The sequence below is a fragment of the Numenius arquata genome, chromosome 1 (assembly GCF_964106895.1).
Source record: "Numenius arquata chromosome 1, bNumArq3.hap1.1, whole genome shotgun sequence".
In the NCBI taxonomy this organism is placed as follows: Eukaryota; Metazoa; Chordata; class Aves; order Charadriiformes; family Scolopacidae; genus Numenius; species Numenius arquata.
The window spans coordinates 58,407,920-58,696,277 of NC_133576.1; the positions used below are offsets into that span (position 1 = coordinate 58,407,920).

The 288,358-nt window shown below is 39.5% G+C and overlaps 3 protein-coding genes across 4 annotated transcripts; 1 reads left to right on the plus strand and 2 right to left on the minus strand.

The window, feature by feature from the left end:
* Window positions 1-7,352: 7,352 nt before the first annotated feature.
* MOSPD2 (motile sperm domain containing 2) lies at window positions 7,353-43,265 on the minus strand. The gene is made up of 15 exons (XM_074146099.1): window positions 43,213-43,265; window positions 42,930-42,996; window positions 33,315-33,470; window positions 32,465-32,551; window positions 30,187-30,341; window positions 27,282-27,342; window positions 26,015-26,053; window positions 24,855-24,979; window positions 19,516-19,686; window positions 16,435-16,547; window positions 12,249-12,345; window positions 11,322-11,418; window positions 10,534-10,663; window positions 9,835-9,937; window positions 7,353-9,363 (listed from the first exon to the last, which is right to left on the minus strand). The coding sequence occupies exons 1-15, from the start codon at window positions 43,219-43,221 to the stop codon at window positions 9,217-9,219; spliced, it is 1,557 nt and encodes a 518-aa protein (XP_074002200.1). The 5' UTR covers window positions 43,222-43,265; the 3' UTR covers window positions 7,353-9,216.
* Window positions 43,266-44,541: 1,276 nt separating this feature from the next.
* On the plus strand, window positions 44,542-58,770 carry FANCB (FA complementation group B). The gene is made up of 8 exons (XM_074155861.1): window positions 44,542-45,477; window positions 46,444-46,596; window positions 47,101-47,193; window positions 51,476-51,604; window positions 52,484-52,650; window positions 54,750-55,204; window positions 56,047-56,284; window positions 58,350-58,770. The coding sequence occupies exons 1-8, from the start codon at window positions 44,542-44,544 to the stop codon at window positions 58,768-58,770; spliced, it is 2,592 nt and encodes an 863-aa protein (XP_074011962.1).
* Window positions 58,771-97,515: 38,745 nt separating this feature from the next.
* Window positions 97,516-229,340, minus strand: GLRA2 (glycine receptor alpha 2). Of its 2 annotated transcripts, none has more exons than XM_074168785.1 (9): window positions 229,273-229,340; window positions 226,946-227,079; window positions 206,995-207,062; window positions 199,617-199,840; window positions 186,126-186,208; window positions 184,757-184,894; window positions 181,814-182,028; window positions 126,072-126,221; window positions 97,516-97,794 (listed from the first exon to the last, which is right to left on the minus strand). In XM_074168785.1, the coding sequence occupies exons 1-9, from the start codon at window positions 229,338-229,340 to the stop codon at window positions 97,516-97,518; spliced, it is 1,359 nt and encodes a 452-aa protein (XP_074024886.1). The 2 variants fall into 2 exon arrangements, with proteins under 2 accessions (XP_074024886.1, XP_074024896.1); XM_074168795.1 differs by lacking the exon at window positions 206,995-207,062 and adding an exon at window positions 207,159-207,226.
* Between the last annotated feature and the right edge of the window lie 59,018 nt (window positions 229,341-288,358).

A 288,358-nucleotide genomic window follows, 5' to 3' on the forward strand; every position in this document is an offset into this window, starting at 1 on the left:
AACAGCAGAGGTGACGCTGGGAATATTGAGTCACTGAGACATATCAACCCATTTATCCTGATATTATTAATTCTGCTTGTAAAAATTTGAAATTATGTCAGTCTGCGATACTAGAGCTGAGGACTGAGAATGGATTTGCCGAGGAATGGTATACAATCAACCAGCAAGACCCAAACCGGAAGGCTTCACTTTAGCCAGAGGTTTTTTTGAAACACCTCGGTCTGCTGACAAACCAGAAGATTGCACATTACACTGCCAACAAGACAGTCCTGCTACAAATCTTCTGTGCTGCTTCTGTGCTGATGGTTAACATATGATGGGGTACTACCTGGGTGTTGAAATTCGGAAATCAGACTTGGAAAATAAAGTGGGGATGATCAAACCCAAATGGGAGGTGAAAAAAAAATCTTGGTTTGACTCCCAGCTGACTCACTACTGTCCTTCTCTGCCCCAGCTTGCTTGCGAGAGTTTTGATTACATGACTTTCCAATTCCACATTTCTACTGCTAAATTATATACAGCCCAGAACATAGACGTTGCAAGGTCCTCCCTTCCCCAGTAGTATGAGCTGTAAGGCAAGAACCCTTGCACGCTATCAGAGCCACTAGCATGCTGCTATGTCAAAGCAATGAGAGCATGTGAAGATGATGTAAATTGTGCTATATTTATGCAGTCCAGTTAAAAACTACAGCAGCAGACCTTGAAAAAATTCTCTTTCCCTTACCCTTCTTTTAGAGAAGAGCCTACATGGTCTTAAGGATTCTGCCCCTTTTAGGGCCCTTAGAGCTGGAATTTCTGCTTTGTCTGTGTTAATCCCTCCTATTGTTTTTTCTTCATCTCTCTAAACATTTCTTAGTTTTCACCGTGTTTAACGGCAATAGGACTAACCTATTTTACAGGACTCCTTTTATGATAAATATAAATAAGACAGTAAAGTGCTCAAATACTACAAGGACAGCAATGAAGACAAACAGGGACAAAATTGAAGAGACATTACAGAATGAGCAAGTTCATTTTGGTCACTGGAACAGGTTCCCCAGGGAAGTGGTCACAGCACCAATCCCACCAGAGTTCAAGGAGCCTCTGGATGATGCTCTTAGGCATATGGTTTAGTTTTAGGTAGTCCTGCAAGGAGCAGGGAGTTGGACTCAATGATCCTTGTGGGTCCCTTCCAACTTGAGATAGTCTATGATTCCGTAATTCTTGCCTCTGAATCTCCTGTAAGCACCGTGGGTGGCTTTTCCACACATTCTTGAGTTTCCCAGGGATTAACAAAAACAAGATTGTATTTTCAGCTACAGCAAATAATTCCAGGGACAATTTTAAAAAGGAGGTGTATTCTTGTGTTTTAATGTTCCATATCTGCAAGCTTTACCATCCATAGGCCAGAATGCTTTAAAATGGCATCTATGCGACTAAGGGACTTAGTCACATAGTGGTATGGTTAATGAAAGCTAAATTTCACTGAAATGGACAGAGCACAAAATCTACTTGTCTACTTTGTTTTTTCAATGTGCAGCTTAGAGCAGACAAAAGAGCAGCTCCTTCCTTGACTACCTCACCTTTTATTTATCATGTAATACTTCTCAAGGTTTCAAGCAGATGCATGTGCCCAAAGTAGTGGAAAGAATTAGATACTCTTCCTCTGATGCTTTTGCAATTTCTCCTGAATTTGGAAACTTGCTGGAGTAAACGGATGCCCACTCTGAAGACTCTGTGGCTGTACCAGTGTCGCAAATTTAGATTTAGGATCCTGCCAGCCACGCCAATTTGTCATGAACAAGCTGATTTTGTATCCTGCTGACTACACCAATTTGATGCAAATGAGAGATCATGGATCCTACAGAACTTTGAGGCAGCTGCAGTTTAAGATTTATTGATACTGTTAGGGTAAATCACCGGATTAGGTTGCATGATTTTTAACAATAATTAAGCATCAGCCAATTATCAGAGCGATCTAACAAAATTTGTTATAATCAACACAGCAACTTAGTTAAAGATTAGAGAATGGTAAGGTTCACTCCATTAATTACTGCATGGAAAAATGAACAAATGAAAAAAACAAATGAAAAATAATGAAAATTGAGTTACACTCCATTTAGAATGAGTCACCGAGAGACCAGGGACATGAAGGATGACAGAGGCCCTCCCATTGAGTCACGAGGGTCAGAATGGACCCCCTTGCTTTCTAAATGCCTTTTCAGAGAGGAATCTAGGTGTGGCTGGATCCAGACTTAGTCAATAATTTACATCTAAAGGATTATATATGCAAAGTTTATGTAAATTTTCCTTAGTATCAACTCAGCATGCAATCAAACTTACCAAGGCAAAATCAAAGTTATCAGAATACAAGGTTATGCACAATATCAGTCGCTTACCAAGGATCTGCAGTTGGTAAGAGGAGTCTCTGCCTCGAGGAGCAACCTTGAGAGGTGCCCCAGCTCGAGGGGAGACCACTGCCATCGCAGCCAGGCTGCCGTGCAGGGAGAGCTCAAGGAAGGCTCACTTGGGCTGTCATATTTATGGAATAAAGTGGTCGGCTCGTAGTCAAATTACATGCAATGAAAAAGGTATACGTGAGACTCATTGTACACAAAACTTTCTTTGTTCTTTGATAAACCAGTCTTGGAAAAGCCACCGCTACTCGTGTTAATCACATGATCTGTGTTGCAAGCTCATCTGCTTCAATGCTCAGTGTCACTCTGCTCCTTTGTGGGTTTTCAGAGAACAGATTGAAACTAGAGGAGTTCTTGGCCCAGCTACAGCTCAGACCTTTACCTCCTTTGGAGCCTGTACCAAACTAAACTACTGCTAGTTTTGTTAAGGGGTCGAGTGCATCCGTCACAACCAGTTCCCCATATTTCCCAGCCATAGACCAGTACAGGACAGCCAGCGTAGGAATATTGGAGTGTACTTTCTGCATGGGCTAGGAATAAATGACTTAATAACTACTCCAATATGAGGGGTAGGAAAAAGCATCATATCAACCACAACGTCCACTAGAACAGAATATCTGGGTTTCCACATACATCAACACGTATTTGTTGAGGATCATATTTAAAAATTGCAATGGAGTAGAATGAATGAGCCTTGCTTTTCTGAGGTTTTCCACCGAATTCCAGACTGGACTGAGAATCCATGTTTATACATCTTTTTCGCAGAACAAAGCCCATCAAACTGTGAACTCAAGAAGAAAATACTACTTTCCTTTAAAATGCACTACAAAATCTTTTTTGTGAGTCATCACCATCAGCTGCAAGTTTAAATTCCAAAAAACATATAAGAAAAAGGAAAATATGGTAAATACTACTTATGTACAGGAAATTGCACTTCAGGGCATGGGGATTATAGTAATTCAGATGCCAGCAGGTTAAGCATCAATCTGTAAGCGTTAGTTGTACCAGATTAATGAAGCATCTGTGGTGTTTGCCCAGATACACTTTTCCTTTCAACAATTTATCAATTGTAGCATTCTAGAACATAAAAGATTAACAAATTCTGTTTATGCTTCTTTTTCACACTACTGTTGTTGTCTATATTTATTTGAATGATGTTCCTCATTTCTGACGTTTTCCCTGGGGCTTGAAGAGCAGGTGTTCAGATATAGCTCCAAGCTGTCAAAAATGAAACTGGCAATGATTTTAACAGATACAGGGCTGAGGAAATACAAGAAAGTTGTAACTTTGAATAATTAAGCACCACACAGGATTTGTTAGACTACATCATCATTACCCAAAGGATATCTTAATTCAGATTTCATAATAAACACAAGGTGGGATGGTGGTCATGGTGGGAGTGATACTGGAGACCTGGATTTGAGTTCTCATGTCCGGAGAATTTCTTCACAAATCTGAGGAAACCACATTAGCTCTGAACAAGAACCTATCAAGATTGCTTTTTTTCCCTCTCCTGGGCCCAAAATTAGGGGAACACTTGCTCTAGAGACCGCTTAGATGGCCTGCTGTGGTAAGAGGACATTGTTATGTAGCATTGCTCCACCTTGCCCCCCTGACTGTCTGGATAAAAATGATATGTGTGATGAATCTTTATCGCCTACCTTCTCATCAAGAAGCAACACTAGTTTATTGTGTGGCCACTGCACACTATACACACTTGTACTGGAGTAACATGAGTAGATGTAGCCTGTTATTTGTAGTTGGGTCTGTAACAGAACATACATACTCAACTTTATCTGTTCCTTCTGGTAAGTCCCAAGAAGCTAAGTCTTTTGCTCGTCAGTCAAGTAAGTTTGTGTAGATGTGTTTATTTCAGGAGCAAGGTCTGATCAAGACTAAAGAGAAAAGAGGCATGATAACTTAATCGTTTTGGTTTTTTTAAATGAAAAAAAATATTCCTTGAATACTTTCAAGGAAATCACTGCTGCTTGCACTTCACATCATTAAGTGTGGGTGTATCTCATGGGCTAATGAAGAGGAATGAGACACATAATTTACCATTCTTCTAATGACATACTTTCAACAGGAAGCAAAACCTCCCAAATTATTTCGGGAAAAACTCCCAAGTGACAATAAAATAACGAATACATTCTACTGCTGACTAAAGAAAATTAAAGATAAATAAATGAAAGTTACAGGCATTTTTTTTTCATATTCAAGTTTTCCTACATTTCAATCAACTCCAATGCAGTGCTAATACAGCGCAAGCAATAAGGATAGAATTAAAATAGAACAGAGGAAGTATTACCAACAGATCGAGAGACTCTGAACTGGCGTAAGGAAGAATGTAGCAGTCCTTTGGGTGGGCTACTGCTGTGCTTTGGACTATTGTGAAGACCACAATGACTGGCGACTGATAAATAGTTTTTATTCCCTAAAGGGGTTTGGTTTTGGACTTCATTATTAACTTCAGCAATAACATCAGAATGAATGGCCTACTGCAATCTAAAAAACAACAAGTGCTATTAGTTGCAATCATACTGAGCAGTAACTGAGCACTCTTCAGCTGTTAGCCCAGGGCTTCTTTCAAGGTTTAAGAAAACAGAAGTGAGTTAGAGCATGCCGAGTAGGTAGGCTGGGGCACCTTGTTAATGAAGTAATCAGGGAGCTGAGACACCTACTGGTAAAAATCTATTAGCTGCTTACTCTTTGATCACACAACTCGGGGATTTCAGTTCTTCCGCTCAGAACCAGCAAAGCTTTAATTGCACACATCTACTAGGAAACTCCCTGAATCAGTCTCAGCCAAGGCCGGCACATGGAACTTCACTCACCTCCTCTACAAAGAAGGAAAAATTCTCACCGCGGCCAAGCTTCTGGAGGGGTGGATATTTTGCACTTTATTTTTCAAGTTGGTTCTATGTGTACTACTGTAGGCATTCGCTATAAAAGCGGCCAAAGCAAGAACAGTGAGGTCCGACTTGGAAAAGTGAGACTGAAACGACTGAGCAAACTGAAGGAACGGGAGGCTACGCTTCTCACCAGCCACAGGAAACGCAGAGCTGGGAGCTGCTGATGCCGAAGTGTGCCCGAGAAACAGGCACACTGAAAAGCATTGTTAACTTCAAACATTAACTTATAATCACTTAACTGTGTTAACACATATAACGGATATGTAGCAACTGCCATAATACAGGGTCAGTAATCCCTCAGTGAGTCATCTTCCAGGAACCAGGGAACAGTAAGCCATGCACTTCAGAAACTGACTTAAGATGTCTTCTTTAACTGCTTTTCTGAGCATTCAACCTGCTCTTCCTAGCTAATTAGAACTGATTAGCTCTTCTTAAACCGATACACATACTGTAAATACAGACCTCTTCATGTCTCAGACACAATACCCCACAGAACTACTACAACATCTAAACCAGTGAATTCTTACAGACACCTGTGATGTGTTTTGCAGAGCAGTGTTGTTTGGTCAATTTTCAAATTTGTTCTATTATCCTGTCTGAATGTTCACTTTCACAACAAAGCCATTGAAAAAAGAAAGAAGTAACACTGTCCTTTATTAACAGAACAGCATTACGCTGTCAGTCCAACTCCACAGAAAGCAAGAGGATCCCCAAGACAGTGCAATGACTTAAAATGCTCTCTACAAAACCCCATGCAGTCAGTATCTGCCATATAAACTAACATCTCAAACCATGTTTGAGAGAACTTGAATGCAGTCATTAGAGACAAATCAGTTACAGTAGGGAATCACTGAAGAAAAAGAAAGGCAATTAAAACCCCCTTTTCCTGGTCCTGCTGCCCCTGCCTCCGTTTGGTTTTTTTTTTTACAATATGTCTAAAATATATCATGCTTGCCTCTGTTTTTTTAAAGAAGGGGGAGAATTCTTTGAGATGTTTAAATATTATAATCGTTTTTTTTTCCAAATTAACCAGCTCTAATGTGTTTTTTTCCTTAACATATTTTGTATCTAATTAAAAAACCTCAATATGACTGTGTCCTTCTACAAAAATTCCTGTTTTCACTATTAAAAAACATACTTCTGTGTAAAATAAGCTTTTAATTCTCTTTTGATACCTCTTTGAGCATTCAAATACCTCCTAACATTAAACCACTGTACACAATTTTAGGGTGAACAACATCAGTGACAGTGTGAATGGTATCGCTGGACCACCATCTGCTCCTACGGTCCAGAGCTACCCCACAGTAAGAAGCAGAGAAGAGATGACGAGCAAAGGACTATCTATGAAGTCTTTAATCTTTTATTTAATAAAGTAAAAAATGGAACTTAAGAATGAGGCACACAAATTGTGCTTGCTAGGAAAAGAGTATGTTCTCTTTTGGAGTACAAATTGTTCATTTTTAGGATTACAAACATCGCTGTCTCTTAATTTTCTGTTTCACACAAAAACTTCCAAAACGGACTGGCTGAAACCTGTGTTTCCAAGGACAGGCAAATGAAACCTCAAACCACTAACAGCTGGAGACTGGGAAAATGCTGACTGGCCACCCTATTTTGTGATGATAGAAACAAAGTTCTCACAGAAGAAAAATACAAAACAGACTACTGTCAATTTCTATATAAGAAAAAATGCTGTTACTTTGCATTCTTTTTTTTGCTTATATGTATTTTTCCATTTACTGTGTGATGTTTAATTAATAGTTTAGCCTATATATATATATTTGTATGGGGTGGATTTGCATTGTGTGTGCCATGATAACGCCAATACCATGTGCTATCTTATTATGTTAGGCATTCTGCCTAAGAATTTATGATCATCTATTTTACATTTGTCTGACAAGTATCATCACAACTTCTATGATACAACAGACTATAGGCCATTTCCATATTGACCCCTCCTTCATATTTCCTATCTGCAGACTAACAAGAGAACCAAAACCTCCGGAGATGTAGCCATTTTCAAAAGACTAAACAGTCAAGACTACATATTTCCTCATATTTATTTTGTAACTGTATTTTTCTGAAACATATTAAAATAGAAAAGATGTTCATCTGATTCGTCATACAAAGAAAATACCAACATAGTAATAAAATACTGAAAATATATGAAAGCACCAAAACATTAAAATATTCGTATTGGCAAAGATTCTAAGAATATATTTCTTGCAATTTTACAGTAAAGTGCTATTCAATCCATTCAAATTAAGGAACTGGCATTTTAATAGCATGGTTATTACTATCTTAAGGTTACAAATTACTTCATTACCTTACTCAACAAGACAACAACACATTTTTGTTGGAAGCAAAGCATTTGAGTTCCATACACATGAAAATAACCAAAATAACAGCTTTGTAGTTAGCAGTGAACAATGTAAGTTGCCAACTTGTTAAAAAAACAAAATACTGAGAAGCAAACAACAGAAATGAGATTAGTGAAAAATTAAGAAAATGTAGATGTGGTAAACGTATAAATTAAGAAAGGACAGAAGACTGCACTAAACAGTTCTATAGACTTGCCTTTTACACGTGTTTTTTTTTTTTAATACTCATATTGCTTCTTTATTAATCAGTTTACTACTGCATTTTTTCAGCCTGCAAATGATACTACATCTACAACACACCGGAGAGATACCGTAAGCAGAGACAGAAGCAGAGTATGACCTTTATTTTTCCTCAATAATCTCTTCTCATCTATTGAATTCAGCAGACAAAACTAAATGATCTGTTACAAAGCCAATTTGTAGCAAAAATTAATTCTAGTAAAGAAATTATTTTATATTTTTAGACCTCATCAAGAGTGAAAATTTTAAATGTATGAAAGATACCATCAGTCTCCTCTTGTGTTTATAATTTTAATATACATATTTACAGCAATGAGTACAAAGAATCCTTGTTAATGTTAAGTTCTCGCTAGTTTCATACACCATTTCTACATCAGTTTCTGAGAAATGGCAGATGTAACACTTTTATGTTACCTTCAACATTTAATCTTTCCGCCTTGACTTGCTTTTTTCATAAATTCATGTGTAATTTAAGCATATTGCACACCTCAGAGTGAGTTCGTACATTGACTACTTATTAGCCTTTTTATGAACCAGTAACAGGTCATCAAAAGTCAACTCTCACACTCCTTCTGCAATTTGATAATATCTCATTGTGATTATTTCCTTACTATCTTTGGAATCAAACAAGGGTTATATTCCTGGCCAATATGGCTGCTGTGTGTATGTTAATTGGTTGGAAATACATTAACTTTGGATTCAGGAAAAACACAAACATAAGGTATTTAACCAGTGAAAGCAATGAGCCTGAATTGCCAAAATAATTGCTAACAACAAATATCTTCTTTTATGTGTGCATGTACATAGATTATATAAAAAAAACTATATAAAAATTCTCCTGAAAGAACATGTTAACCTTCAGAATATACTTGACTGCTTGCACCTTCTACGAGAGTAGTTCAGGATGTAAGAAAGAGTATGATGAAAAGAAATGAAATATTGTATTTAAAGTAGTTGAATAGAGGGGGAAAAAACCTAAATATATTGTTTTAAATTATGGTGTTGTATTTGGTTTCCTCCTTCAGTACTATTTATGGAATTGTACAGTGAAAATAGGTCCTAGTTCTAACATCTTCCTCATGCACTGTCTGAAGCGTTAACTTTCAGTAACTTCCTTTGCTGGTCATTCATTTCTTCTTTTTTTTTTTTTTTTTTAGCAAATTGTATCATCGTTCATTGTTGTGGGCTCACAAACCTCATTTTGGCAGTTCCAGAATCCGAACACAACGCTGCAATCTCTTCCAACCAACCAGGATAGGCAACACATCCAGTGCAAAGCAATTCTTTTTAGCTTCTCTGGGTATAGGTCAGGTAGAAGCAGAAGGCAACAACAGTAACCGATAGTAATGATAAAACAACTGACAACTGCTGGAACCAGAGGCAGCGATCAATCTGCTCTTGAAGTCTTTTATTAATTTGCAGTAAACGAGTTAGCTGAAAACAGAAATAGTTTGATTAAATTAGAATGACTGTACATGAATGTACTTTTTAATTCAGAGCTATTTAGCCAATAACTATAAGCACATTAAAAAAAAAACAACCAGGAATCTGTTCCATTAAAGAAACTTGGAATCTTAAGAATTATGGATAGCCTACACTGCCTATATCAAGCAGGTGACATCTTTAAACTAGGAAGCAAAAGATACTGCTGAGGCTCAATGATACCCCAGATCTGTAATATACACAAGAGAAATGAGCAAACTGCATTGAAAGTAGTATTTTATAAAACCATTACCATTCAACAAAATAATTAAATCACTGTCACTGATTTAGTTACTTTCAATTGCTGAGCTTTTCAAATAGTATAGTTTATGAAGTACCAAAGAGGTGTAGTACAAATTCTTTTTATCTTTATCATATTTTATAATGTTGTTAAACATTCAGCACAGAGGAATACACTATTACCTGTACATGTAAATCTTCATTGGTTTTTGCTGGAATATTAAATGCATTCTCTTTTAATGTCAGAGAGGACGGCTTACTACTTTCTATGACATGACACCTGAGCCTGTGAAAGGGGAAAAAATATGCACCAAAAATCATAAATTTAATGTAACATTGTATAATTAATAGTGAACAGTCCTTCTAACAGTTATTTTATGCGCTTTATCATCTGTTCTGGTTGATTAATTTTCTAAATGGAATTGCAAAGATAGTCTGAAAAGGCTTCCTCAGTCCACCAGTTATGTTTCGACAGCTTTTGATACAGAAAGCAAGATCAAAATTATCTGCACGCTCAGTTAAAATGTATCTTCAAAATTTTAAATTCACAGTAGAAGATGAAGTGTATTATTGTCAAATACAATCAAAGATGCAACAATTTCTTGAACAGCAAACAAAATCTAAAGGTTTTCTTTCCGTTTTAAACCTTAGCAACAACATTTTTCACATCTGAAAAGGCAGGTTGGAAGGGACCATAAAGATCACTGAGTTCCAACCCCCCTGCCACAGGCAGGGACACCTCCCACTAGACCAGGTTGCTCAAAGCCCCATCCAGCCTGGTCTTGAACACTTCCAAGGATGGGGCATCCACAGCTTCCCATATGAATATGACACATATTTATGGCTGAAACCATCCCTATCAACAGAAAACCATATGCTCACCTATGTTCCATCACTTTGGTCCTAGGGACTTCTTTCCAAAACTGAGTCAGTTCTGGTACCCCTGCTCCAGAAGACTGGTCCATTTCTGCTGCCATTATAAGGAAACGATCCTGCAGAGAAGCTGCAAAACCTGCCCTCAAAGAAAAAAAAAAAGGCAAAAGTGTGCTTGAATAAAATGACAATATTACAAAGCGTACAGAAGCATTTTTGAATGGAAGTGTTTAAAATGAGAGCCTGTTTATTGCAGGACATCAGACACTGACTTAGAAGAAATAATGAAATCATTCTCTTAAGCTCAACAATTTTGATTACTTTTCCCAAAATTCTACAGTTTCATTTTAACAGAACTAGTTTCATCTGAACGATCCAAGGACAAGCCCAAATTTTGTAAAGAATGCATTCACCAGCAAATTCACTTGTCCTTGCAGCAATTTAGGAAACTGATTTATTGCAGATAAACTCCCACTGTAACAAAGCACAAGTGAGACAGCTGCCACTGCAACTTTTTTTCTTTTTTCTTTTTAAGACAAGAAACAGAATGGGCTGCAGACAACAGTTGCTTATGCCTAAGTGGAGTAGTAAATCAGTACGGGCAGTTACACAAATGCTGTCTGACATCCATGTTTTTTTACAAATAGTAGCACTCTCATACAAGAGTCAAGTAGACATGGGAGACAGTCAGTCTTACACCTCAGCAAGCACATACAAAGGTTAGTATCTAGAGCAGTCAGCCTGTTAATAAAACATGCCCAGACTTCTTAAAAACTCTATTGTAAGATTTTATTTACCACCATGAAGAGAGACTATTATATCCAATGATGTGCCAGGTTCACAGCTGCTGTTACTGGGTTTAACTCTGTATTTTTCAGGAGCAGTTGTTCTCACCTATGAACAAAAAATAGCAAACAAGCATATAGTAAATGCATGTACAAACTATGGTCGTTTCATAACCTCCCTCATTCTGTATATATACTATAGTATAATACCCAAAAGCTTAAGTATTAAGACATGGTAATACATACAGTCTTTAAAATACTTTACTTTGTAGGACTAATCAGACACTGGTATTTCTCTTTTTCCTCTCTCTCAACCACTTCTATCCTTTCTTTTCTAGCATATGCTGTTTTTCTCTTATACATGCTTAAAAAGAGCCAAGAATATAAAATGGGCTATGTTAAAATTCTTAATATGGAAGTATGGAAACTTTAGTTATTTGCGTGTGCAGAGAACACAAAAGATGTGGTAGAAAACCAAATCAAGATGCAAATCAACTCAGTATTTCTGAAGCAAACATAACTGCATTCATTCCTTTGATGGTGCCATTTGCAGATGGAGCTGCATCATTTTGGAGGGTTACTAACTTGTTTCCAGATAAGACTTAAAAAGGAGAACAGTTCTAAAAAGATCACTTTTCAATGCTCAAGTCTCTTTTTTTTTTTTCCAGGAAGCATTAGACTCTCACTGAATAACTAATCATCACCATAGCTCGTTTCCAGTCAGTGCTCCAAAGATTTGTATTACTGATTATCCCCTTTTGGGTGGTACATACAGGAATAAATTCAGCCAGAAGATTTCTCTGATCTGCTTCAAGCATCACTACAGAATAAAAAATTTAGACTGAAAAGTGGGTTTAATAGTATTTCTTCCTCCTTACCCAAAACAAGAAAAACGTACACATTTAATAAAGTAAACTAGGCGACACATAAAATGCTTACCTTAAAAGCCACTACGTTTTTAGTGACATTTGTGAGAACTATCAAACATTTTTTCTCTCCAGTTTCTTTGGATCCAAAATATAGTTCTTCTGCTGGGCTAATAAGAAATTTAAGAGGAATTAATTTCTTCAAATTATCTTTAAAACATATCACAGAAAAAAAACCTGTCCACACCTACAGGAAAATATAATACTTCCAGCCCTGCAGCTATAGTCATTATGAACAGTGTTTCATCAAAAAAGTTGTGAAAACAAAGAAATTTGGTAGTGAAGCTCATGGTTGACTCATGACCACAAGTGGACCTAGCTGCTTCAGCTCATTACTGCCCGTGACTTCTCCCATTTGGAAGAGTGTGCCCATCTGCAACAGCAGGAATAGCCAAGAGAAATATACAGTCACTTCAGCCATTGCATCTCACAGCAGTATATTAAGGGAAAGCATCATTCATTTTAATTTATGAATATTTTAAAGAGTATAAGGTGTGACAGACACTCCATACACCTATCCTTGCAATGAGTATAGCGCACATGTAAGAGGAGCTGGCAGGTATCTGCAAGTGGCAATTCAACCACGACAGCTAAATTCACTTGCACTTATGAGTCAGTCTTCACATACTTCTAGTGACACATGCATAAATAAAGTTATTGCTGGTTTTTAATATTCTTGTGCAATTAGGATAGTCGTGCATGAAACCTTTTAAACCATATCAAACTAGCGCAACTCATTTTGGAATAAGCATTCAAATGAACACTACTAGGCAAAAAGTAGGGCATGCTCATATACTACAAGTTGAGAGGAAACTCAAGTAACAAGTGAAAACATGTTTTCTTTTAATATGACACATTAGGAGTACACAAAGAACTGCCATACTATGCAGTACTACAGAACTGCATATTCTTTTGACAGAAAGCCTTTTTCAAAAAACTTTTTACATATTTTTCCCTTCTCTTTTTAGAATGCCAATTTCATGTTAGTTTGACCTCCTCCTAAAAAGACCTCCTTTCAAGTACCAATCCTTCTCTCTCCTCTCACTTAAACCAGTGTATTAGCTGAGAAGAAAAATCCCTGGTGCTGTAGGGCAAGCCTGAACATCTATGCTAGAAGAGGAGCCCAATGGTGACTGCGTGTTGGGGGTGCCAATAATTTAAGATGCATTAAACAGTCCACATGACAAGACTATTTTTTTTCTTTTTGGTGGGGAGAAGCTAAGTGAGCCAGTAAGCAAGAAACTGAGGTTTAAAACAGATTAACAGGGTAACTCTATCACCTTCTCCTCTCAGTTTTGGTTTTTTCCTGTTCCCAAATTCTCAAATTAAGTAACCAACAACAGTAGGGGAAGGAAGGACTGTAGTTACACAGTATTTTGGTTGTCTTCATACTGTGCTATTGCAGCTGTGTGTTACAGCAATTGCAACATGAACCATAAATGAGGCAGGAAAGCATTAATTAGCACCAAAACAAGCCACACAAACAGCTCAAGGAAAGAAATGCTCTGCCAGAGCCTGATCTTTTTTGTTCCACCACCAACTGCAGCTATTGACCAAAAAAAAACCCAACACCCCCCATACACTAAATAAAAAGCAATGGGGCTTTAGGGCCACTGTTGTACACTTGTTGTCTGTGAAATCAACCAGTTCCATAGTGTTGGGCATGGATGTCACGTAGTTGTTGGTAGGGTAGGGTGCTTTATTTTAAATGAACACTCAAGCGTTTTTACAGAAACACTTCCTTTACTCTGACGCATGTGGGGTAACCATTTCAGCTTCTACTAGAAATTCGTATCTCAACATACACCACAACATGAGCTAGTCTTCTGCCAGCCAGTGCAAGTAAACTGCTGCTTTGTCTTACCAAACATATTCATTTATTGAGGAGGAAGGCCAATAAAGACCGATCTTTCATCATAAGGTATGCAAGGCAAATGCAATCATGGTCTAAACCAGGAAGAGACAGATGACTAGCGAGGGGATTTCATGGCGCCAGAGCTGCCTTCAGGTTCCTGGTCAGGCTCTAGGCTGCTCCCTTCACAGGACAATGCTGGTATCAGCAAGAATATAAGCTAATTCCACTGGCAGAGCTTACAGTCTTTGAGACAGACGCCTGTGACTAGTTGAAGTGGCACTATATATTATCAGTTCAATAAATTTCAGTTCAGTGTCCTTAGAAAGATGCCACAGAAATAAAAACTAGTTCTAGCTTCTACAGTTAGAATATCAATAAAAAGTAACAACTGTGCATAATCTCTAGAGTTTAATTTAAAACAAAAAAAAAAACCAAAAACAAAAAAACCCACAAAACACAAACAAGCAGCAAGGACAACAGAGACACCAGTATTTTATTTTCCATGACAGCAAGACTACAAGTATTATCACATCTCTATACTTGACCAAGTTTACTCTTTCACGTAATTTGCATGAACTCATAGAATGGTCTGGGTTGGAAGGGACCTTAAAGATCATCGAGTTCCAACCCCCCTACCAACACCTCCCACTAGACCAGGATGCACAAAGCCCCATCCAGCCTGGCCTTGAAATCTTCCAGGTATGGGGCATCCACAGAGGTGGGACTGACCAGCCTATAGTTCCCTGGCTCTTCCTTTTTTTCCTTTTTAAAAATGGGGGTTATGTTTCCCCTCTTCCAGTCAGCGGGAACTTCACCGGGCTGCCACAACTTCTCAAATAAGATGGGTAGTGGCTTGGCAACTTCATCCATCAGTTCCCTCAAGACCTGCAGATCAATCTCACCAGGTCTCATGGACTTGTGCTCCTTCAGGTTCCTCAGATAGTCTTGAACCTGATCTCCTACAGTGGGCAGTTTCTCATTCTCCCAGTCCCTGCCTTTGCCTTCTGTGACTTGGGTGGTGTGGCTAGACTGAGGCAAAAAAGTCACTGTGTACCTCAGCCTTCTCCATATCCCAGGTGACCAGGTCTCCCGTTTCCTTCCAGAGAAGGCCCACATTGTCCCTAGTGCGCCTTTTATCACTGACATACCTGTAGAAGCTTTTCTTGTTGCCCTTGACGTCCCTGGCCAGATTTAATTCTATTTGGGCTTTAGCTTTCCTAACCTAATCCCTGTCTGCTCAGACGATTTCTCTGAATCTCCAACACTTCTATTTCATTGCTAGAACTTAAAATATTTTAGGAGAAAAAAGGTAATTTGTGTGGAGTTTTTGGTTGGTGTATTTTTTTTAATTTTTTTTTTTTTTAAGAGGTAGACAGAAGAACACAGCTTCTTTTGTCCTGGTGACAGAAAATTTTAAACATCGTTTTAAAAATCACAATTCTGCAGTCTATGCTTTTGACCTACCATATGAGAAATCAAGTCTATACAGAGGAGGTTTTTGCACATAAAGGACTATAAAAATGATTTTCTTTTCAAACCCAGGAAAATGACACATACAAAGTATTTCTGATGCTAATGAGCATGTCATTATTCAAATTCATTCCAGAACTAATTCAGTACAGCACTTACAAAATTAGCTAAGGAATTACCTATAAATTAGATATTTTCTTCATTCATCTAATAGCAAACTGGAAGTGAAAATAAAAGTTAACATCTAAATCAATTTCTAAACAAGCATCTTAACCTGAAAGGCAGTGAAAGGAAAAATTATATTGGCTAATTGATATTTTTTTTCCTCCTAGTTCAATGATAAAAAGTATTCACTGCAAGATGTGAGCCTCTTGGATGCCAAAATCTTCTGTGCATATATGCCATTTATACAGAGCACTTCTCACGTGAAACAAATTGGACCCATTCATTAAGTTTAATCACTGCAAACTGGTGTAGACATTTATACCATCTTAAGTTAAAAGAATTTAAGCAAGATTAACAGTGAAAGCTGTCTTAGTAAACACATTGCTTTTTAAGCCAATGAAATCATAAACCCCTGCTTTCATTCAGGTAAGCACAGGTTTAACTAATACCAATGGCAGACAGTTTCTCAATATAAATCAAACCATGAAATGCTTCTATAATTCTATGAAATATAAACCTAGTACAAAAAGCACGCAAATTGTGACAACCAAAAGATTCACTGAAAACATGTAAAACCAGAAAAATTGTTTGAGCTTTGTAAAAATCATTCTTAGAAGAATGTTTATAACTATTGTCTTCCTCTGAACTAGTACAATACTCAAGTGGTCAAAGCACATTGTAAAAAAAAAAAAAAGAAAATTATTATTACCTGATATGTAATAAAGGTCCTTTAAAAGTGGTTAATGCTTTCTTTGCATTTTTTGGTTTGAACTCTGTTTTGTCAGTTTCCTCTGATTTGGAAATTTGTTCTACAGAATTCATCTGAGTAGAAACAATAGTTATAATGATTAACTAGAAACCTGGGTTACACGTTACAGAATCATGCAGGTATTTCAAAGAATACGGAGGTGGCTTATTTCAACAATTTATGTACTGCAGACCAAGCTTAATATGTATTCATTCTCTGAAGCTGCTTGAAGTCCACTCAATAAAATGATGTCTTATAGAAGTTACATAATACATTAAACATGCATGAAACAAAATTTCTGCTTTGATTTCTTTTCAGCATATCTTCCTGATGCCCAAGTTGGTTGTTTTTGAAAACGCCAGACACGTTAAGTTATAGCACCTCAAATATTTATGATTATGAAGCACTGATATTACTCTTCCACAGCAAAACTTTTCAGTTAAAACAGACACCCCAATACAATCACTGCCACACTGAACAGAAAATGCAATAAAAATTTCACACTTTATTGTATTGCAGAGTTGCTAAACATATCTTCACACTGCTTTTAGATGGAATCTGTAAGTACTGGAGAATTTAAAAGAAAGAATGCTGATTGAATTGGTGCATCCAAAACTGGAGATTTCTGAGGTTTTTCTCTATTACATTAAGAAAATACATGTCAGCACACCTGGACATCTTGTTATAAAAAATGAAAGAACTCTGGAATTAAGTGCAAAACAGGGGTTGAGGGGATACAGAAAAATGAAAGAATTGGTGACATCATGACTCAAGATCAGCTACCTCAACAGTTTGCTTAGCCTTGTTTTTATTCCACTTAAAATACAGAGAGGAGACATGAAAAGAATTCAGTTTATGTAAACCTGAAGTATGGGAATTAAAGGAATATAAAATCTTATAGAAAATAGGTTTCATAAAGAGAAACCACCCAGAAATTTTATTCCATTTTTGTTATCATTACAATTATAGTAAAAGGTTAGTGTGTAAATATACTGCACTAGTTATGTTTCGGGCTTTATTCTACATAAATCTAAGTAAAATTACCATAGAAAATATTACTACAGTGGACATTAGAGGTGGAGTCCTCCTTGCTAAACGCAGGCATCTACAGGACAGGCACTTACTAAGTTTATCGCTTATGGCTCCCTTTGCTCTGTGGAAAGAAATCAGCCCTTCTATGGGATAAGAAGAGGCATATATATATATATATATATATAAATCAAATAAGAGGAATTCTTAGTGATGACAAGAATCAGTCCTGAGTAATGTGCTCTGGGCAATCCTGCTTTAGCAGGGGAGTTGGACTAGATGATCTCTAGAGGTCCCTTCCAACTCTGACAATTCCGTGATTCCGTGAAGACTGGGAGTGCAGTAAATTGTAATGAAGACAATATATCAAAGATCACTTGAAATCTTTTCTTTTGGAAGCTGGCCTTACTAAAACAATATTTGAATATTTACATTTAGATATAGTAAAGTAAAACTAATTTAATTAGAAATTAGAAATAAGAAATGCCAACCATCCTAAGACAATAAGGGAGTATTTCTGAAAAACACATTTTGGAAAAGGACATAATATTAAAGTGGCAAGAAAATGTGTACTTGCTGAAAGAAATAGCAAGGATTATTCTTATATGTGAACAGGGGAATAGTGAGTTGAAGCAAAAAAAAAAAAAAAAAAAATCTACTTTTTACAGAAGTAGTACCATCAACAATGAGATATGGTCTGAAATTTTAAAAGTACGTTAAAGGCAAGGCTTTAAATGTGCCTTAATATTAAGTGATACATGATAAGCATAAATGGCAATCTTATTAGTTCATTAAAAAGACTGAGTAGCAGCTTGATTACACTATATAAAAGAGAAGATACAATAAACCAAATCATTATTTTTAAGAGTGAAAAGTAAGTACTGTAAGTAGAAACTGAAGTCAGCCAAGCAAATTAAAAACAAACACTGAGGCTCTTAAGCAAAGTCAATTTTCTGTACAGGAATTCTCCATATTTCTATATCTGAAAATCAGAGCTTGGGAGATGTGATACAACCAAAACAAGCTACTGAGTCTAATGGTCAGGAAGTCATCATGGTTATGTAATGCTTCCTTTTGACCTTGAAGTCAGTGAAATTATCTCTGTTTTTCTTTTTCTTAATCTGGCCAAATTGCACAAAACAGCTGGACTAAGTGAGCTGTGTGTTTCAAATTATTCTGACAAATATTCAAATATATTCAAATTATATGACAAAAACTTAAAACAGTAAATGAAACTCAGTGTAATATTGAAGTATTCTACTGCATTAAACGGAAGTCTTCCAATTAATCTTCCAAAATTACTTATGGCACTACAGTGGTGAATTTCAGATTTTTCCTGCTATTTTCAAGAGTGATATCCCAACTATCATTGCATTCCTAAATATCAATTCATATGGACTTGTGTAATCAAATGCCTTTATATCTCTGGATAAACACCACTGCAGGAAGACTGTATTGTAAAACAGCATTGATGGATTAGGGATACAATTTCTCCTGAAACTAAATGAAAATTTTTATATGTTGAGATTTTATCAATAATTTCAGAAAAGAAATTTACATCCAGTAAAGTATAAATATTTAACTGTTAATACTTTTCTCATGCACATACTGACTTAAGCTGAGAAAGCTACATGTATTTCAAGATGTACACCACTAGATATCCCACGATTAAAAATAAACCAACTAGAAAGACATAATCTTTGAAAACAAAACACAGACCTTTTAAATTTTGCCATACAATTCACTATATTCCAGAGATATACTAAATATTTGATACACATTTTATCATTCAGAAGCATGAGACTGATCTTAACAGACTAAGAAGCAAGGCTGAAACTGCAAGTATAATTTTCAGTTCTTCGGTCAAACTGGAGGCCAGAAAAAAGAAAAGTTTAAAAAAAAAATAATAAATCAATACACAGAGTAGAAGCCTGACAAGAAACAAAAATTATATGCCTCATGTCCCACTTCATAACCATTTCACTAGTCTTGCCTCAACCTTCAGTTAGATACCTTTTTGTGATTAAGGTTTTGTTCTTCATTCAGCTCCCCAGTCTCCTTGGTGTCCGCATCTATCTCTTCTTTACTTTCATGTTCATCTTCACTAGTAATGGGCCCATTTTCACATAAAGGAGTTTGAAAATCATCATCAACCAATGGAGGATAGCTGTACTTGAAAGAATCCTAAGAAATAGGAGATTTTTAAAGGACCAGTTATTTAGGAGGATGAGAAGTGCTGCCTTTGGTATTTTTTTAAATGGAAATACTATCAATTATTTTTTTTTTGTTTCACATGACTTGTACATTTCATTTATCCATTTTAAGTAGGCCCCTGTGCAGAAAGCTGGCACTACCAATAATTTTATCATTATTAATAGACAAATACAGTCACCCAATGAAGCCACTAAATTGTAACTACTGTTGCTATTAATAGCCACAGCAGAACTGCGGAATCTGGTCTATTGAGGATCAGCGTTCAGAGTCCTAATGCTGAAGTTCTGTTCTTAGTTCTAGAAAACATGGCTTAAAACCTATGACGGCTATTTCTAAAGAATATTTCAAAAGTGATGAAAAAACTTCAGTTGTTCTTTGTATTTTAGTTTCACAATAGCCACAGTTAATAGAAAACAAAACAAAAAACACCCAACAAAAACCAAAACCACAAAACAACCCCAAACAATCCTTAAAGTTTAACCTAGTGTGTGGACCTTTAATATAGCCTGCAGCTCAGACCTCAGTCTTTGGAATGCCAAATCAATTTAAAGATCATATTCTAGACACCCAAGTAACATAGAGGCAGCATACTTAAGTTGTCAATGCTTCTACAGTAAAGATATCTTTTGTATTGGAGGACCAGTAAAAACAGTTTTTGCTAACTAGAAATTCCCTTACCATTCACAAAATAGTTTAATTATGTCTAATGTTAGAAACAGTGTTTAAACAGGGTCTCTGTTCCTATTGCATTTTCAAGGTTTTAAAACCCAAGTAAACTGAATTAGTTTGTCAGCTTTTCCAGTGGAGGAGAATGACATAGCTTTGACTCCTGTGAGGGAGACTCAAGCCATACCCACAGCTCCCAAACTATGCTACCAGCAGGGAGTTAAAGAAAGTGTTTCAAGAAAGCTCTCCATAAGCAAATATGTTTTCTCAAAATATAAACAATAATGTGATGTTGGGGAAAAAAAAAAAAAAAAAAAGGAGGAAAAACCTTAGATGGGCCATACAAAGAAACCCCAAACAAAATAGCATAGTTCCCACTAATCTATAATCAAGGCCTAAATCTCTCCTATTCTTCAGGCTGAAGCAACAGTCACACACCTTTAGGTGAATGAAACAGGTGTCCACTGGCTTAAGGAATATCCTATTAAGGCCCTAAAGGACAAGCTTTAAGTATCAGGAACAGATTAATTCATTATCAGAAAAGATTCCAAACTGCTAGAAACACTACAGTAAGCTTGCAGAATACTGACATCCTCCATTTGCAAATACAAGGCAGAAATAGCCAGTTTACTCTTAGCCAAATTGATAAAAAGCTTTTCCGCTCCTTTCCAGCAAACGATGAAGGGAATATGACTAAGCGACCTTAATAAAGAGATGCTAATTTTGCTGCACATTTCACTTGGCCACAGTAATCTGTGATGCTGGACAGCTTCAGCAGCTGAACAGAATCGCATCATTGGGACAACTCAAAGTACCACACTTCCAAATCACAATCCTTAAGTTTCAGTGACACTGGCTTATCCACTAACAGGGTAAAAACCTCAGACAAGTAAACAAGAAAGATTTATTCAATGCTTGATATGTAGCATTGAATAACTACATAGACTAACTGCTTTCTTTTATAGCAGATGGAGAGACTTTATACTACTGTGTTTGGCAATTGTGGTAGAGGTATCTTAATCATTGTAGTGATATTTTCTAAGACTACATGTACACCATGGCCATGAAGTCACATGCAAAATGCCTAGTGATGTATTAACTTCATGCCACTGACCTATAAAAGGTCCTTCCAAGAAAACAAGTTATGGGCTACCAATACAGATACCCAGGTGAAGAGCACAGTCTTCTAGGTGCACACATTCTTCAATATTGGCACTAGTGGAGGGAATCTTGGATTTAACAAGGATGGATCGCCTATCTCTGACAAAAGAAAACTGGGAAAATACACAAACTAACACCCTACTGCAGGTACATCTTGCATCAGTGTGTACACTGTTATGGACATCAACCTTGCACAAAATATTATTGAAGAGGCAACAAATCTCCCTGGCCAGCCAGTAAATTTGGACTGTTCCAGCATAAATATCAACAGCTGGAACTGGTAGAATATGGAATATAACAGATTAGGAATCCAGGAAAACACTAACTTAGTATACATTTATTACTACATGAAAACAATTAGTGAGTGTCTTTTGAGCACCTAAGCCTAATTTTCCAGGCTGCTTATTATTAGGTTGCTCCTGTATCTGTTTAGGGCAATTAGAACAAGTTCTCCAAGACAAGCCTACTGCAAAGAGAGGGACATCCGTACAGTGTGGACAAGGACCACTCAAAACAGGTACATGGTATGCAACCCCTCTTGACTAGTAGTATGGTAAAAGCCACAGCCAGCAGGCACTGACGAGGATTTGGAATATAAAGATAAGTTCCATTCAAAGTCCTGCAAAATCTAAGCTGCTGTTTTCCATAATTATTTTTAATACTTTTGATATTCCGGAGACACCTTTGTCCATTGGTTATCTAAAACCAAATAGGTTATTCTTCTCCTTTCACAGATGGCTGAGAGTTGACTGAAGGATTTTCATGCTAAGGAAACCCTCAGATTCATCCTTCGAGTGACTCCAAGTCACAGTGAAAACAAAACATACTTAAAGATAGCTTGAAGGCTTCTGATGCAGACAGAACAGTTCCCTTGATCATGCAAAGCAACCACTGACTCCAAGTACAACCTTATTAATTCTACTTCCAAAATGGATCTTTTTGGTTAATTCCAAAATTAGTCTCTAACATTCCTCTTGCATACCTAGATTCCACTGCACTTATCTCCTTAAAGTGACAAGCCAAATGACTGCTCCACTAGTTGTTTACACCTGGCAAAACCTGGCTGTTCCAAGACAGATCCTAATATGGGACACAGCAGAAAGAGGATGACTCTACTTATGGCTACCGTATCGAGTACAAAGGCTGAACAGATATGCTGTGCTCTTCACCTGCATTATCCTACTTGCAAATACGATGATCTGCTCCAAAATGTGTGGAAATCAAAGAAAACAGAAAGGGAATTGGAAGGAGGCAAAAAAACCCCAAACATACCCCAAAAATAAATGCATGAGTGGAGAGTGGAGGGAATTAATTTGTGCAAGTCAGATACTGCCTTAAAAAAACAGGCCTGACAACACTAATAATGGTGAATGTACTCTATTTTCAGAGACTCTAGTTGCCTCAGATGGAGTCAAGGTTACCCCCATCAAGAAAAGTTAAATTCTAAGAAGAGGTCAGTCAGTTGTCTCTCTTCTGTTTGAAAAACTCCTTGCTTTCAGAGAGATACAAAATCCTGTTTTACTGTATGCATTGAAGAAACCTTTGGAAGGAAGATCTGGTACACAGTTTTGCAGTCCGAGCATTTGCTAACAATGCTTCCAGATGATGACAGTTCTGAGGTTAAAAGTTCAAAACACCCATCAAGTGGCTAAATACCAAAGAGGCTCAGTAGTTAGAATCTGCTGGTTCAAAATACATGCTTTTAATATGCAGAGATACAGCTGTTTTTCTGAAATTGTCAAAACCTTTGGAGTCCTTGTCAAGCAAGTTTACTCCTATTCGACTAATGTATTTCTGTCACTACAACTTACTACCACAGACAAACTGGTTTGGGTAAGCTGCCTTCATAATTCTGGAACTTCTAATGCTCTTAGATGGGCAACATGGAGCCAATGGGGTCAGCAATCACTAACTGGAAATACCTTGCAGGACCAAGGCAGCATAAAGGGTAACTCTGTGTGCTTAGCCAGACACTTCAGGAGGATATTTAGCAAAGTCGCAAGTTTCTTTATTTAAAGACGTAATTAACTATCAGGCAAGATAGTCTAAAAAGCAGACAGGAGATACTCAGCTCTAAGGAGGAGGAAAATAACTTTCCCCTCTCTTGCAACAATAGGACAACACCATGGGAGCTAGGCCCAGAACCACCTGAAGCCTCTTCAGACATCATCAACTCTTCCCTCAATGCCCACTCCTGAAGTTCAGCTTTCTCTAACATGAGAAAGTTCTTACATGAGACTGGGGAGTTTGGGCAGCAATTTTCCAAAGAGAAAGAGGATATCATCTTTTCCTCAAGAGTCTCATGCAAAAGCACTTTTTAAAGGCTGCTACTTTCAGTCAAATTAGAACAAACTAAGGTAACTTAAGTCTTTATGTTCCCAAAACATGTTTCATAGGGTCTGGCTACCAGAACTCTACCTTGAGTTACTATACAAAGGAACGCGGCCTCTTCTACTACTGCTGAAGCAGTCTTCCTTTTCTCCATATTGTTACTGCCATAACTTTAAAAACACTTCAGGAAAAAAAAAAAAATAGCAGAGAACAAGTGAAAATAACTCCCTAATTGGGCTTATTCCATTACCATAAACGGTCTACAAAACGTTTAAAGGAAAAACATACCCTTTCTGCAAATTCTATTATAAAGATTATGAAAACTGATTTACTGGCTTTGTGAAAAATGAAACCTCTCGTACAAGATGTTTGTGCTGTTTTGCTATTTAGATTGCACTACAATAGGACCCAGATTCCGTCAAAGCGATACTGAATTGTAGCATACTCTTTGGAGCTCTAATATAATCTTAAAAACAAAAACTTCTACAGCCATGTTTTAAAATGCAGCCCTAGAAACAACAAAGGAAAAATAATTGCAATATGATTGTCTTTACCAAATCATAGCTTTGGAGCAGGATGAAAAATCTCAGAGGGCCATGAAACCTAATTTCTGTTCACAGAACTGGTTTAATAAACCAACACAATCTCAAATTCTTCAGAAGGAGGGGAGAAGAGTAAAAGGAAGAATGACACTTAAAACGGAACATTTTTTTAGAGGTCTGAAAAACTAAGTGGTTTCCAATGACTTCAAAGTGGATGAATGATTCAGAAAATTTATTTCTATACTTAAGACTGCCAGATATCAAATTCTCATGAAGTTAATCCATTTTATATTAATGTGATTTACAAATTATCACTGGCAGAACAGCTTTAAGAAATTTCACACCCCTGAAGTTCCAACTCTCAACCCCACATACGTAATTTATATAAGCGTACCTCAATCTATCACAAAAGGACCATGAAATTATTAATATACTTACAGTTCCACCCATGTGAGGTGGCAGATACTCTCCACTGATATATTCCTGTACATCATTTTTGTTCGTGAATTTTAACATGCTTATTGCATCTGGGCCAAGCCAACCCTTCACAATTTTAAAAGCAGCTTTAAAAAAAAAAAAAGTATAAGTAAGTTGTCAAGAACCCTTTTTTTGCAGCATATTGGTAGACCTTATGGAATACAAGTGAGCTACATTCCATAAGATATGTCAGGACATGCTCTGAAAGTATCTATTATAATGGGAAAAAACAGTACAAGGAAAAGAATACTATTTAGACAAAGTATTTTATGGACATACGCTTTTCTACAGATGAATGCAGACAGACCATAGACTTTAATGTAAAGAGTATCTTTGATTTAACAAATGATAACTTTATTTTCTTCGAATTTAGCCTGGAAAGCACTGAGGGGATAAAAGCAATTGTATTTCCAAATCTGAGTGAGGGAGTTTGGGAAAAATATGTATTCACTCTTCCTAGTTGAAATGTTTTGCTGCTTTAAAGGACACTTGTTTAGATGTACAGAGCATTTTCAAATGCTGTAGTTATTTCAGTGATGGTAAAACAAACATGAATATACAGAAAAATACAAAGTCACCATAAAAATATGTATTCATATGGTAAAATACAGGAATAACATGTTTATCCTGTACATTATAATTAAAGATAATTACTTAAGTCCACTTATCAAAACATATGTAACATTGTCAGTGTCAGGCATCTACCTTAAATTGTGATCCTAGCTTTTGGCTGGTTATAAGTGTCCATCATTTGTTGACAGTATTCCTAAATCATGAACAGATCTATCTTTGAAAGGACTACAGTTGGAAACATTCAAGGGAGAGAGATCTCCCAAGCTTTAAAGATAATAGGATGAATACAGACAACACTTAGAAGTATGATCCAAAATACACTGCTAGAAGGAAAAACAAAAAGTATGCAATCTACGAATTGACAGATTTAAAGATGCATGTTTAACAATTCCACCATTCAGTTGTATCTACACACAGCACAACACCACTTCCTATCTATGCTACTTATTTTACAAAGATATCATGATCTAAAAGAATAAAAAACAACCCAACCCCTCCCCCCCCCAAAAAAAACCCCCACCACACCTCAAAACCAAAGAACAACTCACCATTCATTATCCATGGCATTTCAAAAATCACTATCTTTGCTGAAAAGACAAGAAGGAGATAACCTAAATATCAAGTATTATGCATTTCTCCGTTTAAGCAGCAGCACAGCAATAATGGTCATGTAAAAAGTGAATACTCATTTTTAGAAACCTTCACGTTCACTTCCTTGTAGAAGCAATTCTGTATATTTGGTTTTAAAATGTATAAACCTATTCTATTACTATATAAAGTCATTAGCTGTCTGCTTGGAAAACAGTTAATAAACTGTTAACAAACAGTTAACACTATTTATATATTTCTCCGGGATACTACTTTTCTGACATAGTTACTCATAAGTAATCACCCCAAATAAGGTGGAGAAAGGTAAGATCTCAACCTGATCTAGAAAAGCAACTATTGTATGAAAAAGAAAGTTTAACGGGTATATTCAGCACCTCTTTTTCCCAAAGAAGCAAATAGCAAGAGTCTTTGCAGATCTACATTTTCGTCAAGCTTGCTTTCTTTTAGCAGAGAAGTCTAGAATGTTAGTACTTTGACTCAGAAGTTTCCCAAAAATTTTCTCTTGTAAAACCGAAAACATAAATATGTTGCGCTTGCCTTTAAGTTTGATATTTGATCAAAGTATCTAACTTTGATCAGCAATCTGAAATCTGGTATTTAGAGTTTAAGCAATTCCTGGACAGAATTTCAATATTCAGATACATATTCACCTAAAATCTATAACTCATGTAAGATGAGCTGGCAAAAAATACTCAGTGTTTTCCCATCCATAAAAAAATTAGCAGGCACGTATGCAGGTTTTTCCAAGTGTGCACACAAACATGCCTTAATCTGTTCAGAGTAAACTACTGTTCCTGAAAGTTTTCTACAGTCAGTCATTCTTTGTTCCCTGAAGACTCAAGGATACAAACTGTTATGCAAGTTTGCAAAGCCTCTATCCAAGTAACAAACAACAAAAGAAACAACAAGCCAATTCAGTTCTACTAGATGCTTGTATCAACTTTTAACCTCTGAAAATATGTCTGAGATTCTTATTTCATGTAAAGCCAGTTTATTTTTGATGAATGGAAAGTTTACTTACAATACAAAGTTGTGCTGACTTAAGAGCACAGAAATATTCTGAATCTGTAACTTCCATGTGTTCCATGTAGTTACCACACAAAGCACATGCAGAAAGATTTAAAGTCTCCCCCAACATCTGCAACATTATGAAAAGCTCTTATTATACAAGTCTACAGTGCCTAAGATGTACTACACAATACTTACTGAGGAAGTTTGGGTAATAATCTGTAAAACAGCTGACAATAAACCGAACAAAATCCAAGTCCTAAAACAAAAGCACGGAGTAAATGCAATGGAAATCAAAATATTAAAAATACAGGCTTAGTTAAGACCTCACCCAATAGCTAAGCTACAGCTTAATTCCGTTCCATTAAGCAGATCAAGTTCTACTGTTAGTATCAATGTATCATTCAGACTGTATTAACACTAACTATAGATAAAGCTGTACACAAGCTGACACCCAGACTCATACCCAAAACAGACCACAAAAATCCCCCAATCTGGTGAATTTAAAGACTCACTGTAAAGATGACAACATAAGACAAAGACAGCACCTAGTGCACTTAGAACTAAGTAAATCTAGTGATCCAGATATTAACCAGAACTTCTATAACAAGAGCAGCTCTTGAACCAGAAGATTTTAATAAAACTTATATACCTAAATCCAACTTAGGAACAGTCTTAGAAGCAAAATGTGTGTTAAAAACCTTCTCAGAAATATACAAAAAGCCCAGATGACAGCGTGCAACCAGTCAGTATACTGATGAGTGTTGAGAAGGGAGAATAAAGTTTTGGGATCAAAAACTCCATGTCAAAGCTAAGGAAGTAAAAAAATAACCACGAAAAAGAAAACCCACAGCATGGCGTTGAAAATTCTGTCTTCAACTGCAATATAGGTACAATAACTCCACAAGGAGTAGTTTGTCATTCTGGTCCTCACAGAAGTGCAGACACATAAAACATAAATACCAACAGACATCAGCAAAAGATTCCTATCTCAAATTTACTAAAGTAAATGCTAAAACAAGTGAACCAAATGTATTTCTCTGTATGTTTTGTGGGTTGAAATCCACATATCAGAAAAACTGTTCACAAGGACTATATGCTAAGGCAATTATATGCCTGCTGAAACAGATAATAGCATTTTTTCATCGCAAGGGAAAAATACAATACTGACCTGAATCTCTAGCTAAGACTAGAAGAATGCCCACTCTACATGCTACAATTTCATGCTGCCACACTACAAACTCAGTACAGTTTAGCACCCTCCAAAGAACTGCAGGTGTATGGATGCCAATTTACAACAGGTTCAGATAGTGTGCAAGAATCACTGAAGCAAAAGCAAATATGGAGTCTCCTTAAACACTATGAAATTCCAGAGGTCATGTAAAAACAGATACTCAAGTGATTTGTGAAAGCTTTAGAGAAAATTAAAAGATACTCTACTACTGGTTTTCTAACTTAAGAACAATCCATGGGGAGGAGTTTGCAGAAAATTTTAACATTTCACAACAATATTTTCAGGATTGGTTTACAAAATATTATGGCCAAAGTAACAATAAATAAAGGTTTTGAAAATTCAAACCCCCACAAATCACGTTCTTTAAATCTTCCACTTTTCCATATAGGCACAGGACTTAGAACAATTAAGGAACAATCAATTCAGGAACAGTCCTTAAATACATTTAAGTTTCATGTAACTCACATGAACAATTTGCTAAATTCCAATGAGTATCTGAACTTAAACATTCCCTGAAGTTTACTTCAGGCAGGGAATTACCCAATCCTTTGTATAACTACAACAAATCTCTAAGTAATTCCCCAAGTAGACTACTGACTTGACGTATGACTTCTTGGTCCGGAATTAATTTTTTTTATACTTATTTCCAAGTACCTGGAACATGGAATTTCAAGTACTTAATTCTGAAATGTTTTTAAAATTAATGAAGCTTTGAATTTTGTAAATTCTTATACAAATGGGAAATAGTTTTCTGGAATAGTTTCCAAAACTAGTATAATTTCTCTTGGCTTCTTTAACGATTCAGTTCTACAATTACGTCCAAGGCAAATGTGAAATCCTACTCTTTAAATCATTAGAATGTTCTTATCTAATTTCAAAATTTTGAATAATCATCAGCTTTACAGAAGTGACTGAGCTACACTGCTCCTCCTTCATTCTGTAGTCCTAAAGAACATCTAGAAATGCATAAAAACTTTTGCTTAGAGAAATGTCTCCTCTTCTGAATGAAAAGTAGGAAGGTCTCACTTATGTACGGTCAAGCTTGGAGGAAGCAGCCTTCGGTAAAGCTGACAGGTTGGACAAGGAACTGAAACAGGGCGTGAAGATATTATTCCTGAAGAAGTATAAACTTAGTGTGATAGACTTCTGAATTGTAGGCATGTCCATCACATCTGTTTAAATTCAGACACCCTCATTTTTTCTGTACCTGTACACAGCAACAAGCATGCAGATTTCTTCTCCATATTAGTCTCATCACTGTAGTAATATGTTTTGTTAGGAAGAGAAAAGACAGAAACTTGGGCTATGTTTGGTTCAGATGATTACTGAAAGCAATGCCTACTTGATGAACTGCTCTTTTGCATCCAGCTAACTTCTCTTCACCATAAAATTCAATGGGTGGAGAGATGCATGCAGAGTCTTAAGAAATTAATACAATTTAAAGATACAGGAACAGCATACATAGTATGGAGGATGGAGAGGCAGGACCAGAATCAGAACTGTCAACTGAAGATGTTGACTTGTCAGAACAGATCATCAAAGATCTCAGCCACTGCATCTAAGGGTTTTCATACTTCACCATTACCCCATTTTTGCATACTTCACTCAACTACTATATATAGTTTGTCACTTTGGCTCAGACGCCTAACTAAGACTTTTCAGTGTGCTGCACAAACTTAAAGTTTAATATGTAACAGAAGATTTTGGAAACTGCTCAACTGACAGAAAGAAAGAAGCCCTACATATCACTGATGTGAGCAATTGTCAAGCTATTTAGGTGACAACGACTGTGCTGGGACTCCTCTTTTTCTGGGGATGTAGGTTAAATAATTCAGAAAGTAATAAGAAAAGCACAATAAAAATACTTACTATGTGACTGATTCCAGTTTCAGCCATGTCAAATACCACTGTTAAGGGCTTTCCATGATCTCTCTTGGCATAATGTTCTAACCAAAAAGCTACTAGTTTCTTTTTCTCAAGTTGCTGTTTAGGATCTCTTACATGATGCTTCACTCTGAACCAAACTTGAGAGAAGAAAGGAAAACACACACAACAATTGAAAAAACAGATCCAAATTAACACAAAACATTATGCAAATAACTATACAGGATGCACTGAAATTTATTAACACCTCTGAGTTTACATTCTACATTTCTACTGATTTTGTGGCCACTGAACAGCCAAAAAATAACTGCATGCCCCCTTTCCTTGCTCACATTCTTATACCAGAACTATAAAACCTGAGAATACAAAGAGTTACAGCACAGAAGAAACAGTAGAGAAAATAAACTTAGAGACAAGCTTTTCCATGAAAAGTAGCATATTTCAAAGTAACAAACTTTATAAAAACATCTGAAACCAAATTACTGATTACACAATGAAGTGATAAAAGAAATACTTGGGGCAGCAATGTGAAAAGCAGACTTCATTTTTCGTACCTCTACAATACCAAAATTAGACAAGCCCTGAAAATAACTGCAGATGTACTGTAATATTTTACTCCCTGAAACCTGGAGAATCTTACTAAGAAACAGATTTCTTCTCCATGCCTTTTACTTTCCATTTCAATTAAAAATACTTTATGGCTAGTCTAAAGAAACAAACTTTTTCTTTTTTTTTTTTTTTTTTAAACATAGCATATTAACTAGATGCCGTAAATTCAGAATTTCAGAAAGTTAACCCTGTTCAAACACAGGTCTCGTGTGAAAGTAAACAATAATTCTTGAAGAACTTCTTTATACTTTAAAATGTCTGTTTTATATAAGGGACTGAGAAGAGAGCACGTGGCCCAAGAAACATGTTTCACAAATGTTGACTAACCAGGAACTCTTAACTGCAATACAATCTGAATTCACATACCAAGTCAGATATTCTGACCCAATTAACATTCACAGAAGAAACACTTCAGGTATGGAAAATTGAGTCATTAGTTATGTTTCAGCGACAATAAAATCAGAAATCATTATTTACCTGACTTACACATTCCTGTCGTGAAACATTTGCATAATTTTTTAAGTCGAAGCACCGATGCAAGTCATGTTTTTCCTACTTCTCCCCCCACCTCCAATCTGATCAAATTGAACCACTCAGTATAATCATGCTCAGCTTTCTAAATGCTATAAAAAGGTATCACCATCACTTACCTTGAAGACTAAAAGAAAAATCATGAAGCATAACAAATCCATAATTTTTCATACAGCACTGACATCTTACAATGATAAGAAAAGGGGCAGCTCGACAGAACACAGCCATAAAATAGAAGCTGTATTTTTCCAGTCATGATTTTTTTTTTTTGTTGTTGAAAACTAGTATACTGACGTTTAAAACACAATCATTTCTGTAAAAGATTGGATTGTTAGTGTATTTCTGGAAGTACAAACTAGCCCTTGAAAACCAAGGAAAAGCAGAATTTCAGATTTAGATTTTTTGCCTTTTCAAGGTTCAAGATCACTGCTTGAAAAGCCTCTTTTGCCTCTGAGTATTAGCTTAAGTAAGAGTAAATATGTGAGATGTTACAACAGATTTATTTACAGAAAATAATATTGACTATCTACTATATCCTATAAAAAAAAACCCCTCAGGAGTATTTCCAGCAATAGCTACTGCTTCCCTATAAATTTTATTCTTTAATTACTAGAAACTAATCACACAACTTGAGCATTTACTCTCCAATAATTATCAGCTGTCCACACTGTTACTGAAGATCCAATGACACCAGAAAATATTAAAGAAATAAAACATGAAAACCATTGCAGACCACCTGTGAACCGCTGCAAGTACGCCAAGAATGTGGGCTGCTAGAAAAGCAATGACAATGTACTGTAATAATGAACATTTATACTAGTCATATACTCAAAACAGTAGAAACAGAAACAATGCACTTCAACAGGGAAGTTAAAAACTACATTATAATTAGGATAAAAGTTTATGATTTTTGAAAACCGATGACAGTTTCCTCATTCCAATTCTTTCCACTGTGATCCAAAGAGATCCTTTGAGATGAGAACCTTCTCATCAATTTCATTAAAAACCAGTTACCAATATGTTCTTACTTCTATTTTTAAAATGTTTCTTTTCAAAAGAGATGCCAAAACGCTGGAAACAAAAAACTAATCATCAATGACTGAAAATATTCTGTGTAACTTACATAATTTATAGCCCTCTTTATCATATCCATGCAGAAAGAGAGAACCATTTTCAAATAACCATTTTGGAAGGACAGATTCTGTCAAGTCTGCAAAGACAAATGAAAGATTATTTCAGTAATCATACTAATATTCACATTTTTACTTAACAGAAGTCACTGAAGACGCAGAAGTCTAGCAACTAAATACGGAAATGTCTTCATAAACCACTTTCCAAGGCCTTTACTAAACTAATAGAAATATTGAGCTCATTTGAAATCTTTACTATCTTCTTCATCTCGTGCCGTAGAGTAGGATCTATTTAGGAAGAAATAAGAATTAAAAAATTGATATAAGAAAAAAATGCTGCAAATGTGTGGTTTTGCTCATATTTGCAGCCCCTCTTGCTCTACCCTTTAATTCAGATTGTGAAGTCCTGTAGATAAAATTCACCTTCAAAACATTATCACAGCACAAAACCCAGATCTGTTCTACCTAGGGTGTCAGACCAGTACTATGATGAACAACAAAGTCTCAATTTTGTGCGATTTGTTTGTTTGTTGTTTGGTTTTTTTTAAGGACTCCATACTAACAAATGCACAAAGACAAAACAAGAGATAGCAGCCTGCCTTCCTCTTAAACAACCTTTCAATAGACATATGGAACCTCAACATAACAGTGAGACAGCACTGGTCAACATAAAAAGCAATAGTTCTTTTTTTTTTTTTTTTTTTTTACTGAGTAGAAAACTTCTTATTCAGTTCTCTGTGGTACTTATAGAAAAAACTACATATGAAACTACATATAGAAGTCAGTTGTAATTCAATAGGAAAGCAACATACACCTCCAAAATCATTATATAACATAGCTTACCATTAACTGTATATTCTTTCCTCCACTGAAAGCTTTCATCAATCATCTTTAATGTATCATCCACAACATCGTGACGCCAAAGCAGATAATTTTCCACCCATTTATCATCTTGCTGAAGTCTTTCCACATCTCTAGAATCATATTTATCCGATTTATCTAGCAAACAAATCAATTATTGTAAGAATATAGCATTTGTTATGAAAACATGAGGAGATTTTTCAAGTTTCAATATAATCATTTAGGTACATCAGATTTCTTTTGTAGTCTCAAACTTAAGCAGACAAAGCATAGCATGAGAAATTGATTAAAAATATCTACTGTGATGATATTTAGGAACTCTCACTAGAAAAATATTTTCTGTGATTCATATTAACATAAATTAGGATATAGTCTAAGAATCTGTATACTGATGAATGCATATATTAAGCATCACTAGTTCAAGCTTGAGTTCTCAAACTCACAGGCATCAGCATGTCAGACCACAAAATGTCAGAGAACAGATGTTAAAATGACTATTTTTGATCGTGCACCATACATTATTGCATGAAATATTTTTTTCCTTTAAAAAGATTATGCATTCTACACTTGTTATCTATTGTTACTTTACTGAATGCAAGCTACACACAACGCTAGAGCAGTACAAAACCCCCAAGCCCCAAACTCTTCTCATACCAGATTAGCAACAGGATAACACACTAACATGCTTTAGGAAATACTTCAGATGAAACAGGAGTTGCTGCCACTTCTTACTTCGGTTTATCATTATTATTATTATTATTATTTTTAAACAGGAAAGTTTGTAAAATACAAATGCCTAAGTGGACCTATTCTTATAGTAGATATGCTTAAACAAAGGCTCAGGTTTTAGATCAATGCTCCTCTTTGTCTGAGAAATCTGCATAACTGGAATGTAAATCAAGTAAGAGTCCATGATAGAAACAGGCTTCTGAAAGCAACAGACACCGATACTCATCTCTCTGCTAACTCCTAAAAAACCAAAAGCTCTTAAAGAATTCACTTAAATTCATTTGTGATCAGCATGAAAAAAAAAACTAAGACTGGTTGTTCATAAAATAGATGCTTGTTTTCACATACTGGAAAGCCTATTCCTTTGCCAGAAGCAATAAACTCAAAATAACTACTTTCAGGGGCATCATAATTAAAATAAGTATTTAGAACTGTGACTTGATGGTTTAGGAATGTGTATTTCAATCAGACTTCTTAACTCTGAGGAAAATGTCAAAAAAAAGACTCCATTAAATTCTGCTAATATTTTTAGTTTTACTGGCCTACATGGAAAGATATGACCGATTTTACTTGTCATTCAATTGATACTGTTTCCTGTCACAAATTAGTCAATATAACAGTAAGAATATACCCATTTTAAATGTGTGCATCCACTACAAGTTATTATGGTTGCACTCCCTCAACACATCTCTTCACATCTGATTTCACATTCATGGATGAGAAGCTCAACATGAGCTGGCAGTGCACACTGGCAGCCCAGAAAGCCAACCGCATCCTGGGCTGCATCAAGAGAAGTGTGGCCAGCAGGTCACGGGAGATGATTCTACCTCTCTACTCCGCGCTCGTGAGACCCCACCTGGAGTTCTGTGTCCAGCTTTGGAGTCCCCAACACAGGAAGGACATGGACCTGTTGGAACGAGTCCAGCGGAGGGCCACAAAGATGATCAGAGGGATGGAGCACCTCCCCTATGAAGACAGGCTGAGCGAGCTAAGGTTGTTCAGCCTGGAGAAGAGAAGGCTCCGGGGAGACCTCATAGCAGCCTTCCAATATCTGAAGGGAGCCTACAGGAGAGCCGGAGAGGGACTCTTTGTCAGGAAACATTGTGACAGAACAAGGGGTAACGGTTTTAAATTGGAAGAGGGGAGATTTAGATTAGATACCAGAAAAAAAATCTTTACTGTGAGGGTGATGAGGCACTGGAACAGGTTGCCTGGGGAAGTTGTGGATGCCCCATCCCCGGAAGTGTTTAAGGCCAGGCTGGATGGGGCTTTGGGCAACCTGCTCTAGTGGAGGTGTCCCTGCCCATGGCAGGGGGGTTGGAACTAGATGATCTTTAAGGTCCCTTCCAAATCTAACCATTCTATGATTCTATGACTGCTTCTCACATACATTATCTACTCAGTTCCTTCTTCATTAGGCTCTTCAAATGTCTCCTTCCCTTGATATCACCCCACTACCTTACCTTGTTCCTTAGCCAAATCTAGTCAAATTCCACTTTCCTTAATCTTATTCTTGCTCCTCGCTGCCCAAAAGCCTCCAATCCACTAAAACTCTCTCACTTTTCAGTTCCTTTTCTCATTATTTGCATTCTTTTACCAAACAGCTCATTCCCTATATTCTCACTAAGCACACTAAAGTGAACACTCAGCACAAGACTGAAATGCTGTTGAACTTCTCTGTGGCTCTAGATCAACCACAGATGGAACAACTTGCAAAGAATCTGGGTATAAATTTTGTAAAGCCTCAGCTGCTCATCTTAAATTTGATTATTCTCCCAATGATTTCCGATTTGGACAGTTTTGCCTGAGGAATGTTAGCAGTACCTAGTTTCAAGTTAGAATCATACCAAATTAACATTGGAGTGGATTTCTGCAGGTCACCTCAGTCCTAAGTCCTGCTCACAGTGAGGCTAATTCTAAGTTCAAAAAAGTCACTAAAAACTCAAAAGCATAGAAAGATTCCACAGCCCCTCTTCATGTAATATGCATTCTAACCCAAACCCCCTTCAGAGATACTGTCAAGTACAGTAACTAATCTGGTACATCCACAATCAGCTAAAGTAAGAGAATCATGGGCTTCTCTTAGTCATGGTAAACTAGCTACTCTATGCTATGGGTTATTCAATACGGTATATTGGCTATTCGAGACATATCTAGCCGCTAATACCCACAGCAAACTAGGGCTTTGCTAGAGCAAAGGTTTACTTTAACGCAAGTATTACATGTCTCCAGCACCCGAGCTATCTTACTTCCACGTGGTTTAATAATCTGCAACACACACTAGATTCCAGCTAAGAGTGACTATAGTTAATCAATCGGCCAAGTATTTTTCTGAGATCAGTCCCATATATAGCTTATTTGTCCAAGGGATTTGGATACTGCGTAATTAAAAAGAAAAACCACACACCAGCAGGTAAAAACTAAGAGGATAACATTTCACACTGTCAGAATGACAGAATAGTGCATCTAGTATCAAACAATAATTTAAAAACATTCATGCATCGTTATGTGGAACATGCCCCAGAACACAAGTTTCCGGGCCACTAACAAGTTTTCCCAAACTCTGAACTTAGATAATATTAAAAAGCTTGAAATTTAACTTTGTGAATATATTTTAAGAAAATGAAAGAGGAATAGAGAAAATGTTTTATCCAAACTTTCAATATCAATGAAAAGCAATCTGGATTCAGAGGCGGGGACAGTCCAAAAAAGCTAAAATATTTTTCCTCTCTTCAGCAACTAAATTCTCAACAAGATGACATGTGTAACCTGAATTTACATATATACTACAACACACACTACACCAGGAACTAGTCCAATTCTGTCTCCACAGGAACTTGCAGGATGCTGGTATTTCAATCAGGTAAGCTTAACAGGACTGACAGAAAAACAGCATTACTGACTAATGTTTTAACCTTACTGATTTATCCAATTCTTGCCACAAAATAAATAAAATTGAGAATGAGATTGTGAACCCAAAAGAAAGGTGCTTTATCTCACACATACAAAGTAGAGTGATATGAAATTGCTGGAGTCCTTCCAATAACCCAGTCATTGAAAATATGTCAATTCAGAGGAGGAATTCTTCTTCAAATTTGTGCATTTCCCATAATTCCAGACATCTGGAAACTTGTTTTCAAACTACGCTGTGAAACAATTTGCATGTTTCTAATTTTAAATCACTCATAGAACACTTGACTGCAGTTACTGGATGATCAGAAATTTCTGGGTTAAAACAGAATTAGTTGAAAGAAAATAAACTTTAGGGGTTCTCAACATGCAATTTAAACACATCTTGTACAACAATTAAGAGGTCAAAAAGGAAACTGAAGTTGAGGTTGAGGGGTACCCAAACGCAAATCGAGGTGAAGCTATAAAATGAAGTATCTTACCTCAAGATAATCTCCAAGCCTAGCCACTTAAGATACTTGTAAACATATATTGACACTTTTCTCACTAGAAAAGTAAGTACTTGTTTCTTCACACTTGCAGAACTGCCACTAACATGCTGAGACGGACATCTCTGTAATTAAGTCTATACCGAAAAGAATTTCATAAGGTATTTAGAACATGCCCCGCTTGCCCCAAAATTAAAACAAGGAGCAGCATTCACAGCTAGTTCTGTTCAGAAAGAGCTAGTGAAAGCCACATATAACAGCAGTGCCAGATTTGGTGAAACATTTCAAGGTTAAGACAACTGCCCAGAAGCTTGGAAACCTGGTTCTGCCCTCAGCCCAAGAGATTCACACCTTACTGCATGCCAGAGTAGTTCAACAGCCGTAACTGGGATGCTGCAGGACTTTTCTGTTAAACTGGTAAGCAGTGTAGAAAACTAAGCATGACTCAGACCCAGAAAAGGGATAGAAAGCATAATCTGCTTAGGAAATTTGCTATTTATGAGAGCGTTAAAACTGAATTCTAAGTTATATGTGAGGAAGTAGCAGTGGCAAGAGCAAGGAGGAGAGGCCAAAATCAGCTCTCTGCAATCCCTCAGCTAAAAGGCCTCCAGGAAAATTTGAGCGAGCAAGAAGATTGACCAGGTCTAAGGCAGAACCTTAAAGTTTACCGAGTTCATAATTTTACGTCATTTAAGTAGCTATTATTTTTAAAATAGCTACTTAAAGTTACTTTCATTTCCTCATTGAACATTTGGGGTCAAGAGAGAAGACTGGGAGAAGACAGAAAAAGTGGTCTAAACAGCAGCTTGTTCCCATTACTTGTTTTCCTTTTTTCTTGCTTAAGCAAGGAGTTCTGTTCTTTCCATGACCACATTCTGCCCTTTTAGTAGTTGTCTTCTTCAAGCTGAGAAACTCCTGGTGAAACTCTGAGACTTAATTACTATCTTCTATTATAACCTGTATAACACAAGACAACAGCTCTGAGAAGAACTCCAGAATCACACAAAACTAAATGAACACAAATTTCAGTGGAAGTATTCATGAAATTCTTTGATGCACAAATTGTAACATTCCTTCTTGTCACATTTTTTATTTTTTTAAGTGCCCTCTACATTACCAGGAGACCAAGGCTGTACTGTTGTGTTTTCTTCAGGCATTCATGCTTTAGGAAAAATAATAGAAATTTGAGAATATTCAACAAGAATATAGAAGAAAGACTACAGGACTGAAAAACAGGCAGCACTGTTAAATTCCACACTAAATTAATCCAGACAAGCTCAGAATACACAACATGTAAGAATGACTCCCCCCTTCAGGAAAAACTCCTATCTAGAAAAGAAATGTTACAGAACAAGTCATACACAAAGCTAAGTAGAGGTAGCAACTACATACCTTTGAAGAGAGGAAAAAAAAACAACCCAAAACAACAAACACTTCATTGTACAAAAAGTTGGGAAAAAACAACTTAGCAAAGTATTTCAAGTGTTCCACTACACAAAGCCTCTCAATTTAACTACTGCCTTAAGCTATTTCAGCCAAGAAGTCTTGGGTCTGAAACGGGCAATTATTCCTCTGACCTTGGCTAGGAAGAGGAAACCCATTATAATTGGCTGTTGATGCCTAACACGTTAAAACAAGTGCTATAACCATTCAGGTATGTGCCTTCAATTTTTAGAGGAGGCAACTGGCAGGAGTGAAAAACAAATTAGGAAGGTCAGTAGCCACACAGGGAGGGACAGGGATGAAGAAAACAAAGCTGTGTCGGCCTAATAAGGACTGAACTCAACAAAATCAAGCGGCAATAAACAAATAAAATATTTACTCTACAAGATGTGGTAAGTTTAAGCTTTTAGCAAGACTGAACACTCTCAGTGACAATAAAGACTACTTTCAACAGAAAGCTCAAGCATTAACATCACACAGCTTTCTATAAAAGTATGGGGTTTTTCCTGTCCATATGTTTCCTATCTTATCCTTCCAGAATTTCTCATCCTGAAAACAAAGAATCAGAGAAAATAGATTTTTCAGAGTATAAGGAGACATAAGCAGGTATTCAAAACATTACCTTACGAGTTTTCCACAACAGTCGTATCACTGGCTTTTTGAGGATGCCTCATATGTCTAAAATTTTATTTTCAATTGGCCAATATGATTACAAAATATGTTTTACTACTGGCTTAAAGAAAGCCATGATGAAATTTAATCTTTTAAATTGGAGTGGGAAACCCCTCTTGCAAAATCTTTTTCTGAAAATTAAGCTTCGCCTAAAGGGGAAAGGAAAAGGATGCAAATGGGGAGAGGCAGTGAATAAGAAATGGTAAATATGCAAAAGGAAGTGTGGAAAAGATTTGTTGAATGGAAAAATCTACCAAGATTTGATTACAAATAATTTCCACTGTAACATTAAAATAGAAAGTAGTAGACCAGAAATAAAAGCAAATTTTAGAAATCCTCTAAGGAATGAAAAAGCACTGAAGAAAAAGACAAGACTGTTTGCTAGAAAACATTGTTAGTACCAGTCAGTACTAGAAAATAATCTTTTGTTTTCATTGTTCGTGTCACCACCCAAATCATTTACATCACCAGCTCTCACAAAGAATCCAAACAGACAAAACAGCCTACCACATCAGAAAGCCTTTGCTAGTTTATTGGACTAACAGGAACTTTTCAGTATTAGAAATACGCTTTTTAAGTGAAGGGTTTTAATTACTAGGGATATACATTCCTTGCAAGAACTGAAGCTGTCTTTCAAACACAGCTAGAAAATTTACTGAAGAGAAAAAAATACCACCATAAGATCTCAGTTAACATTAAACACAGCTTTGCAGATTAAGATCTCACAGTGGCCAAGCTTTCTTTCTAGAACCACTCAATGGCCACATTTGCTGACCAATTTCAGCAAAAGTTCTTGTTCGAACTTTGGGGAAATGAGCCAGTAAAGTTCTCTGACACTGTATTCTCCAAACCATATCTGACTATCAAAACAATCATTTGATTTAGTCACATAAATGAAGCAACCGTATAATTCAGAAAACGGATTTCTGGTGCTTTCAACTTCTAAACAAAACTTTTCCCATCCTACTTTGGAAATTGTCAAGACTGTAGTATTATTTGCTTTTAACTTTTATGTGAAACATTCCAACATGTATTAGATGTGGCAGTCTAATATTAGACTTTTCTAAACCAGCTACAATGTATTTTTGCATAATCTATTTTCTGCCAATAAATAATTTCAACCAAAAGTCAGGATTAAAAAGGCCCTCTAAGTTTTCATTTCACAACAAAACCAAAAATTACTGCAAGACCATCACATTTGTCACCATTAGCAACTCCTCCTGCATGAGGTGGGGGAACCAGTAGCTACTGGAATTCTGTAATATTAAAGAATCACTTCAATAACACAAACACCAAGTTCCTAGAACAATCAGGAACACTGTTTTCCTCCGAAGAAAAATAAAACAGTGGCAGCTGCACCCCCCAGAAACAAAACTGCCTGAAAATTTTACTCAAATTTTAACGCAGCTCACCTTTAAATAGAATTAGGTTCATTCTGTAGCGGCCCATAATTCGCAGAAAGTATCAGTTTCTCAGTGTGCCTTAACAGTGCCTTTAGTTTTAAAACCAGACTAAAATTTCAGTATACGAAGCAATCATTTGTACCTCTACAACACAGAAAGTCACACGTTTGGGGGTGTCTGCATACATGCACCTCCACATTCCTTCTCAATTAAGAGGAAGCATAAAAGAATACGTTTTAGAACATATACAGTAAAGACTGAAGGACCACAATAAAATTTAAATTCTGTTTTTCACACTTGACATGGGCATGACAATATTAATTTGCTTGTTAATTAGGCATTCCTAAATTCGAGGGAGGGACTTAAGAATATAAACTCAAAAAAATCCTAATCCTATTTTCTTGAAAGGGCTAAGAGCCCTAAACCATGATCCAAAAATGGGCTTACTGAGAAAATGTGTTCAAAATACTGCAAATAGGATTACAGCTTACCTTCCAAAAGTATTCAATTCTTTTAATGGCTGTAACAACCAGCCAACGGAGGCTTCATTACAACTAGAGAAACCTGTGGAATTCCAAGATTGCAAGGGGCAGTTCAACTGAAAAGGTAACACTCCCTTTTTCAGCAGCAAGTGTCCCAAAGCAATTCTAGGCTTTCTGAAATAATTTTTTATGAATAGAACTCTGGGGTAACAGAGTACAAAGCAAGATCAATCAGCTGTCATAGGAGAATATTCAAATTAACTGAAAACATCAACAGCCAAAAGAATTTATAATTTAAGATGATCCTCCACTCTCCTGAGCCTGAGCTTTAAGACTGCCAAAAACATCCTTATTCACATAGAAATACTAAATGGCAAAATAAGTGCTCTTCTTCAAGACCCTATCCTAATAATTTTGTCATCTTGCCAGAAATACAGGTCATCTCTAACCAAGGCCAAAGTAGATTCCTTTATGAAAGTTAGCAGAGCAACCATATGAAACAAAGTTTTGCCACCCTCAAGACCCTCAAAGTTTGCAAGAAAAGTGCTATAGCCAATCACAAGGAAGTCACAGAAGCATACAGCCCTTACATAAAAGTGATAACTAGGTAACCTCAATAATTCTGATCAGGAACATCAAAGCAAGGCATGTGTTTGCAGGATTGAGGCTTATATTAAAGGAGATGCACGCAACTCCTAAACTACTAGGCTCTTACTCTATTTGCATTAAAAATTGGATAGAAGCATGTTTTTTAATAGAAAGTCTTTAGACAGTCATAAGATGTACTTCTTACTACAGCTGTTAGCATACTCTACTACTATATATTCTTCTACCATAAACAATGCAAATCAACCTTGAAATTAAAGGAAACTCCTCTAGGCTTACCCTGGCATTCCCTTTCCCCTAGGCATCCCCAGCACCTCCTGGCCTTCGTTTACATGTTTAAAAGCATCTGCATTTAAGAATCGAGTTGGACACACAGCATGATTTTAATTAAGGCCAGCATGAATTTGAACTGCAAGTTACTCTAGAAAAACAACTCTTGCCTTGACAAACTGGTCGAGGTCAGAATTATTTTCTTCTCCTCACTCCCCTCCTCCCCTACCATGTTTTATGTCAGAAAAGCGCCAAGCACAGCAGTGTCCCAGACCCCACATTACAGTCAACCAAACACAACTGTGAGTCAAAAGGACTCGCACCTTTGCCCCGACATGTCTTGTTGCCCAAGAGAGCGACCCAGAAGAGAAGCACCAAGAGCCAACACTGAAAACCTCCTGCTTTGTGCATCATCCCCACCCAGCAGCTTCGGCCCCTGAAGAAAAGGCAGAGGCACCCACTCAGCTGGGAAACGGAGGTACAGGAAAGCCCCCCCAAGGGAAAGGCGACACCGGGCAAGCCCCAAAGACCGCATCCACGGATCCGGCCCCACCGCTCCCCGCCCGCCCCCAGCTCCACCACCGAGCCGCTCACCTAGCAGGTACTCCGCCTCGAAACGCCGCCTGGTCTCGCTTATCAGCGCGGCCTTATCCTGCCGTTGCTGAAGGGAAACAAGAAACGGGAGAGGAGTGAAAGGAAGGGACAAGGCCAGGGCCCGAGACAGCCCCAGCCCCGCACCTGAACGGCGGGCCCGGCCACTCCCATCGCCTGACCCCCGACCCCAAGCCGCTGCCAGGGGCGGCTAGGGACAAGAGGGAAAGCTCAGCGGGCGAGCAAGGCAGGCAGCCGGGCTGAGGGCAGGCGCCTGGGGACTCACCTCAGCCATGGCCCGGCGGAGCAGCACCGCCCGCAACCTCCGCAGCAGGGCCCGTAAGCACGAAGGGGGCGGAGCCAAGAGGGGATAGAGGCGCCGCGTGACCCCGGCGAGGGGCGGGGCCGCAAGTAAAGAGCAGGAGGCGCCGCCACCTCTAGCCGGCTAGAAGCTCCGCCCCTTTTCCCGGGCTCGGGTCCCTGGCCCCGCCCCTCTCTCCCATCATGCTCCTTGTGGCGGGAGTTTCGGAGCGCGCGCTCCGTTCGCTTCCTTCCTTCTCCCCCTCCCCCGCCCGCCCTGAAGCTGGGGCGGCCTCCCGAGCCCGGTAAGGCCTAGTCGGCGCGGAGCCTGTGGTCGCTGTTTCTTTCTGGGCTGGTGCTCTCCGCACGAGCTTGTGCGGTCTCTGCTGTGCTGGGCGGGGAGGGCGTTAACGGCTGTCAACGGCTTTGGGTGGGGGAAGCCAGGCAGGGGCCCGCTGCCGCCTCAGCCCTTGGTCCACTGCCGGGAAAGGGGCAGTAAGGCTCGGGCGAGGCTGCGAGGGGAGCGGGGAGGTCTGCTGCGGCCCCCTCAGGCGGCGGAGGGAGGCTACCTTGCTGGGGCGTCTGAGCCAGGCGAGGGGCGTCGCTCCGTATCCCGAAAGTTGGGTAGTGAAACTTGGTGAGGCGGCTGCGGTTCGCTCTGGGTCCCCGGGGACTTGTCTGGGTGAGGGGGGGAGGGAGGGAGGGAGGAACCCTTCTTGGTGGCAAAATGACTGGGCTCAGAGAACTTTCCCCCTAAAGATGCTTCGTAATTCTAACCAAGAGTGAGTTATATTTATTAATAAGGCCTACACCTGAGTGAAGGCTCTTAAATTTGAGAATTCAACGCAGTGTTGCTTTTCAGCCCACTCAGTGTATTTGTGGAGCTGACACCTTGAATTTGGTCACACAAACAGCGCGTGTATGCTTTGGTTTGGTTTCTTTTAATTTATATTATGCTGTTGATGAACAGCAAACTCATGATTTGGTAAATAAATGCTAGAATACATTTCTGAAATATCTCTATTACTTAAATCTCAGTACAAAGTTGCTTAACTTCATTTTTATCTGTGAGATTAAAGCACATGCTAGCCTCATATTCTCAAATTAGTCTATGTTATTGTTTTGCAATTTATAGTTTTTCTTAATCTAAAAGATCAGTTCAGCTAGTCCCAAAACAATTTAATTTTTTTTCTTGCTTGCTTTTGTAGATGGAAAACGTCCAGATAGGTTAAAATTTCTGCAGAGGAATAATCCTGACAAAAATGGAGATGCATACAGTTTTCTTCTAGAGGAGTATACATAAAAATAAACAAAGATGCTTCTAGGTGAGCAAGAACAATTCTTGTCCTACAATGGTGAAGTCCTTATATTTCAGCTGTCAAAACCAAAACATGTAGAGGGAGCAGCTGATAAAACAATGAATTTATGTGTCAGAAGAATGGCATTCAACAGAGACACTAAGCTGTTTGTTCAGAAGTCTTCTGGAGTATTCAGCATGCGTGCCAGTCACTTACAAATTGAAATAATTTGTTGTAGCTGCACAACGGATTCCAGAACAGGGATTATTCTTCCCTGCATTTTGATGAAAAAGAAAAAACGGAACAATGTTGTCAAATACCTTTTACTGTTGCTTCACAGCTCAAATCAATTTGAGCAGTCCTTTCATTTTAAATTGGATTATGAGCTGAAAGAAGACATCAGGTTGTTTGCTGGCCCTTCAGTCCTGTGGAGGCATGCCAATAAGCTGTTCTACATCTCTTCTGACACCTGCACGGTTCGAAGTGCTCCTATTCAGCTTTCTTCTCTTGTGTGGATAGGTGAAATTGAGGATGAAGGCACTGTTGTCTTAGGGGTAGGAACTGCTTGCCTGCCAGAGAGTGAAGATGAAGATGAGTTTTCCACTTCAGACAGAGCCATCTGGGGTAGTGAGTTCTTTGGATACGCAATTGAAACACAAAAAATGCTAACTGGCACATGCTTCATGCCTCATGCGTACAGCAGAGTGGTATCTTCTGTCTACGTCTGCAAGAACGAAATGTTGAAAAAACAGCTCCGAATATCACTTGTTGCTGTAACCCACAAGAATCAGCTTATTGGGTTCCAAGATGGTCTCCCTAAAGGTCTTTGTGAGCTTCCTTATGCGAAACCATGTTCAGTAAAAACAGCTGTAACCAGTAGCAATGATTTGCTATATATTGTGTCTTTTGCCTCCGGAAATATGTGTGTTGTACAGAGGAGAGAGAGCTTACAGGTATTTTTGGCTTTAAACACCTCCTTTTTACTACTGTATCTGTTTTGGATATATTGTCTTCTTGGAAGTTTCTGCAGCTGAAAAGCTACATGTCTAAGTTCTATAGCTTTTGTTGTTATTGTTGCTTCTGTTAAAATAACCTGTCTGAAGTATGACATTGTTCTGCTTTCATTGCTTGCTTATGTATCTGAAAATAAATCCTGGATTCTATTATTTAGTAATGCATTTTATGAATCTGAGCCAAAGCTTCTGTTGCTAATTGAAGACTTCCATAGTATAAGAACTAGAAGTTGTAAGAAAGTGTGAGTGTGCCTACATAATTTGTGTTAAAGTGAAAGTAAACTGATATCATTGCAAAGCATAACCTTCTCATTGGAATTTAAAAGCCTTTTGAGTCTCACTTCCTAGTAATAAAAAGTGTTGTTTCATGAAAATGACAAGAAGAGGCCTTGCTTTTATTTCCTAACGTCAGAAGGAACAAAGTTATCTGCTAATGTTTTGAAATAGTCTGTCAAGAAGACTTACATAACTCAGGAAATGAAAGTTTGTCCTATTTAGTCATCGGCATTATTGTACAAATTTGTATTTACCTTTTAAACCTTTAAGTTGCGATACAACAAAGATCTTTCTGAAATTCTAAGGTATAATGTCTTTAACTGATCTGCAGGTATTACTGCTTCTAAATAAATATTACAGCATTCAGCTGTTTGAGTACATGGAGAAGTTGCCATCTTTTCTGCCACCTGTATTCTGGAAAGTGATCTTTAATGAGAAATGGCTACATTTTTGCAGAGTTACACAGGCTCTAAGTGATGGAGTAAGAATGAGAGCTTGAACTTTCTTAAAATACTGTATTCCGCACACCCAAATAGGCTGCCGCTTTATGAAAATCAAGTTTCACTAGAAAGAAATCTCAAATCTAATATTTATTCAAATATATCTATTTTAAAACCTCTTCTCCTGTAGGTGGCTTCCAAATGGCAAAATGTAAAGTCTGTTCTGGTGGATGATTTTATTGGCTCTGGAAGTGAACAACTGTTACTGCTTTTTAAGGATGACTCCAATACAGACGTGTTAAATGCATTCAAAATAACAGATCTTGGAGAGGTCAACTACGGAGTAAGTTCAGCTTGCCTCTTCTCAGCTACTCAGTCTGTGCTTACTAAATTAAGAAAACCTCAACAAATCATTAAAGTATTGGTGCAAAGTGAAATTGGATGTGTGCTGTGAAATGCCCTGAAGTTTGAATACAATATTCCCTGCTGTAATCATAAAATAAGTTATCTGAAGAGATTATTCTACTTCCTTGATAGTATCAACATTCTGTTGGGAAATTAAACTAATGCAGTTGAAAAATGTTTCCTGTATGTAACAGGTTTGCTACAATGCTTACCTTGTGGCTAAGGACTCTTAATTAAGGTCATAGTGCTTGTTAATTATCTTCTGATAATTGGGTTTTTCCATTATGTGCTATCAAACTAATTGCTTTCAGAAGATAAGATTTTTCTTTTAAAATGTGTACTGTGATTCTGCTGGTTTTCTGTGTTTTCCCTCAGATTTTTATAATGCTGTATCTTACTTTCAGCTTTTTAATTAATTCAGGGGTTTCATTTATCTTTTTAGAGTGGTATTAATTATAAACATGATGCCACTCCTGCAGAAGGATTGCAAGAGAATGCTTTGCTTACTGTCCAAGCCCTTGAAACAAGATTACAGGTTTGTACTCACTAGTTTTGCTTTCATATTTTCTCCAAATTACTTTTCTGTATCATTACATTATCTAAAGGGTGAGGTTAATGATATTGTTTTTATTGGGTAAGTGGTTCAGGGAGAAGACAACATCGTTAAGTATCCATTCTCGAATCAGTGGTAGTCTGTGTTTCAGTTCTCTCAGTTGTTACAGATGCATTTGGGTAATTGGAAGAGTCTAAGTAAGTTTTAATTAAAATTTTGAGATAATGCTGAAGCTATCCTATCAGAGCTTCATAATAGTCATTTTACTTATAGATGTTTAAATACTAGTTTAATAAAACTAAAACGTTTGCTTCTTTTGCTCCACGTTATATACTTGGAGATAGTGGTTCCAAGTGAGTGCTTAGTAGTGGCAGTTAATCCTGAAAATAAAGAAGAACGTTATGGTCTGTTTCTTTACCCATGGACTTCAATCAAGTTGGCTTTTACTTTTTGCCCAAATTAGCAACCGTGGCTATTTCACCACCTGCTGATGTTTTCCCTCCTGTTACTAGTAGTTTTTTTAAGGATAATTTTGCAAAATACAGTAGGTGAAACTAAAATGTATCTTTCTTTTAATTAGTATCATTTATAAAACAATCTGGGGGAAACTTGCCAGAATCCAAGTAGTAAGCACCCAGCATACTCTCCAAGATGTTCTTTTGCAGTATCGTGCATCTTGGCCTATACCAAATGGGTAATAATTGACAAAATAGGAATGTTATTTAAAAAAAAAAAAAAAAAAAAAAGAAAAAAGCTTTAGGAGATAACAAATCTCAAATTGAGTCAATGATGTGAGGCTATTTTTAGTTTGCTAAGAGTGCTTTAAGTATGAGATAGGAAGTAATTACTCCTGTCATTTAAGAATTAGTGAAAACTTAAGGAGGATATTATGGCAGTTTTATCTCCAGCCTTTAAAAATGAAGTAAATTAACTGGCAAAAGTTTAGTACTGGAAGAAAAGGAGGACTGTGACCCATTAGGAAAAGACTGAAAAAGTCTAGTTCTAGTTCTAACTATGAGATGTCTAAAGAAATATTGTGCATCTTCTAAAAGATAAAAGCTGTTATTTGGAGAACACTGGACAATACGTTTTTTTCCTTCCTGGAAGGCACAAGAAAGTAGAAGTCAGATTAATTTTGAGGACCTCTTGAGATACCCTACATTTTACAGTTCTGCAGTTTGTACGTTAAAGGCCTATTGGCTTTTACATGCAGAAGTGCAAGCTTCCTTCCAAATGCATTTTTTTTTTCTGTTTCTGGATTCATTTGGGTAGTCATATATTTTACAACTGATCTCTTTGCTGCTACATTCTTTCTCTGCTCGTTACATTACTTTCCTCCTCTACAAAACAGATATTAGTTTCAGTCCCTTGCATTCATTTCTCCTTCCACAGTTGGAATGAAGATTGGCTGCCCTGCCATTGACGCTGTATGTTCTATTTAACTGTTCTTTTAATATACCAACTGGCTTTCAGCAGTACGGCTCTGTGAATCTGCGTTAGGATCAGATGAATAGTCTGTTGTGCACATTCTACTGGTTCTGCTGGGAACAAGCTACAGACTGGCGGTTTCATGTATCGTCTGCTGATAAGATGCAGAATCCTTCATAAGACCTAAATTATTTATTTATTTATTTTAAGATTGCTAATTTTCCAAGCTACATGCTACCACAAGCATTATAAGTAAGTTGAAAATCTTCCTATGTTTTCATGCTGTAAGTCTCTGAAATTGTCATGCTGATGAATTTGGTAGTAGGTGCAGATATTTCTTTTTAACCTTACCGTTGCTTTCTTTTTGAGATCTCCATTGTTCTCTATGTTTCCCTGAACAGTGGAGTACTCTTGCTGGTTTTTGTCATCTGATGTATAATTGAATTTCAAGAATGATTGTTTTGATTCAATAGTGTATGGATCATCCTTATCTTGGGAATTTCCAAAGGTTATTTAGCCTTGGAGGGGTGCCTCTTGATATTTATCATCAAAATTCAGGTCTTCTAGCAATTTGTAATCAAATCATGTTTTGAGGGTCTCTAAGGAATCTCATCTTTTAGGACAAAATGAAATAGCATTTCTCCTTTTCTTCTCTGAAGATTTTTTTCTTAAACACTGGGTTTAGTATTTTCTGGAGAAGACTTTCATTGGCAGAATACTGCAGTTACATTACAACAGCTGAGGTTACAGGGTTTCTCATGGTTTTAGTTGGCTGTTCTGGCAGAAATACGAGTCAAATATATTTTTATGTCCACTGGCCTGTTCTGCCCCAAGTATTTAGGTTTTGTAAGGATTATATTGCCAAATTCTTTTACCTATGATTAACTTGTTTCCTTCGATTTGGTTTGCTTGTTTTGGGGCAGGTTGTTTTTTTATTCCTTTCTGCCGATTTATTGAATTGCTGTAATGTCTTAACGTTTTGTTCTCATTCTGATAAAGCTGATTTGGTGGTAAATAGAAAGTTATTTAAGAAATGGTCAGTATATTTGATTTTTATTACTATTTTTAGTGTAAAAAAGTATTTTTCAGCTGTTGCTGTGGATTGGCCCATTTTGGTTTTGATGTTTTTTTATAAGGGATTTTAGTCACTTGAAAAACACAGAACTGGTTATTTACTATATAAGCAGCTTCAGCCTATAGATATCTGAATTATGTTTCCCTCTTGGTTTTCTGTCTACTTTTTCCATTTTACCTTTGTTTTCCCCAATATTTTTTAGTCTTATCAATCATGAATCTTCGTTTCTATTTTCTTTCCTTTGTAGAAGTGCCACAGTTCTTGGCTCAGTAGTTTTTGTTCTGTATGTATGGGTATTAATTTATTTATTTATGAATACTGCAACTTTAATTGCAGTGTGTCAAAACAGTTGTCTGTTCTACTTACTACTAAGCCTCTGCCTTAATTTGCTTTGCTTTTGACAGCGATTCATCTGTTCTACCATTCATGCTGGATTTACTCACAGCTCTATTGTGTTTGGCTCTGGACTGCCTTGTTTCTATGTTGATGTTTATTTTCTCTTTTAAGGTGAACTAGTTTTATTTCCTTAGTTTCACAGTGAACAGATTGTGACTTCTGCTGATGCCTGTTGCACAGTCCACCTTGTCATATGGCAGAAAGGATATGCGTGTCACTTGTTTCAGAGAGAGTTGATGGGTGGGGTGCTACCCAGTCTTGGGTTTGTCATGTGCTGAATTTTAGGTCTCTTTCTTGTGTTGCTTTATGAGGAAAAGGACTTGCAGAAGTGAGATTGGTCAGCAAGCATACATCCATGAATCTTTGGCCATTTTGGCTGCTTCTCAGTCTGTGCTTTCCCGTTTACTTTCTGTTTCTCAGTGGTTAATATTCACCAATGGGAGTAAGTAATGGTTTGGTATTCTGATGACCTTGATTAGGAAGGTATTGTAGAGTCATCTTTGTTCTTAACTCTTCCTTTTCTTCTCCTGACTCGAGTCTGGCACTGGATTATTGCTTGGAATCTGGGACTTAGAATGATGGTTTGATAGGTGGCAAATTTTTTACAGAACTTATACTAGTGAGTGCTACTTGCTCTAAATGCCCTTTGCCGTTACAGCTAGAGCAGAGGGCATCATTTTGCTTGCATTAAGTGCTTTTTATTCAGGCTTGTCAGTTGGTTATGATTGATCCTGATTTGTTTTTTGGGAATTTTTTTGGGGGTAGAGGGAAGGGAAGTTTGTTTTTGCATTCTAATAGTGAGCTTTGTTCTCTCCTTGGTAACATCAGACTTCTCAGGATCTTTCTTTCTTTCTTTCTTTCTTTCTTTCTTTCTTTCTTTCTTTCTTTCTTTTTTCTTTCTTTCTTTTTTTCTTTCTTTCTTTCTTTCTTTCTTTTTTCTTTCTTTCTTTTCTTTGACATAGCCTGCACTTAGGTCTGTAACTGTCAAATCTTCAGTATGTTTACTTGACCAATAATCAATAAAAGTCTTGAGAAGAAATCAAAACTGATACCAATGGAAAAGTGAAGCAGAAATAATAATGAAATGGTTGAATATGTACATAATTTGATAAAATTTACCTTAGAAGTTTATCTTAAACTCTAAGTGTAATATTGAGAGGTCAAGATTCTTAGATTGATATTTTGGCAGCAGACTGGCCTAACTTGAACATTTTTTAGAGCCATTATTTGAGGAATGCCAGGATCTTGACTTAGGGTATTTGCATAGAAATGAAAAGCTGAAAAGGTATCTTCATTGCTTCGATATCAGTTCTTATTTACAGTAGACCTAAGCATAACTCTAATGATCATTTTTATCTTTTACAGGCTGGTTACACCTCTGTTCGAGAGCTACAACAGCATTTAAGACTCAAAAGGAGGGTTGTTCTTGAGTCTTGCAGAGCATTAATAGATCTTGTTGAAGAAAGAACCCATATTCTACCAACTGCAAAAGAGGTAAAATGCAGAAGAGAGTACAGATCACTTCTGAATTCTGCCAAGCCATTTGTAGAGGGTGCTCCCCTCAACCACTTGTTACTTTCACCAGTAGCGATGGCCACTACCAGAACTCATTATTCAGCTTTTTAAGTCTGTTTCATTACCCTAACCTGTCAGTGTAGGTAGATGAGAGTAAATTTGGCTGTCTTTACTTGAAATTGATTTGCACAATACTTTCTGAAAACTGAGTTGTATGGAGGAGTAACCTCTAACAAAGAGTTAGTGACAAACAGTAGGGGGAGTGTACAGTCTTAATTAGCACAGTTGGCTAGATATTAAATATCTGCCTTTGATCTAATGTGTTACAAAAAATGAGCTGTCATAGATCTGTGTAAGCAAAACTGATTTTATAATGGGGGCAGAGTGAACTGTGGTCTGAGAAGGTGATGGAGATTAGGTAAATGATATCTTAATATGTTGCTCAAAAGAAGCTTCCTAATTTACTTCAAATGGAGTTGATCTCCATTTCAATTAATGTTGTGGTCCCTTTCAAGTTAGCCAGGTTTAGACAACAAAATTGCAAGAGTTAATGCAGTAATATAAAATAAATTCTAATAGCTTCAGTCTTCTTTGGACTGTTAATTGTATGACAATTTAAGATTTATACATTATGTTTATAAGGAGAGAATGAGTTGTGCTTTTCATAATATTGTGTTTTAAGAAAATGCAATTCTATCTTTTGAATCTATTGTAGAGAATAAACTAGTTTATATAGATTTCATTTTATGTGTCTTAAAAGCACTTCCTGTGGTCATTTGTGGTAAAACATGAACTAATGCTGTATAAAAAGAACTATTATCTCCACTTGATTTACCTAAAAAAACATTTTTCTGTAAGGAAGGTCTTGTCTCTCTCTGGGATGATGTAGAAAATCCTCCTCATTCTCTTAGCAAAGAGACATCATTGGCGTCTAAAGTCCCAGAGCACTTCATAGAGAAATTGTGGCAGCGTGTTGTGGGTGACAGCTTGGTAGTTGGAGTAAAACTAACTGAATCATTTTACTTGTAAGTATACGTGTTTATCTAATAATTTCATTGAGTAGTTTTATAGAAATTGAATTTGCAGGTTAAGCTCTGCAGTAGCACAAGTGGATTTTTAGGCCTTGAACTTTCTCATTTTGAGCTTCTTTATATAAAGTGTATTAAGTGTGTGTCTTTGTCAGTATTGTTGCTGCTGCTTGTCTTTCTCTAGCACCATGCAAAAAAAATAGCTAAAAATCAGTTGTGTCAGTGTAACAACATCATTACTGGACACTTTTTACAACAGAGTTTTCTTTGACGCAAATTATGATTCTTCATAATCCGTGTTGACATACATAGCTATGCTGACATCTGTATGTGGTGTATATAAAGCTCTGTCTTAGCTATACGGTTCCTGATGCCTTACTGTTAACATCTTGCCATTCCTAAAGAACAATTTGCTTAAAGAAGCGCAAAAGAAAACATTTTATATCCTCTGATCAACTTAACAAATACTCAGCTTTTGAATTGAACTATGCTACAGTCAAGTATCCAATCAAATAAAATATTTGCTAAGCTTATGTATTGTGTGAATTATGTGGAATGATCAGCCATATTGATACTTAAACCTTCAAAATGATTTGTTTATTCTTATTATTGTCTTTAAAATTATTTGTTTATTCTCTTCATTTTAATTGCTCAGTTCTAGTTGTAAATGCTACTCATGTAATTTCCCCCTTACAGGGAGGGAACTAATTTGGAACACAGTTTAAAAAGACAGGATTACATGAAACGTAAATTTATGATGTGCATTGTGTAATGTAAACTTTGGTGGAGTCAGAAGTCTTTTGACCTATATTCCCACAAGCATTGTAGCTGACACCGTGTTAGGGTAAGCTTAAAAACTACTGTTGCCACTGAAAATCATTCAAGTGGTTGTGAGGGGCCTGACCAGTTACGCCCTTTGGCCATTCTGCTGGAGCTGCGGGTGTATTATTTCTCAACTGCCAGATTGCTATAACTTTACAAGAAAGTTGACCTCATCTTCTTGACATCTTGGCCTCTCTGTTAAGAGCCATGGAGGCAAGAGATTGTTTATTCTTTTAGCTTTGATGATGAATTTGCTTTTGAAAATGAAATAATTAATTCCCATATAGCTTCAGAAATACTCAGAAGATTTGGAACCGTTCTTGCCCTCTCCCCCATTTTTTCAGTTGAGAAAAGATCTGTGAAGTCATTTGTCAAATGTTACCTGGTAGGCTAGCAGCAGAACCGAGGTCTTCTGGTCTCCAGTTCAGTACTATATACAATGACCTGTGGTTTTGGGGAAAAGGGCTTGCTTTCTTTCCACCCCAGGCACTGCAAGTCTTTATTGATTATTTTTGTGCTTCCTACTTGTGCAAGATTGCAGTGATGTTTTAAAGTGCATTGCGAGGTGGTGATACTTCTCTGTAAAGAATATTAGACATTCATAAGACTTTCATATGTCAGTGATATCTTGAGACTGAATTGATTGTCAGAGTAAAATATATCCATTAAGAGAGGATCTGAAATAGTAATATTAGGATTTCATTGAAAGAACCCTGTGTTGAATAAGTAAAGTACTTCATAAGTTTCAGGAAATGACTGCACGTTTAAGGTAATAATATTTTAAAACTTTTATTTTACTCTTTATATTCAATTTTGTTTGGATATCTATAAAACAATATGGAACATCAGAAGAGCTCTTAGTCCTCAAAAAGGGAAGAATTGATATTTTCTGTAACTTTTTTGTTAAAAGAAAGTTAAGTCTTTAAATTATAATTGTCATAGAGTATCTGCATGGGTTATGTGGAATCTTCAACATTTTCTGTGTGAATTAGACATCCAAATTCATTCAGTTGAAATGAAGCATCTAACTCCTAGAAGCTCTTAGAAAATTTAGTCCACATTTTCAAAATCTTTACACTAAGCTTAGATGAAATAGTAATTTGAAGGACTTGTGCTCTTTGCACAGTCTAACCTGGAATGATATTGGAGTTTGCGGTAGTCTTAAATGTCTGTATATATCTGCATATGTCTTCGCATATCTGCAAAGTTCTGGTTATTTTTCAGAAGGCAGAATACAAACCAGAAGTCTAATCATCTCATATGGATTTTCACAGGTCACTGAGTGATGTCAGTTTATCTTTAGTGATGGATCAAGACTTCTCTTCGATTTCTCCAATTATTGAGTGTCGAAATAAAATCATTAAGCTGAACAAAGCCTTCTCAGCATTGGCTGTCTCCTCGTGCCAAATTGAGCCTCCTCCAAAAAAGATTAAATTGGACTTGCATAGAAAGAATGATCTGAAAAAAGAGTTTCCTAAGAGATGTTCAAGGGTTCAGCTGGATGGAGCAAAGCCAGTCATTGCTGTTACCAGCCTTGCACCATTATTGGCATTTCATCGTGTATGTTGCATAGTTCTTCTACATATGAAGAAACAAAAACATCAGAACGATAGTATACAAGAGAGCAAAAAGATTACTGTACTCTGTGGGAAAATTTTTTTAAGTCTGGAAGATATTTCAAATGGAAAATATTCAGTAAAGATGCTAAGGGATAATAGTTACTGTACAGGTAAATGGATTGATATTATTTGGATTCATAAATATATGGCTGATTCTTCTGTTTACTCTTGGTGATGCCAAGCTAAGTTATCGAGTTGTAATCACATCTGTGTCTTTGAACGTGAACCGCGCAGATCTGTTGGGAATTAAAAGCTGGGTGAAATACAAGATGGAACAGTTTTCAAAATGGAAAAAACGTTAAGTGAGTTGTTGTAAAGTTTTGTGCTAGCATTGCTGCTGAAGTCTATCTGGAAAGGTTAATTTTGAACATAAGGCTGAGTACAGAATGCTGAAGCCTGCGTTTTTTCTATAAACGAGATACTGTTGATTAGATACATAGATTATTTTTTTTTATGACACAGTATTACCTCTTAATACCAATGTAATTGAAGCTTTTCCTCGTCTACATGTCTTTTAAGGTCATTTATTTTCCTTTCTTTTAATATTCCTGATTGAATTGATTTTGAACTGAGTTTCCACTTGTGGCAAAATAACCTTTTGATTGTTTGCAATGAATTTTAATTTCTTTTTTCCTTTAATGCAATATCATTCACCAAAGCCAATGTGTCATCTTTCTATCACAGGAGGCTATTAATAGTCATCTTTTGGCAAGGTGATGATTATTTTTAGACCTTTCATTATATATGTGGGGCTTGGTTAATCAGCTATTTTGTTTGATGGAAGTAGGTATGAGAATTTAGGTGAGAAGAAAATTCCCAAAGAACACCTGAATGCAGGTGCAAACTCTTCACGTAAAATGGGGGGTGAGAACCAAAAATGTAAGTACATTTAATGAATGCAACATCATCAAAATATTGAGGTCAAATATGTTTTTACTGTATTTTCTTGCAGGTTCCATGGAAGATATACTTGCTGTCCTTGCAGTATCTGTCAGATTCTCCTTTCAGATTGTGTCTTCTGACTTCACGTTGACTCCAGTAAATTCATGGTTACTGGGAGAAATGGAGTGCACGCCATTTAAGGAATGCCATGACCACATATTCTGTCATAAAGCAGGAAATACGTACGGTACAGTTTTTAACTGGAACCTGAAAAATCCATTTGAAGGAATTCTAACGTTATTTTGCAGGTAAAATTGCTCAAACAGTGTAGACTATGTTCATCTTGCATACACTGTTTTTCTTTACTACTTTACTCTATTTTTTCTTTCAGGTAACATAAACAACAGCCATAACATAACAAATACGCTTCCAATAGGATGATAAGATAACTATCAGCAATAACAGAGTTATTTTCAAATCAGAACTCTGGCAGAACCTGAACTGCATTCTTTAACTTCCTCTAGGCTAGAATATCGAATTACAAATAAGTCTAGTCTCCATTAATATCTCCTTGGTACTATTTCTTTTGTTTGTTTCACTGTATTGTGTTTTTATGTTAATTTCTCTTACGTTATTCTTAGTGTAATATATAATTTTTCTTCCACATCTGATTTAAAAAGAATTCCTTAAAAAACCCCAAACTGATATGTTTATTTCCTATCTATCATGATTTTGAAAAGGAAATAATCTGAAGAGTCCCCGTGATTTCCTTTTCTTATGTAGATTCTTGGACAAATGTCTATAAAATTTCCTAAACCAGGCTAAACAAGTTACTAATACTGCTATAATTTACAATTTAGCTGGATAAGGCTCACAATATAAAAAGTACTTCCCAAGTATTGACAGTTGTTGCCTGTCCTGAAGAGTTCAAGCTAAAAAATAAAAGCAAGAAAAGGTATATCTCTTAAGAGTTTCTAATTTATAGTGAGGTGCAATCTTTTACTCAATTAGGAGTTGTTTTCTTTTTTTTTATGTTAGTGGAAAGGATGAAGTTTAAGAAGTTAAACAGTAAAATTTTAAGCCTCCAGACTTTTGGTTCCTTTTGAAAAGTTGTTACTTGATACTATTCACTTTTGATCCAATTTTGCATTAATAGTTAGTGAACTGCATGTTTATGATGTAACTATGATTGTACTTTCTGGTTTTTTTTTTTGCCATTGTCATGGTTTGGGCTGGACTGAGACAATTCATCTTTAGATTGATCTTTTATCCAGCTAGGATATTTCTGTGATAGGTGGGAGCTACAGACTATTCTTTTTCACAGCCTTTCAGAACCAAAATATGTATTATAATGAGTGGAATGTTAAAATAACTAAATTGAAATAGAAGTACTTTAAGAAAAAATGCCTTCCTGATCTGTGTGAGAAAACTGGCTACTTAAGGGTGCTTGTGGGTTTTTTTGGGTTGATTTTTTTTTTTGTAGAATCATAGAATACTAAGTTGGAAGGGACCTCAGGGATCATCTGGTCCAACCTCTCTTGGCAAAGCACAGTCTAGACAAGATGGCCCAGAACCCTGTCCAGTTGAATCTTTCTTGCTGTTCAGCTGCTGGTCAGGCCAGCTCTGGAGCAGCTCAGTCAGCGACTTTTTGTTTGTTTTTGGTGGTGGTGTGTTGGGTTTTTTTCTGAGATTTTTTTTTTTTTTTTTTTGCTTTTCCATCAAGAGACATCTTCCAAGGAGTTTATCTGGGCAAACACTGGAAATAAGATTTTGGACAAACTCTGCATTCCTCTTAGAATGAGGAATATGTCGCTGTGTCATATATGCTACACTGGTATCCAGGAGAGTGGGTTCCCTGATGATTACCAGCACTATTTTGTCTTGGTTTCTTAAGAATTTTGAATGTTTGATTTTTAAGTGCAACTTTCCCTATTCAGTGACCATTTTAAAAAGACAAGCTGTGGGCTACCTAATACATACCTATTGATAATGACAATCTATGAAAATAAATGACTTCTTTCTGTCCATAAATGTAGACCCGAAAACACATTTCTTTTGTGCTATTACATGTGGTCCTCACATACACTGAATTGCTTCTTAAAAATCCCAGTGATGCACGTGTAACCCTAATCATGGACATATATTTTACCATAGAATATTTATGTTGCTGCAGTCTGCTTAGTGTCAGTTCTTTTGACGTACAGTGGCTAGTGTGCACACCGTTAAAAAGACCTTGCTTACTTTTGTAGGTACAGAATACTTAAAACCATAATCAGCATGTTTTTCTCTGATTTAAAGTAGCTTTGTTTTATTTTCCACTATATAATTTTGAAGATATAAGATAGCTTTAATAATAATAATCTTATTTTACAGAAATCTGACTGTCTTGTTCCAGTGCCTTCACAGCCTTACTAGAGTTCTCCCACCAAGCTGTGATGTAAAACTCCTGAGATCTGGAAGCAAAGGTGTACTTACTGAACAGTTAGCACTGGCTTTGGAAAAAGAAATGCTTACCTCAAGGAGTTCGTTCTTCTCAAAAGAAACTAAAGCTGAAAACAGTTCAAAATGGGGGAATGAGCCTGGCAAGAAAATCAGTGATACTCCTGTGGCTTCTTTACTGGACAGTGAGGAAGGAGTTCAGCAATTCAGAAAGAAGCTTCAGAGTGAACGGGAAGAGAGTGTGCTAAGTATGAATCAAACAATGAATGGCGGTATTTACCGGGAAACGGCTTTGAAAATAGCAGAAGCTCAGCTCAGTTCAGATATGATTGTGTGGAGACTGAGCAAGTCCTAGAAACTATTCACTATGTTTATTTTGAATAAAATTTTATTAAGATTATACTATTAAATAATATTTATATTTTCATGAGTACTTATATTATTTTTTTATTTTATAGGTCAGTTATTTCTACAGATAAATACTGCTATTTTGGTTGATGACTTGTAGCTGGTTTGGCAAGAATTTAATATTAAAGATAGCTGAGTCATTATTTTGTTACAGATTTCAAAAATACTATTTTAAGGTATTTTCTAATAACTCCTATTCCAAAGTCATAGTACTTGAATAGTTCCTTTTATGAACTATATTAGAAAAAAATTAGCAAGCCTATGCTGTTTAAAATAGTCCTATTAAACTTCAAAGATGTAAACTTCAAAGATGTTTACACAGGTAAAACTTAAGGTTCTTTTAGAAATCTTAACACAGCTATAGAAAGGTTCTAAATTAAGCAACCAATTTTAATTCGTAATTTGAGTACAGGGTTTGACAAATTCAAAGAGGCAGCTTATCTTCATGATATATCAAGCCTTTTAAATAACTTTTAATGATACCTGAGGAATAAAACTCTGATTGTACCTTGCAGCCCTCTCTTCTAGAGTTCACCCTCAGATTTGAGAGATTTTGTAGTATTTCTTGGAGCTGAAGAACCTGATCAGGCCTCTTACAAAATTTCAAGAACTCATGAAGATTCACTCTGTAATAAAGCACAGAGTAATAAAACACAAAAATAAAGTTTGAGAGGTCCATTCCCATCCAGAATCTAGTGGTAGGGCTAATCTCATTGGTAAATCCTGGGGGAAACTGTCCTTCCTTGGACGTTAACCTAGCTTCTCTGTCAGAAGATTTGTTTTCTTGTGCCTTGAGTTATAAATATTGTCTGCTGATACTGGCTGCTCGGTGGGTTTGGCCTATCTGAAGTATTTAAAATAATGGGGAACTCTGCTTATTCCTCCCTTCTCTGGTTTGATTTGACAAGATACTGCATATGCATCCAGGAAGAGGATACCTGCCTGGGATCTTGCAGGTACTACTTGCTGAGGTAGTTACATTTTAATAATATCTTTAAACCATTTTTTTCAGCTTTGTGAGGGGCAGAAAGCTTAGAAAATCCCAAATCACAATAATCTGCTTCCTTTTATCTCTGTTTTATGTAAGCAAAACGTTCCTAGTCCTTTTTTCTAAAGTGGTCAAAATTTTGCTGAAAAAGAAAACTGAAAAGTTTTCCTGTAAATGAAGTTTTAATATTTAACATCTGCAGCATGCAGTCTGACAATAAAAGTTTGGCAGGAAGAGTGGAAGATATTTATTGACTCAAAGGAACACTGACATTTCAGAATATTTCTGTATCTTTTTTCATCAGAAAGTTCAACTTCTGTATGTATGTCCTCCAGAAGCATTAGAGTGGTGATGTTTTCAGTCTGAGTCATCTTCTTATATTGGTAACGAGAGTAAAGCAATCCACATCTAAACAAAAAACACTAGCTGGAAAAACAATAAATGAGAGAACACTGCTTGAGAAGTTCGAACAGTTTAGTGAGGTAGTCTCACTTTTGAGATACTGAAAGTACTAAATGTCTCCTTTTTTGGCTTTATAGAAGGGAAAATTTGCATTAAGATGTCAAGAATGCCTTAAGAAATTGCCATGGGTATTTCAAACACAGTATTTACTGGATAAGAAAGAATTGTTAAGAAAAAAACTTACTTTGTTAAGCTGCATTTCTATTCAGCCCTTTGTCAAAGCCTAAGAGCTCATTGTTAGGGCTTGGCAGTCATTGTCACTGGGATTTCCAGAAGAAAGTTCCTGATTATAAACACAAATGAAGCAAAAAATCTAAAAGTGCAATCCTGTAGCTTGCAGCTAAGGGCAAGACCTTGGTAAACCAGCTGAGCAGAAACTTTGAGAGCAACAAAGCTACTATTCAGCTCAGGGCGCTTGAGGGAGTTTATGCAAAGCAATGTAAACAGTCCATCAGCTGATTTTTATTAGCGCTGCTCTAGCAGCCTGGTGTCATGTTGTAACTCACCCTCATATCTTTATCTGTCTGTCTTCAAAGAGAAACGTCCACTTGTGTTCGCATCTTTTTATTGAAGTAGTAGAGTGGGACAATGAAGAGAAGCTGCTAAGGAGAGAAGTTGCCAGTTTCTAATTCCATGGAGTTGTTACTGAAAAGAGGCAAACAGTGAAATCACAGAAGAGTAGAAGTGAAATTATTAGAGTAGAATAACAACACCTACAACAACATGTTTCTTCTAAAGAGTCTTTCCAGAGGCATGAATGCTTAGTTTGTATATCATCAGATGAGATCATTAAAAGCTTTCCTAACAGCTCTAAGATTCCTGGGGGTAGTTCTCCAACTGAGTAATGCGTGATGGCATTGCACAACTTTTAGTGGTAGTGGTGCAATTGGTAGGTGTATTGCATATGCATGGGAGATACTTCTATGTGCCAAATTGTAAAGGTCTGCTGAAAATACTTGGAAGGTTTACGCTGGTATGGTTTTTTCTTTGGCCAGGAATTATGGAAAAATGGAGGGGGTTTTAACAAAGGTTCAGGCTCTTTAGAAACTTATCTTCAAGTGGCAGCAGCAGGAATTTTGTTTAGAGATACTTGCTTTCCTAAACTTGCCATTCAGCAGTAAAAGCAACTAAAGGTTAATACCGTTAGTTTATTTGGTCTATTGTGATTGATTAATCTCAGCACATGCTGGTGTTCAAATGGAGAGCCCAAATCGCATGGACTAGGAAAACTGGTTAGGTTGGCTCACTATGTTTCTGTCATGAACAGTTGGGAGTCCCACTTTCTGAACTGCCAAAAAAGTCCTGGAAGTGAATTCTTCCATAGAGTGAGTTCTGCAAGTACTTTTTTGAGCAAGTCGTGAGAAATGAAATCAGTTAGTGACAGCAGCAGTCCTAGTTACTGGGGATTAGTATTGCCAAGAAATAACTGATAAAATAGTTGGATGATTGATTCTGTAAATTCTCTTTACCATAGTAGCAGATCTAGCTGAGAGAGATACAGGTCACAACCAACAGAAGGCTTTTTGTTGATAAAGCTGTTACTAATAGCAGATAACTATTCACACAACACATTCACTTACTCACACGCTCTCAATTACTCTGTGGGAGCAACAACTGGGAGGCCAATCCCAACCCCTGGGACCTCTGGTTCCTAGGTAGGTAGTTTAGAAAGTCCCTCGAAGAACCCTTTGTTTCATCAGGTGTGTCTATGTAACCCTGTAGTTTTTTTTGTCTGCATATAGCAACTACTACCTGCTCGGACATGATCCAAGTTAATGCAACCCATGGTTGATACTAATGTGGGTAGTGGCTTTGTACACAGCCAGCAGGCTCTTGGTGTTCTGAATGTATCAGTTGTGGTGGACTTAACAGGACAACTGGTCTCCAGAGTTTATCAGTTCCCAGGAGACTTTCACATGCTGCGGCTCAGCATATAATCTCCTCAGCCTGCTGCTTTCTGGTAACCATTCCTCTATCCGCAGCCGTAGAACACCTTCACGCAAACTCTCACAGAAGGGGTCTTTACCACATATAAACTTTTGACAAGATAGTAAAATTATGCCCAGAGTCAACTTGTCTAGACCCCAAAGGATCAAGAAAACATAGTTTTCATTTCTGAAAACCAGCAGATGTCGGTGGTTTCTGGCAGGTATCTGTAGGAATGGTTCCAGTCCTCTGGCCAGGACAGTGATCAGCGTGTAGACGTGTACCTCGCAATGGGTCTCTTACTACCCCTTTCAAAAGACTGGGCTAGAAAAGGGAAACCTGGCATAGGAAGAGTAAGATGTGATGCCTAAATGCACTCTTACGTCCATCTTAGCACTTTTAAAGTCAGTATAATTTAAGGCCCTAATAAGAGAGATTGTGTGTCAAAGAACTGTTTTTCCAGCCAAGTTGGTATAATAAATACATTTATTTATTACAGTGATTTTTCTCTGTCGTTCTCAGGCAGGAGAAACCTGTCTGCTCTAGAGTAGTCTCTGTTGGATAGCAATTTTTCTTTTTTAAGTGTGTTTGTATGTATATATTTCAGATCAACCAACAGGCTGCTGGCTTGTTCATGGTAGTGAGTTAAACCTTCTCTCTCAGCTACTAATTTTTGTTTTCCCACAGCTTTTGGCAATTTGGGAACCGTGACAGTCTTATGACTGCTCTCTTGTGAATCATGCTGACTCTGCTAAGACAAAATAATAATGCTAGTGTGCTTATCCATGAGTGAGTTATTCATTAGAGACTATTAACAAAGATGATAGGGTCAGCAAAAGGAGTATCCAAATAGTGGTGGTTTTCTTCTCCTCCCTTCTGTCCTTCCCTGGGAGAGATGAAGTTCTAAACAAGTGGAAAGGAAGTGCCGATGCAAGGATTTAAAATCTTTAATAGATGTAAAGGCATGGGTTTGCCCATTTTGTTGTTGTTAGGTTTAGTTTCTGTTTTTCGGGTGTTTTTTTTTCAGTGCTCCCTTCTCTGCACTCTAGGCATGCCACTGGGCAAGAACAAGGTGTTCATCTTGATCAGTGTGTAGTAGGAGTTTCTAGGCAAAACAAAAGCTGTACCAAGTCCTTCCAGGGGAAAGGCAAAAGAGTAGGAGGTTTAAAGTTGCTGTTTAGTCATATTAATTATTGCTTTAAGGAGGTGATACTACTTTGGTCTTCTCTGTGACCTCAAGTTTCTGGTATGTGGCAACCTTACCCCTTGAATGTATTGAGAAATTCGTAATCCATAGGCGCAGACGGCTGCCGCGTGTTTATAAATGCCTTGGTTAGAGCAAAGACTGACAAGTGTTCAGGTTTGTATCAGTCCAGTTCCTGCCTGAAGTCCTACATTCAAAAAACCCTGTTGCTTAACTGTGGTATTTAGGTCAGATCCACAGGTTGTTAAAGCAGTCTCAGGTTAACTAATCTTCCTCCTTACTGGCTAAATGGAGAGGAGGTGAATCATTTGCTCGGCTGCAACCCTTACCTGTGCAGAGAGGTATAAAGGTAAGTGCTTTGTAATGAGTCCTTCAAAACAGCCTGCGCTGCCTCCGTATCTGCCCCCTTTCCTCTCCTCAGAGCCCCAGTTACAGTTTTGAACCGAACATGTGATGTCGTCTTTTGTAATCCTGCCTTTGAAATGTTCTTGAGCGCGAGAGGAAAAGCAGAAGCTGCCAAAAAATTCCAAAATTCATGGTTGGTGGGAGTCTGCAGCTTCTGTACAGTCTGTGCTCTTCCCTCCGCACAGGCTCTGCAGACGGGGTATTTTGAGAGCTTCCCTCCCCCTCTCGCCCCAGTGATCAGATGCTGAAGACCAAAAAGACAATCACTTCTAAAATGCAAAAAAATTAACTTTGCTTCACTTTATCTTGTAGGAAACAGGTATATTTTCTTTTCAAAGGGATATAACTCTGCTAAATCGGATAATCTACAGACAAGTTACAATGCTGATGCAAAGCGCACCTTGAAGCTTTCAAGTGCCTGAGGCACTCGAGCAAGTAATTGTGCAACATAGAAAACACGTTTCCTCCCCACACCCCTGACACCACTTCCCATCTGAGTGCTTCGTGACTGTTTATGTTGATAAGCTATTGGATTTTTTTATATATATTTTTTTTAAGATTTCTGCAATTAAGGCTTATTCTTACTTCAACTCTACTTATTGCCAGTGGATTTTAATGCCACCTACAACATTTTAAACCTTTGCTTTAATTCTGCCTCTTCTCAATCTCATTTGAGAAAATTCAGCACTCATTGGATGTGTTAGTATACTACTACATTTTTTAGCGTATATTTGCATGTGAATTTTTAATACACAAGCTTTGTAGAAAACCAGAGAGGAGTGACTTTCTGAGGGGTTTGGCAAGATCTTTCTCCTTTCTTTTTCCAAAGTAGTATGAAATTTCTCAATGATCAAATCGTCCAGGTGTCTCCAAAGGCAGACAGCCTGTACCAGCTTCCTTAATCCCCTCAAATCAGTTGCACAAGATAGTTACATCAGAGAAAATCATGTAACATTGTAGGTACCTATATTTTTCAATGCAACTGTAGAAAGAAATGATATGAGACAGTCAGACCAGTTCAGCACTCTTCCCTGTTTGTCAGCTTTTTTTTTTTTTTTTTTCCTTTGTCAGCATAGTCCAAAATAGTCACCAAGAGTAACTGTTGGATTTAAAGAGCCCATGAACTTTCTTAGAATATGCATTATGGGTAAGAATTCATTCACATTTGTGATTACATTCATTAGATTACGAATTCTCACCCATGCTGGAAACTCAGTGTAGCGGTCATGTTGAATGCAAGAGTGCAGTTGTCTTTCACTGTCCCATCCAAAGGCTGGCTGTGAATTAATGACAGCAAGATAAATACAACCACCATCCTATGAATAATAGTAAATGCCACCTCAGCAGGAACAGAGCTGAAATTACAGGTTCCAGCGGGGTATAATCTCCGATCGCTTAATGCTGATGGTTTCACTGGGGTTATTTTTCCCTAATGATGTCCCTATCTTTCTCAAAGTACATAATTTGTATTTAGTTACTCAAACACGGTGTTTCAGTTGTGATTTCACTAAAACGCTCAAGAATTTATAATTTCAGTTTACTCCATGTGGTTTCAAGCTGTGTGTACTGCAGCATATTTTACCTGGCACTTAATCAGAGGAGTGCCTGTGTAAATACAGAAATGGATTCCTTAGGTAATATCTTAGTATTTTCATCTCACTGCAAAATTAAGTGAACTATTCTGACACAGAGTACCTCAGTAATGCACACCACCTTCTCAATAAATGTGGTATTTTTTTAGCTAGAGGTCATCTTTTAGTAATTTTATGGAACGAATATATTAGTTTCATTCTTTTCAAAGTAGCTCACTTTTTTAAAATGTGCTCTGAGCGCATGTATTATTGCTTGATGACTGATACATTTCAGTCTGTAAAAAGCACAGTACTTTATTGCTGGGGTGTCTTACTTCAGAAAGAAATTGCTAATTTAAAAACTTTTTTCTTTTTTTTTAGAATTGGACAATAAAATAGACTCGGCAGAAAATAATCAAAGACGATGAATAAATGATCCCCGCTTATTGCATTTTCCCCAAACGTGAATATATTGTCTTCTGAAGTTATAACTAGATAATCCACTGAAATAACATAAACTGTATAATCTTCTCTGAAAAAAAAAATATACAGAAAAGGCTTGGGGAAAGAATAAATTGCTACTCTATTTTCCCACCGAAGAGATAGGAATTTGTGCAAACTAGCGTATTTTCTTGATAAATTTACATGTGGTAGGCAAAAAGAGGATGAAGAACTGAGGCATCCTGTCATTTTGAAATTGAGGCCTTCTATGCTAAGCACTCTTTCTTACTGGCTGTTGAAAACACTTGGAGTGAATGGGATTCTTTAAAAATCCACATTAACCTTCTCTAAATTAGTATCACGTCTGAATAGTAGAACATTAACAGTATCAATGTCCCGGGATTTGAATGTTTTAAGTGACTGCGGGTAGCCTGAGGTTATAATAATGATTACTTTAACACCATCTGATGTGCATTTTTTTTCAAGTTTCTGGAATTTGTGGCATATTAGACAGCTCATACACATTTAAATCTACCCGGTGATACAGCTGATCTGGGGAAAACTCACTTCTCACACTGCCATGTGCCATTCATAGGCCATCATCTTTCTCTGTGCTATTTCTAATGCCCTCTAAACATGTGGTGTTCAACCCACCCCACCTAGCTCCCATGCTAGCACTGTAGCTGTGGGATTTAATTTTTGCTGTACACCTAAAACCCAAGAATCTTTGCTTTCAAAAAAGTCACGAAACCTTTGACATGTCAGCATTTTGTTTTCATATGGCTGGGAGGTGGCAATTCATCTGTGTTCAGCTACAACTGTCCCTCCCCTCTGAATGTCAATTGTTATACCTCTTGGGATCACACGCAGTGCCTCCTGTTCTCCACCGCCTCCCCTTTCCCCATCCTGAACTCCTTTTCAGACCTCATACGCTTCTTGGTTTAAATCCTGGCCTCATCCAAGACAACAGCAAGGCTTTCTGAGGGCTTCCAAGGTGTGCACGTCCCTGTCATGATTCAGAACCTGGTTTTCTTCTCAGCAGTTTCACACATACCCAGATTCACAAATATTCTACCCCTTTGCCCAGGCTTTTATCAGGAGTTAGTAGGTACAACTTGGCTGGATTTCCAAAGTTAAAGGCAAAGAACCAATAAATTATAAACATGGCAATAAATTTAGACTTGTATTTATTTTGCAGTTAGTCATTGTTTATTTAAGTCTCTGTTGTTACTTATTTTTTATTTACACTGGCAACAGATGTGATGCTTCAACTTTATTTGAAATTATTTGCAATAAAGCTGGCCAATAATGTGCCCATATTCGACAAGGTAACAATACAGTTTATTGTAGTCATTGATAATGATATTTCAGGTTGTCAATCTTTATGGCAAAGCACCCATTTTGAGGACTGAATGAACAAATACTAAAATATATGTGCTTTGAATACCAAAGGTATGCTGGAAAAGAAAAGCAGATTTCAGTTTTAACTATGAGAAATCATCAGTTACATATATTTCAGGGCAAGGAAACACCACTCCTTTTTAAAGTTATAGTAGAAATACTATAGGGTTTTTTTTCCTTTTAGGTTCAAATTCTTTTAATATCATAGCAAAGGAATAAAGATAGACTTAGGAGTTCGTGTTTCCAACTTCTAACATAAAGTTTTAGAGGCACAAAGAGTAACTCAAAAGCTAAATAGTCCTTGCTGATACTCGACTAAACATGTCCAGAAGGAATTATCAAATTGTTTTGAGTGAGCCAGCTAAAGCATAAGGAGTTTTCTGGCCATTACCCTCCTACTCAAAAATCACGCAACTTCCCTGTGACAGGTATTATGAAATGAAAAATTGATATTGGAATAATTAGTGTAGTTAAGCTATTTATCTTATGAGTCTGAAAGACGAAGAACACAAGTATAAGGCCACCAGCAAGCTAGCTGTAGGGTACTCTGGGGTGATTTGTGAGACTGCAATTTGGGCATCAGCTTGCTTGCTTTGAGGCATTCTTGGTCTTGTGTAGATAGTGATATTAGTACAGAACCTATTATTTATCTTAAGAGGCTTCTACAAGATAGCTGATCCTGATATAATGCTTCAAAGACATCTGTTGCTGCTAAACAACATTGTTACCTTATATCGCTTACTGAAAAAAATAGAAGCATGTAAATTCCTCAGCTGTTTCTTTTACATTTAAACAGGGTTTATCTTTTTCCTTATCACTTTATAAGTCTTATCTTTATTGCAGGTGATGTGTGTTGATTTACCTCACCTTCATGCTAGAACCCCTTATCAATCTCACCTCAGTAAACTGTGCTGAGCTTCTCCATTTTTAAAATACTGCAATTACAAAGCCACTTGCAAATTTGTTTTCCATAGGAAAAAAAAAAAAACAGAGTTGAATTTCTATTTTCTTAACAACGTGACTGTATCACTGAAGAAAGAATAGAGAAGTTCATTTGATACCTGAAGAATGAAATATTATTTCCAAAAGAAAAAAGAAAAGGTGATTTTGGTATATTATTTGAAGTTGGCAAATATGGCGCTTCAAGTACTCTTGGAAGAAATGAAATTGTATTTAAATCTCCCTGTGACATTTACCTGAATTTAGCCTACAGCGTATCTGCTGATTAATAATCAATGGTAGACTGAGATGCCATTTGCTGAAAGTGTATCTGTCTGCAGTTGGCCTTTGTGGATATGTAAAATAGCAGGTGGTGCCATAGATGAGGTTGTTTGTGTCTATGTATAGTGGATGTCTGCCTTAAGACCACACTTAGAATTTTTAAGATGACCTTTTGTGGCTGCTTTCTCAGCGGGGCAGGCAAGAAGTTTGACATGACCATGAAACCGCTTTCCACCTCCTGCCATGCCGGAGTGGTCTCGCTCTCCTCTGCTGGGTAGGAGATGGTCGGTGCTGGGAGCAGCCTTCCAGTCACTCCCCAATGGGCAAGGTTGGAGGAGAACCCTCCCTGGCATCCCTAACCATGGGGATGGTGCTTGACCAGGGTCAAGCAAGCATCAGAGCTTCCCAGCACAGTTTTGGCTGAGGCCAGTGGGTGCTCCTCACCCATGGGCACAGGGCACAGGTTGGGGGGACGGAGGTCTAGTCCCAACGGACCAGCCTGAGGGGAAGAGGACTTAACAATGCAGAAGCAAGAGGGAGCAGCCGTGGACCTGTTTTGGTTACCGTTGACATGCTCTGTGCTGTTGGAGCTGGTTCACTCTTGCATGGCATGAAAGCAACCACCAAAAGCACTTTCAGTGACTGGCAGGCCTCAGGGTGACCTCTCGCTGTGGTTCCTGTTTGCTTTGCCCAGTAAGTGTTTTACAAGCTACCAGAGGAGCAGGCAGGATAGCTCCAAAAACAAGTGCAGGGCTGGCCAGCTGAGATCTTTGCCCCGAGCAAGTGGTGTTTCTGGTGTGTCTCTCCACAGAGCTTGAGCTGGAGGGTGCTGCAGGGCCAGGAGTGATGATTGCTGAGTGGTCAGTTGCTTCTCTGCACCCTCCCAATCCCGACCTTTTAGGTCAAGGAGAGAAAAGTCATTACAGAGCAATAATAGCAGAAATCAGGGCAGAGGGGTCTGCGTGGGGCTTGTTGAACTGGATCTGGGTTAGCCCAAGCCTTTTTGCGTCCTCCCTTCCCTTGGAGAGGCTCCCTGTGATTTTGCACTTGGGGGCACTGGGGATGCTCTGCATTCCCCAGCAGCTGCCATGGGACATGCTGGCCTTAAGTGCCCCGTGTCCCCAGCCCACAGGGAGGTGGCTCGTGCTGCATCTGTGAAGCCACGGCTGGAGGTGACGCTCTGGGAGATGCAGTAGCAGAAATAGTGCTCCCGGGTGTATAAATAGCTCCGCATACTGCTAAAGTGACGGTGGCAGGGTACTATACCACTGGTTTATTTATATCTCTGGAAGCGCTGTGAGCTTGGTAACAGAGCACCAGGTTTGTGCTGTGAGTTATTTTGATTCTTCTTCCCCTCAATACAATCCAATTCATAAAAATCCTTGTTTTTTTGCATCAGCCTCAGTTTCTTGCCTGCAGTGATAGCTACCAAAAAAAGTTTGCCAAATTAACGGGCAGACCCCAGACTGGGAGTACTTTACTGGTTACCTAGAGTAAAAGCTGTGTATTCATCTGTTTGCACATGGACGACCCAAGCCTGGGTAGCCCCGGCACGGTCATGCTTTTCAGCTGCCGGCGGCCTGGGAATGACCCAGCTAAGAGACTTCGTGATTCAAACGTGAAGCAAAATCGTTTGTTATGAGGCAGGTGGTTAGATGTCATTTTTGCAATGCTGAAAAATAAACTTCTCCATTTCCAGTTCGAACACGAAGTGCCACTGTCTGACTTTGTGTTCCCAGAACTAATTGACGGATCCATTTCCAAAGCTCTCTGCTGGCGGTGGGTGGATGCAGGCGGCAGACTGAAGAGCAAACATTTCGGGAAGGGACTATTTCTGACGTCGTGGCTGAAGATTGGCAGTGTATGTGTGATGATTAGGATGCAGGTGAGGAATCACTTGTGGTGAGTAGGTTAATGCATTAGTCTCACGCAGCTGTCTCACCTTTACATGGACCTCATGTTTCAATTCTTGCTTTTTGCCAGAGAAACGGGACAGCATGAGGGAGGTAAAGCAGTAGGCAACAAATTACTGTAATTCTGCAACTTTGCTAACTCAACAATTAGTGTTCATGGTCCTGACTGCATGCTTATGAGCCTTCAGGAAAAAGGGTGCAAAGTTGAAGGGGCCAGAGAAAATAAATGGCTCAATAAAAGGCTTGTGAGCTGGACTTTTTCTGAGAAATGGCCTCCTCCTCGGATATAAAATATGCTTCTTTGTAACGAGCATTATGGAGATAACATTTCTGATGGAAACCAACTGAGAGGCTGCTCTCTCAAAGCATACTAATAAAGTCTAGTATTTGTTCAGGTGAATAAATACACTGTGACTTACTTTGCCTAAACCCAGTAGTTCATTTATTTGCTTCAGGTTTTTTGCAAATATTAGTGAAAGGGACATCTCAACAGTCATACGTCTACAGCTGACTGTATGGGGAAATAACTGGTGTGAGCTATGTACTTTTATGTCTTTGCTAGTACTTTGCTGCTCAGCAAAAAATCAAGAGGATTAGAGATGAGGGAGGGACTTGGTGCATTTATGTGTAGGAAAATATTTATTTCCCTGGTAGCATTTTATTTGCCCAATTTTTTTCTCTAATGGTTCACAATATTGTTATAAAGTGTGCTTTCTTTTTCCTGGTAAGAACTGCCAGACCTGCATTTAAATCAAAAAGAACTTCCCAGGCCCCTGCAAATGCCCAGGTAGTAAACACCTAGAAGTAATTCTAGAAAAAAAGTTAAGGAGACGGTTTGCAATCATTTTTTCTCCTTTCCGAAGGGCAGACAAAACACAGTTTTTTCTTTCCAAAAGATTTTTTTTCTTCCTTGATTTTGTCCTTCAAATGACAAACAAAAGTTCGACCTCTTTCTGGATGGTCTTTTTAATCCTTTGCTGGAACTGGAAGTCAATATTGTTAACAGGAGATTTGAAGTACATGTTCTTTTCAGTGGAGAGCAAAGCTGTGCCCAAGGCACCTCTTAGCACACTGAATTCATACATCCACGGACCACAAGGACTCAGCAACACTTACATCTCTGTCAGTACAAAGCAGTGGTTTGTACAACAGAAGGGAGGAGAGGAACTTGTTGCCTGGCTGCTTCCTAACTAGTGGGGCCTGTTTTGCACTGATCTTGCTGGATTTGGTGAGACAACTACATTTTGGCAGCCCTCTGAGCCCAGCAATGAGTGACCCAGATGGGTGCGTGCCTGCCTGGAAGGAAGGAAGAAGATTTGCACAGGAGCAGATGTGCAGATTGATGTTGCCCCTTCAGCTGTGGTCTGTACGTGGCCCGGCTTGTGCACCCAGGGGTGCACAGAGTCACCCCTGAGGGACTCCAGTGGTTGTTTGCTTTTCTCTGTTTTACATAAGCCAAGGGGCGAGCTGAATGATGTACCTGGATCCCACCCAACCAGCATGGGTCGATGGCTGGGGCACAGCCACAAGACTAATAGTTACTATTCTCTCAATAATAAGCTTAACCTGAGTTTAGCCTTAATGCTACTTATCATCAAGCATCTCACAGTAATCTTAAATTATTTTAATGAGCTATTTCACATATTTCTTCTAGAATTTTTATGGACCTATATCTAGCATCCATCCACATCCTCATATCTATCACTGAACTGTTGCTTACGTTTCATTACTCAGTATAAAATCCAATATCCATTTCATTTGACGTCCAAAATTGAACTCTTCCAACACAGCCAAATGCCACCTAGTGATTAAAGGAGGAATTGCACATAATCACTCTGCCGTATTGCATGCTACAAACTCTGCTGGAATAATTTTTAGACAGCTAATTTATCTTTGTGATTGGAGAAGTCTGTCATAAAAATTATGCTTGCTGTGAGTAAATCAATTTTTTTATCTCCTAATTAAAGTACTGTACAGTTGCAAAGCATCATTTAATTGTGATGAGATGCATTTTCCCAAAGAAAATATTTCCCACTTCATTTTAACTATAGTTTATATACAAAATATGTATATATAGTGGGCATTTCCTAAGCTATCTCTTAGGTTGATGCATTGCCATAGACAGGATGGAGGGCCAGCTGGATAGCATGGGATGTCTGTTTTACCTCCTACATAAGTGACATTTGGCCACTTCTGAAAATCCATCCAGAATTCTGTTACGGAATCTTGTGGCATTTCTGTTTGTGTATTCCTTAGTTATTTTTGTGTTTTTCAAAGACATGTTTTCTCTAGTGTTGTGTCATTCTGCTTGCAGAGGTAATGTGAAGACAGAACTCATTCTGTGGAGAGGAATTTCTTTGTTTTCCCTGTTATGGTTTCATACCAGGAGCTCTCCTCTTGCAGGCTACTGCATGCTCAAGCTCTGCATTTTTTCACTGAATTTTCTCCTGTTCGATGGTACCTTTATGCCAACTAGGAGCATCTCCTCCAGGGATCAGCCTCGTGGGTTAGCCTACTCCCATGGAGAGCAACGTTTGCGCAGCACAAGAGCTGGCTGGATCCTCCTGCAGGGAGGCAGCTTTCCCTTGGGACTGGTAGCTATGGGCTTACTGTGTTGCTGTCAGCTCCAAGTGAAGAAGGACTGTGCAGCCCAGTGGTCGAAGCTGCTCACCTGGCAAAGCGTGTCCTGCAGTGTGGGCAGTGAGGCCATGGCCCCGGGAGAGCAGGCAAGGCACTGGGTTCTTCTGCCTGTGCCCCTGGGAAGGATGCTGTGGCAGCACCCCTCTGCGCTTGCTGGTGGTTGGCACCCTCCAGCACTGCCACCACAGGATGACAGTGTTACACTGTCAAGAGAGGACAGCGTGGGCATCTGATTCCATCAAGTCTGCACAATGAGTGAGGCAGATGATGTGATTTTTCCTCCCTTACGCAGCTTTCTGTGACACGTTACTAGTCACAACCTGATGCTTGCCCTGACCCAGCCTGGAATACAAATTCCACGTGTGTAGAGTGTGACTGCTGCGATGCCAGCAAATCCAGTGCCTCTCCAGGCATAAAATACCATCCCTGGCCCTGGCTCGGCACAAGAAGTGTTTTTCAGAACTGTATCTGCTGGCATCTGCCTCTTCGCTTGCTCAGTCTCTCTCAATGCACCACAGTTCCTGATGCAATTTCCTATTGCTCTGCACTCATTTCTCTTGCATTGACCCACAGGAAGATGTTAAGAAAGGGAATTGTTCACCCACCTTTGTATGAAATTGAGCTCTGAATGGTAAAGATCATAAACTAATAGCTTCTCAAAATAAACTAATAGCTTCTCAAAATAAACTAGTACCCAGAATGCAATAGATGCTCTCCAGCCCCAGAAGAAAACAGCGCCTGGCTTGAAAGGTGTAAACTCCTAAAATAAACAGCACAACTTTTAACAGAAAAATACATTAATTTCTCAAACTAATTTTTATATTTATATAATTATATTCACATAGAAAAGAGAGAAAAAAATATAGATTATTCTGGCCAAACTCTTCCATGACGTTTGTGGAGTTATAGGAGGAGAGGCTTTGGCCTTTCATCTTGTCAGTGTGCTAAAGGTGACCAGTACGCTGTACATCTATTTACCTATTTTTTGGCAACATATTTTGGCATATTTTTTTTTGTTGCTTTAGTGAAGATATCTATGTAGAAGACTGAAAGACGATTGTCATTAAAGTTTCTGAAATGCTGGTTTACTTTTCGTTGGCGCAGTAAAAAGCCCAAGGAAAAAAAAAATCCTTTCTACAGGAACCAATAATCATTTACAAGAGAGCTGATCTCACCCATCAGACTTTGAAGTTGATAATTAACCAGAAACAGGAAAGTTCATCATTTGGTAATGAGCTGCCTACAAACCCATCCGATGAATAAAGACTGTCAAACAAAATCTCTTGGCATGGCACATCCACCTGCAGGGTTTACTACAGATGGCATGACAGCGTCTGACCATCTGATTCAGTCAAGAGATGCTGATGAAAAAGGTGTGTGTGCTCCAGACAGTATTTTCTAATTCTTCAAAGGCTGCAGGAACAAATTATAGAATTTCTGTATCCTCAACCATGAATTTCAGGGGAGGAAGGGAGGGAAACACAGTCCCAGTCCGGTGTTAGAAGCAAAACACAGTGTAAAACAACAAAATTACATATGCATTATTTAAAACCATTACTGGAGATGATGCAGTGGTGGGGAAAAAGCTACTATAAGAGGACGAGATGGAATCCCAGAACATTTATAATATCCATCTTCCCTGTGGCACAGACTGGCATACATACAGCTAGCCCTTATTTGTTGCAATTTGTACAATTCAGAGCTTTTTTTCATCCCTTTTTAAAAGGCTTACCCAGTAGCCTTTACTCAAAGGAAAACTGTAAATGATAGTTACTGAAGGCTGGAGCTCCATTCATCTACTAATATACAGCTGAGTTGTATAATGAAAATTGTCAGTTCTTTAAGGCTATGTTGCAGTGCTGTAAGCACCGCAGATGTTAAAGCTTTATGGGGCTTATAGGGTACCACGTATGTGCATAAAAGCCAATTGGATAGAAATATATGGCGATAAAGAAATGTACCTTTCCTCTTTCCAAACCGAAACGCGTACTGAGCTTCATTCAGCCACTGTTCTCACGGTGAAGAGCCTCATTGGCACTTAGCCCAAGATCCCTGAGACCTAATCCCAGGCAAGACATAAAAATGAAAGAAAAGAGCCCACCACAGCCATGTGCAGAGGCAGTTGGTGTGCAGGCAGCTGCATGGGTTTGCAGGACCAAATGTAGCTGTGCAGTTCCCAGGGCAAGCTTCCCCTCGGGGGAAGGGAGCAACGAGGGAGTTTCTTGGTGACCATCCCAGATCTCTCTGATCAGTCATGGTGATGAAGGCTCATGGGCTGTACCGTTCAGAGGGGACAGGGTGATTGCTCTGCATTGTCCCCCATTGCTAAGGCTCAGCATAGCTCATGGAGTACAAAATACCTGTGAGCACCCCCAAATTCCTTTCAATACGAATTGCTTTTCCACATCAGCCGCCAAAGAGCATGTAGCACAAGCAAGGGCATATTGCTTGCTGCCATTGCCAGCAGATAGGTGTTGCCTGGATCATTTGGGCAAAAGAGGGGCCCGGTATACAGCTGTGCCAGCCACCTCTGTGCTTGCATCATACCTCACCTCAGGTAGGGAGTCTGCCAGGAGCCTGGGAGAGCCCAAAGGATGGGGAGATTTGTAACAGAAGCATGAAGATTGGGAGGAGCAAATAGGGGAAGTGAGTGTGTGTGATTGAGCACCAGCAGAACCAGCAGATCAAACGGTTGAATGCATGGCCTTTATCAAAGGACACCTTTTCCAGCAGTAAAATGGAGGTGAGGATTGTTATACCAAGCCAAGGAGACCTACACTATGAGAAAATCTCAGCCCAGCTGACTGTCCAGCAGACCCTGTATCCTAACAACAGGATGGTGGCACCATCATGGTAATGGATCATATCTAACATATCACACATGCTTTTTCCCACTAGCCCATGAGGAAGACAGACATCTTTCCAAAACAGCTAAAAACAAGCAGTGGGCAGCAACCTGGCCTAAGAATTAGAGACCTAAAGTCAGCATGATGCTCAGACTAGGAAGCACTCCGTAAGAGCGGATGTTTGCTAACAGGAGATCTATACAAAATGTCATTTTGTGTGGCCCTCAAGAGGAACCCCAGGGACAAATGGAGGCCTTGACAGCTGGTGTCCTTTGTCTTTGTCATACACAAGTGATCCAAGACAGATCTAGGCACAGACATCTCGGTGCTTGTGTGTATGTAATATGAGTATGAGGGAACAGCTGTGAACAGATAAAAATTACTTTCTTGGAGATAACTGTAAAGAAGTATCACCTCCCCTTTCCATCATATCTTACATGAGTTTTGTTCCACTAATTTCCATCCAGGTAGACATATCTGATCAGGTTTAGTAACTCTACCTGCCTCCCAGGCAAGCTGGATCAGGGCGGGTTCTCCTTGCAATGCTTTGCTGTAGGAACCATGTGCCTGCAGACCCCAGCTGGCCCCGTGTGTGTTGAGACTGAGTCCAGACTGCACGCCAAGCTGAAGAAGTGTAGCTGTTTCCCAAGGCAGTCTTGGAAACAACATAGTCATGTTCATACCTAATAAACCTGGCTCTATGTGAGCTGCCTCTGATGGAGGAAACCTGTACATCACTGGTGCCAAGTGATGGGTAATTTGGGATGAGATAAAATGCCCTCCTTTAAGTTTTTCCAGTGGTCTGATTAGCTTACTAGTGGAGGTTACTGGCATATGAAAGGCAGGAATGGTGTCTGTTCATGTTCCGCACCTCTGGGATTTCCTGGAGAGGGCTGTCAGCAGCTTGTTGACCTGCTGAATCCCATAATGGTCTGTAATTATTGATTAACCCCTTACAGAGTCACTTGTTATATTTTGTAAGTGCAAACCAAGAGTAGATTGACTTTTTTTTTGGTAGATTCATTTCAAGGTAATTGAGACTAATGTTGCAGTAAGTAGAAAAAATACTTCCCATTTCCCCAGTGCCAGCACACACAGGACAAGCATGACTGCTGTAGTGACACCATCTGTCTTGAATGTAATTTAATTTTTGGAGTTTCATACATGCAGCAGTAAACAATGTCCTGACTCTATTATTTGACTGAACTCACAAACCTTCACTTTAATTGCATTTTAAGTTATTTTTTTGACATTTGATATAGTTTAATTATGAAGGTTAGGAACAGCTCCACAGGCAGGGTTAAAATGAATTTTGTTCTCAAAAAGTTTCATTTTCTTAGTATGTGCCCTTCCCAAATGACATCGATTGCATTTTCTAAGGCTTTACAGATTAAACATACTGATTAGAAATTAAAATTAATTCATATTAGTATGCCAGAGCACGTAACAACCGATGTACAAATTTTTTTGTGCGCGCCCTTTATCTCCCTAGCAAAAGCACATGGTGTTCTCTTGCTTTGTACATGGAAGCAACATTATGAAGGAGCTGACTCTTCCCCTTCCCCACAGCTGAACTCAAAAAGACTGTGTTTACTTGCAAAACGAAGGCTGCGAGCTACACAAACCCTGCTGTGTTACGTGGTCTCTGAAACGCTGAACCAGAGCCCCGCTGGAGGAGTTATAAAGCATTTTTAGTGCTGACCTGCTATTTGACTGCACAGCGCAGAGGTCCACCTCACACTTATGAAAGCCTTATGCTAGTATTAATTTCCGTATGAATGCCCTTTGGAAGAAGCAGTGGTCACCTGTAGCTGCTCTTCCTTATAACTGACCATCCCTCAGGCACCAGAGATGGTTGGTGACCGTAGTTTGCTAAAACAACTCCGCAGAGGACATTTCCCCAAACATCTGCCTCTGTGCTCAGCAGAGATGAGGCCATGCAGCCCTAAGCGGGGTCCATTCCCAGGAGCACATCTCCGGTGCCATTCTTGGGTCATGGCTAGAGAAAAGCCTCTGCGAGGGCTTGTATATATGACCAGCCTTTACTGTGCCACAGAAAAACTCACAGAAGAAAAGGCTGGTGAGGGGTAGAGAGGGGCGAGAGCTGATTAGCCCCCTGAGGCTGCAACCACCAGGCTGACCCCACAGCCAAATCTGCCAGACCAGACTCCCATGGGGATGCCACCTCCAGGTCACCTTTTGTTCTCTCCAGGAGGCTGAGTGGTTTATTCTAACAAGACAAGGAATAAAACAATGCCTCTTCTCAAAAAGAACAGGTTTTGTGGAAGATAATTTTCAAATACAGAAATAATAAGGTCAAAACCAAGTGTTGATCCAAAAGCTTTTTCTTTGAAAATTGCAAGATGCTTGCTGTATCTCCTCCAGAGAAGAAGAAAAAGGGAAAGGAAAATTAGAGGGTAGAAGTATGGGATGTATACAGGAGAAGTTGAGAGGTGGTACAGCTAAACAAAAAACTGCTTGGCAGGAGTGATGCTATAAAGCCCCACATTGTCATGAGTTGCTTCAGAAAACCAGGCAGCTGTCTATCCAGGTAGTCCTGTGGTTCCTGTTTCTTTAGCACTGATTTGAAATGCATGTTCTGGTTATTTATTTTTAATGTTTTCTCCTCAAGGTGTCACTGCAGGGTAGACTTAAGGCTATTTACGAGTGCCAGCTGTGTATTTTCATTCCTAAAAGAGTTTGCCTTTCTTTGAAATGCAACCTTAACTACCAACACCTTGGGTAAATAATGAATGGTTTGAAGGTAATGCAACATCTCCATATAATGTCAGTCTCCCTTAAGTTACTCTTCTTCACTTTTGCATCTTTTTTCCATCTTTGTGTAGTTCACCAGGGAAGAAGAAGAGTTGTGAATGACTAAGGCGATAGGTCTGAGCTCATTGAAAAGCAGCTCTTTTACTGGTACTAGAGAAATTAGGATCTGGGATACCACATGTCCTTCCCATCCCTGCAGGAAGGATGCTACCTCCTCTAGCATGCTATTGACAGCCCATTTTGGGAGCCCTTTAGTTTTCTGTGCAAGTCTTGAATCCAAGAGGCTGTTAGCACTGGTTGACTCTTTACCTGGGATCTCAGGCGGTCAAAGGCTTAGGGAAAACGACACAGGCTTACTTCAAGTACTTGCCTCTTTGTTGAACAGGAATTGAGACTGACCCCTTTTTTATTATTTACTCTCAAAATTGTGCAATTGGTAGGAGCCTTCTGTAGTCTGTGAAAGGAAAAATCAATTATTCCACTGGCAGTAGGAGAAATATAGCCTTATACTCCTAAGCCTTCCCTACTTTACAGTAATCCCAGTTGCCTTGTCTAGCCCCTGTGATACCTCCATCTAAGGACAAGCCAGTTGGACACGTGTTGATTGTCCAGCCAGTGCTTGTTAAAAAGAATGTGCAACACCTGAGATCTGCCTATCTTTCTGCCAATGAGATGAAGGGATTGAGGGAGGGATTAATTTTTTAAATTTTTTTTTCCTCCTGAGATCTTGGTTTTCATATGTCTTGCAGATTATTTTAAAAGTGTGCCTTACATTTGGTGGCAGTTAGCCAGTGAGCTCAAGAGCAATGTTTCATAAGCATCGTTTTATTAGGATTCCAAGCTGCTGGATAAAAAATACTCAGTAGATGAGCTAGGGAAACTTCTTCTACTGTGACTTGGATCCTGCAAGATCACTCATCTGCTTGCATATGTACAGGTTGCAGAAATGAATGAGAAGATGTAACTTCTTATTTAAGCATCCTGTATAAAGGAGCTAGTACTCTCTACAGGCATGGAAGTGAATTAGGGAGTTGGTTGGAGTTCGGTTGGTTCCTTCTCTGCTCGCTGGTTATTCTGTGTCCTAGCCATAACGCACCCAGCTGCTAGTGACAAGTGTCTCCATCACAGATGGTGCTTGCAAATAATGTTCACCTCAGTCTTAGCAGATACTGTGATGAAGCTGATAAGCCATGGAACCTGGCCCATCTTCTTAGCCTGGAGCGCTTCATGCATGTGGAGTTCAAATGTGTCTTGGTGGGAGAAAGTAGCTCTCACTGGTGGTCCTCATGCCATTTCTGTCTTGTAGACATTTTGACTCCAGGATTTCTTGACTTTTTTCCCCTGTCCCATCTGCTTAGACAAGTACTTGATCAAGAATCCCTAAGACGGAAATTAAGCACACAGTGAGGGTCAGCAAGTGGAGTCCAGCTTCTACCTCTCCTCTTCCCCCACTGCATTTTTATCTTGCGCCCTTCATCTCCTTGTGACATTTTCCTGTTGTTGAAAACAATAACATATTAACATTGCTACTTTTGCTGTTGGCAGCAGAACATCAGAGATACCTCTCAGAAAACCGACTGGGTTAACAGTGGGTAGTATGGGAAGAATCTGAACTAAAGCACACCTGGCTGACATATAGAGAGATATGCAACTAGGGACCATAAAGCTGAGCATCTCTACTTGTGGTGCAATTATGATGGTGTTTTAAGCCAGCCTCTGCAATCTAATTACATTCACTAACTATATTAGGAGGGTGTTATGAGAGTGATAATTCAATCATTCAAAAGTTAGAAAATACCAGCATTTAGGTTATATCTGTGATCCAAAGTGCATATTATCCAATAGTCTCCAATTACTTTCTTTTAAATATATTTTAAAAATCCCCTTCAGAAAATGAAACCTGAACACAAGAGCAGGACTTGGGGGCTAGGTGTGAGCTGAAATCTTCCTTGTGGTTGCTATCCTAGCTCATAGGGTGTACATGGCTAGTGAGAATTCGATCACGCACTCCAGTTCACTCCCCTGTCAGCTTTCACATACCTCCATCTACCTCTTTCCTCACCCCCTGCTGCTGCTCTCTAAAATAACATTGCTCTCTTCCAGCAGGACAGTGGTGCACTGAGTTCGACAGCTGCTTTACAGAAATCAGGTCCTACCTGCAGATTTCTGTTTCAGTGGACGCTCATCAGGATTTCTGCCTCCTGCCTTTATGCGTGCAGGCACCCCTCTGTGGCAGGTGGACCTCACAGCCAACATTTAACACTGGGCATTTGAGAAATTTGGGTGCTGCCTAGTAGAGAGAGAGAAATGAAGAGTGGAAAACCCACGATGCGCAGAGCCTGGGGCGTGGGCATGCCCAGAGTGACAGGTCTAGAAGGGCAGTCACCAGCAGACCAAGAAGGTGGCAACGTGCAAATCGGTCAGAGGAAACATCATCACAGATTACTACCCCTGAACCCACAAAGGTTATGTACACATTGCAGCCACAGATGTAATTGCTGTATATGCTGGCATATCCGAGCAGGCTTAACCTCACTAATTCAATAATAATAACAAGTTCAAGCAATTCAATAACAGTACAAGCTCAATCATAGTAAAAACAGCAGTGTAGATATAACAACACGAACTTCATTTCCATGCTGTTTCCCAGGCAGCCAGGGATGACTCAGATGACCAGGACAGCTTAAAGATATCAGGGCATAGTTTTCAGTGCATTGTTATTATTCTACCTGTCAACTAAATTAAAGTTAGCTCATATGTGCCCTACAGTGCATACCTCAGATTTTATCACAGGTATAAGAAACAGCGTGATTTAAGAGTGGCATATACCATTTACCTGTCCCTGACTATGATTATGACAAATCAAATGTGAACACTGCTAATCAGTTATACAAGTTGTGATTTAATTTCTTCAGGCACAGCTACATGCCAGATATCGGTAAGACACAACCATGTGAAAAACTTGAGAAGTCTATACAATTACTTTATCAAGTTCATTAGAGCTAACCACTATGAATTAACTCTCTCTGGATTTAAAAAAAATAATTAAAAATATTCTTTTGGAAACAGGAAAAACATTCAAGCGCACAAAACATCAATATTTCTCTGGAGAGAAACTGTGTTGTGTTTTTAAAGTCTCTCAGAGCAACCCAGACTTAGACTGCAGGGATACAAAGTAAGGATGCTTTTTCATTTCAGAAAATAAAGGCAGACCGCTGAGTTACCCAGATCTGTTCAGCTCTTCAGCATTCATTAAGGTGCAAATGTTGAGGTTCAGAGAACACAGCAGTCACCTTGTAGTCTAGGATGTATAATTGCTCTATCCAATTTTATTTGCCCTGCTTAATGCAGTATGTCAGTTCATGACATATTGATTCAACTTATAGAAGTAATTTTTTTTCCAGTTCATTTAAATTATAGTTTAGGCTGAACATGCTTGAAGGAGATGTCTATAAATTATGTCAGCTTTCAGTAAGTCTACATTCATAAATAAAATTTAAATCAAAAGTGCTAACTAATTTTGTTTAATTATTGATTTAAGCCTACTCTGCTTCTGGAAAATGTAATTACCAAAGTTGAATTTGGCCAGATCCACAGAGGATTATATGGATTCAAGTGATAAAGGAAAGAATTCAGTCTCCTAGATCAATGATGGAAACATATTCTTTGATAGTGGCTCCAAAGAAGAAGTCCAACAGTGTTTCAGAGTGTCTGTTTGTCCTTCTAGTCATTTCCCAGAGGACAGCAAGTGTCAGTGAGTTTCTGGATTCTTTCCAACATGGTATCTCATCAAAATACTGACCAGAGTCATGTTGTTTGAATGAAAAGGAGGTCAGATTAGATATCGAGCTGAAGTGAACATCTGTGTACAAATGCCTTATACACAAATTATACCTTCCCGACTGCACATTTATCACCCCTAGAGGCTGCTTTACTTTTCCTGTACACCCCAATATGAACTCCAGCAGAAGGACAGGAGGAGTTTTCTCAGGAGGCTCTCAGGAGAGGATGGCCCCTGGAAGCATCTCCACCAGCCTCAAACCTGTGGAGTAAAGAAGGACAGAATCCCAGGCCCTGGCATGAGAAGAGGCCTTAAATGAAGATCACAGTTTAAATCGTGATTATTCAAATGATTCCTGCATGTTGCCCAAGAAGGAAGCGATGCCCTGAGACTTTATACACCCAGGTCCTTGGGAGGTGTGTTTTGACCAAGTTGCTCCCATCCATAGGCTTTCCTATGAGATGATTTTGCCAGACCAGCAGGTTAAAAAGTTGTAAACCAAAAGTTTTTAATGTGACCTTTTTTGACTACCAAACCATGAATTCAGTTATCTTTAATGAATGCCATAGTACTCTCGAAGGTTAAATTTATTAGTCCTAAAAGATTTCAGCAGTGATCAAATAAAAATCTTTTGCTGATACATTCCTGAAGGATAACATTAGGTTTGTAGGAGGATTTGAAAGATTATGTTAGGGATTGTGAAACAATTTCAGGATAACCTCAAAATCGTGTTTTTGAATGACGGCAGCCTCTGTGCAGAAACCACAGTGGGATGCTTTCCTTTCATTACAAATCTTGAGCTCGTTTTGTATCAGGAAAACAGAAGTCTCTGAAGGGCTTCTCTTTTGTAGATAATTTAGGTAGGCTTGCAGTCCTTCCTCCAATAGAAGTTGTTTGTTTTCCACTTGTTTGCACTGCTGAGCAATTAAGGGGTTGAGAAGAAAGTCAGGGATGGCAAAGAACCCAGCCGCACTTGCTCTCCTTTGTCTGCTAAGCTCTCCCGACCTCTGCCAATCTCAGCAATCTTTTTGGCAGGGCAGCGAGAAGATCATGAATCTTTGGACAAGGATTTGAAGGTTGGCCAGGAGAATTAGAATGGGAGCAAATGTCAGGCTGCAGAGATTATTTGCTGCTAAAGGAAGGTTTGTATTTATTCAGGATTGACCAACAAACCCTGTCCTCCTTGCAAAGTCAGGATGCTGGGATCTAGTGGGGTTTTTTTCAAGGGTGTACATTTGAGATCCTTTTCCTCTTTAAACCTTTGCCTCATGTAGTATCTACAGGAAGAAGGTTCCTGTGAGGAGCTGAGATAAAGTTGATGCATCTCTGCCGGGACTTCCCTGATGACAAAAAGCAAACCCAAGCGCCTGCCTGGCTTGGCTGGCAGCAGGGGAAGATGTCTCTGCTCACCAGGCAGCTTGGGTTATCTCCCTCTGAGCTCTCAGCCAAGAGGAAACAGCTTGCAGCCCATGTGGCACTTCAACGCAAGCAATAAACATCACATTAATGTTTGTAGGGACCCAATGACCTGTCACTACAGGTTTGGCAGCGCTGCCTGAATTGCCCCGGCATCTGCGAGCTGTGCGGCCAAGGCAGCTGGGAGTGCTTAGGGACAGCTTGCCTCTGCCCTTGGGGGCTGCATGGGCTCAGGGAGGGGAAGCAAGGGAGGGTTGCCTGTGGCCAAGCCATCTCTGCACCGACCTGGTGAAGCAAAGCCAAAACTGGAATACAAAGCAACCCCTGTGAGCTTGGCCCTGCCCTGTCCCAGGGAAACTTAGCAGGGAGAAAAAAGGAGGGATGTTGGTGTTACTTAGCATGTGCCCATGGGCTGGAGCAGTGAGGAGGAGACAGGGCAGGTTCTACCTAGCCATGGGTTGGCAGCCCCCTCCACAAACGCAGCAGAGACTAAAAGCTGCTCCTGGCACCCCAGAGACTCAGTGTCTGCAAAGCTGCCCCAGAGCTGTAGCTTTGGAAAAATAGATGCTTTTACCCTTTTTTTCTTTTTTATTCATTACTTCTTTTCTTTCCTTAAAATAGGTACTCACTGTCTTGCACAGGCACGTGGGCTGGAAAGCTGTTCAATTCAGCCATAGCCCGGATAAGGATATCTGCAGGGAAGGGCTGAGTGGAGCAACTCCTGCAGCACTGTTCCCTAAATGGGTGCCCAGGAAACCTCATTCAGTTCACAAGCGTGGTAGCGCTGTCAGGAGGTTTCCCTTTCACCCAGGGAGAAGCTCATACACCCCCCTATGCAAGGCCCCGTGGTCTGCCCTACACTGACACCAGTACATGCTGCTGGAAAAAACAAGGGCCCAAAACACTAGGGAAGTGCAGAAAATGGTGAACGTGGACAATCGTGGTAGAACACCTCATGGCTCCTGCTAGAGGCTACTAGAAGTGATGTGACAAACACATATACATGCATAGCTCCAGCCAGAGGACATAACCAAGATCTACACCCCGCTGTGTGGGAGAGTTACTTTTTTGGATATTGATAGTCTAACAAAAGCCTCTGCTGAAAATAATACAGGAACAATGGGGAAGAGATGTGTTGTCTGGGAAGATTTGAGTGTCCTTTTTTAATCTTCTGGTTCTGACATGTGAAGGTAATTTTAATGTGATAGAACAACCTTCTGGACTTGCCTTTCTGCTAGGATTCTCTTTTTAGAAAAATGTTTCCCAGGCATCTTTTCTAGTTTTTCTTTTTCCTGTTATGGTAACCTGTAGAGTCCTTTAAAATTTCCCCACTGCAGAGACGGTAGGTGCAACCCACCATGTCTCCAGGGGTTTTGGGCTCCAGGGAAAAGGCCAGAGGTCTGCTCAGAAACTACTCATTGGGAGAAAAAAATGAAGAGGGAAGTTACAACTCAGTGACCAGAAAAAACTCCAGGTAAAAGAAGTAGTTTGACGATACTATTTAAGGCTGAAATTTCCAAAAGCACTTAATGATTTTGAGTGCCTCACTTCTTGGGTATTCCACCAGAGAAATCTTTGGAGGCCTTATGCTCAGAGAATAAGTGCTTGGCATTTCCTGAAAATTAAGTCTCTGTTAACATATTTCAAGTGGTGCATGAAGAAAGGGAGCTATTGAAAAATCATAAGGCCAAGATGTTCTTTAGTGACTTCAAATGGTCAGACAAAACATATTGTCATGCTGAGACACGGCTCTTCAAGGATTTTGAACATTTTTTTCTTTCTCTGAAAGAGAGATTAAATAATAGTATATCTGAAATCTTACACTGCACTTCAGTTGTGTCATGAAAGATAGAATTCATATTTGATATTAATGGAGCAGGTGAAATGTGAAATGATATTTCTTTAATCTTTAATGAAATTTCTGGTTTTAGCATTTAGCTCGTCTGTTCAGTGACACAGAAGAGCTAATAATATCACTGTTTTTCAAGGATTCATTCACTACAGGCAGCCTGATTTTCTGAATCTGTAGGAGACTGTTTAGGTGCTCCAATGATGCATGAAAATAATAATAATAATAAAAAAACCCTGTGTCCTTGAAGCCCAGTAAGCAGAGTTGGAAAGGTATAATTAAAAAAAAATCTCCCGATAAGCTACCACCCTGCAACAGATACGCAGTAGTTCAGAAAATAATAGTTCTCTGAGAATTAGCAGCAGCAACGGGGTCTCAGTAATTCTTCAACTCAGCGGGCTCTATCATTTGGATAACCACCTGTCCATTCAACACTGAAAAGTTGAATGGCACTTTCTGTAGCAAACTGAATGTCTTTGCTGAATGACGTCATTGATTTAAAATTTAATAATTGCTTTTGCAAAACCCCATGAGATGGGAAAGATTACTAATGAAGCTGCAAAATTTTGTGGGGAGAAACCAAACTTTTCTCATGAGGGATCAGATGTATAAATGAGAAAATAGTGTGCACAACAAAAAGTTTTCTATCAGTTGTTTGTCTCTTATTTTCCCTCTAGGTCCTAGCTGCTGGTGTAAAGTTGCAGCGGGGGGGGGGTGTGTGTTTAGATTAGATATTAGGAAGAATTACTTTACTGAGAGAGTGGTCAGGCACTGGAACAGCCTGCCCAGGGAGGTAGTAGAGTCACCAGCCCTGGAGGTATTTAAGAAACGTGTAGACGTGGCTCTTCAGGGCATGCTCTAGTGCCCGAGATTGTTGGTTTGCATCTGTTTGTGGGTGGGTGTGGTGTGTGGTTGTGGGTTTTTGTTTTGTGTGGTTGTTTTGCGTTTTTGGTTTTGGTTTTTTTTTTTTTTTTTGTAGTTGGACTCGATGATCTCAAAGGTCCCTTCCAACCAAGAAGATTCTGTGATTCTGTGCTTATCCTTCACTGCATGGCCATCCCAGGAGAGGGCATTAGGAAAAGCATGACTGAAAAGTGAGACAGAGAAGAAGCAGAAGGAGATCCCGGGGAGACTGTGGGGGAAGCTCCCATGGCTGTGTGACCTGAGTGCTCACCATGGGCAGTGGCCAGGAAACAGGGAGTTACTGGGGCAAAGGCAAACACACAACTTCTTATAGTTCCTCCAAATCTCTCCCACAGACCCATTCCGGCTTCCACATCCACTGATATACACCCAGTGTTCCCTCTCCAGCCCAGCCTATGTGGGGCCAAAGTAGATTATGCAATCTCTTAAATTGTTCCCACCTTGATTTTCCATTTTTTCAGCTTTTTTGTTTGTTTGTTTCTGAGGGGGCAGTGATGACCTTCTCAAAACAGAGGAACATTGGAGGAGTGTCCAATAGATGCAGTTCTACTTCCAAAAATCAGAGATGCTCTCCAGTATCCATTAAACCTAGCTGGTAATGGAGCTAATATAAACCTTGGCCATTCTCCCAGCTGACTGTCCTAATAATAGAAATGCCCCTCTGAGTGTGTAGCTGATACTGGGGATCTTCCAGGTGATTTCCATGAAAAAGAGCAATTGATGGCAATATCCTTGGTGGAGTCCTGCTTGTCTTCCTCAGAGAACCACTGGGACAAGCAAGAGGAGGCCCTTTCTCCACTCACTGTTTTCAGTTCTCCTTTTGTCATTAGCACTTTCCTCAAATCTTAGCTCTTTCTGAGGTCTTTGCAAAACCTGCTTCTCTTTGCTTTCCAGTTACACTTTTTTTGCACACATAACGTTGCAAACAAATTCACCCTCTCACCCTTGAACCAGCTCAGTGGGAACATCCCACCCCTGTGTGGCTGAGCTGGAGAGCAGCGCTGTGTGTTTTTTGGTGTTGGCAAGTGGGGTTTTCCTCCATCTGTCTTATTTTACAGAGGACCTGGCTCACTTCTTCCATCCAGCCTGAAGGGAAACTAGCTAGTAAAGCCAAGGGCAGCTAGTAAACCCACCATGTTGCAGTGGCCAGAGACAAAATGTGCATAAGTCAGAGACAAAAAGCCACTGGTGTGTAACCACATGGCCATTTAACTGCAGCTTGAAAACACCAGTGTGAACATTAGGGCTTGGGCAACCTCAAAAAGACAATTTGACCAAGATGTGATGATGAGATTAAACCGCTTTAACGTGGCCTCCTCTTGGACTGCTCCGATGACCAGCATGGCTCACAGCTTAATCTATAGCCCGCCACCCTGTCTCTTGCTGCAAGGCAGGACCTTCTGTGTCCTGCAGGAGGCCTGGGAGGTTGGGGTTGCTTTCACAGGCCCTGGTGCCATTGGGACCCTCCCCAGATGCAGATGGGGCTTTTGGAGTCCTTGAGCATCGTTATGGCTCTTCTGCCAGCATCAGGCACAGGGAGAAGTTGAAGAGCTCTCCCCAGGCTTTTTAGTCCATGTTTCCCTTCTAATTTATTAACATCAGCTTGGATTTCAATTTGCAGGAAAGATGTACCTCAGTAGTACCCACAATCACATTTTTCTGCTAGACTCTTCAGATATGATCCAGAAACCTTATCGGAGAGTACCGGGCAGAGGGCCTGCTTAGCAAAACTCACCGCAGGTACATCTGAGCACTGCCATTCGCAGGATGTCTGCACCATGCCTCAGCTATTTCACATGAAATATATATATTTAATCCATGACAGCATATTAGCAGATCAGACTTAGATTAATGAGGCTGAAGATAACTTTTGGACCTTTTCCACAACTAGGTCAGAGATAAATAAGGTAGATAGTGCTCTGTGCTACAACACCAGCAAGCATTGGGTAGCAGGTGAAATTTTCAGGGACATCAGCCAAAGAGATACAGTAATAAGATTAAGGGAAGCAAAGTGAAAGGGGTGTGTGTGTGTCTGCATGTGTATGCACAAATGCGATTCAAGCTTTTCAATTTGCAGAAATCATTAATTTCCAGTGAAATTTTCTCTGCTGCAGCAAATATGCAAATTTGCTTTATGCTAAAATATCCTCCTCTATTTCCTTAGGGTCATATAAAAAAAGCCCAGCCCACTGATATTGATACAAAAAGCTACAACTAGAATAACAATGCAGCTGTTCAAAACCAAGGAAAACTCCCCTCATGTCGGGAATGGGCCATACGTTTTGAGGCTTAGTGATGCCTGGAATAAGTCAGCAAACACATGGGAATTAGTTCCTTTAAAAACAGAATAGGTCACATTTAGGATGTCTAATGTAAAATGTGACTGTGGGTATTAATGGGGCTCTTCTTTTCTGCAAATTAAAAACTGGGCTGATGTTAATAAATCAAAGGAAACATTAAAAAGCTCTTTAGCCTCTACCAGTGTCCCTTGGAAAAGGCCTCTGAAGCAATATTATACACACAGATTCTGATGAGAGGAAAATTTGATTGAAATTCTAAGTTATATTTAGCAGATTCTTCATTTTGTGCTCACTTACTGCACTTGCAACACCAGAAGGGTCAGTGATGAAACCTCTCACTATGGTAATTCAAGGAAACAAAGTCACCGGGCTCCAAAGTGAAAAGCAAATACGCCATAACAGCAGACAGCTGAGACATAGGCTGAGATATTGCCCATATTGAAGTTTTCACCATCAACTCATAATGCCCCGGATTACCTCCAAGGTCAGCATAAAGTTTCTCTTGGCTTTTACTTGAGCTACCATAAAAAAAAAAAAAAAAGCTTTTTTTTTTTTTTTTTCTTTGCTCCTTTCATAGGTTAGTGGAAAATTCTGATATTCTTCCAAGCAAAGAACATGCTTTCAGGGCCCTATTACAATGAATGTAATACACATGGAAAAGGAACCTAATTTTTCTGCAGCAGACAGCTCTTTCAGCTCTTGTTTTTTAAGCTAATGGCTCAGTAGCAACCCTGCTCTTCACCCCTCCCATGAAGAGCATCTTTGGCAACCCTTGTTAGGAGCCTCACTGATGATAAGCCACATCTCTTCCAGAGGACAGAATTCATTTGCTTATTACAGGAAGAATGCACTCACTCTCCTTTCTAAAGGTTAATTACCTCATCATAGACATTTATCCATGCTGTGCTTGTTGGTCTCCCCCAAAAGCAGCCATACACATCTCCCCTTTGCGCTCCAAGCAATGGTTAAGAGGACATCTTTAACCACCCAGTGGCAGGCTGCTTCATTTCCAGATTCTCATGCTTCTTCTTAATATCTCTGCCTGATGATGCAGAGAGAGGAGAGGGTAGTGTCTCCAGTGTGAAATAAATGACTAGAGCTCTCATTTTCTCGCTGGAAATTCTTGCTAAAGACTCTCTCCAGTTCTAAACGCAACATTACAATTTCTTCCTGTTGGAGCATGTGCCCTATCAAATGTCTTGCAGTAGGGTCTTCATTTTTATTAGCAGGATTGCACCCAACAGGTGAGAGTGAAGATATTCTGTAAATGCATATTTTAGACTTTACTCTTCTTTGACGAGTTCTTCCCCTTCCTGTTAATCTGGTCTGGGGTGGGCTCTGCTCTCGGCCCCGCTACTGCCATAGTCTGTGGCCATTACTGGACCACTTCCTGTCCCTGGGTGGCCCCCTTTCACTGTTCCCCTTGGCTGGCCCTGCTCAGGGATCCTGAACTGAGCACAGTGGTGTCTCACTTCAGGCCAGGCTTGCAGAACAGCCCAAGATGGTGTTTGTGTCTCCTGGCTCATTCCCACATCTCCCCACTGCCGACACCCTCGAGCTCTCTCTCTTCCTGCACCAGCCCTTGTGCTCCTCAAATCCCTCGCCACACTCTTCTGGCACCCAGGTCAGTAAAAATAAGGCAATGCCCAGGCTACTGTGTGGATACAGCTTCACACGAGGGTCTTTTACACCACTGCAAATACCCGTAATGCATTGGATTTAGTTTCTTGTGTTGGAATAGCTCTTTCCTCTTTTTGGAGTAAAAGGAAATCAGGGAAGATGATTTTTGAGTGCTGCAGCGTTTCTCTATTTCTCTATCTAACTACTTCTGCAGCCACAGATGCAACCCCACTGAACATCTTTGGGGGGGTGCGATAGCCTGTGTATGCCAGTAAAGAGGTCTCTGAGCAGCACTGGAATCAGGGTCAGCACCCACAACATGATCAGCTTCAGTATGTGCTGCAAGCCTGACCTGTGAGCCTCAGAGGACCTTCTGGAGAGTACGTCCCTGGTTTGGGCTCTCAGGGGGGCCAGGAGAGGCACCCTTGCACATGTGGTCCTTCTCCCACACCAAAAACTGGTGCTGTATCCTCCTTTCTCTGCTCTCATCTCCCTGCTTGGGAGCCATGGGCCACTGTGTAATGACTGTCAAAGCTGTTGTGAGGGGTTGACCTTGGCTGGTGCCTGGTTGACGCCAGGTGCTTACCAAGCCATTCTATCACTTCCACTCCTTAGCTGGACAAGGGAGAGAAAAATACAGAAAGTTCATGGATTGAGATAAGGACAGGGAGATCACTCACCAATTACCACCACAGGCAAAACAGATTCCACTCGGGGAAATTAATTTTATTTATTGCCAATCAAATCACAGTTCAGTAATGAGAAATAAAACTAAATATTAAAACATGTTCCCCCCACCCCTACCTTCTCCCTGGGCTCAACTTCAGTCCCAATTTCTCTACCTCTCCCCTTCTTAAATACGTTACCCCAGAGGCACTACCACCATCACTGATGGGCTTGGCCTTGGCCAGCAGCGGGTCCATCTTGGAGCCATCTGGCATTGGCTCCAACGGACATGCGGGAAGCTTCTAGCAGCTTCTCACAGAAGGCACCACAGTAGCCTCTCGCTACCAAAACCTTGCCATGCAAACCCAATACAGCTGTTTTTCAAAGGCACATCTGTATTGCTGTGCTCCGGGGACCCTGTGCAGCAAGCAAAGAGGACTTGCAGTTGAGAGAAGGGAATTCTCTTGGAGCCATGAGTTAAGATGGGATTTCCAGACATGCCCAGCCCATCCTGCTGCTGTGATGTCAAGGGTATCATTTTGCTTCACCTCAGGGAAAATGGTTTAATTCCAAATCAAAAGGAAGGTGGCAGTCTGTAAATCCTTCAACCCATCTGTGTAAATGCATTTTCACTAGGCACTCCTAAGGAATATATTCCCCCTGTGCACCCTCAGGAGTCTTGCTGTTTTTCCTTGGGAATGGAAAGAGAAGCAAAGCAGCCGGCTCCCGGCTCCCTGTCATGACACACACTGTCCACCAGGCTCAGCAACAGGAACCCACGCTGCCAAAAGTCCAATTCAGATCTTCCTGTAAGCTTAAAAAGCTGGTTTTGAATCAGTTTTTCAGATGACTACAGCTTTTCAGATGACTAGAGAGCATTTTGTATAATTTGTCCCAGTAAAACCATAGTTTTTAGCACAAGTAAAATGTTATCAGGATCCCCAGAATTCACTGCTTTTTTATTAATATTGCCTCACAGGGTTTCTCCATAGCAAAGATATTAATTTAGCATGTTTGTTTCAGTGGGAACTTAAAGAGCTGAGTCTATGCATTTCACAAAGTCAGTTTTCCTAATTATTATCTGAGATGCTTATTTTGACTCAAGTTTCTATTCCTCCTTAGAGGATACTGAAGAAAGCTGATCCACTCTGAATATTTTCCCTCCCAGATTATTTCTGCTGCTTAGCATTGGAAACTTATCCTTCATTAGGGACTGATCTAGAAGCTATTGAAGTCAATGAAGCACATTTTTTTTTTTTTTTCCTTCTGATTTCAGAGCATTGCTTTGGAATTGGAAGTAAATTGGCTAGATGATTTTGTCTGGAACTGATGAAACTGCTCTTGTTCTGCAGCTTAGCTCTAAATATGATGACGTTTTACGTTTTCCATGCAAAAGTAGGAAAAGTATCTTCAAATGACAAATATATTCTTTTTCACTTCCTGTCAAACCAGAGAAGATTAATTTTTGAAGTAAAATCTGTAAGGGGCATTTATGGAGAAAGCATGACTTTGCTGAGATTATTCTCCTAGGAAGAAGTTCCTCTAGGCAGCCTTGGTTTTGGTTTTCTAGTTTTCTAAAATATTGCAGGACGTGAACTTCTATGTCAAAAAACATTAGAATAAATTACTTTGAAAGTCTGACAGAAACTTATTTTTCACAGATATTATGTTATAGATAATGAAAATGAATAGATTCATTAAAATTATGTTTGTACTACTTTGCGTAATGCAAATTTCATCCTACAGCTTTTTTTCCTTTGTTCCTTGCTGTGTTCGAACTTTAAAGGAATAAGGATTAGAAAACTGTGCATATACTCTTTATGCCCACGCATCAAATATATTTCTTTCTGTATTTAGAAATATATTTCTAAATATAGAAAAGTCAATACTATACTGGGTCAGATGTTTTGAATAAATTCATGAAATATGACTTCCAAGTGATGAATCCTGTTGCTGAGCCAAAGAGTGAGAGCCCTCTCCAGGAAATGCCCACACCTGCGATTTCCAAGATTAGTTCCAGATTCCTCCAAAATGCTTTCAATAGGCTAAACTATGTAAGGCTGTACGTTTTGGCTGGTACCTCACCTTTGGTCAGCAGCTCCATCCTTTGTGCTCCAGGTTTGCACAAAGATGACAGGCTGTAGCAGCTCAGCCTGCAGTAGATAAATGTTATTTTACCATCAGCTCTTTCCTATTGCCCTCAGCATCTCATGCTGGGGAAGAAGGGAAGCAGAGAGAGAAAGTCTCAATGCGTGCGGATGAATGGGGTTGGCCCCGACTCCTCACTTCTGTGGCACAAGAAGAAATCTGACTCCAGAGGCACCATCTATCCTGCAGTTGTCCTCCAGCCATTATGAATTGCCGGTGTCTCATATCAGAGACTCCAAAAGCCTATGTTTCTACACCGCCTAGCACCTATGATTCAGTACATCACAAGTGATATCTCTGCAACCTGAAAAAAATAGGGAGAAAAAGAAACAGGAAAGAGGAACAGAAAGAGATCTCTCATTTCATATTGCACTTTTTTTTCTTTCCTCCTATTGCAACAAGGGTTTTCTTAAAGATCTGTTTTATCAATTAGGCTTTATCATAGCACATGACAGCATCTGTCTGGTGAGAGATGGTTAAACCATTCTCCTCAAGTACTGAACCACTCAGGTCCAGCCTGTAACAACAGGGTGCCAGTGACCTGACCTGATGTTGTATCCTTCAAAGACACGCTTAAAGCTTTTTTAAGCTTTCTTGATAAATTAGAAGTCATTATAATTGTTTTATAGCTAAATGCAAATAGTTTTAATGCCCTGGGTCTTCATTTTATCTTACCAACTAGAATTGTAACCTGGAGGTTTACAATACATCTGGAAGCTCTTCCAAATTAATCCTGGGTCTCTTTCTTTCCATCCCGCTGTGTCTCTTGCTTCACGAAGGCTATTTGTCCATGTCTTATTTTCTAAGCCATTCTTTTTCCTCCTGCAATAGTGTCTTGAAATGAAACTGCTTCACTATTTAATTCTGCTACTTCTCTGAGCAAGAGGTAGCCAGCATTTGAGCCTTGTTTCTCTGATAACCTTTCTAAGCATTTGTTTGGGAAGTTCACGTCCTTCTGTTAGTCCTGCTACTCTTGTTATTTGACTTCTTACCTGCAGGCGTTTTCCCAGCCAGTATACACCCTCCTGGTGCCAGCCATGTTCTTTGAGGAAAGGTTCTTTGATACCCATCTGTTGTCAAACCATTTCTATGTGAGATGGTCCACAGGCCACTGACTAACCAAGAACTCTTCTGTATCATGTGGCCATTAGTAATTGCCATGCTTGGTGGCCTTTGTCAATTTATGTGCATCATTTAAGTCCAAAATTTAGCCAGACAATTTCAAGATTGACAACTAATTGCCATGTAGCTATAAATTCTGTCTGTCTTCAAAAAGAGAGAGAGAGACCTGTAAGGATTTTGTGCACAGATTACTTCCATGACTGGACCTAAGTTTAGATATGAGGCAACAGCAGAGAAATCTTCCCATGGATGCTGTCAGCATGCCACAAATCTGATCAGCAGAATATCTTTTAGCAAACTGTTTAATCAATGCTGATAGCCAAGCACTGCAAAGCGTGCAGGTGAGTTTGTGGTGTGGATGCTGGAGGCAGACCAGCTTCACCTCAAAAAGAGATGTACAAACATCCATCAGCTGAGAGTAGTTTTGCATTCCTATTACAGTAGTCTGTGGCCATACAAGGGAGCTATAAGCAATAGGCTCTGACACTCATTAGCAACACATCTGTGCTCTGAGGATTAACATTAATCCTGGCATTACACCTTCGTTTAAAGGAGAGTTTCTGGAACGAGGGGTGGGTAAAAGTGAGCTCTGAATATTTATGTACCAATGAAGGCTCCTAACTTCCCACACAAACACAGCTTACAGCTGGGTGTCCTCACCCTGCTGTAACCCTAGCTCGTGGTGCTGGGATTGCGCTGAGGTTGCCCTCAACTACATTATCCACTAATCAAGTACTGTTCCACTGTTAAAAAGAATAAAAAAAAACTTACACTATAAAAATTAAAAATATTATTATAACTAAATTTGAGTCAAAAGCTCATTTTACAAAGCAAAATAGTTTGGACAGTTGTCTTGAGTTCCCACTTTAACTTCTGGTTCCCACTCCTGGGGCCACCAGTCACATCTGGATCCATGGTCTCAAGGAGATGTAGATGACTGTTACCACTTCTGTCACAGATGTGACAGGAGAGTCTACAGAGGTAAGAAGGGTATGGGAAGATAAAATACAAAACTATCTTTTTACCATTAATTTACATAACTGTTTGGGAATCACACTTGTCAAGATCTCTAGGTGCCCTCCCTGATGCTGGGAGAGGAACAAAGCCTGGCAGTTACAGGCAGCCATGTAGGGAGGGACAGGAATACAGACATACACACAGACAGACAAAAACAGGCTCTGCCAGGCTATGGTAGATGTAACCACAACCTCTCAGCAGAAGCTGGTCCAGGAGTCAAAGTGGAGAGTGGGAGGTGTTGCAGGTACGTTATGTTTCTGTACCACATCTCACCAGAGGAGGGAGAAAAAATTTTCTATGCTGTGCAGCTCCAGGGTGTGTATTTTGGTCTCCCCAGCGAAGGGCAATGAACTGGAAGCAATTTAATTTCCTTTTAAATTATCAGTTGTTACAATGTCTACATGAGGCGCCTAATGCAGGCCATTTCAACATGTCCTTCAGCTCACCAAAGTGGCAAAGCTGAAAGAAAGTCAGGAGAAACATCAGGCTACCCCCAAGTTGGGCACAGCACGAGTGAAGCTGAGGTGTGCTTCTCGCTGTGCAGGGATGCCGTGAGTGGTGTGCCTCCTCCCCTAGCCTTGTCTCTGCAAATGCAAATGTTCTTCAAATGCTCCTGTCATACCCTAGCCACATCCCTGATGCAGTCCTTGGCGTGCTTCCAGAGGCTGCAACAACCCTTTTGCTGCAGGATGGGTAGCAAAATTCGGTGTGCTAAGCCAGGTAAACAGAAGCTTGGTTTTCGCCATCTTTCTGCTGACAGAGCAGTGGAAGAGCTGGGCCCTGGCGTGAACACCCCTGCTGCAAAAATGAAGGAAAGAGTGAAGTGTTAGTACCACATTTAACTTTATTGAAATTGAACAAATACCTTTTTTTTTTAATAAACCCTTTTACAGCAAGTGTAAAATTTTAATGTTTGGTTCATCTTATGTTACAGGTTTTCTTCTGTGTAAGCAAAAATACCATCTTTTTTTTTTTTTTTTTAATTTTCTACTTTAAAACATGTAGCAAGGATTTGAGTAATGCAGATCTGGCACCAAAAGGTAACAGGTTCTGAAAATCACAGTACAGTTTTAAAATTCTTAGGTTAATTAATGATATTTCAAATGATAGCCACTTTGAGTAAAGATATAAATTAGAGGTCTGTAAACAAGTTGTGTTTACCTATAGAGCTATTGATTGCAGCTACAATGAGAGCAGTAATAGAAACTCAATGCTAAACTGAGCTACACCTTTGAGGAAACAAGTTCTTACTAAGTAGTGTGGTACAGGGTAGCACAATAGGTAAAATACAGTTTGGCACCTCAAGTTGCATGTAAAATCAGCAGAAGTAAAATTAAGTAAGTGCACTGTCTTCCAACAAAATAAACTGGGCAGTTTCACTGATTTTGGAGTGTCAACTATCAAATAAATCACACAACACACAAGTTCAACCCCAAAATTACAATTCTAGTAAAGCAAGATAATATTAAAATGCACACCCACAAGGATAGTAAAGTATAAATCTTTTTTTTTTTTCTTTTTTTTTTCCCTCTCCCCTGTCCGTAGAAATAATTCACAACCCACAAAAGGACTCCTTGGTGAAACCACTAACTACAGACATGATCATGGAATGTAGCTCAGTAGACTTGTTTCAAATAGAAAGGCAACGTTATCCTGAAAAAGTTTGGTCCTCTTACAACTCACTGTACTGTAGCCATCACAGTCTCTTGGTAGATGCTTTAGCAGAATTGTTAGTTTTCTGATTCTCTATTGTTTTAAAAGATAATATCTTGGTGATAAAGCTGGGTAAAATTTGGCCCCATTTACAGATGTCTGATCAATGCTGAATCTGGAAGAACAACACTGAGAGTACATAGAGGGAACTTTTATTGACTGGTCTCATGGCATATTTTTTCATGCAATCACTTTTCCTTCTATACTTCTTTTCTTTTCCTCTTTGTTCAGTGTTCTTGGTGGGGGGGAGAAGAAACCGTTAGTCCAAATGACAGAAAGACATTTCACTGTTTATTTACATGTGGATCACTTTGGCTAAGAAGTCCTGGCAAACCAGAGTTGCTTATTTCTTGTGAATGTCCTCATGCCGTATAATTTTGTATGTAATCCAGTAAAAGATGTTGAAAATGAGGAAAGCGAGTGGGAATGCAGCGCGGGATATTGTATCTATCCTTTTTGCACGGTCAACAAACTTCTTTTTGATGGAATCTGAATCCTTTGGTGGTGCTGGAGGTGGGTTGGGTGGAGTAGCCTTGACCGCTGTGCCGTCTTTGACTTGGAGACAGTGACCCATGCCATAGCCACTGAAATTGAATCGACTGTCACGAGCAACTTCATCTTCCTGGGGAATAAAGAAGACAAATAAGAGACACAATCACCTATCAAGGACACCATATATTTGAGAAGTTGAGGTGCACCCCTCCAAAACACCTAAGAAAATTAGCTGGTTAAGCTACAATACAAATTCCAGGTTTCAAAGACAAGCAAGCAATTAAAACACATAAAAATATAAGGAAATTAGGTGACTGCCAGTGTTTGTTAATCAGAACTTTAATTTCTCTAGCTATGACTAAATCAGTTGCCTTGAGCAGCAGAGTATCCCAATTCCATAGGGAAAAGACCTGAGCAGTCCCATAGGGAAAAGACCTGACTCCACAGGTTTCTCATCTCTCTCCTTGGGCTTGCCGTGGGGAGGAATCACGGTCATATTGATAGCAGGGAGTCTGCTCAGGCCAGGTTGAATTGAATGATCCAGAGATCCAGGGGCCCAAGCTCATGACAATCTAACCACAGTCTTGCACCTCCGTCTCTGATGTACAAAACAAGGATAAATCACGGTCCCTTCTTGAGCACAGGAGCACTCTGACAATCAATACTTCAAAGGGCACTGGGCACTTGGATTTAGTGCTAACCAAGAGTTGAGTGCAATACTGCAAGTTAATATAGCACCATCTTGTAGAAATCCATTCTCTCTCTTGTCTGAGTGGGTAATATTTGTTTTTGGAGAGGTGAGTAACTACCACTGAACCTTATCACCATGATAACCGTGTGATGAAAGGTTTGTGACTGTGCTGGCAAATTCTTACTGCTGTTTCTCCTGTCTGATAGCACAATAATACACAAGCTAACAGTTACTGGCAGCCCTCCATGAAGGATTCAAAACCAAGAAACAAGCAGCTCTATTCTTTTTCATTCCAGCAAGGATGAATTGTAGGTCCAGCAGCTTGCCCTAGTTAAAGACCTTCTCTTCAACTGACAAATACTTCATTGTTGACTGAAAATGACCATTTCTTCAGCTCACAAGGAGCCCACTCCCTCACAGGGAACACTCCTTCATATCTCTAACTAAACCACAGCCTTCTGATCTTAACAGAGAATCAGACACTGAAAGAAAAAACATCACAGCAGCAAGATATTGAATAAGGAATACATTTGGTGAACTTGGGGGTGGAGAGGGAGGATAATTTACACATATTCAGGATGTAAATCATTGCTCCTTCACAGAAGCACCTCTTTCAATAATTGCATTTTTCTCTCTCCGCAGCTCCAGCGTTGCAATTGAATATATCACCAGACTTGCTCTTCTTACCTTGGAGCTGACACAAAAACGTGAATAGCCAGTAGTGTGATCCAAGGCTGCCAAATGAGAAGTAGTGACTCTGACTGCTTATGACATTGAGTGCTTATGGAAGGAGGATAGGCAGTAAACAGTGCTTTGGAGCTCCTGTCACTTCATCCTGAGGACTATTCTACAGTATACCCATGAGTGGGTGGAAAATTGTGGTTTTGCAAGGCTGTTTGAGCACTTATCCAGGGTTTATATCGCTTTCATTTCAATAGCTCACCATCATTCAGGAAAAGAAACATGGCCCTCTCCTTTTTAAATTTCATTTATTTACAATTTTCAGTCCCTCTGTGAAAACCCTGAAATTCTGCTTGTCCTAGTGATTATAAATATGTAAAATATTTTTAAGATGAACCTAGTGAGACCTAAGTTCTGAATAGTCTTACAAGCAAGGCTTCTCTTGCATGACTTAATAACACCACAAAGGCCACCAATAATACAGGGAGCTGCCTTCCTTGCAGTACTTTCCCTTTTACTAAGTTTGAAGGATAAAATGCATGCTCAGAACATGAGAGGTGATTAAAAAGGGTAACAGATTTTCAGCAGCTGTGTTGCCATATGTACTTCATTCATTTTTAAAAAATTTAATTTCTGTTATGCGTGAGGGAGGAAAGAAAATGTACTGAGCTCAACCCAGGACTTTGAGAGTCCTGACTTCCACTGTGACTTGCTGGGTCACAGCTTTGTCGCATGGGGTCGAGCAATTAGTCTTCAATGTCACAGCCCTGCTTTTGTGCTTACACTGTTGTAACGCAACATTATAGCCATCTGAGATTAGGGTCAGGGATCTTTAAATGGCATTCTTTCAGGTCTTCAGCACCCAACCTTTAGCTGTAAGATTCCCAATGGGATTTGGAGCCCTGCTTTTCCCCACACACACAGTTGGCTGTGCTACTTCTTTCTCACAAAACCCAGAGGGAAGTGTACCCAGTCCCCATGCTAGTTTTTTATATAGGACTGCAGTGGATGCTGATTTACCCTGGATAAAAGAGGTATAGCATTGACCCGGGGTATGAGGAGCACATGCTCAGTTTCCTTCTCTGCCTGAGCAGATTTGAATCTCCTTCTCCCCGATAAATTTCTGGATTGGCTTGTTACCTGTTCTCCCAACATGATGCTGTTTGCTGGTTGCAAAAAAGTGTGTTTATGTACCTTTTTTTTTTAAACTTTATCAGAAAACCCTTTTTCAAAGACTAAATAATTAATTAAGAGAATGGCACTGTGTTTCTACCCTGCCACTTTTTTCTGTGTTTGATATTACACTCTTGCAAAAACTTAGCACTACAGACACCTAAGCTGTAACTCTTGTGAGCATCTAAGTGCCAGGGGAAGCAAGGAAAGCCACAGTCCTTAAAGCCCTATCTCTAGCCCTGGAGGTGCCGCAGCTCTATAACCAACGTGTCATTTTCATCAGTAAAATGCCCCAGGAGGCAAAGGGGCTTTGCAGTCTGGCACCTGCCTGCCCTTTGAGCGCTGCCAGCATCTGCAGTCTCACCAGCAAGGCCTGACCCCATTAGAGCTTTCCCACCTGATCAGACATCACCTGAAAGACCTTGCAGTGGTGAGGTCTCTACCCTCTCCAGTGAAATTGACTATACTATAGCAGGATACTTTCCCCGTGAGACTGCAGTCAGGTGTATGTCCTTTTGGCCCCCTAAGCCCTTAAATTGGTTCCACAGCAGGGACGGAGAGACTTCGTCCCTGCTGCTGAAGGGAGCTGGGGGTCCACCCAAGTGCTGGAACTTCGCTGTCCACGCTGCTTGTGGGTTAGCTCACTTTGGTGTGGATCATGTCAACAAGCTTTCTCCAAGATGAACCTGCTCCACTGGGGACCAACACTATGCACTGTGGTCATGAGCCAAGTGGTGATAGCTGGCCTCAGGAGTAATAAAATCCCCAACGTGATTTACTTTAGCAGTATGGATGTAGTTAAAAATACTGTCTCTAAAACACCATAATCTTACGGCAAAGCTACAATTTGACATTTCAGATGATCTTCCAACATTCAGTTACATATAAAGGATTTTGGGGAATAGTCACAGAGAAAGAAAGCCAAATTTAGATCCTTTAACAAAGAGAACCCTTTTCTTTTCATGTTTCAATATGTGAGATGAGGAACTGATCATAAGTTTAACATAGTGGATATGTCTTCCTTTAACCTAGAGGCCTGGTGAATTACTGGGCATCCTACCTAGGGAACCCTCTGATGTGGTTGTAGAGTCACTCTTCATTCTCAAGGTCATATTCAGTTCACACTGTTTGACGTACCCTACCATGGAAACTCATCCAAAGACAGTCTTCAATCTGTGCTGTTCACCAGCTTAGTCACTGGTAAAATAGTGCAAACCACTTTGCAAACATTTCTATCATTAGTTTAATCAGATTACACATAAAACTGGCATTAATTTTAAACCAAACATCATCTCACTTGCTTAAATCCCAAGGTATTTATGTTTTTACAGTTTTTAAAACCAAAATCAAAGAGCAGCTGGAAGCCACTGGACATCAACTGGAGTGGCACTACCATTGAAGTCATTGACTTTATCCTTCTAAAGGGATGTGAAGTTAGTCTTGCCTAATACGTAGTCATAACTCAATCTGTCCTTGATAAAGACATGGAGAAAAGGGTCACAAGCTAGGATGAGAAACAGAAAAGAAATAGTAAGATAAAAGTGTTCTTTTGATGGTTTCCTCTCAGATGTTCACACTCCTGAGTATTTAGAAGAATCATCCTTTGAAAGCTAATTACATTTCCTGAGATTTGGGCAAATGCATTCTACAGATGGTTTTTCAACAACATATGTTCATATGTAATATTTTATGGTGTCATACTGAACATGCTTAGGTGTTGGCTATAAACAATTTTCATCAAATGAATTACATTTTTCCCCTCAATTTTTAATTTCCCTTTATTAATTTAATAATTTTCTGTGCTTCATAAAGTAATGAAATTAAATTCTCTTGACTTATCTTTACAGTGGGCAACATGTAAATCAGGGGGGTTATATTTATGGCATGACTTTTTTTCTTCATCTTCCATCTTTGTAAAGCTTTTGTTTCTACTCCATCAGGTCTAGAACTTAATTCATACTGCCAATTTCACACCAAAGCGATCAGGGAAAAACACTTTAGAAAACCTATTCCATTCACCACCTTCCATGCACATCTTTCTGAACAATGCATTCTTAAGTGCTTTGTCCTGACTACTTTTAAATGCTTATTGTCAGCATTGACTCAGTTTTAACAATGAGGAAAATGGAAGAGAGGCTGGCTTCAAACAGTGTATTTAATTTACTCTCTGATGTGATTTATTCATTTAATTTTGCTACTCATTTTCCAACATATGGTGGGCAAACGATTTAAAAGACTATCTGGTTTAATTAAACTTCAAGGACATAGGAGATTAATTTTAGGTATGGGGTAGAGAACATCAGGGAAATTTTCCTTTTGGCATTCATAAGCGCAAAGTTAGAAAACCACAATAAATTCAGAATTGAATGCAAAATGAAATCAATAGGAATTAGACACCAAAATAGCTTTGGAGACTTCATTCCTAAATCATCTTTATCATTGAGACACCTCCCATCTCTCCATACTTCACGTAATTCACAGTGTGCTGCAATATCCATGCTAGACCACTGCTGGAGAAAGGATTCTGGAACACAGGCCATTCCCTCTCACCAAAGATGGCATGTCCTACAGGAATTCAGGTCTTCCACCACTTGATATTATGCTGGCAGCTGGAGTTAATGTTGAAATGTCCTGTGTTTCCACTAGATTTTAGTGCTTTGAGTGCATTTTTTTTTTTTCTCTTCACATAGTTTTGCCTTGAGCCTAAATCCTGCTGATGGAGAAAGAGTGGTTGGAATTAGATTATCTTTAAGGTCTCTTCCAACTCTAACCATTCTATGATTCTATGACTTACATAACAAACTTACTCATCCCTGTTCCTTAAATGGGAGGAAAAAGTGAAGCTGGAACAAGCTCTGGTGGCATCTGGTAATTTAGGGTCACTAACAGATTTCTCTAATTTGTTCCACCCTGAAGAGCCCTGGATCTCAGCTCACCTATGCCAGATGCCATTCCCACTCCTCCTTAATCCAAGCTTCAGAGGAGCAGAAGATGATGTAAAATTGTCAGTTTCGCACCTCAATACTAGAAATATAGACCAAACACGTCCCAGAATTTTGCCTAAGTACTGTTTTTTCTAAATATTCACCAAGGTGTTTCATCAAAAACGTAAGCAGCCTCTGACTGATCCTACTGCTTGATGCTGCTCGATCAGAAATGACCATTCTGTGGGCAATAGTGGCATTCACCCCTTTTCTACCTCTCTTAACACCAATTTTCTTCCTCACTGAAGTTTGGGTTTTCTCTCATTTGGACACTCATGCCTTATAAAATCTAAATAAAACAGAACTTTTATTATAAATAGCACTGACATTTTAATTAACAGAAGAGAAATTGGTCATTGTTGTCTCCGGTAACGTTTTCCAGTGGACAAATTTAGGCTTGTTTTAGAAAGCTGTGTTTAATAATACCTCCTATCTCCAATAAACAGCAGAAGAATCTCTGAAGCATGAGTGATTTACTTACTTACTCATTCTGTAAGAACAGCAAGTGAACTGTTGTTAATGCAATAATGAAATGGTAGTTAATGTGGCTTTGCCCTCTTCGAGTAAGAATTGAACATTATCCAACTGAAAGAGTAACATAATTTAAACATGTTGTGGAGCAAAAGTATTTTCCTGGCTTGAAATATCTTTAAGTGGAATCTAAATTTTTCAAGGATTACTTTAATAATAAAGATTATACAGTCAGTATGGGTGATAAAAAGAAAAAGATTTTCCTTTTTCTTTAGTAAAGCAAGGCTTCCTTCTCTCAATTCTGCAAGCACAGTTAATGTAAATTTCTTATTCAACTTCATGTTTTATATATAATATACTTAATATTTTAATTTTAGGGGAGGGAGGGATAACCAGATGAACTGCTGTTTTGCACAGCATCATAAATGTTACAAAAGAGTTATAGGTCCTAAATAAAAGCAGATCTATTCCTGACACAGTGTCTTGGTTGCCCTTCGTTTTAAATGAACGTAATGCCTTAAAATATCCAGACCTGGTGATCTGTGAGTGTCCTATAGGCATCATCTGCCTGGATATTACATCCTCTCAGGACAGTGAATTCTGGAGATTTCACTGCTCTTGGATAACTCTTCTGCCAGTCTCTATCTGATGAAAGCAGAGGTTGTCCAGTTTATCAGTGGGAACGACACATTAGTCTGTTTTACAACAGACAAATACAAGTTAATGACCTAGATTTGAAGGATAATCTGCTCTGACCAGAAATCTGTCGCATACAGGGCAACTAATTTCTGCTCTTGCTGTCTGCATGCAAGGCTGAGCAAACTGCAAAGCTAACGTTTAAATATGTGACTATTTCAGCTAGAAAATGGAATAAAGCAAAATAATGTAAAGCAAGACTGTATTTGCTAAAATTTTAGAACCTCAAAAGCCTAAAACACTGAGGGAAACATTCCTAAAGTTCACCTTTCCTGCTTTCTCTTACTCTCTGCAAAACATCTGCCCCAGGAGAGATTAGATGGGGCACAAGCAGACTCTCTCACCTGCCTCCCGTTGGCAGCGTTCAAGCTCCAGCCTCAGACTGTAGTGCTCTCCTGCCCTGGAAACCTGCTGCAGGACTACACCCCCTGGCAAGTCCCATCCTGGGACAAGGGCACAGGCTGCCCTGGCTGTGTGACAGACTTGGGGCACATGGGGCAGTCGTGCTCACAGCCCCCAGTTGTGGATGGGGACATGTGAGCACCCACATCCTCCCAGGACTTTTGCCATCAGGTTTTCTGGTGCTTTACTCTAAGCAGATTTAAATATTTGGGGGAAGAATGTTTTTATTGCACCTTTGAGAAATTTCTCACTGATTTCTGCCTCAGCTGTAATCATCTTTTATCACTTCATCAGAGCACCCCTGTGCCTTCACAATGGCATCTCAGAGTACTTCATTTTTTAAACAGTCAAAAGATTTTTTTTAAAAAAAGAGTTAGTGTATATGTGCATACAGGGCCCATAAACAGCACTTGTGATTTGATTCATGCAGATTACCCTCTAGAACAGTGTATTGCTGGGCGTTTTTTCAGGCTTGTGTTTTGATTCCCTCAGCTCCCCCTGTTTTTTGGGGACAATATGCAGCCCAGCCCACGGCAGGCCAGGGACAGTGGACGCTGTCCTCCCTACCTGGGCCAGGGCTGGGGACAAAGCGCTGGGACCTGTGGCATCCATGCCCCTCACTGGGCACTGGCTATCTCCTACTTGGTGCATGGAAAAAGAAGGGGAAGAGGAAGGGGAAGGGGAAAGTGAAGAGGAAAGGAGAGGGAGAAGGGGAGGGGAAGGGTAAAGGGAAGGGAAAGGGGAAGGGGATGTGGAAAAGGAAAAGGAAAAGGAAAAGGAAAAGGAAAAGGAAAAGGAAAAGGAAAAGGAAAAGGAAAAGGGAAAGGAAAAGGAAAAGGAAAAGGAAAAGGAAGGAAGAAGCTTTTTTCGTCTCTGTTGGTGGATTCTCTCCTTCAAGCCATTTGCTACATCAAACACCCAGAACAAACCCAAACCAACACAGAGGGAGATTACCACAGCTTTCTCAGACAGACTTCATGCATTTAATTTATGCAAATGCTGCACAAAACAAATTAAATATTGCAAATTATATTAATAATTTAAATTCTGTAGCTAAAAATACTCAAGAATATCTGAATGATCTTAAAGTGTTCACATGCAAATTTTATAAGTTTTGTGTGGTTGTTTTTTTTTTTTTTTCTTGAGGAGACAAGCCAACTGATAAATGAATGCCCTCCTTTTTCTGGTTATCCATTCTTAATACTAGACTTCCAATAAATAATATTTTGGGAGCGGTTTTCTTTTCTTATCTTCTATTATACAAATTATCCTTTCTGGCTTTGCATATCATTTAGTTCTTGTTGTTAGCCAAGATCTCAATCTGGATTTCTCTCGCTGTTTTTATATAGCTCCGAAGCATGATTGGGTTAAACAAAGTATTTTCCAGCTATATGAACTTCAAACTTGTTTCTAAAATTAAATTGTTGCATCTTAGAAACATCTTGACTGAATGTATCAGAAATTTAGTGCACAAATAGACTTCTGTATTTTCATTTTGATTTGTTTCTTTGAGGGTTGCTCTATAAAGCTCTGATATTATTTATTCACAGGAAAATAAACATTCATCATGAGGTAAAAATCAATGGCACTCAATGCTATAGCAACTTGATACTGTAATCTTTACACAGAATTGTTGGGGTTTTTTTCTCATCTGGTAAGTAAAAAATCCACAAATCCTACAAGGTCATTGGAAGCATGCATACAACAGAAATGAAATAAGATTTCCTTTAAAATGGGTTTGATAGTTTTTCTTTTACTGTGTTACATACACACACATACATACACACACTGACACATTCTGTATGCACCCACATATGTGGACATGTGTACATATATATACATGTGGGCATCTACTTAATTTAATGCCTTTTGTATTCCCTGAAGGCATTTGTTAGAGGGAAGGCCACTTAGTGAGAATTTTTGTATTCCAGTTTAGGATTAGGAACTCTCTCTGGAGCATTTATCAAACTGCAAACTCCATTTTTAATAACTTCTCAAAATACTAACTTTTTTGCTAGTTTTTCCCCTTCAGGTGGGAACGCAGTTCTGAGGAGCAGGGATACAGAACACATGGGCAAGGGTCATTAAACCTTCCCAATCCTCCAATCCTCTCTGCCCATGAACAGGCTCTGTGGTGGCGTGCTGGCACCTCTCCAAGAGGACCATCTGCCCAGGCCAGTATCTAAGCAACAGATCGCCTGGTGGTGGACTTTTATTACTTGGCAAAACTGATTAAAAGATAACCTGAAACAATGGATTTAATGGTATATAAGAAAAGTCAGTCCTGAGAGGTACAGGCAGATGAAATGCAGAAGCATGTTTATGGCAGCAGAAGACGTATTCTTTGGAGAGAATTTCAGACGCTTATGTGAACTCCAGTCTTGCTCAAGAGTATCAAGGAAAATGGGAGAAGAAATGTCCAATTAATTTATCTAGAGGAGAAAGTAAAAAGAATAACACCAAAATAAAGGTTCATTAAGCCAGCAGACTTCCTGAAATGTGCATGTTGTATGCCTCGTCTTTTATGTGTCATGGAGCAATTCTAAAAGAGTATTTGCAGTGTTGGAGCTCTAAAGAAGCTTGACCTTTGATACACTGAAGACGTCAGGACTCACTTTGAGGGCCTACAATCACTGGACCTTGAGGTCCTACTTTTGTTAGGGGATAACACCTGGAGAAGGATCGTATTCAGAAAATATCCCAATAATCCAGAGAATGAAGCAGCACAGGAGCCCTCTCAAGATGAAGAGAGACCCGGCAGCACAGGTTTCTACTTCCCTGGACCCCCAATAGCCTCAGGAGTACCAGGCAGGACTGCTCTACCAGGATCACGCAACATGATCGAAAAACATGAATTTTGGGGCAGCATATACAACCACATTACTCAGTTTTCAGTATATTAGAACAACATGTACTATGTGCAAACAACAAATAGGTTAGCACAATAGGATACCACACATTCTGCACACTTAAATAAGCGGGCATTAACCTGATTTGTTTGTATTCTGAGGAGGAAACATGAATGGCGTCTTAAAATCACTAATGTGAAACACAAGCAAATTGATTAAGGAAATGGTATTCAATGGCCACTCTTCCCTGTCTCTTTTCTTGAGTCCTTTCCTACATTTTTATACTTCACATTTTGCCTCACTGATTCCTAGTTCTGCTCTTGCCTACCTCCTCTTTGATGCTTTCATTCTCACTGATTTCCAAATATGTGATCTCTACTTTCTGCTTGCAAAATTCGGTTCCTGCCTCAACCCCTCTTTGCTCTTGGCCCTTTCTGCTCTTTAGGGCTAAATTCTCTTCCTCCAAAGAAAAGACAAATCATAAAAGTAGAGCTCCACCTTGCCAAGACCACCTCTGAACCAAGAGGTGTTATTCTACTTTTTAAGAATAACCAGGAAAAAGCTGATTATTTTTTAAAATTAAAACCTTCCACTTTTGGATATCCACAGAGCTCCTAGTTGCTCGAAGAGCTTCCAGTACCACAAAGCCTTTTGAAATTTATGGTTTCTCATTCGTACTACTGTTCATGGCATAGAACATGCCCCGTTGCTGGCATGGAAAGCTGAACATTGCCATGTGTTGGCCCATGAGCAGTCTGTGCCTTTGTTCTGACCCAAAATGTGCAACGTGAACCATTTGGAGGCATTGGGGAACGAACACGAGCGCTGCAAAACCAGCAAGTAGCATTTTACTTTTATTTTAAGTTTAAAGCTCAGCAAAAAGAGTTGTTGTTTGCGCATAGTACATGTTGTTCTAGTGTACTGAAAACCGAGTAATGTGGTAGTATATGCAAATAGTAATAGATTAAAAATTTGGCATGCTCTGGAATACTCCAATGACATGTCCAATCACAGCAGTACCATCTGTTTTTCCTTATATGTGCTAAATTTATAACACTGTGCTAGTTTCTATATCAGTTTACACACTACCTTGAGGAAAGTATACTTAACAGATAAGCAATATTTGGGCTTTGTGACTGTCCCAGTTTGAAGTAAAACCGAACGAATTTTCCGTTCTGTAACTTTACATCCTAGCTAGGCCTCTTCTAACTCTCTGAAATTAATGGCATATTGTGGAGAAAACTGCTCATTCTCAGAATGATAAGACCAATATTTGTGCTCCATGCCAAGGGATGGTATGCAGAGAGGCCCTTGCTTATACTTATTGCCATAACAACCAAGGTCAGCCAATTTCGTTATTTGCCCCCTTAGGGGGTCAGAAACGGAAAAAACGTAGAGGGGTCACATCAGTGGGGAGGAGTGGACAGGACAGGTGACCCAAACCTGACCAACTGGGGTATTCCATCCCATCTGCCCCATGCTCAGTATAAAAGCTGAGGGATCAAAGGGTCAACCCTCTTCCTGCGATGGCCGATGTCCAGAGCGGACTTTGTCTGTTCATCTGCCTTTGATCCCGATCCATGTGTTCCTGACTCCAGAGCTGGAATCCAGTTCCCATCCGTCACTGAGTCCAGTCCGGGACTTCCCCAGTGCCTGCCGGTGATGTGACTGTCATCCTGGGAGCTTGATACGGTTTTGTATATATTATATCTATTTCATTATTTTCTTCTTTATTTTTATTTTAATATTACTTCTTAATTAAAGTACTTTAGTTCATTCTAAACTTCTGAATCTCCTTATCTCTTTCTCCTCCTCTCTCCTCTTTTGGGGTGGGGGGGGGAGAAGTGGGGGGAAGGGCCATCTGTTGGTCTAGTTTTGGTAAATTAGGCCGAAACCACGACAGTGACTTATCTTTAGCAAACAGTTAGTAAATGTCTCTCCAATTACTCTCAACTCTGTTCTTAGAGAAAGTTTAGAAATCAGTAACATTGATTATGTACCCTTTTTATCCCTGAAGGAATGACAGTGATTTGCAATTCAAATGTTATTTCCCTAAGTTTTTGCTCATTCAGACCTTGATAGAATTTTGACAGATCGAAAGATGATCAGACTTTCATAAAATCACAGAATCATAGAATAGTTTGGGTTGGAAGGGACCTTCAAAGGTCATCTAGTCCAACCTGTCCAACCTGCCCTGCAACGTTTCTCGAGATGGGGCATCTACCATCTCTCTAGGCATCCTGTTCAAGTGTTTCACCACCCCCAGAGTAAAGAATTTCTTCCTTCTATCTAGTCTGAATCTACCATCCTTTAGTTTAAAACCACTACCCCTTGTCCTATCACAACAGGCCCTATTAAAAAGTGTTCCCATCTTTCTTTTAAGCCCCATTTAAGTATTGAAAGGCTGCAATAAGGCCATAAACAAACCTACGAAACACATGGATGTGTTCTCTCTGTAATTTGGAAAGAAAAACAAAGTAATGGAAGAAGATCCATAGAAAATATTGACAACATCCCTCCCTCACACACAGGCTTGGTCACTGCCACTCTGAAGCCAGGCACTGACAGGTTCCTTTCAATGGCCATCTGAGATTTCTATAAGTCTCTTGCCACGTCACCTTCATGACTGGATGGTTTACTGATGATCCCGGAGTTAATTTGCAGTGTCTCTGTATGACGCTGCACTGAACAGTTTCTCCCCACAAGATGAAAGGCTGAGTTATCCCTTCTTTGGGTCTGAGGGGAGCAGGTATTTCAAAGCACAAGACCATTGAACCATCACCTGAGGGGACAGCTGTCTGGAGGATATTTTAAACCTGTATGACACATTTGAATAGATGCTTTCAGCTTGGCAGTCTTGGAATGGCTCCCAAAATAAACGTCAATGTAAAGAATAAGGCAATTTGTTTTGGATGATTAAGAGAATCTGGCTCATATATCCTAGGTGTGACAATTCCAATCACATCTTCATTTCAATTTACAGGAAAGAAATAAACTAGTCTTCATTATTGTTCATACTGATGGTGCTATATATTTGACATGATAATCTACAGTATTAGTCAGTAAATTGACTCACTGGACTGCCCTTGATCATATGCTCCATTTTCCGCTCAGCAGGGCCTTCTCTAACAGCTATATATAACCAGGGAGGAAAAAAAAAAAAAAAAAAAAAAAAAGAGACAGTTCTCTCATAGCTCATTATAAGATGATGTTGCATTCAGTTTTCCTGTTGCTTCAAAGGTTATAAATGATGTGATCTTTTCACCATCACAGATAGTATATGGCTGCTGTTTGTCTGACTTGTCAACTCCTCACACAGAAATCCAATACTCCCCACTTGTCACATATTCATTTCAGATGTGTGTTCTCTTGAAGGGCCCAAAATGAAATAGTCACTGTATTTCTGCCTGCCAGTTTTCAAGTCTTGCCTTGTGTGGTCCTTCCTTGTCAAACCACAGTTGTCACATTAGCAACCCACAAGAGTACTTGCAGTAAATGTAAAATCTCCTGATCATAATTAAAATTCTGCATGCGTTTCTATTAAATAAATAAAATCATCGTGCATCTTAATCTTTTGCTTTGCCCTTCTGCCACTGTTTTTTAAATGTCTGATTACTGAGCTAATTGCTCAGGCAGGTTGTTTTTAGACTGCTTCATGTATTTATGGGTTTTATATCACTGTTAAAATAAGTATTGGATTAATCCTGGCTCCTCATCTATGTGTTGAAAAAATGTTTCCTCAGTCGAGACAGAAGTTAAAACTAGGAGTAACCTCTAAAAGGGCTAGAGGGTGAAGGGCAGTTCTCAGTGCTAAGAAAGGATGAGAGCACAGACTCAGAAAGCAGGCAGCTCAGTGGGAGATTGGAATGAGTTACAAAATACGAACTTGTGTAGCTGTATTTCAGCAGCGTATCTGCAGCTGTAACCTGTGATGCTGGAGAAGGAAGGGGAACCAAAGAGCCTTAGGATAGAAAGAGTCTATTGCTATTCCTGTCCAGAATGGTAAATAATTGTTCAGAGACTTTTTTACTGACCTTTGTTCCAGCAGGACTTGCAAGTCAAGGAGAATTACAGGGTGTAAATCAGAAATACTCTACTGCAGGTCAGAACACCCACAAAGACACAGTCTCCCTAAGGAACAATCCCTCACAAATGTCTCTTAAACTAACTTCTGATATATTGGGCACATTACAGAAGAAACTGTTTAAGAGCACTGATTAATATTTTCAGTAACTGTAAATCTTCCAGTGTACTGCCTGGTGCCAGCTCTGCCAACTGGCTCTCAAGGGCTCTTCTGGTCCTTTTCCCTGTCGTTCTATGATTCTTTGTTTGTAGTTTGAAGAACAGAATAGAAATCAATAACTGTCCAAGCAAAACAGCTTTTTCTATGTTGTAATGCTTTAAACATGCAAAGAGGCTAAAGTCTAAACCTCTTTGCTTCGAAGCTTCGAAAGCTGCTGGCAGAAAAGATCTGCAGATTCATATGAATTTGGTACCAATTCCTAATCTTCACTTTGATATGGAAGGCAAAAGGGGTGGACTTGTGGGAAACAAAAGGTAAAAAATCCCATGCCTCCATGGCATGCCAATTACCCCCGGGGCACCCCTGTACCCCCAGGGTACAGTGCTTTGGGAGTGCAGGTGTCTGCCTTTGGCTAAGGCAGCCTGCAGCTCACACAAGAGATAAGGTGTGGTATGGACCTCAAAATACCTTTTTATCTCCCTTCAAATGAATTAGGACAACCAGGTTCTCCAGGAGAATTAGGTTCTTGTTTCCTAGCTGAAGGAGGCAAATATTTGACAGACTCAAGAGAGTCATGTCAGGCAACAAGGAATGTATAGCAGTGATAGAAAAAATGTGAGGTTCGGAGAACACTGTCTGGGATGCCACATGCAATAAAACCATCTATTAGTCTCATGTAGGGTTTGAAAAATATTCAGGAAAAAACAGCTATTAGGTTCAAACACAGCGTCTGATGAAAAAAAATCCATTCTCATGATATAAGCCTGTTACTCAACCCCAGCTATGTAAATACCCACAAGATAACTCACCAAACAAAGGGAAAAGCAGTAACAGAACAAAGAAGGGTGACAAAATCATCAGTCTTCACATGTCAAAAAGCAAAATTCAAATAGATTATTTTTACAACAAAATAACACAACATAAGCCACAAGGGAAAGTAAACAAAGATCAAAGAGCAAATAAGAGACAGACAACACAAACAGGCATCCCCAGCATCTAGAAGTAACAGAAGAAGAGAAGCATACAGCACCAGAGCATCTTAAAAGAGCTGTCGTGTAGTTGGGGAAAAACATCTTTTGTGCAAACTTTAAAAAAGAGAGTATTTACAGCTAGGGAGCAAGAGCTATCCTCTCTGGACTTTTTATTACTCTTTCCTCACACGCTTGTTTGGTCCCTATGAAAAAGTACAGTTTATATCTCCGCTGCATGAACATTCAGCACAGATAACAATAAGGGCAGAATAATAAAAGACCAACCCATTAGCAAAAAATACAGAACTGCCTCCATCGAAGTTCATGACAGACAAATCTAGGACATCTCCAAAATAAGGAACAAAATGGCAGACCTCAAAGACATTTAAAAAAAGAACTGCAACAGCTAGCTAATCAATTGCTTTTATGTAAGATCTGAAGTTGATGTGAAAGGTGAAGATTTGGAACAGCAGCACTGACTTAGTGCTTCATGATACTTTTTTTTTTTTAATGATGGGGGCAAATAATCTTGCATTCCTCCATTGTTTTTACTTTGCTTGCATGGACTAAAGACCCCCAGACACCACCTGAGAAATCAGAAATGGCAGGATGAAGTTGGCTTATGCTAAGTCCTTAAATATGCTAAATTTGTTCCTGCTTTTCTTCATGTCATTGTACAAAGAGAAATACCTCAGATCAGGAAAGTAAACTAGCATAACTAACTCTCTTCCTTTCTCTGTCAACCCTCCTCTCCTTGCAGGCGCAGTCACTGAACTCAGTATTACTTTGTTCATGACAAATACCAACTGAACCCTGCAAATATGCACTACAATTTGCAAAACCATCAGTCATGCTGTTTGCTCTCATCTAATACATAGCTTTGGTTATTTCTATTTCTTGATTAACCTTGCACAAGATCTTCCTCAACTTCCAACACCCTTCTTACTCCCAATGAGCATTCCTAGTGGCTCCAGTGGCCATATGTAGTCCTAGTCCCAGAAATGCTGAGGAGCTAATATGAACAACTCATAGCAAGTTTAAGAAAAGTGTTTTAATAATTCATAAATCATCACATTGAACTGACTGCTCTACCCATAAATAGTAAAGGCTACTCATCACAAAAATACCACCTCTGGCTTAGAAAGTCCTTGAGCTGCAAAGTCCTAGAGCCCAGGAGGGTGCATCAAGGACGTATTGCTCTCACAGAGAGTTTCCTGCACCAGGCAGAGCCCTGGCCTAACACGGGACAGCCTTCTTCATCATCTCCAGATGGAGCTCCCCACAGCAAAGAGATGCAGCTGGTTGCTGAATAGCTGCCCCATGAATTTCAAAGCTACACTGGCTATTTAACTTCTAAGTTTGGATAATGACCAGAACAAATGTTCCTACCAACTGTTCTTGCCTTCTGACTACAATGCAGCATGTTAAGCTTAAACAGGTGACAAGTTAATTTTGCCTAAGTTGTAAACCTGAAAACAAGAATCTATTGTATAATATTATACCCTTCTGTACGTATTACTAAAACAATTGTTCACAAGAATTTATTTATTTATTTTAATCTATAATAAAGATCTATTATTTCCACGCTCTTCTCTTTCAGAAAACTGATAGGAATCTGGTTTTACGGAGTCCGTGATAAGAAATTTGGCTACTGCTAGGTAGAAAGGTTAAGCTGAAAACAAATACTACAGGAAGAACACATTGACTAGGCTGAAAGGCCAAAAACAAGATTTGCAAACTGGAAAGGAAGAGCAACTAAGTTTGTACTTGGTAGGAAAGGCTTGAAAAGTAATTAAAAAAAGCTAGATAGAGCAATAATTTTGAAGGTAGCAAGCAAATCAAGAAACAACTAATCCTCTTTAGATTTGCTGGGAATCATTACTTGAAATATTAGTGAGGCTACCCGGAGTGAGAAGCGTGATACCCAAACATGAGACAGAGAGACAACTAAAATTAATACATTCAGCAAAGCTGAAGCCCAGACATGGCAGGACATGCCTGTGTACGAGAGCCTTGGGGAAACTGTCAATTACTAGGAAGACAGGGACAAAAGAAATACAGTTACCTATGTGGGAAACACAGTGAAAAGCTAATGTAGGGAGAATAATAGCTAAAATATGTTATGCCTCCTCTGCTTTTTCATCTTAGACACACACACATACATGCACAAATATTGAAAGAGGGACCTGTCCAATGGACAATTAGCTGCTATTATAGGCTAATATGGAAATTGCAGTTGAATAGCTGCATAATTTCCCACTGTTCCTCTGTAAAGGATGGGGCAAGAACTTGCAAAACTTGCAAGAAAGGTAATTGTCTTCTGCAAGAGCAGCTGGAAGCCGCTACATAGGAAACACCTCTGTAGTCTATTGGTAGGGCTGGAAAATTACTGAGCAAGAGCACAAAGTCATTTTCAGAAGACTTGAGTACCTGTTCATTGGTGTAAATATCTGCAAACACAAGAACGTCCCCCGAGTTTCACATGGGAAGTCCTGTGATAGTGTCAGGGTCACCACAACATTTCAAAGTTAGGACAGAGTACTTACGCAGTACAAGCACAAGCACGCATATTGCACATGCAGTGAAACACATGGGACCAGAGACAAACATCTTAATTGATCCAGGTATGTAACAGTGAAAAAAAGAATATTAGGACCTTGCAGCACGTCTTCAAGACAGAAGATACCAAAGGTTGTAAAAAAGCATTCTGTGATGCACAAGTTGTCTCTATTTTACCAGCCTGTAATGGCATCACAATTCATTATAGTTGCTGTAGTTTCCCTCACCTGCCATGCTCAGCACAGAAAACAGCCTACAAGACCAAAATTCTGCAGATGGGGCAAATGAGGAGACTTAGTGATCAATTCTACACTGTTTTGCAAAACCTGAAGACCGTGAATGTGGTAAGACCCTTTGGTTTTTTGCAGAAATACGTGTTGTACGGCTCTTTACTGTTAACTTGACAACAGAGGCAAACAATATTAGAAAAGGGAGCCCTCCATGGGAGTGAAACAGAAAGCTGGCATAAGTTAACAAGAAACAGATCAATTAATTTCTCAGAAAGTCTGTGCTATAGTACCAGGGCTGCTCCTTGCAAGTACCTGTAAGACTTTACATACCGAAGAGGAAATGCACAACTTGCTTTCCTAGAATGTCATGCAAGATCTCACATTTGTGCAATTCAGATGATCTCTAATGAGCAGAGCTTGTGATCTCCATTCTTAATTAGTTATTCTTTTGACAGCTAAACATTACAGAGCACCTGAAGGCAAGTCTCCACCACCAGCAGGCTTGGGAAGGCTTAACAGAAAAATGAATGAGTCGGTCACAGGCAGAACACTTCCACATGACTAGCAGAAAGAGTTATCTCAGAAAACTACATGAAGAACTGCTTGAAGGGAGTGAGGTGAGGCATGAAAACAAGGGCCTCATGTCTTCAAGGGTCTCGTCATGATATGACAGAGAAATTAAAAACTTAGCACCTTGGCAAAATAACTTACACTTATGCAAGTGGATTATATATGTGTGTGTACCAATGCGCACCTAGTATCTGTGTAAGAAATTACATCCAGAGGTTAGAAGGTAAATGATTTGAAGAGCTATGCTATCGCTCAGAGAGCAGTTACAGGCTCAATACAGAAATTCACAGGTAGGATTCTGGACTTCTGTTACCCCACATGTTAAGGCAACCACAGCAGCCTTTTCTGAGCTTTCCAATGTGTTTATCCAACAGCTAAAATCACTTTGGCATTCTCAGTATGCCAGATATATTCAATTTAGCCACTGGAAAACTGAGTTTTCCAAGTCCTTTTTGACACCGATCTTGCTGTAGTAAAGCGTTGTGTGGGAAGACAGGGCTGTGCCAGCTCTGAGATGCCATGGGGAGAGTCCACTTACAAGAGCAGAAGTGGCTAAATTTTTAGTGACCTGTGGCTGGCCTTTGCAAGGAGTTTCCAGATGCTCCCAACTTGAAATAGGTCTTTGTGAGGACTCTGGGAAGACTCAGCAACAAGCACTCAGAATATGTGGAGCTCCAAGATGTTAATTCATTCTGGTGTAAATATCCCTAGCCCCTTCCTCATGTAACAAAGAAAATCTCCTTCCCCACCTATCCACCTACTCCCAGTTGGCCCATTGCTTCTTTTGTACAAGATAGATTAGTGTTATTAAAACAAACAAACAAACTCCCAAAACAATCCAAATAAACAACCCAAAGAAACCTTCAAAAAAAGCAGCCAGCAAAAGAAATACCCAAGTACAGATATCCATATTTACAGTAAATAGCAACTTGCTCTAACAGTGGATGAAATTAAATGAACTTATTTGATCATTAAATCACACTAAATGTGTCAGAATCAGTCTCTGACTGATCAGTTCACCATGAGCAATGCCTGTTAACTTGAACAGAAATGACTAAACAGTATTGTTTTTCCCTCTGGATAAAAAGATGGAGAAACTAATGGCTTCAACAGCACTTTTAAAAAGTACTCTAAAAACTGGATTTTACTGGAACCCGTGAAGTTTTTCAGACCTTGAGACAGCGTGAGGTTTCAACAGTCTGGTTAATACAATTTGGTTTTGCACAATGTCATTTGGACAACATCATTACAGAATGCTTCACAATTAATTACGTTCAAATAGCAGCTTCTATCCCCTGTGGAGAATGGGATTAATTGGGTCAGATGTAAATATGCATTTCATGGATCCTACTGAACACTTGCCCATCTCACCAATTTACCATGTAATTTGATATAACTGGTGTACTATGCTCTGGAGATGCGCAGGGCGAGCACAGTTGCAAGTCAGGGTAGAAATATACGGGTACAGCAGTGCTGGGTATTCTCAGCCTGCATTATGCTTGGCTCTAACTGTGCGACCCTTTCATTCTCTTTCAGAAATACTAATTTATGTTTATTCAGGCTGAAATACTCTGCTATTGAAAATGAAGCTTGGGACAGAACTCAGAACTAATATGAAGTGTCATGATGGACCCCCAGCAACGTGAGATCAGAAAATGTTCCTTTCCCAGGTGTCTTCAACCCTCATTGGAAAGACGACCTGACCATCATTGCAGTGAGAAACCCTGAGACCAAGCCTTAGCGGGTCCTGACTCTGGGCAGAGAGACTAAAGATAAGCTATCTACAGGGAAAGAACAAAGGAGCCAACTTCGGGGCAAAGTTGTTTCCTTGACCCCTCGTACAGCCTAAGCCTAAATCTTGGGACTGCAATGGCTTTTCACTCTCTTTCTGGAGTCTTAGGTAGGGGCAGTTTACATTAAACATACTCCTCCTGAAGTCCCCTTTCTTCTTTTTTAAAAATCATGAAACACATACTTGACTGGCGTTTTTTTTTTCTGTGAAATAAGGTGGGCCAGAACATATCCAGTGAAAGAATCGCCATTTTCTAAAATAATCTGGAAAACAAAAGCTTGTGCTTGTGGCAGGTGGTTCTTGAAAAGCTACTTCATGTCGCTTTAAAGCATCAAAAATAAGAACACTGTTTCCTAGCTCTTTCTAGCTTCGTCTGCCCTATTTTCAGTTTGCACTCTCCCCTAGGTATAATAAAAAATGAGACATTTGCACCCAGCTGGAGAGCACCTTTCATGAGCTGGAAAACTGCAGAGTTCATTTCTGGAGTGTTTCCTGCTGTTCATGAGTAACTACCAGGACAAACTCACTTGAGTGAAGTGCAAACTTCAGTCCCCAAGGCTTGTCAGTTCAGAGCTGATCCTTTCAGCTGCTGCGTGCTAGGTAGGTACAAGAGAGGACCGGGAGTTTCTAAAGCAAAGTATCACTACTGAGAAAACAAAAAAAACTTTATCGAGTACTCCTTCTGGCTTTTCCAATCCTTCCTGTGCCAGGTGGTGCAGCATACAGTCATTTTGTCATCCCAGATCTGAAATATTGTGATATTACTGTTCTGTAGCCTCTTTAAACCTAGTTTTACAATCACAGAATCACAGAATCACAGAATCACCTAGGTTGGAAGGGACCCTTTAAGATCATCTAGTCCAACCAATGAAAAAAAAAACAACAAACAAACAAAAAACCCACACACACACAACACACCACACACAACCCACACACACACCACCACACCACCCAACACTAATCCATATTCCCAAGCACCATGTGAACTCCTCTCTTGAATACCTCCAGGGATGGTGCCTCAACCACCTCCCTGGGCAGCCCATTCCAATGCCTGACAACCCTTTCAGTAAAGAAATATTTCCTAATATCTAACCTGAACTTCCCCTGGCGTAACTTGAGGCCATTACCCCTTGTCCTATCATCTGTAACTTGAGAGAAGAGACCGACCCCCGCCTCTCTACAGCCTCCTTTCAGGTAGTTGTAGAGAGCGATAAGGTCTCCCCTCAGTCTCCTCTTCCCCAAACTGAACAATCCCAGCTCCCTCAGCCTCTTCTTGTAAGACTTGTGCTCCAATGCTTATATCCTGTTCACATCTTATTTAACATTAAGGAGTAATTTGCTAAAGTATTTGCAAGCTGGCCAACATGAGTCATTATACTGTATCATGTTCTGCTTACTGCCCTAGTGCTGTGCCTGGTCCCTATGTTTTGATTATCACCCGCAGAATACTTTGTGTTGCACTGCTCTGATCATTTCAGCAAATACAAAGGTTCACCATTCTGCAGCCTTACCAACTCCCCATCAGTGCTCCACTTCTCTGGTTTCCACCACCTCTAGACTAGGCATTTTTTCCCTGTCCTCAATTTTTGTGCATTGGTGGGGGTTTTTTGTGGAGTTTTGATGGTGGTGGTTTTTTGGGTTTGGTTTTTTTTTTTTTTTTCAGAACTATGAATTTTGTTCTCTTGATTTTGCTGTCCTGGCTTTGCCTCTACGCTGGTTATTTACTTCTATTACTTCAGCTTGTGCACTTGTACTCTACCAGTTTAAATTAACCCCTAGATAGTTGACACTTGATATTTGGAGGTCTTTCTCAGGAACTGGTATTACATATTCCATTAATTAGTCTGCCTCTGATTACAGAATGTTTAACATACGCAAATTTTTTTGGTTTTCAGAGTTCTCTCCCTTGAAATATAAGTATGCTTTTTCTCTTCTGTTTCTTGGTTTGGGGTGAAAAATCCACCCCATATAGTCCATCTTTTTATTGTGTCTGAGGCTGTAAAACATGTGAAACACAGATACTTGGTCTGCGTTTTTTACCTTCCCTCCTCCAGTAAGGGAGGGAATTTCACTTTTCATGGCATTTCACCTTTCACGACATTTGTAAACAGTCCCTTAAAAAAAACAATTTCTCTCTTCCACTGTTTCTTTGAATGTGTTTGTTTTTCACCAGAAAATCTGCATTTCTAAAAAGCTTAGTCTGTCCACCTGGATAAACTTTGTTGGAAACGACCCCCATGGCTGAATTGCTTCTTTTCCTACAAGTTACTATTTTTTGGGAGACTCCTCTGTCTCTTTAGACATGTGCCTTGAGCTAGACCAAGGATTTATATCCAGATGTTTTTCCTGTTTGAAATTATGCTTTTGTTTAAATGTTTAAACCCACTGTAGTAAGTCCATTTAATAAACAATAAAGATACTTTGACTGATGTTAACTAGGGCCATTCCTAGCCTATTCATGCTCACCATAAAAAGACAGACAAGGTCATTCAGATGAAGTCACAAGGTGACAAGGCAACATGTTGAAATGTATTGTGTCTATTATTTAACTGGTTCTGTGCAGTCATGTGTGGGACTATAACTTCAAGCTAAATGATCACTTTGGTGTGTTTATCTTCTGCTGGCTTTTTCTGCACAGTTCCATTAAAGCGCTAATGCAATTGCCCTGGAGAAAGAAAAGTAACCGCGATATCTTGAGGGTGTTTTATCTACAGCAGAAGCCATGTGCTCTTTAATCTGTTAAGCAAACAAGATGCGAGAGAGAAAGCCATTCAGACTCGGATTCCTATTTTTCGCAATGAAACTCGTGTGCCTGAGCTTGCTTGCTGAGTACCAAAAATAGCTCAGCAAAAAGGGCTTTCCTTGAGCACTTCCATTATTCACATGATGCGGCACCTTACATAAGACGAAGCGTGCACGTCATCCTGCTGAGCGCAGTGCACATGGGGGCTAGCGGGCAAAAATTTCCACCGGGGACAGTAGTACCAAGTGTTTTAAAGGCAAAGTCAGGCTGAAGGCACTGAATTTTTTTCAATGGCAAGTCTAGAAAAATCTCAGAAAATTGTTTGGGGGGTCTGACGGAGGGATTTCAATATGATTCAATATGATTAAAATGGCAGAGATGGCCTTTGAAAATCAGTGTTACTCAATGCGTACCTCTTCTCCATTTAAAGATGGAAATACTATATTAACTTGACAGTCACGATGACTTTGTTTGGGCATGTGGAGTACCCATCTCTCCACCGGCAGCTCCATCCTGAGACCAGCAGTTCTCTGGAGCACTCGACCAGGTGCTGCCACCTTTGCTTAGTGGAGTTACTCTTTGCTGCTGTAATCACTTAGTTTCAGTCCCAGCTCTTTCATTTGAAAACACCATTTGTGCCTCCCTTTGCTAATCTGCATGCATGTGAACCCCCCTGGCTGCAGCATTGTTACTTGTATTGTTCTTTGTTCCCTGCACATGGGATTAAAATCTGTCACAGCCTCCAGCTGCACAGTTTTTCGTTCAAACTATAAAGTATTGCTTTTAACACTAATGGTCCCAAACTGAATCCCTATTCTTGGTCACAGTGGTAACCATCACACATATAATTTAGGAAGTCATCTTTGAGATAATGGTATGAATAGTAGTGTACTTTGACTCATTTTGACTACTGATCACGTAACATAATAATTACTATTTTCAAAAAAGGATGATTGAACCTGTGTAAACAGAGTTCTTCTGCTTCCCTGGAAACCCACAATTTTGAAAAATAAGCAAGCCTTTTTTCATTATTAAAAATCATATTTTAAAAAGAAGTTATTTTCTTTCAGGTAATCTGGCATTACGCAAATTTAGTTTTTAATATAATGAATTTGTATTACATCTGCAGTACCATCAGACTCACGGCTTCTGCAGCCTGTACTCTCTATGCAAAAAATAGTATCATGATATACAATAAATAGGCTATCACTTCTCTCAGCAGTGAACTATTGCTGCTGATGGGTGTATTTCACCGTGAGCGGGAAGACTATACGAATCTTTAGGACAAGCATTGAATGCTTCCTCCAACAGAAACTGCATGGAGGAGGCAGACAGGTTGAGGCACTGATTACCTGGGTGGGTAGGGATTTATTCTGTATGGAAGTAGGCAACAGGTCCTGACAGTGAGATCTTTTCTAACGCAATGACAGGTCAATGGTTCAGCTGTAAATACGATTTCTGGACCATCAACAATACAACCCAGACTTTCCTAGAGAAACATTAACCAATTTGATCTTTGGCTTAAGAGATCTGATGGTCTTTTAAGGTGTGTTGTGCTTTCATGCCATGCTCTGAGGGTTGCAACACTTGCTTTTCTTAGAACAAGATCCAGCAGAAACAATGACAAAAGCAGTGACAGAGACATATGCTTACAAAACTGAGAACAGTATTTTTCTTGCTTTGTAGATTTAGCTGCAAAATCCAGGATTCCTAGTCAGGCATGATTTGGGGCCTATTTTTTCTCTCTCCAGATTAGCACTGAACGATGCAGTATAAATATTCAATCACCCCTCTTCTGCACTGTCCCCTCTTGTGAGCAATACCTCAGCAAGTCAAGCTCCCTGCTTGTGAGGCTTCTTGAGGCACCACAAGCTATGTTATCCCCTGCACATAAACATCCTTCTCTTGAGCAGAAAAAGTACCGAGCTGAAGCTATTGTAACATTGCTCCAGAAACCTCTGTCTTGGTATGTCTCCTCTGTTCACCTCTCAAGTGCACATCACTTCTGTGGTGGGAGTTCTCCAGGGGAAATCAGCAGCCTCTGTGTAGTGCCCTGGCTGTACACATAATACACAATATTCAAAAGTAGAAGAAAGGTTGCTGCAAGTTTTCCTTAGAGAGAGGATAACCATACCTTACACAAACTTAGCTGGACTACTAGCACTTTGTGCTGGTAAGACACACAACACTAAGTACTTACTTGGACTGGTTTTGTAGCTATAAGGCATCAGCTTTCCAGTAGCAGCACAGTAATATTGGTCATATCTTCTAGAGAGGCCCTGAATATTTTCTTTTTATGTTCAGTTTTGTATATATGCAAATATGATTATTTCTACAATAGAAAGTATCCAGAAATCGAAGGCTCTACTGCTTGATATTGTAGCTCTGAAAGTGAACAATTTATTGCATTGCAAACCCTCTATCTTAATTTTGCCGAACTGTGGTTTTTCCTTTGATTTTGAATGCTACTAATTCCCTTTACAGTGTACAAAATCCACTGAAATCATCTGCATCTTATAATCACATAACTTTACATAGCTTGATCAAAGTCAGAGGCCCATTACAGCTCAAAAGCTGCTCAGGCACTGTTTGTGTTCTGGGAAATCAAGCCCTGAAAGATTTAAATCCTGGTCCCATTTTATTTAAATGAATACATTTCATTTCTCAGTCACCAGTACCAAGCAGTGAGTTGCACACTAAGCTCATTTCTCTCTCCATCACTGATTTTATTACCTCCACAACTCACCCGTAATCTGGATCTATCAGCTGCTATCATATTGCTTCTGATCTGCTACACGTTACACTGTGTAAAAGATTTCAGCACACGGCTCTTCTCCAAGCAAATAAAAAGAAACCAATGAAATACATTTTTTTATTCATAGTTATTCATACTCCACTAAGCAGGGCTCAGGACATCACGAGGAGAAACACTGCAGGTTGACAGCTCAGGAACATACCAATAAAAATGCATTTCATTATACATACCAAATTTTGTTGGAATGGGCTCATCTGAAAGATGACACAATGTGGGATTTACTGTCTCAAGGCAGTTCCTATGCTCCTGTCCCCGCCATTCACCTTGCATTTATACAGAACCAGGCTACTGAATACACATGCACTTTCCTTGGGAGGTTTGGAATGGGGGTGGCACAATCAAGCATGGGAAAAAGCAAGCATAAGGATGGGCCAGAAGAATGTACAACATGAAACTGCTGTTCATGCTGGGGACAGTTCTATGTATTTTGCGGGGACATTTAGCAAAGAGAATACAAGAGACTACCAGTGATGCCATCAAAATCATCCATTTTGCTGATTTATGACATCGGTGCACATATACTAAAACTCTCTCTTGCTTTCTCTTTCTCACTACAGTTTTACCCTCAAACTTGAATTGCCGATCTGATTCACTGTCCCGTAAGCTGATGACTCTTTGCTCCGCAAGCCATTCATGCGCCGCACGGACTCGACGCTTTCATTCCCAGCAGTCATAGTCTGTGCCTGTCCCCAGAGTGTCAGCATAGATAGCAGCAGCAAGAATGAGAATAGCACAGCGGCAACACAACGACACACATACAAAACACGCAAAGAGAAGAATGGCTCAGTTAGAGAAGACCATCATGCAAAACAACGTGAATCACTTTCAAGGCACAAAATAAACTGAGAAAATTGTGAGAGACAAATTCAAGTAAAGAGGTGCAGAAAACATCTCCTAAAGAGATGGATTTAGTGACATTATTCCCTATTTTGAAATTCATGCAACCAGATTCATAGGTAAAGTGAAAACAGGCCTGTGCAAATGGATAGGTGTCTCTTACTCCAGCAGAATATTGCCTTGTATTTAATTAGGGCTTTACCCATTTTGCAAAGAATCCATGTACTGACTGACTTTGGATAAACAGAGGTCTTCTGGTGACTTGGTTTTAAATAACTTTGTTTTAATAGTCACCAGAAAAAACATTCCCACAGCAGATGAATGACCACTTCCATGGACCAAACCCTCATAATTTTTGAGTGATGCCCCTGAATACTACTACTTACCAATGGTGGCTTCTTGCCTACTTGTTCATCTCTAAAGCAGGCATTGTATCCAAAACTGAAATTACAGACCCCATACAGCAGCTTCTGCTGTTGCCATGCTGGTTTTGGAAACACAGGCTTCCAGTGGCAGTGCATCCGGCATGCATTCCTGCATACGGGCAAGCATTTCTGCTGTCTCTTGTAATCTAATCTTAACAGGAATCTCAATTCACCTGACAATAATATTAAAGCAGAGAACAGCACTGGATTGTTTCCCAGAGCATCCATCAAATATTACATTAGCTATAGGACATTTATTAGACAGACCTGTCAAAACAAAAATGCCCTATACCATTGTTGTCATCCCTCTTGTAAAGGAAACCATTATTTGTGGCTTGAAGCACTCATGCAGCTCAAGCGAATATTTACTTCATCTGGCAAATGCATATGTACAGAGTAAACCTAAATGTTTCTACTGATACTGAAAACCAGTGACATCATAGATACAGGAAGGGTGAAATCTTTATAATCATGGGAATGATCGTAACTGGACTAAAATTCAACTTAATGTTTGGATTTGTCTTTCCATTTACCAAAGTAAAAATCAAGAAAGACAGACAGACTTCTTGAAAATATTTCTAGACTGACATCTAGGTTAAAAACAAGCATCTCTTCTATATTTCAGTCACTGGTATAAAATGATGTGATAATGATACTCACAAACAGGCCCTTTGTTCAAAATTTGAAGTCTGTATTAGTAACAAACTCTGAAATAGAATCTAGAAAGGAAAATCTGTTAATCCTTCTCTTTTCTTAAAGTGGCCATGTTTCCTGGTTTCAGCTGGGAAAGACAGCAGTTACTGGTGGTTTAAAAGTGAGGGCAGAACTGCCAATCACTCTGCAATAGGCTACCCTAAGTAATCTCCCATTTTAGCATGACTAGCAAAGGCAGCACCAGAAAAGACAGGCTTTAGGCATGTGCTGATGTCAGCACATCTGGATGATGTCAAGGAAATAATACTGGTCCTCTATCTATTTCATTGCTTCCAATGGTGGATGCCACATAGTAGCACAGTATTTGTAAAGGTACAGCTGCCTCAGCAATTGCAAGAAGAGAATAAAATTCTTGGAATTAGTGACCGATCTATTGACATTTATTGATAACTTCATAAACTTCAAATAAACTCAGCAGCTAGTTATAAGCTCTTTATCAAGGAGTAAATCACTCAAAAGGAAACTTTAGAATGAGACTCTCCTGCAAGGGCAAGAACTGAGATGAGAAATCAACTGCATGTCAGGGCAGACTCAGCCACCCCAAGTAAAGAGTAGCAGTACCTTGTTTTGTCTTCTTTGCCTTCTTCGAAGCCTCAGAAACTCCTTGTGCTGCCGTGAAACAAAGTTGACTGCTGCATATTCCAATAACGCAGCAAAGACAAAGAGGAGGCACACAGCCATCCAGATGTCGATAGCTTTTACATAGGAGACCTAGAAAGAAATAGGACACAGCATGTTATATTTCAAACTTCTTCATAAGCTGAAGATATTGATGTAAAAAAATAAACACATTTCTGCACAGCATGAGATCCAGTTGTTCAATGAGATGGGGTTCTTCTTGTTTTGTGTTTTGGTTTCTTAGTTTATAGACTTATAAAAAATAAATAATCCAACTATTAATGGAAATATGTGTTTGCAAAGAATGCACAGATTAGGAGATTCTGCCTTTAGGAGAAGAATTAGGGTTAGTCTAACAAAATACAAGTACTCTTATAGTCACAATCACAGCTTACTAGAAAGAATACAAACACAGGGCGTGATACAATACCTACTGAAAAGCAAATCAGTAAAGCTTATAGTTAACATCTTTTTAATCTTTTATGAATCAATTATCCTGTTGGTTAATTAGCTGTGTTTGGTATCCATAACCTCAAAGTAAACTCAGGCTACTGTATCCTATGGGTTGATAGGACTTTACTAATTAAATATTAGATCCTAGTTTCTTGACCTTTATCCAACAACTCTGTAAGAAAAATAAATCTTCATAGATATCTGCTACAAATACCCAAATACCAGATGCCTCTCTTCTAGTAAAAGCCTATTTTGATTTAATAGACTGGTCCACAGTAAAATCAGATATATTACAGCACTGCAATGTCACAAGATTTTTATCATCTTACTCACACCGGGCCAAACAGTAGCCAATTAATGAGCTATGCATTGTGCATATCAAAGGCACATTGTTCTCCATAGCTGTATTTGGTCTCTGCCTCTCTTTGTAGTCTTGCAGTTTTTAAGCAGAGATCTTAAGATTAGGCAACAGTAGATTGTCTCTTCTGTTTATCAGGTACTACATCCAAGGCAGAATTAAAATCATCTGACTTTTAATATCTACAACATATACGTGAGCTAGTTGCCTAAAGTACTTAGATATAAATTAATCAAGGAATGAGGAGGAACAGGCATTTCTAGGATGCAATGCATCCAAACAATTTTAGACGTCTTCTCTAGGAAGAGATGAATAACACCCAAATAATGCTTCTTCATCTTCATGTCTGTAAAGAGGAGCTTAGAACCACTGTGTAAGCATAGACACACGTGGAGTTTTACTCAGTTGTCTAAATATCACATCACATACTGTCACATTTGGGACCTAGACTCCATTTGCTAAACCACGACATCCAGCAGAGCACAAATCTCCAGTACCATACTAACCAGTCTTCTGAAGATGTCTCAGATACTGAAAGTCACCTGAAATGGCACCACTATACAACTGAATCAAGATAAGAAAAATGGATCATACCTAAACCCTGAAAAATTATAATCAAACGTACTTAACATCTGAATAATACCCTGCAGGCCAAACATTCCAATACAGTCAAAACATGCAGAGGTCTGAAGAGGGAGCAGAAAAGGATATGTTGTGCATCTAACACTCCAATGCTTAGGAGACCCAATATCCACCTTGGAAAAATTCATCTCTACCCTTTGCACCTATTCAAAATGACCTTGCTCTTATGGTCATGGCTACCATATTATGATGAAGGGAAGCACACCTATTTCAGTAGATTTTGCTCCTATTTACCATGTGCTTGAATAGCATCACTTTTCAAAATCTGTAGAACATTTTTTGTTAACATCAAATAGATTATATTGCACTATGTGCTCCAGCAAGCAACATGAGCAGAGGAACTGGCATTTAAAGCATGGCAGAAAGAATACAGAGCTCTGTCCTGCACATCCTGAACACAGATCAGGACATTTTAGAGGACCCAAGTGCTGTTATTCAGCCTGCATCACTGGAACATTCTCCGGAGATGTTCAAAACCCGCCTGGATGCATTCCTGTCCAGCCTGCTCTAGGTGAACCTGTTTTGGCAAGGGGGGTTCAACTAGATGATCTCCGAAGGTCCCTTCCAACCTCTACAATTCCGTGATTCTGTAACATAAATTTCAGTAGCTAAGCCTATCATGCAGCTCCATTCTGCAATGTCCACAATACAACATGCATAGGCTGAGATGGAAGAGGAGGACTCAGCAGGCTAAGGTGACACTATAAATCTGTGCCTTTCAATTAGATACACAGCAGGTATGCATTTGTCCCTCCCACTCATAAGAAAGTTTCACAAGTTACATATTTATTGAGCAGCTGTGAAACCCAGTGAAAACTCGACAACGTCCCAGACACTCTGTGCCACAGGCTGAGGCGCAGTAGGAATCAAGTCACTGGAATTCATGTAAAATGCAGCTGAGTTTAGATTGTCTGTTACCTTCCTTGAAGGATCAGCTTGTTTTCCTTTACAAATGCCCTTAGGAGACATATTAGACATGCATAAACAGCTGGACTGTGCTGCCAGAGACAGCACAATGTGGGGAGTTGAAGCCACAAGAATCAGCGTTTCTGACGGTGCAAATCCTGTCCTATTGGGGATATAGCAGTGAGGGCAAAATAATAAAGGAAGCCCTGAGTTAGCCTTCCTGTCACTTACACAGTGCTGCCATAAATGGCATCCACACAATTGCTGAGACAGCTGGATTATTTTAACTCCAGCCCGCTGGGCTGGTATCAGAGGATCACAATATACTTGGCAGGTACATAGCTTGCTTTACTGTTTAGCCATTGCCATACCATGGCACAGCTTTAAATGGGAAAATAGAAAGCAATGACTTCCAACAACATATTAAAAATAAATAAATGGAAAAGTCCTGCAATGAGTGAAGGCTGACCCCTTTGTTTTAAAATACTTTATGTGATTTTATCTATGTATCCCCAGTCTGTACAGAATTATGCTGCTAAAAGCCTAAAAACCCATGCAATTTTCTGAAGCCAGACTTTTTCATCACGCCTCTATGCATGGGAAATGTTGATCTATTACACCAAGTGTAGGAGGGCCTCACCTAGTACACATTTCCAAAGAAGTCCTAAAGTGATTGCCCAGATTTTACACCAGCACTTAGATATCTAAAGCGTGTGCAATGCAAAGTCTTTAACCTGTGTCTTTCATCAACTAGGAAATCTACCATCTACCAGATTGCAGACTGATCTGAAATGGAGCTCTCTCAACCACCCCTGCTGAAGATGTTCCAACTTGTATGAAAACACTTAAAAATGCATTTGCTTGGGGACTGGGAACAGAGTCTCCCCTTCCTAGATGCAAATCTTAAACAGTGGAATATGAAGTCATTCTCTGTCTCTGTGTCTCAAATACATGCAGGGATTGAGAAGGCCCTATCACAGAGTATTTCATGGTGCTTGAATGATTTCCTCAGTGAGATGAGCACAGAAAGGATGTGAATTTGATCTGCAAATTGCAGATGAATGCTATAACCACTTGCCTACCAGATGCTGTAGCTTCATACTGCAGTGTCTCATATGTCAATGAAATGTCTTTTTCTAGGAGCTCCTCAGCCATTTCTCACTTAACTCCATAGGAAACTCTCCATTCAGCAGGCTCTAGTGTGCATCTCATTCCTAGGTTCTTATTTTCCCTTTGCACTGTACAAGGAACCTTTCACATCTACTTTTCAGTTAAAAATATTGCTGAGTGACATGCTCATTGGAGCTGGGGTCTGCAAAGCTGAGTACTTCATGATATTATAGGTGCATCCATTGCTTTGGGCGGCTCTTCCACCAAACTCAAAAATGGCATTATCAGCTATGTTTTTTTCCCAGATCATAGCATAGCATAAAAACTTATATGTTTGCTCAACTAAAAGGCTTACATCATCTGTTTTGGTAAGGACTTATCAAACAATACTGTATCTCTAGCTTCCCTAACTACCACATCCATGCTCCATACTCCATAGTCACTACTGTCACTATATAGGAGAGTATAGACCCTGATTTTTTTGGAGAAGGTTTTGTCTCACCTAACTTAAACATGGTATGTATATGTGGCTTTTTAAATTAATGGTAAGAAATAAGCATTTTTAGGACAAAATGCTTCTAAGTGGAAGGTAGATATCTATGCGATATTCAAACAAACTGTACCCTAAAAATGGCAGTCTCTCATTTTTGACCAAGACCATTTTTGACTCATTTTGTTTTTTATATCTTTTAGATATATATTTCTGCTTGATATATGCCACCTTTGGTTAGATAAAGCCTGTGAATCATCTCTGTTAACTAGTATCTTGATGTAATCCTAAACAGAACAGAGCAGAATAACAGAAGTTACCCCACACAAGCCTATATAATAGAGATTGTTACCTGAGCATTTGCCACCTTTTGCATAATTTCATTTGCAGGACAGAACACAAGATATGCAGTAACAATACAAATTCAGAGTTTACATTATCAAGCTACCAAGTATGAAATGAAAAAATACTGGTGATTTTTTTTTCAAAGTTAGACCTTGTGAAAATTCCTCTGAAAGACCTGTAACCCTGGCACCGCACTGGCTCCATTTACTCTGCAGCACTTTTATAAGTGGATATTTGGAAACTCTGCCTCATTCAGCGTTATCATATTCAGAAAGCACAATAAGATTTCTTGCCCTTTTCTTTCTTTAAATAGCTGCTCCATTTTTTACTGCATGTTGCAGAGCTTCCTCTCTAATGTTGTTTGGGATAAGGGGATTTAATAGCTCCCACCAATAAAACCATAAATTGTATCAATTATTTAGATGCTCTGTAAATGTTTTAGGGATGGCTAATGAGGGAACTTTTACAGAGTGAGAGCTGTGTGCACCAAGAGACAAGTATGATGAGGTTAAGAATAGTAAATTTGACAAAGCAACTCCATTCCCTTACAAAATTTTCCTCATTTATTGTTTGGCCATACCCACTATGCAAATAAAAGACCGGTTTATGCTCTATACAGCACTCCTGTATGAATGAAGTGAAGCATCAATGAAGTGAAGTTCCTGGAAATGAAAGTCCAAGGAGGATTACACTGTTAATGAAGGCCTTGCAAAGATTAAACCTTCCACTTTTCCAGCTCTTTTCATTTTAGCACTGTGACTCTCTCACAGCTTCTGGGTACCTTTCAACATATTGCCATGTGTCACCACCAGGATGAAGCAAGCTTTTGTGGAGACAAGCCGGGGGAAAACATGGTCATGGGTCCTGCAGCTGAGCAGCTGTCATTTGTTGACATTTGTGAATCAGCCTAAATGTGAGCTCTATTTCCGCTGCAGTGCCAGCCTCAAGAGACTGAGACAACTGCTTTGACTCTGATTCTGTTGAACAGGTGTAAAATGGAAATAAAGACACATCTATTTTCTCCCAGGCGTCTGCATTGTGAAAATAACTTCAATACGCAGTGCAAGGTGCAAGCCTGTGTCAAAAAACTTATATTCACTTATTTTGGTTGATACGATCTCATGAAAAAAAATCTTTGACTTGTGATATGAAGCACCAAACATCTGCTTTTGCACTATACCGCATTCTAGGCAAGACTTTTTATAAAAAAGAAATTTTTCAGCTACTTGAAAACGCTAGTTTGAAACTAATTTCTCCTATGCATTAAAAGAATCTCTTGGGGAAAAGAGTTTCAGCAAATTTTTCAGATTGGAAATGTGGAAATAGAACAAAGTAACATCTTATATCAAAACTGAAACAAAAATTATGTAAAACTGCCTTCCAGTATAAGGTATCGATGTTACATTAAATTTCACTTTCTTTTTTTAAACCAAAACATTTACATGAAATTCTGTTGTCATAAAATTTACAGGATTATTCTTTTTTCAAATCTTGAATTCATAAAGAAATTGATAGCTCTTTCCTGCATCTCATTATATAGCTGAAGCTGAAATCACCAGTCCTGGTCTCATCACAATTTCCAGGCAGAAAAGTTTCTGAATGAAGAAAGTACTTTCTTTTTGTCTCACTCTTACTCTGGATCTTTCTTTTCACCCAAGCATTTCACCCCCATGAAATATCATCATTCTAAAACAAATTCATATCAGAAATTACAAATTACTTTCCCAGTCCTAAAAGCTCAGTTATTTTATACTATTCTGTTGTTGCAACACTTTCCAACTACTTATCCTTTACACTGTGCAATTTTAAAGGTTCATTGTCACTGTGCAATACCTTGACGGGTCAGGCCAACAAGCCTTTTATCTTAGTGGGCAATAAGGCATAAAACAGAAAGTCGTTTAGATTCCACCAACTTTAAAACTAATGGAATTGATTGCCTGGTGAGGTATTTACAAAGATGCTCACAGGGAAGCCCCTGGGTAGGGGCCAGAAGGAGTGATCACAGGTGTGCTGCAAAATTCACTAATACAGCTGATAGCTATTTTTATTGTGCTAACCAGCCCAAGATGCTGCAGATACAGCACTAGTTAGTGAGCAGTGACTGCTGCTGCTGTGCCAGTTCAATCCTACTCCCACTGGAGACAGTGAGCAAGATGCTCCCCACCTTCAGAGTGGGGCTGGCCCCCAAGAAACTGCAGGTATTATCCAATACTTTGTGAACGTCTGCAACATATGGTTAACATGTGATTCAGATCATAGAATCGTAGAATGGTTAGAGTTGGAAGGGACCTTAAAGATCATCTAGTTCCAACCCCCCTGCCATGGGCAGGGACACCTCCGCTAGAGCAGACTGCTCAAAGCCCCATCCAGCCTGGCCTTAAAACACTTCCATACACAACTTCTCTGGGCAACCTGTTCCAGTGCCTCACCATTCTTACAGTAAAGAATTTTTTTCTGGTATCTAATCTAAATCTCCCCTCTTCCAATTTAAAACCATTACCCCTTGTCCTGTCACTACAGTTCCTGACAAGGAGTCCCTCTCCGGCTCTCCTGTAGGCTCCCTTCAGATATTGAAAGGCTGCTATGAGGTTTCCCCGGAGCCTCCTCTTCTCCAGGCTGAACAACCCCAGCTCTCTCAGCCTGTCTTCATAGGGGAGGTGCTCCATCCCTCTGATCTTCTTCGTGGCTCTCTGCTGGACCTGTTCCAACAGGTCCATGTCCTTCCTGTGTTGAGGACTCCAGAGCCCGACACAGTACTCCAGGATGACACAGGACTGCTATAGCATGTCCTCCAGGACAGGATAAAGGGAGCACAGAATAGTAACTGCACACCAGAGACAGATATCTCTTTAAACTATGTAACTATATTCTATATGACACATTATAAAAAAAAGTAAACTTGTGTTTCAGGTAAAGGAACTCCATTCTAGAGAAGCAATAAAATATTTCTTTTTAGCATGGAGTGTGTCTATTCATACTTTATGATCTTTCTTCTCAAACAGCATATTTCCACCTTTGAAAAATGTAATCTCATAAATACAGAATCAATTATCAGATTGGTGAAACCAAGGCTGCTTGTTTTTCTTTCCCAAGAGCATATGAAGTATTGGCATATTCATCATGTGTCATTTTGTGCAATCATATGGTGTAGTTGCCTTGTATTTCCCATTCCTGACAATTCATTCCTTCTGTATAGGAAATTTAAACAGGATGTACCATTTCCACTTCAAAAGCCGTTGACTTCCTTGAAAATAGCGTGACTATTTTTCAGACATAAAGAAAAAAATATCTGAGCAGTAGCTTAAGGCAGTTCTTTTAACCAAGTAGGTTACAGCTGAGAAAACAAAGGCTTGTTCTTTGGACAGGTAATGGTGATGGTGTTCAGCTTGGGAGCAAACTGGGTCATTTTATTATGCATTGATAATGCAGGCATAGGCTGACCTCTGCTACTGAGAATGAAGTAACATTAATTGAAATTAAAACTAGCATCAAAAGCCCGCTTTTGCAAACAGGTAGTCAACTGTGCATTGTATCACTTTTCACTAAGATGACAATAAAGTGAAATGTCTCTTATATCTAGGCCAGGAGTTCAAGTCTAGCTTGACTACAGAAATAGTTAACAAGAAGGTACAGAGGGGAAATGCTTAATTATTTGGAAACGGGAGCTTCTCGTGGCCCTGCCTGAGAACTGTGTTGAATTCATGCCTTGTAAACAAAGACAGAGTGGAACTAGGACTGAGCATCAAGGTGCATGAAGTTTAGACACATGGATAGACCAAATAATAAAGGGACTAGATACTTCTGTCTGATTGTCTCTTTTCAACTCCTTGTGGAAACAGATTTTGGAGAGAATCAAAACTATGATAGAGATATGGGAAAAAATGCGAATTTCTCTGTTTATCATTAATTAGGACTTTGGCATCTACCAGGGCATTGCTGACTTTTCTCATTGCCCTGATGCTGAAACACACTGAACAGGAACAGCTCGGGGTCCACCACCACTCCCACCAGCTCAGCCACATCCCCAACACTATGTGGAAATAGGAAATTGTGGTTCTTGTTACTCCCCAGCCTGGTTACCTCTCACTGCCCTTCTGGTAAGAAGAGTCTGGCTTAACTGTCCAACAAAAATGTGCTCCACTGTAGTGTTGCAGACCAAGAGGTAGCTAAACCCACCCCACCCCAATGTCATGGTCAGAGGTGGTATGGTTTTGTCAGTTCTCAGACAAGCCAGTAAGACCCACAGTCTGTCCTTGAGCTGTCTCAGAAAGAAACCTGCAACACCAAGCATCGGCTTCTTTCCACTAATATTCTGCACATCTCTGCCCTTTTCCTCAGTCCCACTATGTATGTTTTATCTTCTGTCTTCAAGAAATTGGTCTTGAGTAAGAGTTCACAACCACTTGACTAAGTCTTTTTCTTTTTTTTCCTTCAAAACCAACTGGACTTCCAATAAAGCTTTCTAAATTCAAAGGGAAAAACAATCCTCCTGCCACCACAAGAAAACTAGGACTCTCTGCACACAGACGCCCCACAGGTTACTACAGCATCTCAGTGCCCCACTAGTTAATCCTTCTGGTTTGGCTTGTGAATAAAGCAAGCTCACATTGGCAGAAATAAAATAAGTAATTCCAATATTTGTGACGTTTCTTGCATATGGACCAAAGAAAGTAATCAACAGGTTGGTGGAGCCATGGTGATCAGTTTATGAAGGTGACAAATACTGATGTCCCTGCTACAAGGAACCAGCTTCTTATTGTTAAGTAATTGAAAGACATTTATCACACAGAAACACCCCCATATCCAGCTGAGATCAGTGTGAATTAAGAATTATACGTGGCTGCATTAAGACACAGACAAATAAATATACAGGCAGCCTTTGTAGCTAGATGACAATGTCAGTCTCGGGTGTCATTTACAATAGAAGTTTCTGGCTCTGCCTTCCTAGTGAAATCAACAGATAATATTTCTTTAATGCCATTAAATGCCTACTTGACTGCTTGGACTCTAAGTGGTAAATTCTTCAGTGGATGAGAGCTTAGATAAAAACAATCACCAAGGAGAAAAAACTGAGGAAGATTAAAGAGGAGCCACAAAACCATAATTGCATGATTGCTAGTAAGAATGGCTGGCAGGATTTTGAAAAAATGTCATTAATTTCATAGAGTAAAATGCTGATACTTACCAAAGGAGCATTTATATTTAAGATTCATTTAAAATAAGAAGCCAATGTGGTATGTATCTGAGTACAGCCAGAGAGCCTACTTCTAAAATGCCAGCTTTTCTGCTGTGATTACAGTTTTCTGAAATGTTTTTTTGTTCATTTGTCTCATGGTATTTTGTTTGTTTTTTGCAAACAGAGCACTAACTCAGGTTCAGAAAACCCTTTGCATTTCTTCTGTAGATCCACAAGTGCCTCGGCCACCTCAGGTGAAAAGTAATCTTCATTCAGCTCAGCCTCAGCCATGCCAGATGCAGTTATTACCTCTGCTACCTGATTATGAAGAATTGCACCAAATTGCATTGTTCTTTGACCTTTGAAGAGTTAACTGACTCAGCGAATGACTGTTATCAAATAACAAGTCAGGATTTCATTTTTGTAACAATAGGAACATATCTCTTCCTTTCACGTAAGGTGGGTAAGAATCATAGAACTGGCGGATGGCAGTATAGCTACCACAGTCAATACCAAGAACATTTGCGCCTATACGTACATTTTAAGGTATTATTTTCCTATTGGATAGCATGAAAATTGTGTTAAAGATCAGGTGACTGCAGAGCATTCTACAACATCCTCTCTGTGCTGTATTTCCTATTGTAGTCACAACTAAGTGAACCATTAAAAGTGATCCAATTCACTGAACCAAACAACAAAAACCTAAAATTAGCACAAGGATGCCTAGGGCAATATGCCTTTTTTTCTTTCACTCTTGGTCTCTGTTGTTTTTTGAATAGAGACTTGATTTTCTAATTCTTCCCTAAGATTATACTCCTAAAACATGGATTGCTTAGGACTTCCAGCAATGTAATTTGGTGGGAAAAGGCATTTGTTTGGTTTTTTTATGATTGCCAGTCTCTTTAGATTAGAGATGGGAAAATTAAATTAATCCTTTGGTCAGATAAAATTGCCTTACCAGTGCTAAATTATAACGTGAGAGTTAACCAACTGACGGGATGGTCCATTACACTACTTGGTATCTCAATATGCTTCTTTCTTGACTATTACTTGATCAGTTAGTGGCTACTCCTGAACCACTTGTAGTTCTTAATGATTCTTCTGGCTCTGCATTCTGAATTGCTACCTTCATCTGATTAAACTGGAAGGGAAAAAATGCTTTATTTGTCTATAATTTAAGCAACATGTAAATGACAATAATGATGCAACAACTAGATCTGTCTATGTCCATCAAATTATTCTCTTCCTATCTTTGGAAAAAAAAAAAAAAAAGGATATTTAAATGAAAAATAAAAATATCCTTAAAAAAGGTCCCAAAGCTGACATCAAAGAAAACATAGGTTCATAAGGGATAACATAGTCCAATTTCAATTTTAAGTGTGAGTCATGTTTCATGTACAGTGAAGCACTTAAGGAAATGCAGAATTGAAAGAGGGTGTACAATGGGAATAATAGAATATGGCAAAGGTGAAAATGTACGCAGAAAGAAATTGATGATCTGAATATTACTAAGGAGAAAGAAAGAAAATGGGATAAAGAAGGCAGGTTAAAGGAAAGAAAATGGAATTCAAATAGAGGGAAGGGGGCCTGAACAGCAACATCTAGCAAGATTTAATTATTTTTTTTTAATTCACTGAATCAATTTCCATATTCTAAAGGGATCAAAGCTGCCACATTAGTGTAAGTGTACCTATCACGCACCCAAACTAGCTCCAGCCCTTAGGCTCAGGACCTGGGATCAACTCTGTGTTTGGTGAAACACAAGTTGCATGCTCAGACTGCTGTTTTGTGGAAGGTCACCTCACTCAGGACAGTGCAGAAAGCCAAGCGCTTCATCCTTTCCCATGAACTCCTCCAACCAAGGACCTGCCTGACCCACTCTGTAGGTCGCACTAACCAGCTCCAGATCATCAACCTGCACCACCACTTTGGAAGAAAAAGGCTGCAACAGGGTTCATATTGCACTGGGTTTTGTGATAGAAGCAGACCCATACAGCAAGTTTGAAGCTACTGGCGTGTACCTCCTTCCCTGTTTTTCCTGTTCACATTCTCTGAAATTTAATGATCCTTCTGTTCTCTTTTCTAAACTCAGGTGGTACTTCCTAATCAACCTGTCCTTTCCATCCAGAGATGTCCAATTAGTGTTTGTTAACTGAGTTATGTTTTTGATCCACTTGTAGAAGGCCAGCCATGGAGCAAAAAAGCAGGAAGAAACAGCACAGGAACACATCATTGTATGTTCCCTTTTGGTTTTGTGGGAACTGCCAGGAACACCTGTGAGGACTGACCAGGTGAGCCTGCGAGTCTCATGTTGTGACCAGGACTCACTCAAGCACGGACGAGACAGCGTAATCTTTCACAATTGCTTTCTGCTGCAGATTCTGATTATTTTGTAATAGCTTACTGATGGTCTGCTGCTAACATCGTAACTCAGAATATGATTTTCTCCTTGGCAATTCAAGAGACAAAATAATCTGTTGATTTATAGTAAAATTGGGCCTCTCAAATTCTGACACTTTACTTCCAAACAGAGTCTTCTACTAAGGTTTTGTTTGCAGCTATCGTGTTTTTCATCAAATTTCATTTTCACCTGAGCTGTAAATCCAAGTGCTTTCTGAATCATACTGTAACATTAAATTGTCTCCAGGACTTTCATACTAAGAACATTCTTCAAAACAGTGCCATCTCACAGCATGGCTGAGTGAAGTCATTTCCAGCCACAACAGCTAGGAATCAAGTGCAAATATATAAAAAAAGAAATGGTTAAGAATATCATCCACTCTCAGTGAAGGATGTTTGTGCAGAAGCCTTGTGTTTGGGACACAGCTATATTCCCTTCTCAGCTTAACTTTGAGCCAAGTACTGGACTTTCATATCAGGAGAATACTTTTCTGAAAGTTATTTGATTGCTTAGCCTAAAGTCCAGTGTTTACTCCTATAAACTGCTCTTTCTTCCTCATCCATTTCCTAATGCCAGAGTGGATGCATTTGTTCTGTACTGTCTACAGTTGTAGTTAAAGCATCCAGAGACTCTCCAAGGAACAGAAAATCAGAGTCGCACATCACTGAGAACTAGCAGTGCCCTGCTAGTTCTGTACAGCACAGTACCAGTGGCTGAGGCAGTCTAGAGTACAGATTGAGAGCTCTACACTATCACGTACAGTATCAGTAAAGAATCACATGGGCATCTCTCAGAAAGGCTGCTGTTGTCTCTGGAGGTTCAAAGCACTGCAGCCCAAGCGAGGGGAAAGGTTTTCATGTCAGTCTGATGCCACGTGCTCAAGATTTGTTGAAGTCTGTTGCCCCATAGCCAGCGAAAGCTTGCTGGCTGCTTGCAGGATGATACTGACAGATGCGTGTTCACCTTAAAAAAAGGCTGGAGAAATCCTGGAGGGAGATAACAATTCTATATCTACTGAGCATATCGCCGCTGCTCAGTGAATATTCACAGTGAAGATTGCTCATCTGTGCAGGAAGTAGGGAATAAATCACTTCTGGTTCTCTTAGTTCTATTTACAATTTTATAGGCTCTTGCATATGATGTATTGGGTTTTATCCTTCCTGCAAGCACGACATTGTAATTGATGATATAGTTCCTTTTACTTCTTTTTTTTTTGTGTTCCTAGTTTGTGTCACATGCTGTGTTAGTCAAACAGTGAATAGGTGAGGTTGACTCATCTACAAGGAGGGGAGACTGCTGCATCCTTGGAGAACTGCTAATCCTGCTCAAATGGAGAAGGTTCAAAAGACTTAATAATATGGGCTCTGGAGAAACTATACTGAGAAGCCAGACACACCTCAGAGATGATGGACAGAATAATTTCCTGAGACCCAGAGGAGACCAAACTAAGATTTCTGCCACTCAAAGTCATTGGGATGGCTGGAACTGAGGACACAGTAGGTATGAGGAGAGCTGTGTAAGAACCGTTGCATTTCTGCTTAGTCTTACCTAGTTGCCTTGAGTTTTCTTCGTTAAAAAAAAATAATTCAACTTTTCTTGTTCTATTTATGTTCTGATGAAACGTGGGTAATTTTTAAGTTCAAAAAAACTCTTAATCTTTTGCAGCATCTCATTGTGGGAAGAAGATACAGGCATATCCACCTCAAAGCTCTGCCTGATACAGGGTTTGACACAAGCACCATTTCACAAAACAAAGAGTCTCTGTGCCTTTCACTCAACTGCCTTTCATGTGTCAGACACAGAGTCATTGGGCATTTCCTCTGATACTCCTCTCCCTTCTCCCAGGGCTTCTCTCCCAGAGCAGAGAAGAGCAGAGAAGCACCACCCAGAGCAGAGAAGCAAAAGCCAGCTTGTTCACCAAGAGCATAGTTTACGGCTGGCATGCAATGCCCCTGAAAAGGAGCAGCCACATAACTCACAGCGATTGTTCCTCTTGTGAAGCCACAGACCTGGGTGCCCCAGAGCCTGTGTTCTGCTTTCCGTCAGACAGCAGGGCCACCTGACACAGGCACTGCACCAGCCCAAGTTCTCCAGGTCAGGCACAGCACATGTCAAAAGCAGGAGAGAAAGGGAGCAGCTTTTTAGACTTTTTGAGCAATTCTGATCTGCTCAGATCAGAGTTGTGTAACTTAAAAGAAGCTGCAAAACTGAGCCAGCCAACGCAAGAGAAGACAACAGCCTATATATAAATAACAACCTATATAGCTTTTCCCCTGTCAGTTCCATAAGTAGCTAGAGAAGAACAAAGCTTTGAATTGAGTCATGTTAACTCCCTTTCTCTCTCGCCCTTTTTTTTTTTTTTCTACCTCTGAATGTTATAAGGAAGCCCAGAAAACACATTGGTCAGAATTTTAAATAATGAAAACCAGGGTCAAATTATAACTCTTTCAGGAGACTTTAATGAACTGCCTAAGCCAGTAATTCTATTTGCATAACTAGGAGTGAACAAGTATCTAACTGGAATTATTTTGTAGCCTTACTGGTAAGTCTAGGGTAGTAATAGCTCACCACCAGCTTTCTTTCCAGCACTACATATTTTTGCAACATCAGTCTGTTCCTGCTACTAGCTTAAATGCAGGAATGCACACCTATATCTTTTATATCCATGTGGTTATTACAAGCTCAATTTCCATTATGACTCAGCAGAATTAGCACATAATACAGTCTTGACTCCTATTAGATCAAAAGAAGAGTCTGCTGGTCCTGTATAAAAGCCCAGATTGTGCTGCCCTGTTACCCCGTATTCGCATTCAGCATTAATAAGTGTGTCTTTTGCAAAGTCCCTACTTCTTAATAACTCTGACCCCACTAGAAGTTTGCTGAGGAGAGTGACACATGGCTAGAAATACAGAGACACATTTCATATTATATTTAAGAGCTATCTTTATGTATGATAAGTTATTAATAGATGTCAGAAATTTCAGTAACACTTGCTCTATCATTATTAATTAGAGCTGTGGGGAAGTACTTCCCTGGCTGGTGAACCCTGTTAAATGTTTCTCACATGAACTGACATTTACTCACTTGTCATTATGTTGGAGATGAAAAAGAAAACAAACAAATAAAAAAAAAACAGAGAACTATTCTGCATGGAACAGTACATGTTAGCAGAGAGTAGATTGCATCTAATGAGAGTCAAAGACTACAAAAAAGGTGTCAGTATTTCTCTGCCTCTTTCCCCTGAAAGATCTTAATGAAGAGTGTTAAAGAAGTTAAGCCACTTGCTTTTCAAAGAGTATGTGCAATGCAGGAAAATATTTCTAGCTCCATTTTAAAAATGGGGAAATTAAGGCATGCATACAGCAAATACATTGCCCAGGGCTACAGAAGGAGCCAGTGGCAGGGCTCTGAACAAAATCTTTATCTTTTGTCTACTACATCTGCGTTTTAGAGTCCGAATCATAGAATCATAGAATCATAGAATCACAGAATCACAGAATGGTTAGAGTTGGAAGAGACGTTGAAGATCACCTAGTTCCAACCCCCCTGCCATGGGCAGGGACACCTCCCACTAGAGCAGATTGCTCAAAGCCCCATCCAGCCTGGTCTTGAACACTTCCAGGGAACTTCTCTGGGCAACCTATTGCAGTGTCTCACCACCCTCAGAGCAAAAAATTTCTTTCTAGTATCTAATCTAAATCTCTCCTCTTTCAATTTAAAACCATTACCCCTCATCCTATCACTATATTGCCTGATGAAGAATCCCTCCCCATCTCTCCTGTAGGCCCCCTTCAGGTACTGGAAGGCTGCTATGAGGTCTCCCTGGAGCCTTCTCTTCTCCAGGCTGAACAACCCCAGCTCTCTCAGCCTGTCTTCATAGGAGAGGTGCTCCAGCTCTCTGATCATTTTTGTGGCCCTCCACTCGACCCATTCCAACAGGTCCATGACCTTCCTGTGTTGAGGACTCCAAAGATAGACGCAATACTCCAGGTGGGGTCTCACAAGACCAGAGGGCAGAATCACCTCCCTTGATCTGCTGGCCAAGCTTCTTTTGATCATCCTTCCTATCTGGCTGTGAGAGGGATCCACATTGCTGGCTGTTCCACAGAACTGCCTAAATCCATGAGTACCTTCCTGGGGACACTCTGGATCACCACCACACTGGAAACGGGATTTTGCAAAAAATGAATAATTGTATCACTGTCAGACACATCAGGAGGAGAACGGGAGAAAGACAGGGAAAAAATGCAATAATAGTACCCACTCCTTCTTGACTGTTACTGTCAACTTGTTTTTGGACATAACAAGAAGCAGTGAAGAGAAATTTAAAAAGATTTGGGTTTTTTTCAGTGTAGGTTATACTCATAGTTAAGTGTTGGTTTTTTTTGTTTTTCCAGCATATGCAGCTGCAAGAGAGATTTTGCTTAAGTTGTCAATACAATGTTTATTTTGTAAACATATTTGTCAAGTTTGCAACACTTACTCTGCCTAAAGGGTACCTTGAACCTAATGTTATTCCAGCAGCCATTACTTTGATTGATTGCACATCAGGAAGCTTAAGTGCAGAAAACTCCTACACAAAATCACTTTAAAGTATGGAAATTAAAATTTAAAGGCTGCTTCTTTAACATGCTTCATGTGCCAGAGCAGCCACAGCCCTGGTCTGAAATGTGGGGGCAGCAAGGAGGAAGGGGGACACAGCCATTCAGCCCTACTCCCACAGGACATGTCACAGGTACAAACATTACATTAAGTGGTGGTAGTGTGGGAGGGGTGTAAAGGAAAAGAGCCTCCAAAGCCTCCTGCTTCTAACAAATGCACATCTGTTTAACATCCCTAGCTGCCAGCTAGCTGCAGAAGAGCACGATAAAAGCTGCAAGCAGGACCTGTTTCTCCAACAAACACGCTCACCATATCTCTTCCATGCACGTAGCATCAAAATCCATCATTGCTATCCTGTTGATATTAATATGTTTTTACCAGAGGAAGGGGTGTATACAGCATTCTCAGCCAAAAACTTCTTATCCTTAGTGAACATTTTCAGAGCTGCCCAGCATGTTTGACAGCAGCTTTCCTGCACAGGATGGTCTCCACAGAGGGTCTGCTGAGCTCTTGGGGAGCTCTTTACATTCTTATCTCAGGACTGTAATTTTTAGAGTACTCCTCAATATATCTTCAGGAAGGCTGCAAGTCCTGCTGGCTCTGGTGTTGCAATGCAGCAGGTGCATTGGCACTCATTTTCCATTGCTACAATAGAACCTCACCGTCTCATTCCTGAGGCAAATATCACCCTTTTACAGGACAGGTTAGTTCTCATAACCACATTAGGTCCAATAGCCTATGAAGTCATTTGCTATGTCATACTATGTTCTTCATTTCAACTCAATTCAAGCAATGTTCCCCTCTTGGCCTTTCTTAACAACCCAATTTTCCTAAGTATTTACTTTTTTCTTGTCCACCTAATGGCTGTGCAAAGGAATAACAATTAGCTGGAGGGAGCATTGAATTCATCTTTCTTCTGTCCAATATCCCTTTGATCGTAGATATATAAAAGATTTGGGTGCTTAAGTCCAAACACTTTGCCCTTCTTCAGCTGCTGCTTAAATGTGGAGATAAGATCAGTAGGTCCTTCATTGTTTAACTTCAAGGTTTTCTGGGCAGCTGAGTTCTGCTCATACCTGGGGTATCTCCTTCTATTTGCAGGAAGGTATCTAGCTCCAACCTGGGTCCAAACATGACTCAGGAGCTACAATGTGAGCATATAGGGCCTGTACACAGGACTTTATTCACAGTCCACCAAACACACAATGACAGCCTCAGGTTCTTTAAAAAAATGTCTTGGTAGCTGCAGGAATTTTAAAACAAAATCATGCCAACCTTTCCATTGGAAGTTTTGTGGTACCAGCAGTCACCAAGGAAGAGGGAAATACACTTAAATGCCTTCCCAAACCAGAGAGGATAACAGTGCATCTCTTCTACCTCCCACAATATCTATATCAGGCCATAACCAGGACTGGGTAGAGAAGGGGCTTTAAAGCTCAAATGGGAGATGTTCTGCTGCACAGAAAGGAAAGCAAGATTCATTCATTTTGTAGCAAGGAAGAGGAGAAAAGGAGCTATGCCTTGGATGCCTCTGGTATATTGTTAGTCACTGGCTAGAATGAAGAAGCACCTTATCTCGTTGGAAAGTTATTAGCTCTCTGTCCAATTTGAAATAATGGTGCTGCTGTTGTCAGAGGAACGGTCCTCAGCTATATGAATGATAGGGGGAGGATTCAGCTTACCATCTGAACAGGCAGCTCCAGGGTAGACTTCATCCGATCTAATTTAGATGTTGATTGGCTATAGGGATGAATTGGTTCTCTGGAAGTATCAATTTCCTTCCACTGAAGAGGGAACTAAGATAAAGAATACCTGCTAGCCAAATCAATCCGAAAAGCCGGGTCAAGCATTCAAAGGAGGGAGGAAGAGGAAGACAGAAATATAGGGGAGAAGAATCCAATGAGGTTAACTTGGGATTCAATTCAGAAACTACAAAGCTGTAGGGCTCCTGACACATTCTGTCCTCTTTCTTGCTGCGAACAGTCTCAGAACTGGAAGTTCCCCTGTTTTATACTGGTTTGTCTATTTATCTTCAAGGCTTAACAGAATCAAACACGATTAAAACACAGTTTGGAAAAGCCTTTCAACACTGCCATTTATTTTAAATATTATTGTTTAATCACCAATTTCCCTGTGGCAATTATGCTATGTTTAGGCTTTGGGGTTTTTTAATCAGTGTTTTCCTGTGGCTTGGGTGTGATTCCTGCAGAAGCCTTGTAATAACCAAATAACTAGGACAGCCTAATCTAATAATTTGTGCATGCATATGATGTTCAGGGGGATTATTAAAGTTATTTTCTCACTAAAATGTTATCAGCTTAGAGAGCCGAGCTGTTCCAGGCTGATGGCTTTTTGTTGCAAAAATGTTTAATACAGTGGTATGCACCAGATTGCAGTTGCACATGCTAATGTCATTTACTCCATTGATTTTGCCTTTTGAAAGGACTCTTGATGCTCTCTAATTTTTGCTTTAAAAAAGTTCTAACAACCAAAATAATATTGTTCAAATGGCAAATGTTTGCTGAAACTGAAAGCTGGAGTATTTGTCTAGACTTTAGTCTAGGGCTGGATATGCTTTAGTTTGACAGGACTTGTAATTAACTTAGGACATGAAGCCTTGAGAATTTTTTCCTACTTTAATAGCGTTGTATTTCAGGCCCTCAGCACAACTAATTTAAATGGTTCCGGGGGTAGAATCTCATCAATTTTGCACAGGAAGATGGAAGTAAGTCCCTTAGTACTAATTTTCTCTGCAATGTAAAAACAGTGATAACAAAGAAAAGCAAAAAAAAAAATATATATAAATTAAACAGCATGAATGCAAATAGCATTACTCAGATATTTTTCTTCTGCTGGCGTAGTCTAAATTTCAAAGCCACCTCCCACACATACACTTATATATAAAATTTTGAAATACAATACTTCCTCAGATGTTACATTCATTGTCATACAGTTTATTCCTAGATATAGAACATTTTGCTACAGAAAGCAAAGCTACATCAGTATTTTTCTGCTCTAATGATTCGTTCTGGACACTGAAAGAAAGACCTGATATACAATAAAACAGGAGCACAAGCAAAGGGAAAGAGATAAAGATATGGGCAGACAAATGTCAAATATTATTCAGTTGCTGGGCCCAAGATATGCACAGTATGTCATGACTCCGCACTCATACATGCCTCATATTTCTCATTTGAATGATAATTCTTCTCGGTGTAATTGTAGCAAATATAGCCATACTGCAATTAACATTGTATCCATTATCCTTTAAGTGAATTATCTCAGATTTTTTTTAAGTTTTAGAACCCACACTAGGAAGGCTCTGTTTAATCAGCTAGAGAGACCATAGCACTGAACTGTGACAAGCCTTTCTCAGAGACTCTAAGGAGGCAAAGGCTTAATCTGCTATTCATATACCCTTGTTACTTAGCCTTGATTATTGCACAAATAATGTTTACCGCAGAAAAGTTCAAATAAAGCATTACCTTCTAAAGTTCAGTTGCATCTGAATGTTGGCCTATTTTTTCAAGATTGTTATGCAAAACCTCTTGTTAAACAAGGACACTAGCAGATGTGGTATGGAAAATGAAGATACTGTTAGGTCCCTGTGGGCTCCTGACAATAGGTTTGGCTGCCCTGACCAGTCTCAGCTGAGCACCCAACCAACCTCCCTCTGTCTATGGGCCCAGGAGTGTCCTACTTTGGGCTGTGTCATATGTATAGGCTGTGCCCAGCCATGTCTCCTGCATGGACCTTGGACCTGGGTTATATTTGACCCTACCACCAGCCTGGCCTCCAGCTGTCCTCACTGGATGCTTGGGCTTCCTGGATCAACCCTGGTTGGATCTGGGATCTCTATTCCTTGCCTTCAGTTCTGTCTGTCCTCCTACTTGCACCCCAGCCCTTGCTCATCACCTCTCCTCATCTGGGACTGTCACTGGATCACATCAATGTCACCACCCCAACCCTGCCCACATAGTGTGCGTCAGTGACCTGGCCCAGTCTATGCTGTAGATGCCCTTGGTCCCTGGCTTGCTCTCCCTCATGGAGCAGCTTGGCTTATGCTGCTCCCTGACAGATATCATGGGGCTATCACTGCTACTATCACAGTAATTTCTGACTTACTTCATTTTTTGTGTGTCTTTTCCAGTGCTATGGGTTTGGACTCCGAAGACATTTCAATATGCGAACAATAAAATGCAAAACTCTACCGGTTCTAGTACATTAATAATCAGCCTGAGTCTGGAAAGCTTGCTTCATCAGGGAAGCCAGTTGATGTGCGGTTATTTTGATTTTAGCAAAGCTTTTGATACTGTCTAGCACAGTACCCTTCTGGAAATATTGTTCAACATATAGCTAGACAAGTTCATAATATGTTGGGTGAGCAATTGGCTGAAGGGTCAGGCTCAAAGAGTTGTATAAGTGCGGTTACGTTAGGCTGGTGGCCTGTTACTAATGGGGTTCCCCAGGCCTCAGTTTTAGGGCCAGTGTTCTTCGATGCCTTTATAAATTATCTGGATGCAGGAATCGAATGTACAGTGAGTAAGTTTCCTGATGATACTAAACTAGGAGGAGCTGTGGACTCTCTTGAGAGTAGAGAGGCCTTACAGAGAGATCTGGGTAGGCTAGAGAGCTGGGCAATCACCAACCATATGGAATTTAACAAGAGCAAGTATCAGATTCTCCACCTGGGACAGGGTAATCCTGGTTATACATACAAATTTGAGGTCAATAGGATGGAGAGCAGCCCTGCGGAAAGAGATCTGGGCTGATGACAAGTTGAACATGAGTCAACAGTGTGCCCTGGGAGCCACAAGGGCCAATCATGTCCCAAGATACATCAAGCACAGCATAGCTAGCTGGTTGAGGGAGGTGATTGTCCTACTCTACTCTGCACTGGTGCAGCTCCACCTTGAGCACTGTGTGTAGTTTTGAGCACCTCAATATAAGAAGGACATCAAACTATTAGAGTGTGACCGCAGGAGGGTGACCAAGATGGTGAAAGGCCCTGGGGGCAAGACTTAGAAGGAGTGGCTGAGGTCACTTGGTTTGTTCAGCCTGGAGAAGAGAAGGCTGAGGGGTGACTGACCTCATGGCAGTGTACAGCTTCTTCAAGGAGGGCGGTGGAGAGGGTGGTGCTAACCTCCTCTCTCTGGCAACCAGTGGTAGGACCAAGGAAATGGTCTCAGGTGAAGTTCAGACTGGTCATTAGGAAAAGCTTCTTCACAGAGAGTGTGGTCAGTCACTAGAACAGGCTCCCCAGGGAAGTGGTCATGGCACCAAGCTTGTCAGAGTTCAAGAAATGTCTGGACAACGCTCTTAGTCATATGGTTTAGTTTTAGGTAGTCCTGCAAGAAGCAGGGAGTTGGACTTGATGATCCTCATAGGTCCATTCCAACTTAAGATATCCTGTGATTCTATGATCATGCAAATTATTATTGAAAATGAAGAATGAATATTATTGTTGAGAATAATTTTTTTCTGTAGAAAAGTCTGTCAAAAATCAACATTTAGTGTGCAGAAGTATGAAAGCTACAGAACTTTCAAATAACTATCATAGTGATCCTGGGGAAGCTCAAGTCCAATGAAAACTTCATTTTGGACTTAAATATATATGTGATCTTGTTTTAAATTATCAAATCTGATGAAGAAAGACACAAGGTAATAAATACATCATAATTAATGACAGGATGGCTAAAAGCTGCTGATGCAAAATTATAAAGCTTCAAGACATCCTTCCCACTGTAGGTGTTGCCAGAAATATCAGACTTCATGGGACCTACATGACAGCAAATGCTCTACAAGGAAACAACTCAGGCAGTCTTCCTAGATTTTTGTGCTGCTGAGGCTTCTGGTGACGTATCTGCTTTTCTTGAGTTGTCTCTGGCCCTTCTTCACAGGCAGGAATGACAGAAGACAGAAAGCTGCTTCGTGGAAATTTCTGACTTTTCTTCATGTGTGACGTTGCTTTCTCTGTCTGCAAAAAATGAGTGAGTGGTTCCCTGTTTACAGGAAACATAGTCTTCTCCACTTTTAAGTTTTGGGGTTCTTTTTTTACGGAACTTTTTTTTTTTTTTACAGTAATCCAGAACAAATACTTGGAAAGTTAAACTTTTAGTAGTTTTGCAGTTTGGGAAATTTTTTCCTAATTTTATCCTAGCATCCTATTAGGATGTTCAAAAAAAGAAGCTCTAAACCATCATATGCTGTAATTAGTTGGTTTTGTTGGGTTCTAAGATGATTGTAATGAAATCAGAAAGAAAATCAAGAGGAGAAAAAAAAAGGTAGTCAGGATGATATGATTTTGATCCCCTAATATGAAACATACAAGGAGCAGTGGCGGACATTTATACCATGTGATATCATTGCTTTTACTGGGCACTTCAACTGTTTCACAAAAGGAGAATGACAGCAATTTGTTAAGAATATGAAGATCATCTTTCTAAAAGTAGTAATTGGTCATGAATCTAGGGTAGAATATAAGAAGTCCCAAAATAGGGCTATTTTTAATCCTTATTTCTGTTTTCCAGTGACCTTATGGTCACAGAAACTTCTACTGCCAGGTAAGAGCTCTCTTTTTTATTTTTTTACTGAGCTCCTGCACAGCAGAGATTTTTCCATTAGCTCCTGTGAGCCTGACACAAAATACATGTGTGAAAAGGTGCCCTAACTGCAACTTTTAAGAATCTAATGTAGCTTCTTTACCTGACCTTACATTTTCTGGCAAACAGCTCACTGAAGTTCACTTTTTATTAATGTCACTGTCATTTCCAGGCTCATTTTCATTCACAAGTAATGGCAGAACCTCCTCTCTCAATTTCTACCCTTAGGTAATAGCAGGATACTCATGATATGTGGGTGCTGACTGTTTCATACAAGACAATAGTTTACAAGTTTTCAATTATTAGAGAGGTAAGAAAGGGGGCTAGCAAAACCTCAACCTTGGACTTCCGGCGGGCGGACTTCAGCCTTTTCAGATCACTGGTTGGAAAAGTCCCATGGGGGGAATCCCTGAAGGGCAAAGGTGTTCAGGAAGGCTGGGTGTTTTTCAAGGAGGAAGTCTTAAAAGCCCAGGCGCGGGCCATCCCTACGCGCTGTAAAGCGAGCCGTCGGGGGAAAAGGCCGGCCTGGCTGAGCAAAGAGATAGGGTCACAGCTTAGAGAAAAAAGGAGAATTTATGACCTTTGGAAAAAGGGGCAGGCCACGCAGGAAGATTACAAAGGTATAGCAAAGTTATGTAGGGAAAAGATTAGGAAGGCCAAAGCCCAACTAGAACTCAACCTGGCTCTGGATGTTAAAAACAATAAAAAGAATTTCTATAAATATATCAATAGCAAGAAGAGATCTCGGGAGAACCTCCATCCTCTACTGGATAAGGGAGGTAACATAGTAACCAAAGATGAGGAGAAGGCTGAAGTCCTAAATGCCTTCTTTGCCTCTGTCTTTAGTAGTAGGATAGGGGGTTCCCTAAATATCCAGACCCCTGAACTAGCAGGCAGGGGCGGGGAGCAGAGTGAAGCCCCTGCAATTCAAAGGGAGGTGGTGAGGGACCTGCTCCAACACCTAGATGCAAACAAGTCTATGGGACCAGATGAGATCCACCCGAGGGTACTGAGGGAACTGGCAGAAGTGCTTGCGGAGCCACTCTCCATCATTTACCAGCAGTCCTGGCAAACTGGGGAGGTCCCGGCCGACTGGCGTCTGGCAAATGTGATGCCCATCCACAAGAAGGGCCGGAAGGATGATCCAGAGAACTACAGGCCTGTCAGTCTGACCTCGGTGCCTGGGAAGATCATGGAGCAGATCATCCTGGGTGCCATCATGCAACGCATGAGGGACACCCATGCGATCTGGCCCAGCCAGCACGGGTTCACGAGGGGCAGGTCCTGCTTGACAAACCTGATCTCCTTCTATGACAAAGTGACCCGCTTGCTGGATGAAGGAAAGGCAGTGGACGTTGTTTATCTGGACTTCAGCAAAGCCTTTGATACAGTCTCCCACAGTATCCTCCTGGAGAAACTGGCTGCCCATGGCTTGGATGGGAATACCCTCTGCTGGGTTAAAAACTGGCTGGAGGGCCGGACCCAGAGAGTGGTGGTGAATGGAGTTAAATCCAGCTGGCGTCCAGTCACGAGTGGTGTCCCGCAGGGCTCGGTACTGGGGCCAATTCTCTTCAACATCTTTATCAATGATCTGGACGAGGGGATCGAGTGCACCCTCAGTAAGTTCGCAGACGACACCAAGCTGGGTGGCAGTGTTGATCTGCTGGAGGGTAGAGAGGCTCTGCAGAGAGATCTCGACAGGCTGGATCGATGGGCCGAGACCAACGGGATGAGGTTTAACAAGGCCAAGTGCCAGGTCCTGCACTTCGGTCACAACAACCCCAGGCAGCGCTATAGGCTGGGGGCAGAGTGGCTGGAGAGCTGCCTGGCAGAAAAGGACCTGGGGGTGTTGGTCGACTGTCGGCTGAACATGAGCCGGCAGTGTGCCCAGGTGGCTAAGAAGGCCAACAGCATCCTGGCCTGTATCAAGAACAGTGTGGCAAGTAGGGACCGAGAGGTGATCGTCCCCCTGTACTCGCCACTGGTGAGACCCCACCTCGAGTACTGTGTCCAGTTTTGGGCCCCCTACCACAAGAGGGACATTGAGGTGCTGGAGCGGGTCCAGAGAAGGGCAACGAAGCTGGTGAGGGGTCTGGAGCACAAGTCTTATGAGGAGAGGCTGAGGGAGCTGGGGTTGTTCAGTCTGGGGAAGAGGAGACTGTGGGGAGACCTTATTGTTCTGTACAAATACCTGAAAGGAGGCTGTAGAGAGACGGGGGTCGGTCTCTTCTCCCAAGTCACAGATGATAGGACAAGGGGTAATGGCTTCAAGTTGCGCCAGGGGAAGTTCAGGTTGGATATTAGGAAACATTTCTTTACTGAAAGGGTTATCAGGCATTGGAATGGGCTGCCCAGGGAGGTGGTGGAGTCACCATCCCTGGAGGTATTTAAGAAACGTGTAGACATGGTTCTTCAGGGCATGCTCTAGTGTCCAAGATTACTGGTTTGTGGTGGGGTGCTGTGTGGGTGGGTGATGGTTTTTGGTTTGGTTGTTGTGTTGTGTGTTCAGGTGGTGGGTGGTGGTTTTGTTTGTGGTGGTTTTTTTTTTTTTTTTTTTTTTTTTTTTTTTTTTTTTTTTTACTGTTGGTTGGACTCGATGATCTCTGAGGTCCCTTCCAACCACTACGATTCTGATTCTGATTCTGATTCTGATTCTGAAATTCCCAAGCCCATCCTTAAAGGTCTTCTGCTGTCTCACCAAATGAAGTCCAATGTTTAGTTCAGATGCATTGGAAGCACAGGTCAGCAGTGCAGGTTACTGGCACCCACGTTGCGCTGTGGGGGTATAAGGAGCATTCAGGAAGCATGGTCTGAGCATAAGCGCACCCTGTCTCTGCCTGCTTTTATCAAAATCAAGCAGGAGGGCAAACAGGATTCACTTCTCACCAGCAGCTACTGACAGTGAACACACAGTTCACCCGTTTCTCTGTTACTCATAGCTGAGGACCAGGTGTTTATAAACCTCTAAACTCTTCAACCCCTGGAGGTACAGCAGGCAAAGGCAGTGTGTTAAACTGCCTGTAAAATCCCCTCCTCGCCCTGGTCTGCATGGCATTGCAAATGCAAGCGCTTACAAAATGTCACAATTTCACACCAGCAAGCTTCAAGAACCTGCATTTTCCCTCAGGGCTGGCAATTTTAAAATACTTGAAATACTTTTGTATTGTGTTTATCCTCTCCATTTTCACGTCAAGGAAACCTGTCAGCAATTTGCTATGGTGATAGGTAGAAGGGATGGGAGGAGCACGCTAGAAATACTAGAAAATCACCTGCCATCTTCATCATCTTGATGCACAGTAACATGTCAAGCAAAGTGCAGCTCAGTAGTGCTTACTCTCACGACAAGACAGAGCTTTAGTGTAAGCACCTAAAGATACATGTATATAGAGATAGCTGTTGCTGCACCACCTCAGCTTTCAGCTTTTCCCTTTTAGGCAATGTCAAACTAGTCAGGCAACCCGTACAGCAATTTTGTCACTCAGGAATGGACAAATCGACTTCTTTGTGCCACAAATCTGACCCACAGTTTTTTCCAAGGGACTGTTCATTGCAAGCAGCAATACTTTAGAAATAAAGCCACAATTTTTAGTGGATAATGATGGAAGACTAGAAAATTCTTCCCCTTTTGTTCCTCTGTAGAGTAGGACACACTTGAACCTCAATGATATCAGCCAGTTTGTTTTCTTGAGGAAACTGTAGCAGACAGCTCCTGGTTTAAATTTGCTTTGTTCCTATCTTTAAATCATTCAGGTTTTGGAAGGATTCTTCCCAAGAAGCAAGCTCCATGTTATCATGGAAACAATTTTTAAAAGGGAAACAATTTTTAAAAAGTGCCCGTGCACCAACTGTTCAAAAAGTTGTATGAATTTATAGCACTCATGTTAAAGTACCTCTGAAATACCAAGGTTCATGGGCAAAATGAAAGCATTCTTTCAGTTTCTTTAACAAAAGGGTAATCACATTAAGATTCACAGCAGGCTTTCTATTCCTTTAGGTTTTTAACATGAATGCATGCTGAAATAAAAGATCAATGATGGTGTAATTGACATATAATTTACAAAAGGCTTTGTGAGATGTTTATTGCATTTTGTGTAGGTATTTTTGCATGACCCATGTATTCAAAGTGGGTGAGCTGTGGAAAGAGAATGAGTATGACAACTCCATAATCTCCATACAAAAATAAGTGTAACAGGCCAGTACTAGTTACTCATACCTTGAGAAGGTCAAGAAGAACAGCTTATTTACTCTTTGAATGACTGATTCATCGCTTTTTGTTCTCTGAAAAATATCTAGCTGAAATCCTTGCTTAAATCGTGACATTTTCACCCTGCTCTGATCTTGAATTTAAAACAAAACAATGGAAAAACCTGCATATGATGATGTGATGTATTTTTTCTGGATGTCACATTTACTCATTGCCTTCCCCTGCCGTGAATTTTAGGTACATTGCAGATAGCCAGACTCTGGAAGGGTGTCTGTGCAAGGATCACAAAATGTTAGTCAAATTCCAGATGACCAAAACTGATCACACAGTTATGTATGACATCTTTTGTCTACTTCAAATAACCATTACAATAGCAAGCAAGTTTCCAGTTCTCTTTCATTAACTCTGCCCTAGCAGAAGATAGACTGCCAGCTCCATTATTTGGTGGAACCCGTGTTTGTTGTGCATACTTCCCAAAACCGGGACCTGGTTTATCACAATTTAATGACGTGACTAACCTGACACAACTGATTAGCCAGTAACATTCAACATTAACTGTCAAGAGCTACCTCTTTGTAAGCTATTTAGAATCATAGAATCATAGAATCATAGAATGGCTAGAGTTGGAAAGGACCTTAAAGATCATCTAGTTCCAAACCCCTGCCATGGGCAGGGACACCTCTCACTAGAGCAGGTTGCTCAAAGCCCCATCCAGCCTGGCCTTGAACACTTCCAGGGATGGGGCATCCACAACTTCCCTGGGCAACCTGTTCCAGTGCCTCACCACCCTCACTGTAAAGAATTTCTTCCTTATATCTAATCTAAATCTCTTCTCTTCCAATTTAAAACCATTGCCCCTTGTCCTGTCACCACTCTTCCTGACAAAGAGTCCCTCTTCAGCTCTTCTGTAGGCTCCCTTCAGGTATTGATAGGCTGTTATAAGGTCTCCCCGGAGCCTTCTCTTCTCCAGGCTGAACAACCCCAGCTCTCTCAGTCTGTCTTCATAGGAGAGGTGCTCCATCCCTCTGATCATCCTCGTGGCCCTCCGCTGGACCCGTTCCAACAGGTCCATGTCCTTTCTGTGTTGAGGACTCCAAAGCTGGACACAGTATTATAGGTGGGGTCTCACGAGCGCAGAGTAGAGGGGCAGAATCACCTCGCGAGACCTGCTGGCCACAATTCTCCTGATGCAGCCCAGGACACGGTTGGCTCTCTGGGCTGCCAGCGCACACTGCCTGCTCATGTTGAGCTTCTCATCCATAAGCACTCCCAAGTCCTTCTCCTCGGGGCTGCTCTCCAGCCATTCTCCACCCAACTTGTATTTGTGCCTGGGGTTGCCACGTCCCAGGTGCAGGACCCTGCACTTGGCCTGGTTGAACTTCATGCAATTTGCACGAGCCCACCTCTCCAGCCTGTCTAGGTCCCTCTGGATGGCATCCCTTCCCTCCAGCGTGTCAACTGCGCCACCGAGTTTGGTGTCATCAGCAAACTTGCTGAGGGTGCACTCTATCCCACTGTCCATGTCCATTTAATCACAATTAGCCGTCATGATACTGAATGTTAAATTCCTCAGAAGAGTCAGTCATGCAGAGCATCATGCTAGCTAATTTTTGGCTTCCACATTCCAAGGAAAATTGATGTTTAATGAAGAAAACACATACAAAGTCTTTCTCTCTTTTTTCTTGTGCATGTTATAAAGTTTCAGACGGACATTCAATCGAGACCAGCCTAACCAGCACACTATTGACTATGTGAAAAACTACAATGTGTTTGTTTGAAAGGGAATGAAGGCAAAGAAGTTCACTGTATATACTGCAACTTTTAAAGTCACGGTTTCTGGAACACTTGTAACAAATTTTTCCGTATTTTGCTCTTTCAGTTTTTAGGCTGATTTCTAAGGAAAAGAACTCTGTGCTGCTGTGCATGTCGCTCTTGATGGTCCATGCATATCTCTCTCTTCCACTTCTCAGAAACTTGAAGAAATCAAGCAATTTGAATTCAATTTGACAGCAGGACAAAAATTTAAAGATACCAAATTCCCAAAGCTATCAAATCAGCAAAGATCTGTATTATAGGGAAAAAAATCCTGGAATCATAGACCAGGCCAGGTTGGATGGGACCTCCAAAGATCATCTGGTCCAGCCTTTCATGGGAAAAGGAGCCTAGATGAGTTTATCAACCAAACTATCCAATTGTATCTTGAAAACCTCCAATGACTCTACCACATCCCTGGGAAGGTTGTTCTAGTCAATGTTTGTTCTCAGCGTAAAAAAAAATTCTTTCTTATATTGAGACGAAAGTTCTCCTGATGCAACTTTTACCCATTGCCCCTTGTTTTCTCCATGTGGTTCTTTATGAATAGACAGGGGAGGAATTTTCTTGTCTTCCGTCACTATACCACTAAAAACTTGTGACTTTATATCTAAAGCATTGGCAGCTGCAATGAACAGTCCTTTGGGAAAACCTCTGGGTTAGATCTGTGGTACACAGAAGCCAGTTTAGCCATTCCCGAGTCACAAAATTGATATATATTCTTTTATGACTTGTTTAACAGTGCCTAAAAGGGAAAAGCTGAAAGCTGAGGTGGTACAGCCACAGTTATCTCTATATACACGTATCTTTAGGTGCTTATACTAAAGTTCTGTCTTGTTATGAGAGTAAGCACCATCAAGAATAAGCATGTTGTGCTGGACTTGACGTGTTATTGTGCATCAAGCTGATGAAGATGGCCAGCGCGCTCCTCCCATCCCTTCTACCTATCACCATAGCAAATTGCTGACAGGTTTCCTTGATGTGAAAATGGAGAGGATAAACACAATACAAAAGTATTTCAAGTATTTTAAAATTGCCAGCCCTGAGGGAAAATGCAGGTTCTTGAAGCTTGCTGGTGTGAAATTGTGACATTTTGTAAGCGCTTGCATTTGCAATGCCATGCAGACCAGGGCGAGGAGGGGATTTTACAGGCAGTTTAACACACTGCCTTTGCCTGCTGCACCTCCAGGGGTTGAAGACATCTCCTGTCTCTTCTATCTCTGTAGTTGCTTTCTCTCTGTGGTACTGCATGTACTAGAGCCTGCAGTGTGAAAACATAAGGAGAAGAGCAAATGAGGAGGTCCCATGTTTAAAGTGTGTGTTGTGTCCTGGGGAAACCTCCTCATCTCTGTTTTGAAGCTCAGAAAATGGAATAGAACTACCTGGACCACAACATGCAGAACTGCATAGGACTGTGTCAACAATAATGATTTTTTTTTGGTAGAGTAGCCACAGCAGATTTTACATGGCAGGCGCGGTATGCTCATTGTTATGAGGTGTCCTCACTCAGCTGCTTGCCACATACACGAGGTCCAACATTTGCTCTATTGAGTATGGATGCACTCGTAATCTGTCTGTTTCCAGACCTGAGCCATACCCTACAACCTCAGAGAACTTGTGAGCAGACTCTGAATCTGAAAGCACTTGACTCAGGGAATCCTGGAATTCCTTAAGCGTGGAAGGGTCTGCACCTACTCAGTTTCTAAAGTATCTCACACTGAAGAGATGCCCTTAATTAACGTCAGGATCTGAACAACATATTACCCTGAGCCCTGAACAACAACCAGTAGAAAAAAAAAATTAATTGTGATAGGTATACACTATCAGTACTCCTCAGTGCCCAGCTTAAGGACTGCTGGTTTCAGAGCCATTCCTTAGGAAGCATCTGTTCCCCACCACCTGCCCTGTGTCAAAGTACCTTTACTGAGCCTTTCTTCTCTCCCAATCAACTAATTAATTCCCACAATGGGGAGCAAATTGAAACAATCTGGGATCTGTCTTGCATCCCCCATTTGATCCCTGCACATACAACTAACAACTTCTGCTGCCTTTTTCTCTGTTCCCCACAACCAGGCACCTTCCCCAGTCTCTCCAGTACATTTACCATCTCCCTGCTGTGCACAGGCTCTGTTCAGGAGTTGAAGAGTCCGGCACAAAAGCTCCTGGCTTTCCAAGGAGCAATGCAGAGTGAGCAGGGATTTCTCCAAATGACATTTACACACTGTCTCCTTCCAGCCCCTGCAGCTGAGAGTACACATTTGCCATTCTCATTTGGTTTTTCCTTCTATAATAACCTGCAGCAGATGTTTGATGTCTCACTCGGTAGTAACTAGAGATGCATATTGTTTTAATTTCCTTTAGTGAATCCCTGACACTTTCGAAGTCTTTTTTCATGTATTTTAATAGTCAGCTGATATTCAAGACAATTAAAATCTCCATCTCACAGAGGCTGTTCATAACGTGTACTGAAACATGTATTTTCTCTTTCTGAGAAAAAGTGAGTAGACTGACTATGCAGCCTACTGAAGAGTTGCCTTGGCTGCACAGTTTTTTTTAATACAAAACCTGCAGAAGATAATGATGGCAGAGCTTTGGTCAAAGCTGCTCCGGGATATTACTCCAAGACCATCCAGCAGGAACCCAATCAATGCTGAGGAAGGATGTAGTCATACGACTGAGTTTCCTAGTTCTGTTTTTAGCAGCTGAGACTTGAAATCTACTGCAATTCGGTAGAATGCAAATAAATAACAGCAGAGGAGTTGCTGCAGCCATGATGTGCTACAGACTCAAAAGAAACAGGGTCTGAGGAGATGAGTTCTCTCTTACTAGAGCAGATGTTGTTCCTGAGAAAAACAGCTTGGTTTGGGGTCTGGTTTGGGGACAAGAGACCCTTTATAAGCATAACGCTGAGAGGAAGCATCACAACCCAACAAACCAACAGAAGTATATTAAAGGAGCCAGTTGAGCCCTTTTCCCTTTCCCTGAGGCGACTCTCTGCTCTCACCCCTACCATCCTGTAGGTCTGACCTAGGACTCTGGTATCTGTTTCAGAGACTGTCTCACCAGTTCAACTCTCAACTGATCTGTGCTCATGAAGATGAAGGCAGGGAGGAAGTCCCAAGGACATGCAAGAAGCAGATGGAAAGGTGTACTGAGGTACAGGAAATGGTCATAAAAGGATTCAGAGAAAGTCTGTAGCAATGGAAAGCATTAAAACACCTCAATTGTATGAGTTGCTGAAGTCTCTTCCTCCAATGGAGTTTCAGCACAGCAGCTACCACAGCTCAGTGCTCCCTTAGCCATTTGTGAGGCTGTCACTCCCACCTCCCACCCCACTAGATGTTTCTCCTGGACCCACACATATGCAACATTTGAACCCCTTCTTCTGGAAAGTGGAAGTTCGCTGAGTTGTAGGAAGCAAAATATGAACTTCAGGGTAAGGATTTATTTTGATTCTAAGTATTAAGTATTGCTAAAAGCTTTATTTGTAGTTAGGAAGGAATACTCAGGTGTTCTTTATAGGGCCTTTCTATACTTAAGTCATGAACATAGAGACAAAGCAGCAGCAGACATTCAGTTTGAGTTATTTCTTTGAGAGGGGACAAAGGGCACCTCACTTTTACTTTTGAGTTTTTATTAGGGTTTGTGCACTTATAAAAAATTCACGTGTGCCATTGTCCTAATGGTTCTGAGCAGGCACAAATCTGTCTGACAAAGAAGAAGAGATGAGCAATGCTCCTCATAATGCTTATGTAGAATCCTGTCTCATGGTATTCTCTTCCTCAGTCCTTGCATTTGCTTCCATCAGTCTCAGACATGGAAACTCAGCAGTTAACGTGGCTTATTTTCACACCTTTATAAAAGTCACAATCAAAAACATCTCAAAAACACAATCAAAAAAATCAAAAAAATCAAGGACATCTGCCCTGGGGGCAGGGAGAGGGACTGGTATGTAGCAAAATAGTTGTTCTTTTTCTCTAAAAGGTGAAGTCACCAATTATTCTTGTCCTTTCACACAAGGCCCCATTTGCTCAGTAAATTCTAATTACTGTAATCTAAACCTTAGTTTCTTTTTTCATCCTGGTTACCTGCAGTCGATAAGTTGCCTTCTAAAGGAGTTCATGTAAGTGGGCAGGACTGACTCCTTATACAGGCTAAAAATATCTGCTTTCTTAATGCCATGGTAGGTTCTATCCATAAGAGGATTAATTAAACCATGGCTGTGAATATATAGATATCATGGCCACCAACCACAGAGCACGTATGCACACACAGAGAGTAAAATGAAATAATGCCTCCACAGAACTGTGTCACTTGATCTACCAGTGAACTTCTCCATCCGAGCCCCATTTGTCTGGCTCTGAAGAGTATACAAGGGACCTCATACAAGTTTTGGGTCCTTTCAGGCAGGACTGAGTGCTAGCACACAGGAGACAGCAAGGAGCACTCCAGATCTCTTATCCTGTCTTTACACATACCCAGAGGGTGCCAAGAGAGGTCTGCCAGGGACTCTCCAAACATAGCCTACAGGGCAGGATTAGCCCACATTTCACCAAAGAATACTGCAGATGACTTTACAAACCAGTTGTTGCAGAACTGAGGGTGCCACCAGCTGTTCCCTGGGGGACAGGGTGCCTTTGTAACCTTATGATGTTACAACATGCTAATAGCAGCAACACCTTTTTTGTAAGGTGGACATGCAATAGCAGGCTGGCCAGAGCAGGACTGAGAGCAGAGTTGGCTCACCTACTATGTGTCAACTTGTGACTGTCATTTCACTTTGAATGGGTTTGGAGTTCACAAGTAACCTTCTGTGATGGAAAAACTTAGTATGGGTCTAAGGTACGTCCAGAGCTGATCGGCCACTTTCCTAGTAAAGTTCAGGATTCCTCACAGCAGGGCAAGCCAAGGCCATCAGGTCCTAATGGTATCAATGATAACTGTCTCAGTAATTTGAGATTCTCTTCCCTTAAAAGGATAAAGTGACAACAAGAAAAGTGGGTCACAAATAGATTGTAGGCCAAAACATTAAGAAATGGTCTTGCACTGACTTCATTGAAATGATGCTACAATGAATTTGGTGTTATGTCTCTATTGAAATTTTTCTCTTGCTTCTGAAGGAAGCATGGGTAGGGGGGAGCAGGCTGTTAGTGCCTGAAGTTTCCAGGATTTGTTACAATAGGAGTAGGTCCCATTCATTTGTTGGCTGCTACTTCATGTGAACCCAGGGGGTCTAACGTCCAATTCCTAGGTACTCTGAGGCTGAGGGCTATCCTGTCCTCTCTTCCTATAACCTTCCATTTCATAGGCAAAACCAGCCATACAAGGAGATCTTCAGAAACCAAACTGAAGTATGCCTAAGCTATTCAGGAATGAGGTGCAGAGAAAAATAAAAACAGTTATACACCTAGCTGTCTGCACTTGCTATGGACGCAACTTGCCTGCCTTGGATTTAGGGACTGAAACCTACTTCTGTCAGCACATCATCACAGAGAGAACCTGTCAACTGCCAGTGCCTGAGTAACCTCTAACCTTGCCCACAGTCAGCAATGTTACCCACAGCTACTGGTGGGCTCTGCTGCTGTCCAGACTGACAGCCAAGTAGGATACTGAACTTTTTTATATTAATGACCAGGGGTAGGCAAAAGTTGAGAACCATGGGTGCACACAAAATATTCAGCAGGTACGGAGTCATGTTCAACATGATTCAGAGAAAAATAAGTACCAGCTGAGTGCCTTACCTCCCAGCTCCTGCCTACTGTAGGAGATAATAAAAGTGCCAAGAGATCAGGGGACGGAGAAAGGGAAGAGAAGGAAAAAGAGAGGTTTTTCGCTACTGCACAAATAACAATAGACCTTTAATTAAACACATTTCAAGAAGAAGCTTCTTGTCTTTAGCTCTAGGCAGAGCGAGAAGTTAATTCCCTATCTTTCATGTCCCTGAAGTGCTGCTGGACCTAAGACATGACCATGTCTTGCCCCTCTCGGAAAATGCCTGCAGCACATTTCACGACTGGTGAGACATACTGCCTCCGAGAGCTGCATTCCAAGGCTTCGGCACGAGCTAGAATTCTTCACTTCTCATTGGGTCAAGGGTGAGACTGCTGCTGAAACAGCATAGAGAGCTTGGACATTTAAAGGATTAAGCTGCCAGTAATGATGGGTGTGGGCCCCTAAATTTGATTCTCAGATATCACTGTGGAGTTTAGAATATGTCTGTGTGGTATGAGAATGTCTTTTCAGAAGAGTAAATTAACCTATAGATGATTTACCAGTATACCTTTCCCATGTCTGATTGCTCACTGTCACCACAAAACACTGCATTCTCAAGCAGATTCTGTAGGAAGTTGGCAGTGAAAGTTTTCTCCTACAATTCAGAGGTTGCTATGTCTATATTGCAAGGTGTGTGTGTTTACACCACCAGCTGTACTATCCCAGGAACCATATAGTACAGCCCCTTCCCATTCAAAGTGTAGCATGAGTTCAGGCACCTAGCATAACACACCAGCCTTTGCCTCATGTGACACTGAGCTTTTTCAGGAACCTATAAGCAATTTGTCTGCTTGATACCGAGCACGCGATATCACTACAAGAAATGATGGGTAGAGGGGGACACTGGCTGGACATAATCTACCTGATTCATTCACATAGCTTGCCCTGCCGTAGTCCGGAGAGTTCGCATATACCTCAGAGGGCTATAAAGCAAGCCTGGCTTAAGCACAGCACTTGGGAGTTTAATGCAGTTTGCCACTGGCTCTTACTGTGCCGCCCTTGACAGTGTCCAAGGCAGCTGGTGTCCAGCTAGTGCAGCTGAGCTTACCCACGGCAGCATTGCTGGCACACTGGAGACAGCTAAGCAAACGGATTTTCTGTTAGTTAGTTTAGATTGGGAATTTATTTTCAGTTAATCAAAGAAAAGAGAAATTAAATTCTTGCAAAGCAATTTAGCCACCTGGATTACAGCTCTGGATCACATCTTATGACAAACAAAAGGGGAATAAAACTCTGAAACATGTCCTTATCATTTTTGTCAGTGCCTATGCTGTCGTTCTTTGTATAAGTGGCGTGCATGCTTATAGGTTGCAGCTACCTGCATGAATCTATCAGACTATGCAGAGCTTTATCATATAAGACAGCAGGACAATGTCAAACCATTTTAGCACAGAATATGAAAACAGAGAATTCAAGGAAAGGCTGGTAATCTCAGCAAAAAACAGGTGAGAGTAAAACCATATCCAGGACTATTACACGAATAATACAATTTTTAGTTTTCTAAAGTAGGTATGAGTTCTATCTTTCCTGTTCACATAAAAGAGGGAATATCCAAGTGTTAGTCATAAAAATGCTATATAAAGAGGTAAAATCATCTTTCATTTCCATTCACAGCTGACACACCCATAGACCAAGTTAGTCCCTTTTGCACAGCATCTGTCGGTAGTACATATGTAATTGCTTGTTCACCTTAATTTCTAAAACTGGAGTTTACTGCTTTCCAGAACATATTTCCTGAAATATGAGCCATGCATGTGTAACAGTCTGAAAATAAAAATTCTGTCTTGGAAATACTTGGACTTTGATTTTTTTTTCAGTTTTTGTTCTACTATTTTAAAACAAAATGGTTATCTGCCTATATAGAATCATAGAATCATAGAACCATCTAGGTTGGAAGAGACCCTTGGGATCATCGAGTCCAACCATCTACCCTACTCTACAAAGTTCTCCCCTATACCATATCCCCCAACACCACATCTAAATGTCTCTTAAACACATCCAGGGATGGTGACTCAGCCACCTCCCTGTGCAGCCTATTCCAATGCCCGACCACGCTTTCTGTATTTTTCATAAGACACTGTAGCAGGAGAAGCTGCCAAACTAAAATAGCCAATAAAACAGTAGTTAGCTCACTAGCAGGAGATACGTATGATGGCAGGGGGAGGTCATTTCATCTAACTGCAGTGTATCTGCACAGCTCTATATCTGACCTGTCATTTCTACAATAAGAAGAGAGGAACAGGCATCTCTGGGGTGTAATTCAGCTCATCTATTTCAGTATTTTCTATTTAGTCAGGGGAGTTAAGTTTTAGTTTACCTTATTTAGAATAAAAATCAGACCTGATTTTAATCAGACTCAGAGATCTCAATTTCCCATTTCTGTACTTCAGTCTGCTAGTTACTCTGGGATCATAAAACATTATCCTGACTCCAGAAAACTTTCCTGAATTTCACAAATCAATATTTTCAAATAAAATTTAAGATTCTGCTAAAAAAAGTCCCCAAATATGGTCAAAATCATTATTCTTCAATTGACTACTTTGGCACTTTGCTACACAGATATGAGTCCAGAGCATTACTTGGACCTCTGTGCACTGCTGGAGGGTAGAGTAGTTGATGTCAGCACTTTCCTTGCTGCTTCTCCAAGTGCCAGAAACACCAGGCAAGCTCAGTGATACTTAACTGACACAAATGTGAATAACACACTGGAAGGAGTAAATCTCAAGAGGCATGTGCTCCAGTGTGTTCTCACCTATTCATGTGCCTCACCCAGAAAGCACTAACAGAGGTGTCTTCCATACCTCATTTCTGATGCATATCTCCCAAGCCTGCCAACGCAGCATGAAAACCCTGCAAAGTGAAGCCCTCTCCAAAGCAATCACACTTCTGTACCTGGGCACAGCTGGGAGCCCTGTAAAAACAACCTTCCTCACAGTATCCTGGCAACTCCAGATGGAGTGTGCTTATGTGGGAGGGAAGAGAGGTAGGAGGGTGGAAGATGCATGGCTGTTTGAAAACATTTGTATAAATATGTTCATTTCAAGTTCATTTCTACAAGTGACACAAACGGTACAATTACAGATTGCTTTGTACGTTTTTTTCCAGTGCAGATTTGGTTTTGTATGAAACCACCAATTTTCAGATTTTTGACCAAATTCATAGCATCATAAATGAGAGTCAAAGGCAAAAAGGATGCAAGATAATTACTTTCCTCCAATTCCATTATAACACTCAAATCCCAGTTGCATTGCTCTTATCTACAGTTATATCTGTCTGTTATTACTGGGCATTAGTAGCAATGGCAAAATAGTTGAAGGCTTTTTGTGATATAACAGTAAGCAGAAGTGTTGAACATGTACAGTATCCTTGATAAAATCCTCAGAGGAGGGGAATGTTCTCTGCAGTTGGCAAAGCATGTGCTTATTTGTTAGGTAAAATGGAATTGCACTTCTGGTTTAATCTCGTCACAGAATTCTTGCATTTGAATCCATTTTTGAGAGTGTAAACTACAAAATGTTCTGCTTTTGTCACCAAATTAATGTATAAACAATGACAACTGAAAATTTAAATAGTTGCATATGAAAAGTATGGTGCAATGTACAGACCACTGCTAGTTTTAGATCTAAACTGTTGCACTGAAGGTTATGTAGTAGAATAAGAGAAAAGCAAACATTTCCACAAGATGGACGTACTGGGAACTTGTGGTTTCACAGAAGTGTTTTCCTTAACTAGCAAAACTTCAAACTTCCTGTTGTTTTAGGACCCTAGGTTGTAGAAGTGACCAAGAGACAACAACATAGAGAGATGATAAATCACATAATATACTCAGCACTGAAGAGGCTGCACCTTGAATACTGCATTCAGTTTTGGGCCCTCACTACAAGAGAGACATTGAGGTGCTGGAGCATGTCCAAAGAAGAGCAATGAAGCTAGTGAAGAGTCTACAGCACAAGTCCCATGAGGAGTGGCTGAGGGAACTGGGGTTGTTTAGCCTGGAGAAAAAGACATTCAGAAAAAGACCTTATCGTTCTCTGCGACTACCTGAAAGGAGGTTGTAGAGATGTGGGAGTCAATCTCTTCTTCCAAGTAAGAAACAACAGGACAAGAGGAAACAGCCTCAAGTTGTCCCAGAGGAGGTTTACGTTGGATATTAGGAAAAATTTCTTCACTGAAAGGGTTATCAAGCACTGGAAAAGGCTTCCCAGGGAAGTGGTTGAGTTACCATCCCTGGAGGTATTTAAGAGATGGGTAGATGTAGTGCTGAGGGACATGGTTTAGTGGTGGATTTGGCAGTGTTAGGTTAATGGTTGGACTCGATGATCTTAAAGGTCTTTTCCAACCGTTATGGTTTGAGGAACCCACAACAATTCATTGTCATTCAGACAATTATTCTATCACCCAATGACCCCTCCCCATCTGGGAAGGGGACTCAGGAAAAACAAAGAAAACCAAGGGCTGAAATATAAACAGATTTGATAGAATAAGACTAGATAATTAACACTAATAACACTAAAGAATCAATATTGATACCGATATCAATATAAAATATACAAGGATTATACTGAGCCAATTATATCAGTAGGAGGCTGTGCACAGGATGCACAGCAGGGGACAGCAAATGTCGGACACTCTGAGTACTACGTGTTCAGGAGGAAGGGAAGGGTTTAGGGTTCCAGCACCAGGACAAGAACTTCTCAGGATCACAGCCATCAAGGAAGAGAGAGAATTTCTCAGTAAACTTTCTAATTGATATTGAACGTGACATTCATGGTATGAAATAATCCTGTTGGCCAGCCTGGGTCAAGTACCTGGGTCTCGCTCCTCCTCATCGCTGCACCTGGCAAGGCTCAAAAACACTGAGATCTTGAAACCCACATAGCCTAGCTGGCTATAAAGTAAATATTTTCACAAATTCAGACACTAGAATCTTCTAAAAGTGCAGTTTTCCCAGGCATTAAAAGAGAAATTAGTCCTGAGTCTTTCAAATAAGGACACCAACCAAAATATTTCTATGATTCCATGATTCTATAAACGATTATGTGAATAGTGTTGAAATGTTAACAGCAACTTCTCTCTGATGGGGTGCTGGAACTAGCAAAACACACACAGCAGCATACATGGGTCAGCTTTCAAATTTGGAACAAAACAAAAATCATTCAATAAGGAAGGGCTACCACATATTTGCTGGGGTATGATTTAGCTCTTTGTTCTCCTGGGATCTCTATGGGATTTTCTTTCAGCTCAGACTACATGTCCTGTGATACATTCTCTTGGACGGTGCTGGTAGTGCATTACAGAAGGCAATAAAGCATGTGAAATGTCAGGGAAGGACTCAGAGGAAAGGGGACTATGACACAAGTGATTCCCAACTTTCCTGAAGCCATTGCAATAGTGTATCCAGATGGAAACACTTCAAGCTTTTCTTGGGTGTTTTTATTTTGGATCATCTGAAGAAAAAAATCCCTAGATTTTCCATTAAAAGAAGATATTTATCTATAGAATGTTGTGTAATTTAAAAGATAATTCTTCCATTAAAAAATAAACGTACTCAAACGAGGTCTCCAGTTGGTAAATGAGCCAGAGGAGTTGTTTCAGTTTAAAGGAACTGAAGATTTAGCCTCCTCTCTGAAAAGCAGATCTCAGTTGTATGGTGTGTGCTTGTTCTGTGCATATGAGAGATCCACAGATCTGATAACACTAAGAATTTATCCAGAAAAGCTCAGCTTTTTATTTTCTGTAAGGTTTTATAATCTCCCCACGTAGCCTGTTGGGCACACTAAAGCAAAGGACTCAATTAAATACTTTATATTAGATTCTGAGACACACTTGTAACCTTATTCACTCACTGAATTCTAAATGCATTTACACAAAGCAATAGCAAATAAAATATGACTCCAGTGAGTAAGAAGCTCTGACATTATATACTAGATTCTAGTACTGGCCTTCTGCACAGCGGGAGAAATACTTCCTAAGTTGGAGACTGGTGTATACCTTGCCTTTGCCTCTCCCTCCTTCAAACAAGCAGAACCATAATGACATCCAGAAAGGCCTGAAAATCCCCTACGTGAAGACATGCAACTCAGAGCTCTCATAGAGTAAGGAGCATTATACAAATGCTCTATGGATGTCAGACCTATGCATAACTGGAAAAATGCCACTCAAAACGATGTAAGAAAACCATTGCTGCTTCCAGTCAGTATGCAATGTAACAATTTTATATGCAGGAGGATTTAAGATTAGTTGATGACAATCCATTCTTGTAATACTTAAATCATTTTTATCTGGAAATGCTTGCATTGAAGAAATGGCTAACTAATATAAGCCCTTTTCTCTGATTTCCTCCTAGAATTCACAAAGCCATGTGCTAGTTTATGCTGAGAATTGATTTTTTTTAATCCACTGTGAAGTTACATATCTACTGTTTCAATTATTTCTGCTTTGTATGTATTCAATTTTCTTTCCTAATTTACAGCTCCAGGGGTCAAACTGAGTCCTTGTGATCAGGCAGTTCTTTGCCAATAAAAGTGGTACTGGACACTGAATTATGCCCTGTGGGCAGCCTCACTGGCTCTATACAGGATCTCCTGTAACACATCTGTCTTAAATACTAACAGATGTGTAACAGACCTGTAACAAAACAAGGGTTTGGATACCACCTCATCCACAATTCATTCGTTCTAATCCATGCTGCACTACACATGAAAGAGAATGAGGAGGGAAAAATTCATTGCTTTTCCTAAATAAGACAGGTTTGACCTTAATCACACACAAATAGTAGATGTAGGTAAGAAGATTCTTATATAGCCACTTGTCTGGAAATAATATATTTAATTCAAATAATTATTCAAATAATTTCTTCAAAATATTTAATATTTTGAATATTTCTGCTTCATGATACACAGTTTACTACTTTTCACATTGAGTGCTTGGGATTGGATTTACCTCACCCGACTTCAGACATCTGACTTTCAGCCTGGTCACCCTGGCACCCCTTGTTGGCACTTGAAACAAGCAGTTCATCTGACCTACCTTGTGTACCTGTCTGAGCATCAGAAGAATTTGGCAGTGGAGGTGCCTCCTCTCTGTTGACTAAAAAGGCAGTCTAAAACAACTTTCAGCCACCTCAGTTTTGGCAGTTGGATCTCACTGCAGGTCTACAAGTCCAGTATTTACTTTCTGATTTAAAATTGATTGTGAAATACAGATGCATATAATAAAGGAACCATCATTAGTCTAAATGGAAAAAATTGCTCTGGCTTTCTCTGAAAAAATTTAGAAACGCAAATGCAAATGGGACACAATTTCTTTCCATTATGGGCTATTTTACTCTTTCCTCAGTCTGTTATTACAAACCACAGCTGAAAAATATTCCCCTATTCATATTCTTCACATACAGCTACATATGAATATTTTCAGTGCATGTACATCACTAGTTGGTTTTAAGTGACAACTATTAAGGGTCTTGTTATTCATTTCCTCCTCTCTCTTCCCTCTCCCCCCATATGTCAAGCAATTTTTTCTCTTTTTCCTGTGTATTTTTTGTCTTGCTTAGGTGGAAAACTAGCTCTTTACATTATTACAGTCCCTCAAATCCAAAAGCAAGTCTACATTTTTTAATTTTTACTATTTTTAACATTGTCTTTATTCGGTTTAATTGATACTAGAAATGTTTGCCTATCCAGCTTTGTTTATGAAGAGCTTTTTCTCCTCTCAGGCTAATGTTATCACTGTAACTCTTGTCTCACAATTAATGAAACTCAGAAACTTCTCTTTTATGTGTTTCGTCTTAACCCACATGGTTCCTATTTAATGCTGCACAGAATTGACTTATCAATTCTTACTTCTCCTCACCCATGCACCCAAACTGTCAACTGCACGTCCAGCTGGCAGACCTGGAACTGCTGTCGCGCAGTCATGCCTCTCCCAGCTGCCTGAGACTCTATCGCTATTTAATTGTCTAAATGGACATAAGCTGCCATTTTTCATGACACTGTTCAATATTGCTTGCAAGTTACTACTCAATGTAATCTAGTTTTTACCTTTTTATTTCAATTTAGTTCTCAGTATACCTTCTTATTCTGTGAATGGTAAGAAAAGATGCAGAAACTTTCAGAATCCTTCTTTCTGTCATTTACACTCTGATGTGTCTTTAACAACAGCTTTCCCTGTAAGTTTCCTCCCACTGAGAATTAACAATTTACAATCAGCTGTGTTTTCAGAAAGCAGTAACTTTGTCCTATTTTACACGGCATAAGCACAGACTGTCACAAATCTTTTGTTATTTACTAGCAGTCAGTATGTTACAACTATGCAAGAGTTAAAGATTTTAATAACTGCAATTCCATAACCAGCAAACTGGACAAATTTGTTTTTTAAATACCCTTAATGGCATTACAGGAGAAGCAGAAATAGCCATTACTATTGAAAAAAAAAAAAAAAAACCAAAACAAAAAAAACCCCAAAAAACCAAACTAAAAAGTCCTGGAAAAATGAAGAAAAATATCAGAAGAAATGAAGAATGGTAGGATGATAAACAATGATATAATAAGGTATATAATAAAGTATAATTAGGATTACTGGGCATTTCCAAACCAAATGTTTGTTAAAAGAGCCCGGCACCAGGTCACAGGGCTGGACTGAAGGTAGGAGCCACATCTGTAGGCGGAGTGGCTACACTGCGCGCTGCGGGTGGTACTGAAAGGGACTGACTGAGCATCGGCTGTGCAAAGCTGTGGGGAAAAGGTGAGTATAACTACTGAGTCTATAAACAGAACAGAGGAGGTGGAGAAGGAAGAAAGCTGTATTAATAGTTCCCACGGCAGCATAGTTGTGGTTGCTATATTTAAAAACATGATATTGGCACAGTGAGGAAGATACAAGATTGAAGTGTGAAGAAGACATTGTAAAAGTGAGAGACAAAAGAATCACAGAATCACAGAATGATATGGGTTTGAAGAAGCTCACTCTGTTTAGTTTACCAAGAAAAGAGATCAAAAGGTAGCTCGATGACATCATAGGTTTTCTTGAATGAGAAAAGACACTGGCATAAGAAAAGGCTAGCAAGGAACACCAGCTGGAGGGTAAAGCCAGAGAATCCTCAGTTTCTAAAAAACATTTCCTTTTAAGACTGTGCATGGCTTGTGAGTGAAATAAACTTCCAAACTTCATGTTCAAGATAAGACTGCACACTTCTAAGCCATGCTTGAGCCAAGCATAGAGTACTTATAGAACACAACTGTAACAGCATTTGGATGCAAAAAAAGACAGTGTTATCCTGGAAGGCCGCATTGTCCCTTACGGACTTGGAAAAAGAAAGAAGGCCTATGATTTCTAGAAGTCACTAAGCCACATCAGAACAGAAAGAACTGATTAAACTGTGCTCCGATGACATGAGGCTTCATATGCTGACAACAACTAGCACGCTGGAGCTCACTATTATGCAGTTTGATTTATTCTCTTCTTCTCAGAGTGTTTCGGTGCCCAAGCTTGATATTGTGATTGTAGTAAGGTTTTAATTAGAGTATTTTTTCTCTGCTTAACATTTTTTAAAGTTGAAAAGTGCCTATCAGTTTCTCAGTAAATGTTAGGTCTGAGTGGGATGTGGTTTTTCCTTTCCCTGGGGATTTTTGACATTTCAGAAATGTCTTCTAAATTATAATAAAATAGAAAATGTAAAAAAAGTCAAAAATCACAAATTCAGTTTTTCAAAATCATGTCATTTGAACCATTTCCATTTTCATGTCAAACTTTTCAGATATTTTTAGATTGATTAACTTTTGATTTCAAAGTAACACGACAGATTGAAAAACAAAAAAAGATGTCTTGGAGAAATCAGACAGCTGTGACTGGAAGTCAATAGCAATGGTGTGGGAAAAATTTCCAATGAATGAGAACATTATTCAAAAGTACCCTTTGCATAGCTTAAAGAGAGAGATTTTTTTTTTTTTTTTGCAAAAAACAGAAAATGACTGACCCCATCTAAAATGTATATCACTGCTGGAGCACAGATCTAATACAATGTGTACTACACAGACAAAGAGGAGTTAGGAAGAACTATGTATTTGATTTTAGATGAAAATAGTAGAATTTAGTCTTAGCTGAAAATATTATAGCTGAAAATTCATTTTCATTCTCTCTTCAGGGTGATTTTCTGTTGTCTTTCAGAAGATCATCTCAAAAGGGTATGAATTACAAACAAAAAAATCATAATGAGGACAATGGTTTGAGAAGGATTTATTTTAAAAATCCGTTTCACAGATGGCAGACAGAGGAGCTGGGCAAGATGCTTTTGAACACTGTTGTGGTCAACAGCTGTTATTGAGGCTGCCTTTCCTTAACTTAGAGGGAAGTACATCTGAAGGAAGTCAGCCTAATCATGGAAATCATGAATGAAACTGGCCAGATGAACTGTCATGGAGTGCAGTGCCCATATTCAGGCAATTTACAGTCTTTTAATTAGATATGCCTTTCAATTTGGGAAAAGCTTTTACTGAAACCTCATTAATGCAAGAAGCTAATCAACTCTTATAGCTGCACTTATCAAGAGAGTTTTACCTTTAAACAATTCACCATGAAATCATTTGCCAAGCTACAAGTGTTGCCTGGAAGCATGTGTACTATACACCTTTTTCACTAGTTGCAAAATGTCTATCCCCTGTTCCAGTCAATGTAGAAAAAGATGTCACCTCTATATGCAGTGGTGTGGTTAGCACATAGCACTTCTAGTTTGCGCAATGCAGTGTTTATCCCCATTCTAACAGAACATTGGAAAATTGTTAAAAAAAAAAAAAAGTTCTAATTTCTTATTTACCAAAAAGACAACACTAACCAGTTAAAATCAACTCTACACCACTGCTAAGGAATGACAAATGAACCAACTTCAGAGAGAATAATTAATCAGTTAAGAAAATAATTATGTCTTATTCTTGCCACTCACTAGATGGTACAGATAGAGAAAGCAAGACCTAAAAAAAGACTACATTACTTCTTAGAGCAGTATTTTAGCCATTTTGAGATATATAAAAGCAAGGTTATTTTTGTTGTCATATCCAGGGATAGATATATACACAACTGAGTTGTTCTGCACTGTTATCTTCGGGGCATAACCCTGTCATCCTTGACTTTGGGGAGCCCTAGTAAGAAGTAACAGGAGCAGTAAAGCCTAAGCATCTGAATGCTCTAATTCAAGTCATTCCCAGTGACAGGATTTTGCTTTCATTCTGAGCAGATTCTGCTTCTGCTAGAAGGTTCAGGAGACAGAAAAATGCAGCAAACAAACTCATAAAATAGATCCTGTCAGACAACTACGGCTTCCTTAAAAAAGCAAGCTAGTAGTTTGATTGTTTGAACAAGAAAAAGCAACGGAACACACTGTCTGACTGTAACAGTTTTTATTATAATCCTGACATTTGGGCTGCTTCACTTTCTTAACTTTTCCTTTTTTCTTTGTCAGTTCCATGCAAATTTAAACTGGTTTTAAGTCAGTTTTTGACGAAGAGAGCACACTCAAGCCTAAAGTGGTGCAGTTCAGGGAAGTGGTGCTCTCATTGCTGTTTGTGACCACCTACATGGTTCCCTGGAAAATTAAGATGTGTCTTTAAGTTGATCATGCCCTATAAAGCAACACTGTTCATCATATTTTAGTAGATGATTGACATTATGCACACAAGGAAAATACGCTTTTGCAGAAAAGAGAAAAAATGCAATCATTTATATCAGTGAAATCATGTAAATTACTTTTAGTTTCTCAGTAGACCATCTTCTAATAGAACTAGTTTCTCCTGTATGTCTGTATGTGACAGATATTGATATGATCTCATTATAATCTTGTCATTACTGATAATTATTTCTAACATAACCTGTACTATCTTTTCTATGAAAACATGTTCTGAGGAACACTTGTTATGTGTCCTTCCTTTTTTGTAACTTATATTTTCTGCTGGGATCTAGTCACCTAAGTCTCCCTCCAGACATACTGAGAGTTCAGGCGCAATTCTCCAGAGCCTTAACCTTTGATAGAATAAGGAGGAAGAGCAGGCTATGTCTATTTCTCACAGGCAGGGAGGCCTAACACCAGATGCAACCTACTGAGGATCAAAGCTCTTTCTCTGACGCTGCCTTCTCTTTGAGGCAAGATATCTCAATTAACTCCAAGCTTCTAGGAAGAAAAAATGAGGAAAAGAGACTGCTTATTCAGGGTTTAAAACCTTACTCCTAAGATTTTGTAAATAATGATGCATTCTAGAGTTCATGACAATATTTCCATGTCTTAAAAACAATTTAACTTCTTTTCTTGCTAATGCCTTGTTTAGAATTGATTCATTTCCAAAGCTGATGTTACTAGAACAAAGAATAGTGTGCCCCACTACTGGCAAATTAAAGTCATAGTCAAGTCAAATCACAGATATTGTACTTAAAAACAAGACACTGAGTCATTTAGTTCCTCCTCTTGCAGAAGTTTGCTGACACATCCATGAAGAAAAGTAAGTTGCCTCTCTCTGTCTTCTTAGGGGGTAGGTGGGGAGAGAGGAAGAGGTTAATACATCTAGGCATCGATATCAACAATTTTATTTTTTCCACAGAAATGCTTCCAAAGGGAAAAAAAAAACCTTGTCATTCAAGCAATGGAGTTAATACGGTTGCACTATAACCAGAAGACAACTTTGGGGGAGTAAGATGTCAACGGCCCAGCTGCCTTAACAGCCACATGCAATGTGCACTGATGTTCAGACTGGGAGGCAGTAGCCTTAAGGTACACTGCAAATGACAGTGTTTTTCCCAGACTCCAGGGGGTCCCATCAACATTATTTCAAATGAAATATTAACAGAGGATATTCATAAGTAATACTCCTAGATGATCTAATAGAGTCAAGGCTTGCAATCGCTTGAAATGAATGAGCCACAACAGCCTACGTCGTTGCTTCAGAGTGGGCTTGCAGTGCGTATGTGTGTGAAAGAGCAGCACGGAGTGTTCCTCAGAGAGCCGCTAAAAGCTGCCAGAAGGTCCTGGAGGGTGCGACAATGAAGTTGGAGAGCCCCAGTGCCGTGCCAGGGTTATGAAACAACCGGCAGACTGGTGTGCACAATAACTTCAACTCTGCTCTGATGCTTGAAATAGGCTCTGCTGAATGCCAGCCCTCCCAGATGACTGCATTATAAAACCTGCTGAGGAAGTGCCAGGAGTACTCAAACTACATCCCAGAGGTATTCAGACACATCTTATTGCATATTTTTAGCTGTCACGCATGGCAGCAACTACTGTTTTTGTAGTACAGTAAATACCACTGTCTTCACTTTACAGAAAACCAAACTTTAAAGTTTAGATTAGTAGAGTGGAAAAAGTGACTGATTTACTCAGTGGCTGTTTTACTTTCATAGAGTAGAGCTTGTTATAAACCCAACTATATTAGTTTTTATCCAGTCACTATCTTGTCAGTCAGCTTTGCACAGAATGAATGGCAGCAAGAATTTCACTACATAACCACTTTAAGACCCAATGATTGACCAGGACACCTCATCTCTGTGGCCAAGCTAAAAAGGATAATATGGTGATTTTCTAGCAACAGATTTAAGTAGTTTCTTTACCACCTACATCTTTCTTCCTCCTGCATTTCTCACAAGAAGGATGGATCCTGCTGTTTTTTGTCTTCTTACCCACACAGCAGGCCCAAATCTTTGATTTTACAGAAATGGAAATGGTTGTGGAATGGAAGAAAAAAATTTCTTCCTATAATGGATGCATGATCACAGCATATATAACTGTGCTAAAGCTCATCCAACATTGCTTTAATTGAGATACTGCTCCCAGTGATGTTGTAACTGCATAGGTTAGCTGTGTAAGTATCTACCTAGATCTCAAAGGACCAAGATTTACAAGAAGGGAAAGTGTCTTTTACAAAACCAGCTGATGTAGGTGGAAGCAGCAGAGAAGTTTCTGGGCACCACACACTCTTTTCATTGCGGCCAAGCATGTATTTTCAAGCTGGTATTAATGTGGCCACAGTGCTATTGATACTTGAAGGGGCTAGAAAGTTCTCTCTGATACATCATGTGTCATCATACCACATCTTCCACTGCAGTTAAAACACTCTCTTGCCCTCAAGCACAAACACATTAACATTTTGCCTCAAAACCATTAATGGGAAAATATAAGTAAAGGGGGAAGAAGTAAGAATAAAGAAATAGAATATGAAAAAGCTGTAGAGCAGAATCAGAAAACACCTTTTATGAACTATAAATTACTATCAGGTTTTTATAAACAACTTGACAAGAATTTATCGGCCCCTTACCACAAAAAAGACATTGAGGTGCTGGAGCGGGTCCAGAGAAGGGCAACGAAGCTGGTGAGGGGTCTGGAGAGCAACTCTTATGAGGAAAGGCTAAGGGAGCTCCTGAAGGTGTTCAAAAGACGAGTTGACTTGGTGCTGAGGGACATGGTTTAGTGATGGTTTTTTTTGTCAGAGTTAGGTTGATGGTTGGACTAGATGATCTTGAAGGTCCCTTCCAACCTAGATGATTCTATGATTCTATGATTCTATTTTATAGTATTTTGTAGGACTTCTTATTATACACACAGAACTCTATATTTAGTCAAAACCAGTTTGAACTCAAATAATTGCTTCAATAAGTCTCAGCAAGCAAAGACATGCTCACTTGCTTATGACCCTTGTTGTATATTGGAACATTTTTTTTTGTTGAAAAATAGGTTCAGTCTATGTGGTTTCCTTTGTTATGTAGTGTAGAACAGATTCAGACACTGAATGGAATATAACAATAGACACTGAAAACATCGTCTGAATACAAGATTTAGTTGTACCAAGCTTTGCCAAGCTCAAAAAAGCACTAAAGCAGGTTTCATGATTCTCTTAACATAAGTAAAAAAAAAAAAAAGAAAATATGTTATTCTTTTTATATCATATAAAATTTGTATTATAATGGGGAGGGAAAAGAAAGTTATATAAGAACATTGGAAATTAACACAACAAACAAGTGCTAAAATATTTCCCATTAGGCATATGACAGAAGGGTAGATCCTTGTGGTTACCTGACAGCGCAGCCTGACTTCCCAAGAGTTTGGATAGCATACCCACTTTTATTATGGTCAAGAAAACTGACAAACACTAGGATGTTTCTTATTAAATCCATGCAAGGACCCTGAATAAGTTTTTTAAAAGTGGAAATTTGTTTGCAGTTCTCCTATCAGAATACATAAATATGTGACATAGCCCAGTCATATTAAATATCAAGGTAATGTTTTAGGACCATCAGGTCTCCAACAGGAATTTGTAAACATCTAATAAAAGCAGGGTTGGCTTAATTATTTAAGGAGTGTATGAAGTCCTCAGACACCCACATAAGCCAAGTGCCAGTTAACTTATCTCATGATCGCTGAATTACTCCTGTATTTCCTCTTCAGATGCTGAGACTAGAGTAAAAGTAATTTGTCAAAAAACTTCTTCTATTCCAAGTTACTTTATTATTGTGGTTTTTTTACCATAATGCTGCACCAAAATGTGTCGCCTCTGTGTATTTACATCAAAGAGTAAACTATCACCTTAGGTGCCCTGCTTCCTATGCGAACACAGACTAATATCATGTCTTATCACAGCATCTATGCATCTATTCATTTTTCTTTATTGCTATTTCTCCTCACGTCTTCCTTTTTTTTAACTGTCATTATGAAATTATTTTAACCGTAATTCAAAATAAAAAATGTGCTGTATGCTAGGAGCTTCTTTACTTGAAAAGTTCTGGCATTCAAAAAAGGAGAGGTTACTTTCTCAGACTGGTCTGCTAAAAGCCCTAGAATCTTGAAAAGTTTCCAAAAATGTTTGGGATAGTGGAGAACACATAAAAGCAGTCATTTACTGCCAAAGCGGGTAGACTTCATTGACTTTGGTTTTACAGGTCTCTGCACCTATTAGAATATAATGCTTTTATTGCATTGGGTAATGCATTTAGTGATCCAAAGCAAAATGAAGTGAATGGAAGGACTCCCAGAGGTTTCAATGAGCTTTGAATGAGACTTTCTTTCTGCACAGATTGCTCCCTGGGGAAGAAACATGTATTCATTAAGCACTGAGCATTAAAGTAACACAATATGAGTTCTATGCAACTGTGTAAAATACAGTGGCTATCACTGATTTGACTTAAAGTTTCCTCAAATGTTTTGCTTTATGGCATTAAAAGCAATTCATTATCTTGGACTGTTGTTGCTAAGGTTTGGTTCATATAAGTGTTTTAAGAAGAAAGCAATCTGAAAAACACCCAATTACTAGCACAGCAGAGAGCTCATTATTCTTTCAAATCCCTCTTTTGAAAATGCTTTAAAACTTTTGATTCTGTTGATTCAACAAAAGGGAAGTTGTTTAAAAATAAGCAGAATAGCAAGAGAATAGTCATTCAATGCTCTGAAGAAAATAACTCTTTTCTAACACTTCCCAACAATTCTGCACTATTGTACCTTGATAACCTCGCCTTTATTCCCCAAGCTTATACACAGCTGAGACTATAAAATATGTCAAGGCATATTCTATGTTTCTGTACCCTTTATAATGACCAGATGTTCTTAAGTCCGTGTTTTGATGAATATATACCACCATTTTTGTGCTGTGTGTCTGATACTTCCAGAAGGTGTTGGATCTAGGCAAGTGCTGAGTGTTGTATGGAGGTACAGTAGGATACATCAGATTCCTGATTTGTGTGCCATAGACTTTCTCTGCATAGGGAAAGTCCAGCAAACCCCAGGTGCAAAGGAGCTCTCAGGTTTGTGCACAGGATGCACATAGAAAGCTCAGAGTTTCCTGAGGGTTTCGCTGTAGATGTGTGGTCACACTGATCACCCAGCTGGCAACCAAGAATTCTGCTCAGCTGGCCGATCAGCAAGAGCTACTGGTGTAGCTGGGTGCCCAAATATTTACCTAGATAAGTGGAAAACAATGACACAACCAGAGGAATCCGGGCAGAGTATCAGATGTAAGGCTCACACACATGAACACGTGGGAAGGGGAACTGATCATAGGAACCCTGTTGTTTTGGATCACCATTCCTGGGCATCCCAGCAATGGATTAGCCAAGCTGGAGAGAGGGTGTTCAACCCCAGCTTTCTGGATGACTTCCTTACTACCCCCTAACACAGCCAGTAAGGGTAAGTCTGGTCACAAGACCCTCCCCTAGACTTCTGTAACAAACACAAAATAATTTCAGCACTATAAAAGAGGTTGACAGTATGATGAGTATTTCTCTGCAGATGCTCCCTATACAGAAAATCGTTATTTCATGTCCATGAAGGAAGCAGTACATGGTATTGCTCAGCTCATGCTAAAACTGTGGAGGAAAAGAATCTTCCTGCTTTCTGAAACAGGCACTGCAGGTCTCTCTTCCCAGAACAGTAGCTTTGCTGCGATGTAAACTCTCTCATGGATTTTTCTTACCTTTTTTAACAAAAAAAAATCAACTCTGTAGAAGAATAAGGAAAAAAATACATGTTGATTTTTTTATCACTATGTTGCTGATACTGGAATTTGACTGAATATTGTTAGCCAGAGATATTATCCAAAGACAGTAATTCCACAGAAATACTACAAAACTACCAGAGAAATATAACTATATTTCATTTGGAAGAGGCTTTCTAGATGCTTCTGTTATGTGCAGCAAATACAAGCCTCAGCTGCAATTAATTTCATTCCCTCATTTCTTTTCCTTTCATTTTATTTTCTTTTCAGCACTCTCAATCTTATGTTTAATTTTCAATAACTGAATGCCTAATGTCTATGTTGCCATGACCTACCATTATGAAATCTGTGTATCAAAATGAATATTAGTTATTAATATGGAAAAGAACAGTTTTAAGCAAAGAGAACTCTGTCCTGTAATCTTATACCAGGACTGAGAACAATACGTAGTGAATTACTGCAAACGGTACTACTTTCATCATTTAGGTAGTAACTTGGAAACTGACAAAAAAGACCTAACCAGGAATCTTTTAATCCCAATACTTCTTTGCCTAATAATTTCTTTGGTAAAGGAATTGTTCCTTTTAAAGTTGGTGAGTTTTCATTCTCTTTTGGGTTTTTGTGGTGAAGCTCTACTAAAATAGAGAAGAAACTCTTGGCATGAAACAGTGGGTGAATTAAAGGTAATATTAAGTTGTATATATGTGTGTAAATAAGAATAGGACACAAATGAGTGAAAAAAATATGACTCTTATTAAAATCTCCGTTGCTTTCACAAAGCAAAGTTGCATCTGTTTTTTCAGTACTCTTGCAAAAATAACCCTCCTGTCATTTCTTATTCTCATTTCTTATTCTCTTACATATTCATGCTTGGAGCAATTTTTAAATGGATGTTTTATTGACAACCTAACTTCCTGTGTCTTGGCAATATGTAGACAGGACTTAGAAAAACATTGCTTTTAAAGAGACATTTTGGGACTTCAGATTTAACATTGATTTGGTTCAATTTGTTTCACATTTTTATGTCTAAATACATTTCAGCTGGACAAATTTTATTAAGAACTATAATTTTAGTATTAACTTAAAAAGCAGGTTTTAAAATAGCTAGGCACCTGCAACAGCAACAGCAAGAAAAGCTTCCTTCTTTGTGTAAGAAATCAGATACTGGTGGTATGAGACCTGTGTGGCTGTACATGGCTATACAGCTACACTTGCATACAAAGCCTGTTTTGAAACACTTTGGTTTTGGTCAATCCCGTGTTTCTTTGGGTACTTGAGTAATCCAGTGTGGGAACCAGCTAGCATGTATACTAGCATTTACTTAGAATCACATTTTTAAGTCAATTGGTACACTTTCAAAAGCCCCCCCGAGGATTAACTCACTTATATCAACACCAAAGCTATAAAGTACAGCTCAGCTAATTACACAGTGGAATTGAAACCACCGGGTGTAGCCAGATTGAAATGTGTGCTGGGCTCTCTGGTGAGGTATTTTTCCTTATTGCCTATCTTATGGCAAAGGAACACAACAGAAAGCACCAAGAGAAGACAGAGTAGTGCCAGAGCATACCTATCCTCTGGCAGCTGCTGAGATAAATCTATTTAATCCTGAGGCTGGAGAGAAACCTCTCCAATAATCAAATAGCCACAGTCAACATATTCTGGATCTTCCCATTTCTTCGACTCAGCAGAGGCCCAGAAAATTATCCAGCAATTACTTTTCTAATCAAACAAGTCAGAATACAAAAAGGAGAAACATTTCAACTGGAGCAAAAGTATATGACAAAAAGTCTTTCTAAAGTGTTAGCATTTTGGGCATGCTAACAGTGCAGAGCTTCTTGGCAGGGTATGTTTGCCCAGCTGGAAGTGTGGGTGGAAATCTCCACTACAGTGATTGTATCATCTCTAATTCTCTAGCCAGTTAATTTGGAAGAAACTTGGAATATATCAGCATGGAATCGTGTTGTACCATCTAGACACAGTCTTTGGTGATTCCAAACTTGGTATCTACAGAGTCTGTATGCTCCTTGCCAAGATTATCTCTTTGTTGACTTTCTTTTCAGAGTGCTCACTTGGTAATATTGTCTGAGTTGTCTGAACAAATGTTTAAGGAATTATCTATTTGAAATTCTGAATTAATATATGAAAGGCTGTCAGTTTGCATGGAAAATTATACATATCTCCAAGTGAACAAGTGAAGCTGAACCAACTGTTGTAGTCATCAGATTTTTAAGTGATAGTTTCTCATCACCAACAGAAGAGTAACACAATCTGTGCAGTTTTTGAAGTTGCCCTATATATGCTGCATTTGAGCAAATTACAGTATTTGGAATGAGACTATGATACTGAGGATAATGTAGAACAAAAATACAACATGCTTTTTGGAATAGATCGTGATCTATAAAACAGTCAAAATTTGTGCTTTCATTGCTGCTAGAGCGGTTTTATGATCCTGGTCCCTGTGATGCTGAACTGCTGCTCTGTTCTTCAGGGAGTATAATTCCTGACTCCTTAGACTATTGTAAACTGATCTACCTCTGAGCTCTCTTCCAGAAAATCGTACAAAGTCTGAGCGTGCACATGAAATTCTGCTGAGAATATTATCAGCAGAAGCATTCAGGTTGTGCACATGCTGAAAAGAGCTGTCAGCCTGACTAAACAAAGAATCCAGTATATAATCTGTAAACCCATCTGCAGCATCTGGCCTGGATTAAAAAGACCACAAAATTTGAGTGAGAGGATATTTTTGTGCACAGACAGGATGGAGATCGCAGACGACACGTCTGCAGATGACAAATTCTGCCACAAAGCAAAGACATCGGCAGTCCTTACTGAAAAGGTTCTCCAGAGAAACCTTCTAGGTGTATACAAGTTTTTTATATATATATATATATACACATATATGTATGTATTTTATATACACATATTTATATTTATGCATTCATTGGACTAAGTACCATATATAGAAACATCAACATATTTGAGAGTCCAACAGTCCAGAAAAGATCAATAACAGAGTTTATGAAGTCCCCAGTCAGACAGAATGTCCAATTTTCATGACAATGAGGTACCTAAATACTTCAGAAAAAAACGACTTTTAAGTGCTGAAAACTGAGTGTCAAAACTAGTAAAAACTTGTTAAAAATCCATGCCTTTGAACCCTCCAGCCATCCCACAAACCAGCCGAAACCTGCCTTAGTCCAGATGAAAGGGCTTTGCAGCAGTTTAACACCACACTGCTATGACTTTCTCCTGCATCCTTATCAGACACATATTTACACAGATCTTTCATAAACTTCAAAATTAGAACAAATATTTCTTTTTCATAACAAGTAGGTGGTACAAAATTATTTCCTTACTTTTGGAAGGGAAGCTCTTGATCCTGAACTTTGCGTGGTCATTGTCAAAACTGTAGTGATACCCAATGCAACTCTAGCTGGAGCAGCATCCATGTTGATCCAGAAAGAAACCCAGGATAAAATGACAATCAGCAGGCTAGGAATGTACATCTGGATTAAATAGTATCCCATCTGACGCTCCAAATGAAACTTGACTTCAATGCATGTAAACTTTCCTAGAACACAAAATTACTTTCATAAATGTTTTTTGCACATTTTTATCTTGTTTTCTAACATAATTAGATGTGTTGCCTGTTTTCTAACCTAATTCTATAAGCAGTTCCTGATACAAAAATGCGAGTTGGCCATTTGTTGCACGCTAGCTTGGGGAACACATAGGATCCCTGAAGCAAGCTGTGCCCAATTCTTCACATTAACCAAGAAAACTAATATTAACACAGTTGTTTCACCTCTGGAAAATATAATGTAATATTTCTTTGCTCAAAATTTAATAAGATTTTACTTTAGTCAAATATAATGTTTAGTGTTAAAAGGGAACAGCATTTTGCTCTTTTAATGACATGAGATTAACCAAATGTACTTAAGCAGACAAATTGTAAGCAATTAGTCTTACGGTCCTATGGTGTAACACACTCCTCATTCTGGTCATGTCATTTGCCTATGGCTGCGGATTACTACTCATCACAGAATCAACTCAAAGCCTACTTTGAATTTTGCCAAAAATCTAACTCCAGGAAGCCCACAACTATCTCTTGTGGGAGGTGAGTGATTCTTCAAACAACAAATAGCTGCCCCACAGGGGTAGGGGAGGACAGAAGTTTAGGATTGCCTGACAGAGGAGCTAGTCGTGCGGAGGGGAAAGCAGAGTCCTGAGCTGCAACAGTTCATCAACTGGTAATCCAGTAACTCTGTGCTGCTCTGCAAATTACTGTCTATCCTGACTGTGGTTTGGGTACTGTGAAGACTCTCACTCGAGGCAGACTAATCCAAGTACAAAAACGTCTGTCCTTCCTGAGATGTCATGCTAACGGTTTCAAAGGACGCCTTTTGTGTTGGTTGGTCAACTGTATGAAGATACTTTGTTCCTTGTTCATCCTTTCAGGTGAAATTAGATTTCTTTTCTCCTTTTTGTGATGCACACATACTCTTACTAACCTAGAAAGCTGAATGGCAGGGCGCAAGAGATGGCACAAAGTACAATGTGGAGGCTCTTTGGCAAAGAGAGTTGGGGAGAAGAACTGAATAATGTCTTTTGGCAGGATAGAAACTCATATATGAGTAGCTTGACCTGTGATCCTGAATACAGACTCTGAGACCTGGATTATGACGGATCCTGACCAGGCTGCCCTTACAGAAGGGGACTCAAAAAGTGTGGGGTGGCCACGTGTGGCAGCAATGGTATTAGAGTAGCCCAAACTGTCACATGCTCTCCAGATTCTTGTGATGTAACCTGGACAGAACACCTTGCAGCATGGGTGGGAGGAGAAAGCTGAATAATACAACTTTTATCCATATTTTAATTTCATAGCAAACCTGAAGGAGCATTTTACAGAGAAGACAGCAACGTGGATGCCTGTAGGAAAAGTTTTCTTTTGCTTGGATACTGCTTTTCAGTTCCCCTGGCCAGGCCACACACTTTTAACTTTTGGTAATTAGACATCCACTTTGTTTAACCACATGTAATGGAAGATACTAATTGGCATTTTTGTGGGGAATTTTCATGGGTATACAAGGAAGCTATTGCTCATGCTCTCCCCCCTCTCTTACTTTCAGTGTTTGACCCTGCAAAATGATTACCTGACAGTAAATAGAAAAGCAGATGAACTCAGTTATTCAGAGTCTGAGTTATGTGATGGGAAATATCAGCCAGATAACAAATGGGTAAGCTCTGTCTATCGGAATTTACTCTCGATTATCCCCTCTAAGTGTGAGAAAAGATGAGAAGTCACAGCAGTCCCCCTTTCCATGAGTCTTGGACCATGGAATCACAAAGTTTTCCTTTGTTGGCACTTTGAGTCCCAAAATAAGAAGCTGTATTTGTAAAAATTAAAAACAATAATTTTCTTTTCATAAGAAATGAATGTGGCATTTTTGGCAGAGGCAGAACTTCTCACATTGTGTTATTTCAGAGAGTGAAACAAATGTATTTGATGCAACCAGATTGGCTTTTACACTGAAATGATGAAAAAGCTATTTTAGATGAGAGGGATTATATCTAATCCCAGCAAGTCCCCAGCAAACCATTCTCTAAATGCTGTCCCTATTAAATAAACTCCAAGCAGCTGAATCCAAGTTTTAACAGTGTTCTCTTTGCTCTGTAAAGCTAAAGATAGAAAACACAGCCTTTGAAACTTCAAAATAGCAAATATAGGAAAAAGATTACAGTTTTAAGCAAACATTTAATTTACAAACATTTCATGTCTGTACACTATTCAGATCAGCAATGAAAGCGTTTTCTTTTCAAATGCTGCATTTCATAAATTAGACCACACATAAAAGCTGGTGAAAACGTGCTCTTTTTCCTCATTGGCACTTTGATATGCTGGAGAAATAAATCAAGGTCAGAAAAACCAGTACTTTAAAAGTGCTGAATCAATATTTAAGAAAAGATTCAGTTTGTTAAAAAGTTTTATTTTAAGGAAATCAAAACAAATAGATTTTTAATCAGTATTTTAAGATTTTAAACTCCCTAATGATTTTAGGGAATTAGAATATGTATATTAGAATATCTTTAATGAAATTAAAGGACATTTGGAAGCAAAATCTTTCAAATAAATAAAAATAAAATGGATAAAATTTCTTTTTTTTCAGATTTAAAGATAAGTGTGTCTGAATCAAATTTTAATTTCAAATTTTTTTTTCATTTTACCCATCTTTTCCCTTTACAAATTGACAATAGATACAATTAGAGCAATCAACAGAAAAAAATAGAATAATGCTCACCAGTGTTGTAATGTTTTGTGCAATAACCAAGTTCTTTGTCTTCTTTCAAAATAAACTGTGGCAAGGTTAAACCCTCTGCAACTTGAACAGGTCCATCACTTAGCCACTCAAATATCAGATCATTCATAGTGTAGCCAACTACAATAAAGAAATCGGAGTTTATTAGATCACAACTGACTGGTAAATATCAAAAGCAAATATTATTATGTCTGAGAAGCATGTCTTATATTACAATATATGTTATGGCTGTTATATTTTTAAACTGTCTGATTAACAGCACTACTGCCGTTCATTACTAGTTACTATTAGTGCATGATTAGTCTATTAAGAGCAACAAGTAACACCGTTATGTTCTGAAATACTGCCCTGTTTTGCCACTAAAAATAGTTTTGCTGACCCATCAGAGAAACTGTTTACAACTGAAATGACATTTCTCTGTGCCCATGTATCAGTTAGCTTAATTTTGCTTTATTTTCACCATTCTTTGATGGTGGAGTTGGTGGGCACCACCAAAACAAGGATTTCTAGACTGAAGAATGTCGGGCCCCTACCAAAAAGAAAATGGCAGTTTTTGTAACTTGTGAACCTACCACTGAAAGGTGCGAAGGGCAAAGTGAAGCTTCAACTCACTGAACTCTCTTTTTTTCTGCAACGGCTACATCTTTATGGGTAAATTTAACAACCTGTGGCCACTCTCTGACCCCAGAGACAGGTGGTAGCCAGCAACTCCTACAGCTAAACCTGTTCTCCCCTCCCCACAAAAAAAACAAGCTGCCCTGGTACCTACTGACTATCGGGAATGATTGCTGGCATATGCCATCATCCAAGCCCCTCCTGGTTTTGTCTGGTTGTTACTTGGTACAGGTCAAAACGGTGCCACGGTGTGTGCTGACAGTTATGCAGTATGGATGGGTGTGTGCTATGGACCCAAGTCCATGCCGTGGCCGTGTTTATTTTACCAGCATAACTGTACCTATAGGACCTCTGCTTCATTGAGTATGCTGCTTCCATTTTTCAAAAGACCATAGCAAGTCTTGATCAGATACAGCTAATCCCTGGCTGTGTACTAATTGCTCTTCCTCTCCTGAGATTTAATTTCTCCTCCACAGCATTGCTGTGGTTATCCCTGAAAGTGACTCAGCACTGATGCCATGGGAGGGGTAAAGAGAAGGGAGCAGGAACAATACAGAGACAGGGGACCCACATGGTATGGTGATGGACAGTTAAAGCACTTTTCCTCCATGAATTTCCCTTGAAAAAATGGGATATTGAGTCTCACCACACAAATATGACAATATAGATCCTATCTAACCACGGAATGTTACGGTAAAATTTTGTTCTTTGCTAGGTAAAGCAATTAGACACTCACAGCTCTCTAGCTGCATGGTACATGTCTGTACATCCATAGGAAAATTCTTCAAGTCCATGGGACAGGATAAGGTTAAAGTAAGCCTAAAATTGGAGGAGAAAAAAAAAAAAAAAAGAAGCTATTGTTAGAAATCTACAGGTTCACAGGTTTTATCCAGTTTACAGGTTTTATCCAGAGCTCCATATTTAGAGTTTAAAGGATCAAGACCAAATCTTAACACCTCAGACAGAGGTTGGACTCTCCCCTCAGAGCTTTTAAGGACATAAGAGCTGTGAAGACAGAGCATGTAAGCAAACCAGGCACTCGCTGGCTACATTGGCTGAGCAGAGCAGGGCCAGAGAAAACAACATCAAGACAGAAAGATGTGCTCTCTACTAATGTACCACTGAATGTTTTATGTATAATTCTGAACCCAAATAATGCAAAAGCTAAAATGACTGATCATGGGATGCACATTTTTAGGCTTTGTTTTGGAAAAACAATGGAAGGAAACAAAAATCACAGAGTTTTTTCCAACAGAGAGTGCTTTTGTTCTGTATGAGGCCCATTTCCAACCCTTCATTCTTACTGCTTAGCCATTAAAAGAAAGAAAAAAAATACCATACAGTAAAAGCTAGAATCACATAGCATTAAAAGATAAAGAGTGCAGACAGAAGAAAGTAAGCCTAAAGGAACATTATCATACAAACTAAATTTCTCTTTTAATTTTTCAGTTTTTATTGTCCCAGATAAAGCATAATTTTACTTGGATGGGAATATTCTTAATGTTTCTTTCTTCTTTTTTTTTTTTTTTATAGTTCAGCTTACTTTTAAACATTTGATTGAAATCTGTTTCAAGACTTCTCCTCTGCTTCCTTTCTTTTCAGGTTTGTGTGGGGAGAAGAAAGAATTTTTAACAAACGAAAATACTAGGATGACATACTACAAACAACTAGCTGCTTTGAAAAAGAAAAATTGTTAAATTTATGGTTAAGTCATATAAAAAGAATACACTTTTATTTCAGATTACTTTCAGCACAAAAAACACTTTGACACAAAGAAAGAAAATAAACACAAACATCTGCCCCCATTTACCATCAAGGACAAGAACTAGATTGTCTGATTTGAAGGTACACTGAAACATTAACACAGTACAACAAGAATAATTTTTTTAATTATGCCAGTGAACCCACAGACCTAACCTTGAAAGTGTGTTTTCCCACAGGCAAATATGATCTGTATGGACAAATACTTCACTAAGCTCTGTCTCACATGGTGATTTTGTGCTTTTCACCATATACAGCTGATTCAAGCTCTTTCAGTCTATTTCTTCATTATGTGAATTTTTGGGAATGGCCTGACTAGGCCTTCTAGTCCTACTGTCTGCCATCAAATCACTATGACACGAAGACGATATTTAGGTAACTGAGATCAAGATGGTCTCAGCCTGATCAAAAATCACATTCAACATCTCTGCTTTCGCCTACTTGTGGATTACACAGAAAAAGTCGCATTATTTTCCTCTTGACACAGGCTTCAGTGTACAAGATGATCATATCAGGAAATTAGAGATCAGTTGTCTGTGGCAGTGAAGTGCACTGAGATGAAGAAGTCCCTAGTAGTCCTCTCAACACCACCATAGTAAATAAACTCTCATTTAACCTTTGGGAGCAAATAGCATAAACATTAAGAAAAAAATAAATTAGTCATCTAGAGAAAAAAGTATATCTGGTAGGCATATAAGAGTTATTGAAAATCTGCCCTTTACTCATTTAAATATTTTAAGTGCCCTGCAAGTGTTAACTAGTCACATTTTTACTGCGTAATTTCCTGGATTAAAGATTGAGCTATTTAAATTGCTGATCTCCAGTATTAACAAAAAACTGCTTCTGCCTTCTTTTCTGAAATTTTGATATATCAAACTCTCCTCCTTCTTTTTTATCATCTTCTAATTATGGCTTAGATGTTTTAAGTTCATTTCAGACATGCCTATGCACAAATGCAGCCATTCTAAATACGTCATTTGTTCATATTCATTGAAGTAGGCATTGTCTACGCACCCCTCAGATCTTACTGTTTATTTTGCATGCTGACTATGCTTCCTTCCCCCCTTCTTCCTTTTCTACTCCCCAAAACCCTCAAATGCTCTGGAGTTTGACTACATACATGGGCAGGTGGGTCTCTTTTATTAGTCTAATATCAAACTCATAAGAAAGAAAATATATCCAGTTGCAGCTTTCAAGACTCCTAGGGATAAATTGATTCGTCTCCATTTATGTTAGGTAGATATATTAATTTTTTGTTTCTGGAGGTGAGCTGAGAAAATGTTTATTATGTTGGTTCACACAAAGGTTGATATTTCTTCTTTCTCTTCCTAACCAATGGTGTCTTTCAGGAAGACTAAGTTATTCTCTGCTCACCCTGATGAATAGAAAATATTTCTATTCACTGTATTGATGAGGCAAGCTTGAGAGATCGTGCCCTTATAGCTTTTCCTCTACTTGTTCATCTCAGCAGAACAGCCATTCATAGGTAATATCTTCGCCTCTGTAATCCCTTTTACTAGGAGTAATGCAAATGTTGAACCCAACAGATCCATTGATTTTCAACAAGATTACTACATGCTAAATATTCAGCTGCTCGAGTCTGAAGTGGCTCCAGTGAAGTCTATGGTGGTGGGTCAATTTATAGCAGTTGATTCTTTTTTAGTAAAAATATAATCCTGCGAGCATTTCTAAAGCCAGGTGCTGTGTTACTATTTGTATATTACATCAATAAGGAAATAGGATCAGAAATGGAAAGTGTTGGTCAGACGTAGCTACCCGCACTGCCTATAAGAACAGTGTAATTGACAGAAAATATTTCAGAAAAATGAATGTCTCATACCTGGCAAATTTAAGAAGGGCCCCTGGAGATTTGGTGCAAAGTGCAAGTTGAACTGGCAACTACCTTTAATTGTTAATAAAATACAAGAAACTGCTATAGAACAATTATTTCATTTTTTAGGCACCCCACCACCAAGGCACTTGAGATGCGTAAACAACAGATTCAGTGACGTAGCACCATAAAACACCGATGGGGACAGTTTTATGAACAGTCTGTAAAGCTGAAAGGAGAACAGGCTGACCAAGGACTTGATTTTGTCTTCAGTTACCTGATCAGCCTCTACCCCCTGTTAACCAGGCTCAGGTCACATAGCTCACTCAGGGAGAGCTCTGAGGCTGGGCACATTTTATTTTCCAGCTGAGCAGAAAAGGGTCATGAGGGAGTAGAGGAGAGTCACATCTCCAGCACCCCAGCACTTCAGGCACAACACTAGGGCCAACAAGCCGCCCCAGAGGAGAAGCGAAGTTGCTGTCTTCTTTCTCTCCCCTCTCCCTCCCCCAGCCTACAGTCAAGGAAGAATCGAATCCTGGAAAAATGCAAATAGAGTATGAACAGAACAAAATGCAGAATCAGAGCCAGAAAACAAAGAATGAACAATTAGTCAGCACTGTGACAAAAACAATAAAGAAAATAAATCCATAATATTACTGAGCAATGCTCTAGTAGAGGCAGGGCTGTAATCCAAGTACTCCAGGGCAGCACTGTCTTAAACTTTGGACCCTCTTCCTGAGGATTCCCTCATAGACTCCTAGTGTCCTGCTCAGTCCTTCTGAGCAGCATCTGCTGGTACTTAAATGCCTTTAAAGTGCAGTGGGCACCGCCGGGATCTCTTCACTCAGCATCTCACTCAAACTCCCCTCTTTCATCCCCTGGGCTGTAGGCCGGTCTCTCTTCCCACCCCAGCTCAACATCTTTCATTTCTGGTCACCTCAGAAACCCCTTTACAGCATCATTGAGAGGTCTGTATCTCCCACTTCTGCAGGCAGGAAGGCAGAAGTCCTGCAGACTGTGGCCTCCTTTGTCACAGAAGCCAGAATAAGGCATCCTGTGGGAAAAAATAAATAGCCTGACAACATGTTATTGGTCAGAAACCCTCATGCTGGTGATCTTTAACACCTGAACACGTTGCTTTGCAACATCAGTGTTTTCTCCAGATGAGAGCAGACATGCCCCCAGACGGGCCAGCAGCAGAGCTCAGCACAGGCACAACTGCTGCCCTAAACGTAGCCACTGTCGCCAGCCATCATTCTCCAAGGAAAAGCCAGAGGAGGAAGGTGACAGGCATGTGCAGCTGAGGGAGCTCAGAGGTATTTACATGCAGTGCAATCAAGTTCTGAGCGCTGCAGAGGGGCTGAGACACAGTGCTTCCTATTCATCCTTCATCCATTCCTGCTCTTGTCACAGAATCACAGAATGATAGGGGTTGGAAGGGACCTCTGGAGATCATCTAGTCCAATCCCCCTGCCAGAGCAGGTCCACCTTGAGCAGTCCTATCCTTTCTCTGGCCCTTGGCATGCTTTCCCTACCTCCTCCTATGTCTGCCAATCTAGCCTACATTTCTCCCAGAGACACATGACCCAGGGCCCAACCTCTTTTCTCTCCATCCTAGTCTCTCCTCATACCCTTTCCCCATCCCTTTCCTGTTGCCCAGTTTGCACCAAATCCCACCCCCACCTCTCTTCGAGGTGTTGAGCCTTGAGGCCAGTCTGCTCTTTGACACCTAATCCCCAAAATTGCAGTATCAGTAGAGGGTAAAGTCCTTTAGTACACAAAAAATCAATAGGAGTAAAATGTTTGTAAACACATTATTCTCAAGATGATCTTCAATCTCATTCTTTCTCTTAGGGGTTTTGAATGTTAATTCTCATCACCAGCATGCCACTTCTCTGATAATCTCACAACGCTACAAAAACACTTCAGCATACTACACATGCAGACTGTCTGTGAAAGGTCTGCAACACAAAACTGAAGAACTGCTAGTATTGTATTAAACCCTTAGGGAATTAGGTTTACACATTACATAATACAAGAAATTTTTGTATAAATTTAAGATAATATCTATTTTTAACTGGGATTTGATGTATTGCCTAATCTGCAACAACCATTAAACTGTATTTTAACCTACTTCTTTACAAGCAGCTATCACACCTTAGCCTGCTGTGTTGCAACTCACCCAAAACTTCCCTTCATCTCAGTGATAACTCTTGCCCCAGAGGCAAAAGAAGGGCCCTGTGGATCACAGTACAAGGTATCCAATGACAAGGGGAATATAATTTTCATTAATTATATTGCAAGTGGGGAAGCTTGTGAGTGGGCTACATAACAACAGCCTCCTCATATAGTTTTTTCTAATGAGAAATATCTACAGTGAGTCTTATTAGGTATAGAAGTACTGTTGGAAATTTAAGTAGTCCTAGAGATACAGGTACAAGTTCCTTCCATCTCCAAAAAAAGCATTATTATCTCCTCATAAGCATGAATAGTAACAAATACCTCACCGTGAGTGGGCATAGTATCCAAAATAACATTTTTTTTCTATTCTTATCCCTTTTTTCTTTCAAGCTACACCCATCAGCAGCTCAGCTGTTGGAAGAAGAGACTTCACACACTAGGATTTTAAGTTGCAAATACCACAACGCAAGTAGTACATGCATGGTCACTGCTAACATTGGCTGTGTGCCATTTTTATGAAAAATCTTATACCTGTGCAAAGCCCACAGTGTTGGGATTAGTTAGACAAGTGGGAATTTTTTTTTCAGTATTGCCAATTCTAAAGATGCTATCATAAATTGCAAGATTTCTGGTATTTTTCCTAGAGCTCTAAGCTGACGATAAAGGTAAAAATATTTTTAGCCATACATTTTTCTTTGGAAGGTTAAATTCCTGAACCTTTTAGATACTGAAATAACATTAAAATATTACCTAAGAACAAAGCAGACAAAGTTCCCCGTTAAACTGGCAGGGGAGATGGAGTTGCACAGCAACCATGACAGCATCTCATGACACAGGAGCAAATGCCATTTAGGCGACTGGCACTGAAGTAGGGAGGAGAATGTAAAATCTCCTTATATGCCTCCCAGCCCCCTCTCTTAGGTGGTCTGTATCTGAAAGAAGGGCACACACACTGTTCATGTATCAGAAGGAAAAAAAAATAATAATATCCTAGTGACATTCTTCTTTAAAAGAGCTTTTCATTTTGTAGTCCGTCTCATTATTTTTTCAGGGACCTGAGTCATCATTTTGAATGTCAATTCTGGTAATTTTTACAGTCTACAGACTTTGTCCTGTTAAATGGAATAGTCAAACTGTCTGCTTTTTCCCTCATTTTTGAGGAGTCCTGGAATTCCTCTCTAATATTTGTCATGTTTTGCAGCTTCATTTTCATCAGACAGGAATCGGCTGAAGTCGAGCTTAGAGGAGACGTGGAGTCTTCTCTGTGATGGCAAAATGAGAGATGTAGGCTGGAGTTTCACATGCTGCTGTTTATGAGCATGTTCTCGCTCCCTCCAGTGCTTTGCTTTGCTTCATGTACTGCTTAACAACACAGGAGCTGGCACAGAGCGAGGTGTTGGATTTCTCATTACAGGCATCCCACTTCTCATTGTAATGCAATCATTGTCTGTAGATACACAATGCCTGCACATGAGCTGCCAGCAAATGATTTTCCAATTATTGCTCAAGCAAATCTATGAAATTAAATTCAAGTATGATTTCATGTAACAGTTAAATTCTGTAACCACCTGTTTCCTTTCCATGAAGAACAGTATTTCATCTCTCCATTCTCCTCTGTCATTTTCTATCTTAATTTTCCTTCAGTGTGTGTTTAGTATGGTGTCGCTTTCCTCCTGGCATGATGACATCTCTAAGCCATATATTGCAATGCAATTGGCAAAATACCTTCGTCCCTGGGAGCATGTTCCAGGAGAACATGGTTTTTTGTACCATTTACAAAGGACTCCCACACCTGCATCATTTTACACCTAACCTTTAACTGCTCCAGTGCAAGTTCAATTGGTAAATGGAGTGATTAATCACCAGTAATCAAGGGCATTCCCATTACCCATAAGGAGAGCAGGTACCCAGGCACGTGTCTTGGCAATGCAACTATTCCATTGGCATAGAAGTAACCACCTGCCAATATTTTTTGATCCTGTCAGCCAAGAAGAACTTTATGTGTACAAATTGGTCTCCTGCAGCATTTCCCACTTTTTTACTTAGAACAAATTCTTCCACTGTATTAGAGACTCAGGTGTATAGGGCTATAGAAGTGACATCCTGGGCTATCAAATCTGGTCATCTGCCATCACACATAGTCACATCATTAATTTCTTTCAAAAATGATCAGGGTTCACTTACTGATATCTAGTTCCATTCCCCTCCCCGTTTCTGATGGAATATTGTTTTAGGAATTCAATCTGCGGAAACTTTCTAACTTCCACTTTAAGCTTACTTATAGTCATTTCAGAGCCATTTGTTCTCCTGTCAGCATTGTCCTTCAGTCTAAGCAGCTCTTCCATTGTGTTTGTATTTACATCACCTCCAGTGCTCTTGTGTGTCAGCTGGAGACGTGCACAGCATTAGAGGCAGTACATGTTCAGGTATAATGTCCATATCCCTACTTTACTTTAAATGCTTTATGAAGTGAAAAAGCAACTAATTTTGTGTCATTAAAACGTAAATTATTCTCTCCTTAAGCAGGATGATCAATAGGGTTTTGACAATAGCTGTGCTAGTTGCATAACAAAGTACCCGCATTAGGCTTTATTATTTATTTAGTAGCATTTATTATTTGTTATGCAAAAGAAGTGCTTCAGATACAACAGAAAAATCAGGGTATTGGAAACCCACAGCTAAATCCTCAGTCTGGATTTGTAGATTGGGAGGGCATGAGAAAGACAAGAGTGGGTGATGGGAGGGCACAGTTAAGAGAAGGTTAGGAAATCATTCCAAAGGATGAGAAGGATCTCAGGCCATTTAATTAAAAGACTCTGAAAGGAAGGGGGATGGGAGTGGAAGGAGAGGCAGGGGTAAGGGCAGAAAGGAAAGAAAAAGGATGGGTGGAAAGTAGGACTCAAGGACATTGGGTTCAGCCATAATGAGAACAGCAGCCTGTCCCACAAAAGGCTGCAATTTTTTAGCCTCTGAAACCATTGTTATTATTGTAATCATGCCCATAGGAAGATGAATTTGTCAAATTCACTGGATTCACATAGCACGCAGCCACAATTTGGGAAGTCACTGTGTCCCAGTGACATTGTGCAGTTTAATAAAGTCTAGTGATTCTAGCACTATTTATATAATGTCTGCAAGGTTTCTACCTATAATACATAATAGCTGTCAAACCCAAAACTTCTTTAGATATGTGCTCTATTGCAGTTAGCATTTCTGCACTGATTATTCTTCAATGGTTTTGTATGTTGTTGGTTTTGGGGTTTTTCTACTGTGGAAAAGTTACTTTATGATGAAGTTTTATGCTTTTGGAAAGTCAGGGCAGTAAGCATGGGACAGTGTGCAGTTCTGCCAATGGGAGAACTAAACAATTTTCTATGAAAGTGTTCTTGTGCTGATTGAGATTAACTTCCAAGGGAAAATCCCCACCTTGTCAATACTGGTATTATTCTGATAGGAGCTGGGTTAATAAATACGATTGTGTGAGGTCAGAGAGAGGGATTCCTACATAGTAAACAGCCATGTCAATCATAAATCTCTCTGCTCCCCCCTCTGCTAATCTGTCACATGGAAAGACAATGCTGCTAGTAAAGTCCAAATCTTCTTAAATCCCAGCATTAAATTGTAAAATAAAATAGAAGTCATCAAATTAAAGCACACACTGAGCTGTAGAACATTTCCTACCACTCTGCTAGGCTAGACTGTGCTGTGCCATGGATGATTTTCACACAACGGTGTTATGAGGTGTAAATGAAGCTTCGTCATCATACAGCTGATAAAGTCTGTACCCCAAAACTGTTTTAGAAAACCCATGCCTGACTTTACTGTAACAAGGCAACATATTCTGTAGCAACCACGCTAAAGATCTAACATCTGAAGGGTAGTAGGCTTTTTTTCCTATGAACAGTCTATTGCAGAGGGACCACTAGTGTTACCTGTGTATTTCCTTAATCTCCTTTCTGTTTCCTTCCCATAGAGCAAAGAACAGACATACAGAGGAGACTGAAAAAGTTTCACTCAGAAAGCGGAATTGTAAAAGTGCTGTAGATTACTTCTGATATAACTCGTACTATAACCCAAAATGGTGTGTGGAGCAGTGGGGATGCAGGGGGTGTCAACTCCCTGCTCTGCCACTCGGCACTATGGCCACACTAGAAAGACTTGATTTTGGAAATTCCTGAGTAGCGCAGCTGGCACGGGAGATAGCATTGCAAATAAATGTGCTGTTTTCACAGATACTTCTCTTCGGTTGCATAAGCAGGCAAAGGCTTTTGGATGTGCCAGCTCATCCTGTCAGCTACTTGTTGCCGAATGGAGGGGTTAGTAATCACCCCCAGAACAGCTGCACAGGGAGAGAGAATTCTGATAGCTTGAATTGCCTCTGCTTTGTGATGCCCTAACAGGATGGTACTGCTCTCTAGCAGACAGTCTGCCTTCGTCCATAGTCGCATTTAAAAATTAAATCTAGGTCAAGAGTTGAAACCATGAAGAACTAATTGTCTACATAACTGTAACATTTCTTGCACTACAAAGATAAACAAGGACAGAAATATAGGTATTTTGAAAGATGAGGAAATTCTTCCTCAGTATTTCATTGCACTTTGAACAGGAATAACAAAAATGGGGGGAGAAATGTAATTTGTGAATTTGCACAAATCTCCCTAGAATTCCAAGTGGCTCTTGTCAAATTATGCAACGCCTTCTAAAATCTTTGCATATTTTAAAAATATGAAGTAATTTGCTTTGTAACTCTTCCTGGCTAAATGCACTGGCACTACATTTCAGAGCACAGGTCTACAACTTTATCAGACAATTGGGAATGTTTTCTGGAGCAGCAGGTAAAAAAAAGGAGTTACATCTCCTTTACCTTCCTGACCGATATATTCTAGGTTCAGTGCCATGGATCAATATTACAGTCGAGTTATATCACCTCCTGCATCAAGCTCAAATGGCTGAGATGCACTGAAAATATTAAAAGGCAAAGGAGGCAATTAAAGCCGGAAAAAACCTCTAAACCTTAAATAAAAGCATTCCACTTTCTATCACTTTGCTAAAATAAGCCTTTTGGCAGATGCTGATATTCTGAGCTGGCTGACAGCCCGAAATGAGTTTGTGGCAATCAGGTGGCACAAATAGGTGGCTCAGAGAGAATGTGAAGCCTCCTATGAGGTTTTTTAACATTTTCCTGGTGTCCCAGGTGTCCCTAACGGGCCAGAGAGATATGATCCTTGCCTCTGAACATAAAATCAGTGCAACAGTATATACAATGCAAAGCCCAGGTGTCATAAAGAACGTAACTGCCAGGAACAGGATTCTTGGTATCATTACACAGTGTTGCCACTCTTTCCAAATGCATAGCTCCCTACAAAATCTGGTCCATGAAGAGATCATTCAAGGGTCAGGAGCAGATGAGTCACAGGCATCTGGGGAGTGACATTATGTGGGTTCTGATTTTAATTCTCATTGCTTTTTCAGCATACAAAATATACACAACTTAAGCTAATTTTACTGAACGCTGCTATAACAAACCCTTTTTGTTGACTGCTCTCTGCAGACAGTTTTAAAATAAAAGTTGTAACTATTTAAGTGTTTTGCAGCTCAAAGAGCACAACTGAGACTGATCTTGACAAAAGTGCAGTTGTTCGCTGAATATGATTTGCTGTAACTGCTGACTTCCCAAAATACACACACCTCTAAGAGCTGTTGTTATATCTCTATTGGCAATATATTTGTGGTATTGACTAGTGCTGGGTTCTCTCCACAAGGTTCTATTTCTCTCTGCAGTACCCAAGGGTTTAGACCAGTTATCCAGAGCCTCAGGCTCTATATAGGATATATAGCACGATATCTGAGATCAAAGCAAACACCAAGGTACTCATTTGAGCATGCAACAAATATCTAAAAATAGGTTTGGACTCCTAAACTTATATGATTCATAGGCGGGTACATCAACCATCAATGACTGGCTTTATTTTCTATAACAACTCCCAGATTATTAAATATAAATCTAGAAGTCTGCAAGCATGAGCATTGTAACTAATTATTACTAGGTGAACCGTGATGGAAATCTGCGTCATGCCTACCATCACCAGTAAATACAAGATGGCTTATCCTTCATTGTGAGAAGGATGAAAAGCCTCACAGTTACCATGGGGTGAGAAAATTCCCAGAGCCAAGGACTGCAGTGGAAGTACCACATGGGCCAGACCCTCACTGACCCTTCTGTGACTTATCTGAAGACCCATATTCTACACTAAGTATCTTGTTTTAGTAAAATATGGACCATAAGATTCTAGTTCCAGGTGACCTTCCAAATTCTTCTCAGAAAGGGCAGGATTAGCCTCTGAGAGTATTTAACAGCATAAGCCAGTTGTGCCTCCTGTGGAGCATATTTCCGTGTTTTCAGTGCAGTATATAGGGAGGAGGAATCCCACTGTCATATGATACACACACCTTGCTTCTTACCCATTAATTACCGGGAGCAGTTCTAAACTCATTTTACGCAGACAGCCGTTTCTATTTATGTGAGATTAACTTGACCTTGATTTTATTAAATTTGGAAATATGACAAAAGAGCCTACGCCACTACTTCTCAGACATCTTTGTGAAGTGCTTTAAACATTTACAACACACTAAAGGCTAAATGTTAAATAGCATGATGTCAGGCGAAGTGCTGTTGGTGCAGTAGTGAAAACGGCAGCATTATAACATTCTCAATGTACTGAAACCAATTACTAAAATATTCTTGTTTGTTTCCACATAGCACAATTAAAAGTGACTGGCAACACACAGATGCATCTAGATGCATCTAGCCCAGTACCTAGAGAATAAAGCCAAGTTTTTCTAATTACTTCTGACTTAAAGTTTCTGTACTCTGGAAAGTTTTCTTCTCTGTAAAGTACTATTAAAAATTATATGCCATGTTAGAGGTGCCAAGCCTCTATTTCTGCTTTGTGATACAAATGAGAAACAATGAGCTTTGCTTAGTACTCCATTGGAATACAGTTTCCTCTGCTTCAGATTAATTTACATTTAGGTGTGAGAATTTTACAAATGTGATATGACAGCTCAAAATACTACTTTTCCCGCATGGACAAATGTCAAGAAAATTATCCATCTGCATTCAGAACAGCACCCAGCTGTACTGTTGCCTCCAATAAGATGGTGTCTGATGTCATTCAAACAAACAGATGCATTCATTCCTTTCCCAGGGTGAAAGAAGAAATATTGGTAAGTGACTGCATATTTATCACTCTGATAGTGCTAGATTCATCCTTGTGTCCTATTATTTTTCTCTAACTGTTCAGGTATGCCAGTTTGAAACCTTGCTCAATAAACATTAACGTTTCACACTACTTAATCCATCTAAATATTACTGGGGTCTTATCAAGGAATTTCCACAAGAATTAAATAAATGGAGGAAGTGCCATGTTATTACTTATTTATTTAGCATCCTAAAGAACACAACTGTCCTTAACTTAACCTGGATCAATAATAATTCCTTAACAAAAATGCAGGTCACAAACAGAATGCCCAGCCAGAAACAACTGCCTTCTAAACTGATCTTCCTTACAGATGAGTAAATTCACTAAAAATCCTGCTAAACAAATGCTATCATGTTTATTTTTCACAATGCAAGAAAGGCAAAAGCTGAGAAACATTCCTAGACATAAATGAAACACAGTAATTACTTTTTAAAAAGACGTTGTAAGAGCAATATCACAGTGTTTTGCATCTTTAACTACCTGTATTAAGCAATTAACAGTGCACAGTAAGCTGAATGTCAAATAAATACTGCAGATTATTTGCTGCTGGTTTTGCCTGTGCAGTGCAATTCTGATTCTCTGCATACATCCCGTTCCATCAGGTCATATCAAATCATGTTTTGTCAGTGTTTATTAATTCAGCCTAAATCCAGTCACATGACACACACTTCAATGCACTTAGTATTAAAAAACACTTTCTGTAATTCCAGTTATTTTTAAATGTGAATAGATACATCTGATTACCCAGTGACTTGCATGTCAAGCTTATTGCATTTCAAGCATGTTTTTGCTTCATGTGTTGAGCAGTCATTTAAAATACTATTCACCTTTACTTTTGAACTGCAACCCACAAACTACTGAGGAGTTGATTTCCTCTCTTTGTAAGAGAAGTGATTTGAACTAATGCTAATGGGCATTATTGAGGCGTACCATTAGACAGCCTCAAGTTTCCAACGAGACTAAGAAGTACTGCTGTGACACTTATAGACTATTTTGTGAAAAGTAAAATCTTAGCAAAGGAACATAGGTAAATTTTCCTTCTACCCTGCTATGATTAGTCTCATTTCAGTTGTACACATGGGACAACAAAAATTAAATGTGTATATTATGTTCTGTAAGGGTAGTTACATCCAGAAAAACAGGAAGTGAGGGGAAAGAAGGGGATGAAGAGAAAAAAAATTAACTGGTTTACCTGATACTGTACAACACTTTTCCAGTTTTAGAAATCCTCAGCAACTTGTTGTCTGTCGTGACATCATGGAAGTTTGCTCCCTTCTCATTGGCAAAGAATAAATCCGGCTTCCAAATAGAGTCCAACATAGAGGGATCCAAATCCAGGGAATCATCAGGATATTCGCTGTAAGCCAGACGTGAGTCATTCCACTGCTGTCTCAAAAAAATGTTCACTCTGTAGTCCTACAGAAATGCCATGTAAAAAGGTTACTAAGCCACTTACCAAAACTGGAAGCCTACTTTAGCTTTCTTTATGCTCTTAGACTTACTAGAGTACCAGCATTACATCAAACATTTTTGTTATCCTTTGAACAGAAGAGTTGTCGTTTGAAAATAAAGCAGTCTGAATGCTGTATTGAACCAAATAAACACAACTGATACATTTTCCAAATAAAAATTACTGCAGTTATGAAAAAATTTTAACTGCAACCTCCAATATTAAATATTACCCTCTTTCAAATGCTATGGATTAACTCAGAGGTACTTAGGAAGTCAAAAAGCATTGTAGCTAGATATACACAATTTCAACAAAGATTCTATAAAACTACTAATTTAAATAAATTGCTTCCAATATGTAAATCAATTATTTCTAATGTACTCATGAATAGTTGCTAGTTCCAGCGAAGCCAGATTTGTATATAAAGAATTAAACCAGCACTTCTTATTTACTGTTTTTATCCTTTTTCTATCTACCGTATGCTTTTCTCTGTATGTTTCTTCATTCACTCCTCCCTCTCTGCATCCCATTAAAATTGTTCTAATTGCATTCTGCTCAGTGGTCTGCTAGTCACAACTGAGAAAGGCAGCAATTACTTAGAGGTTCATTTAGAACCAACATTAACGCTGTATCAAGAACTGGCTATTAAAGGGGAGCGTGAAAAGAGCTAAGCTCTCTGAAGGGAATGGAAAGGTGCTAATATTTATTCTCCTTATCCTGAATTTCTAAAGTCAGCAAATAAGAGCTTCATCTCCCTCAGATTTCCCTGCTATTATAGCATATTTACCTGGAATTACTACATTGAACTTGCTTGTGAACCCTCTCTTAGAATCATAGAATCATAGAGTGGTTAGAGTTGGAAGGGACCTTAAAGATCATCGAGTTCCAACCCCCCTGCCATGGGCAGGGACACCTCCCACTAGAGCAGGTTGCTCAAAGCCCCATCCAGCCTGGCCTTGAACACTTCCAGGGATGGGGCAAGAGTAGAAATATATCTACTATTTATCTGAAGGGAAAGTATTTAATAGCATTTATATTGATTATATTATCTGAAGGAATATGTTACCAAATAATTCTGCTAACTGTACAAAGCCCTGACATTTAGGATTTGCTTTATGGTAGCTGCAGAACATTAAAATGGCACCACTGTGCTTTTGATTTGGAAAATATGTGAGCTGACCTGTGTATAGTTAGGCCACTGAACTGCATAGTCTAAAGAACTTATCATCCTTGAAATATAAATAAATATTCTCACTCTAATTAGAGCCGGAGACAGCAGCTTGCCCAGTATGCAGATTCTGTGAATGAGCCCCTCCAAGCTTCAGCATTTCCCACCCTGACAGAACATTTCTGACATCCAAACTGTTACAGTTTTTGAACCCGATGGGATGATGATTTACAATCTCACTAGGAACATGGTTTTTCTTCCTTTCTTTATCATTTTCATGTTGCTGTTGGGTAGATGTGAGTCAAAACAAGATTGTCTACTAATTAGAGTAAAACAGACTTGAGAGAGGTCTCAAGAATAGCATAATTATTAAAGATACTTACAAAAGTCTTTTCATGAGCCATTGTACTTTTAATGCTGCTGTTGTTTCATACAGTTAAAGATCAAATGGCTACTTGCAGTTCTGAGCTTATAAAATGATGTCACATCTTGTGAAGATACACTAACCCTAAGCATACTTTCCCTTGTTTCTTGGTCTTGGAAACTTAGAGTGTCTTATAAGTTTATATGGGACAGTTTTACTTATAAACCCAGGAAAGCACTTGATTTTCATTCTGCAGAAAAGAAGGCAGGAACTGTCGTCAGCAACTATTGGTAGAATAGAATTGCTACAACTATTTTTGCAATTGCTTTTACTTTTTCTTTGAAATAAGATATCTAATAAAGTCTGTAGAAAGTAGAGGGGTTTTTCCCCCCATGACATAGAAATCATAAAAAAAGTCAAATCAGTAAATTGTTCAGAAATATCTAAAAATAAATGTGCTTTCATGAAATTCAGTAGCTGGTGATTTAGATAACAAAAATCAGTCTGAAAAATCTTTCTTCATAGAAGAGCTTGCATGTGATGATATATATTATACCAAAAGTGTAAATAATGCCAATAAGGTTACACTATCTTTTACAGTATGTACCTTCATAAATATATCAGAGCCATCACACTGATATACTTAGAAATGCTTTCTCTCTGCATATAGTTAGAAGTAAAACAGCACTGAAATCTTTGTTCATAGAATCATAGAATGGTTAGAGTTGGAAGGGACCTTAAAGATCATCTAGTTCCAACCCTCCTGCCATGGGCAGGGACACCTCCCACTAGAGCAGGTTGCTCAAAGCCCCATCCAGCCTGGCCTTGAACACTTCCAGAGATGGGGCATCCACATTGTGTCTTATAGGTTTTGAGTATATATATATAAATGCATATATGTTTTTTAATAAGAAAAACAAATAGAAATATAACATGCACATCACAAAACCATCATTACTTTTTCTTCTATGCTTGTGGTATAAGCAGTTGAAAGGGATGTGTATTTACACAGTTAGAGGTAATTGTGTGCGGAAATTTTGAATTTATTTTTCCTGTGTTAGCATTCTAACTATCTTCTGAAGAAAAATTCTCCTGAGAACAGTATCACAACATGGAGCAGACTACACTGTGTATTTTGCAAGTTCCTGAGGGTAGAAGTAGGAGGACTGTAGTAATGTACTCCTACACAACCACGAGTACACCTGCTCCACAAATTCTTTCTGACAGCACCACAGCTCTGAACGAGGAGTGTGGACCTGAAGATTTAATCTCAGTTGCAACACCAATGCCAGCAATAGCTCAAGGCAACTCAGATAAACAGATTTCCTCTGTTCTCAAGCCATAAGATCAGAGTAATACTAACATACTAAACGAATATTTATCTGATTATTTTTATCTGAATATTTATCTGAAGATTTAGGACTCAATCCACAGACATACTTAGTTTATGTTAAAGGAATCTATATAGAAATGGTCTTTCAGCAAAGCTCTTGATCCCTTTGGTCTCAAGGGGGTGCAGGGGAACTCTGCTCACTCTTCAGTGCTGCTTTCTGTCTCTGAACTGACACTGACCTTAGATCTTAGTGTTCCTCCCATCTTGCCCTCCAACAGCATTGATTGCCCAGGGGTTGAGTCAGATGTCTGAGGTAAACGGTAGACTTAGCGGGCCTTCCATGCATAGGAGGGGCTTGCCAAAGGGACTACTCTCCCTTTCTAAATGAATATGAATGTTAACTGAAAAGCCGTGGTTTAATGACTTATTTCAAGGCCATGTGGTGGGAAAGCACTTGGTTACCCATTCGCCTAAGCATGCAAGGTGTCCCCAATGGCTTTAGTGGGAGACGCTTATGCAGTTAAAACTATACATGTGAATTAATCAGGATCTAATAAGCTGATTTATAATTATGTTTTTTCTAGTGGGAAGATAATATCATACAGCCAGACACAGCCAAGCTTTCTTGCTCCTAAAATTTTAAAAGGAATGGCAAATTTTTCTGCTAACATTAGTACTCAAAACACAACTGGAGTTTGATGCATTTACCTCAACAGAGAACCTGCTGCATAGTGTCAGTCATTGATTATAGGGCATAACAACAATAATAATGTCCTCACAGTTAGTCATTTCTGTAATTAACAATTAGCTCATCAATGTACAAACTGCTCTTAGCTTCTCCTACAGCTGATAGCTAAAAATCCTGGTCATTAGAAACACTGAACATCTGAATTCTTTGGGACTCTGCCCAGCCTGATGTAGATTACTCATCTGTGATACTCAACTGCAGTCATGCTGTACAGTGAATTTTCTGCTGAATACTGCATGTGTGAATGCTTCCAAAAATAGATACAGAGCTCAGTGGCATAACTGCTTTATTCAGTGAAGTTACTCAGGAATGTATTTTTCTCTTTCTTTGCAAGTTAGGGCTTAAATGAAAGACAAATGAATCAATGAAGAAAATTGCCAACAATTCCATCTTGACTCTGGGCTTTTTTCTTTTTTTAACTATTTTTATTTTGGTATAATATACATCACTGATATGGAAGAAAACCAGTTCTTTTGGAGAAAAAAATATTGATTGTGATACTGTCCCATATGTGCATTATAGTGCAGACAGACTAATACATATGTATTTTGTTTTCCTAGATTTTTGACAACAAAACCCATGAAGACTCCATGGAATTCATCAGTTTGGAGAGAACCAGCACAAAATCCTGTTTTATTTCTTAATGAAAGATTTTAGCTTTTAGAAGAATATACTGGACATAAGAGTTGTGCTGGCCTTTCACAGAGAAGTGAATTTCATCCTGTTCTCTGTCCTAATCAGAAAACAGAAGCTACTCCTGCTAATGTTATTGAGAACCTGGTTTACTGAATTTAGTAAGTCTGGGACTGTTTATTTGCCATGTTCACTTCTCCTCCTGAAAGCTTCTCTAACCAAGTTTTCATCTCCCAAGTTTCCAATGAGCTGCTGTAGATTGTCCAAGTTATATTCTGATAGAGTATATATACATGGTTTCACTAAGAATTCCTGTCCTCTGAGACAGGAATGCCTCTATCGAATTTACAATCCAGGGTTTTAAATGAATCTTTTAGTTTTATGTCAAAACCATCAAGAGCATTTTATAGGGAAAAATGAATCCTAGGAGTCGAACAAAACTCATTATTTATCACAAGGGATGTCAACATTTTTACCACATGATAACATCTATTTCAGAAAGGCGAAGTAGATGGAACAGTAATTGATGTCTGCCTCTCAGAGCAGTTTTAAAACATCCTAAAACTAGTCACACTAGTCATTAAAGAAGTGACAGCATTAAGAAAATCAATATCAAGCCATTAAACTGCATCTAAGAGAAATCTTTCCACAACTTTGGCAGATATTATGAACAAAGCAAAATAAGAAAGCCAATAGTCCTTGTTTTCATCTACTTGAATGTTTAGCTGCTTTCAGCAGAATGTGTTAATGAACATTGGAAAGGTGCACATTAACATATTTGATAGAAGGTAAAATGCAATGAGGGGATTTAATCAAAGCAATGAAGGAGTCTAATTAATGCAATCAGCATTAGGTCGTGCAAATATATTCATTGAATGCCATCTTGTAAAGCCAGTGACGTGCAGGATTTTTGCTACTTAACGTTATGCTGATGCCTCTGCATGCTAGGATCAACAGACATGGCTGGGTAAAAAAGGCTACTTTTATAGTTATCTTCTCAGAATTCTTTAAACATAGGAAAACAGATGAAATTTTCCAAAAGAACTGAAAATTAAGTCTGTTGATAATTATATTATATCAAGATATGTTTTTTCCTGACATTTTAAACTTGAGTTTAGTTTTCTTTCAAGTTGTTTTTAAAATATTATAGATACATACTCTAAAACATCACCTTCTCAGTTTATTTTATAGCCCTTTATGTTATAACTTTCATTTATAAAAGAGTCCTTCCCACACTATTTAAGAAAGCAGCCTGCCCTAGCAAGATCTCACCCTTTATCTCTAGAAAACGTTAAAAAACAGGGTGTTTTTTTAAATAAAATTACTTAGAAGATTTGTGTTCCTAAATGCCTCTAGGCACCACTTTCTAAAATGATGGCTTGAATTACAATTGAGTTTAAATTAAGTATTTGAATATTAAATAAATATAATATTCCTTCATAATGCGAGGATTACAAGGCAGTATTTTTGCTATTTTATAAAAAATTAGTTCTGTAGCATACTTTAAGTCCTTTAGTGGGCAGCAAGTTCATTTTTAGTTACCAAGAACTCAGTCCTAAAGGATGCTAAGCACCTTTATTGCCTCTGGCTTCAGCAAATACAGAAAGACCTGGACGCTGTGTAGGAAACCCTGGAAAAAGAGTTGTGAAACTACATTGCAATTGCTTCAAAAGTGTCCATAGCTGTCCACAGTGTCCTGAGGCAATGAGAATAACTCCTGCAAAATTTCAATGAAGGTGAGGGCACTCATTTTTAGTTTGTTTTGTGGCAGTGGTGACTTGAAGAGTTCAAAGTCAAGTTGGGATTTTCACTAGAGGCTTTCCAGAATGGGTTTAACCCACTTCCTCCAGATGAGCACCTGATAATTATTATGGGGTTATCACATTATTATTAGAAAGCCATCAACAGGCTCTCTATGGACTAACCCCAGTAGTCAGGTGTGTGTATGCTTGAATAACTAACTGACCTTTTTTGCTAATTGTTTGAAAAAAGAAGATTAAAAATCTCTGCATCTTTTTAAATGCACTGAGAAAAAATATTTTTCATTTTTCTTAGCAAATATTGAAAAAAAGAAAATTCAATTCTGGACTGAAAAAAAAGTTGGACTAAAATTTTCATTTCCATTTTTTCAGCTTGACTTCATTAATCCTAAATTTTGGCAATTTTAAAAAGAAAAATCTCAACTTGAAATGAAAGTCTGAACTATTTATATATATCAATATTAAAATTCTGAATTTTCATTTTGGCTTCTTTTTCTTTTTTGACTGATAACATTCTTTAAACTAAATCAACACATTTCAGTCAGCTGGGATCCCATCACTTCCTCGTACCAATTTAACCCTCAAAATACCCAAATCTCCTTATAACTATGTGTTTTAGTCATTTGACTCGGGTTATGCATCCACTTCAGTTACTGGTGTGGCTGCAAGTCACAGAGATTTAGCTAAGTTAAACAAGACCGTTCTGGTAGCTCTATCAGCGCAGTCTGCAGCAGCAGATAATTCGGCATGTGGTGTAAGACCCACTCAAAATACGGAGTACTTGGCAGGGAGCCCCACAGCTGAGCTCCAGCCATTCCTCTGCTTCTTCAGTGCTAATAAAACCTGAGAAATCTGGTTTGCACACACCTATATTTGCTGCTATCACAGTCACTACAGACTGTGGTGCAGCCATTATATATATATGTTTAGACTTGATAATTGAGTTTAATAATTTATATCTCTCTTTATATAGTTATTTTATATTTATTTTAATTCAGCTTTTAGGTTTTTACTAGCTTAACAGCTTAGTAAATGTCTCCATGTCCTGAGCATCTCTATTCTACATCACATTCCACTCCTTCACAAGATGGCTTCAATGACCAGTCCCACTCACCATTGTAGTTTCTGCTATTGAACCAAAGCTGTTGATAAATATGTTGCAGGTAACATTTACAGGAGGACCTGCAAGTTGAACAATAAATAGAAAAATTGACAGGTTGTGTTCATGACATATATTAAGTATTGTTGTTCTCTTGCCAATGGCATAATAGCACTTACCATTGTGGTTTCTGTGACTGATCCAAAACTGTTGATAAAAATATTGCAAGTAACGTTTACTGGAGGACCTGTGGAATGCAATAAAAATGTTGCAATATACATTGAAATAAAAGTACAGATCCCTCAGCCTCCGTACATTCTGGTACAGATGCGGCTGCAAGCAAGTAGAAAGTGAGTTTTCCCAGACAGATCATGTAAATATCAATCAAAAGAAAAACATTATCAACACTAATTTAATTAACATAGTTTCAATGGAAGTTGTTATAAAAAACCACATAGCTACATCCTTGCATTTAAGGATTTATGAGAGGAGTTGAGTGAGGACATGAGCATAACAGTTTTTTCTTTATCCACAGTACCAGCAGAGAATATGCTTTAGCATTGCAACCACTTCTCTCTCCCTTCCTTCTCAAACTTGAAATTAAAAGATTATCTCTCCACACCTATTCCACTTTGTATGCAGTGACTTGCCACTGAAATTGCCAGCAAGGGCCACTTTTCACATTGACTCCAATCCACTGAAAAAGGACTTAGACAAGCAGCTCTTTGTGCACCTGATCTGGAGATGTCTGCCTTGCCATAAAAAATATTTTAGCAATATCTGTTCTTGCTTGGCACAGCTTTCATTAAACAGTTATTTGTGATCTCTTCCCTCCTACCTCGTTTCCTTTTATTTAACTGTCACTGATGTGTAGCAGAATGAATGGGAACTTAATATTTAATTAGTTGTCTATTAGGCTCCTAGCTTTTTTAGGCGTGGTTAAATAAACTGGGGTTGTCAACTGAATAAAAAAGGATTAATGATAAATGCCTGAATTCCAGTGACACAAAAGTTGATACAAGTATTGAGTATCAAGCACTTTTTCTTCTTTTTTCTCATTATTATTTTTAATCACATAGTTTTCCTTATATTAAAAATACAATATCAGTGCATAAAATAGAAATACCTACATTTGGTTTCATATTTAGATCTGAAACTGTTTTACAAAAGATAGAAACATTATTACTTTCTTTTTCTAAAAAATGTGATAAATTAATGTGCCCAGTGAAACCCAGTATACTATCAGCTTCCTGACTGCTAGACCACCCACCTTCAAGGAAACAAACATGTTGGTTTTGGGAAGAAAAACCACAACAGTAATATGTTTTCAGGCTGTTAAATTCCAATTAAGAGTGTTGTTCAACTCAGTTTTTGCAACAATTGTTTTTAAAAAACACTTCCTTTTTACGTGGTAAATGTGCTTTCACTTTCAACACCAACCCAAAACAACCCAAATAGTCTGATATTCTCCCTCCATAATTTCTTTTTTTTTTCCTTTTTACTTAATGATATTTCTACTAGCTGGGCAGCTTGACCAACATATTTCTCTACATTTAAACAAGCAGAATCTCTGAATCACTGAAGTTGGAAAGAACCTCTGGAAATCACCCAGTCACCCTAGACCATCTTATGTTTAAGCGAAATGTCCTGTGTTTCGGGTTGTGCTTGCTACCCCTTGTCCTGTCACTGGGCACCATTGAGAAGAATCTGACTCCATCTTCTTTAGTTACCCCCATCAGGTATGTATGCACATGGACAAGATGCCGCTGAACCTTCTCTTCTCCAGGCTGAGCAGACTCAGTAATCTCTTCTTGTATGACAGATCCTCCAGTCCGTTGGTCACCTTTGTCACCCTTTGCTGGGCCCATACCAGTAAGTCCATGTCTCTCTTGTACTGGGGAGTCCGGACCTGGACCCAGTACTCCAAATGTGTCTCAACAGTGCTGAGCAGAGGGGAAGGATTCCCTTCCTCAACCTGCTGGCAATGCTCTGCCTAATGCAGCCTGGGAGGCTATTTGCCTTCTTTGCTGCAAGGGCACATTGCTGGCTCACATTCAACTTGGTGTCCACTGGGACCCCCATGGCCTTTTCTGCAAAGCTGCATTCCAGATTGTTCTTCCCCTGGTGTAGGACTGCATTTCCTCTTGCTGAACATGGAAAGGCTGCTGTTGGCCCATTTCTGGAGCCTATCCAGGTCTCTCTGAATGGCAGCACAGCCCTCTGGGGCATCAACCATACCTCCCAAGTCTTGTATCTCCTGCAAACTTGTTGAGGGTGCACTCTGTCCCATCATCCAGATAATTAATGAAGATGTCAAAGAGTATTGGCCCAGTAACAGCCCAGTATTGACCCTTGCAGTACACCAGTAGTGACTGGCCTCCAGCTGGACTTTGTGCTGCTGATCACAACTCTTTGAGCATGGTAAGCCAGTTTTCCCTGTACCTCACTGTCCATTTAGCTAGTCTGTTCCAGTAGTTTGTCTATGACGGTGTCAAAAGCCTTGCTGAAGTTGAGATGAACAACATCCACTGCTCTGCTCTCCCCTCGTCCATGAAGCCAGTCAAGTTATCGAAGCAGGCTACTAGTGTGTTCAGGAATGATTTCACATTCATAAATCCATGCTGACTGCCCCCAGTAATCTTCCTGTCCGTCATATCTGGAAATGGCTTCAAGGAGAATTTGCTCCAGGTTTTGAGGTAAGACTGCCCAGCCTTTAGTTCTTGGATCTTCCTCCTTGTCCTTCTTGAAGACAGGAATGACATTTTTTTCCCCGGTGATGAGGAACCTCTTTCAGTTGCCATGGCCTTTTGAAGATAATTAAGAAAGACCTCACAGTGCCATCAGTCAGCAATCTCAGCGCTTGTTGGTGTTTCCTGTGTGGTCCCATGGATGTGTCTGTGTCCAGCTTGCCTAAACACTCTGTAGCCTGATTCTTCTGCACTGAGTTTTCCTTGATCTGGAATTTCACTCAGGTCTCAGGGGCATGGGATTCCTGAAGACCAGTCTTAACGGTAAAGATTGGGTGCCTTGGCATTTTCTCATGGTCTTGGACAACTTTTCTTTAATCTCATGGTGTTGTCTTGCAAAAGCTGCCATATGTGAGTGCTACAGCTTTGAGTTCCTGAGTGCCAGCAGAACCAACTAAACAACCTTATCTATGTTAGGAAATACACTACCACATCACAGACTGCAGTTCAGATGTACACCAAGTAGGTACGTGCTAGAGCACTGTATTTTATGACAAAGCAAATATCTCCTTCCATTTCTCTACTCAGTTGTATAACATCTTTTACTTGCTTTCTGCTAGTAAATGCGGAACGGTATAAGAACTCAGTGAACCTAAATATTGTCAAGAAAACAGGTCATGTTCTCTTTATCCTCAGAGTTTTCTGAAAGAACTTTATCAGTGAGATATTACCAATTCATTTTTTCTGATCATTTATTATTGTTTATAAGCATCAAAAGTGTGATGCAAGATTTGCAACCAAATGAGAACAGAAGGTACTTATCAGAGAATCTATTCTATGATTTTATGATATTATTAACAGCTAACACTTGATCATATAACTTACAGATTCTAAGCTAAAAGTCCAACTTGAAGTCAATCTGCTAGTGATGGGATTTCTAAATGTGCATAGGAAACATGAGTAAATGAAGCAGATAAGAAAAAGATAACTAACTGAGACTGGAGTTTGCAATGCTTTTGTTCTTTTTTTTATTGATCTTTTCTTCTACTGTTGATACTATTCCAGTGGGGAGAGGGTGTATAGGTGTTGTACATCTTAGGGAAGAAGTACACTTTAAAGAGGACATACAACATCACTTTTTCCAATTAAACATTTCACATACTCGATGAATAAGATTTTTGTAATCTAATAGTTCATTTAAAATGAAAGCAGTAAGCTTCTATGAAGTATAGCCCATGTTTGAGAATATAATCTAAAATTCTTCAAAGGCAATGGAAACATTCAATTTGACTTTACTCCCTAAAATCTAAAAAGAGTTGACACTAGCTCTAAAAAATTAAGCAAAATATACTTTAAATGAAATCCCTTTTTCCCCTCTAGTTTTTCTTTTGTCAACTCCAATGCAACAAGGTAACAGTCCAGCTGCCTTTAAGGCACATTCAAGATAAAGTGATTTTCAAGCATAAGGAAAATGTCTGTTATTGAAAGGGCTCAGGTAAAAAAAACCAAAACAATCCAAAATGGGTAGCTAATGCTCAAATCCACCAGAAAGTAGATGTTTGGTGTTCTGACAAACAGCTAAGATATTGCTTCCATTCCCTGCAGCTCCTATCCTCCTGCTTTCCCAGAGGGTCTGCTGCTGTTGCCAGTCAATGGGACTCTCCAATATACTGTCTTCTTGAAAAGCCCTGACATTATAATGTGTCATATACCTCCTGTCACTTTGGGGCACTTAGCAGCTACAGAAAGTCCTCAGCACTCATCTGCTCACCTTACCTACCTAATCTGAATATACTGACTTTGCTGTCACATATTGCCTCAGCTCCTGTACCAAAGGTGACTGTGATCTTGCCTCTGTCTGACTAGAGAGTGAATCCTTTCCTTGTCAGCTACCAGATGAGGTGAATCTATCCCAATGAGTGGGGGAGTCTCCATGTTGTGTGGTGAGTGCTGAAAGGTGTACACCGAGCCCCATCCAGCTGCCAACTGCAGCTTTTGATGAATATTCTCCAGTATCGATAACACATGGCCCCAAAGGTTCCTTCATTTGGTAGGTTCTTGAGAAGATTCACTTGTACTCTTGCCCTGGAGATCATCCTAACTGCAGCTAATCATATCTGTATTCTCACATCCATCCCATCTCTGCCTTTTTGGTGTACAGTTTTCAGATTGCACCTGGAAGTCTTTTTCTCTTCACATTAATTTCAGCCATATAACTAAAATTTCCTTAGTGGGAATATTATAATCATAGAAGACATTTAAAATGATACCCATACACTTCACAATTTTCTTTTATATGTATATTTATTAAGGAATTTTGTAAGGCAAACTAAAATAAAATACATTCACATAGAGAGAAGTGTGGACAAAGCAGAGATGTGGAAGCAAAAATGCGAGATGGTGAGGCAGAACAACCTCATGGATTGACCGTGAAAATACTGGCAAGATATTTACAGATCTGTGAAGAATCTTGTATCTCTTTCTATACTTAGTATTTTTTCATCCACCTCCTGACTTTGGGCCATGTGTCAATGGAAGGAGTTTCTTTTTCACCATCTTGGATGGTTTATTTTGTTCTGTATACAGGGAAGAAAGATGAACTGAACTCACCTTCTCCTCCTACCACAGACAGCAGGATAAGCATTAGGACTGTTTGAAAATACTAAAATCAATCCTGCCTGAGTGTAGGGACAAAATAGGGATTCTGGAACATGACCGAGGGGAAATGTGAGGAGGCAGTGATCCCACGAGGGATTGAGCATCCCTTCGTCTGTGCAGCAGGGATTTCAAGTCTGAGCTCAAATGAGGGAGGGATGAAAATGCGGGCGAGGGCAGGACAAAGACAAGCATGCTGACCTGAGCACTGGTGACACAGATCCCAGGACAGCAGGGGAAGGTAGCAGAACTTGTTGGAGATGGTTTATTAATTGCCAGTTCTGGAGGCAGCTGGAGTCTAACTCCATATCATTCTGTGATTCCGTGATTTCTCCTCAAGCAAACTAAGCAGCCCCCAACATTCAGTACAGTCCTTATGAGACCTGAAACAGAGCTAACCCCCATGGAGGGCTCTGCTTTTGCAGCTGCAGTACTACAGGTGCCTGAATTACCACTTCAAGAGCTTGCCAAAGCAGCTCTTCGTGGGCCTGCAGGCACATCCCTGTAAGTTAGACAGCAAGGCTGAACTACTGCTGGGACACCTCAGCTGGCCATGGTCATTAGACAGGAGGAAGTTGTTTATCATCCTAGCTTCTTCCCTGCTCAGAGTGCAGCGTGCAGGGTAAGGACTTGAGAAGTGCCATCAAAGGCAGGTCAGTCAATCCTGTGGCCAGGGACCATGGATATCAGCCGAGGGGAAGAAAGGCAGCTTTGATTGACCAGAAAAGTTCCTCTGAGGCGCAAGGATCCTGCATCTACTCCAGAAGCAGTGCATCTTGCACACTTGTTTTCAAGGATCTGTATAAAACATAGTCTTTATTGCAAGTACCTAGATAAGCCTTCATTCTTTCCCTATCATTCTGCCTTTGAGCAAAACCAATGTTTTCCTTCATTTAAACATCCTCATCTCATTAGACTGTTAACAGCAAGGGAAACGTATCAGTCACAGGAGGCAAAAATTCATGACACCAGAACAACATAGTTCCCCTAAGTCTTACAAATCAAGTTGACATTTCTTGTCTTGTTGGGGGTGATGCCTTTCATTTATGAAGTTGTCTTTCTATGGGATTTCCATAGAGTGCTTCACGCTGACTCCCTAACTATAATCATATCCATACTTCTTTAGAAGTATTCACCACAATCCAATGTATCACAGAATTTATTACGCTTAAGTCACTTTTATTATTCATTGATGACAATTCTACCTACTAAACAAACAAACAAACCCCCCTCCAAACTCAAAAATCCCCACCAAACCCACAAGGGCAGAAATCTCAGGAATCTCTGAAATACAGTAATTGTATGGTACCTTGCACTGATGCAATTTGCTGGAAAAATCAAATAAAGACAAAATTATTGTTCTGCTTCATCAAGCTAAAACCAACATACTCTGAAAGTTCATCTGTCCTATATAATAACCTAGCTTGCTGAGAATGCCATATCTCCTGATGGGAATGTGGCAACAGCGTTGGGTGCTTACTGTTGCATCTGAGACTCAGAATCATATTATGTGATATCAATATACTTTTATCCATTGTGATCACTGGAATGAGGCTAAGAGCTACAGAGGCACTTACAGAGCCAGAGCAAGACCTGCAGAGATTTAGGTGTCTAAATCCTTTTTAGGACTTAATTCCCACTGATATCACTAAGGCCAAATACCACCAAGTATCTGAGGAATATGCATGAGCAACATCACTTACGGTAATGGTATTTACAGACTGGAGGATACACAACATGCCTACCTAAAGCAGGCAAAAGATAGAGGCAACAGTGAATGGAATCAGCAGGAGAGTATTACGAATAGAGGAAAGTACAATTTTTCCCTAGTTCCAGCTGCCTATTTCCAGAAGTGCACATGCAGGCACACACACAAATATAATTAAACAAAACAGCATCAAAGGAACTCTTCTTTTACAGCAAGATTTAAGCTGCTTCCCTTCACTTGGTTAACTTGAGAAAACATCTCAGCAAAAATTCAGCTTTATGACATGACCTGGATGTAAAAAGGGCATGTTACATTCCAAAACTGAAAGCTCTTCTTCAGCAAAATACCACTGAGGAGCCACAAGACAAATACTCCAGTGATTGTCAGATCCAGGTGATTACAGAATGAGTCACAGACAGAAAATGTCTGTGGAGTAAGTACAGCTAAACCCTTCTATATATATACATTGAAATATTCTGAGGTCAAACAGTGAGCAATCAATTTCTGAAGTGGTATGTGAGTTTTCAGCTGTGGGACTATTGCTGAATGTAACAGGAATCATACCAGTAAAATCCTATCAACATTTCATGGAAGGAGAATTCCTGCTAAGATCCACTTTTTTGTGCCTTAAAGCACTTGTGAAAATTGTTGGATTGGCATGCTTCACATTCAGTGAATGTCTTTGTCCACAGACACAGCTCTGGAAGAGGAAGGTAAGTCTCACACTACAAAACCTCTTCAGTTCTGCATTTGGCATTACAGGATAGTCCATACGGTGTGTTCATTCTTCCCTGCCTTTTTCTGCTGAGGCTGATAACAGAAACATATATTACTGTCAGCTCTGGGGTGCAGTGGGATATTTCCAAATAGATTATCTAATAGACACTGCACAAGAACAATTTTCAGGCACTATTTTATTTCACTCCACAAACCAGGAACTCAGAAATGAAAAGCCCTTTAAAACAGTTGACATGTTCCTGATTTATCCAGCTAACCAGACCTAGCCTACATAGAATATATAGCCATAGCAGTCACAACAGATTGTGTAAATGGACTGGAGCTGGCTTTCATGTAGGTAGTTTGAGGGCTGCTACCGCTATAGTCATGGCAGGCTGGAATTCACTGGAGGCCATTAACCTCAGGCATTATACCTTGTGTTGAGCTCTGTATCATCTCAGTTTGGCGCAGGGCACCTCCGAGCAAATTACTTGAAAGCTAGCTCAGATATTTCTACACAAGCCTCGGTCACACTCGTGACTGAGTGTGGTGAGTCCCAGAGCTCAAGCCTTCCATGTGCAAATGAGTTTGTGGAAATAATCTGAAAAGCAGTAAATCAGAAATCTTGCATCCAGAGACTTCCCATTGGAACTAGAAGTCTATAGTGCAAAGCTACTTAGCACTTTTGTCAACTTTGAAAATATTCAAATAAATGTTTTAATTCTTCATGTGACCAGCAAACTTTTTTTTCTCTGAGCTCTCTACTCTTCTTCCAAATATTTCCATTCCAAATCATGACAAGCACCTCATTGCAAGGCATCTCTTTCTGAAGTCTTTCTTCCTCCAGTGCAATAGAGCAATGGGCAGTATTTGGAGAAATTGAATTATTTGCTTTTCTTAGACATTAAAAGATCCAGGCACCTACTTCTTTTCTTATCACAAAGTACTGCTCACTGAAGTGAGAAAATGGAAAGGCAGAGGCGCTCAGCCTCACTGGAAGCAGGTAGCAGACATGTTCCTCGCACCTAATTCTGAGAAACTGCTCAGTTGCTTTGCATTAATGAAGACAGAGCTCTCCACTGCTGATAGGCATGTGAACTGTATAATTTGTGCAGAGGCCTGGGACACTGCTGAATGTGGTTAAATAGAAGAGGGTATTACATCTCTAGTCATGAAATCTGCACTCCAGCACAGGGTCAGTCAAATTCCTCCTGGGTAATCTTATTTTTAATAATGATTTACGAAGTCAGTGTAGCCAACTCATCTAAGAGACCGCACAGAACCACAAGATAAAAATGTTCACTGAGAAGAGAAGGCAGGAGGGAAGATCTACTTAATGGAAAAAAAAAAAGTATTAATAATAATATTGAAATGTTTTCAACCATCCTAGGCCTCTATTTTCAGTCAGAATGAACTGCTTCATTCTGCTCGCCATACTCACCTTGAAACATTTATTTAAAAAACTAAGTTGGTACTTTGTTCCTTTCTCTCTAAATATTTCTTACTTTGTTCCTTCTCTGTTATTCTGATATTGTGCTGGAAAAATTAATGGATGCTCAGTTATAAGAGTCAATAGGTGCAGTCTCAAATACAGGGCTTGGTCAATACCTCTCTCTCTGGCCACAGAGAGGTCTCAGAATCAATTTTAATTCCTTTTTTTTTGTTCCTCTGAGCTCGGACATTCACTTTATTTCACAATTCTGCCAGCTTTACCTTTAATGTCTCCATGATGTTCCTTGATTTACTGTCAGAACGCGTATGCAGGACTTGAAGAAAAAGAGCAGTGTGGGTGACTAACATTACAAAACAGACATTGATTTATGGCTGCTAGGAAATTATACAAAAAATGATACATGGGACACAGATGAACAATGGGATTTAGAGAAATGGGATGGCTCAGGCATAGGGACAAATGACAACAGAAATGGTCAGAAGCTGGTACAGATGGCAATCTGCAACTGGTCAGAGACACACAGCCCCATAAACTCACCACATCTAGCACTAATAAAATAAAATTTTCTTTCTATTTTCAAACCTTTCAGCTATTGGGAAGGTCCCATTTTTTACTTCCTTATAGTTCAACTCATTTCCATAAAATCTGCACAGAATATTACTTTGAAATTAATTCCTCCCTCCTGACTCGCAGCTTCAATGCTCCCATCAGCTGATCTGTTGTATGTTTAGCTCAGTCGCCTGTCTCCTCCCCTTCACATATCCCCTCTCTCTTTGGGAACCTTGTGTGTGATGTCCCACATCCTAAATACCAAAAAGGATCTGTCTTTAAACTCCAAGACATCCTTAAAGCACTTCTTGGGCACCTTTCACCTACCTAGAAAATAAACATCTTATAAGCTGGCTTACTTTTTTATCAATGCCAAACCACCTGTTGTAAGGAAATTAGTAGCTCTTTGGTGCAAGATGCTCACTGCATTGCTGAGAGGAGCATCCCATGGCTTTTATATAGGTTCAGAACTCTGCTGACATAAAGTGTGTTGCAGGGTCAGGGTGTATGGTCTTTTTCTAGTTTCTGCCACCAGTAGTTATGCTGAATAGGAGTCTTCTACAAAGTTATCCAAACCAGACCATATCCACACTGAGGATCTTATTGGCCTGAATTGAATCCGTCCCTAATTATTTATTATTTTGGTAAGTCAAATTTTTTATTTTATTGAAAAAAAAAATAAAACCTGTTTCTAACAGATTGTGTGTGCTTCATCCCACACAAAACACACCTCAGAGGTGTGAAAAAAACAAAATTCTCAGGGGTATGGAGCCCAAAATCTGCAAAATTATTCTCAGGAGTATAGAGCCAAAGAATTGCAAAATTCTTCCAGATCTGATGGGGTATCACTGTCTGGAAAGAAAAATTGCTGCAGTTTGAAACCTTCATGTGGAGTGGCCACATCTGCATTTTAGTTTGGCATGGATGAGAGTATGTTGTCTTGTGTTTATGCATAGACAATAGGCTACTTTCATATCTGGTAAAAAAGAAGTTTTTACATACGCTTTTGGTTTAGCCCCATGCATGTGATCTGCATGCATCTCTTCAGCAACTGCTTTAAATCGCAGTGTAAGAGTTTATAGCAGCATTCTGTCCAAGTTGTTACTGTGCTTTTATTTATTATTTAGGAAAAAATCTTTATTGGACAGAATAAACTGCACAAGAGGAAAGAGCAGTCCTGATAAGACAGTTTTATAGCCTAAGACGAAGACATAAAGACAGCACACATTGGGAATGTAGTCATTAGAAGCAGCCTAACATAATGAGTATTGATCTGGTAAATTTTAATCCTAGATTTTCCCTGACTAACTATGCTGGTTTAAGGAAAGCATTTAGCCTCTTCTCATCTATATTTTCTCAAGTACAAAAGCAAGGGAGATAACATGTAGATGTGTTCCCAGGACAGAGGAAGAATGAGTTTGTTCATGCTGTGTGTATCAACTGAATATCAATTTCTATTCTTTAAGAGAATGTGCCCACAATTCAGCTAGGTGTAGATGTGCCTAGTTGCTTCCATGCAGTCCTGGGCTTTGGAGACATAGAAAAACACAGGCAGGGGTTATTAGCTTTTGGAGGAGAGCATCATACTACTACTGGGCAGCCCACTGTTTGCTACAGCCAAAAAAATCTCAGCCCCATGACAGCTAGAAGCGGTTGCAGTGTCTGATGCTTTGGTGAATAACACCCAGGCCCTTGTGGAGTAACCCTAAGGTCCTCATACAGTCCACGGGCAGAGCGCAATACTTCAGCACAGTGGGGGACCATTTGCAGAGAGCAAATAATTCACAATAAGCTCCTCAGGGCCCTCCTGAAACCTTGCTTCTCAGCAAGGTTTATGTATCTCACCCAGGTTCCACAGCTCAGAGCATTTTCCACAAAGTCAACACATACAACCTTCCATTGAAAAAGCATTCAAGAATTTCAGTCTTTCTTCTTAAAACACAGCCAGCTTTGCGAGCAATAATAAAATGTTGAGAGATTTCATGCAGAAAGAATCCTTTCTAGGATCTTCTATGCATGCCTCAGATTGAAGGGCTGAAAACTTGCACCTTCTAGGCTACGAGGCTGTGGGTTTCTTGGGAACTGGAGTGGTATTTCTCTCACTGTCTTCTATTCAGACAGGATGGGATTCATCCTGAAGTGCGGCTATGGTCACTTTTAAAAATATTTAACAGGTGTGGATAACCTACTGAACCCAGCAAGTTGTGCAGCAAAGCACTTACGATACAACATTTGGAAAGATAAAGTGCACTCATGCACATTTGTATCTTAATGGTTGGGGCAACTCTCAGGAAGAGTGAGAGAAGTGCTGGCTCCCAATCCCTGTCCTTACAACTTTTTCTATAACAGTTACATCAGCTGCCCTTAAGGTGTAATGGCTACAACAGTCACTTCTGTGCATCACATCAAAATGGTCAAGAGTAAAGGCTCTCCCCTCTCAGACAAGCAGCTACATTGCAAGGTTGAAAAGCCATGTTCCCTTTGTATTTTCTCCCTGGACTAGTGAAGTTTGAATTCTTTGCTGCAAAATCACAGAATCACAGAATCACCTAGGTTGGAAGGGACCTTTTAAGATCATCTAGTCCAACCGATTAAACAAACAAAAAACAAAAAACAAAACAAAAACAAAAACAAACAAACAAAAAAAACAACCAAAAAAAACACTAACCACCAAACCCAACAAAAAAAAAAAAAAAACAAACAAAAAACCACACACAAAACACCACCCAACACTAATCCATATCCCTGAGCACCATGTCAACTCCTCTCTTGAATACCTCCAGGGATGGTGCCTCAACCACCTCCCTGGGCAACCCATTCCAATGCCAAAATGGGCCACTCGGAATCATTCGCAGTCCTTTGGATCAGACACTGAATCCTTTAAGCTGAGGGGAAACTGGACCACCAATCTTCTGTGTATTGTAGAGGGAGGCAGGCCACCCATAGGCACTGTTTTGGTTTGGGGGGGGGGGGGGGGTGTGCGGTTTACGTGATCACAGATCTACCCTGAGATTAATCCTTTTCCTGTGGAATATAAGGCAGGCTCTGAGATACCTGGTCCCTACAGGGAGATGAAGGTGGAGCAGTGCCACATCAGAGAGCCTGGATTTGGTTTAGGAGTGAGGTGAGTGCTAAGTGAGAGCCTGGGGAAGTTCTGGGTGTACTCAGGAGAACTGAGAGAATCTGAGCAACTTTAAAACAAAACAGTAATACACTGCCAGCATCACACAGCAGGTGTATCAGGGATTTCCAGGGAGGTTGGTTTGTTTGTTTGCGGACTTACTCCTTCAAAGTCCTGTTTTAAAAGCTTGCTTCTTTTATTGACTCATGAAGCCTTTATGCTTCCACCCTTCCCAGTTGCTGATATGTAGCTGAGGCATAAGGAGTAACCAATGTGCCTTCATGTCCTTGCAGTACTGGAGGATTGCTGGTAGCTGGCACAGTTCAGATAAGCAACTACGCTGCTCTGATTTATCCCGTATAAGTAACTGAATAGCTGGTGAATGGCACTTCTCTCATGAACTGTACTGTTCTGATCTTGCATGGTTTACAGAATCAGAGCCTTTATATTTCTGTAAATTTTGATTTTTAACCATGGACTTGTTGTTTATGACATTGGCAGGTCACTATTTATGCCAGACATTGTGCACTTTTCATCTTAGAGCTGTGTCAGACCCTGTACGACCCTGTCTGCTTCATTTGGGAGGGCTCTTCTCTGCAGACTGTTTAAATCGGTCATTTCTGTGAAAAAATGTGAAATGCATATTTGGAAAATGAACCATCAAACGTACATTTTCTGATTACTTAATCAGAGATTTATATTCATATTTCCAGAGGGAAAAAAACAGGTAATGAATCTGTCTAATAAAACTGGATATTTCTGTTTTTTATATATATATTCATAGTGACTATATCACTGTATGTAATAGATTTTCAGTTTATAACTGTGTATATTTATAGTAAATTAAGTGTTCATGTTTTTATATATTTTATATATAAATTACATGTTTTCTAAGACAACCAAAGCACAACAAGATGCTTAATGAGTGACCCAAGGGCATTGGCTTCAACTGTATAGAAATTTTAAATATAAACAGGACATTGGATGTGATAAAAACAATACAATTAAATTAGAATATGATCAAAACACTAGTGTCTCCTGCTTTGATATCGAAGGTCTTTGACTCTGCTTTGACATTTGTTTCTCATAAATTCCCCTGGCAGTTTATGCAGCAGCAGACCAATATTCCATGACAACAGCCAAATACATTGATATCTTTTAATTAAATCATTGGTTCTGAATAAAGGCAACACACCAATATGATGCAGATCACTGTGGCTAACCTTTTTTACATGTAAAAGAAGACCAGGGACCAATCCTCAGCTTGAAGGCCAAGCAGCAGGTTAGGTTGGTTAGGTTGTGCTTTCCACTGCTGCATGCTTGCAGTCTTTCTGACTTGCTTTGGAGGGAGCTGGCTGCAGGAAGCTCAGACAGAGATGCAGGGAATAAGCAAACAGCTAAGCAAAGTAGATAATCAGGGGGGCTGTTGGAGCTTGCTGTCGGACTCCATTTGTCTTGAAGCCTAGGCACAACCTAACTAGCCATGCACCTCCCTCAGCCTACTCATGTTCTGGAAAAGAACCTGAAGTTAAATAAAGAGGGGAAGAAGGACAAGTTCCATAGCCCTCTTTACCAACAATTTTAAGAGAAACATAATTAAAAGGGTCCTTGCATAATTGCAGTAAAAAGGTTTCTGCATGAAAACGTGCGTACCTAGGGCAGGGGCTCAACATAATTTCCTTGGCTACATTTTTGTACTTGAAGGAAAGTTAAAAAAACCCAAACAAACCTGATATCCTGTGGGTAAGGATCCTCACACAGCACTTAACTGTGCAGTGAGATGTGTATACAAAGCTTCATCTGAAAGCAGCATAAAGTTGTAGATGTGTTTCAAGGCAGAAGCATACCCCTCTAAAAATGGATGCTTGCACCTCTCAAGCAAGCTATATTTAGGGAGTGCAATGGCCTGGCCACATCCAAAAACTGGCCACATAGCCTTCCTCCTACTACAATGAACCCTCAGCCCATGACCTACAACGAGAATGCACCGATAACATGCACTTCCTTAACTACATGCTGTCGTGCCTGAATGGGATTTGAGTCTCCATCAGACACAGTCCTTTGAAGCTCAAACTGTGTGGAAAGTTGCCCAGTACAGGATATTCTCCACATCTGACTTCATGGCCAGTAGTTGTTAATAACTGCAGTCTGGCTTTGGGAAGGTTGTTAACCACTGGAGAACAAATCACTGCAGCTCCACAGCTTATCTTAGGTATGCTTTTCAACTTTTATATATATTTACAGGTTGTTTTTCCAACAGGTATTTATTGTGAAGTGTTATGTGTAGATTCAGGTCAACTACTGCAGACAGTTCCTCTTCTTAGCACGTACACAGAAGCTGCTTTTAAGTTACTAAGCGTGATGCCATTAATTCCACCCTTAAATGTCACTCAGTGTTTTCCATTCATGCGTTTTTTAAGCATTTCATTACAGGGTAACTCAGGGGCCAAATAAGTAAGCAATGGGGTTGAACATATGGGAAAAACTGACCCTTGCTGCCAAGGAGTTAAAGTATTAAAGTGCATAAGCCATTTCCTGTAACAGTTGTCAAGCTAATTTCCAGTAAATTACTTAGTCCGTGTGTTTATTATTCAGATATAAACCCACTGACTCGGCATGAAAATAACATTACACCACTGTAATCACAGACTAATCTTTTACAACTACAATCACTACACCCCCAAACTGTATCCCTCTAACGAGACTTCTCTGAGTTCATAAACAGCAGATTTTGAGCAAGTTAATTCACACTGCATTGCACCATCCAGTGATAAGGGTAACCTTAATGGGCGCTGTTGTTGCACACCTCCATGAAACTCCATAAAAATCAGAATATTCTTTAGCAAATAACAACTAAATGGGAAAGAATGCACTTAAAACATAGAATGAAATTCAATACAAAAGAAAATCACTACCATCTTCACTGCAAATGTTTTCCATGCTAAAAGATAACACTGTTCTGGAGCTCTTGGTGACAAGCTCACCTTCTCTCCACCCAGTGCATGACAGCCAGTCTATTACTTAAAGAATTTGGCATAAAGGACGTAATGGTTCCTATAGATAAATAGTTTTCTCTATGTGATCATTTCTAGCTTACATTTAGATTTTAAGTAGTTTTAGAAGATGAAGGTGTTAAAAAGTAGAAATAATTTAGTAACCTGTGAAGGTCAACACCTGCTAGGAAATTTTAAATTCAAGCGGACTTTCCATTAGCCCCACGTCTCATGTTGTGATTAAGTTGTGGATTGATCCCTTGTATCACAACATTGCACACAGTGCTCTTGAGGGAGTCTGAACGGAATATACACTAGTTTAAGATACCACTTCACCATCCCTGGTTTCTACCAGTGCGAAAGCACATTCTTGGCTAGCTTTATAACACAGGTGCCCTACACTGCTGTTTCTAGTGTTGCTGAGGAAAGCAAAGTGAGCATTGGAGAAAGTACAAGGCACCACTCTGATTTGTTGTTGTTGGGTTTTACCATTAAAAAATGTAACATTAATATTAATCAGGTAGAAAGTATATCATGCAGGCTTCACCTTTTATTATTTTACAGAAAACATGCTCAACTGATGTTACTGTTGAAGAAAAAACAGCAAATCAATTCATAGGACCATGAGTGTATGTTTGCTGTCAACAGAAAGACTCTCAGGGACTTCAATTAGTATTAGATTGCAGTCTTCATATTTACATTTAAAAGTATTCCCCTCTGTGTCCTTATACAAATTATTAGCCTATTCAAATTCAATAATAGCTAAGCGTAAGATGAAAAAGTATGCATTAAGTATCTGACAGACGGTGATTAAAGAAAGGCAATTTTGAGAGCCGTCACTTCTGCATTTCTCCCTGGCTGTTCATCAGGGGGACAGTCCCTCTCAGTGCCTGGTCATTTTGTATCCAATCACTTTCTGTGTCAAGAAGAACCAGAAATGTGCTCCTCTGCTTTCAAATGATTGTATAAGACAGAAAAATACAAAAAAAAAAAAAAAAAAAAAAAAAAGGATATTTCAGTATACAGTATTTCTGTTAAAAAAAAAAAAAGCAACCAAAAAAAACCCCAAAAAAACCCCACAACCCAAAACCAAACAAAGAAAACCCCTCTTCTTGATGTCTAACCATTTATATATTCACATGTTTCTCTCCCACTATCTTCCTGAATTTTCTAGTTCGCAAGAGCAAGCTAGGGAAAAGCAGTAACTAATGATGAAATGCTTTATCTGGATAAAACACCTTGTTCCAGTAAGTAACATTTTCCTCTCTCTTTAGAATGCATAGCCTTTATTCCACAAATTAATCAAATAGCTCCTGTTTTCCAGTAATTCAGACTAGTCATAAAAGTATATTTAATTATTGAATAACCAGTGGTGTAAGATAAATGGGTTCTACTCAGTTGCCTTTCCATGAAATCAGACTTTTCTGACACTTTAAAATGCCCACAGTGGACTCAGAGAAAGCTATGTAACTGATCTAAAGCAGAAAAAGCTAGACAAATGCATGAGTAGTGGCACAACTATCTTGATCCACAATGTCTTTTGTAAAACACAGGAATCAAATATTAACCCCAGACTACATGCAAAGCCAGGTAACAGGTCCCTAGTTTAAACCATTGTTCCTGCAGACTTCTTTTATGCTTAAAAGTTCTTGCCTTAAAATACAAAAACTGTTATAGATTAGGTAATCATTCAACATTTCATGCATCCATCCATTTATATGATTTAGAATATCAGAATTGTACAATAGCCCATATCCCAAAAAAGATCTCAGATTAATGAATGTTAGAAACTGAAACAATTTGTATTATTTTCACAATAAAGACTCAGTACTAAAAATACCTTTATAATACTTAACTCCATGCAAGACAAATTTATTCTGACCTCTTTGCAACTCTACCTCTTATTCTTTAAAAGGCAAAAATATGCAATATAGAAAAATAAGTATTTTCAACTTTTTAAAAAAGTTAAGAGGACTTGGGCAACTAGAACATGGGTGTGCAATCATACTGACTAATAAAACTGGTTATCAGCTGACAAGGTTTTGACTGGTGATGCAAAGTTCAAAACTGCATGACAACTCTCTAGTTCTGAACTCTGAGATAAAAAATACCCTTCAAAGGAACATAGCAAAGAACAAGAAAACCTTTCAGACCTCTCACCAGAAGACTGAGAGCTATGGGAGAGCTCAGAGATGTGAAGTTATGAAAAAATGCTGAAGATCTGTTTATCAGTTCAAACAGCTACAAAGTACCATCCTGCTCTGGAAAGTGACTTAATAAAACAAATCAAAGATAAGAAATGGCAGATTCTTTGCCATGCTGCCATCAGGCAGCAGCTTCTCTTTGGGAACACAAATGAACCGTGGGACTTGGAGGGGAGCAATGTCTGCCAAACAGCTCAGCACGCATCATACAGCATTGTGCACACCATAAAGCTGCTCTACCTGGTCAAACATCAGGGGAGCAAAGCTGCGAATGTTTCCATCTGGGTTTTTCATTAAATGGTTTTAGACACGTACAGAGGGGCAATAAAGAGCTCTCTTTATATACATGTGTACAGGGACTGTTACTATGCCTGGTTTTATCTGAGCTTCAAGAGATGCAGCAGAAGTCTTCTTTTAGTCTCCCTCCCATATAAAGGGCAGGAATAAGTCCTTAATGATTGTTACCTTGCTCAGTTCAGGCAATTTCTGCCTTCATGTGGATTCTCTAAAACTTCACTGTTACTCATGCAAACGCACAAAATGAGTGTGAGAGCCTAATGCTACATTAAATGTGATCTCCAGTTGAGGACCTCAATAAGCACTTTGACAACTATTCTGAAATGAAAACTTAAGACTTTACTGACTAGATATTTTTTAGCATGTCAGATTTCAAATCTTTGGATCTGAAATCCATACTAGGTTCCTCCACACTCAGGCATAGGAAGCAGTCAAAAAGGGCACCTGGTTCCAAATCTTGTAATTTGCACATATGATACAGGGAGAAGAAACTGATCTTTGATCTAAATTTAGTTAAACACTTTTCTCATCGACATGCAAGCTTCTTCTTTCCAAACATTTCATTCACTGACTAAGAAATGATTATCATTTCCAGTCATTATCAACTTTCACAGCACTCCTAACAAGGCTCAATATAGGAAACCATGCATTTTGGTGACCAAAGCTGATAGATATGAATGCAAATGTATGTTGGCATCAGATTTGTGAAGGAAGGAAGCACTTTATCAGTTTTCAAAGTAAAACTACATTCTGAGCTTTAAATTGGCATAGAAGAGACAGTTTGGGTGGAACTATAGGGGTCTCCATAAACACTAAATATTTGCAATGAGAACTTCTCTCCCAACTCCTTTCATTCAAAGCTACAAGATGATCTGCACTCAATTCCATAGAGACTTACAGGACTACAGCAAGGAAAACTTGTTGTGAATAGTAATGGTTGCAAAAGAAGCCTCCAGTCCACAGCCTTCTTTGTGCTGTAATGGTGGTGGTGTCTCTCCTCAACTCAGTTCAAATTTTGGAAGAAAAGAAGGGAGTCATGGAAGTGACAGAATATGGCTTCTATCTTTTGTAGGGATTCTGAGAAATTAGCTCTTACCATTTAGTCAACATTCGCACGATAAAATCTGCTGTGTACATATCTTCTGTTCTGTCTCCCTACTTTGGAGAAGAAGGTTTTACTTTAAGTTGAACAAAAGCATAGACCATAAAGAAGACAACAGCTCAGCATGGAAGTGTTAAAGATATTGTCTTCATGGCTTAAAACTTTCAGGAACAATTCATCTCAATTGCTTTTAGTGTGGAACCTGGGATCCTATTTACTACGTGGAGTTAGTAAGGTTTCCAGAAGCAACATCTGACAGCATTATTGTCATGTGAGGAGAGGGTTTTCAAACTCTGGAGCTTTATTACCTACACTGCTCTCCTAGTCATCTCCATGGATCAACTGATCTCCACGACACTATCATACTGGAAAACTGAAGTTGTTGAAAAAAGAGTCAGAACCCAGAGATAAAACCCTCAAACCTATAATTTGTCCAAAGTGTAATCAATTAATTAATGAGAAGTCTTAAAAAAACCTTACCTTTAAAATTTGGTCTGATCCTAGCATCATATCCTGACGTCCTTCCCATCAATTTGTCCAAAAAATCTGAAGGAGACAGGGTCTGTGAGGGGGATTTTCCAGATCTTGAATCATGTTCTTTACAGAAAGTCGTCCTAAATAAATTATTAGCCACCATTAGCTAATATTTAGCTTGTATTGTATTCAAGTCATGGAAAAATTATAGTACTAAATAAAATTGTTTCAAAACAGTGCATGTTGCAGTTAATATTTTTATAGAACAATCTAGTCTATTTTTAATCTGAAAACTTTATTCTAGAAATAAAAATGAGTTCAAGTTAGTATGCATGGACAGAATTTGCTATTCAGAAAAAAACTTCAGCTTTTAAAATAAATTTATTACAACTTTAAGACTTCAGAAAAATGAATTTACTCTTCATGTTAATGTGTAGAGCAATCTTACAGGGACTTTGATATCCTGTTTCATATCATTGCTTTAATTACATGTACACTGTTAAAACTATATGTTAACACTGGTTTAAGGTGGTCTTAAACTTCCAAACAATAGCTGGCGATAATCACCAAGCAACACTGAAAAATATTGGGTTTGTTAATACTGGGAAGGATATAGATAGGAAAAAAAAATAAGTTCTTTACAGACGCTACTCAACAAAGATTTAAATGATTCTAGTGAATCTCTGGATTCTTCCCCAACATAGTAAAAAGGATTCCAGAGTCAGTCACATCTGATATTACAGTGTTTTTTACCAACGAACATGGAATAATCAAATTTATCAGTATTATCACCAGCTGGTATTTATATTCAAGCTCTTGGGACACATCTCTGTTTTCAGGAATTAAGAGCAAACTTCTGATACCATATCATGCATACAAAACACTGTGTACATAGCATATAGCATATTGCAAGCATATTAAATATTGCAGAGAGAGAGAATTTAGGAGTTTCCCATGTTTTTTTCCAAGGGAAAAAGAAACTAGAATGAAATGGTCGTATTTGGTGTGTAGATGCACAGATTTCATCATAAAGCATTATCTGGATTCTTAAACAACCAGTTTCATTGTATCTATGTTTCAACATAATCTTTGAGCTATATTAAAAGGACTTCTATGACTCTGTCTTCTGTACCACTCTCTGTTTAAATATTTGCCCAAAGGGAACCACTCAGCTTCAGGAGTGTTTCAGGGCAGGAGACTGTGCATCTATATGCAAGTATAAACAAATTAGATATACATGTAAGCATCTGAAATGAGAAGTAAATATCAAATCCTTTATCCCTTTTCAAAAGTATCAGAATTTTTAAAAAGCAAGGTGATGGTAAATTCTCGTGGTGTGTTTCCCTGCGCTTTTTAAGGTTCCATTTACAGGGGGTGGTTACTTCTTTTTGCTTTTGTCAATGACATAGTACCATTAAAAAAACTCTTTAATTCTTATTACATAGTAGATGATATTCCACACTTAAATGATAAAAACATACAATTAAGATAATAAAAGCTGTAAAATTAATCCAGTGCACTTATTTGGGATGTTCCTGTGCAAATTCCTTCAATTTTCTTTCAGAGACCACTAGTTACAAGTTATGTTATGACCCCAAGCTCACAAATGTAAACAGTATTTCACTCTGTCACTGTAAATATACCCCATTACTCATAAAAAAAACACTTTATATGTGTACATGTAGATACGTAGCAGTGTACGTTACAATAATGAGTCTCAGCTAAAGTGATGTTTTGCTTAATAAGACTGACCTGTTTGCTTTGTACTGCAAAAAGTCAATAACTGAACCAAAAGCTCATGAAATGCTAAAAAAAAAAAAATAATAAAAAAAAATAAAAATAGAAACAACAATCATATGTACTGGTACTTTAAGTGAACATAATGCTGGTCTGATCCAGGGTTTTCCCAAAATCAGAGGATTGGTTCTCTAATTGGAAATAACTACATCCCTGACAAAACTGGTTCACTCCTTTCCAAAGCTTGAAGAGGAGGGAATCAAAGCAACTTCCTAAACAACCTCCGGTAAGAGCACAGAATGTGCATTTTGGAAGAAAAATGAACAAAACGTTTTTAGCTGTATTGATACTCAGTGAAAAAACATGTCTTTGAATCAGAGAAATGGAAAACAGATCGCCCAAACTTGAGATTATTATTTTACGTGTTTGTTACCAAGCAACGAGTCTCCAAGCGTAAAAGGGATAGCCTACATAGAATGAACATGAAATACTCTCAAATATAGCAAACAAAGTAGGTTAATGTGACATAGTACCTTTATAGTTATGATTTCCACAACCTTTTGACAAAAATCTTGACACAGAGCTGTATCACCTACCTGAAGTGGTTAGTCTCTAAGAAAAATGCAAACAAGGTTGTCAAAATTTTCACTAGCTGCCGGTTCATTCCTCCTGCTTTCTGTGATGATTTGGAAAATATCCCAGAAATGATTCCAGAGAGATGCAGGTAAAAAGTAAGCTGGTGCTGCCTAGATTCCCAAATTCAGCAATGATTTAATTTTCTTGACAATCAGGAAGAGAAGGTCTGGATCTCTACAAACTGGGGGTAAAAAAGAAGTGCCAGTCCTTGGAATCATGGTCAGGTCAAGCCTAGGCTCATCTCCAGCGGCCAGCACAAAAGAGACAAAGCATCAGACCTGGTCGTTCCCCCGCCTCGCTTTTGGTGATGGGGAGGAGAGGAGGGGAGAAGAAGAAAAAAAAAAAAAAAAAATGGAAGAAAGAAAGAAAAGGAAAAGAAAGAAAAAGGAAAGAAAAGAAGAGGAAACCCAACTACCTGAGGAGCATCAAGCAAAAGGGAATAGCACTGAGAGCAGTGCTGTTGCCGGTATGTTTTATCCCCCTTTTGCTTTTGAAAATTAGTATTTATGAACGGTGGTGGGGCTACTGGGTCGGTCTGCTTTCCCCCTCTTTGGGCAGGGAGGCGTCGGCGCTGGAGGGGGGGGAGGGATAGAAGGAAGGAGGGATGGAGGGCGGGATGGAGGGCGGGATGGACGGAAGGCTGGAGCGGGCGGGGGCCGCGGGGAAGCCCAGCGCCTGTGCTGGAATGAGGCGGGCGGGAGCGCACCGCGCCGAGAATTCAGCACTCGGACAGCTCCGCGCCCGCCGATGCGCATGCGCCCGGCGTGGCGGTGGCGGGGCCGGGGGGGGGGCGCTGATTGTGCATGTCCGTGTCCGGGTGTGCGTGCCCGGGGGGTGTCTGTGGGGCGGGGGGGGGGGGTTGTCTCTGTGGGGTGTGTTGGCGGGAGGCGGGGGGGCGGTGCTCGTGTTTCTGTGTGGAAAGTGTGTAGTGTATTTCTGCGAGTGGGGATGCGTGGGTGTCTTTGCGGGGCGGGGCGGGGGGGGGGGGGGGGAAGGGGAGCCGCTTCGGGGAAAGGGTGGTTCCGTGTGGCGTGGTGTGTGTGAGTGGGGGAGTCGCGGGGGTGTTTTGGGGTTGGTGTGAGAGGGTGTCTGCCTGTGCGACGTCTCTGCCGTGTGTGCCTGCGGGAGGTGGGTGCGTGGGTCCCTCTGCCGGGCCTGAGGGCACCACGTCTCGCCCCTCCGAGAGGTGCCCTGTCCCCACAGGTGTCTGTGCGAGGCGTGGGGTGGGGAAGGGCCTCCCCTTCCTTCCATGGTGAGGAGGGTGAGGAAGGAGTCCAGCTGCCCCGTGGCTGAGGGAGGAGTGTGGGGAGGGATGGCCCCTGCCACAGGAGCCAGCCCCTCTCTTGGGAGCTTTTCCAAGACGACCAGAGTGGGTGCGAGGAGGAGGAAAGAGCAGTCCGTGGGGAGTTTGCAGAGAAGTCAAAGGGGGTAAGGGGAGATTGCATATTTTCCAGTTGTTATTTAATTGTATTTCTCTTCTTCATGACGTAGAGAAGAAGATAATGACAGGCAGCTTCCTAGAGGATGTTTCCATCTCCTTCATTTCTGTTGGAAATTCCCAAATTTAGTATAAATGACATCTCTTTCAACAGTCTGGAAACCAATTCATGAAAAGTGGTTTTCTTTTTCACCCACTCTGCTAAGCAAATTTCTGTTATTTCTTCAGTTTTAGGTCCAGCTGTTTTCTCCTGCCACAGAACCAGTCCATTTCACTTCCACAAAAGTATTTGCACAGAAACACACGCGCGCGCGTCTCATATCTCCAAGTAAAAAACCTAACCACCTCATTACAGGTACTCTTACCATGTTTGTAGTCATCTTCAAAAATTGCTTCTGCAAAGTGGTTGTTCTGTTCCCACATTAGCAAGAGATCAAAGCCACTTACTGTTCATTAAATGAAACTCAGTTGTTGCATTTTGTTTGTTTATTTAAATTAATGCTGTAGGACATATCTGAAAAAAATCTACCTTACTAGCTATTCAGAGGTACAAATGCTAGATAGCACAACACCTTATGTGCAAAAGATTGAAATAACTGGAAAAAGCAGTCCAAACTTGTAAACGTAAGTTAAATCCCTTGATGCTTTGACTGCCAAGTCTGTGTGAGCAGCATAAATGAAGGTCCAGTAGAAGAAAGGCCACAGAATTTGTTTTTATTAAAACTATCAGTGTTTATCAGTAAACACTGAAGGCTGATGCTGAATCACTGCACTGTAACATCCTCTAACCTCTTCAGAAGACAGGTCCTTCTGCTAACATATTAAAGAAGAGAGGTCATGTTACATCTCTTACTGCAGAGTCTTGTTCTGAGAAATAAAGCTCACAAAGCTGCATGTGGAAATAATGGAATAGTTTTGAGTCAACAAAGACGTACTTTTCAAAATTTGTGCCTGTTCCCATCTAGATAGGAACCCGATAACAATATTGTTACCTTGGGTTAAGATAAAAGGAGAAATTGCAAAGCGACAATTTCTGTCAGCTGCAGGAAAAATCTTTGTCTCTTTAACCTACACTGCCACCTGCTTCAAAGTGTGGGGAATCTCAGGACTGCTTGCAGATTTCTTAATGCAGAAATCACTGAATACAACAGGTATTTTTCCGATGAGGCTGTTGACATGGGTTTTGTGACATGGCATGCTTTTAAAGACCTATAAATGTTCCTTTTTGGGTGGAAAAAAGTAATTGAACATTTCTGTAAGTTTTCTAACTACAGAAAACCTAATTGAAAGTCTGCTTTCCAAGACTTAGCTGGTAGCAGCCATTTTCTGCACTTCATGGCTATTTGAAATGCTAATAACTATACTCCTAAGTGAAATAAAAGATGCAGGAAGTTCTTCAAAATAACCTGCCTTTTTAATTAGGGTGGGGATTGTGAAAACATGGTGAGAGATGTAATAGCAAAACTTTTGAGTATCTACTCCATCATTCCTTACACCTCCAAGTGCCTAGAGGCTTCAGTTGCATGTTACTCAGCATGGTGGTTACATGGAAGTGCCAAACAAAACTTAAGGGTTGAAACTAGTGTGTTACTGATATTAACTTAAATAACAGCAGCAGTCACTCAAATAGCACTTTTCTTGAAATGTGAGGGTTCAGAGCAACCATTGACTCTAATCAGAGGATTCCAGGTCATGTTGGATGTATATTGGGGGAGCAGAGGCAGTAGGGAAAGGTAGATTTCAATGCATCCTTCACCTCTTTCCCATGAATTAGCACATGTGGAAAAGTTTTTGCTTTCAGTCATTCTTGCAACAGTCTCTCCTCACCCTCTTCCCATTAAAAAAAAAAAAAAAAAAAAGAAAAAATAGCTGTTCATAGTTGTTTTGAGTACTGTAAGTCTCTAAGTTGTCATTCAGCCACAATTAAATAGTGTCTATAAAATGCACACCTGATGGTGAGGGATGGTTCACAGCTCTGCAGAGCAGGGGGAACCATTTGGAAGCACTGTGCCTGGATGTACGCCACACTTCCTGGTGTCCCCTTCCTGTGCAGGAGCAGAGCTGTGAGCAGTACAGCCATCCATCTGCAGCAGCTTCTGGATGAGCTGTGTACATCGAGTTGCATGGATGGGATTCTTTCCAGTGTCACTCATCTCTTATCTCTCACAAGACATTTCTGAAAGCAGAAGTGTGGCAGATGAGTGGGAGTCAAGGACTTCCACCTGGGATGGGACAGGGGGGTTGCAGTAAAATGGTGTAGGGAGGTGAAGAAAGATGAGAGGGAAATGCTGTTCTTCTAGTGAAGAGGCTAAATAACACATCCCTGTGGTTCCCCAGGCATACATCAAAGCTTAATAATCATACTAAATATGATATATTACATCAAATATGAACTAATTCAGTCATTTCTCTATTCCACCTGAATTTCTTAAGCACTAAGAGCTGGGCAGAAAATAGGACAGAATCACTCTGTTTCCGTGTAAATGGTTCTATAGCAGTTAGTTGATGGCACATGATTTATGTTCGCTTGTACTGTGTATGTGGTTTTGTAAACCTAAGAAATGGAAGAAATAAGGTCATACCACTTTCTCAAATTATGATAAGTGATCCAGAAGCACGCCTCTGAGGAAACAAAATCCATCACTCCAAATATGCAATTAGTGTCTATAAGAAGAGAAAATTCAATATAACTTTCAAAATGGTGTGTCAGATTATCATAATTGTTGGATGTTTGTTAACAATGCCAAGTGTATTTCAACCTAGTGCCAAATATAAATGACTAAAGAGTACAGTCCATGTAAAAGGCCCTATTATTGTAAAGGTAAAAAAGCCAAAGCAAAAACCTGAAGGTTATCATAGAATAGAATCATAGAATGGTTTGGGTTGGAAGGGACCTTAAAGATCATCTAATTCTGACCCCCTGCCATGGGCAGGGACACCTTCAACTAGACCAGGTTAATCGAAGCCCCATCAAACCCGGTCTTGAACATTTCCAGGGATGGGACATCCACAACTTGCCTGGGCAACCTGTTCCAGTGTCTCATCACCCTCACAGTAAAGAATTTCTTCCTGATATCTAATCTAAATATCCCCTCTTTCAGTTTAACACCAGTACCCCTTATCCTATTGCTTCCCTCCCTGATAAAGAGTCCCTCCCCACCTTTCCTGTAGGCCCCCTTAGGTACTGGAAGGCTGCTGTAAGGTCTCCCCAGAACCTTCTGTTCTCCAGGCTGAAGAACCCCAACTCTCTCAGCCTGTCTTCATAGGAGAGGTGCTCCAGCCCTCTGATCATTTTCGTGACTATCCTCTGAATTTTCTCCAACATGGCCATGTCCTTCTTTTGTTGGGGGACCCAGAGCTGGCTGCAGTACTCCAGGTGGGGTCTAACCAGAGTGGAGTAGAGGGGCAGAAGCACCTCGCTTGACCTGCTGGCCATGCTTCTTTTGATGCAGCCTAGGATACAGTTGGCCTTGTGGGCTGCAAGTGCATATTACCGGTTCGTATTGAGCTTCTCATCAACCAACACCCCAAATCCTTTTCCTCAGGGCTGCTCTCAGTCTGTTCTCCGCCCAGCCTGTATTTGTGTTTTGGATTGCCATGACTCATGTCCAGGACCTTGCACTTGGCCTGGCTGAACTTCATGAGGTTTGCGCAGGCCCACTTCTCAAGCCTGTCCAGGTCCCTCTGGATGTCATCCTTTCTCTCCAGCATATCGACTACACCACATAGCTTGGTGTCATCAGCAAACCTGCTGAGGGTGCACTCAATCCCACTTTCCACATCACCAACAAAGATGATAAACAGCACCGGTCCCAGCACCAACCCCTGCGGAACACCAGTCGTCACTGCTCACCACTTAGCCTCTGAGTGTGGCCATTCAGCCTTATACACCGACTAGGACGTAGGTCAAATCCATGTCTTTCCAATTTAGAGACAAGGATGTCGTGCAAGACAGTGTCAAATGCTTTGCACAAATCCAGGTAGGTGATGACAGTTGCTCAATCTAACAGTTGCTAATCTAACATGATTGCATGATGAGCTAAGGTTAAGAAACCAACTGACCTGTTTTTTGAACTATATCATAGTACATTGCATAAACAATCAAAAAATGCAAAGAAATGTCTTTAATTTTGCAAGCTGTGGTAATAAGTCTCTTTCACTGAACGACAGTCATAGTCTTTGTTATGTTAGGACAATGCAATAGATAGTTCTTCAGCTGTCTAATATGAAATCAAATGACATATTTCAAACATTTTTGTATCTGACATTAACAGCTATAACAAAGCATTTTTTGATACAGCTCCATTTTGCATGTATCCAAAATATTTTCACATCCTCCCTTCTTTTTTCTTATTACTTGTCTGAGTCTTTCTAAACTGTTCAAAACAAGAGTCCCTATTGTTCTCTATGTTTTTTTTCCTTGTAAGTAATAATAGGCATAGCTGGAAAGAGAGCATGGTAAATGTATGTTGAATGGAATTAAGCATTGTAAATATATTTTTGTATTGCATTTACTTCCTATTTCTGAATTTTGCTTTCCGAAAGTTTAAATATGTTACATCAATTCCATATATAATATATGCATATGTTTATATTATAAAGATCTATATTATAAATATCTTTATATTATAAAGATCTATAATATCATTTCCCTATATATTCACTATAATATCATTTCCCAGGGTTATTTTTTTACACTGAAAAGATAGGAAATAAAGAATGCACTAAATCTCATTTGAAAATGTGCTACCTCCTGTATTAAAGGTGTGACAGTTTCACAGTGTCTTTAAGTAGGAAATTACTCCAGTTTTACCAGTTGGTTCAAGTGGCTTCAGCTATTGGGCTTTGACATTGCCATCAGATTCCCGGTTTTCCCAAGAACTTTCTATGCCACGAGGCCTGTTTGAGTGATTGATAATACCTTACTCCTCATGTGGTACCTGTGAAGCTATTACAGAATAGGGGAGGATTTCATGCAAATAAAGCATCAGTGTCTGGCATTTGGAATAGTATAATCTTGTAAATAAGGGAAAATGCGAATATAAAGTTGTATGTACTTCAACCTGTCTAGATCTGCTTGAGGAGTAGGAGGAGGAAGAAAGGTTAAAATGAGCTACTCACTCAGTCCTTCACCTTCAGTCTCAGTTCATACTGGGAAGGGCTGGCAGACACCCAAATAGGAGAAAAAATAAACTCAGAAACAGCACAAAATTGTTCTTATTCCTCCCTTTATGTCACCTCCTGGCAATTTAGATGTGAATCTGAATCATTCCTAGCTGTTAGGTGTCATTTATTAATTAAATTCCTTATGACAACATGTGTTATATATCATGGATTTCAAGAAAGTATCCAAAGTGAATCCTTCCTCCAAAGGTTTTAATCTCAATTGAATGGAAACATTATCAGTTATAACTTCTACAAAATACATCACATGCAAGTTGAGATTGCTGAGTGGGAACACTCAAAAATCAATTATGTGAACTACGCTACTTTTGCATTTGTTACACATGAACCTGTACTCAGCAAATGTATTGTTAATGCATGCTCCTTCCCACTTGCCTTGTTTACTTTATCTAAATGCAGCTATGAGAGATGTTTCCTGTATGAAATCAACAGAGCGTTCATTTCTTACGATTTGGTAGCCAAAGTCAATATCTGACCAACATTAATTCAGCTTTAGTATTTCAAGTGTTTTAAGTTCTGACAGCAACAGCAGCAAGAAAGAACTATACAAAAGATTTATCTAATGTATTTCTGATAGGATGACTAACAAAGAGTTCTGTTATATTAAGATGATTTATCTAGTGAACATTTGCTTCTGATATATATATATACATGAAAATTCTGTCACACTCCTTGATTTCATTTTCAGTAATTATTTTGTTCCAGATGTTATATATTAACATGATGAACAAAATATCTTACTTCTACTGTAGATTAGAGACTTTGGCAGACAGTAGAATTGTATAGTAACGATGACTAATGCTGCACATCGTAATTAGTTTAATCATGTCTTCCCTTAATACTTGTAAGATGAACTTGCTTCTGTTCTGCTGGTATTATTTTGTAAATTTTGGTCTTTGATATTTAATCAAGTATGCATTCTTCCTGGCTTGCAATAAAACAATTTTTTACCCCATTTAATGCTTATCAAGCTTATTCAAAATAACACTTCTAAATAGACTTTATCATATGACATCTGATCTAGCCAGAAGGATGCTGAGATCCAGAGTGGTGTAATCGTGTATGCAGACTGAAGAAAAGCTGTAAAGCTTAATTTATTTATAAATGGATTACAAGAGTTTCTTTAAACTTATCTTTTAATTTTATATGCCTGGTGAAGAGCAGGATGATAACAATCACAGTACAAAATGTAGACTATTTAGATAATTATGTGTGTCCTGCTTGTGCTGGTTCTCCCTTACCAGAGTTAGCCATCCCCTAGCAAATCCAAAATGCAGACACATGCTCACTTTCAGTACTGTTAACTGCAAAAAAACCAAAAACCAAAACCAAAAACCAAAACCAAAGAAAAAAAACCAAACCAACACCCAGAATACAAATGGGGAAAATACTTTGTCCCAGGTGATATTTGGACACTTACCTGTGGCATTTGCACTGCAAAGTTCTTCCGTTAGCAACATGCTGTCACTATAGTGCAGAGTATGCAATAAGCTGTCAACACCACAAAACAAATACTGATTTGTACTCTGAAAAGTTCGTTTTGTGGTTTTCCACACCACGAAGGTGTCTGTCACTTCTATTTTTTTCTCTAGTGTTTACTAGAGAGGAGTATTGGGAGCAAACGTGTGAATGTGTGGGTGCATAAAAGCTTTCCTCCTATCTTTTCCACGGTTCTAGCTACTGGGAGGAAAAGTGCTTTTTCTACCTCATCTGACAACCTCTTCGGTTTCTGTGGTGCAGTGTAGAGAGGGAGAGATCTCAGTCTCTGCATTCCAGTGACTCACTGCTAGCTCTGCACAGGCAGAATTTGGGTATTCCTCTGATAAGGAGTCTGTTAATCTTCAAAAGGAGAGGAAAGACCTGAAGATGTGTTGACTTCAGACTCACAGGCTTCATGTTATTGGTATGCACATTCATAATCAGTTTTCTCTGTGAATAGAGGTATCTGCAAGGTATTCTCTAAGTCATTAGCAATAATACAGCTATGATTGAGGTATCTTCTAAGTCATTAGTAATGTTAGAACTGTGATTGTTTCTTCATGTTAGAGCATCTCTTTGCCTATGACAGTAATACATCCTGTCACAGGGTCAGCTGCTAGAGGAATTAAAATGCCACTGAGTTGTATCTCAGTCACCTGTAAGGCTGTCTAAGATCCAAAAATGAACAGTGTTCCAGAAGGGTAATTTATTTGTAAATTTATTGAACAGCATTAGCGTGCTATGTGATTTTATATAAAAGACTTTCTTGGATTCTTCCTAACAGACACTGAATAATAGATAGCACTGGAAAAATTGCATAAACCAGTATTTAAAACTTGTTGGAGGAAATTGTATTATTCAAGAAGTGGTATACAATCATATAATTAAAGGCTATAACATAATACATTATTCATTATGGGGTAAAATGAAGCTTGCCCATACATTTCCTGACTGGAATGCTTAACCGTGTAGGTTCATATTCGCTCACCTTCCTTTTTCTATGAATTTTTTATTAATACATTGTTTAAATGATCTTCCCATTTCTGGTGGTATTCACTAACAAAAACAGTACTGAATGATAGAGAGATAATATATAGAAAAATTTATTACAAAACGTATCTTTTAGCTAAACTCTTTTATCTTTGGAAAGTAATTAAGCAACAAGTTTCTGTTAAACATTACCTATTTCATTGCTACTACCCCAACGGGAATTTGACTAATGCTTATTAATTCACTGTATTGAACAGTGGCCTATAGTACAGTTTTAAGAAGATATTATGAAGAGTTATCAATTTAAAATTTCGGTTCCCTCCCAGTGCATGGACATAATTACTATTGACACAAATGTGAGTTACACATTCATTACACAGTATGTAGTGAAAGGAGAAAAAGGCTCCTACAGAGAATGTTGATCTGTTCATATCTATCTCTCAATTGTTTACACTCTAGGGAATAAGGAAAGGTCATTCTCCCAGGCTTTTCTCCTTTCCTGCCAAAGTATGAGCCAAATTAAACTCAATTGGAGTTTCATTGGTGCTTTCAGATATTATAAGTATTCAGCTTGTTAAACAGGTTTGCTTCAAAGCTCTTATAAACAAAAAAACCCTGCTTGGTTTTCAAGTGATTTCAGAAAAGGCTGCTTATGCCAAAGTTTCAGTCATCTCCACAGTTATATTTTACAGTTAGGTAGCTACTGCCTCTTCCAAAATCTTCTGGGGGGTGGTGTATCCTAACAACCACGTCCCAGAATCATAAAGGAATATATTTTGCCAAAATTGGAGTGTTCAGCTTTTGCTGCTTCAATAATCATTAGCATATACAACAGGAGACAAAAAGAAAGAAAAACAATCAACAAACTCAAAGCCTTCCTAACACCATAATCTTAAAATACTAAAATTGTCTTGCAGTTCTTGATATCTGTATTAAAAAAGACAAGAACAGTACTGATTTTTTGAAAGAAAGATATTAATCACCCATTAGTTAATGTTGTAGTGTTGTGCAATTAATCCTGATAGCAAGCTAAAGACATGGTCTGTTCAGAGACACAAGGAACCTGGACTGCCAGCATCCTCAATTTTTGTCTTTTCTCCAAAATTTGAGATCTTCCAAGATAAAACATACAAATTTCTGCCTAATTTTCTATGCCTTAGTTACATGAATTGTACAAACCTTTAAAATAATGGAAAAATATTTCTAGAATAAAACAAAACAAACCCTATAAATTACAGTTAATAACACTGAGAAGGCGGCATCATTAAAAAATTACCCTTTTCATTTCCTTTTTTTTTTTTTTTTTTTAGGAAAATCCTCCCTATAAGATGAATAAAAGTCTCCATACAGTGCAGGAGGATACCCTCCAAATTTGATCCGGCAAAACAGGATGCAGAAAAACTTTGAAGCCTGTGGAGCTTTCACTAAGACTCAGAAAGCAGCAAGTTATCACCAAGGAGAAGGTATCAACTATCATATGTCCTCTAACCTCTCTCTGTTGATGCAAGCCAAGGCAGCTGTCATGCCTGGCTACCAGATCTGATATTTCAACAGTTCATTGACACTTCTAACTCTGCTTTCTTGGATGCCAACCAAAAATTAGGTAGGAGCAGAGTCAAGAGAAATACTTTTACTACAAATGCAGAGGAAATACTGCCGCCACAGCAAATATGTAGTTCTTACACAGCATATCGCTCAACAGATCTTGAAGGAGGTGACAATGGGTGTGTCAATTTTCACCGCATTTAAGCTCAGAATTGCAATTCATGTGGATGTGAACCTTTTGGGCACCTGAAGACAGCCTTGTAGAAAACCTTCAGATAACTCAAGTTAGCACCAGCTTGCCTTACCCTCTCACACCTAAGCCATTAAAAACAGTGAATTCCAGCTACATCACATGAATCAATTCTCATGCTCTCCAAGATGCAGAAAGCTTGACCAAAAGTGTATGTATTCTACAGACAGGTACCGTCTCATAGCTGTGTGACTGGAAATCCACAGTATTTATTGAGAAAGTAATTTGTGTCTTTGAATTAAACCCAAAGCTCTTGTGTTTCAGTTAACTGTCTATTTCTTCTTTCTCTTTTACGAAAATTTTGCTAGGATGATGAGCTCTTCATTGTGGTAGTATGCTTATTTGGAATCTTTTAATGTGGGGATATCCGCCAGTATCAGTTGTGGGGTTAACACAAAGTAACTGGAACATGAAACAAACAAGAATTGCTAAGTTAATATAAATGGTAATCAGTGCATAATTAATGAATCATCTTCCCTATTGTGCTTAGTCCAGGAGGATAATCAAATGTGCTTCAGGCCAAACTAAATTGTGATATACTGTACCAATCCTACTAGCAAGTAGGTAAGTTGCTTGCAGACTTTTAAAAACTTAGATTTATTTACCTAGTGGACATAACAGGTCCCTTTGGAGTACTACTGAAGATGTTTCTATGAATTATTCCTACAACCTCATTTTAGTATTTGAAGGATTATAGTATATCATTGATGGTGCTTTTTGTAAATAAGCAGTGCAGAAAATTTAAAAGGTTTATTTTATGTATACTCTGACCACATCCTTCTGTTACAATGCTGGAAATGGAAACTTCCCTCAGTTCACAAGGAAAGTTTTACATACTTAAGTTCACTTACATATTCCATATTCAGCTCGTGAATGTTGGCCTATGTCAATGTTGATTTTATTTTTCATTCTACAAAAACACTGAAAGGAAAATATTTTATATTTTCTATTTTCTTATCTTGTTTTTTAAATCTAAATTCTCTTCCCTGATCTGCGTCACTGATTTCTATGTCTTCATACAGAACTCATATTGATATCAAGAGGAATTGTGACTATTTAAGACTTGATTTACCTCCTAATGCAATCAAAACAAGTCTGTGTTCCGACTTGAATTAAAACTCATGTTCATTGGGAAAAGCTGAATAAATATGCAGAGAAAGGAAAGGGAGAGTTCAGACCTTTGCTTCTTTTTTTATTATAATTGCTTTTGAAATGACTTTTTAGAAATGTAAAAATGATATCTCTCTGAATAAAAATGCTAGTCTTTTCCATTTAGCAAACATCGATCTTCTTGTCCTGTATTTTCTTTAGAGCAGTCTTCCTTCATTTAATTTCCCTTCTTGTGATTCATGATATCTCAGCAGTCTAGTCTCTTCCACATTATTTATTTGCCTTCATTTTTTAGTATATGTCCTCAAAGTAACTTCCCACTTAGTCATATGCTAAACACTGTTCAGCCCCACAAAAAGCACTGTTCCCTAAAGTATCCTTCACAGGAAAGATTGCCCAATTCCCATGTGGCCATGAACTTCTTCTAGGGCTTCTTGCCCCATTATGAAATTCAGGACATTACCGAAACCCTGTCTGAGTCACTACACGATCTCAACAAGTGGCCAATATCTGTAATACAAAATGCCTCTTTTCCCAACACAGAACTACAAGACACTTTTTAGAATAACTTGCCAAGGAGACAAACCTAGATTTATTCTACAAGAAAAATACCTTAACATGAATGACATGGACCTGTTGGAACAGGTCCAGAGGAGGGCCATGAAGATGATCAGAGGGCTGGAGCACCTCTCTGGTGAGGAAAGACTGAGAGAGTTGGGGTTGTTCAACCTGGAGAACACAAGGCTCTGGGGAGGCCTTCTAGTACCTAAAGGGGGCCTACAGGAAAGGTGGGGAGGGACTCTTTAACAATAGGATGTAACAATAGGGTAACAATAGGATGGGGGGTACTGATTTTAAACTGAAAGAGGGGAGATTTAGATTAGATATTAGGAAGAAATTTTTTACTGTGAGGTTGGTGAGGCACTGGAACAGGTTGCCCAGGGAAGTTGTGGATGCCCCATCCCTGGAAATGTTCAAGACCAGGTTTGATGGGGCTTTGATGAATCTGGTCTAGTTGAAGGTGTCTCTGCCACCTGGCAGGGGGGTTGGAACTTGATGATCTTTAAGATCCCTTCCAACTCTAACCATTCTATGATTCTATGATGATGGTGTTCAAGCTAGAAGGGAGAAATCCTAATTGGATAAACAAGGTAGTATCATTTATATGTGGGATGCTGTGTGGATCTGGGTAAAGATGTGTAAGTATAATTCAGATTATGTCATCACTAAATCTGATGAACACAATCTGACTGAAGATCAGTGTTTCCAGGTCATCAGTGCAATACTTCCCTGACAGAAATCTCATTTCAGGACAGCTGCCTGGGAACACTGAGGAATCCGAAGCTGCTATGTCCATACTGCTTTGAGAGTCACTGAGAACTCTTCAGATACCACAGTGCTGACTCTGGAAGTTCAGCAAGAGTTATTCCAGAATAATATCATTTCCCAATTATCCATTTCTTGCAGAGGAAATCCAAAACCTGTATGATATAAGCAGTATTTCCCTTTACAAACCACATTTCTTTTCACCCACAAGACCAAATGAGTGTCTCTTCTTTCGTCCCCCCTTTCATTCTTTCCTACATTTAGGCCTTCAGAGTCCAAAATGCACAAGGTGGTAGAGGCTATGACTGGGAACACTTACTGCAGTGCAGCTGAGCAGCTCGCAAGCTCCAAGTCCATCAGCTTTGTTAAAAGGCACAAAGAAGAGGAAAAGCTGTCAAGCCCATCTCTACTTAGTGCCCAGATTCAGAAGGTTTCCAGATGCACTCGGTAGATCAAGATCATCAGTCCTAAAAAGAGAGTGTGTCTAGCTCTCCCATAATAATTCTGGTGGATCTTTACTGTTGATTCACATTTTGAGAATCCCTTTTCTAGCACCTTTTTGCAAAGTTGAATATAGTCTGATACCACATATGTGGGAAGCAAAACCAGGCATAAAAAGAATAATGCCTTTTCTATCATGCCAGATATCCAAAAGCATCAAAAAAATCCATGCATTTGCATCACACATTTGCATGACACAAACCCTTTATACATGACCTGAAGATGTTAGACTATTATAGCCATTCTTAGCAAAAGCAGCTGATCCCTGCAGTGGAACAGCCTTGATGTCTGCTCTGACCGCACTGGCAATGCCAGGGTACTCCGTTATCAGCTAGTCAGAGCTCACACCAGCCTGCCTGGCACCAGAGGGTTGTCACCTATGCAGTTTTCAGCATCCCCAGCCTTGACCCTCGCTTGATTCAGAGACGATCCATTTTAAAATTTAGCCTCTATGGCTAAAGTGAAAGTAAAAAGAAACTTTTACAATTTTGAGATGAATAGTTTTATTTCACTTTGCAGATACCTTCTGGGTTTTCATTATTCCACTTGTCATTTTACACTTAGCCACAGCAGTAATAAACTGTTTTCTTCACCTGGACAAAGTGATGAAATAGCTTCCCTTTATCTCCATATCAAAAGGTTACATATAGTCTTGACTGATTGACAGTCCAGCTACAGAAATTTCTGCTTTACTTCCTCTCTCACCTGTGTGAGGAAGGTACCTGAGTCACTGGGGACATCTGAAGCACAGTGGTCATCTGAGTCAATTACCTGACTCAGTCACCCAGACTAACAATGAAATATGGGTCTAAGTTTCCATGGAAATGATACAAATGAGGTCAAAAATTATATATACCAACAAGTGGATTCCAGATTTGTTGAATCTTCTGTAGAGTTATAAAAATAAAATAAGCTGAATCAAATTTTTATTCCTACTTTTCTTACACAAGCTCACATTTGCTGCAAATATTTTGGAGGTATTTTTTCAGTTCCACATCAACTAATAAAATGTCTCTGAGAACTGGAGGTGGGGGAGTTAATACTACCTTCAGAGCAGGAGGTGTTAAGGTTCCTTATGAATCATTGGAGCTAATGAAATAAGTTTTAGATAAGTGATTATTAAGGACAGTGTTATTTTTTCTAACTAATAAAACCTTATTTTCATTCTTAATTAGCCTGCATTAACCTAAAGCAAAACTGCAAGAAAACTCTAAAATTTCATGTATAGGCTGCCTATTTCCAGCAAGACATGTCAGTGATGCTTGCAGTGCTTTTAAAAAGGGGAGGGATGTATAGTCACTAATAATGCATCTTGTCAAGAACTGTGCAATCCATCAAATAATTTTTATTTTTTTTTTTGGCTCTTTATCGTATCTCTAGAACAATGAAGTGAACCTCAGGTCCTTTACACCTGTTTTTCATTAAAATGTAGAGTAAAACACAGATGCAGCAGGAAGTATTTCACCATAAACATCTGACTTTATATAAGATAGATAAATTAGTTGCCACATATTATGTTTAATGGAAGATATTAATGGAATTGTTACATTCAGAACAAATGAAGGTTTTAATCCAGTGTTTAAAAAAAAGATACAAACACATTTATGTATTTATGATATTTAAGTATTAAAGTTTTTGTCTTTCAAATAATATTGAACTTTTTTTAAATTAGAAGACCAGATATAATGCTTTATTATTTTTTTTCTGCTAAGCCATGCGCACTATTGCATGAATCCACATATCTACTCAGCTTATGACTTTTCCAGACTCTCGTTTTCAAAACACTAACTTCCAGATCAAATACCGTTCTCTGTCAATAACTGGAATCAAATGGTGAAATCATGATGGAGAAAATGACTGGTTCACTGAGATATTTCAGACCATTCCCTGCCTCCAGACCAGTGTCCTGCCATGTCCCCTCAAAGGTCTTGCTTACATCTGGTGAGTGGCTTCACCTCCTGACTCCTGGGCTCTCTGCTGCCCTGTCTTTTCTCTCCTGCCTCCCTGTTGCAGCTCTCAGTGCTCTCCCCAGTAGCAACCCCTGGCTCACTTTGCCAGTGCATATATCTCAGGGTCAGGTCTCTTCTGGTCTTCTTTTTACCTGGACTCTGAAGAGCTGTCGCGGCAGGTTGCTTAATATTGCAGGAAGAATGAATGAATGAATGAATGAATGACTACAGCTGATCATCTGAAAGGATTGAGACAGCCAACAGTAAACAGTCGAAAAAAGAGGGGGAAAAAAGTCTGCACCAGATTTTGGATCAAAAAGATTGAAATGATCAATAAATGGCTACCTGTGTGCAAAGAAAATAAATCTCTGTAACATAAATTAAACTATAGCTATAAATGCTAATAATTTTCTTATTTGACGTTAAGTCCTGGAAGTTATCTTACCCACATTGTTGATACAGGTATTTAGAAATGTCAACGTTGCAAAACATTTGTTCAGAGTCAAATTTTAGTTTGCCTTTTATACACATGGAAGACAGCAAGAGTTTTGTAATCTACATTTCTTTATATTAATGACTCCACAATTAGAATCCACAGCCCACTGGTGTCTGTGAAATGGTCAAAAAAAAGTGGTTTTAGTTAAAAATTCAAGACAAAGAATGCCCAGTGGTCCATGAAAAGTTGTGAAAGTTGGCAGTAATATAAACAAGGACTCTGAGGATCACTGTTATAGACAACCTGTGAGACAAATGGGAGGCTTTGCTTTTGACTCACAGTTCAGTATGATGTGAGCAATATCATCACTCCTGCCATTTGATGGCTTTCCTACTCTCCTTAACACATCTTCCTTCATCTGTACACTTTAGAAACAGCATGTACCTAAAGTAGTATTGTGTGGCCTGTCTCATTTAGCTTTATAGCCACCTTTTGTCCTTCAGCTCTTTAACTGAACAATAGCTCTGCGTGTTTCAGACCAGGATTCATTAGACGTGCTCCATTCTGCCACAGATCTCTTGCAGACTGGCCTTGCAATCTCCCCTGGTCTCAGTATTCCTCACGAAGGAAAGCATCCAATGATTACTAATGGATTTGAAGGAAAATATTTCACTGGTTTTTTACCACAGTTTGAGCTGGAAAGAGCTAAAAAAGTTTTCTATAAGGCATCATTAGTTTAACTAATCTGAAGTGATCCATCCTGTGCATAGCACTCCTGAGGCATTCCTAGAAGCATTCATTTAAGTGATAGCATTTCATTGGTAGGGAAGGCAGCATTTCAAGGCTTCCTCGTTATTTCTAGATGCCCCTCAGAATATGACTGTTAACAATTGCATGTGGTTGCAGAGAACACAGAATAAAAATTACAACATAGAAAGTACTGTATCTAATAAGGGAATCCAACCAGGTACAGGAACTGTGCGAGTTTTTTTTAATCCTTTGCAATGAGAAGGAAATTTAATGTAGCCTGCTGTTCTTCCTGATAACAGTTGACGAAACAACATCAGCATTTGCAATAATTAACTGAAAATACATGCTAAGATATTATTACTTGGCTGTAAGTATCCATTGCTTCCCTTTCAGAAAAGGTCATATATTTCTCTGGGACAGGAGGCATATAGGAAAGTCCATGTTCACATTTTCCTTTAAAATACAGCCCTTCTGAGTACCACAGCATTGCAGCCAATGGTCTCCTATAATTTCTGTTTGTTGCTGCAGAGAGCTGTATCTCACCAAAAGACAAAATAATAGCAATGTGATAGTTCAAAAATGTTTGTGAACTTTGAAAGTGAGGATAATGCATTAACATGCTTACAGTTGAAGTTGAGTCAGTGACATTATGCTGTTTTTTAAAATGGTAAAATTGTATCGTGATCTACAAAGAGGAGCATTATTGCTTAAACAGTTCAAATAAATAATCTCCGTTCTGCTCAACGCTGGGAAGGGCTCACCTGTAAGACTGGGTCCAGGCTGGGGCTTTGTTTTCCTGCCCTACATTGACTAATTAGAGAAAATTTAAAGGAAACAAGAATGATCAGAGGTCTAGATGTCCTGTAGACTGAAGAAATCTGGGTTGCTTAGTCTAGGGAAAAGGACCCCAAAGTGATGTACAGTTGTCTTCAGCTACAGAAAAGGTAGCTGCAAAACGAAAGATTAATAAACCAATCTTTGTCAGCATTGGGTTTCAGGCAAAATATGACGTGCTTAAATTACACCAAGGAAGATTCAGATTTGACGTCAAGAAAAAATTCCTAATAGTAAGAATATTTCAATGCTGGAACAGATTTCTAGAAGGCTGTAAAAATGTCTAGGCACAGAGAATATTTCCCATACTTGAGTCCTGGTGAAACTTCAGTTCCACCACAGGAACAGGTGACATTGCACTGGGAGAGAAGGGACTAAATGGCCTCCTGAAGACTTGTGCAGTGCAATTTTCTATGCTTTTTATGTTATGAAAATACTATGGAGTCAAAGAGTAATTTACTTTGTAAGAGATCTTTGGAAGTCATTTGGTCCTATTCACCTGCTCAAACAATGCCCATTTATGTTGCAATTGCCCTTTTTGGTCAGGTTGCTCAGGTCCTTCAGGACACTATCTTTTTTTCTATTGCTTGAAGAGGAAAGTACCCATCATGGTTTGTATGGTCTTTTCTATAATCAATATTCTATATCCTCCTGCTTTCATCCTGAATTCTTAATAGCTCGAAACGTTTTATATCCTTGTGCACTGATCTTCCCGTCAAAAAGACAGGCATCTTTCACAATCCATGCACATGGATACTAATGTAACTGCATCTTCAGATTCCTGTGTCTGGAGATAGGGCAATGGACACTATTGCACATGGAGGTAGAAAATTTACCAAAGCACTATTAAGAGGGTAGTATGAATCAAATGACCTGTGGAAGCAGTATTCGGAATCAGTGGACTTCTGGATAATTATTTTCCTGCATACATCTCACAATGTTCATATCTTTAAACTTCTTAGTTTACAAACATTGTGAGATGTATTCAGAAACCAAAAGGTTTAAAGACCAGAACCCCAAGGAGCAGCTCCAGTGACCAGCAATCTGCTTTTCCCAGAAGCATCAATTGCTTGATTAACAGGAATGACTGAGGAGCGACCTATTTGAAACTGCTGAGTTTCAAATGCTGCTCAGCTCTATAAACACCAGATAGAAAGCATTCCAGGAACACCTCTTCTAGTTTCCCCTATTCAAAGTGTTAAATACTATAAATGCCAACAGAGATAATACAGGTTTCACTTTAACTGCATGACTTTTCTCCACAAATGCAAAAATTGTAACTAATAATTTCACCAACCTAAATGGTCAAACAGATTGGAGCCTGGAATGTAGGAGCACAATAATATGCACAGCTGCCATCCAACAATGCAAAAGGTTTCCTTAGAGCCTTCCTTCTTTTTCAACAATCTCTGTAATATAAACGTTAAGAACACCATAGAAAGTAAATGTTCAGGTATGGGGATTTTAAAATTTGCAATGAGAGCATGAAGTGTATGAGAATTATTTCCAGTTGCATAACATCTTTGTGTGTTAAAGATTAATTGGGTTAGGAATTGAAACTTGTCATCTTGCCTCTCACCTTGAGAAACGTAAAATCCTGTTTCTCAGTGTAAAAGCAAAAGTCACCATTACCTTTATTGAAATTTCTAGGTATTTAGCACTTTTGGGACGCAGTTTAAACCAAGTAAGTTCAGCAACTCATTTGTTTTAGAGCCCAGGCAATAGCCACCATTCTTAAAAGAGATCTGGAGGTAAAGACTGTTACAAATTGCCTTGATGTCTTCATGATTAGATTTGGGCGTAGGCAAGATAAATGTCAGTTAGGAATGATGAAAGTTGAAAACTTTCTCCCCGTTCTTTGGGACAGGGATTGGACTTCCTGCCCTTCAAGTCTTTGATGATATTCTCAATGCATATAGATTTGTTTAATGAGGCTTCCTTTGCCTCATAGAAATAAATGAAAAATTGAAATCTTAGGTTATTCTGGAATTTTTAGCTTCTGAATTTGATGTGTGTACTTGGAGCAGCTCTTCAAAGTAGTCTACGGTTAATATTGTACCTTTTGCAGAATTATAGTCTAGTCCCAAAGAGACAGAATCAATCTGTGAAGAACGGTTTTGGTATTTTTAAGGAACTGGAGGTATGCCAACACTACTGCTACTAAGATTTTTTTTCCTAATTACAATGTTGAACATGGTTAATTTCATACCAGTCATGAGATTTTACAATAGGTTGTAAGATACTGTGAACCTACACTTCCACATTATATCAGAATCAGAAGTGATAATTGCATTGTATCATCCTACAATAATGGTCCAATTAACCTATCATACTCTGCTCTAGTAGAGCCCATTTTGATGCAGTAGTTTTGTATAGTGAAAAAAAAAAAAAAAAAAAAAAAGATTAAGTTCACTCTAAGCATTAAAGAAGTAGATAATTCCCAACTTCCTATGCCAGAGACAACATTAAGTCTTAAATGAAATGACTATTTTTCTCCTACAATCTGGGTTGTCCAATAAGGGTACCCTGGGGTATTCTGGAATATTGCCAACAAAGGCCTATCTGTGATGAGGAAGAAGTAATTAAACAGAAAAATTTTTGCCAGCAGCCATCCTCTATTAGTCTAAGGTTCATACTGGAGAAAACATGATGGGTTTCAGCAGCTGCTACAAATATCTTCATTTTGGGTCCTCACACTGAAAGCTGTTTTCCATGGACCCATTTCTTTGCATTTTCCTATTTTCTTGTGATATATTTCCCTTTTGGGATTTCTGAAGCGCACTTACATTTCAAATGAACTTACACTAACACAAAGTTCCCACAATCTGCCAGAAGCTCACAGTGAATCGTGTGCAATGTGGCTACCACAAGGCACCCTTTGGTCAGTGATCCCACATTCATCTAGGGCTACACCTAAATGAGTGTTTGTTGAACATGTCTCTTACCTAAAATTGTCTTGACTTTTCACTCAGAAACATGGTCCTACCCTCATGTTAGAGCTGCTGTAGGTAAAGAGAAGAGGAATGACTTTGGCACACCTTTTCTGATGGATAAACATAGAATGTGAGAACCAGAACAATTCAGTTCATAAGGAAAAATGGATCTTAATGTATATAAAGCCTTTTCATACTGAGGAAATTGGGATAGACAAACATCCATACAGTGTGGCACAAACGTAGTGGGGAGGAGTGGTGACCTCAGTGTCCTCTCTGTGATTTCCCCTCCTCAGTTCAATTTAAGGTTAAATTTAAAGTTATCCTGCTTGACTTGGTTTATTACAGCTATTGTAACTGTTATATTCATAACCCACCCCTATCTCCATGAGTTGATGCGTTCAAAACATTCACTTTTTTTCCAAAAAGGACCTGCAGGAAGGAGCTTGTCCTTCTCCTGGTGGGAGGCTGTGGATAACTTTCACTGAATCCTGCTTTCTAAATGATTCTTGATAGAAATGTAGATCTTCTGGACTTATTTGAGGATTATATTTAATTTTTTTTTTTCTGTCCCTAAACTTACTGGAACCATAGGAACTGAAACTTAGAAATAATTGCCATAAAAAGAGTGAGAAACTATTGGGAGAAGATGAGGACTTCTATAGGGGCAGAATAGTGAAAAATGAAATACATGCACTGGGACTGTTTTGGGGAAGAGCTAACACATACAGCAGAAATCAAAAGGGAAATATTTAGGAATTAAATGTGTCTCAAAAGTAGGCAAATTAAGCTGTCCTACTAAAAAAGAGTTAAAAGAAAAAATGGTAGAATTTATTCTTTACAAATGCATACTGACTTGAAATGTGGAAAAATGTTTTCTACAAAATAATAAACTTGTTTTTCTTATTACTGTCACTAAACAATATCTAAACTCAAGTTTGCAGAGTATAATTGGCAGATTTCCATTTATGCCAGTTTCTTGTTTCTTTCATATTTCCGTTTGTGGTAACAGCAAAAAGAAGTGTTAATTAACCTTAGCAGCAAAGCAATGTAAGACCATGCTCTGAATTCAGAATGTCCTCTGACAGGAGACAGCAGTCTGCAGTAAATTGTAAGTCATGCTGGCCTGTCAATTAAACAGGACAAGTTAGGAAAAGAGGGCAGAAGATCTTCATATTGTTTTCTTGAACTGAAAAGATCAACAACTCAGTCAGTCAGAAATAACTGTCCGCATTACTGCCTGCAATTACTTTTAATGGGACTGTGATAATATCTGCATGCTGTGCCGATACAGTACTTGTGAGCCAGAGAGATGAAACAGTGTTTGTTCAGCTTTTTGAAAGAGATGAATCAAGGAGAGATGTTTCACTGCAAAATTGTAGGTGTGTTTCAGAAAGAAATGCACAGACTGATGATGTTCTGTATGTTATCTGGAAACAAGCACAACAAACTTCTGAAATGGGCCAGAATTATTCAAGGCTGTTATACTAGGCTTGGATAACAGCAGCAATTCTGTGCATGGGCTGGCCAAATAAATCTAACTTAATTGAAGATACTTCTGTATAATTGCTTTTTTTGATTTTTGTAATCATAACCGTTCTTATGCTCTTGAGCAGCTACCTGAATTCTAGGAAAGAGGGCACCATGCATAAGAAGCACTGCCTTTCCATGGAAGGCAAAATTCAGTTCCAGTGAAAAGCTTTTGATAAGGTGGATGAAAATCGACAAAGTCCTGTATGTTTCTTACCTGTTTTTTACTTAGTAGAAATTATTTGTATTTTGGTTTTTTTCTAGGAAAACAGATTTTTCTTGATCCCTTTATAGTTTTTAAAGGTTTTTTCATATCTCATTAGATTTTTATGTAGTTTTCATAAGCAGTCGATGTCTTCTTGTCTGCCACCTGCTCTTGCAGAGTTCATACCAATCAGAAAATGGAAAAATAACATTTCTAGAAATATGGTTCCAAAATTCCAGTGATATTTAAAATAGGTGGAGTCAAGAATGACTGGGGCATGTGAGGGTTTTTTGTTTGTTCGTCTGAAGTAAATAAGCATTTAATTATAAGTTTTCTAATTTATCCAATTAAATACACATTAATTAAAACTTAACAGCAAGCTAGAAAAGATGATAAACACCACCGGCCTCCTTAGTTTTCTAATAACGAAAGTTTCACACACAAAAGCAAAAGTTTTTTAATAAACTCATGCACAAAAGAGGACAATTATGGATAACATACTTTCTGGGAATTAAATAAAAATGTCACCATGAATTTCAATGGATTTATAATTTTTTTGCTGTGGCATTTTCTTCTTCATTCTGTTGAGGTCTCTTTGCTTAAAGAATCTATTGCTTGTTGCCTAAATCATCTCATGATTTTGCTAAATAATAATAAAAGTATCTCTTTGTGCAAGTAATAGGAAGAATTTAAATTCTGAAGCAGAAAATTATTAGTTCAGCTCTATAGAGACATGTTACTCGGAGAAATTTAAAAAAAAAACAACAAACAAAACAATTTGCTGACCAATGATGTGCTCTGTTGTCTCAAGGCTTTTCTCCACTTACTGTCAAGTTCTTCCTCTTTCCACTACTCCTTAAGGAACATATTTTGTTCCCATGGAAGGATGTTCAGTGTAAACACAGTCTGCATAACATCCATGCACTCAGTTTAAGTTTTCTACTAAGAAAAAAGATCCAAGACTCTTTGTACTGTTTGACTACTGCCAAAAACAAACTCTGCTTTTCATTATCAAGGTCCTACTTCTGGGTTCATATTAGAGGTATGAAGAGAAATTCTTTGCCATACATTAGCTGCAAATAAATGTCTTCTGGCATCCGTATGACCACCCCAATATCTTACCTTTCAGAAACAATTTGCTCACACGTTTTGCAAGAGCAAGGAAGCATGAAATGACTTGTCCCTAGCATCATAGTAATGTCAGGAGAGTTCCCAGCTTGTGCTTGATCTATCATTTGTATTTCTAATTTAAGCAGCTGAATTCCAACATCATCAACTCTTCCCCTGAAATTATTTGCAATTGCCTGCAAACACTTGTGGATTTTTCTCACTCTTAACACAAAGGTGGCCATTCGGCTTAATATAATTTCCAAGTTGCAAGTACTGCTCTGTTTCTCCAGTCACTAGGATGCCATCCAAATAATTCTGTGTAGCAGCTGCTCTACAGTGATTTGAAAAATTACACTGCTGCACTTCGGCACCCCAGGGCAACAAGTCACACCGGAATTATCCATTTAATAACTGATGGCAAGGCACTGTGACCAGCCAGCACCACCTCCTGGTAAGCAGGGACCAAGCTCGGTGAGCCCCTGTGCTCCCGTGATGTTCTGAGTGAAGGAGGCATTGATCCATGCCTGAAGAAAGATTAATTGCTACTTTATAATCCTCATAAACTGGTACACCATCTGTTTTCACTACAGTACACATATAGCAAAGAAGATTATCCCTTCATTTTCTACTTCCCTGCACTGATGTTTCACAGAGACTCTTCTTGTGAAAGCATTTGGGGGGCTTTTGTACAGATTGTGAAACTGCTCTGCTTTTGGACTTGACTTTTAGACTCAACTTTTGTGCTCTTCACTGTTAAGAGAACCTGCTCCTAAGGTGAGCGTAGACGTTTACTCGATGAGCAGATCCCTACTGACTTCTCTCAGCTTTTGAGTCCAGTTTGTGTAGCAGTCTCCCACAAAACTCCAGACCCCTCCCTCCCCCCCCCCCCCCCCCCCCCTTACTGTAATTGCCTAATGCCCCCGTATCTGCTGGCAGTCCCCAGCAGCAGGCAGACTGGTTACAAGAGGGTATCTGAAGGCCTCAGTCCAAAACAGAATTGTATGTCCACTCAGCTTCACACGGGTATACGGCTCCGCTGAAGCACACGGGGTTGTACTGGTTGCAGCACCAAAGCCCACTGAAGGTGCATGCTTTTATCCAATATCTGCATTTTCTGACCAACTCTATTGCTACTAATTGAACTAGGATGACCAATTTTTGAAATGAAGAGTGTGGATAACACATTTCTTTAGAGAACTAAAAAGCAGCATCAAAGAATAGAATATCACAAATATTGAAATTTTTTTAAACTAAAAAACCCAGATGGTGTGGTGAACTCTTTGGCAGTTACGCTTTTGCTCTGGCTAACTGAGAAACTGATGAAACGGCACATGTTTAACGATATTCCTATTATCAAACCACAGTTGTAATGCTTTTCAGGTTTGTAACAGACTGCTATTCTTTGTAGCTACAACAATAAGTAAGAAGTTTTTTGTTTTGCTATACCTAGAGGTCTCATAAGCTCTATTAATAAAAAGCATCTCTTACATTGAAATAAAAGCAGCATACTTTCAGAGTTTCTCATCATGTGCGGGTCTTTCTATGCAAACCACAAAAACCTGAAAACAAGCATACAGCCAGCCCATGGCAGACAGGCACATCCTTCCTTCCAATTCTGTTTTCCCAACAAGCACTATTTTGTGACTTCTGGGCTCCAGCATAACTCTGACATCCAAATCTCTTTTTTCTACCATCTTTGAGGTTTGTCTGTGAGTATGCTCCTTGCAGAAAGCAGCCACTTGCTTCTCTCTTGTAGTCTGTCCCTGTGCTCCCTACCTGCTCCTGCATGCTCCCTGCCTGCTCTGCCTCCTCCTCCAACCCCACCTGCCACATCTTGGCTCCAAAAGTTTCTCCGGACAGAGTCAGCCCAGCAGTACTCAGGGTAGAGGGAACCTCCTCTTCTCTAAAGAACTTTGCCAGCCAGCATGGGACAACTAAGCAGTCTTCCATTCTGCTGCCCAGCCATATGCTCTGTAAGAGAAAGAATAATATAAGCACTAACAGAGTAAACAACCATAGACTCTGTTGCATAGAATCACAGAATCATAGAATGGTTAGGGTTGGAAGGGACCTTAAAGATGATCAAGTTCCAACCCCCCTGCCATGGGCAGGGACATCTCCCACTAGAGCAGGTTGCTCAAAGCCCCATCCAGCCTGGCCTTAAACACTTCCAGGGATGGGGCATCCACAACTTCCCTGGGCAACCTGTTCCAGTGCCTCACCACCCTCACAGTAAAGAATTTCTTTCTGGTATCTAATCTAAATCTCCCCTCTTCCAATTTAAAACCATTACCCCTTGTCCTGTCACTACATTTCCTGACAAAGAGTCCCTCTCCGGCTCTCCTGTAGCCTCCCTTCAGATATTGGAAGGCTGCTATGAGGTTTCCCCGGAGCCTTCTCTTCTCCAGGCTGAACATCCCCAGCTCTCTCAGCCTGTCTTCGTAGGAGCGGTGCTCCATCCCTCTGATCATCTTTGTGGCCCTCCGCTGGACCCGTTCCAACAGGTCCATGTCCTTCCTGTGCTGAGGACTCCAAAGCTGGACACAGTACTCCAGGAGGGGTCTCACGAGCACAGAGTAGAATGGTAGAATCACCTCCCGTGACCTGCTGGCCACACTTCTCTTGATGCAGCCCAGGATGCGGTTGGCTTTCTGGGCTGCCAGTGCACACTGCCGGCTCATGTTGAGCTTCTCATCCACCAGCACCCACAAGTCCTTCTCCTCAGGGCTGCTCTCTAGCCATTCTCCGCCCAACCTGTATTTGTGCCTGGGATTGCCACGTCCCAGGAGCAGGACCCTGCACTTGGCTTGGTTGAACTTCATGCGATTTGCATGAGCCCAACTCTCAAGCCAGGTCCCTCTGGATGGCATCCCTTCCCTCCAGCGTGTCGACCGCGCCACCGAGCTTGGTGCCGTCAGCAAACTTGCTGAGGGTGCACTCTATCCCACTGTCCATGTCTCCGACAAAGATGTTAAATAGCACTGGTCCCAGTACTGACCCCTGAGGAACACCACTCATCACTGGCCGCCACTTGGACATTGAGCTGTTGACCACAACCCTTTGAGTGTGGCCATCAGCCAGTTCCTTATCCACTGAGTGGTCCATCCATCGAATCCATGACTTTCCGATTTTGAGACCAGGATGTCGTGTGGGACAGTGTCAGATGCTTTGCATAAGTCCAGGTAGATGACGTCTGTTGCTCTGCCCTTGTCCACCAAGTCTGCGGCAGTATTGTAAAAGGCCACCAAATTTGTCAGGCACGATCTTCCCTTGGTGAAGCCATGTTGGCTGTCTCCAATCACCTCCTTATTTTCCATGTGCCTTAGCAGAGATTCCAGGAGGATCTGCTCCATGATCTTGCCAGGCACAGAGGTGAGACTACTGGCCTGTAGTTCCCTGGGTCTTCTTTCTTTCCTTTGTTGAATATTGGGGTTATGTTCCCCCTTTTCCAGTCAGCGGGAACTTTACCAGATTGCCTCGATTTCTCAAATATGATGGAAAGTGGCTTAGAAACTTCGTCTGCCAGCTCCCTCAGGACCCGTGGGTGGATTTCATCAGGTCCCATGGACTTATGCACCTTCGGGTTCCTTAGGTGGTCTCAAACCTGATCTTCTCCTACTGTGGGCGGTTCTTTATTCTCAGAGCCCCTGTTTTTGCCTTCCGTGACTTGGACAGTGTGGTTAGAGCCCTTGCTGGTGAAGACTGAGGCAAAACCCCCATTGCAAACCCCTGAATACCCCCATGCCTCTTCTGAAGGCTGCTCCAGAACCTCACTGCTTTCCTTATTAATGGAATTCTACTGACCAGCCTAAGGTTAATTCTTGGTCCCTTCACATCCACTTGTTTTTGTGCCAATAATATGTAGCAGGTGGTGCATAAGGGCCAGGCACTGGACAAAACCAAGTTTCTGGAGTCTCATATTGCCATGAAAATATCTGGATGATGAGGAACAGTTGTAACAGTTCCTGGCCATTTTCCAACCATTCTTTCTGAACTGAAATTGATCTCATCTTTTGTCGAGGTCCTCTAAATCTGTCATTGGCAAAGCAACTTCAGGGGCCACAAGCAGCAGTCAGCTGCTAGGCATCAGCTTGCGAGCTATGACAAAGCCCACTGCAGAGAGGAAAGGCCAATAACCTGGAGTGGGAACTCCACAGTGTGGATCCACACAGATTAAGCAGCTTGGACCTGTTTTTGCATAATTCAGTACCCAGTTAATGCAATTTTTCCTGAGCTATCAGACTGCAGAAGAAGTGGTGAACATGCCTTCCACTTCCAGGGCTGAGCTATTTCCACTCTGCACTGCCCAGTGACTCTACTATGCCCTAGATGGCTGCAAGCAGCGGCAAGGACCACCTTGTCTCTTCTCCAAGACCAAGCAACAACAGGATACCAGGCCAAATGATTCATCCCTCCATCTCTTCAGATTAACTGGATAACTGACTCTTCACCAGCTAACACAGTAACTGTTGATTCTATTTAGCAAAGGTGGTGAAAGCTGGGGGGAATGAGTTTAATCATTTCAGCATGAAATGGAAAAAGATCTGTCTATAATGATCTGCTGAAAGAAGAAATGGCATTGAAAGGCCTTTCTCATACCTCTGTGTGCTGTCATAAAGCAATGCACAATGAAAGGCATTCAGAGTCAGCTTTTAAATTATTTTAAGCTTTATTGCAAATTGCCCTAAAGATACCTCTAGTATGACATAGCATAAGTTTGTTGCCCATGACATTTATTTTAATTCCTACAACATGACAGCTTGCCATAGAGTCTGCAGTGTGATTCAAGAATGGAACAAAGTGCAAACAAATGTTAATGTGCCATATGCAAACAAAATTTAAATTTGCTGTTGGCAGCATAATTCGAAGCATTATTCAGGAAACTTCCAGCCATGACCCTTATAAAAAATGTCAGTCTGCAGTGAAGTACTTGCATGCATATGAAAAGAAATAAATCTGCAGGCTTTTTAAAATTAGCTTTGATTGGGATATGCTTGAACTTTTTTACTTATTGTTACTGACACCAGCATACAATTTCTAATCTTGACAAAATCTACCTTTTATTGATAAAGTATTGAATCATATGCTTCATACTGTGAACAAGTTGGACTTCATCCATTACAATAGTTTAAGGACCAGAGTGTTAATTTGACTTCTAATTTCAGAATTTTACATCAAAATTGTGAAAAGTTAGCTCAAAAAGAGGGAGACCTACAGTAAGTTTAGCCACAATCCATGTAATTACTGTATGTTAGAAGGACTTTTTGTTCGGAAAAAGTTACCTAAACCAAGACATTGCTGTAAGAGGTATGATTTCTGATGAAAGTCCATTCCAGCAGAAAGCTTGTTGCAACTGCAAAATACGTCTTGAAATAGAAGACCTGATATGTTAGTATAGCCAGCAGAATATATGCTCTTAAATGCTTTCTAATAAGACTGAAGCAATTTGTTCTGGTAACCTCAAGTAACAATATGTATCCCGGTCCACAGTGTTCACTGTACTGAATGCTAAACTAATAAGGCAGGTTCCTGGGGAAAATGTGGGGGAGGATGATCCAGCAGTTGTAGCCCTCTTTTCATGTCAAGCAGCAATGGAGAGATTCCCAAAGTGTTCAGCCCTGTCTCTCCTCTGGCAGTGGGGGTATCACCACGCCTTTAATATATATTCTGCTAACTGTAACTGTTGTAATACACTGCACTGGTCAGATACCTACCTTCTGATGTCATCAAAACAAAAGATTTTAGTTTTGTCAAGATAGAAGATAAACATTAATGTTTTTCCCAATGGCTTTTGATAACACTATACCTATATACTGTGTCAGCACTAGACATACGTATGCGTGTGTCCTATGAGCCTGTATATATGTCTGAGTGTGTTTGACCAGAAAACTCTTTCATCCAAGGTTTTCAATTTCCAATAACAGGACATAATTATCTCTCTTCAGTCAGATTTTTCTAATGTTGTTTTATTCTATGCGAAAGCAAATGCAGCCAGCATGCTTATTCACATAAATATTTGTCACAGATGTCTGTGTAGTGTTTATTCCTTACTGGCTGTGTTGCATAGAGGAGTACTTGCTTATGTGTTTTGTATTCATCAATGTTGCAGCATTATAAATTTGTCTTTAACATCTGGCAAGTTTTGAATAGTTCAGAAAGGTTTTGTTCATCCTATGATGGATCTGTAATTACGTTTTAAGGTTTTCACTATACTGGTTTCACTAATGTGATTTTTGGTTTAGGAAAAAGAAGGTGAATCAGTGTTCAGTATTGTCTTTCCAGCTAAAAACACAACATCCTAACAAACATACTGTCCCTGATCCTGATTTTTACAACTATGGCTGATCAACCCATTTGCATGAATCAGGTCAACAGAACTGGATACAAGATGACCTGTGTTTATTGATTAAGGAATCTCATGTAAAAGAGACCCTCATAGCTTGCTGAATTTGAGATTCTAAAGGTAACCACCAAGTAATCTTAAATTTGCTTTTTTTGTTGCCCAGAGAGGGCAGATCTAAGCACCATGGAGGAGGGGGTATGAGAACAGCAATGGGGACCCTGATTTGATCCAACACTTGGTGAAAGGAGAAGCTGGGAAGCTGCACAGGCAACTAACACTGCCATCTTCCCACTGACAATGAGTCCAGGATAACTCCATCAGGCTGGGAAAAGTCTCAAAAAAAACAAAAAACAAAAAAAACCTCAGGTTTTTTTCAAGTGAAATTCTTTCAGTCCTTGGAGGAAAAAAAAAGTGGTGAAATTAAGATTGCCATATGATCTCAGGATTGATACTACTAGGAAGACTTATTGGGGCGTTCAGTTGCTGAAAAACACTTTGCCTGAGGGGGAGGAGGTAGATAGCCTCTGGGAGCTGAGGCTGGCATGAATGGAAGACCTCTAAACTCAGGAATGAGGGAGAAAGTTGCCAGGTAGTTGTGTAATCATCATACTTGGTCCTAATATACAGCAAAGCAAAATCCAATTCAGGTGATGGCAGTAAAAGCGTGAAATCCTAGAGGCTGTACTTCCTGAAGAAAGAAGCTAGTAAGCATGGTTAGAACTACAGTCAAATATGCAATCTTCCCAGACAGCTATACATAAAATCTTGTACCTTATCCGCACAGATACTGGGGTAAAATTAGTAAGAAATACTTGATAAGCATAGCTGGTCTTTGTCTTACTCCTTTTCCTATTCACAGCAATATCACTTTATGCAACACACAAAGTTGCCTTGCTTGAAATACACAGTTACTCTGGGAGTATTGTGCTATTAGTTTCTCAGGGATTTCATTCTTACATTTACAACAGCATCACTGCAACACCTTTTTGATCATCCTAGTAGGCATCTCCCTTTGCTCTGCGCTTGGGGCCCCCCATGCAGCCAGACCCACCCCTAGCTATAAGTGTGAGAGTGCAGGCCTGCCCGATCCATTCTGAGCTGCACATCACTCGCTTTCAGGCCTCTGAGCCAGGGCTTGAACAAACCTTAGATATAGTAGCTTTTGAAGCCTTGTGCAGGAACGGGAGGGAGTGTCGGCGGAAAGAAAGAAGTGTGACCTCGTTCTGTCTCTCTCACCCTATGGGCATCAGACCAGAAGATGCATTAGCCTTACAACATACTGAATTAATTTGTCCAATTGTGGCTCATAATGATCACATGGTGCTTTATGTACATTGTTCTCGAAATGCCCCAAAGCAACACACATGTTCTGACATAACCTGTGCTTTTAAATTCAGTTTCAAGAGCCTGTGATATATTGGCTCTCCGTTGTTCCAGTTAGAGAGTTAGGAACAGATAGCTGAAGCTTGCAGGAGTTGTCTATTGTCTTTCACCTATATACATTTATCAGATGTCACCATTCATATTCTAGCAACAAACTGTCAGAGGGCACAAATGCCTTTGATGTCTGTAACTCCTAAGTTCATTAAAATAGGTGAAGAATAAAAAACGATTAGCCAAATCACAATTCAGATATCTGGCAGCTGTGACAGGTCTCAGATCTCATGATATATTATTTTTCTAAGTGATCTGAGATCCATGCATACATGAAACATGCCTGTTCTGGGATCCCCGAGTCCTTGAGAAGACTGTTCAAGCAATCCTTTGGACTTTCATTTGCATGGTGTGGTAAGCATTCCCTGTTATGCAAAGAGAGTAAGTATTACCTGTTCAGAGGGTGATATCCTCTCCAATCGTCTCTCACAGAGTTCACCCTGAGACGTGTGGGAGCTGAAGGCGCAGGGGGCTGTTCTCCTCACCGCAGATAAGTGAGCAAGTAAGTCTCTTTACCCCTTCAGATGTGGCACACATGAACTGGAAGACAAGCGGCCTGAATCCCATTCTCACTGGCCATATTTGTCTTTTATTAAGACCTTGTACATCTGACAATTGCTGCTGTTTCTTTATTTTTGAGACAGCCCATTGATGTTCTCAGGTTCCATTAAACTTCACCTTGAACCAACTCTTTATGCACACACCTTCAGCTTCTTCCCCCAGGATGGGATGATGGTGGATCAATTAAGGATCAAAGTGGCACCTGATTTTTCTGAATGGGGACAGAAAAAGGCCCTTGAAAGACTCATGTTTTCACCAGAAAAAAAGCAGGAAACAACCTTTGGTTAATGAAGCTGGGGAAACAATTAATGGAATTGAAAGCAGTGGAAAACTATTTCCATGGACAACTGTCTCTTTGCACCACTTCTCATGAAACATCTTAATATGCGTATTTTTGTGCCCATGAAGGAAAAGGTGATGGTCCAAAGCTTTCTTCTCATGTTAGAGAATTTGTTACAGAAAGGAAAACAATCTCTCTGCTTCTCACTTGCTTAGTTCAAGTTAACTGTTTTGAAAAGCCTATTTTTGGATTTCTGATTAAAGTCTCCCTAAAGTTATTAATCAATCTGAATCTTTCTTTCTTCTGAAGTTGCAATTACTGTTCTCCTTATTTAAAGGAAATGCATTTAAAATTACTTCACCATTTCAGAAAAAGAGAATCTGAGGTTTTGGAGATCAAATATAGGAAGGGAAACCCTGCTGCTCTGCAAGTCAGTGGGAATTCTACTGCAGTACTAAAGTTGCCATAAACAGAGGAATGAACAAGGTTTGTTTGAAACTCATCCCTCAAAGACATCCAGAGAAACTTTCTTCCAGGCCTGCTTTTCAGACTTCAACTTCAGGAACAGAGACTGACACCCTTAGACACAGAATATCTCAAGTCTCTTTATGTGAACATGATGGGAAGAGAGATTACCTTCTGAATGCTATGTCTGAACATATGCAGATATTTGTTATTCCTATTCCAGGTAGTCTGGGATTACAGATTGCACACTTGGTTCATTTTTTATTACTTAAACCAAAGTTGTTGCCAGAATAACCTACCATAAAAATTCCTTCATCCTATATCTTCACCTCATTACTACTCTTGTTTATCTCTCTGTTCCCTTCTGAGGAAGACAATGTGTTCTATCTCCATTAAATCTGAACAATGACTTAACCTGCAATGGTGACACAAAACTAGAAAAGGATTTCTGATCCCCATCCTCAATAACATGCAATGGAGAGGCCTCTGGTGGCTGTAAGACAAGAACACAAAGAAGCTAATTCACCTGGCAGTCAGAGGACAGGGTTGCCTGATTCATGGTTAACTACAAAATGCTTTCTAAACAAGAAATTCCACCAAAAGTAATTAGTACAAACTTTAACACAAAGCTAAAAATGATCTGCTTATAACATTACTTCTATTTTCTTTCCAGCATGCCCCACGGTTTTGTCCCTTGGTTTCACAATGTTGTTGGGCTGCATGAATTCATTTTCACTTTTCAAAGGAGAAAGGTTGTCATCAGTGTGAATCAAAAGGTAATTCAAGCTGTTGTGTTCTATCTCTTTAAAATATTTCAAATCAAATATACGCAATCCAGTACAGTTCTTTCTTATCATTTTCCTGAATTTCCTCTACCACCCATGAACATTTTTAAATATCTCAAATTATCTTATATTTGGTACTGACTATGATCATCCCCTTTTGGAGATACTCCAACAACAGAATCCTAAATCTAATTTGGGTTTCTCGCCTCATCCAAGAATCTTGTAAACAATCAGTTTCTTCTCATGGGAAATTAGCTTAAAAGGAGCAACTGAAGAGAAGTTCCTTTTGGAGGTATAGGAAGGTGTTCTGCAGAAAGAAAACAGTAACCTCACTTTTCTCTTAGCTGGAAGGTAGTGGAGTTTGCAATGCAAGAATAAAGTGCTTGTGAAGGCTCAGCCAACTGAACTCATATTCTCTCCTTCACAGTTACAGCTGTCTCTGAGGGAAACCAGGTCAGCTTCCTCAGTTCCTCTGGCAGGTGAACAACTTGTTCCTTCCTTTTTCTATTGTTTGTTTGGAAATCAAAAGGAATGATTTTCAGAGAGAAAACTGGTTGTGTATGAACTAATCAGCCGTTTGGGGGGGAATCTCCTCTGAGGCCATAGAGGGAGAGGAAAAGCCAGCACTTGCTTCAGGACGTAAGCCCTGAAGTACTGCAAAGACAAGTCAAGGCAACCATTTGCCTTGCTGGTGAGGGTAGGCTGAGGAAGACCTTGCTGTAAGGCACACCAGCAGTGGGATGTGGAGGAAGATATGTTGGGCAAGACTTTTAAGAGTATTTCAGTTCATAAAGATGCAATCAAGGGCCACTGGGATTTTCCAAAGCATTGGAGCAACTCAGGTGCTTTACACCTGCTTACTGGAAATCTCTATCTGGTTGTTCGTGCTTGCAAACCTGGATGATTATCTGAGCATTATGTACCCACAAACACCCAGAGCTAAGTGGGAAAGAGATGGTCCTAGAAATCTTCCCTCCATGTATAGCCAAGTTAACAGGCCAAATTGCAGCGGCAGCAAGGCAGCCCTCTCAGCCAGGTGCCTCTTCTAATCCCATTGCCACAAGTTCTGTATGTTGTGGCAGGTGAGGGCTCAGGTTGAGAGGCTTTGGAGAAGCGCTATCAGTCCTTGCGGGGAGTGAGGAGAGGGCACAACACCACGAGAAATGCAGATCTTGAGTAGGTATCAGCAACTTGCAAATTAACAATTGAAGCTAAATTAAAAAGGAAATCTCAATGTGCCTTTCTAGGCTCAAGAGGTCTCTTTCACATGTAACACACAAGCATAGTCTCATACTTTCTAACATCAAACAGAGGGTACCTAAGTGGTAACAACTTCATTTTTGATCACCTGCACGTAATAATTCCATTCACTCTTCCATATTTCTGTTATATTACTCTTGCTCACCTTCATTTTACCCTTTTCCTTCTAACCATGTTTTTGACAGTACCATAAAACAGCCAGAAGACCCTAAGCTTAGAATAATATTGTAAATGTTATTCATGTTAGAGGATGGAAGATGATGGTTCAAAATATGTTCTCTGGGACCAGGAAGAGGAGTATTGTCTGCCATCATCATAACTGACAACTACTCTCACTGCAAAACTCCTGACTACTGAGAGGGATGCCACCATGTTATGCCCTGTGGAGTCCCCTTCCCACCACCCTGCACCGACTGCAATGCAGCATCCTAGAGCATTGCTGCCAAACCACACAGATCTAGCTTTCACTTGGATTTCAGAATACCTTTAATCCATCACAACTGCAACCTGGAACTCAGAGCAAGTCCAGAAATGTCTCATTTTTAAGAGAATTTCTTTTTTCTTTATTTTTTTTTTCTGTATTTTTTAAGATAGGTGTTTGAAGGTGCCGTTGTAATTGTGCGTGGTCACATATAACCACTGTTGCAAGATTGCTGTGGTTTCATATTGCCATTAATCAATGCAACACATATTAACTAAGTACTTTGTTCTGCTCTTGCATGATTTATTAGGTCTTCCTTCATTAATGTGTTTGATCAGAAAACTAATTAAACAATGAACTGTGGCAGCAACACATACTTTGCATCAATTATTAAAAGCAGGTTTCTTGGAATAAAAATGTGGTAATGAATACTTGAGTTACCATGGGTTACACTTTATGTTAAATCATCTGAACTGTTAGTAGCACTAATCCTTGGCTTTCCCTTTTATGAACAAACAAGATGTGACAGTGTTAAAGACAAGCATACTAAGTTTGTTTCCAACACTGATACTTTAAATAGCAGGAGTTAAGGAGTGAGTTCCTAGACTTGAATTACTATACAGGTATGTTCTATATATTAACATCTGCTTTTTTGAAACAATGTGAGGCCTTGTTTGTCATCTCCATTACCAGTCACTGAGTATGCTCATGCCATATCTGAAATTTACTATGTTGAACACCAAAGATACTAGTAAAGTCTCCATGAATAAAGCAAGATTTAGTTCCCCTACAAAGAATTTTAACATAACAAATTTCAAAGCAACTTTCTTGCTTATTGTGCAAAGTACTTTCTTCTTGCACCATTGTGGTTCATTTTCCCATAGTTTACTCATCTTGGTTTAAGCCAGTCATATTATCCATGCTGTTAGTTATTCAGATCTTAGAGCCAGCAGAGCCACTTACCTGCCTGAGCCTCATTCCATTCACATTCCGCCTTTGTATACTGAGAATTATGCTCATGGGTCATAGTCCATATTTGTTTCTCTTGTGTTTATTTCTGAGGGGAGTCTCTCATATATTTGTGCAGTGGAAGAACTAAAAAAAAAAAAAAACCACAAAACAAACAAACAAACAAAAAAAACCACTAAATATGCCATACCCCTAAAGAGGGAAGCACTTGGTACCACTTTTCACTAAATGCAATAATGCTATTTAAAGCTCCCCCTGCCTATCTTAATTGGGGATTGAGACAATAATCCAGCAACCACTTTATTTCATAAGCTTGATGAATTCCTCAAATCCAAAATTGTTTTGATAAATACTGCATCCCTAGAACCATGCATTCGTACTGGCCTTATTAAAATGTACATTTTAGACAAGCAATTTCCCCTTTATTCCCTGTTCATCACACTCTAACTTCAACCTTCTGCACCATCATAAAGTATATGGAGTGAATTTCCTCAGTGACAGTTTCAGATATTGCTCAGATCATCTCCCAGATGTGGCCGGCCATGAGCTGATTAGCTTCTCGACCAGCAGGATATTCAGAGGAATATACTTCTGTAATGGGTTTTAGCTTGTGCCAGGGGAAGTGAATATTTCTGTGAGTGGGAGTTTACCACCTTTCCTGAAATCGGCTTACAGTGTACCGTTGCCATCTGACTTACAAAAGGCATGCTTGCTTCCATCTGGATGAGTTGGTAAGTTATCTGCCTGCACCTATCCTTCATTTTTAGCTGACAACCACACATTATGCAAATCCCTGCGCTCTGATGGAGAACAAAGATGAGCAATAAGAAATCAGAGGTTTTCATAATCAGTGTACATTTCTTACAAGTTCTGTGTTCCTGAACAGACCTCCACCTTCCTCACTGCAGTCATCTGAGTGTAGAAATGAACCTCCTCCAAATAACTACTTACTTTCTTACTCTTACCAGCTCCTAATTTCCTTTCTTAAATTGGTATCTCACTAACAGAAAGGTGCATCTGCCTTCTTTCTGCCTTAAGCAGCAGACAAAGCACACATACCCCACACGTGCAAGTACATAAGAGCTCACGCCTGCTTCTATATGTGTTAAAAAGAAATGGGCTGTCATTTTGAATAAGGGACAGATTTTGCATTGAAATTGTTTTGAAATTCATTGATTCATTTCAGTGCCACTCCCATAACTGTTAACCTTTTTCCCATTGTGCATTTACAAATATGTATATTCTACACATATTTACAGTATCACATGAAAATTTTAACAAGGTGCAATCAATAACATGGCTCAGGCCAATTTTCATTACACTAGAAATAGTCTTTTATGCAGTATTCTCTAAGAGATTTCACTGCATTAGACTACGAGTGCAAGTACCAGGACGTTTTGGAGCATTCTAATGTTATATTGTAACATGCTTAACATGTATATACCTTCAGATAAAAACATTGTTTCAGATAGAAAGATTCACTTTAATCAATCTAACTCAGAGAATCCTCATCCTGCTGTATGGTAAATATATTATACAAGCTTTGCAGGCTGACCAGACCTTGATACAGCCTCACGGCTCCCTGATTTTGCATATTCTAGGAGTTATCATTAATTGTGATGCAGATAAAAGGACACTATTACCTGTAGGGGGAAAAAAAACCCAAACCCAACCCAAAAAAGCCCTAACCTTTCTGCATGCAAAACACACAATCCTTTTACTGGAGCAAAGATAATTTAAGGACAGCATCAGCCTTTATCTGAGATAGAGACTTAAACAGCAAGCTGCTATGCAAAATTAACTCTGATAAGTAGGCAGACCTGCATCTACCTGACCCACAGTGCTCTCACTGGTTTCACCTTCGCCGTGATTTGCTGTGACGCCAACCCCCTTGTTCTGCGTTATCAGCTCGCAACCTCGGGCTGAGGTTTCAGGCTCTCATGCCGTTTGAACACCGTTGGCATCATACTTCAGAAAGTTGCCTTCTGTTATCTCAGGCATTTTGTGAAAGTCTGATTGTGGATGTTTTTCCCAAGTGGGTGCTGCAAACTGAATGCTTTGTTTTATCGTGTGTCACCTTAGCTACAGCGCGTGCTCTCTGTGTAGCTCTCAGAAAGGGATTTTTGCTTGTTATATACTGAAGAGCTCATTCAGAGCTCAGAGACCACAGATCTGGTCACTGTTCTACTGCATGTTTTTCTGTTAGGGGCCGTGCTGGACTCGCCTTTAGGTGACATTTATGTATTTATGCTTTTACTGCAATGCCCACATTGCCTTTTGTGAAATCCAAGGCATGGACCTTCAGAGCCAAAGCGGTTTCACATTGTCCTGACATTGTCCAACCTTACTGAACTGTTAAAGCTTACAAAGTACTTCTAGCTGCCTTGGGATATGGTAGAACAAGGTGAATTCCTAATGCTGAACATCTAGTGCTCTTTTTAGGATTTGGCAAAAATTCCCAAGCTACAGATAGGATGAAAATGACATTTTATAGAAAAAAAAATCACTTCAGAGAGGACCAAAAATAGAGATCAGGTAGTGACAGAGTGTTTCTGCTATGCCAGTTGTCCCAGGAGAACATCTGCTCCAGAAGCTCCATGGGAGCATTTTTTCCTCTTCAAGCTGTTTTAACTCAGTAGGTTTTTGTCCTAGACTTTGTATCTCTGCCAGTACCCAAGCTGACCATGCAAGAGCTGAGCACCCACAGCTACTAGAACAGGTGATTTATCCTTCCATTGTCCCAAAGAAAAGTCTCTAATTTGCTGATGGAAAACCACAATCGGAATGTAGGTTACATTTGTAATTGCATTTTGCTAATTACTGCAGCAAAATGAAGCTATATGGCTGCGGAAACAGAGGAAAGAGGAGTTTTAAGACCCATTCACTCTGAAGAGTAGTTGGAGAGAGACCACTTAAAATCAAAGAGCAGAAGCTGCTAATTTGTTAGGCATTGCTTTCAGACAACTGCTTGATAAGTTCTTTTTTTCCCCGTAGCATTTGCCAAGGAGGTTTCAAACTATGGTGCTTCTGCTAGTGATAAGTCATCTCCTCACCCATGGGGAAAGCTACTGTTGTCTCTCTAGGTACACAATATCCTTCCAGAGTGCCAAATTACCTGTGCAGCTGAAGATCCATGGATCTCAAAGACCTCCCATACCATTCCTCTGCTTTATGTAGCAGAAAGAAAGTGAAGTGTCTGCACACTGTTTACTGCTTACCTGTCAGGTTAATTCCTTGCCTCTGAAAACAGGTGGCTCAAACCTACAGTAGACTTGCTGTTTCTCAGTTACTTGCGTAGCAGTCTGGCCCTCAGTTTGCATCAAGGTGGCAGAGCAAATGTCTGTACTTTTTTTTCCCTCTGATACAAAGTACTGCTTGTGCACAAAGACAGCCAGCCTTCTGTCACTACACAGAAGACATCCAGGCTCACTTAAAGACAAACAAAAAAAAAAACAAACAAATTTTACATGGCAAAGTGTTATTTGCAGGAATGTGAAGATCCCACAGATATAACCCAGCTGCTGGATATTGATATTTCAGCCTTCAATAATCTCTCCTTCCTTCTCTGTTGAAACCCTGTTATTGTGAAATCCCATACTGGGAAGCTTTAGATGGATTACTGATGCCTTTCTAATGTCCCTTTGGTTCCCACACCCTCATGTACTACAGGAAGGAAAAACTGTGCCAGTTTTGGGGTTTGATTAGGTTTTTTTTTAAAAGATTGAAAAAAATAAAGTTCTCCAAGAGCAGCATTGTCTCACACACTGAATTATCCTGAACCATTTGTACTGCAAACATGATTCTAACTAGGCTTCCTAACTTTTCGAGGCATTACCTCTCTGTCAGCTACTCAAGCATCATAGAAGGCAAAAGGCAGATGTTGGTGGGTAGTGCCTGCATTCTTCAACCCAGATTTAATCCCATCCTTCTTACCATGGTGCAATCAAGAGCAATGTATGCTTTTACCTCTCAAGTAAAAGTGCCAGCTTTTATCTCAATGAACAGTGTCAACACTCAAGCAAGTTTTTTTCATGCAGACCATTTGATCAGCCATTTTTCAAAATGGAAAAAAAATGATGAAAACAAAGCCTAACACTCAAAACTGAGTGTTATAGAAAGACCTATTGGACTAGAAGTAAACTCAAAAGTGCAGAATAGTTTCTAAAGCCAAACATACTTTTTTTGACCCAAGATCCCCTTTCCTCTCATTTCTGTGCACTTCTGTAACATGCTCAGAGGACTGTGTATCCTAAACCACATATAAGTAAGATATGTACAATATCATCACACAGTTGTTGGAATTATTTAAAGAACAGAGAATGAAAGGCCAAACTAAAGCGTATGCATCCTAGGCTGTGGAAGCTGAAGTGTGAAGAAATTTAGGTAGATATCCACCACAGGAAGAAACCTGGTCCCCAAGAATTGGGCTTTCGCCCTGCGGCTGACAACACCAAAAAGACACTTGTGTATTTTCTGAACCCTGTAGGTCTGACTGAAGTACCTTTTCTCCTGCCTGGTCCTAGGCAGTGTGATCACATTTCTATCCAGATTTATTGGCTACCCATGAAACAACAGAGAGGATCAATGAACTGCACTTATTACCACCAGCAGCTGAGAAAAAGAGGGCCATAAGGCAGACAGAAATATTTTGCCAAGAGGCCTTTTAGGTCTGGGTAAGATAAGCACATGAACACAGAGTGTCTGCATCTTAAAGCAAAACAGGAGCCTGCCAGCCACCTGACACAGCGTGCAAGGGCAGGTCTAGCACTCCTCATCAGCAGCAGCAGCAGCTGGCCACATGCTTCTACAACCCTACGTGTACCTGCGGCACGTGGGATGCACACAGGCTGCTCGTCCAGAAGCCTGTGATGCAAAAGCCAAAAATGAACCTGCAAATCACACACAGCAAAAATATATCTTTCATGTTATCATCAAATGGACTGAGTTACAGTCAGAAGGACAAGCCTGTTGAAATAGGCAATTGATCCCAAGCTTGCTGCTCGAAATGTTTTAATGTGTGCCTCCTTTTAGATTATTTCCCTTCATTTTGGAAGAATTTGTATCACACAAACCCCCAATATTTTCTGAGTGTAGTGTAATTTTTTCTTGTGTATATGGGAGGATATAGCTTTGTGTTTGCTATTGTATTTCCCTGCGTTTGAATGATTAAAAAATTCAAAACTTCTGAAAAAGTGTCTGAAAGTATTTGGCCAAATTATAGGGGGTTTCTGTACATTTTTTTCATACTTTAAGGAAAAATATTGCTTATCTAAAATTTGCTCAGAAAATTAGTCTCAGTTATCCTCACCAGATAATTCTAATAGGTCACCAGGTTCTTTTATATGTACTTCAAATTTTCTTTAAAATCCCAAACTCAGAGAATTAATTGCAAACATGCAGGCATCTCTTCACATTCAGTGTTCAGGAAATCTGTATTTCCTCTGAATGCTGTCCTGCAGATATACCTCTTAAAGGAAGAAAGGAGTCCTTACATATCTCCAGGTACTTACAGTATTGTCAGATCTACAAGGTTAAGTGCTGAAGTCTGAACATAAGCAATAACAGGAAAAAAGAAAAAAAAGGAATATTTTCCTTACTACTTTCTTTGTTTGTACCGCTATGATTTTCACAGCCCCTCATAAATTATTCTTTTTGGCTCTCTGTCCATTCCTTTTGTAACTCTACTACAGTTACTATAACTATAGCTACTTTTATAACTCACCAAAGAGCAATGCAAACACAAATTAAGAATAAAAGTTTCCAATGAAATGCAGCACCAAGAATTTCTCATGCAGGCTACTGCCAAAGGTAATTCTGAAGGCTCTTTTGTCAGTAAATGCTTCACAGCATAACAAAATGAAATCGTTTAAGGCAGGCAGTCACAGGCTGTAAAGGATATCACATATAACACAATGACATTTAAAGAGGCTTCAGAAGTTCTGTAAGTGCAACCTGTATCTAAGTCAAGGCATTATGTCTCAAACTTGCAGCTGTACGTTTTAATATTTTGCTTCAATGTGACATTAACTCCCTTTGGCATCTTTCGAAATCATAAATCCATACAAATCAAAAGTTTAAATATTGTCAAGATAAATAAAAGTGTAGTGATGTGCCTGGAGGGACTCTTAAGGTCTTTGATTCCTTTTAGAAACTCCGTCACCAAGCTGAGGAGTGATTTTCCTGCTTCTGATGGAGGCAACTCAGTACTGAATACTGTCAGAACTGAAGCTGCAGGAACGGGAAATGCACTGCTGAGTTCACTGCCCTGGTCAGCTCAGTGTATGTTATTCTTCCACCCTACTCATCTGCTGCTGCTTTGTATTATTTGAGTATGAGCAGTTCTGCACAAAACAACAGCAAAAGGAATTAAAACCTAAGGAGGATATCTCCATATTGTCCCCATAGTCTTGATTCCCCTGTACCAAGTAACTGCCTTGTAACACTCAACAGACTCAGATTTTCCTACCTTGTTACTCTTTAGCAACAAGGTGAAGGAGCTTGCTGTAGAAGAGCAAACTTGGCCTAGCGCTCAGCCGTCGACGGATCAAAAATCTAGATTCAGAATTGCAACAGTTCCTTCACTAAAGTGCTTTTTTTTGTTGTTGTTGTTTCAATCTATTTCTATGACAAGGTGAGACATCTAAAGAAAACATCTTCATAAAGAGAAAAAAGGGGGAGGAGAGGTTACTTACTAATCAGCTCCAAAGTCAGGCTTTTGCTTTAAGTTTGGTGCTCTGTGGGAAAAAAACTGTCCTCTTATGTATCTGTAAAATATTTCATAAACTTTTAATGTTATTTTGATAATTAATTAATACAATTAATAATAAAACACTGACAATTCTACTGCTTTTAGTATGTCTTGAGGAGTTTGCAGCTAAATTCATGTGCCATTGTACTCAAGGGACACCAAACAGATTTGTATCAGGCCATTAAATATTGTTGATTTTAGATGTAGATCAAATAGAACTAAGTCCTGGTTTGAGATAAAAAGTTGTAGGGCCCTGAAGGAGATACAGAATTTTCTCTCTTGTATGGACTCCCTCACAGTATTAAAAAAGACAGGGAAACACACAGGTGTGTGCACATGCTCATACATCCGTATACAACTGCATGCATATTTTCTTCTAAATGTGAGAACTGAATTAACAGAGAGGGAACTGTGAGTGAGAGTGAAAGCAAGTGAGAGCATCCATCCTTGGAGATGTTCAAAAGCCAACTGGACGGGGTCCTGAGCTGTAGGTGGCTCCGTCTGAGCAGGGGGGTTGGACAAAATGACCTTCAGAGGTCCCTTCCAACCTCAGCCATCCTGTGACTCTGTGATTCTGTGAATTCTACAACTAGGAAAAACAATATTAAAAAACTAACAACAAAAAAACTTAAACCCTACTCTGCTGAAATATGAGGTAAAAATCAATTTTTTTTTCCTCCTTAGTGGTAGTATCAATTCAGGAGCATTAAGAAGAGTAAATGAGGCGCACAGAAAAAGTCCGTCTCTCCATCCATCCATCCATCCATCCATCCACCCAGAAACCACTCTGACAGCACTTGTCTCAGAGCATGAGGGGGATATAGAGATGTTGAGAAGATTACCTTTTTTGTATTGTCTTTCCTGCCCCTACTCCCAACCCAATTTAGGATCTATCCCCAGCCACAATGCCTTGGGTTTCTTTCTGTTCTACTTTTGTGCAAATGGGAATGGAGTCCCTCGTCCCAAGCTGAAATGTCAGCCTTCCCATAGTTGCTGCGCATATCAGAGGAGTCTGCTGACTGCCAGTCACTTATATGACTTAATAACAATAAAGTTATGCTTTATTTTGATGCCATAATTGTCTCATGAAATGCTAAGGTCTACATTGCAGAAGTAAAACTATTATTTTTCAAAAGCATCTACATTTCTTCAAGTGATTTTAAAATGTCCTCAGTATCTGTCCACACCTTCAATAACCAAAAGTTCATTTGGCAACTTACCAAGTCCAAGAAGGATCTTAAACTGAAATAGGAAGATCCCTGCCAGTGTTCTTGCAAATATCATGAAGTTTGTGGCACACAGCCGTTATAGCTGAAGGCTGTGTAAACTTTAAGTGAACTCACCTGTAAACTAGGACTTTGTTAGCATGTCTCCTGGGCATGAGTACTAAATATTCATGTTTTACCACCCCACAAAAAGAAAGGAAAAAATCATCTGCAGGAAAAGCAGATGAGCAAAAGCAAGCAAAGGGCAGAATGGTGCACCAGCGAGGCAGACAGCTGCTTGTGTTAAAGCATCACAGAGAAAAAGGTCATGAGTGAGAATGAGGTCCCTTAGCCTAGCATTTCAGACATAAGATGTTTGCTTTAGGTTGCTTCTGGTACCTAAAGGTTAGAGGATAATCAAGACTGTGGCTGGCTGAATACAGTGTGTAGGGATGGCCAAGCCTACCTGAGCTGTGATTTATCAAACTTCAATACCCTATTTCTAAGGGCATTGAGTGCCACACATTTTAGAGAATGCTGAAAAAACACAGTCTGTCATGGGCAATTAAGGATATTACTTCTTCATGGAGGGAATCATCTTTCAGGCCCTCAGTCTTAATCAACAGAACTGAAGATTGACCCGTGAATCCAGTCCCCTGATATTTTAAGCAACTACATCTTATAATGCCCTTCAGAAACTGATCAAAAAGAATTGGTTAAGCCCTGAACTGTAAAAGTTTATCTCATTACTGTAGGTTGGTCTGTCTCCAATGTAACTATGATACATCTACACATCTCTTTTTCAGCCTTAAATTCCTCACATCACTAATGTTTTATGCAAAATGTAGCATAGGCTATTATCTTGTGTTTGTCGGCAGGCTTTAATTTTACAGCCCTTCAAAGCAGCAGGACTGGAGTTCAGCTCAGGTGCAAACATCTAAGCTTATAGGACCAAATGTAGATGCTGTAGATGCCCCAAATTTTTGGCTTGAGCTCCTACTGACCCCAGTAGTGAAGTTAAACATGAACAAAATACAGTGTAAAATAATGGGAAGGACAGATGTATTATTTTGAACTTGGTCTAAGCAAAGACATTTGTTTTCAGAACTGAGATGGGCCAAATCCACCCACACAGTCAAGACACCCCAGCTGGGCAGAGAAAAACTTACTGTAGAATAGCAGCTGGACAAAGGAGTAAGAATATGTGAGAGAAACAACTCTGCAGACACCAAGGTCAATGAAGAAGTAGGAGGAGGTTCTTCAGGTGCCGGAGCTGAGATTCCCCTGTAGCCCATGGTGAAGACCATGGTGAGGGAGGCTGTCCTCCCGTAGGCCATGGAGGTTCACAGTGGAGCAGATATCCATCTGCAGTCTGTGAAGGAGCCCATGCTGAAGCAGTTTGTGAAGAATTGCAGCCCAAGGGAAGGATTCACATTGATGAAGTTTGTGGAGAACTGTCCCCATGGGAGGGACCCAACACTGGAACAGGTGAAGAGTCTGAGGAGTCCTCCCCCTGAGGAAGGAGCGGCAGAGACAACACATGATGAACTGACTACAATCCCCACTCCCTGTCCCCCTGTGCCGCTAGGGGATAGGAGGCAGAGAAATCGGGAGTGAAGTTGAGCCCAGGAAGAAGGGAGGGGTGGGAGGAAGGTGTTTTAAGAGGGGGTTTTATTTATCATTACCCTGCTGTTATGGTTTAACCCCAGACGGCAACTAGGACTGCACAACCACTAGCTCATTCCCCCCAGCCGGGATGCGGGAGAGAATCAGGAGAGTAAAAGTGAGAGACCTTGTGGGTTGAGATAAAGGCAGTTTAATAAGTAAAGCAAAAGCTGTGCATGAAAACAAAGCAAAACAAGGAATTCATTCACTGCTTCCCATGGGCAGGCAGGTGTTCAACCACCCCCAGGAAAGCAGGTCTCCATTACATGTAATGTTTACTTGGAAAGACAAACACCATCACTCAAAAAGTCCTCCCCTTCCTTCTTCTTCCGCCCGCTTTATATGCTGAGCATGATGTCATGACATGGGATAGCCCTTTGGTCAGTTGGGGTCAGCTGTCCCAGCTGTGTCTCCTCCCAAATTCTTGTGCATCCCCAGCCTACTTTCTGGCAGTTGTGAGGAGCAGAAAAGGCCTTGACTGCTTAGCAACAACCGAAAACACCAGTGCACTGTCACACTATTCCCATCCAAAATCCAAAACATAGCACTATACCAGCTGCTATTAAGACTAAGAAAGTTAACTCTATCCCAACTGAAACCATGACACCTAATCTGATTTGATTGGCAATACATTAATTTTGCCAAGATAAGTCTGTTTTGCCCATGATGGTAATTGGTGAGTGATCTCCCACTCCCTGTCCTTACCTTGACCCATGAGCCTTTCATTATATTTTCTCTCCCCTGTCTAGTTGAGGAGGGGGAGCAATAGAGCAGCTCAGCTTGGTGGACACCTGGCATCCATGCAGGGTCAACCCACCACACACTAACCAGTTGTCTCAACCACCTCGCAGTGTGCTTTTCTCAAATTGGCATTTTGGAACAGAGTAAAGTGTTTCTTGAATTATTGTGGCATTTATTTATATGCCACAACATTTTCTATGCATTACCTACAGATGCAAACATGCTGTTGGTGTGCTTGAGCCCAGCAATTGGAGGACCTGGATGATGTTTAAGCTGTGGGTGGTTCCTTACTGAGTGGCTGCTGCTCATGCAAAAATTCAGCAACATTTCTCTTAGCAACTTAGATGTCCAAAGAAGAGATATTTAGCTTCTAGGGCAAACTCTCCATTTTGGAAACACTCAGAAGTTTAAAATTAGGAAATGATTTGCATGTGCTGCATGTGCTTGGTATGGACTATTTTATATTAAATGCTTGACAGCTTTAAGATGGAAAACTATATTCATTGCATTTTTCTTGATTTATAAGGCTCAATTATGAAAATAATGATTACTGGTGCCTGAAATGCACAACTATGAGAGAGTCTTACAAGCACTCAGAGAACTCATTTGATTACACTCAGTTTATTTTTGAAATCTTTGCACTGAGCAGTCTGAAAGTTTAGAGAAGTTAGAACCTATAACTAAATCTCTGAGTGTAAATTCTTATCTTCCATAGCGTGTATGTATGCCCTATACAACCCCATAATTTTCCTGAGAAGAGAATCTCTCAAATAGTACATTATAACGATAATAGAGGTTTTTAAAGGTGAGTGGATGGAGGGACTGATGAGAACAAGAGACTAACAAACTGTGTTGTGGATCTGGAGTTTAAAAAGGTGATGAGTGTATTGATCTGCACAGGTGTGAAAATTTCTGAAGAATCTGTTTTTGGCATACAATGGGATTTTGACAAAATGTATGTTTTCCACTTAATAGAGAAATAATAGCAATACTGAACTGATTTGGAAATACTGTCCTTCCAGTTACAGGTACTTCAGTCATGTCCTGTCCTAGTTCTCCCCCGCTGACTACTTTGCAACTACTGGCTCAACTTCATCTTCAGGCCATCAACATCCATGATGAAAATAGCACTTCTCTCCCCAGAAAGGCGCCTCTTGCTTCTGGTTATATGTAGTTTAACCAGAGGAGTCATCTACGGAGGAATGGAAACTTAAGGTAACCAAACTACAGCCTCCATGAGACATCATGGAATTATTTTCAGTTTGAGAATTTAGAAGCAATTAGTATGAAATATTAGTTTGGCCAAAACATTTAAATTTTTTCTTGAAAAAAAATTAACACTTAAAAATCCATTTTATTTTGACAAGAGCCAGAAAGGTGTATCAACAGTAACAGAATCAATATGTGTAGCCCAATATCAGACAAATGCAGTAGCCATTCAGCTTTCCAAGTGCACATTTTCTACACGAGGTATGGCTCTAAATATCTAAAAGTAGTAATTAATGAACAGTCCTCCAAAGAACAGAGCTATAGCTATTGCAGCTATATGCTACATTATGTTGTAATAACACATATCTCTAATATCCCTGCCTCTAAGTAGCATCAAACGAACCAAGAAGAAACAAACTTTTCTGGCATTCACACTCAGTCACCGCAAGGACACATACATCCAGGGATCCAGGCAGATTTAGTCAAAGAGCTGGAAAAAGCATCCTTACAATCAGCAGATAGACATTACACGTCTAGGGTTGGAATTGGGCTGCGAGGTCACACTTCTTTCACAGCTACAATGTGCTACACTCACCAGCAAGCTCTGCTGGGTTTACACTCCTTCAGAAGCACAAAGCAGCCATCGGCCATGCTTAACTAGACAGGCTTGCAGTTGTTTTGGCATTGCCAGAATGATCTGAAGGCATAGACGGAACATGGGAATCAACCCCAGCAAGTTGCCTTTCTCACGCTGTAGTAAAGAGTATAATCAATTTGCATTCACTTACAAAAGGTTGCATTTCTTGCGAAAAGCATCGTGAAGAAAATACATGGGCCCAGGAGCACCACTTAGTTATGCAAAATTGATGAGATGCACCTGGCTGCTCTGGCAAGTGTCTGAGGGTTCTTAAACACTGAGGAAAGAGTCAACAAGAGAGACTCAACCCTCTAAAGGAAGGTTCTTGCATTGCATTTAAAATTGAAGAGAGGGAATGGTACAAGGTTTTTTTCCCTCTCAGTCATGGTCCAAGCCCAAACTAACACAGCAGAGTTTTAAAGCTGTTTCTGTTTACAAACCCTGAAGACTTGGGCCTACAACAATGGAACACACATACATAATCAAAGTAACAAGAGTGTCACAGCTATGATTTCTGTTCCTCTGGAAGCTGGGCAATTTTCTCAGCACAGAAACATCAAACATGCAACCTCAGTTCACTGTAACCTTATGATCTCTTGGTTCATAAACCTGCCACTATAGCTTACTTCCATAAACTCAGATTGAAATTGCTTTAGTGCAATCATGTCTGGTCTATTAACTCACAAATTGTCTTGATCCTTTGAAGATGGCAGGAGTTGCATGTCCTCAACATAGAACAGTAAAATACTAAAAAAAAAAAAAAAGAAACACAAAAAAACCAACCCTCTCTCTTCTTGCACACAAAGTCTGTTAACCAACTGTACAGTATCTGATACGAACTCTGCAGCAGAGGGAAGGAAAACTGTGTTTGGTCTGTTTGGTAAATAAACCCAGAGCTCAGAGCATGGCTGAGCCACAGGGACAGGTTTATAAGTCAACAGATCGTAATGTTTCAGGGAACAGAGGTGCCAAGTCTGATGGTTATCTGATGAGAAAATTGCTTATGGAGAAAGAATTTAAATATGCTTTAAGCAAACATTTGAGCAAGTAAGTTTCAACTTCATTTTCCATAAATGCTTATGACAGAAATAAATTAATCACACATATCCACAGAAAGGGAAAATGAAAAAGATTATGAGAGGTTTTGTCTGCAATTGCAAGTTAAGAACCAAAGGCTCTTTCAGTAAATACTATTATAAGTTTATTTTCTTTAGTAGCTACTCAAGACTTACTTGAAGGCCTGCAGTATGCAAATAGGACAAATAAAGGAGTTTACATACACGTACAGAGATCATTCAGGCAACATAACACAGAAACCAAGCTATTATTCTCTTTCTGTATTTTTTTAAATGCAAGTGCAATATTCACAATAGCAGACAAGGAGCAAGAGAGAACAATGGCAAGCACAACACTAAAAATGAGATTAAAAGATTCCACACAAGTAATACAAGAATACCAGGGAAATTTTAAAGAGGTTTTCCTCGTTGCAGTTTCCAGAGGAAAACCAAAACCAGCCTATGCTCTCTCCTCCAGGGTGATTTCTGTTGCTTGCTCCTGATAAAAGTTCTTTCCTGCATATACCATGCATAAAGAGAAATAAATCCTCCCTCTTGCTCCACAGGCCTGCAGACATTTCTACAGTCAGTTCAACAGAGAGGAAGCAGGAGGGTTTCTCCATGGGTGACCATGCTAAGCTTGCCTCCCCACCTTTTTCTCTCCCTTCCCTCCCAACAGGCAACTAAAGCCAGGTTGCTTGTCTCTAACACAGGACGGCACACAAACAAACACCAACAGGCAAAGACCTCTTCAACACCCTCCCACAAAAAACTCTCACAGCTGCTCCTTGAGGCCGGTCACTCGGGTGGCTCCAGGCTTGCAAGGCTGCCTGTCTGGGATCTGTGGATGTACAAGCAGAAGGACAAAGCTCAAAGCACCAAGATGGAATAAGCCTTACCAGGGCAGCTTGTCCAGCAAGCAGGCTAGGTATTTCAATGTGTAAGAAATGACAAAGCTGTTTGCTGGAAAATAAACATTAAAAAGCTACCATTCTGTATGTCTTTTAAGAATAATATCATGTGTTCGCAGCTTTTAAAAAACGAGAAATATGGTTTGTCAGAAGTTCACTCCTTCATTTTTCCATGGTTGGTGTTTGTTTTCTTGACTGAAAATCCGACAATGATGTCTGTCATTATAATGTCCTTCCCTATATATCTTGGAGATTAATTTTTTTAAAAAACATTTTCTTTAAATTGTTTTTCTTTCCTCCAGTTGAAATTCCCCCAAAATAGCAGGCTTCAAGTTACACTGCAATCAAGCTCAAAAAAGACATCATGGATAACATCACTATAGCTTTAGGAACATCTGTTGGCATAGCAGTCACTCAATTTATATCAGCTGAAGACAGAACTAGTGGCTAATTTAAACTGAGATGATCTTTGTCATTGTATAGAATAAGAAATAACTTTCTTGGTCTTTTGAGTTCTCTTCTTTACTTGTATTTTCTTCTCTCCCAATGCTTTATCCAAAACACACGTCAAAGACCATTGTAATAATGTATATCCAGCATGATTCTTCTCTAGCATCTCCCAGTTGCTTCTTCCTGACTTTATTCATTAGCTGCCTTCAAAACATTTCCACAGACCTCCCTTCTCAGCAGGATCTAAGAATTCTTACACAGACTCCACTGTGCACTGGCGAAATCTGTTCAGGACTGTCTTCGCCAATTTATATGAGCAGCTTTGCCTTATATACTTCTTCGACAGTTTTGAAACTTTGGTTTATTCAGCATACACTCATAATTAGTTCCCTCCTGGTTCTTTTTTACCTCTCATTTCCAATTGGAAAATAGTCAGTTGGAGACACTTGTTGTTCTAAACAGAGAGCCAGGCTCTTCCAAATCATCTGGAGGAGTCGCACTGAGTCTGGATGAGCCTGCCTTGAAGGAGAAGACTTTCCAGTTTTCTTTCAACTCCTTGCTAACTTTATTCTGCAGTCTTGATTGTTTAAATGTGAATATTGACAGATTAACACCAATGTGTTAGGGCTGAGTTACCAGTTCATCACCAAGATGCTCAATCTCCATGTGACACCCCAAACTTTCCCAGCCAGTCAGCCTTCCAGCATATGGTCAGATCACCCATCACCACAAAGGAGAAGGTTCATGCAACTGCACTGCTGTTCACATTGGTTTGTACCTGTAAATCTGCTTGCCCAGCTGTGGAAATCTAACACTAAATTTCTCTCAGGAGGCATTTACTTATACAAGTATGAGATGGGTTGCAGAGTAAAGTGCCTAGCTGCAGAACCAGGTTTGCCATCTCACTTGTGATGGGAAAGGACATTGCTATGAGATTTTGCATGATGGAAGTGTGTTCAGTACAGCAAAGTTCTTGAAATAAAAGATATTGAAGAATTAATCAGCTTGTTTTGTGGCATGTTGATGGCAAAGGATTTGACTTGAGGCTACTCATGTCTGACATATTGTCTTTGCTTGCACTGAAACTATTCACATGGAAAGCAGAGTTTTGACCAGTGTAAGTAACTCACAAAAACAACCAAGACCAGGGTATCTCAGGCTGAATTCCCCTCACTCCTCCCGCCTTCTTTGAATAAATGAACTTCCTTACACATTGACAGACTCAGGAGATTAATTCAGGATGTGTATGCACAGTACACCTGGCAGACACGATAAAGCCTGGCTCAAAGAGCTAAGATGAAACAAAGGCATAAATAATACCGGAGAAGGATTTACAAAAGGACAAAATATGGGCAGCCATTTAGAGGTGACAGTAATTACTTAGGTAAATGTCAAAACTCTTCAAAGAAACACGGAGGGAAATATTCATGAATATTTAAGGCTGAAACGTGAGCATGTTAATTTGCCATTTGGAAGGTTATGTTTCTGTCTTATCTTCCCTGTGATAGCTATGGAAATGGATATTAAAATCTGTTGCAGGACAAATGCTTACTGTTTGAGGGAATATTGATTCTAGATGTATTGAAACCAATGGTCTTTTAATTCACTCAGCACCTAAAAATGGTTTATATTGTTCCTGAGCCTAACCATGAGAACAAAAACAAACAAGTAACAGAAAGAACTCCAGACACCTGTAAACATGCAGAGGCACTTTCCATGCTATAGCCAGTACCTCCTGATCACAGTGGGACAAAAGAAGTTCACCGTACCTTATTATAATCTTTTGCTGTCGGTTCCATCCCAGCTTCCACCATCAGAGGCAGAGGCAGTGGAAGACAGCTGATTGTACAGCTAGCAACAGTGCCCACAGCCAAAGATGAGGAGAAGTGCAGCGCTGCTCTGCCACATGCTTTCCTCCCTCATTAAATGCCCTTTCTGCAGAGGTCCCTGCTACCTGGCTGTCACTGCCTGACCGTGAATGTGGGCATACATCCAGAACACACCACGCAGCTGCAACAAAAAGAGTTTACAAAGCCTGAACAGCATCTCCAAAGATACGCATTCGCTATCAAGATTGGCAAAACAACCTTATGAAGTCAAGTGATGGCAAATAAAATGAAATTTGGTATATTGAATTCTATATTCAAGGGATGAATGTGGGAAAAAACCCCACCTATTATAACTGTGCTTAAAATGATGGGCTCTGAGATGTCTGTTACGACACAGGAGAAAATTTTTGAATTTATCACAGGCAATTCCACCACAACTTCACTTCAGTACCTACCAAATCAGTCAGTCAGTGTTAGAATTAATTTGGAAAGGAATAGAAAATGGGGAAAAAACCCCAATAACGTTATTATACCCCTATGTAAATCCATAGCTTGCTTTGTGCAGTCTTGGTCCTTATATCTCAAAAGTTAAAGAATATAACTAGAGAAGAGCTGAAGAAGGGCAAGAGGGGTAATGAAAAATAAGCAGTGGTTTCTACATGAAGAATGACTTTGTAAGTTAGATCTCTTCGGATTAGTACAGGGATGGCTGAGGAGGATATGCTAGAGATCTACACAGTCATGGCAGGAGAATAAGGGGCAAAGTGTTACCTGCACCCATTTTCTTGCTCACTCCACTAGACATTTGTTTTTGTCAGACAATGGAAACAGTTTATGGGCTAGAAAGCTTGGATCTGGTTTAATTCAGTCAGTCTTAAGTTTTTACCTAACATTTTACATTAAATGTGGCAGCTATAGAAGCTACAGAGCTTAGTTCTGCACAACAGAATTATCCAGTGTTTAAATTTTGTTTCTCTGTCTATTTGATTTGTTCATATTTAAGCCATAAACAAGTCCAATCTATCTGAATCCAGAAAGCCACATGTAGAAGAAAAAGGGAAAGGCATCTTATATGGCAGCTAACCTAATCTCTGAGGCCATCCTTGACCAGTATAAATGACATAATCCTCAGTACTCTCTCATTTGTGCTAAAGGCAAAAGCCTTTACAGATCCATGGTTAGAAGATAATTTTATCTCTCTCCTTCTTGTTGAATTGTGCTGAGCACATACATATCTATAATATGTCATGTCTCAAGTAAAGACCATCAGGAGATGACCTTTAAATCCAGAAAGTGTTTTAGACTCCTTTATATTGCAGAGATTTTTTAAATATGATATAGACAATGATGACCACAGAGGTATCCAGATAGTTTCATTTAATGCAGTGATTTGTGTGAATTGCCACTTTTACCTAGACTAAAATTAGGCAATGAGCTAGTACTCACTCACTTGACATATCTTTAATGTTCCTGGTAAATGCTGAACAGCAGGACATAAGCTACTTGCAGTTAGCCAGAAGGTCTCTTATTTGTTCTCACATCTGACTAATCTAGGTTTGATATCAAGGGAAATCATTTAAGTTATTAGATTTTGGAGAAAAAAAGCCTGTTTTAAGTAAAGGTAAGTGGCAGAATTCAGTCTGATGACAAGTGAATACTATTAAATCCTATAAGCTGAAACACAGGACAATATGAAGAATGCTTCAGTCTGAAAAACAATGACACATTTTTATTCTAAATTATGACCACTGATGAAGGAAAACATCGTTAATTAACATCAGCAAATGCAATGCTAGATTAGTCAAGTCCACCAAGAATTTACATTGTTTATATAAAATGGAAATAGGAATTCTTCTACAGAAAGAAAAGGAAAGGTATAGAGAAACCCTTATAATAGGCATTAAAATATTTGTCTGTACTCTAGTGTAATGAGCTATATCTCAGTAACATTCTTAGGAACTCGGCACTGGAAGGGGTGATCCTATCACCAATGACAAGGACAGTTTTCTGCAGGTGTCAACAATATTAAGTACAAAAGGGATCACACAACATCTGCTGCCCCTAGTGTCCTTATTGATACAACACCCCTACCAGCCTGTATTAATCTGAAAGCCTTCTCACTCCTTGGTTATCTTCTAAGTTGTCATTATTTGGAAGATATGTTATTTAAAACAGCAACAGACTAATAAAAAGCATAGGAATAGGGGCAGTTTGAGTGCAGAAGAAAGAAACCTGTAACTTTGAGAAGAAAATGTTTTGCATTTAAAGAAGTCCAAATTTGCAACTGAAATGGCAAATGCCTTTGGGAATGAGAATTAAAGTCCAACTCACATCCATCACAGAAGGATCAGAGGTCCAACTGCCAGCTCTGTGCATGGCACTCTCTGCTGCTTCCACCTCCAACATAATTCACGATGCTTTGTGGCAGCCTGGCAAGATCAAGCAGAAGCTGGATTATCCCATTGATGTTGGGTGAATGGTGGCTTTGATCTCAGATATCCATGGTCCCAGGTTTTTCCTCCTTCTGTTCCTTATGTCTTTAATGCCAGAAAAGCATAATCTATTAAGTTCATAGCCAGCTGAGAATACTTATTTTCTCACATAGGTAAATGTTGCTTAGTCACTTTCAGACAGAAGCATTCCTTATTTCCTTAAGCTAATGCAAAATCTGACCTCTGTACCATATGGTTCCAGTTTGTATCTTAGGGCTGTTTGTATCACTGTTTCTTTTATCTTCTATACGCATTGAGAAAAATCACCATTCAAAATCCTCAATCACAGCTTGGGGAGAGGCGGGAGGGGGGTGGAATTATTCACAGCGTGAAGGACTACTAAATGATCTTAAAGGTCCCTTCCAACCTAGACAATTATTTGATTCTATGATTCTATGACTCCGAGGAAAGATGCCGGAGTCATCTGGAATCACAGAGAACCACTGAATTGCTTCTTTGTGTACCTGGGCTTTTTTAACCCGAAAAACTAAGCTTTTCTTAAAAAAAAAAAAAAGAAAGCAAACCCCAAACCAGAAGAGGACTATTCACTCAGTTCATTAAGTGTGCTGATGCTAAGCACAACTCCCAGAGAAACTGGAGTTCCCAGGAGACAGGTTTCCATGGAAGTATTAGGGCTATTAGGGCCTTGCTTAGTCCTGTTAAGTCCTTCTAGGCTTCTGCTTCTCTAGCAACAAAGCCAAGTATTGCTCCACAACACTGGGAAGTTTTTGGCACACTTAAATCCAAACTGAGATGAACCAGTGTCCTGTTTCCCAGCCAAGGTCTCACACACCCTTTGTTACTAGCTATTATTATTGTAGGTCCAAGTGTGCATTTGTGTTTTCTACTTAGTTTCCAGCCATTCTATAATACTATAATTTTGTTCCAGGAAATGAATTACTACTACCTTGTCTTCTCTGCCATGAGCTGTAGCCTCCAGCACGCTCTTTATATACATGTTCATGTGTGGGGAGTTTTTGTCCATGTTTATCATATTCCATGAAAGATAGACATGTTACTAGTATTCTGCATACATGGTGACAGCTCCTTTCTCCATAGATCCTTAGAGGAGCTGAGTACTTCTACATTGCTTCTACAGGCTACTGTAAAGATTCTACCAACTGTAGTAGTTTAACAGTCTTTTGGATAAGAGTAAACTACTAAAATTAGAGCATTGGCACCTAATTTTTCCATAATACTTCATTTTACATTCTCAGTATAGGGTAGGATTAGGATCCTCCAGGCTGGAAAGCAACACGTAGGTCCACCTATCACTATTTAGAGTAATAGCACTGTGATCATGTTTGAAAGGAATTTAATTCCTCAGCTACGTGAGATTACCATTCCTTTCACTCACTGTCTCAGGCTGTACAGTCACCTCTGAAGAACACATCCAGCTTCATTTGATGAGAACTCCTTGTGCCTTTTTCTCTGTATGCAAAGCCATGTTCCAAGACATCCAATTCTACAGGTCACAAGAGCAACTGGTCTGAGGAAACACCAACCTCAACTTCCTTAATTCCTGGTGCTAAGAAGAATGTTAGTGCTGTTTATTTTTTACCCTTCATCTTACAATCATTTTCAAATCACAAATTTTTGATAATTTATTTGTTCCATAGAACATATTACAGACTTCCAATAGATGATCCATTTCACATTGATATACATTTATTTATTTTTCTTCTCTCTCAAAAAGTAAAACGCGGTACGTTAACAAGATTCAAAACATCTACATTTAAAATCTTGTTCACTCATCAGAATTTAATGAGCTTTTCTGCTCTCTGATCTATGTATTGATTCCACCAACTCCTACAGCTTTGTTCACTTCCACATCTTCTCCCCCATTTTTCATAGTAGCAATTCAAAATGTATAAATCAGGCTGTCTCTGAAATGGGAGTATATTAAATTCTTTTTTTTCTTTGTTCTATGATGAAGCCAAAGAAAGTCTATGCTTGCCATAACAAGCTGTCTTATGATTAACACCATTCTTGAGAAGCTCTTGTAGTGTAAATATTATTTATGTATTTGCATAATACCTACCACAGTCTAGCCACGGACTTGATACCTGCTGTGAGTAAAGAAGACACTCACGTCTTCCACACTGGCTATGAAGGTACAGGATAGAAAGATATCTTGTTATTTGTCTCATTAGGAATTACTCTACATTGCAAAAAGCTCACATTCAGTTCTTCCCATCCAGATTAAAAACTCTGTGCTCATTTTCAAGGACTGGTGAAGCCTGGGCCTGCAGGGTCTGCTTGGCTTCCAGGTTTGTAGACACTTCAGCTGCGACCCATCTTGATATCTGCATGGAGCTGTGCAGAGTGCAAGTATGGGCCATCTCCAGTGTCCACCCAGAAAACAGCACTCGGTGAAATGACAGCTCATGGTCGCTGACCACATGTTTAAGTAGTGTCCTCAATTTCCCTAACACTCATGACTCAGAGCTGTTATGGTGTGTAGGTGCAGTCTCAGACTATTTTACTAATGTATTCCGGCTCTGGAAGGATGAGGCAATGTCCTTGCCCAGGTTCCTCAGAGGCATCCAATTCCTCTGAGAGAAGTTTATAGACAGGGTAAAACAGTGTCAGCCTCTCCCAGGGTCTGTGATCCTCTTCATCTGGAAACGCTGGGGCTCAAACGGAGACCAGTATTGATGACAGCACAAGCCACCTCAGGAAAGCCAAGTGGGAATCTTCACTTGCCCTCTGTGGTCTAACACATCTTTCTCAGTCCTAATAATAGGCATGTTGCACTCACAAGGATGAACTCATGTGGCCAGTGAAGAGAAGAATTACCTGGATATTAATGGGAGGAGGTGTTTCCCAAAACAGCCGTCCCCTTTCTGGTCTGATTCAGTCGTGAATCTCAAGGATGATGGACAGCTGAGTCCCAAAGGATGAAACTGGAAACTTGGCTCAGCATTCCAGTGGATACTCAAAATCACAGACACAAAAAGATGGCACACTACTATTTAGCCTTACCCTCACCTCTGGTAACCTCTTACTTCCACTAGTGATAATTAACTGCCTTTCTTTCCATGTCACAATGACTAAAAATCTTAACTTTTCTTCCCTTGATAACATCTGTCTCTGCTCCAAAGGCATCAATCATCCTTTTCTCTCAAATTTTATATGGATTAACATAATTAACTTAAACTCAATTGTTCCCAGTTTGCTCTTAGCTTGAAGTGTGATGCTGCTCCTCCTTCAGAGCTCAAGAAGGGCTGTTGTGTTCAAAAGCCTGGGTGTTTTTGCAAATTCTGTCAGCTGGAAAAAAAAAAATACTACCTGTATCTTCAAACTTTGCCTCTGTAAAACCTTAGAAGTATTTCAGTAACATTATATTTACACCGCTGACCCTTTACCTGACTGTTCTGGCTCTGTCTCTGAGGACCTTCTCTTCTTGACTATTTCACCTTGCTACAAGCATATCAAAATACAATGCTGGAAGCTCATGTTGACAAAAGCAATGACAAGGACTAAAGCAGCTTCTAAGATGGGTGTTCTAAGGTGGGAGCTGTTTAAGAATGAAAAAAAAAAAGGGAATTTGAAAATTTGAAGAATTTTACAGCACCCACAGAAAAATTCCCAGAAAGACTCAACTGTGTGTATCACTCAGGAACTGCGGATACACCCCACAAGCACCGATTCTGTACAACAGTGTGTCAGATATCATGTCGGTACAAATAGGTTGTCTCCATACACATCGCAAGCAGCAATGGGGACAAGAGGGGACAAGTTATATGGCATAAAGTTTAATGTTTGTCAACAGAAGAATAGGCCTATAACTATACAAGTACAGCCTAAGAAATGGTTACACAAGTAGTCCAGAAAATGGCAAGACTTTATGTTTTCTTTCAGGTCAATGGAACATAGAAGGGTGTGCGGTTGTTTGTAAGAGTGGCACTCATTATTATGGGACTAACTTGTCTTTCAGTAGCTGTGAGAAAATAATGGAATAAGGAAAAGATGTTAAACTGTGGACGCAGGTGTTAAACCCAATAATGGGATTA

Bases quoted from the DNA above. Each gene is read 5' to 3' on its own strand.
- MOSPD2 (XM_074146099.1), bottom strand. The intron at 27,343-30,186 runs GTAAGTATTTTT...CTTTTGTTTTAG, and splicing joins AAACTGGAATCAGTCACATA to GACTTGGATTTTGTTCGGTT. The intron at 24,980-26,014 runs GTGAGTTGTTCT...TTTTTTTTAAAG, and splicing joins AATGCCATGGATAATGAATG to CTGCTTTTAAAATTGTGAAG.
- FANCB (XM_074155861.1), top strand. From the start codon at position 44,542: ATGCTTCTAGGTGAGCAAGAACAATTCTTGTCCTACAATGGTGAAGTC. The intron at 52,651-54,749 runs GTAAGTATACGT...GGATTTTCACAG, and splicing joins CTAACTGAATCATTTTACTT to GTCACTGAGTGATGTCAGTT. The intron at 56,285-58,349 runs GTAAAATTGCTC...CTTATTTTACAG, and splicing joins ATTCTAACGTTATTTTGCAG to AAATCTGACTGTCTTGTTCC.
- GLRA2 (XM_074168785.1), bottom strand. From the start codon at position 229,340: ATGAACCGGCAGCTAGTGAAAATTTTGACAACCTTGTTTGCATTTTTC. The intron at 182,029-184,756 runs GTGAGCATTATT...TTTGTGTTCTAG, and splicing joins CACAAAACATTACAACACTG to GAAAGTTTACATGCATTGAA. The intron at 97,795-126,071 runs GTACTGCTACTC...TTTATTCCCCAG, and splicing joins GGCAAAGAAGACAAAACAAG to GAAGATGAAGTTGCTCGTGA.